This window comes from Nematostella vectensis, chromosome 3 (genome assembly GCF_932526225.1).
Source record: "Nematostella vectensis chromosome 3, jaNemVect1.1, whole genome shotgun sequence".
Taxonomy (NCBI): domain Eukaryota; kingdom Metazoa; phylum Cnidaria; class Anthozoa; order Actiniaria; family Edwardsiidae; genus Nematostella; species Nematostella vectensis.
In genome coordinates, this window is record NC_064036.1 from 4,668,082 (window position 1) to 4,946,223 (window position 278,142).

Genomic DNA, 278,142 nt, shown 5'->3' on the forward strand with positions numbered 1-278,142 from the left:
GGGGAATGTTTCAAACGGTGATTAAGATTTCAAAGAGACACTTGATTGATTGGTTTTGTATAGCGGCATAGTAAAATGGTTCACGTTCATTTGTGATCGATGGCTTTCAGGCAAAGCCTATAATTCAAAACCGAGTGAAATCACATGAGCAAAGTATGAAACCTGACCAGATTTGAAACCACAAATTTCGGCAAAAAATGAAAACTGACCAGATTTGAAACCACAAATTTCGGCAAAGTCTTCTCAATACTATTTTTTGTTTTCACACCACATGGTTTCCTTACATAGGTAAAATATTTTTAAACGAACTCGATTTTTACCCACCTTCTTCTCCGGGGATTTTGTTGGAGAATTTCTTCAGTTTAGCGACAAAAAAGCCATCCATATTATGCGCATGCGCATAAAACCGACGCGTCAGCTTGAGGGAGGGGTGGAAATGACGTCCGCGGAACCTGGTGAAGAGAATAAATAACATCAATACGACCAAGGAGGTTATCGCCTCCACTGATATTCAACTTTTAAATTTTTCGCTTTGTGCTCAAATATAAAGCTATAAGTTATTTAGAAAATTGTGTTCATGCTTAGGCATTCCTTGTCCTAACTGATAGGTAAGGTACCTTTTGAGCTCACACCAGTCAGGAAATGTCTGTATAACATAAAAGACGTACTCCCGCAAAGAATAACACATGCCTTCTCAAGATTTGTATATTTTAATCTTAGAGTGTTTTTTATGCGAAAACAAAAGAAACTTTATTCATTGTGAACAGTATCATTAAAAGACCATAACACACTAAAAACTGGCATTCGACTCTGCCAAATTTTCGTCTATAATGACTTTTTCAGGGCAGACGTCTTATTATAGACAAAAAATTTGGCAAAGTCGAATACCAGTTTTTGGTTTATTGTATTTATTCTTCTGGTTCACGAACACGACTATTTATTGTGAACGATTGGCTTGGTTTATCTGTGATTGAATCTAAAATACATTCTCTATTAATAAAAACATTTTCTTTTTTAATAGGAAAAAAACACATCCTTTGAGGTGATATTAAGGATTTTCCATAGGTTTATTGGTGACAAAATGTAACGAAACTAGCCACCAGCCGCGTGATCCTAGCGCAAAAAAAAAAAAAAACTTGTAAAATCTCTTACGAAAAATAATAGCGTACAAAGAACTGTTTTTCAAGTGCTGTGGGGGCCAGGAGAACGCACAATACTAAACTCAATTCATTTGATTGCGCAGATAGGCCGGAACTTGTACAGTAACACTAAGGATTCCCCATTTATTCGCGGGAGGCAATGTCATTTCTGTGGGTACCAGCGAGGTGATCTCGTCAAACCAGGGGGTTTAAGATAAGAGAGGACAATCACTAATTTATGATTCGGTACGCACGAGACAAAAACTATGAGAGATCAGACCATGGTCAGACCATGGTCAGACCATGGTCAACAGAAATATCAACTTGAGGGCGTTCTCGTCAGACCAGTGACTTCCTCAGGAGAGAAAGGAGAAAACACTTTCGTTAACTGCTTGTTTGATGCGATCTTAGATCGAATGCCCGAATATTGTACTGACAAATATTCGAACAATGCCAATATTCTTCAGGATTAACTAACTAAAGATACGATCTCGATAAGATAGCTTTGAGCTCAGCCAAAAACAAAATCCCCAGTTATGTCACATTTTGGTTAACAAGAACAAGCATGCATTACGCCTCGATAGATAAAAACAAAGGCAGACAGCATTAACATTTAAATTCTAGTTGGCACAAGCGGCAGCGTTAGATCTGAAGTTTTATTTGTATACCAACTTGATGCTACGAAAAGATATGTGACGCAGTTTTTATAACCTAAACAGGAGTAAGTTTTCTTCGCTAGTAAATAATTGTACCCATGGGATCAAGGAAAGAGAGAGAAGCACGAACAAGAGTTTCGAATCAAGTAAAGAATATCAATTTATTTTCCTTTCCTTCTCATCCTTCCCTTCCCCCTTATGAAAGTTTCTCGTGATTTGTTTCCGCGGCATTATTTAGCCCAAAACTCTACTCAATGATCCACACGGGATTCCGTATTAAAAATTTGAAAAATAATTGAGAAAAAAACGCTGGTTTAACAGAGAGGTACTGGAACTAGTCTATCGTTTTTAAGAATTGCCAAATAAACATTATATGTGGGCGGATAAAAAACACAGAAGATTCAATCAGACTACCGTGGCACATGGCGAACCACAGCACAGCTTACTCAAGACACTAGGCCCAGGACTTACTTGGAAAACCCTTCCCGGCCAAAGTCCAGTCCAGTTGGCACCAGCTTCACGTGACGCTTGCTGAGGGCATAATCGACAACCCATTCGTCCTCTTCCACCTAACGAAACAATGGAAATGTCTATCACATAGCAGCTACATGGTATGCGACAAGTAAAACAATGAACCAATTCGTCCTCTTCCATCTTGTGAGGTAACAATGGGAATGTCAATCACATAGCAGCTGCACCATGTGCGACAAACAAAATATTATATAATGCTAAAAAGGTACTTTACTATGGGTCAATGGTAAACGCATCTGAAACATTTGGTCTATTTGGCCGATTTTGACCGGTATAGGAGTGAACAGATTAAACTCGGCTATCTTGAGCAAATTTGAGACAAGCTAAACTACAGTAGGAACAAAAAGGGCAGGGGGCGAAATAGGTGGAGGGTTTGGCATGGTAAATTTTTGTTTAGTTTTTATATAAATTCGGTTCTAACGAGGCGCCAAACCATACCATGATTGAGCAAGTAGAGTAGACGATGTATCCTCCAGTCGGCGACTTAGCATCCACTGAGTCGATGGCGGCAAGAATCAATTCCTTTTGCACGTGGGAGCAGCGAAGGATGTCTTTTTCTGTCTGCAAGAAACAAACGCATTTCCATTCACGATTTTTTTAACGCACACTAAAGCAACCAGGATCAGTAGCTACAGTAAATACATGACATGGCCTGTGTATCGTGTATCGTTGTTAATAATGTGGTTCCACAGTATTGAGGTGTTCCATACAGGGACCTTATGGTGTCCTCAATAATGAGGTTCCATAATATTCTGGTGTACCAGACAGGGTGCACATGGTGCCCGCTTTACGGGGCTCCACTGTACTCTCACGTACCTTGTTGGTCTTAACTGAGGGATCCTTGGATATGACGCCTGTGCCGCTACACGGTGCGTCCAGCAGAGTGCGATCAAACCCACCCATTACCTGATCAAGAGAATAATACCACAAGGTTTACATGTTTTACAATTAAGAAATGGATACAAATTTAAGAACTGGGACAAAAGAACTCGATGGTACTTCATCTAGGGAGAAAATAAATCGAGCAAATAAAGCTTATGCATTTTAAGCTAACGTATGAATATTTTTTCAAATGCTGCTTCCGGCAATGTCTTTTTATGAAAAACAGCAAAAAAAGAAAAAGACCAATCGACGGGTTTCCTTTGTAATTGCATACCAATTACATTATCTACTTTAAAAACTTGATCGTTTGTCTTGCGATGTAGTTTCATGTTTTGGTAGCCTGCGTAGCTGTGATGACAAAATTATAAACGCCAACCTTTCTTTCCTTCCTTGGAGTCTAACGAAAGTCCATTTTTCATGTGTATTAAATCAAAATCTTTCCTATAAATCCCCGAGTTAGATATTGCATATGGTATTGCAAGTCCATGCAAGGCCGCCCCAATACTACGTTGTCCACAAGCGTCAATCCCAGGTTAGTAAGCACGTACCTTTGACGTCTATCCCACGATAGTAAGCACGTACTTTTGGGAGGTTAGTAAGCACGACCTTTGGCGTCAATCCCAGGTTAGTAAGCACGTACCTTTGACGTCTATCCCACGATAGTAAGCACGTACTTTTGGGAGGTTAGTAAGCACGACCTTTGGCGTCAATCCCAGGTTAGTAAGCACGTACCTTTGGGAGGTTAGTAAGCACGTACCTTTGGGAATGCCCGGCCGTCGTAGTTGCAAACAACAGTATTGGTGACACCTGGTAACAAACCGTTTAACATCAGTGCCAACATCACTAAAGGCTTCAATTTGGTTGGACCATTGTCGGCCAAAAAGCATTTACAGTAGAAACTAGAATTTTCTTGGCCCCTGCTTCGAGAAAAAAAAACGGGGCAATGCACCCAGAAAATATTTTATGTAGTGTCAGATTTGGCCGTCACAAAACAGGCTCTTGGGGTCGTGGGGGTGCGGGGACCCTTATGCAATTTCTCCCCATTTTAAGAAGAGTATTAAACAGAGCCAAGGCAAGAGCAAATTGAATATACTTCTAAGAATATCTCCCCTAATCGAGCCTGCCAAATGAACGTACATATGATTGACCCAATAAATTGGCACCTGTGAATCAGCCTTTAATAGCATATATAACAACAAGTGTGTACCTAATCTGTGAATATTCGCTACAAGAGCTTTCGTTCTCTCCTTCTTAGCATCGTTGGCCACAACAATACCAGTGTTCTTCATCAGTGCAGCTGCGGAAGGTAATAGGAACAGTTAGGTATCTTTACAATGCAGGGCACTGATATGTTATAACATTTGCCCAGAAAGGAGTTTAGAGTAAAGAGTATCCTGTAAGCTGTAAACTATGACTTCACCCCAAAGGACCCTTACCTAGATATGTGGTCTTGCCACCAGGTGCAGCACACATGTCCAGGACCCGCTCCTTCTCCTGAGGTGCCAGGGCCATTACGGGCAGCATTGACGAAGACCCTTGGATCATGTAGTGCCCAGCCAGGTACTCGGGCGTGGCACCTGGCACATGAAACAAACAATATATAGCCATTTCATGCTTGAGTTTTCTTTTGAAAATCTTGTGAAGAAAGGAGTCCATCAGACAATGACTACAAAGTCTGCAACTTTGTACACTGTATATTATTACACCTATAATTTTGTTATGTATGTAGAATACTTACCAATAGGAACTGAAGAGTCATAAACAACCAAACCAACTTTTGACCACTTCCCAACCGGATCCAAGTTTACTCCACGATTAATCAAAGCCTGTAAACAATATAAATGTAAGTAATATTAAAAAGAAATTGTGAAAATTAGCCTCTAACTGCTTTGGCAGATGTGGCTCTAAACTTGGGGATATTTTGGAGAACATCCTGTAAACTTACACGACAGTACCAGCAAAAAGAACTTCACAGAAAGATAAGGAAGAGAGTACACAGTGCTGTATACAGTACCCTCTTTATTTTTCAAGTTTTACCTGGGCCAAGTCTCTTCTTCTTGTTTTCAGCGAATTTGTTCGAATGGTCACAGGTCGATGGACTTCATTGGCCTCAAGAAACTCAATCAGCTGAAAAATGGCCAAGGATGTAAAACTTTAAATTATATGGATGATTTTATTAACACATAACAGAGGTAGCCTGGTAGCTGTGAATCCCCTGGTAGTATCACTGCTCCAAATATACCTTTTGAACAAGACAAACCATATACTATTCAAGTAAATCATAATACTTAACCCACACACATAATAGATAATTAAACCACAAATTCTGCATCATATGTACAGTAGTACACATGACACAGCTCTCAAGAAAAAAAATTAGACAAACCTCATTCAATTGGAACATCTCCAAAAACTTTTCCATGAGAAACTCCCCATAGCTGTAGTATGTACACAAGTCTTTCAAAAGCAGAGAAAGGTACTCTTTGCGAGACCTGAAAAAAAAAGAGAAAACTTCAGAAAGAAAGTACTATTCTTGAGAACATTTACTTCTGTTAAACACAGGTCCACAAAATACATTTATAATTGATGAAATAGAATGTTAATAAAACTGTTTTTGACTGAGCTACGAGGTACAACTAGCATTGTGGATCGATGGAATGTGTAACAAACATACTGTACAGACCATCTTATAGGAAAATCGACCTATTGTACAAAGCTGACAGTGGCAGGAATCTGATTTGTCTCAGTGCCTGATCCTTGGCTCAGGCCTTGCAACTCACCTCCCAGGCTCTCTTGCTTTGCTAAAGTTGCTTAATGCCTGGATGTTTTCTCGGATTCGCTGGTTGATCAGTGCCAGTTCTGGTGGTTCATTGGCTACAATAGGGACAAGAAAAAAAAAACATAATGCAATCAAAGTGTGTGTGTGTGTTTTTTTTTGGCAATCATGCTATCTTACAAAGCTAAATCAAGATTTTCGTATTCCTATCTGAGTTGTGTTAGTTATTCGACTTCATTGTTGTATTGGATGCCAAAATTTACCTTATCTTATTTTATTTCTTTTTATAGATTAAAGCATTGTACTGTAACTTGTCTCACCTTCTTTCTCTATTTCTTGACCGCTTGGCAAAACAAACACTTCTGTTGAAGAGATGTTGGTCTTCATTTCTTCATCAGCAAGTTTTCTGAGAAAAACATTTGTAGGCCAAACATACTTATATTAGCACCATAAAACATAAAATATAGTACATCCCATACTAGTTGTCATTAATGATTTCAGTACTTTGGTTCTTATTGGGGCAAATCGAGACAACTTACTTGTCACGAGCTTTTTTCTTGTCCAGCTTCTTGGCTTTCTTCTCAACCGGAAGCATCTAGTTAAAAAATAGATTAACCTACAACTACATGCAAAGGACAATTGATCACAGCAAGCCCTTCAGTTGTTACGATGACCAACAATTTAATCTTTGCATGCAGAGTCAGCATACTGTATTTACAGTGCTTTTCTACATGCAGCTTGTCTAACAATTTTTTTATCCAGCAGCAGCGGTTATTTGGGTTGCATTAATTTAAAAAAATGTCTATTCATTAAAGGTGTCTTGTTCATACAGTACACTCTCTTGCTTTACAAAAGAATCCCTATACAATGAAATATTGTTTCCTTTTTCTTATAAATTCTACTGTATGCCGTAGATGTGGTATCAAGTAAGAGCTATCTGTAAATGAGGTGCAATATCATACCTCGTCGTCACTTTCAGCCTCTTGATCACTTCCTGATTCATCATCATGATTGCTATCTTTATTATCATCATCCTCAAATTCATCAGGCTGTAATTAGAAAAATAAAAACATAAACACTCTACATACATTTCTCGCTTTCTTATTATCATATACTGTACACATACAGTGGCATAAAAGTACTGTATTTTTGCCACTGAGAAATATAGTATTTCAGTTCTTTTTACATCATTTTTTTCTTTGTTATTTGGAAACAATTGTCAAAGCATTTCAAAAATTGATTATTTTAGTTGCTTATACATAATTAACAGTATGAATAATTGACACTTTAAACCACTCACCACACTTGTTGGATAAACATAGATTTGAACACTTGAAGGTAAATTACATAATATGTACATTTATTCAACCATGTATTTATTTTGTCATTCATCTACTTATCCATCCATTTGTCATTTATCTATTTATTTATTTACCATATCAGAATCTGACTTATCTCCACCATCAGCCAGCTTGAGCCATTCTGCATTGTCATCACTAAAAGGCCTAATCAAACAGAAATACACCATACAGTATATGAACACTGGGTAACATGAATGATACCATAGAAGCGATGGAAGGGATGCGAAAAAATAGGATTAGATGGGGATTCATTGTAAGTAGCCTTAACCAATTATACAAAGTGTGAAATTATAACAGATAAAATTCAGTCTTTTTTACAGGGTTCAAAGTTTTTCATTTTCTTTTTCTGTGGAGAATGTACAAATGTTATCAATTTGAAAATGTAGCCACACAAATCAAATTAAAGTTGTCAGACAATAAAAACTAAGGGAGCCTAAGACACTTTAAGGGGTACTTACTTTGATTTAGACTTTGCACTGAAATCAATTTCTTCATCTGCATTTATAAGAAATCAGGATTAGCAAAAAACAAAGTGCAAATTACTACTGCCAATCAAAAACATAGATGGTTTTAAATTGGTCAACACTTAAATGGCTTGCAATCACACCATTCCATCAAAGTATTTTACCAATCATGGAGCACAAAATGAGAGTTAAAATTTTGAGTGTCAGAAGCCAGGAATTAGTTTAGCAGTTGAAAATCGTGGTGAGAGAAAAATTCAAAAACGTCAGTAAAGAATAAGGGAAATGCCAAGCAATCAAACACATTCTTATAATACTAGGTGTCCCTGCGTTTTTTTCAATCGGGCTATTTTAAGACACAGATTAGCCAATCAGATGTGACCTTTGTGTTGTCGTTTTGGGTGAGCTCAGCTGCATGCACAGTCTCAAATAAAAAGCTACAATGTATTTTCTCTCTTTTGTACTGTTACTATTTTGGCTCTCTTTTTCAATATACAGGGCTTCTGGAATAACACGCTTCTGCGGAAGCGCATAATTTGGCTTTCTCCACAAATCCACAAATTACCGCGTAATTTGGCTAAATTTTGAAAGACAAAACATTTAAGTGCACAGCTGATGTGTTCTTTTAGGGCTCTTCCATTTCTCGTAAAAAACCCAGATATTCTTCGTAAGAGTGCAATATTTCGAACTGAATTTTGAAAACTAATAAAATGACTAGGCGTTCTTTGCTAAACCACGAAGGCCTAGGACCAATAATAAAATACCTTTTTTAATTGGCTGGTGGCTAGGAGCCAATGAAAACTCGCCTAAGATTTTTTCGCGCAAAAATAAACCTTTTCAAGTTATTTCATGCTTTCCTTACAAAATGTAGTTTGGGCTAATAGTTGATATTCCGTGTAATTTAGCGTGTAATTCAGTAAAGAATCCTGCAAAATTTTGATTTTTTAAGGAAAATGTATTGCAAAATCCAGTGTAATTTAGTGAATAATGATTGATTTTCCGCATATTTTAGCGCGTAATTTAGCAAAGAATCCCGCATAATTTTGAGTTTTTTTTTGCGTAATACCAGAAGCCCTGAATATAGATCTATAAATATACCTCTACCTTAAACACAAGGTTCGGCTATAAAAGGGAAAGCTCCCCCCACCCCTGGGCTTGAATTTGCAATTATAATCAAAACACTGCAAGGCTAGCAGTCACAAATTATAAGCCTCCTGTAAAATTGCTCATCTCTGAGCATCAGTTGGCTGGAATAAAACTATTTTTGCACAGGTAACAAGACAGTTGTGTTAAGATATTGTTAAATTAGGTATTTGCTGTCCACTTACATTTTGGCTGCAAAATTTTTAATTTTTGTGATATCCATAATCAAGCGCACCTGCATAAATCATTGATGAAAATGCTAGAATTTTAGAGCACACACAGCTTTGTATAGCATTATTTGACAATAGATATGCACATTTTTAGATGGACATCTCTAGGAATGATATTGATTTTGGTTAGAATATGAAATTTGAATTTAGCCCTCAGAGCAATTGTCCTGACATGTTGTTCCATTGATGGCTGATTGATAACTGATTGTTCTTGAGCCCGGGGGCGGGAGGACCTTTCCCTTTTATAGCAGAACACTGTGTCAAACCTTGAAATCTAGCTTGTAATTCTTTGGTAAACAAAACAAAACCCCCTGTTAATGGATAAAAAGTATTTTTCCCTTACTCACCGCTACTGTCACCAAATAGCATTTTGCTAGGTTCATCTTCCATATCATCACCATCATCAAACTCATCATCATCATCCTCAGAATCAGAAACTGGTTTCTGTTGAGTTTTCTTCCTAAGAAACATATAACCAAAATAGGGCTGTAGCCAGTGTTTTAAACACAAGAAATGAGAGGGAAGACTTCCAATAGGCCATTATTCCAGCTATGAGCTTGCTCTCAACTACCAGAATACAGCACATGCCTATTTACTGTAAACATGCACCTAACAATGCACTTGCATAGTTGAGGTAATTTTCCATGTCGAGTGAGAGCATATGCTTATAGCTGGAATGGCCTATTGGGTATTGTTTTGATCCCACTGAACCACCAACAATGAACCTGGACGAGAGTTTATAAGTTTACATGTACGTAAGACAATTTTGCTCATCGCTGCAGTTCACAAGTTAACCTTTTTTTGGAGTGAAAACAAATAACAATAATGACAGCAACATACCAGAAACTTACAGCAAAGTAGGGATGAAAAGTGTCACATTAAATTTTCTTTATGTATTGCACTGTACCATACAATAAAAGTGATGCAATTTTGGAAATGAATAAATCTTAGTGTATCATTGCTCGAAAACTTAATAAGAAATTTTGCACTTTGATCTCTAAACTTCTCTCGACATAGAAATTGAAGCAAAAAGATGTATGTATGAATAATCAAACAGCAATTTTCAAGTTGAATCGCTGGTACACGCACTTTGTTTTCTAATAACAATAATGATGAAAAAGAAAAGACATAAACAAGCAATAATGGCTACCATTTCATCATCTCCACACCTAAGCATGCCCCATGAAGGTATTTATTATGTACTTACTTTGGTTTAGATTTATCAAGTCTTTGCTTCTTTTCCTTAACAAAACCAAAAACAGCTGTTAGATAAAACAATTGCTATTATAAGGAAAATAAAAACAAGCTCTCAAAAGCAAACTCACCCTGATAAATGATGCAGTTTTAACCCTATTTTCTTCTAATAAAAAAAAACATATAGCAAGATAAAGTTAGTCAACTCAAAATCAAACATTAATATTACAACATTAATAATTTTCCGGATTGACTTACTTTCTGAACCACCAATATCTTTTAATTTCCTGCAAGGAATAAAAAAACAGACTCAATGTTTGGCATAATATAAAAAACAGTAGACATAACTTATGAATATCAAGTGCAGTGTCAAATTTGAGATAATTACCTTTTCTTGTTTCTATTCTTTTTCTCGTTCCCACCTAGTTTGTTCCCTAAAAAAGTATTAAATCTCTTAGAGACTTTAAAACTCCAGGTGCTAACCAAAACATTTTGTTCACTGTAATATTTAGAAGCCTGCCAAGGGTGAAATGTTGCAATGTTTTTGTCACCAAGTATTGCTGAGCCAAGTGAGTGTTCATTAAATACACCTAGGGGTAGGGAAGATTTGGATGGGAATGTGAAGGAGTATACATTTGTATATACTGTAATTGTTTTTAATAAGAAAATTTTTCAGTGTAAAAGTATAATGTCCAACGTATAAAACATTGTATGTACAGTATATCGTTTTGTGGATTTGTGCTCCACTACTGTTTAGAAGTTTACTGTATGTTGTGGTTGGAAATTCATTTTGGTTGGAATTTTTACCAACCAGTTGGAAATTTTTCAACTAGTTAGAAATTTTACAACCAGTTGGAAATTCTCCAACCAGTGCAAAATCTGGAAGACCTCAGAAGTACCAGGCATTCTTTTTTGATAAGTATGTTGGGGTTAGGGTTAGGGAATGGTTGGGTAAGTCTTTGTCAAAATGAACTTCAAGTATCTTTTGGTTAGGGTTAGGGTATGGTTGGGTAAGACTTTGTTAAAATAAACTTTACGTAACAAAACTGTGTGGAAGATATTTTTATTTAATTAATTAATTTAGGCACATTTCTTACAAGCTTCTGTAAACGTGATTTGGCGATCATTGTCAAATCGTGGAGGTACTGATGACGTGCAGTGGTTCAACCGATTTGGAGCAATTGTCCCTTTGATGCGCCCATGTTTAGTAACAACTGTGCAGTAATTACTCTCTTCGACAGACACTTCTTTTCCAATGAGCATATGTGGGTGAAGACAAGAGGTTTTGTCAGGCTCTCAATTTGAATGGCCACAATATCATCCTTCTTGAACTTTTGCTTTGTCTTTCTTGGTTTGTTTTACCATTTTCTGGTTGTATGCTTCTTGCCTTTCAATTCGCTTCTGACGTTTGGCTCCTGGCATCTCATCTTCATTGTCAGCCACATTTCTATGTTCCCTGTTGGCTTTAAAACCGAACACAGCCTCTTAAGGTGTCTCGTTGATTTCCCTGTGATGTGTGATGTTCATCGTATATGACGCTTGCGATGTGCTTTCACACCATCTCTTCAGTTCTTTGTTGGCCTCACTTTGAAGAATTGCTCTTAGATCTTCTTTAAAGGTTCGGTTACTTCTCTCAACAAGACCTTGAGTTGTAGGCGTACGAGGTGAGCCATGACTGATTTGAATTCCGTTTTTCTCTGCAAATGCTTCAACAAGCCGATTCTTCAACTCTAGCCCATTGTCCGTGATCAATTTCTTGGGATAGCCATATAGGGTGCAAAAAGTGGATAGCACGCTAAGAACTTCTTCATCAGTCTTCGAGTAGATAGGCTGCATGTAACAAACATTTGTGTGGTGGTCAATTATATTTGCTACCCATTTATAAACTTTTGAGCATGAACAGGGGCAATTGCGAAAATCCATCAAGTCCATTTCAACGAGGTTTAAAAACCTTTCAGACTGGAGGGGCTGCTTCACTTCTTTTACGCGGTCTGTAATGGGCTTCTGCTCTGTGTGAATCCGACACATTTGCACATAGCAGTTTACTATCGTTTGGTTGATCTCGCTGTAATTGTTTTTCACCCATTTCCACGTCTTTTCCATTCCTCGATGTGCTATTCTGGTATGGGCCAAAGTCAATGCATCATAGATGTTGGCCTTGCAAGCAACCTCCTTCCCGTCACTTGACCATACCTTCCCGTTGGCATAGGACCATTTCTTCCATTTTATAGTATTTTCGTCGGCAGACAACAGAACTATTGGATCATCACTAATGCGCTCTTGTTTTGCTTTAAAAATTGTTTTGCTTTTTCATACAAACCATCTTCAATGTGAAAATTGATTTCTGATTTTTTTACTTTTGGTTTAGAGCTTCAATTCCGTAATCTTCTCTAGGAATAAAGCGCGGTCAACACACGGCACAACTTCCTCTGGCATGATGATGTTTTGTTCAATGACAAACTCGCTGTTTTTATACCTTTTCTTTGTCGAAAATCCCATTATTTCTGAACACGAACATGAGAGCTGAATAGCATTCTTTATTCGTACAATACGCAATGGCTTTTAGTACAATGTAACTTTCCTCGTTCTAGTAATGACTTTTAGAACAATCGATATGGAGAACTAATTACTATCATATTTTCCGAGTAATGACCTTTAGCACAATCGAAATGTCTAACTAATTAAAAACATTTTCTATAGGTTCTTGTTCCAGCTGTACATTTCATAAACATCGGCTTCTTTAGAAGAGAAAATGTTACACAAAATCGAGTAATTACGACGCCACGAAGAGAACAAAAAATAATTATTCAAGAGAAATAGAAGAACACTATTATTGCTCTAATTATTGTGCAGTCTTACATGTCAGTCGTTCAATACCCGCTTTCGCACCTATCTTGAGTTACGTTCGACAAAAGTGCGTAATTTTAGACTCCTCCGAAGCCGCCAGGTACACAAAAGCGGGCGCCCTATTTTTATGTTAATTTTATACATAGATAGTATATAAGTGATGGTAGTAATATATTCTTTATAAATCTCCTGATGAGTGGGCAACCTCGAAACAGGCTTGTAGAGATGAAACGGTAGTTCGCGTGTTTTTTTCCTACAAACTACAGTAAGATTTATCCTGCTCTACACCTATGTATTGAGCACTGTTATATGAACGCCTGCACTCACGCATTATAACTGATGTATATATATATATATATATATATATATATATATATATATATATATATATATATATCTTAATACTAATACTTATGAGAATATTTCTAATGGTTAAAAACTAATCAATTGTTGTAGAGCCTACAAAAAAAGTACGTCTTTGAAGGCGATTTAAATTTGCTGAGACAGTCGGCGTTTCTAATGTGTAAGGGAGTTCCATAATTTAGCTGCAGAGTTTGAAAAAGATCTGTCCCCATAAGTTTTTGTTCATGATTTAGGAATGACGAGAAGGTTCTTGTTAGCAGATCTAAGGGATTGAGATGGCGTATACGGTGTTAGGAGTTCAGTGATGTATTCAGGAGCCTGGTTGTGGAGAGCTTTATGTGTGATTGTAAGAATTTTGAAGTCTATTCTAGTAGCGACAGGTAGCCAGTGAAGTTCCTTGAGAATGGGTGTAATGGCGTATATATATATATATATATATCTTAATACTAATACTTATGAGAATATTTCTAATGGTTAAAAACTAATCAATTGTTGTAGAGCCTACAAAAAAAGTACGTCTTTGAAGGCGATTTAAATTTGCTGAGACAGTCGGCGTTTCTAATGTGTAAGGGAGTTCCATAATTTAGCTGCAGAGTTTGAAAAAGATCTGTGCCCATAAGTTTTTGTTCATGATTTAGGAATGACGAGAAGGTTCTTGTTAGCGGATCTAAGGGATTGAGATGGCGTATACGGTGTTAGGAGTTCAGTGATGTATTCAGGAGCCTGGTTGTGGAGAGCTTTATGTGTGATTGTAAGAATTTTGAAGTCTATTCTAGTAGCGACAGGTAGCCAGTGAAGTTCCTTGAGAATGGGTGTAATGGCGTCCCTCTTCTTAGCACCAACGATTAGTCTTGCGGCCGAGTTCCGAACACGCTGTAGTTTGGCGATTTCTTTTTCTTGGAGTCCAGACAGAAGACTATTACAGGCATCTAGTTTTGATCTTATGAAAGCATGAACGAGCTGCTCGCAGTTATCGCGGTCAAGGTATTTCCAGATTCTGCCAATGTTCCTTATAGAATGGTAGGCTGATTTGCAGATGCTGTTGACATGTTTTGTCATAGATAAATTCGAATCGATGATTACTCCGAGGTCGCGTGCTGCCTTGGCTGGTTTGATGAGATGTCCATCAACGTCGATTTCAGGAATTATGTTTGTTGACGTGAATCGAGATGAGATATGTATAGTACCCGTTTAATCGGGGTTACATGCGGGGCCATTTGATGTACACCAGTAAGGATATCCTTGACACAGACTTCAAGCCTTGATAGAACTGAAGACCGATCTTCAGACGGGCAAATGGACACATACAACTGCGTGTCATCAGCATACATCATCACACCAAGACCATGTGCACGAACAACATCTTCGATAGGCACGAAAAACAAAGAGAACAACAACGGGCCGAGTACAGAACCTTGAGGAACGCCATAACGCAGTGGTTGGCTGGAGGATAGAACACCGTCTATAAGGACTTGTTAAGTTCTGCCAGTTAGATATGATTTGAACCACTGGAGTGCCATCTCATTAATTCCATAACGATGTTGCAGACGCGACAACAGAGCCGAGTGTTCTATAGTGTCAAACGCAGCCGACAGGTCAAGGAGAACAAATACTACTTCCTGTTGGCAGTCAATAGCGGTCAGAATGTCATTAAAGACGCGAAGAAGAGCAGTCTCTGTGCTGTGGAAGGGGGGTAAGCAGATTGTAATTTAGCCAGTAAGCCGTTGGGGATGAAATAGTTCATCGTCTGGTTAGCAGCGACACATTCAAGTGTTTTTGATAGGAAGGCAACATTTGTAATTGGTCGGTAGCTTGGATATGCTTCTTGATGGAAGGGTTGATCACTCCACCCTTGAGAGAGGTAGGGAAAACACCAGATGACAAAGATGCGTTGACAATGGAAGTGATGGCTGGGGCAATAGCATCAATGGCTTGTTTTAGTACACTTGTCTGCACAGGATCTAATATGCACGATTTAGGCTTGGATTGTTGTGAAAGATCACGTATATAACTCACTGATACAGCAGAGAACTCAGGGAATGACGCAACACATTGTGGCTGAGCTGGCATCACTGACATCTCCATCGTTAACAGGGGCGATGATCGTAGGTTGTCTTTTAAATCCTGAATCTTGGTAGTGAAAAATGAGATAAAATCTTCTGCAAGAGCTTGAGGTGATTCATATGATGGTAGCAACAGAACCGGCTTCACCCTGAAAAGGCCATCAATTAAACGAAATAACTGCGTCTGATTGGAACCAGATATTTGATCCTTGTAGAAGTTCGGCTTAGCTACATTCAGTGCAGTGCTGTAAGCTCTACACTTCTCTTCGTACATCTGGTGGTGGATTTCTAATCTCGATGAAACGTATCTCCGTTCTGCTTTGCGTTTCTGTCTTTTCAATAACCTAAGACTATCATCATACCAAGGTGAATAGGGTCGCAGTGTAACTGAAAAAGTGTGAACAGGAGCATGTTCAGCACAGTGTTATACTGGTCACATAAGACGTTGCAGTCAGAGTCATCACTCGGAGCAGAACTGTAGATGGCAGAATTCCTGATGTCGTTGCACCAATAGTCCAAGTTAATTTTCGGTAACGGACGCTGATGCAGTATTTTCTTGGAGGCACATGGCTTTGGCATGTCAATATCACAAATAATGGTACTATGGTCAGATACATAGTAAGGGAATGCAGTGATTTCAGGACGTCCGCGCACTGACAAGTCGCCGTCCCGCACAACAACTACGTCAAGGGTGTGGTCTTTTCTGTGCGTAGGACCTACTACCTTTTGCTCAAATCCAGCTGCATCGAGCATATCCAACAGTCTGACAGCATCAGCGTCACCAGGGTCATCAATGTGAAAATTAAAGTCACCTGTTATAATTAATTTCCCAGGATCCATTGCAAGGTGTTCAAGAAGAACAGAGAAATCATCAAAGAACATTCGAGTAGTAAGCTTGTTTACTTTAGACGGTGGAGGTCTATAAACGGTGACTAGACCCATCGATGAGCTCGATGCAGTGATAAAGAGATCAACATATTCCAAAGCCTTAAATACAGTCGACGTATTAGGTTTAACATTTAAAGCCTTTCTAAGAAAGAAACCAATGCCGCCACCTTGTCTAGCACGCGGTAGGTGAATGAAGTGGAAGTCCCGTAGAGTGTTTATTACATCGGCAACAGTGGGATCTGAGCAGTTAGGAACAGGCGACCTGGTACCTGTGTCATCAACCACGGTAGATTTAGAGTTGTTTTCAGCAGTCAGCCAAGTCTCCACAAGGGCTAAGACATCAATTCTTTTGGATGTGAGAAGATCACAGATAGATGCAGCTTTCCTGTTCATGGCACGAATATTCCAAGTAGCTAAATGTAATCGAGGCGCACTGTCCGGTGTAATTTTTCCAGTATTTATTTTTAAGAGATTAGATGAGTTCCTGGCATTATGAGTGTTGGCGCTGGTCGAATAATCATGGCGTGTGGTGATTAACACAGGTAGGTGTTGGCTATTGTTCTCGCAAAGCTTAGTTCCATGAACAATATAATGGTTGTGCCCAGGATCACTTGAGATCGCGGTGTTGACATGAAGTTGTAACTCAAGTTGTAAATTAGCTTCAGATCTCTTCCTCTTTCCAGCTCTTTTCCCTCTGAATCTGAATATACCCAGGTGCTTTAGTGTGCGAAATAATGAGATATCAACAGGTTTCAGAAACAGATTCCTTGTTCTCATTTGGCAGTGAATACTGTAGAGGGACTGTAGAGAGAATGTTGGTGTTGTTTTAGTGTACGAAGCTGTATGCAAATCCATAGCAGGTCTCAAAGAATAATCTAAGTGAATTTCTGAGCCAGGGTTTATAGAAATGTCCATAAATATTGTAACATCGATCGGAGGATCATGTCCTGGGATTGCTAGGGATGTGTAGCCATGTTTTGATATCTTGGTGACGGAACGCGTCGATCGGTGAAATCCTGATGGCGTCAAGCGCATAAGACTGGCAAAGGCTTGAAAACAGTGCAAAAAAAACCCGAACTGGTGTTGGCTTGGGCGTTTCGGCGAAGACAAATCTATTTCATTGATTGAGAGATTTTCATGAGGAACAGTACCGATCATACACAAAATTAAACACAGAGCAAAAACCATCGTGGCCGCCATGATCGGCACCTGCGCAACTATTATTGTTGCTACTACACTTGATTAATGAGTCCCCAAAAATATAATCCCTTTTAGAATGACAGATAACCACAATTTGAAAAATTTCCACTGGTTTGAAAATTTCCAGCTGGTTGTAAAATTACCAACCGGTTGAAAAATTTCCAACTAGTTGAGGAAAATTTCCAACAAAGATAAATTTCCAACCACAACATTTATTTACATTTGTTCCTGTTAACTGATAATCAACTGTATTGGTAAATCCCACAGTTATATACTGAAACCTGGAAGTATCTTTATTTTGGTTTATAAAGATAAAAGTATTAAAAAAGTAATTATTGGTCATTTGGCCTAATATTCAATCTGTATTTGTGATACAAACTAGATCATATCAGTGAAATATTAAAGCTGGAAAGTATGGCTCCTAAAAAATTCAGAATCCCCCTTAAGAAGACCTTTTTTTCTTGGAGCCCCCCCTTTTGGTGGTTAAAGATTTTGGGAGCACCCCTCAATATCTTCCCTCCCCCCCTCTGTGTATTTAATGAACACTCCCTAAGTGGTGTAAGAAAAAGGGAAAGGACAAAAGGTCCAAAAGGTGCTTGTTTCAGTGCCATAGGCACTAATTAATTATTTTGAGTCGCCAGGAGGGACTCAAATCATCAAACAGTAAGAAAGAAACAAGAAAACAACACTAACAATAATAGAGGGGAATGGGTATTCTATCAAAGCAGTTGTTGAACTGCTGCCTGGCAACAATCCTTCTAAGCAAACAGTTCTACTAACGGTGCAGGAGAGGATTGCCTCCATTTAAACAAACAAACAACAAGGATTAGATATGAGGAAAGTATAATAAACAGCACCATTTGTGTGGTGTGATAAGCAAGTAAGTTTTTACTTACTGTAATTCATGTTCAACCAAAAACATTCAAACACAAACAAGTCGTAGCTATGCCACCAGGAATTTGTGTGGTGTGATAAGCAAGTAAGTTTTTACTTACTGTAATTCATGTTCAACCAAAAACATTCAAACACAAACAAGTCGTAGCTATGCCACCAGGAATTAAAAGGCAAACATGATTTCGAGGATAGTATTTAGTAAGTAAGTAACTAACTTACCAAACACTATCCTGTATTTAGTAGTTCCTGATACGGTTTTCCTGATTCACAACAAACATTCTTCCTCACGAATCTCAGTTACATTACAGTATTATTCTTACCTAAAAGCTCAGCCATTTTCGGCGCTTGCTGCTTTTTCGCCTTTCTTCCCGGACCCTTCTTCACCATCTCACCGGTATCCTTCTTTCTCCCCATAACCACGATCAAACCTTGTAAAATTTAAAAACCCGAACGAAAACAACGAAGAAACGTACTGCACGTGTGGAACTTTCACCTGAGCTGAGCCGGCAGGCAAACAGCGGTTCTCAGTTTGACCTGAGCCCCCACATTTTTGTTCAGTGGCTTTATGCATTTGTCATGCGCATTTTACGGCGCGAATTTTGATTCAAAATGGCGGAAAAAGGTTGTTTGAGCTGATAAAAGTCAGAATCTGTCTACTTATGTCAAGATGATTCGTGCATTTTGCACGATTTGCCAGGATTTGATTTTAACAGGGCATGAAGCTAGCACGGGGCAGTGTATCCTTTCAACTTCAATTACTGATGCTCGCGATTTCAGAACACAAACAATAACACGCTTTCGTTGGAACTAACCTTTAACTTATTTGCCCACTGCAAAGTAACTTATTTAATAGTATTCATTAAGTTTGACGGTTAGAAATGATCTATCTGAGGTGTTGTGTTCGCTGGTTACTTGATGGATCACGGAAAGGCAAATGATTACATCCAGACTTGATCACTTTCAACCAGCCTCGAATTTAAATGATAATACTTCGCTGCCACTAAAAGCATCTTCTTCCTTTACTCAATTCTCCTTAGGTGGTCATGTGCTTCTTCCTTTACTCAATTCTCCTTAGGTGGTCATGTGTTCCATCAGACATGGTAAGGGAAAGTAGTATTCGTTGACAAAACTATGATTTTTACCATTGCTGTATATGATATTATTATTTAAGGCACAGGCTGTTATATTCTTGTATAAGCTTTGTTGTCCCTTCTCGACTGTCACACATTGTAATCGGGGGAGGGGGGAGGAGTTGTGTGTCTGAAAAACCCATAGGGTTCTCTTCTCAGAATTCTGGGCCCTGACAGCCTAGGAAAGTAGGAAAGAGTCTTTTATATTTTTGGGTTGTTTGTACACCCATGACTCTGCTCACTCTAGAATGTTAATAGGTGATGTATACGGAAAAAGGGTACAGTGTATTACTCTCTCCAGAAGGTTATAGATAGGTTATGTCTGGGAGAGATGCTATAACCTAATAATCCTTTCATGTGAAAGATATTTGAGGTGAAAGGATCATTTGGTTATAGCATGCTCCCCATACATTACCTATTTATGTATACACTATGTGTGTATATGTGTGATAAAATTGTAAAGTCCTATCATATGTTACATACTTTGCTGACCAAGCCTTAAAAGCCTCTGGGTTCGGCTTTTCCCTTATTGTATATACATTAAAAAATTCAATAAAGATTGATTGATTGATTTATAACCTTCTGGAGAGAGTACTGCACTATACCCTTTTTCCCCATACATCACCTATCAAAATTCTAGAGTGAGTAGAGACATAGGTGTTCCCTTTTTTCCCAATACATCACAGATCAACAATCTGGAGTGAGTACAAACATAGGCGTATCCTTCCTTTCAGCCTTTCCTCCTGGCTCAATAGGAACAAGACATGTCCAAAGTGCAGACATAAAGTAACCAAAGCTATTACACTCTTTATGGATGAGCCTAATGACAGTGATATTCAGTCATCATCTGTTGATACATCAGTACTTATGGTACGTATACAGGGCCATAACGGATATTGAAAAACTAGGGGGGATGATGCAAGTTACATTAAGAAAACTGGGGACCCAGCTCGGGTTTTATAAACTATCTACAGCTATTGTTATGCAAGCTTGCCATGAAGAGAGGGTTTTGTTAAGTAATGTTATATTCTTTTTTGTAGGATCAGCTTGAGCAACAAAGATCTATGAATAAGGAAAAGGGTAAGTGACCAATTGTGACAAGAAGCAGTTGTTGTGCACACAAAAGGTCTGACTCACCACTAAAAACACATCTCCTGTGCCTCTGATTTTTGTGCCTGTGTATTTTTTTATTAATGGGTTGATACTGGAAGATTTTGGATTTTTTCCCTGTTACCTGAGGTAACCACAACTGTTATCAGGTATAAGCTAGCACCTTAATGTGGGTCCTGCCTTATTTTTCTTCTCAATTATTATAATATTTTTTTTAATCAAGTGAGCTAGAGTAGCGAAATGTTAAAATCTAGCCCAGCTGTGAGTGTATGTAAATAGTCCAGTTCTAGACATGAGGAATGTTTTATTGCTCTAGAATTATCAAAATACACCTGTATGTCACACCCAACCCACAACCGCTAGTAGCTCTCTCAACAAATTGTCGCGAGATATGCACTGTGTATAAGTCCTATACACAGTACACCAAAAACTGGAATTCGACTCTGCCAAATTTTCGTCTTTAATAAGACTTCTTCAGGGAAGACTCAGTCTGCCCATTCTTCTGGTTCACGAACACAATTATTTGGGCTTTTTGTATTTATTATTATTGTACACAGTATACAGTAAATTTTCTGAAATCTGTATGGTTATCTTATATCAATTACATACTGATCAGTATTATATTATTGTCATATTTTGATCTCTATTTTAGAGCGTCAAAAGGAGTACCTTTCTTCAGAGATCAAGAGACTCGAAGAGAAAATGGAAGACTACAAAGAAAAATGTAACTCATCAGAGAAGAAACTCAACAATGCACTTGCAGTCAGCACCTCTCTTAGGGTATGGCCTTTTTCAAGAATAATATATAAGTATTGTTTTAAATGGTAGACCTGCATTTGGTTACCTGCTAGCAGATCTTTCTTACTGTTTGTTTCTATCAGTTCACTTATATGTGTCCCATCTCTGTTCTAATGCCTGGTGCACACTAGTAACATAACACAACATACTGTAACAATGGTGGCACATGCACTCTTTTAAGCCCAACATAACAACATGTACATATCATAATGCAAAAGAACATAGTCCAAACACGGATAAGTGAACTGATAGAAACGAACAGAAAAAAAGTTCTGCTTGCTGGGTAGCATTTGGTGTACTGTACCTCATATTATCTAAAAACCAAAAAATCTCTAACCAAATGCTTTAACTTAACTAGCTAATATGCACATAAGTATTTTGTTAGTTTGCATAGAAACTGCACTATATCAGGTACTTGTGCCAAATGCAGCATTTTAGATAACTACTGTACACACAATCTATAATAAAGTGAGCAGAGAAACTTTAGTTTGCTAAAATGTTAAAGTTGTTATCTACAGTAGTACAGACATGGAACACAGTGTATGTATTTAATTTAGAGTACTGCCAATTTTTGTGTCTGGTTGATTGTTCAGAAACAAATGGCATACCTAAAGCAACAGGAAGGAGAGTGTGCCCAGGCTAAACAAGAGGCGATTACATGCAGACAGGAGCTGAACAAGTTCAAAAGGTTGTACTTTAATCTGTAAGGGCTAGCACTCACTATCTTGTCTTTAAAAGATCTCGTTTATAAGCCAATGACATGATCTGTCACTAACAGATTGCCTTTAAAGAGGTTGTTCATTTTTATAAGGTTACAGACAAGGGTTTTTGGTTGAACAGACAAGGTAATAAAGAAATGTTTTTCTACTACTTATGGACAAAAATTTGCTCATTCATGTGATCCTCGTGGGGTCAGGGTGTAGAACATGGGGGCGTCAGTATACAACAGGAAAAGCATATCACTTTGTTGCTGGAGTGCTTAAAGTTGAAACCCTTGTTCTCTGCTCGGCATTCCAGTGGATGAGAAGATCCTAGCGAGTTATAAAGTGTTGAGTCAAGGATGTCAGGCCCTGGGTATCTAAAGATCTTACACTGTACAATACATACAGTACTGTATATGCCCTTTTTAGTGTATAGAAATAACTTTATTGTTAGCATTAGCTTTATTTTACTCTGTACTTTACAGAACAGGGCCAAACAGTTTTAATGTTAAAATAAGTAAGACATGAAGTTGGAATAACAATTTTGCCAGCTTCCAGTTTGATAAAAAAAGATGAAGATATATATTATACAGTACCAGCAAGGATTGTTCTGCCCTTTTCCTGTCATCATTGTTGGATTTTAATGTCTTTGTTTTACACCTTCAGATTAAAGCATCTGGTCGAAGGCACACGCCATGATGCTGAAGACATGTTGAATAGGATCGGAGATGGCATGGAGGGCAGTCGCTCGGTACAAGAACTTGTCACTCAGTTAGTCATTCTAAAAAGGTGGGCTATACATACCACAGATGTAGCTCTTCGTTAACTTGACATCGGAAAAAGTATGCAGACTGGGAAGGATCGAAACAAAAACTATTTCGCTCCACTCCCATCAAACCGTCATTGTAACAAAGTGTTGAACTACACGTTTGAGCTCCAAAACGAATAATAATCATAACATTTTGTTCTTCATAATAAAGGGTTAACTACAGAATTGAGCTCCAATACAAAAATAAGCATAACATTTTGTAAATTATGTTACTTGCTTCGCATAGAGAGCTGGAGAAGATCAAAGAAAGTCGGAACCGTGCACGAGATCACAAAGAGATGCAAGAGCGTGAGATCACCAGACTCAGAAATGAGGTATGAGCTACAGTAAAGTTTCGCCTTATGGATAACCTGCTACGTTACTGACACCATCTTATATCTAATACGCTAAGGAAAAAGTGTGTGCCATCTCTCACGGACAAAAGGAGCAACTAGAAAACTAAAAAACCACACGAATCACAATCCCTAACTAATAGGGGTATCGGGGAAGGTTTCCAATTTGAAATGATCAGGCAAAGAGAAGCTGCAATTCTTAGAAAGAAGTATGGAACCCAATCCCAAAAATACCACCAAGACCGGGCCGATGAAGCAAGGATTCGTGCTTTTCAATGCCCATACAACGTGTTGGAAAATTTTTTATAAGTAGTTGGCGAACTCGCATGAATTTCCCACCAAACACTCTGAACACAGGGCCCCTAATAAGGCAGAGAAAAGTGAGGGAAATATTTTGGGCGTAGTTTTTTTTTTATGGCGTACTATATAAAATTTCTTATAGAAAGATATCCGATCCCTTTCCGATTCCTAGAAGTTATTGGAAATAATAAAAGGTATTGGAAATAATGAAAGGGGTTGGAAATAATAACTTGAAGATGCCCTCATTCCCTGGGAATTCCAAACTCCAACAATGGGTACTTGGGAATGGATGTTTTCTCGAATCCCATTACAGTGTACATGTATGTGACATTTGTGTGTGACGGAAGGCCTTTTACAAATTGACCTTGTAGTTAAGGAAAGTAACTATGCATGGTTTTCTATTCTTATTCGTTTGTAGCTGTCCACAAAGGAAGTTGAGATCAAGCGTGTCACCGATCAATTGTGCATGGCTGAGAGTGATCTCACGAGAGTCGAGAAGGAAAGCGCAGTAAGTATGCACCCTTCCCTCCCCAATCTATTTGTCGATTTTTTTTGTATTTTATTAGTGGCCTGTTTACAAGAAATAAACCTGGGTAGACCGGGTCTGTAATTAAAAGACAATTATAGGAATTTAAAAGCTTAACCTAAGTGTGAGTGCCCTCTTTCTTATAGATTTCAATCGTTTTCCACCTATTTAGGCTGTGGGCGTTTGCACTGTAATATTGCCTGTATTTTTTTATTTATATCTGATTATAAAGGTTATACAGTATTTCAAAGTGATACAGTATTTCAATCAAAACTGGTTTGAACTTAGCGCCATGCTCTGAAGTTTTTCTTCGATCACCTAGTAGAGTTGTCACCATTGTCCATCTTGTTATTGAAGATATTTCCCACGTCTTGCTAGTAGTCGTGTGGTAACAGAATCGGGGAGGTTGCTCACTCACTTTTTCCTACGACAGAGTCTAAAGAAAAAGCTGAGCAAACTAGAGCAAGCGTTCAACTCGCCGAGTCCCCGAAGCAGCGCCATAACCCGACTCATGAGGGAAAGGTTAGCGAGTAATTAGGGTCTTGGCTGGAAAGATTGATTCGTTTTCTTTAGTATCAGCATGACCACGCCCTTCCCCCTCCTCTAAACCTCTTTCCCCACCAACTTTGATCCTTACCATAGTTGGAAGATTGTCGACTGCGGCGATACTGCTTTTTAGGAATGGTGCTACTGAAGCTTCTTTAGGTCTTTTTGAGAAGAAGCAATCCGACCTTTTTAATTCCAAGGCTCTTTCTGTGCTTTCTTATCCATGAATGCACTGGTGAGTATCACGCCGCAGAACAAGGTCCTATAGTGCTGTTCTACGGCGTTTCCTTTCTGACGTGATTTTTTATTGCCGAAGAAGGAAAGGATCCTCGAGCATATCTTGAATGATGTTTGAAAGCAAATAAACCTGCTTGAGACACGTTTGGCAAACTCAGTAGAACTTCCATACACGATTTGGCATATCGTAAATACTCGCATATACTGTTTGGAGGTTCCCGTCTCAATGTGAGGCATTAGTTTGCAAAATTGCCTCCCATATATCTAACGGAAGTCCCTGACCCAAGGTACAGTAATATGTTTGTTTGCAAAATGACCTCCTAAATACCGGAAGGGGGTTACCGTCTCAATGTACTGTAATGCATTTTTTGTTCAAATAACCCCCATCTGTATCGAACGGATGTCCTCGCCTGAACGTGACGTATGTTCTCCTTTGCAGCCGTCCGCGTTTGTCAGTCGCGACTGACAAACGCGGACGGCTGCAAAGGAGACTACGTCACGTTTGTTTGAAACAAATGGCCTCCCCTATACCGGATGGAAGGCTTCACATTGACACTTGTGTCCTATGCTATGCACATATTTTATGGATCAGCGTAATGTAAGTAAACGCTACAACATTCCACAACAATTTGTGCTCTTCACAGTCCGGCTCCCATGGAGTTCAAGAGACCTCGCCTAACCCCCCCTGAGGAATATGATGAGAACCAGCCGTTGGCGTCGAACCAGCCTTCGTCCGGGGGAGTTAAGATGGACCCAGAATTGGAAAATGCCGCCAAAGAGTGAGTCAATGCCCGATACTTTAATCTCTTATTTCATGATCGAGACTCTTTTTTAAATATTCTTAAATTATATTCCCTTATCAAGTTTTTTTTTTACGAGTTTTTGGAAATACACCAAGCAGTCAATATTTACAACTATAAAAATAGGAACAAAGAAAGCCCCAGTATTAAGAGTGCGTAAAATGCCTTTAAGTCGACTGCTTTCTAAAGCCCTGTGAAACATTTGCTCTACTTGCCTCTTTATCTGGTGTTCTTTAACTATTAGAGTAGTTTAATAAGCCCGTGAAACAAAGTGTAATAGTCAAATAGTAGTCGAGCCAACACACTAGTAGCCTCCCTGGCAGGCGTTTTTAGGCATACTTTACTCATTGTATATAAGTGTATTAATTCCACGGGCTTTTTTAAACCACTCTTCTCTTTATCTCGTAATATTCATTGCCGTAGCTCTGTTATAGTATGATTGAGCATTGCCATTTTGTCCAACTACTAAAAGTTTAGAAGAAAACATTTTGTTCTGTTTGTTTTAGAATGGGACTCACCTTAGTCAAGACAACGTCTTTTTCCACCAAGCCCGCGGTGAAAAAACTATCCAACCCTCTCCTCCCCCAAGCGCGCAAACGGCCCCTAGGGGAGAGGGAAACGGGCTCTTCATCTGCCTTTAGAACCGGATATGACGGGCTAGGTGGTCACTCCACCAAGTTTGTGAAACCCAACAAACCTGTCAAGCAAGCGAAGGTGGCCCGCCCGAATACCCTATCCAGATTTGTCAAGACGACAAAGGATGGCAAAGAACCCCCTTTACCCGTGATGACGCTGGATTTTACATAAAAACAGGGCGAGCGTGTTGTAGGCTTGTTTCGTCCAGTTACAGACAAGGCAAGAAGCACCCTGTCCTCATACCCCTCCCTGCTCTAACGCTAGATTCTGCAAAACGCAAAACCTACCGAACAAGTGATGCGCCAAATATAGTCTCAACAAAGAGCCTCTCTCGAACCTCTCCCCATTATCAAGCTTGAACGAGCATTCATTCAAGGCTTAGAGCGATGTCCGATCCATATAGTCTAACTGCAGACAGGGGAAAATTCTCCCTTTCTGTTATAACACTTGATGTGCGTAACACTAAGCCTACCAATACAAACCTTAGCTTTTACAACCGGGAGAAAAAGCTGGGATTCGATGGCTTCCAATGGTGTATTATTGAAATAATATTTGATATATTTATTTGCGAATCCTCTGAACATTTGAAGAATTGTACATAGTATAAGGAATATATTGTATTGTACATATTGCATATAATGTTAGTATAATGCTTAGTTAGGTTATAACATGACTGGTTTGATTAAATTCCCTAAAAAAATCCTCGCTCTATTGTGGTTTCATTTTACCTAACCAACTCGTGCGAATGAATATTACTTTATAACTCGCTCATGACCACAACAAACATACAGGACGGTTACACCTTTTTAGGAAAGGTACCTGCTCCTAAGGCGCGAGTGACTTTGAGAGCTTATATTCTTGTTTAGAAATTCCCTTATATGGTTCGAGTCTTGGAAAAAAAATGTTTATACATTCAATCGCGGTCAAAGTTTGCGTAGCATACACACATTTCAAAATACGTTGTAAGTGCGAATGGAAATACCAATTGTGAAATGGCCGTTCTATCAGAAAATACCATGGAATCAGTTAATTTTCTACTGAATGTAGGAAAATGTGGATAATTTCTGCGATTATATTACTTATCTTTATTCTTACATACACGATTATGTACGAAGACATAATAGCGTTTATGCTGGGACGTAGAAATTTGTGTAATTGTAAATCCAGCGTGTATCTTATCACACGGGAATGTTATCACAGAGCGATGCCTGTGGTAAGAGCGGTGGGTTCATGTTCGTTTACCGCACCGGAATAGCGATGACAGGACGAGCTCACATGAAAAGCCGGGGTCGCGTGAAACTCGCCCTTTCTTCTGTGAGACACAGTAGCAAGAACATCGTGGTCACTGAATCGTTTCTTTCGTCATTTCAGGCAAGTTCTCTATTATCCTGTTCTCAGTCACTTATTTGTCTTTATTGCTGTCACACCCTTGTATACTCGTTTTGGGTCATTCTTTTATTCGGCGCCTTGCTACATTTTTGCAGAAAAAGGGCCATGAACATTTACACCAACTACAACGGCTACTACTACACAACTACACGGCTTTGGCGGTCGTGCGGTAGAGAAAGTTCGTGATATGACTTGCAATTGGTACAGGATTTTTCGCCTGATGTGGTCATTTTAGAAATAGGGACTAATGACTTAACCACGTTGCGACAGCAAACGGTTGGCTCCGCGATAGAAGATCTAGTACGCTATTTACACGATAATGTGCATGCTAAAATTATTGGGGTGTGCCAGGTTCTTCGTAGGCAAGGTGCAGTAGAATTTAACATGTGCCAGTATAAAAATAATTGTACCCATAAGCAGTGATTGGTCTTAGATTGCCAATTGACATCCCCACCCACATTTGAACTGACAACGTTTAATGTCGTTTAGGTGTATAATGAATACTTACCTTTGACGAAAAGAAAACAATCCGCTGCCCCCCCCAAAAAATACAAAGAGATATACTTTGTGTTCAAAAGAAAGTAATCTACCCCGGGTACCAGAGGTAGAGAGAGGTGCCAAGGGTAGTAATCCCCTATGCAGTCGTCCTGACCTCTGTCACACAGGCGCATAGCGTGACAGAGGTCAGAACGATTGTATAGGAAAAAAGTGGAAAAAAGAAGGTTGAAGACAATTCAGCGTAATTGGCTAGATTGGCTGTGTACTGCTTTGCACTGAGACAGAGTTCATAGTGCGGTTCGCCGAGCGCAGCTCTGCTCTTACGAACTCGTTCGTATTCATATCAGGCTGGAATATGATTATGTACATCTTGGGTACAAATATACACCCTAGCAGTCCATATCCGCTCAATAGGGCCGTCATACTGGAGATAGTTGAAACATACCAGCCCTCAAGGGCACTGTTGATTGGGTAGTAGGTCACCCATGAGAGCAATAATATGTACAGTGATAGACCGATGTAGCGCGTCTCGTTGAAGTTCGCGGGTAGGTTCCTTGCCTTGAAGGAGTAGTACACGCAAAGGAGAGTTAGTAAGATAAGGTAGGAGAGGGAAGTGACTTGAAGGCTTTGCCCTGTCATTCTGCTGTATGGCTTACAGTGGAAGTCCACACTTATATATGATGCCTTAGCTATAACGTCCTTAACGACAAAAGGTGGGTCTAACACCTTCCATGCTAGCGCTAAAAGTATTGGACACGTGCTGATTAGAACAAGCATCACAATCTGTAGTCTGGCATCAATGAAGAATCGCTTGCAGCAGCGAGGGACGCCTGTCAGGTGAAGCTGGAAGGCCCCAGCGAGACGGATTGTCTTAATGAACAAGATGGCTACGCTCGCTGAGTGCACCGCGTATCGCCACAACTGGATCAGGCTGCAGATTGCCTCGGTGGGTGTGGCGATGTGTATGATTGACAGGACGAAGATGATGATTATCAAAGCCAGTAAGACAACGCTGAGCTCGCGATTCGACGCTTTGATTAGCGGTGTTCTGTAAAACTGAATGATCAACACTAAATCGACGCATGCTGTCACGATGCCAACCGCTGAAAAGAGAAACGTCAGAATTATCAACAAGTCCTCAAAATTACGAGCAATCGACAACGAGAATTCGATAAGAAAAAGGAATTCCGCAAGATCTACTGATTGCTGACCCTCCGAGCCAGTCCTCTAATGCGAATCCTCGAAGTCGCCCCTCTCGTGCGAGAAGATTGTTTCGTGATTCAACGGCTAACAGGCTCGCCTATCGGTGGCCCCCTTTCTATGACATACCTGACAGAACGATAATGACCACGCCCACCGCACTGGACAGCTGATTGTCGGCCATCTTCTCTGAAATACACATGGTCCTGGCTGCGTTAGGGGTTCGTCCACCAGTGCAGTTGCTACAAGAAGGTGCTGCATACCTCGGGCTTATGGTCCCCTGCGGGCACTCTGTACACTCCCAACAACAGTTCTTCATCCGGGTCTGCCAGTACCCGGGGGGACACCTATCTTTACAATACGACAAGGGTGTATTTCTCTCTCCGCCTGGCCATTGTATCATAGTCGTGTTGACCTTAAGCCCTTCTCGTTCCGACCATTTTCCAACAATATTCTTGCTGTACCGACCTCTGTCCGTATCAGGAAGATAACTTATGATGTCATAAGCAGAAGATTTGGGATTTCCTTGGGCGTCAAACGCTACTCTTCCCGTCATACCTTGCAGGCTGACGTTCTGGATGTAATGCACGAGGTCGGCAGGGCTTACGTGGGGGGTGAGGGTGGGGCAGTTATGGAGACTGCTGTTGCAGCCGTGCATAGCTTTCAATGCCTTTGCAACAACGTATGCAGCGTCGACTACGTATGCCGTGAAGGCGTTGTACATATCGCTCAAGTTTGATGCGGACATTTCCATACTCTGGTTCCCGCAATGCCGCAGGTCATTACCTGATCGCGAATCCCACGTGCAGTTAAACTCCTTTTGTACGTATTCATTCCACCAACCATGCCGAGGACCCGTTCTTGACAACATCTCCAGATAATCCTTCAGCACCTCGTTGCTATGGTAATGATGGGCCACGCCCAAGAAGGTTCCTTTAACGCTGACGTCATGAAAGACTATTTCCCCAGCAGACGTGGCGAGGTCGTCACTTATGATCCAGATGCGGTCATGTAGGTTCTGGTTCATTGCTGCTTTAAGAAGCGCCAGGGATTGGTCGTTATTGGCCCACAGAACAATCACCTGATGCGAAAAGGAAACATTATGGGGTCGGGCAGATTTCTAAATTTATAAGGAAGAATACAGTGTGATTATCTAAGCGGCGAATAGTTCCAAATCACAGTATCAAACTTTAAAGAATAAAAATCAATTTCAAGGCATGTACTGTCACTCAAATTAAAAGCTCAAAGCATTCAAAAAAGTATTTTAAGGGGGGAGGGTGGGTGCTTTTCCCATTATCACTTTCGGGGTGTGGCCGCCGCGCACATTTTTGACCAAATTTATCAGCTATCTGCTTTCACACAATAACTAGCAATGAATGGGAGGGTAGAGATTGCTAGCTTTCTGCTTTCACACAATAACTAGTAATGAATGGGAGGGTAGAGATTGCTAGCTTTCTGCTTCCACACAATAACTAGCAATGAATGTCAGAGTAGAGATTGCTAGCTTTCTGCTTTCACACAATAACTAGCAATGAATGTCAGAGTAGAGATTGCTAGCTTTCTGCTTTCACACAATAACTAGCAATGAATGGGAGGGTAGAGGTTGCTAGCTATCTGCTTTCACACAATAACTAGCAATGAATGTCAGAGTAGAGATTGCTAGCTTTCTGCTTTCACACAATAACTAACAATGAATGTCAGAGTAGAGATTGCTAGCTTTCTGCTTTCACACAATAACTAGCAATGAATGGGAGAGTAGAGATTGCTAGCTTTCTGCTTTCACACAATAACTAGTAATGAATGGGAGGGTAGAGATTGCTAGCTATCTGCTTTCACACAATAACTAGCAATGAATGTCAGAGTAGAGATTGCTAGCTTTCTGCTTTCACACAATAACTAGCAATGAATGGGAGGGTAGAGATTGCTAGCTATCTGCTTTCACACAATAACTAGCAATGAATGTCAGAGTAGTGATTGCTAGCTTTCTGCTTTCACACAATAACTAGCAATGAATGTCAGAGTAGAGATTGCTAGCTATCTGCTTTCACACAATAACTAGCAATGAATGGGAGGGTAGAGATTGCTAGCTATCTGCTTTCACACAATAACTAGTAATGAATGGGAGGCTAGAGATTGCTATTACAGTTTGGTGTATGTAGTCTGCGCGAAATTGAAGAAGTTTCTTCGACACAGGGCTAAATACGTATTGTAGATTCAATCACTGAATGACCGCAAGTGCGACTTTCTTACCCAACCCAAGTTTTTGATCATGCCAGCATTTACCTTGATCAGGGGTAATTTCTTAAGCTGCTCGACAATAGTCTCCATTCTCTCCTGATACCCAGACCTCGGAAAGAACGCGGTCGGACGCATGCAGAAGGTGCTCCTCTTCTGCGACTGCGCAATCAAAGCGTCCACTCCGTAACGTCCATACGAGCTATCCACTGCCAGAGGCGCCACATAAGTCCAGTTAAAATACTCTATGATATCCGATATTGTCCTCGCCTGCTGTCCATCCGGAGGAATTGTCCGAAAGAAAGCCTTGTAGAACTCATTATTTAGCTGTTCGCTGGATGAAAACGGACTGATGAGGGGGATCTCCACCACTTGAAGTAACTCTGCGATCAGTACCGTAGTCCCAGAGTCGTATGCGCCAATCACAGCCACTACAGGTGCGCGCGCATCAGGTGACGTAACTGCTGAGCTCGGCGTACTGCTAGTGTTCCTCCCACATGCGTTAGCATTGTTGGCGTCGAGGATAAAATTTTGTTGGACAAAGTCATAGGTTTGTTTCATTGCTAACGTCGGGCTATCACAGTAGTCACGAATGTCATAGCCAAGCGTTACCCCTGGCGACAGCTCCGAGCTATTATTGATTAGGTCGAAGGTGTAGATAAGTGTCTCGGCGTACCCGAGTGCGAGAGGATAGATTGAGCCACAAGCGCTGTCGTCGCCTCGCTCGTGTATCGGCAAAAGCGCTCCGATGATGACGTCTCCAGCTTTGAACACATTTTTACCTTTAAACTCATTAGGCTGGAGGCTCTGAAGACTTGGAACGAGAGTCGATAGACACCATATAAGGAAAATCAAGTGATATGTCATGCTGATTGTAAAATCTGGAAAGAAACGAAACGATAGTCGTCAAGCTATAGCTAGTTAGTGAATAGTGCTTGTGATTTACTTGGGGCGGCGGAGCTAACGTAAAAGTTTGCGGGAGGGGGGCCGGGGGTGCTCAGACAAAACTCAGGAGACGACATTGAGCGACTGAAAACAATTCTATAAAGGGGGCACAGGGGCATGCTCTCCTGAGAAGATTTTGACATTTTTAGACTTCTACAACTTTGTTAATACTTCATGAAAAAATAGCGTGATGAATCCCTTTTCTCTCTATTTATTCAATACGTATTAATATATATTGGGTATTTTGATGCCACCAATCTGAAAAGTGGGGGGGGGGCGGGGCTTATCCGCCGCCTCACCCATTTGTTCAGATGCAGACTGCGAATGGGAAATGCCAAATGGCAGTTGAAACCAAAAGGTGGTACTAGGTTTTCGTAATAAAAGCCGTGTACCTTAATTTACGTAAGATATAGTTTGCTGCCACTGTCACCAAGACGTCAGCTGGCTGTCACTTTGCAGATTATGTCATCAGCGGGTCTTTTTTTATCAATGCAACTGATGATTTGTGCCAGATACCGTAGAGAAATACTAAAACGGCTTGAAAAGGTGAACTCTTTTGGTTAAAAATTAATTTTAAATTCAAATGCCGCAGTACTTTAATCGTCTTTTTGAATAAAAAAACAATGACCGCTACCTCTCGAAAGATGTTGCATAGTAAATAGACTATTCTTTTATGTTTAGAGATCTTCCAGGGCTTCAGTTACGAGAGAAAGACAAGTATCTTTTAGGAAAAAATGTTGGCCAGGATAATTAAAAGGTTGATGGCTGGAAACGTTATATAAGCCACATATGAATATAACCGCTACTAACCTTTTTTCATCTCTTCGATCTTTCAAAAGAGGAACATTTGACTTTCTAATCTTAGACTTAGCTTATAACTAAAAAGCAAGTGTTTCCCCTGCTGAACTGCAAAAAAAAATATTGTTCGCCCGTGTTATTGTAAATATAATTATGTTCTTTGCCAATACGCATCCCCCTGTTATTGACACATTACACACAGTGCAGCAGGCCAAAAGGAATCAATTAGTTTTGCGAAAATAATAAGCCTGCGACACCTTACATACCGCATGTATGGCTCATATATCCAGCCACCTTAAGCCGCCTTAATCAGCAATGTCCCTAAAATATTGTATTATCTACTTGGAAAACAGTTTGCGTTGCCGAAAGTGAAAATAAGAATACTCTTATATCTCCTCTCGTAGACTCTCCCGCGGCGCATCAAAGGAGTAGCATGTACTTTAGACGTTTGCGAACCTAATATGTCATGCTTAGTCACTAAATGAAACCTTGTTCTTTAATAAGTTGTATGACTGCCAAGTAGACGGATGGAAATTTGTGATCATAGTATAAGTTTGTAAGAAATCACCTACTTTGAATTCACACTAACGGCAAGGGAACGCCATGATATTCACGTAGGGTCTAAAAATACTAAAATCCCATTATTCCCATTTTTTTTTCTTTTTTTTCTTTTATTGCAATCCTGTTTGTTAATCTAAATCTAAAAACGTTTCGGTCTGGCAATTTTGCGTGAAAATCGCGTTTAGACAAACTACTAGCCTTATCAGGCCTGTCGTGACGTATGTCCATAACGCCCGGAGAAGCTCTCCCAGGTCAACATAAAGGTCATTAGGACTTGGAATCCCGAAAGCCTTTCCACACAAATACTAATATCCCGTATCCTGATAAAATAGGAATGGGGGTATTTAGGGGGGGGGGGGGGGGGTGTCCCGGTCGATTGTAAAAAGTCATAATAGTTTCTCATAGTTCCATTTTCACAATGAACATTTTTCACAAGTCAGATAAGTTGCTACAATCCGGGACAAAAACAATGGGACGATGGAACAATTTCTATGCAGTTGCGAGGCAAAAATTTTCTTCGACATAAAAATATTTCTACCCTCCCCTCCCCCCACGCTCAATGTTGCACGTGGAAATATACATTGAATTGTAGAGAAGGTTGATTTCCGAACAACATTGAATGGGAGGGGGGGGGGGGGGGGAAGGGGGGCGGCTTATCGACAGGAACAGAGTAGGTTCCGATATTGATATATTGGAAGGCACATAATGTTCTAAATTTTCGAAATAACCATATTAAAACCACGTTTAATACTCAAGCAAATTCAATCGAAAATATCGGGCATGGAGACGGATGATCTTTCACACTTGGCACTTTGCCTGGATGACAAAATTGCGGCTGACAGAGAATGAAAAAAAATATGGGGGGGGGGGTTGCACCCCCACGAAATGTTATTTTTGATTGAGTTCTTTAAAAAAATATAAGTTGGGCTGACTAACTTTTGAAACCAAGTAAAGGAAGGCCTCTGCGATCTACTACTCGGTGCTTGCTGCTTTTAACCTAAGGAAATCGCGGTCTTGATCGAGAACGCGAAAAAAAATAAGATTTTGCGCAGCGTCTTTTGCTGTACTCAGCTTGATCTAGGCCTCTCACGGCTCTCACATTTCCGTTGCAGTCTCCATGAATCTCCGGCTCTCTTTTATAGACGGACCATTTGACAACTTGCAAGGAGGTTACTGATGCTTTCACTTTATTATACTGGCTACTCGTGTTTTTAAGGACTCAGCTATGTTTTTCTTTTTGTCAAGATGCTTGTTGCTGGCTTGTTACCACTCTATGCATTGCTAGGCGACCACCGGAGCTCGATCGGCAATTGGCTAATGAAGCCGGCACCGAAAAGCCGGCTGTTTGAAATGTTTGCAATTTACCCACTTGCTCTTCATTTGAGAGTAATTTACTTGCTCTCGTCTCGTTCGCCCTACGGTGCTGGCTCCATTTGATTGACGGCTGTGGTCGCGTAGCAATGAATAGGGTGGTAAATATTTTAAATCTGGTTACCGGGACGTAAGATATCAAATAGTCAATCATTAACACTTCCATAAGTAGGGGGAGGGGAGGGGGCATGATTGATAAGCATGCCGTTTTGCCCTTTTCTTCATACTTCTTTCTTCTTCTTCTCCATCTCTTACTTCACCCTTATTTCGTTTTTACACTGTTAGTTTCAGGGAGTTATTTTTACTCCACTCAGAGAGTAAAAACTACTCTTTGCGATGGAGTACTTTTAAAGGAGTAATTTGAACTCCTTTATTGGAGTAAAAACTACTCCACTGAGGAGTATTTTTTTTTGTTTACTCCCTTAACGGAGTAAGTTTTACTCTGCTGAGAATTAGTATCGAATTTTTATTAGAAAAAGAGTAATTTTCACTCTTGTTGGTCAAATAATGGAGTAAAAAGTACTCTTTTCTGGGAGTAATTTTAGCAGAGTAAAAGCTACTCCAACTATCTGAAGTGAAAAGAGTTATTTTTACTCCAGATGGTCAAAAAATGGAGTAAAAAAGTACTCCTTTTAGGGGGTAGATTTTGAAGAGTAAAAACTACTCCAGCCATCTCGTGTTGAAAGAGTAGTTTTTACTCCAGCTGTATCTTTTTAGAGCAGTAACAAAACACTCCAAATATATAAAATAAAGAGAGTTGTTTTTTTTACTCTGAATTAGCTGAATTTAAGAAGGAAAACGATAGTCTTTATTATATAAGACAAAAGATAAAAATAATAATTTATCGTATTTATTGGTATTGAGACAAAAAACTCTACCCTGTGCCTAGGAGTTTCCTAAGATTTCCTAAGTTCGATCAAAACAACAAAATATGATTAAACTTCCTAAAAATTCCTAGGATTTCCTAGTATAAGCAGTAGACCAGAAAACTGAAATAATTTGGATAAGAAAATCTTAGAAAGAAGATTTGAAGTTCTACAATTTAGGAACTCTTAGGAAATCCAAAAAGAACATTTTCAATACAATAACAGGCCTCGCCATACTTGCATATATTGTCAGCTATACTATAACAATAAGAAATGTAATCAAAGACAGGCTTGGACTCGAACATGAGTTTTATGTGGTGTACTTTCAAAATTCGCTCAGAATAAATAGTACTGCATTTAAAAGAAAGATAGGTAGGGTGATAATTGTATAAAATTCTTAGATCCGATTTGAACATTATAAAATAATATATATTGTTTCTAATAGAAATGCTACTTGAGATTACAAAAAAAAATGTCCCGCTTTGCAGATAGAAGAAGGCTCACCAGGGCCCGTAAAACCAAAATGTACCGGGCGTCCCTCGCTTTAGTGGCCGAGAGGGGCTTGGGCCCAAGGCGCAAAACCATAACGGTCGAACGAAAGCCATTATAATAATAACCTCCAAACAGATAGCCATTTCCGTCTTTTCTACGCGTAATCCACCTTTTTTGAGGATTTGATGGCAGAACATGGAGTGAAGTTAAAGGTTAGTGTGTAACGGGCTTTATAATGCGATAGGTTCAATACTAAATGTGATTTTTGCGACCAACTTCAGCATCAAATCATCGTTCGTGGGCGGATTTCTCGAACTAGACTGATATGTTTTGTGATTCTTTGTTATCTTCCAAAGCAATACTACCTTCTTATGTGTTTCTCTTATTATCTTCGCAGGACATTATGATAGAGATAGTAAAATGTGCTCGAGTTGAAAGCCAGAAAAGAAAGAAGTTTGAGGTATAAGGAATGTGTCAATGCGTAAATCGCAAGAAACGAATAATAACTTTGTAAACTTAAGTTATTCACTAATCACCGTACTTACATCTAAAGCGCCTATGCTTTATAAACTGTTACTTGAAGCACAAAATTGAATAACTTAGCTTAGTAAAAACCTAGTAATCAGTCTTGCACCTAAAATTTGTCCAGATATTTATTTTGAATATCTAATGTTACTGTAGTTGGTTTTTGTCCGTATATTCTGATCACAGTAAACCCTGCATATGAAGAACCTAGTTATCTTTTCAAGCTAGCCTACCAGATTCAAATTTAAATGGTGCATATAGAGGCATTAGGCTTCTAGCTTCTTATCTGAATATACAAAGATGGAGGAGGAGGCAGTTCTTTTGGAAAACCGTAATGACGCCAAAAAGGGTAATGTTCAAAAGCTGTTAAAGTTGTTATAGAAAAATAATATTGTGTTATGTTTGTTTCAGCTTTGTTATGTTGGGACACTTGTTAGTAATTTTGTCCTGGATACCTTATGTCAAATGACTATTATTTTTCAAACATTTTTTCAACTTATATTTTTGTTATTTTTTAGACTGAATTGTTTAATTAAATGATTTGTCAAATTCATAATAACGTCTTTTCCTTGGTGTTTCTAAATTACTCTACTTTCTCCAGTATTAACCCATGAAGTAGGTGGAGTTTAAACGGCCATTTTGTAAAAATAGGGGGGAGGGGGTTGAAATCATCCCTTTAGTTACCCAATTAGTAGGGGGAAATAACAAAATAGGGAGTAAAAATTGACTCCCATTTTGAGGGTGAATTGTACTCTTTTAATGGAGTAACTACAAGCAACCTAGTAAATTACTCCACTTAGCTACCCCCTAAAGTGGGTAAAATCTACTCCCCTGAGAGAGTAGGAAAAAAAGGAGTAAAAAATAACTCCATTTTGAGGGTAAATTGTACTCCTTTAATGGAGTAATAGCAAGCAACCTAGTAAATCACTCCCTTTAGTTACTCCCCTACAGGGGTAAAATCTACTCCCTTGAGAGAGTAGAAAAAAGGGAGTAAAAAATTACTCCAAAAAGGGAGTCATTTTGTACCTCGTTTTTTTACTCCCCTTTTGGAGTTAAAACTACTCTCTGAAACTAACAGTGTATGACTATTTTCTCTTATTTTGGTTTTGCTATTTTCTCATACCTTTTCAATAATTCTGGCGTGGCATAGTCTTGAAATCTATCCGACCGGGAAATGAGAATTCGAAACTTGTCATTCGAAATTGCGGTTTGTTCTCCCCCCTTTGCGAGATGGACCGAAACTGAGTGATAAACGAAATGCATCGAATAATTTTAAAAAGCGACAGTAATAACTGCCTAAGGCATGCGACTTCCAACAAGATTCAAACGTTCATACGTTTCCCTTCTTGCATGTACTCAACCCCTTAACTCAGCGACGCACATAGACCAAGACCTTGCATATGATAAACACAACAGAATATGACCAGACCTTTTTAAATAAAGGAAAACTTTAGACCTATAGATAAAATATTAAGATACTAAAAGGATGTTTTCATACCTCCATAAAAGTAGACTTTTACTATGGAGTGTCTTCTGATGGCTTTTGAAGACACTGTATAGTATTACAAAGGTTAAATATCACTTTCAGATTCCTGTGCCCGCTTGTTTTTCTACGTCTAGTGTTTGTGAGTCGAGATATCGTATGATATGCCTATCAGCTTCGGTGTCTCGTGAGGGAAGGAAGGTAGCTGTCAATCTGAATAGCGAATGGTTTATCTAAATCGAGTGACGCAAAGGACAAGGTACACACACTGGTTTTTGCCCTCCAGCGATAGAAACCCCGACTTGGCGCGGAGTAGTCTCCAGGTGTGCGCTAGAATTCGAAATTTGACCTTTTAAATCTAAAGATTATTAAAAAAAAAAAACGGAAAAATAAAATCATAAGCTATGAAACACGCGCGTAAGAACATATCATATATCAAAACGCTTCATTTGATTCTTAATGGAGTCAATCAAAAAAGATGGAAAAAAGGGTAAGAAAACAAGCCAGCTGGTTCAATTACAGGGATCAAGAAGCATACGAGAAACGACACCATTTGCGATTCCGTAATGGGAACCCAGTCGATTATTAAGTTGTTAGCCTCATGTCATAGACAGAAGTCGCCGGCTTACCGTCGTGTTGACCCAGGCAATGCTTTCTCTCTCTCTCTTCTGCTTTTCTTAATTTCCTCCCAGAATTCGCAAATTTTGAGTATTGTATCACTGGTCATTTCCGTATGCAAAAGAAATTGACAGTATTAGAGGGCTTTGTTCCAACAATGTGACAATAATTGAGCGGTGTTCCATTGACCTGAGTATAATATCTATTCCATTCTCTTCCTTTCCCTTTACCTGTTGATGTCAACTTTAAGTCAATTCATTCTTTTCTCGACCATTGGATAAAACTTGAATCCCTGATCTGATGTCCCTTGTCGTGTTCAATCCCATTAAGATGCTCGTATCACTAGCCCCAAGGCTTTTTTCCACTGTAAACGTCAGATACGTGTTCACAGGCGGGATCATATTTTGTGCACTTCTTAATGCACAAACAAACTGTCGTGTACTTGTTTTAATTTCGCCAGTTTTGTTTGGATATTTGTGATAAGTTCAGCAACAATTAACCGAATTCAACTTCCAATCTCTCTATTTTATCTGGCGACGGATGTATTTTGGCCAGTAGAAGACTACAGATTTATCTAGCAATTATAATGAGGAAAAAGTGGTCGCCAGCCACCTAACGTGGTCCTTCATTAGCGAGGTTTTTAATAGATGGTGTTAAGTTCAAACATGTTCAAACATGACACTTGGCATCGTTAAAAGCCATTTGGAATATTAAAACTGCACAAATAAAACATCATAATTAGATTAGAAATCTTGATTAAAAACTAATATTTTTATGTGTAATAGAAACCTTGATCTCAAGTTCTACCCATGTTTTTTATCAATGTTATCACAGTTCCATTTATCATTTTTTTTTCTTAAATCCATGAAATTACAATCTGCGAATATGAGTGAAAAAGACGTCTGTCAATCATTTAACTTTTTCCATGGTAACCGGTACAAATATTTTCAAGAGATAATGGTCCTTGTTCTCTTTGTAAAATTTCAGATGTGCCCAGATGTGTACATAATACTAAGGAGGATGAGATTTTTTTTTTCGTTGGCCGTATATGTGAACTTATGGACCCTCGAATATTTCCAGCATTTTATGGCCTGCGAGCTTAGCTCTTACGATATGGAAAACATTATCCCGTATGGCGTAGTGTATCATATGCAAAAAGAACAAGATTTGGCGAATTTTTGATATAGGAAAATAACTCTTTTTGGCGCGGTCGAGAGGAATACACCCCCCATTCTCCCCCTGTGCCCACCCTAAGCTACCTAGCTACACTACACAGGAGCTAGTTCAATAACCAAAGCAGGAAGGCCATCCAATGTGCGTTTCATTCCACCTGCTGAATTTACAGATGCTGCATTCTGATCTTCATCATAATACCATTGTTACGGAACACGTCCTCTTGGAGCAATTGAGTGTTGATATTCGTGCTCTCTATGCTTCTATCACTAAGAGCCGGAAGCTTTCTAAAGTGTGTTTTGATAACTTCTTCCTAAAAATGGAGTGTTCAACTTCAAGAGCGTAGCGAAACCTCACGTTCCAAAATGGAACTATAGTTATGTATACATTGGGACCCTACCTTTCCTTCCATTATCAATTACTCTCAGTTCAACAAATTCGCTTGGGAAGCAAACTAAAATCTGGTAAACCATAAACAGGGATTGTTGTACTGTACATCAGTTCGAATTTATTGGCAATAATTCGAAATCTTTGTAAATCTGAAAACTAAATTGAATTAAAGTCTAAAGCTAATAACCTGCTAAATGTCAAAATTTCATAAGCGAATCTAGGCAAAGCTTTGGCTGCGGCAACACAAAGTCCTCGTTCTGTAAAAAGCGTATGTGGCGATGAGGCCAATTCTCTTTCTTATGCTGCTGCAGTTCACAGAGCAAGTCATTGACGTAAAGTCCTGTCAAGTTCACGGTGTGTAAGGAACAGCATCTCTGTATAAGGTTGCTAAAGGCGCGCATCATGTTCTGCTGGCGGCAAGAGTGATAATACACGATCCAAAGCGACTCCAAATGTCTGCTGTGTTGCGCTATTTTGCGCACTATGCGGTCAGTACCACTGCTATCGTTAGCCGCCAAACACAGAGATCTAAGCGACTGCATTCGTGTCAGAAACACATCAAAGTGCTCCTGCGCGAAAGGTATAGATGAGACGTCTAAGTGACGCACTTGATCGCAGCCAATCAGGAGGGAGCATAGAGTGTCTATTGTGATTGGATAACGCCTCAGGATTTGGAGGACTTCCGCATCCGGGAAACCGCGATACTGCATCAACTTACAGTTCTCGTCTGACAGCGGGCATCTAAGGTAGCGTAGGCGTGGTAGGAGTATTAAAACTGTGGTGATAGCGAGGTCGTCTAGGTGTGCGCAGTGTCTGAGGTCTAGCGCTTCGATGACCGTGTTACTCCAATGTGCTTCGACTACTGCGTCACCACTAACGCGCGTACCATTCAGCAACAAAGTCGTCAAGTGGCGACAGTTGCGCAACAGTATTGGCAAGGAGTTGCCGAGGTAATTGTAACAGCGAGAGAGGGAGAGGTATTCTAGCTCGTGACAGTTTGTAGCGATAGTAGTGACTGAAAAATCGTCGATGGCGTCGCAGCGTCCGCAGTCCAATACACGTAGGTGAGGTTTCGAGCTGAAGACCTGGTGAGCCAAGGAAGACCGAAACGTGGAATGCAATCCTGCAAAGAAAGGTTCACTGTGAATTATTGCATTTCTTACTGAAATTTTAAGTAAACTGTATAAAACTTCCATTTTTTTATGAACGCATGACTTCATAGCAGATATCTAGCTCCTTTTCATCATGATAATTCTTACCATATATAGTAGATTTAAGTTCTTTCCAGTTAACAGAAGAACAAGTCATGCGGCACAAAGAACAGATATGTTTGAATAAAAAGTTTATTTAATATATATTTTGTTTTATACTTACCAAACGACTAACAAAAAGCTAATGATACCGTACCTAAGCCTTCCAGATTCTCGGCGCTTCGCAAGAAATGTTTTATCTCGTCCATGCTTCCACGGCTGTTCCGCATATCCAGCATTCTTAGCGAGCGCAGATGCTCCCTTACCCCCTCGCTACCGTGACCCGAGCTGGTACTGTGAACAACAGCGTCATTTAGGTTGAGAATGTGCAAGCTATGGCACCTTTGTCTCACGCAAACAAGCGTCTCTGAATTCACTGCACATGTAGCTAAAGAGAGTCTGCGACCTAGGGGAGCGAATGATTGGCTCAGTAACCTGTGTATTGCGGCTGGTTGTAGCTTAGTGCTGTATTGCGCAAGATCTAGGTCTGTCCAGAGAGAGGAATCTTGGGTAAGTAGATACCATCTTCTGCATACCAGAGAAGCGCTCAACAAACTGCGCATGTCCAAGAAGCGAAACACGGCGATGATGACGTCATCTGCTATTGTTATCATGCTATTACATGAGTGATTTGTCATGTTGAATTTTAAAACAATGTGGTTTTTGGTCTCGATACGTTCCTACATTTTTCTCATGTTGGAATTTAAGAGTCGGTGATGTAAGAGTTGTTTATTATGTAATATGGCGCGCGCACTTTGGTATTCGCGCGCTAAAAGCTTGAAAGGAACAATGGCACACGTAAATCGCACCTCTTGTGGTACGGGAACACCTTTATATCTCCGTGCCGCCCTAATAGGACCAACGATTACTCTACATTCACTACATTAAATAATAGCATAGTCTGGAATACAAACATCTCTATTTATTCGTATATTGCGTGCCTTAAACAAATTACACCCATGCTTGGCACAGTAATAAGTTATGTTTCCTATCAGATAGGTAAGGTTTAGCCACACGTTGCAACAACTTTTAAGATTCACGGATTAAGAGTTATTGATTTCTATCAAACGAAGTAGCTTCGCAATAGAACACTATTCTAAAGCCAAAATCGCAACGTCGTCCAACATTGTGGGAGAAGCTTAGTGTGAATGTTGCGATACACCAGCCAACAACGGGTATCACATATGAACGTTGTTGCTAGTATTTTTCGGACAATGTTGTCGCTTTACACTATTTTATTTTATAGGCAAGAGGTGTGTATGAACATGTATTGCCAAAATAAAGTAACGGTATCGTGCTAATTATCTATCTAGCATATCCTTTTTACGAGGTCTATTGCTATACTTTTCATCTCTTGCAACCAATTCAAATACATACATGCTAAAACCAAGCCAGATAGCATAATAACGTCGAATCTCTTCAGGGTACTATCACCTATGAGTTGCAGGTACAGTGACACATCTTCGAAATCTTCCACGGAAAGCGGCGCTCTGAAAGCGCACACAAAGGGAGGATCCAAGATTTCTCGAGAAGGGGGTGGGGACCCAAAGAAGGGGGCACCTATATATAAAATACAGTTCCATACAGTTCTTCTTAAAATTCGGTCTGAGGAATTTTAGTAGAGCGCTAATTTCAAATTGGCTAGCGACTTGTAGTGTTTTTTGGCGGAAGGTCTTATTAATCGTACAACACGCCTCTTTCTCTGGGTAATTCCCTTAGGTTTTACGATTCGCTTTGTTTGATCTCTATATTCCGAACTCTTAAAGTTTCTTTGTGGGAGGGGGTCTTATTTGCAAAACACGCCTATATCTCACTCAGCGTAGTCCCCTTAGGTTTACCACTCGTTTCGTTTTATCTCGTGAATCCGAGTTATTGCCATCCTCCTCGTCGCCATTGTCAGCTGCGGCGTTTGGCCTCTTTATTTTCTTGTCCGACTGTCCGAAGGAGCGTCCTACATTCGGACGAGGCTGGTCCAGTGGCCTGCCCTCCCCCTGTTTGGTTTGTGAGAGGTTTTCGTCAGGGTCCTCTTCTCCTTCCTCGTTATCATTATCTGTTAAAACAAAAGGAAATGGGTCCTAATTGTTAATGTCTTAAAAAAATAAAAAAACTTTTGATGTTTAATTACATTTCAAATCACTTATTCTGCTCTTATGTTCCGTATTTTTGCAGTTACTTTCTGTACTACATACCCTAACACAATATTTTCAAAACTTCAATAGCATCAGGCATTGTATGTAGTTTTTGATACAGAATTTGCCGAAAAATAACACAAGGAAATTCAAACAAGCTAATGCTTCGGTCATAATCTACGAGTAAGGCAGTTTCCAAGCAAATAGATGAATTACATTATAGCATGGAGTAAAGACCTCACCTTCCTCCTGCGCATGCTCTTCACTGGTTTTCCGCTGACTATCGCTTTCATTCGGCTCAATATTCTCATTATCCTCCTCGGAAGCCTTTCTCTTCACAACTGCTCCAGGCCTCTGAATCGGTCGCCTGTACTGCTCACCGCCTTTTGTCCGTTTGGGTCCAGCCTCTTCCAATGTTTCGACCACTTTTGGCTTAGAGTCATAAGTTTCCTTTAACTTAATATTATCATATTTATAGTTCTCTTTTGGCTGTCCGACCTTGTGTGTTTTTTCATCGACAAGTTTAAGGTTTTTCTGTTCAGAGTCATGTGGCATACGTGCAGGATTGAGTAATTTAAGCCTATTCAGCTGATCTTGCCTGTCCAATTTGGGCTTCTCTACCTCTCCTCCTTGAGGCCTCTCCACATCTCCTCCAAGCGGGACAGGTGCCCATTGCTCACTTTCCCTAACGCGTGGAAACGTGTTTGCATTTTGAAAAGTGGCGTGCATCAACGGTCGCTGCTGGGGCCTCTGAGGCATAATATTTTCTCGGTTGATAGTCCGAGACTGGTCCTGATTGGCTATTTGGTGCAATTTCGCTTCCAGGCTCTGGTTGAGGTATCGCTTTACGTTGGCTTCTTCTGCCTGAGTCTCATCGTCAGCATCCGCTCGAGGTTCTCCCTCAGACTCGTGCACCAATGACGTCTTAGCCTGATATAAGAATATAAAATATAGTACATAAAATAACCTGCGTATAAGAACCTTACCTAAACACCCTCCAAATGAGAAGCATTCCAGGCTAAATTCCAGGGTTTCTTAAACAGGACATGTAAAGTTGGTATCTATAAAATGTGGTTCAACACATCAAAACAATATAACCAAATAGAATTTAGTTAATGATGTTGAACTTTCAACATAAAAAAAACAATCATAATTAGTTACTATCACTGTTTATTTCCGAGGAATAAGAAACTAAATATAAAAGCAGTACCCTTGTTTCTCAATGACAATACTGTACAATACAATAATCTTTTTTATAGAGGGTTTACAATAAGCAACATTTATATGGAGGCCAGCTTAAAAAAATCAAAGTTATAGCTGGAGTTTAGGCTTTGCTTAACAGCCTTTTCCCAACAACATAACCCCTTCTTTGGATGGTTAATTCTTTTTCCCGAGCCCATTCCCCCAAGATCATCACCCCAGCCACCTCAACTCACCCTAAGGGTATAATGACCACTCACTAATGAGTACTTACGATGACATTAACTGGCTTTGGAGTACTTGGTAGAACTTGTCTAACAGAGTCTTCAGTGTTCTGAAAGTTTAGTGTTTATATTTTCAACAATAGGAACTACCATTTATCTAAAATGATTTTGTAGGTAATGAAAACCTACGCAAATGAGATATTCATTTCGGTAGAGAACTAAATCTGCTTGAATCACAGATAAATTCAATCCATATTTAAACAACTGTTATTATATTTCTATCATTACAAAAATGCAGGGAAAGTTATATATTTAAAAATGATAAGTGTTTGAAACATTAAAAACAGAAACAAACCAACAAAGTCTTGCAAATCAGACAGATGGACAAAAATAACAAAGGCAACAAAGCATTTTTAGAGCACACGGTGTTGCATACTAATATGCAACACTGTTTCAAAATGGCTTCTACTCACGGTAGTTGTAATGTTAGCTATGCTTTTTGGGTGAATGACTCTATCACGTGACAGGTTATCATGTGACTGATCATTGGGCATCTGATGCCTCTGTGCCACAGCAGATTTTAAAATTGCTATGAAGGGATAAAAAAAAAACAAGGTTAAGACAGAGAAGATCTAAAATGATTTTATTTCTCGAGTCTGTTACCTGTGTCCCTATGCAATGGAATTTTGGTGGGTGCAGTATTCCTGTTATTGCTTTGTTTGTTTTGCCTGCAAAGAGATCAAAGTTAAAAAAAAACATAATTAGAGTTACATAGCAGTCAGTCATAACATAATAATGAACTTTTCTGATGTAAATTTGACAGTTATAAGCAACCTTCTTCAAACTAAAAATGCAGATAGAGCTGGACACAAACACTTACAGTTTTTTCTCTTGTTCGGCATCGTCATCTCTGTCTTCTTCTTCTTCTTCCCCCTCTTTTGTAGGTATGGTATTAGCTTTTGTCGATCTATGGGATACCTGTGGAAGCTGGGGAGGTCTAGGGTGAGCCACACCAGGTCTAGTGTCAGCAGGGCCGAGCCTGTGAGCATTGGGTTGCATGTGCTCTACTGACACTGAAAGGAAAGAAGTTTCTGTCAGAAATAAAAGAAGTTTCTGCCAGGACAGGTGCAATCAGGAAATTATACTCTTCTAAGGGCTCTCACCGTCTTCTCCTATAGAGCTCTTTTGGTGTTTCTGAAATCAAGAAATAAGGATAAGCTTCAGTCCTGAAGGAGGAGAGGCTACTAAAATACAAACCAACTAATACAAATAGAACCTTAGAACCCCGGGGGGGGGGGGGGGGGGGGGGGGACTTTCCAGAAAAGTAGACGGGGGTGATTGTCATATCTCTTAGGGTATAAAATTCAACCAATTACTATTACCAGGGGCTTCTGGAATTACGCGGAAAAAAACTCAAAATTACCCAGGATTTTTTGCTAAATTACCCGCTAAATTACGCTTGAAATAAATCATTTTGCAATACATTTTTCTTTAAAAATCCAAATTTTGCGGGATTTTTTTACTGAATTACGTGCTAAATTACACGGAATATCAACTGTTACGCCCAAACTACATTTTGTACCGAAGGAAAGCACGAAATAACTTGAAAAGGTTAATCTTAGGCAAGTTTTCATTGGCTCCTAGCCACCAGCATATTTAAAAAGATATTTTATTATTAGTCCTAGGCCTTCGCGGTTTAGCAAAGAACGCCTAGTCGTTTTATTTGTTTTCGAAATTCAGTTTGAAATATCGCACTCTTACGCAAAAATATATCTCTTTTTTACAAGAAATAGATGTAACAACCCTAAAAGAACACATCAGCTGTGCACTTAAATGTTGTGCGTTTCAAAATTTAGCCAAATTACGCGGGGTTACGTGGAAATTTGTGGATTACGCGGATTACGTGGAAAAAGCCAAATTACGCACTTCCACACAAGTGCGTAATTTCAGAAGCCCTGTATTACTAAGGGGGTTAAAACGTTTTTTTGCAATTCCTTCGACCACACCCAATTTGCTATCTCTTAGGGGTAAGAATTTCTGTTGACCACACCCAAAGTGATATCCCTTAGGATTAAAATCGATTTTGCTGATGATCAGCCCTGTCTGTTTTTATCAGAGCCGCCCCCAGAGGGCCTTAGTTTTGTATTGTTTGGCACACAATGCATGGAAAAAGATTATTGTATTCTAGCTTTTTGCATGTCAGAACACCAATAAAGGACACACAAAAAACACTCATTGTCAACTATGTGCATTGCATTGTATTATTATCACACACTGCAATGTAAATTAATAAGATATCACCTTGAGTTCACGTAAGCGCTGGTTTAAGGATATAATTGTTGTTTGTTGACGTTGGATATCAAGCAGGCCTTTGTTATGTAATCCCTGCAAATAGCAAATAACATAATCAAGTTATTACAAAAGATCTTTATCTTGTGGAAGGGTGATTTTTGGACCCACCCTGCACATACTGTACCAGCCCCAAAAACCTCAAAACTTTATCTTTGGGACCCAGGGAAAAGGGTGAGGGGGTGTTCCCACATTGCCTTTCACACCCTCTTTAAAGTCTTTGGGGAAAACTCTGGAGAAAGTGTTGGCAGAAGCTATAGAGCTAGACAGATTCTGTGGCGAAGCCTTGGCTACTTGGAAATAAAGGATTAGATCAACCTGACCTTATAATATGCAGCATCTTGCTCAACTTCACTCAACCTCACTCTCAAGGAAGCTGCCTGCTCCTTAAAAGTCTTAATTTGTTCTGGTTACATAAAAAAAAAACAGTTAGCATCAGAAAATACAGAACAGAATCCTTAAAAATTAAAATGTTGGGGCAAAATCAAAGATGATTTCGCTATATTTTTCAGCATATAGCAAAACAAGAGAGCATAAAGATAAGAGAGGGACACTTTTGTATTACCATGGGCCATGTGGATTCCCAATCTGGCTATTTTTAATAACCACCACTGCGCGTGAGGATTTTTACTCACACTACCCCCGCGCTTTGGCATTTACATCTTTGTTGTTTGCCGCTGTTTTGTGACTTGAAAAAAAAAAACACCCTAATTGCACTAATAACATTGAAAATTTTATTCTAGCATCTAAGATACAGGCAGTTGCGGTTTATTAAGGGGATGTAGTATTTCGAGAATTGAAAGATTTAGAAAACATGTAAAAAAAGAGACTTCATTAAAAATCAAGAGCGAAAACCTCGTGCTTCAAACACCGCTTCCGCTCTAACTTGCTACTTCTTCCTAATGGAAATCTGTAAGTTAGAAATATGATATTGATTTTTGTGAATATTCCCCGGTAAATTTAAAAGGAATCCAAGAAAAATACATGATCAAACTATCCTTGTAGCGAGGGAATGCATTTTTGTGATGATCAAAGCAAGCAAGCTGAAGTATCAGAGCCTCTCTAATAGTGAGAAATTAAACAGGAAGATATTACTGTACTTCTTTAATGTTGTTTCTAGACATTTCTATAACTATTAAGTATATCATACAATCTAGAGTTGGGATTTGAATTAAAAGCGTGTTATTGCATCCATTTTATCACATCCATTTTATCGCTATTTTCTTTCTTCTTGACTTGACTTCCCCGCTCAGACAAACAAAATAGTCAAACTATTCAGGGATTTAGCTTTCTGTGAGTATATTGCAAATCTTGCTTTCTTGAGTTAGACTTAAGTTATTTTACATGATCGCTTTTTATCCCTATCGAGTTGGCTAAACAACAACACACAATCCAGGGGGGATTAGGACAAAATAAAAGGAGCAAATCCTCACGCACACTGGTGGGGTGGTGGTTACTAAAAATAACCAGATTAGAAATCAACATGGCGCGTGGGTAATACCAAAGTGTCCCTCTCTTATCTTATGCTTTCTTGAGCAAAATTAGGTATTAGAGAATATATGTTATGTGTGCTAGGGGTGTGGGTGGGGGATTGTGTCCAGCCCTAGACACACTTGTTTATATACAGGTCACCCAAGCGTCCAATGTAAGAAACAGTACCTTCCCAATCTAAGAAACAGTACCTTCCAGGTTTATAAACAACATTACCTTCCAGGTTTATGATCTCCATTTTCTTTTGCTCTTTGAGGCTGTTGAAGCTCTGCATTTGTTGTCGATGCACCTCCTGATGCTCAGAGCTCAGTCGTGAATGCTGCTGCTGCAATCGATTATACTCTAGTTCTAGCTCTTCATGCTGAGCCTGTTAACAAATTAAATCATCTTAATCAGTCCTGGGTAAGATTATTTCATCATTAAATACTTCTTATGAGTCCTGTAAATTCATCAATATCCGTCAAATGCCTTTATAATTAATTCAGCATTATAATCAATCAAACGTCTTAAAATTGTAACTCAGCATTAATTGGTCAAATGCCTGTATGATGTAATGCATCATAATTAACAAACAGTACCTTTAACATCCTATGTTGTGTTTCTAAGGAGTTGAACCTGTTGCGAGTCTCATGCTACAAAAACAAAAATTTAAAAAAAAATTAAGTTCAATAAAAGAAGCACAAAACACTTTGATTCAAGCAAAAGAATTGACATACCTTCGCTCTTGTAACATTGAATAAAAATTCTTTTTTATTGCTAGTCAGTTCTGTAAAATGAATACAATAAAGCTGTAAGACAACCAAATTACCTGCAATGATGCACATTTAATTCCCCTTACTGCCCACAATTACATGCAAGTATAATATAAAAAAGAAGCTTTCCATAGAAAATACAGGCTATTTTGCAGAAACACCAACGAATTTATGCCGAGGACAGGCCTGTTCCAGGGATAAAGTGATGCAGAGGGTGCTATTAAAATCCCCTTCCCGAGAGCAAAAGAACCACTTCTGAATTACAATTAAAACTACCATTGATTTAAAAGAAAGGTTTAACAACAATTTTCATACATCTTTGTGCAGTATTTTAGTCTTCACCAACAAATAGTTTTCATTCTATTTTCCAAATGTGGTATAATAAATTGCATCTGCCATCTGGCTGTGGCTGATGCTAATAGGAAGAGCACAGTTGGAATATATTTTTTGTATATTACCTTGCTAAGAACCTGTAAAATGAGCCAATCAATCCTTACAAAAGACAGCTAGGAAATGTAATTTATGCAACTTACATCTCTCAAGAAATAATGAGGTATCTTACATAGGTAAAATGCACAAATTTAGACATGTGTAGTATACATACCAGCCTTCGTCTTCTTGTGCTCAGATTTTTCTTTTTCAAAACTCTTTTCAAGTTTTGCCCGGTGCTCATAGACAACTAAAGCATAAAAGCATAACTTTTACTAAAAAGCACTTTATCATATTACTTATTTATTCAAAATGCAATATCAGTATAAAGTAATGCATGATCAAAATATAAAAAAAAACATGTTATTGTCAGCTTATATAATTTAAAATTCAATATCAGTATAAAGTAATGCATGATGAAAACACACACAAAAAACATGTTATTCTCAGCAATAGGCGACTTGTTCTAACGGATGACATAACTTTTGGGTGTCAAACTCTTGCACACTCAGGGTTTTAAGTGACAAAATAGCAACAACAAAAAGCAACCTATTTACCGCTTACGAATAAGCCAGAAAGTTTCTTTGTCAGAAAGAACTTACTTTTATTTAAATACTTTATTTTTTTGTCATTCTCTGGCGTGACAGATGCAGTCATTTCTGTGTATATTTTGGCTTGGATTTCCAATTTAAGCTAGTGCAAGTTGCCTTTTTCTTTTATTGCATTTTATAATATTAGCTGTACACCTATTTCAAAAAAGGTTGTCATTGCAAACGGCGAATGGCAGTGGCCAAATTGCAGTTCTACGACCTAAAGGTGCTTATGGGTAAAAATTATTTGTAAAAATTAAGGTTGTAAATAAACTAAAGCGACTTCAGAACCATATATTAATTACATTTCATAGTTAGTGGCATATCTTGTGTTTATTTTTTTCTTAATTTAGGAAATATTTTGGGATCCATGGGTTCTTTCTGTCATAGAACTGCCATTTGTCAATTGGCATTTGCCGTTTTTTGAAATGGGTACCTAAAGTTAAGTATACTTAACTTAAAGTTCTTAAAACCTTTTACTTATATCAATCTAGCCAAAACAAAGCATAGATAAACTTTCAAATTCTGAAAAGGGAATTGAATTTTATTGAAATTTGAATTTTCTACAGATCTTGGAAAATTTTCCTGGCCGCACGAAAGGAGATTGAATCGAGTGAATAATAAAGTTTTGGCGGGGAAATCTGAAACAACCTATTTTCCTTAAATCTGTTAAAATTCAGAGACGGCAATACCACAAAATATTGGCGAATTGTTTTCTATTGCAATGCTACTCACAATGAAGTAAAAAATAATTTAAAGTAGAGAATTGTATGTGATAAAAGTAAATATCATTTTGTTGTAGGTTTCAAAAACAGCGAATGCAGCGCACGCGCACAATGCAAAAACAATTCAAAGACTAAAAAATATCTGCTAAATTTTGCAGATTTGTTCCCTGGAGTTAAGTAATCATTTGACTACCAGGTTAAGATATAAAGATGATGGTAAAAGTTGTAACCACACAACGTTCTTAAGCAATAACTAAGAAGACATGAAGACAGGAACCGGTTTAGGGCGCGCATATGTTTTCTCATGGTTGACATCTCGATCTAAGTCACAAATGACTGGACCCGGGCCTTTCAGTTCACAGCCTTTTTTCAGAAGGTTGACCAAAATACCTCAATATTACAGATTTGAGTTATTCACGCTAACACATGTTTTATAGGGTCCATACGAACCACATACCATTTGGAAGATGAAAATATAAAGAATTGACAAAGTCTATCAACTCTGAAAGGTTATATGGACTTTAAGCTTAATTTATATAAATGTAATATCATATGGATGAATGCATGCATGGGTGTACAGGTGATATGTTCTTTTTTGTAGCTATTGTAACAATTTCTTAAATGATTTGATCCATCGCAACGTGGAAAATGAGTGGAATTACAACTAAAAATGCAAATGAATTTGGATTGAGTCGCGATAATGAATAAAATAAGCAAATTAAAAGAAAAAAAAAACACAAGTTTTCCTTAGAAACGCAATTATTGTTCATATAAAATTCGTAAAATAATTTACCTTGCAGCTGTGAGGATAAGGACTTCTGTTGCTTGGTAAACTTCCTAATTTGCTGATCAGATTTTTCTAATTTAAGGTTGAGCGTATTGTACAAGAACACCGAATATCCAAGTGCCCCAATCAAACCAAGAAATATCACGGCCTGTAACAAAGGCCTGTGTCTTCGGTTTAGCATAGCGACTCAAGATTGACAACTCAAATAAATAGTCCAGGCTACGCTATAGATTCATCAGTAATATCATTTGTTTTCCTTGCAGTGGCTATCTTTTTGCAAGCCCAAAAATAAGAACACGCATAGTTCTAAAGAACTTGTGTTGACGTGGAGAAGAAAAGACATAGCCAGTCGAGCCTCGACATCGTGTTTATAGTGGACTCCAATTTTCGGTCAGCGGAGTGACATTTTTGTAGTGAAGGGGGATGTACTGGATTCCCTGAGGAATAAGGTGATAATAGATATATATATATATATATATATATATATATATATATATATATATATATATATATATATATATATATATATATATATATATATATATATATATATATTCCTGAAACAAATTCCTGAAACAACAGTTTGTCTCGACAACGGTGCTTTATCATTCCGTATTGGATATTTCGTTTATACTATCCAACCACGAAGAAAAAAATATCTGTTCGTGTTTGAGAATAATATAGAAATATCTATATCTTTCGAGTAAATCTTTCTGGCATGCCTCTTTTGGGCGGCAGCAAATGTCGGATGTCACGTATACTACTTGTTATTATGTGACTGCGTGACTGTTTGGTATCAAGCGGCAGATGCGAATCTCTCACCCCGCTCTTGTTGTATTTATCACTGCTGCCAGGGAGAAAGAGACGAAGTTACTGCTCAACCAAGGGATATCTTGTGATCGAATGGAAATGACCAATGCTATGACTTGGCGAAGTTTAGACTATATTCATCGCAACGCCAATTCCGATTAAGAAAGCATTTTCAAAATCCGTGTCTTTGAACTCGCATGAAAGTACTTCAAAACACTACGATGTTGTCATGTGGTAGATTATCAGGAGCTTATTGACTGTTTTCAGTGTATTCTAAAGGACATTTACCAACTTAGGCATGGAAGCAAGGTGAAAGGAAATGAATCAAATTTGTCATTGGGTTCTCAAGTGGTAAGTGAAATGAATCAAATTTTCCCGTTCTTGTTGAAGTGTTTTCCCCCCTCCTTTGGTTTTCATAGTAATCCTCTATGTATCCTGTATCCTAGAGAGAGCACCTAAAAGTTTACAGCGTGGACAGCTCATAACATGGCGAATTTGAGCGGCCATAGAGAAGAACACGAGCAAATTCGTTTGGGCACTGTTGACTCAAAAGTACATTCGAAAAGGAGAAAGAGGAGTTATGTTGGCGGAGTGTATATCACTAGAGTCAAGCTTAATGTCCTGACAGTGGCGCTTTTCCTCTTTGCGATCCTGTTTCTACTTTTTGTGATACTTTATGGGCTCTCTGTGCGGAACAAAGGTAGGTTTTATCAGCTTGCATTTGTTTATGTTTTTTTATAACTTAGGAATAGCTTGCCTCAAAAGTAATTACATAGCAGACCCGTACCCAGGGGGGTGCAGGCGGTGGTCATATTTTTATCAGAAAACTCACGCCCTCCCTTCCGCCAGGAAAAATTCCTGGTAGGGGCCTGGTTAGGAACAGGATTCAATACCACGGCTGCGAAGAAGTCTAAGTTTTATTGAGGATTTGAGTTATTGGGGTACCACTCACAGGCAACGGACATCCCCACTCCCCACTCTAAATATATCATAGATAGAAACCTTTGATAAAGGTTTTGTCAAATGTAAGCCCCCTTGCCTATACATAGGACATTTCCATATTGTAAATACTCCCCACAACCTATGATACAGTTGTATAAGACATCACTTCCAAAATACCCTGCTTGGCTTATATATTAGACTCCTTCCCAGCCCCCAGCAGCTGGGAGTCACACAGCGCTCCCGGGCGTTGTGTGACTCTCCTACCGCTAGTGGCTGCGAACGAGTGTACTTATATCTCTACCCTTGGCTGTTTATTTTTACAGACTCCATGAGCACACCCAAGGGAGTGGTGTCGACAAGCACGGTCCATTCGACGGCAGGTCCGGGACCTTGGACCAGCCTGCGCTTGTCTGATGAGGTCATACCCTATCACTATAATGTGGACTTGAGTGTTAGCTTGGCTGACAAATGTACACATGGTCGCGTGGAAATCTTTGTCCGAATTGCTAGGGCAACCAAGCACCTTATGTTACACTGCAAGCACTTGAATATCTCAGCGGTATCCGTAACAAAGTACGACGGCTCAGGTACTCTCAGACATCCATCGATATCAATGAAGTGATGCTGTCACACCGTCACATAAGGTCATGAGCTCTTCTTTAGCCAGGAGTTACTTAGCCTATTTTTAACAGCTGAGGCCTGGGTCCCAACCCAGGTTCCGGCTGAAAAAACCTCCTGGAACTTTAGGGAGAAATATATTTTTCTTACAACCAATGCCTTACAAACTCTTACTACCCTAAAACACACACGTTTTTATAATGGACTTTCGATTCTTTATCAAAGAAGGTTCATAATGCCTCCATTTTACACTCCCACTTTATCCCGAGTCACACAAAGCATCATTTTTATCGGCTGTTCGACTCTCTTTAAATGTTTTGTGACAGGAAAAGCTGAGATAGCCCGTCACTTTTGGTACAAAGAGACTCAATTGTACGTCATTGTACTAAAGTCCTGGTTCCTTTCCGGCTCGGGAGACATCAAGATATGGTACAGAGGCCTGGTGACTAATGACTTGGTTGGTTTATATCAAGATGAGTACAAACAACAATCGGGTGGAAAATCCATGTAGGTTATAGAAACCGACCTATTGACGGTGGTTTTCAATGTTCTGCGAACGGGCTATCGTCGACTATTTCAAACAGCTAAATCGCTTTCTAGGGCAGCACTGAAATTGTTTCAGGCGCGGCCACAGGTTGCACTCGCACCCCCCTTAACTACCAAAAAGTGGATCATTTCTTATTGAAGGATCATCGAATACTATTCTTTTTCCATATGATACCTATGACTGCGCCCCCCTCCCCCCTTTCCCCTCCACCCAGGCAATTCTGGGTACGCGCTCTAGTTTCAATCACCCCGCCTTAACCAATGTGTAGTTCCAGAAAATATCCATAACCCTCCCCCCCCCCCACCACCACCCCCATTGAGGGGATTGGAAATTCCAAATTCCGGGGGAGTGGGGGTTCATACGCCCAGGAATTTCCATGCCCTTTTTCCTTGACAGTTACTGTATTTATCTTTTTTCCAGGGGGATTGGAAATTCCAGAGGGGTGAGGGGTCATATCTCCGACCCCCTCAATAGGGGGGGGGGGGGTATGGATATTTTCTGGAACTACACAATAAGCACCAAATGTGATTTCTTTAGTTTAAATAATTGAAGCAGGATGAGGTTTAGCTGTTGAAAGATGTTGACGAGAGTTTGGCGAATATCGAGAACCGCGCAGTAACGTCCTGATTCTCCTTCCATCTTGATGGATTTTTTTAGTGTCATGTATCACCCGTCATGAAGCTGGTCATTCCGATCGTGTCACTTATCACATAATATTTTGATTTGTGAAATCCCTCTCAGTTTTGATAATCGCCATGAAAAAGCTCTGTACATTTTCTGTAACCCGTTTTTTTAACCCGCTTTATACGGACACCTTAGGGATTCAAAAACATCCTTATTAACGCGGTGCCCTTATTAAGCAAGTTTGAGTTTACAGGACATGTATAGTGCTATAAATGACGAATTTTAAGACTGTCCTTAATAACTAGGTGGTCTTATTTAGGGGGTTTCCTTTACAGTGTACCAAATCTCACACTGTTTATCTAAATGTTCTTCAATTAAACAGATACGTCGCATCTCAACTGTTCCCAACTGAGGCGCGTAAGGTTCTCCCATGTTTTGACGAACCCAAGTTCAAAGCGACTTTCACCATCACCCTCGTTCACGATAGGCCCGAGTATCTCACGCTCTCCAACATGCCCGCCAAGAGCACATTTCTACAGGGCGATAGCAGGCGCACCGTGTTCGAACAGACCCCTAAGATGTCCACGTACCTTCTAGCTTTAGCAATAGTCGACTTTAGAAACAAAACGCAGATTACAGATGGTAAAGTAGAGGTAAGCGAAGCACGTAGATATGGTCGACGTAATACCGTAATACCGTAATACCAAAAGGCAGTACTCGGTTGAGACGTATCTCTGCAGTACAGAGTATTTCTAATTGTTCGATTTTAATATGTTGAATGAGACGAATTACGAGAGGAGAGGATGTGCGCCCCCCTGCTTCGCGTTTTTTACAAAATTTAGAAGTTTGGGAAGCACTATCATGGCAGGTCCGTAGATAGCACGGAAATTAGTGGGACAGCTTCTCCTAAGTAGAGCAGGAATTTTGCAGAAGAAATATGAAAAAAAAAATAGCGTCTGAACCCTGACAAAGGCTCTCACCCCCTGAACAAAATTTTCTATCTCCGGCCTTTCTTGGTATTTTACTTTTTGGCCTCAGGTCTCATTCTACGCAGCACCGCACATGACCGGCCAGCTAAGCTACGCCCAAATGGTCGCCGATAAAGTCCTTCCATTCTACGCCCAGTATTTTGGTATTGACTACCCTTTACCTAAAGCAGGTAAGTACGAACCTTATTAAGGTTGTGATTGCTTATCATTCCAGCCATTGATAGCTGAAAGGCCATGTAAAACCAGAATTACGTAAGGGAAAGGGTATGTGCGCGGATAGATGTTCAGAGAGGTGGAAAAATCTTGCGAATATTCATAAAGTATTTGCCGCTCTAAAGCGTGCTCTATGCCTTTCTTGAATGTTTCTACCCTAATTAAATCCACATTTTCTCTGTTATGCAGATATGATCGCGTTGCCCGATTTCGTATTTCGTGCGATGGAGAACTGGGGTTTGGTAATGTACCGCGAGGAAAACTTACTGTGGAGAGAAGACACTTCATCAGAGGTTCACAAACAATACGTGGGGGAGCTTGTATCACATGAACTTGCACACCAGGTGAGTTGTGGAACGTGAAAAGGTTCATATAAAAGACGTTTAAATCCTCTTTATCACAGTTCCCAAACCAGGTGAGCCTTGAAGTGTAGGGATGAGGTGCCGTATCTAAGCGACACCCTCTCTCCGTAATCAGAGATTCGCCATATGAAGTAATATCTGTCGACACCCTCCCCTCTCCCCCTTATTTCTAAGCCCTTTGTTTTGTTACTGCGCCACATTTTATTTTCCTGTTCAAATTCTATTCCAGTGGTTTGGTAATTTAGTCACTATGACTTGGTGGGATGATCTGTGGTTGAACGAAGGATTTGCCTCTTACGTCTGGTACCTTGGGCTTGATGCTGTTGAGCCGGAGTGGAATCTGGTAAGAGTTAGCACCGAAAAAGGAATAGTTACTCCTTAGACCCATAAGGAAGGTGGTGAAATGGCAGGAACGGATCCTGTAGTTCAAAAACTATGTACAATAAAATTAGCCCCAACATATTGCTTTTGTATTTTTATTTGAAATTCTTTCTGCACATTTTTCGTGCCATCTGTTTTGTATACAGGTAATCAATATCCCGTATCATGTTTTCTCAGATGAATCAGTTCATCGTCGAGACTTTGTCGAACGCCCAAATACTAGACGGCATGACGTCATCTCACCCTATCATTCGACCAATCAGTGATCCCGCCAAGATGGGCGACCTTCTGGACTCCATAACTTATGACAAGGTAAACAGGAGTAGCCTGTCTATAATCCACGGCATAATTTAGAACAGGTCCTCTGAACGCGACAACACATTCTCTTCCTAGATGGAAAAGTTACCTGGCCTCTATCAATATATCCCGGGCTCACTTCAAAGAACAGTGGATTGGTGCCATAGGTTTAATCAAGCTAGTTAAATTGTAAGCCAGTTTGTTTGTCCATTCGAATGTTTGCAAGCCAGCCAGTCACTTTGGTCTGTAGTCAAGTCAATTATGTATTTTGTCTTTAAGTCAACCAGTTTGTTGTTTGGTCGAGCTATGTTAAGTCATTCAGTGGGTCGGTTGGTGATTCAGTCAGTCCAAAAGAGGCAATGTGGTCGGTCTGCCTGTCAAAAAGGGGCTATGTGGTCGGTCTGTCTGCCCAAAAGGGGCTATGTGGTCGGTCTGTCTGCCCAAAAGGGTCTATGTGGTCGGTCTGTCTGTCTGTGAAAAAAGGGGCTATGTGGTCGGTCTGTCTGTCAAAAAAGGGGCTATGTGATCGGTCTGTCTGTCCAAAAGGGGCTACGTGTACGGTCTGTCGGTTCAAAAGGGGCTATTTGGTCGTTTTTTGACAAAAAGGGGCTATTTGGTCAGTTGGTTGTCTAGAATGGGCTATTTGATAGGTCGGTCAGTCCAAAGGGGCTATTTGGTTTGACTGTTTAGTCCGGTTGGTCCCAAAAGGTGCTATTTGGTCGCCCGGTCGGTTGGTCCCAAAGGGGCTATTTGGACGGTCGGTTGGTCGGTAGTTCGGCATGGTAAAGGAATTGACACAAATGACTTACCCGTTTTCTTCAGGGAGCCTGTATTTTAAGAATGCTAGATGACTTCCTTGGTACGGATACATTCGTCACAGGAGTGAAGGTTAGATTCAGAAATATCGAAGTTTTGCACCATGTATTTAATACATCGTCATGGTCAGAGCAAATTGTTAAACATCTGGCATTGTTATCTCTCTAGAAATACCTCAAAGAGCATGTGTACGGGTCAGCGCAGACAGACGATCTGTGGAATGCACTGACTGAGGTACACAAATAATAACGATACTCAGGCTAATTAAGGCCTCTCGCGGGTAATTGTTTTAAACAACTCGTTCAAATTGAAACCCGTTTAGTAGCCTCTTCAAAGCGTGCGATCAATCTGATCTTTGGGAACACACTCGCCAATGCTTCTAGTTTGCAAATCCTGAAGTAAAAATTAGATATAAACAATCGGCGAGGCGCGACGCACGTGCAAATTAAATCGCAGTTTTGGGGGTTTGGTACAAAATCTAAAATACTGTAGTTTGGTATAAAATACTGTAGTTGCAAATCACTCTATTTTGCGTATATCAGGTCAGTCCAACTTTTTGTCTTATATGACAAGCGGACAATCGAACCGATTCCTTGGAAATAAAGAGTAAGTTAGAAATTGACAATCGATTTTTTTCGATATTTCAAAGAAATCGATTCGGTTTAATGATGTGCTAAACCATGAAAAGGTGAAACATCAGACGTACACTTTCACATGATATTATGTTCGATCCCCAGGAAAGCTGTAGACGAGATAGCTGTGTTGACGTGAAGAACGTAATGGACACGTGGACTCTCCAGATGGGGTTCCCTGTGGTTAGCATCAAGAGGCAGAATGGGACTCATTTTTCTGTTACTCAGTCTCGGTTCTTGTTTGATACAAGAGTGAGTTCCAAGCTTCAGTTAACGTCTAAGTGAGTATTGCTTTCCCCATGGAGGGGGTAGGAGGTATGACCCCCAACCCTTCTGGAATTTTCCAACACCCTGGAAAGAAAGAAATACAGTAACTGTTAAGGAATAAGGGCATTTTACCCCCTCCCTTCCCCTCTGGAAATTCCTGGCCGTTTGAACCCCCCCCGGAATTTCCAATTCCCTCGATGGGGGATATGGATATTTTCTGAAACTACATTGAAGAATGGCGAAGTCTCAGACATTTTGCATAATCATGCGCATCCCTTCAAAATTCCTGGCCACGCCAAGTTTCGCCAAACCTATTAATTTTACAGACGCTTAGAAGGTTTTTTTATCGTGAATTGAGAGAGAAACAATCCCTTTCAGTAATTCCTGGATTATTCCGTTCACCTTCATCAAGCAAGACAATCCGCAAACCAAGCACTCCCTGATTCTAAAGCAACAAGGTACTATTAGGACTAGTTGTAAAAGTAAATAACAAATGTCAGGGAGGGGCGGAGCGGTACGGAGCATAGCAGAGGGCCGTAGCTGTGGTTAGGGCACTGGAGGCAAGGGCCCGCTCCAAATTATTTTCACAAACTATAAGGAAAAGATAAGTAGGGGCTCTATCGTGCCCCCCTCCCCCTGCCTCCAAGCACCTCTACGCACCAGTAGGTGGGCCCGTTGGTGGAGTTTGAATATTTAGACGGCTGCGATCATGCAAGTTGATTGACAGGAGCGTTTTTATAGTTTGAAAGTCGATACTAGCCTTTCCCCTGGTGTTTAGTTTCTTAAACCGTTTGGGTTTCCTGTGGTTGATAACATAATGTTACCCGAAAACGTCTGGGCTGGCTTTCTGTATCCTCTCTAGTCTCCTGTTTTACGGAAAACCACAGGAATCCCGTAAAGAGCGTTAGGGATAAGCTATCCTGCTATCCGGCTCTCTTTGCTTCCGGGCTAGTCGGAAGTGTTTTTGTTTTTGAATTGGCACCCTTACCACAGCGCGCCTCGGCATCTGGCCACAGGGTTCCCAATACTCGAAAACAACACGTTTCCGAATAATCCCGAATGAAAACCGGCTAGCAGGCTTGGAGGATGCTGCGTAGAAAGTAACTTATATAACTCGTAGAGTTCATCGCGTGGGACGGAGGAGGATGGCTCAAGGGGAATTACCAACACAGAGGTTATTACTTGGTGAACTACGATAACAGCAATTGGGACGCAATTATCACTCAGCTGAAGACCAACCACACGGTAAGTGCACTCGTGAAAAATAGCGTCAACTTCTACCTTGCTGAACACGAGACAATGCAATGTAAGTGTTGGTTCAAGCGAGGACCCAGAGGGGGTGGTTTGAGTGGCTAGTCGGGACCCCCCCCCTCCCCCCATTGTGATGAATTGCATGTACTTTTTAGTACACTTCATTTCGTGTTCATTTTCTAGATTGTTTGAGTGTTTGAGTCTGAATCCGCCAGTATTCTTAATGTGGTGTGCGAACAGCGCCAGTAATGCTGGCACTATTTGTAAGGGGGTCGACCGTCTGTCATTTCTTTCGCACACAGCCTAGTTTTTGACAGTCTTATCAGGTTTCCATGTGAGAGACTGGGGAGTTTTGCTGCCGTCGATAAGATATATGTTCTGGAATGTTTGATGCAAAATTAATTTTGGTTCGAAATCACGACTACTTTGGTGTTATGGTTTTATTTCCAGGTGTTTAGCTCAGCAGACCGGGCTGGAGCGATCAAGGACGCTTTTTACCTGGCGAGGTAAGTACGGGATAATAATTCCTATGTAAATCAATACACAGATTATTTCGCAGCTCATTTTTATGAAGGACAAAAAGAGCTCTATACTTTAAGAAGGAAGATCATTCCGAAACTCGATTAGTTTTATTTAAGCTTAATTTTCTAAAGCAATGCGGGTTACGACGCATTTATTAGAAAATAAAATAGGCTTTGCGTACTTAACAACATTAAAATGCGCCCCAGATTAAAGACGAAATCATGAATGACGTGTCAAGATTGTTGTGGATTACACCTAGGGAACTGCTTGACGCCCCTCGGCGCTCTTCTATTATTAATACTTGAGTTAGGCCTTTGACGCGCCTCGGCGCTCTTCCATTATTAATACTTGAGTTAGGACTTTGACGCGCCTCGGCGCTCTTCCATTATCAATACCTGGGCTAGGCCCGTGGCATCTACGGCATTTTGGTGGTAGCCTCATGGTATGGGTTCTTAAGAAGATTGTGCTTTTGGAGTTTGCTTTCTGTTTTTGAGAATAGACACTTTTCAAGTGCTTTGTTGTAAATCGTTATTACGACTTTGTATTAGAGTTGGGCTTTTACCATACGCAAAAGCGCTCTCTCTGACGGAATACATGGTGAACGAGACGGCCTACGTCCCGTGGAAAGCGCTTTCTGACAGTGTGCACTACATCGAGATAAAGCTACCGATCACAGGAAACGCTTACAGCAACTTGCAGGTAAACAGCTACCGCCTGGCTTCTAATTGAAATAGCTATTCTGTCGTCGCTTTTGTTGTTGTTGTTGTTGTTGTTGTTGTTGTTGATGATGTTGATGATGTTGTTAATGTTGTTGTTGTCGTCGTCGCTGTTGCTGTCGTCGTCGTCGTCGTTGTTGTTGTTGTTGTTGTTGTTGTTGTTTTCGTCGTTGTTGTTGTTGTTGTTGATGATGTTGTTGTTAATGTTGTTGTTGTTGTCGCTTTTGTTGTTGTCGTCGTCGTTGTTGTTGATGTTGTTGTCAATGTTGTTGTTGAAGATGATGATTATGTCGTTGTGGTAACTGCTTTTTGTATTGTGGTTGTTGCCTGTTTTTGTTTTAGTTTACTGTTTATTGTTGCTATTACGGCTTTTTGTATTGTGGTTGTTTCTTTTGCTGCTGCTGTGTTTTTGTTTTAGTTTACTGTTTATTTTTGTCCTTGTTTTTAATTCATCTATCTTTTTATGTTTTCTTTTTTTTTCTTTCTTTTAGATAGTATTTTAGCTGTTATCTCTATATTTGTCAATTAAAATGGAATATTAAAATTATAAATAAGTCTTTTCCTTTTCAGAAATACCTTGCTTACATCAGTAGAAATATTTACAGAAAGCTATCATTCATAGATAAAGGAAGCCATCTAGATAAGTATGCGATACTGCCAGAGCTTTCCTATCGACCACTTTTGTAAGCGACCCTTCTATTTCCGACAAATGCTTTGAAATCCCGATTGAATAGGGCCACTTTATCGCGCGCTCAGGCTTTTAGAGCCAAAATAACACCAACAAAGAGCAATGTTTAGCGCTTACGAATAAAGTCAGAATTTTTTTTTTTTTTCAGAAAAAGTTTATTTTAATTTAAAGATTTATTTTTTCGATGTATTCTGGCGTGACGGGTGCAGTCATTTCTGTGTTTATTTTCATTTGAATTTGCCACCCAAAAGGTCACGTGATATCCTATTGTCATAGGCTAGTACAAAAACCTATTCTCGTAAGCCAACAGCTAGATATGACGAATTTGTTGAACTCCTGAGAACGGCTGCTTACGTGAGCTTAACAGCCCAGTGTAATGTTTGCGCGTACACATACACGCATGCGAACCCCCCCCCCCCCCCCCCCCCCCCCCCCCCCCCCCCCCCCCCCCCCCCCCCCCCCCCCCCCCCCCCCCCTGGCCACCAAAGAAAGAATCGTGTCTTTATTTCTTATGGAAGGATCGCCAGGAATGTTATTTTTCCATTTCCATCAGTCCATGGCTGCGCACCAACCTCACCCCCTCCCCCTCAGCAATTCCTGTGGATGTTCCGTGTAATGGGTTTATATACCTCAACAGATTAACTCGCGGAATGATTCTATCGATGAATTGTAAAGCAAAAGTTGAGTCCTGTACTCGAAAAGCCAAGAAGATGTTCCGAGATTGGATGGATGACACTGTCGAGAAAAGGTACACTATGTGATAATATTGAGCATACCGGTATCACATACCGTATCCCCTCAAATAAGCTTCAAGGCTCCGGCGTTTAATCAACTTCTTTTAATCCCCGTATCGCAGAAACGTTTTGTTTGCTCGGTTGTTCTTAGACGGGCTTCAAATCACATATTTCCTTTTAACAAACTGCTTCGAATGCAAATCAGAGACTTGATCAATCTTCTTGAAAAGCTCGATTTTGGTACGTATTAAGGAAACGTGTGGTACTTTTTATTTCTAGACAGTTTAACATAGGGCGTATTTACTTGTAGTATTTCTATAGACAAGCAGCAGCAATTTTGAAGATGTGTATCCGATTGTGTTCTTGTTCTTTTTTTTCTTTTTTTTTTCTTTGTTAAGTTTGATCATTTAGACAAAGTTCCCTCTTTAAACTTCTCTTGCCGTAACAATTTTAAATACTCATTCTTGATTTGCTGCCTTATTTAGAGTGTCTCCCAACTTCCGGTCCTTGGTTTATTTTTATGGCATCCAGCATGGAGGGCCTGATGAGTGGGACTTCGCTTTCAATTACTCACGAAATAAAGTAATCACCCCTACAGAGAGAACACCCTTGCTATACGGACTCTCCGGAGCGAAAGAAAACTGGATTTTGAGGAGGTTGGTTCAATTATAATAAAAAAATGAGCAGTAATTAGTCAAGTTATTCCTCTTCCTCATTTGAAGAGTAGTTGCCAAGCATTATACCAACAAAAAAATATTTGGCGATTGTTCAATGACAACAATGGAGAAGGGGGATTAAGCCATAACCCTAACCCTAACTCCTAACCCTAACCCTAACCCTAACCCTAACCCTAACCCTAACCCTAACCCTAACTCCTAACCGAGAGCCAGTTTCTAACGACTTATGGCTTCTAAAGAGCTTCACGAAGGTAAATGGAGGCCAAAACTAGTAGAGGCATTTTGTAATGTCAGGTACCTTGACTTCTCTCTTGACCCATCGAAGATTAAGTCTTCTGATGTTTCCACCGTCATCGAGCACGTGTCCAAGCAGCGGCCACTTATGGCATTCGACTTCGTGGCATCACGCTGGCGGCTCCTTATGGAAAGGTATAAAAATGAACAAACCCAACAGCATAAATAAGGTTAAATAAAGTTATTACATGATTGACACCTTTTCCATTGTTTCTGCAACTTCAAGATATTGATCAAAGGTCTGAGTTTGAAAATTACCGTAGTACAAAAGCAAAATGTAGTCCCCTGTAGATCCCTCAAAAACAAATCAGGGTTAAAGGACAAGCTTATGAAATACAACGACATTCTGCTGGGTCGATCTTATTATGAATAGTTTCTAGAAGTTCAAATCGTAATAGTTGATTTATACCATACCAACTTCTTTGTCCGCAATCATGTAGCAAACTGTTGAATGTATTTTGCATTTTTTCTTCAGATTTGGAATTGCGTTTTTACACCAAGTGATGCAGTCTGTGTCTGAAGTGTTTTGCAACGAATACCAGCTTAAACAGGTGAGTTATTCATGAAATCATGAATAAACATACTAGGAGTTTTAAATAATGGTTGCTTGCTGTTTTAAGCTCGCGATCGGTCTCGGGAAAACAAATTTATTACATAAAGCTGCTAACGCAAACGTGGTCGTTAAAAAAGTGATAAGCACCTTTTGTGTTTTCATTTGTTTTGGGTCTTTTTCAGCTCAAGTCCTTTGCTGAGAAGATCAATTTCATTGGAGGCGGTGACTCGAGCCTATTAAAACAAGTTGTTGAGCGCGCACAAACAAATATGGAATGGGTCAGGCAGCATAAAAGTGAGGTTGCGAGCTGGTTAGAGACTATTACGGCGTCAAATGTTAACTAAACCAACTATCTACGGGAGTTACATGTCACATGTGTAACCTAACTCACACCTCACTACCTAACACAACTACGCTTCGTGCGCAAACAACTAAAAATGTCACCTTTCCCAATCGACGCAAACTTTGAGAACCTCTTTGCATTATCACTAAGGACCTCTCTTTTCTACAAATCTCTATATATCTCTCAACCCTTATTACCCTGGGTACCAAAGTCTCGAGCTTCGTTCGTTTACTACTCGTTGTCGCCGCTTCGCGGCTCGTGTTGTCTGAGTGAAGCTCGAGCCTAAACCCTTATCGGCAAAAAGATCTCGTTATCTCTCTTGATGTTTTCAAGTCGCCTGAGCTCAAACCCAGAAAGCGGACTCCCGATAAGCCTACATATTCTAGCGGCCACACAAAGAAGGAAAAAGGATAAGATCTGTCACACGTATATCTGTTAGCCGCGTATAACAATCTCAGCTCTATAGGCCTGAGTTAAACTCCTTTAGGTAAATATTACTCAATATATTTTAAATATTTGACAGAAAGAAGAAAACTCTGCTCTGGACCATGTCCAGAATAAAAAAAATATTATAATATCTTCGTAATTTTAAAAGGACAGGTGGGGGTTCAGAGCTAGCTGTAGGAGGGGGGGCGGGGGGTCCTACGTATTTTTTCATTATTCGAAGTACCTTAAAATAAGCCCCAAATAAGCCGATGAAGTAAACGCTTATAAGCCATTATACTTGGCAGATAGAGGTGTACTTAGATATCCCGATACGAACATCTCGGAGACGAATCATAGTTGATAGTTTTAGTAGGTTAAAAAAAAATTAAAGCGTATGAGTTAAATGTCGACATACTATTCTAGTTTTTACCCTAAAGTTGACTTGAGCGTTGAGGCCGGAGTCCAAAAGAAGCCAGATGGCGATTTCCCTAACAGAATGTCCCGAAAAAGAACCATTGACAAGGTCCAGAGCGTATTGTATTGCAGCTGTGTTGAAAGATTTATTGAAAGTCCACGAACACGGCGTCATTTGTACAACAAAAGTTACGACACTCGGGGGGCAACGACAGCCGCTGTTGCTTTCTTGGCGGGAAAGACTGTTGTTCATAAGCAAATGGAAGGAAAAGTGGATACTTTTATATGGTACTGATGGTCGACTGACCATCAGGTTTTATGAATCGATTTTAACTTTTGCGTCATTCGTCTGATCGCGTTTTGCATTTTAAGCTTTACTTCCACGGCTTTCTTAGAGCCTTCGGGAGGGTCTTTCAGAATATAACCACTTGCATACTCAAAACTCGTTTATTGTATTTTCCTCGCGAATTTCGACGGGATTTGAGTGATACCAAAAATGGCGCCTCCAAACTTGTTTCTTTTCTTAGTAGGGTGAGTGAAGCTGTATATTTCGCGAAGAAAACAACCCCCAAATCGTTATTAGACATACATTTAGCAACATCAAGACTGCATGTTCTAAGTTTTAAAGCAATTTTATTGGCAACATTTCACAAAAAATCGCTACTTCAATCCACTCGTTTTACCTCTACTAAGAACAGCCGTTTCCAAGCTACGAACAAGCTATAAAACCATTGCCTGGGCTACTTGTGATGATGCTAACCCTTTAAAGAATGTCGATCAAATTTTCATTTGTTTATTGTATTGGCAGGGGCGTAAATTACGCAGCCTAAAGGACTGCAGTCGCTGGACTGCAAAAAAAAAAAAAATGACGGTTTTATTTGCATAACGAAGGGAAAAAATAAATGTTTACGCATTCAATTTTATGTTCGTAGTTTTATATATGATGACGAGAAAAGCTTTAATTTTCTTGATCATGGTAGTCCAGTGTAAATGAATGATAAACTTCCGATCGATGTAACTAATTCCAATCCCTGGCAAAATAGTACAACCGTCTTCATCATCACGTGTCGCAACCGGGGTCATAGTCCGGTCCCAGCGCTCGGACACCCTGTGGATATCAGTTTTGCGGGAATCTGCTGGTGGCGTGTGGCGTGATAGATCGACATTCTTCACTTTTTTCGAGTAACAGCCTGCTGTTCGAAATGGCTGGTACAAGTAGAAGAATTGATAATTTCTTTTTCAAAAGGCAAAGGTAAGAATTTAATTATAAAACTGAAGTCTTATTTTGTCAGCATCTTTTCTCAAACTCCCGTTTTTTCGCAAGGTCTTTTATTGCTAATGGAATCACTCCTCGTGAATTTACCGGGCGCTTGAGAAACTGTCGTTCAATCTCTATAAACTTTCCCATAAATTCTCCCGAAAGGGCCCGTCCTGGGGAGTTTCTAAGTTACAGCCGTTACTGAGGAATTTCTTTCTGTAGATCACAACCGTCCCTATCCGAAGAATTGACAGAAGACGAAGTAGAACCTTCGAAACGGGCGCGAGGTAAATAAGTTATATCCATGGATATATATTAAACAATTGTCCCAGGCAAGATTTTGTCAAAGGCAAAATAATCCACCCCGGCCCCCTGTTTGGATTTTCCGGACAAGCCAACAATTTGTACATCAATTTCATTGTTTATATATATTAATTACATTTTGTTTGCTTGAAAGGGGTAGAAAATGATGCAGGATGTTCTGACGAGAGGTCTGTTGAAGCTAATAAGCCGTGTCCATTTTTTTTAGTAATAATTAAAATCAGAATCAGTATAAGCATAAAAAAGTATAACAAAAATCCGCTTACCCCAATGAAGCCAAATCTCGGACCTCGCTATTTTCTCATTTTTAAATCTTTCCTTGATAAAGGCGATGCCCGCATCTGAATTGCTAGAAGCATACGAGTCTGACATACCGAAGGATGTTCGGGGAATGCAAGAGACGGAATGCTTGCGATGGAAAGCGCGATGGGAGAGAGTGGATGAGCCTCCAACAACTGTTGTTGAAACTCTCCCTCATTGCCGACGACACGAGTATCCTAACCTGTCACGAGCATTCACAGTCATCCTAACTCTGCCAATAACGACCTCAACACCAGAGAGGTCGTTCAGTGCCATGCGACGACTGAAGTCCTATCTCAGATCGACGATGACGGAGGATCGTCTCAGCGGATTGGCCCTAATGCACGTCCACAAGCACTCCATTTCCCTTGATGCCAATGACATAGTAAACGAGTTTGCTGCATCTGGAAACAGGCGAGTGGAATTATTGTTTTAAATGAATACCTCGGGAACACGTATAACGCTAATCGCGAGAACAGCGATTAAAAGAAATCGCTCGGCATCGTTGCCAACTCGTTTTCAGCAACGTGCCAGATCACAGTTACTTCGCTTGTAATGTCTATGGGAATCCCGCCTGGTGGATGATATCTATTAAGCAAGTTTTGTAGTCTGGTGCTAATAAAACGTTACTCAAACCGTATTACGCTTTTTGTTTGTAATAATCTCTGATGCATTGCCGCCAATTTCCAAAAGCGCGAGTTGCGAGGATGCGGGATAAGGAGCCACGCCCTCTTCCAGATTCTGAATGCTGTGACTGCAACCTGTTAAAATCCTGCGTACGCCCCTGATTGGTTATTATATATATAAGTAAAAAATGCGAGGGCCTCAAAATAACGATCCACGATTGAAATCTGATACCTTATTAATGATAGATGAAAGTTTCTAAGTTTTTCATGAGAATGGATTCTTTGTGGTGAGCGGGAGCATTAATAGCCTGCGTGCAGCCGGAAATAGTTGCTCGGAGGGGGCGCAGCGACCGGAGAGCAAGTCTAATCTTGGTATGGCATATGATTTTTAGTGTCCATACCACAGGCTTCCCAGTCGGTTGATTTGTATTTTCATTTCATGCAGATCAGCGGTCCTCTTAGCGCATGCGCGAGTTTCATATAGTGTATGCGATTTTTCGTGTCCACACCAAAGGTTTCCCAGTCGGCTGATTTGTATTTTGATTTCATGCTAATCAGCGATCTTTAGCACATGTGCGAGTTTTATATAGTGGATGCGATTTTTCGTGTCCACACCACAGGTTTCCCAGTCGGCTGATTTGTATTTTGATTTTATGCTGATATGTGTTTTTTAGCGCATGCGCGAGTTTCATATATTCAGAATAGTAAATTCAGGGTCACTGAGCAGCTTTGGATAACCCCCAAATCAGTACAGGCATCGTTAACAATGTCAGTAAATTTAAAAGGATAAACATTGTCTTCAGGATGGATATATTTCATTTTCCATACACCATTCTCGTTGTTATTTCGCACAAACCATATGCTTGGGCTACCTGTGGTCAGCTTGAAGTTGTCTTCAGGGAAACCCGAACCCGACCCATCCTTGTTACCAGGGTCCCACCCTCCCCTACCCCCAGGGGCAAGGGGGATATGAGGGGAAGACCCTGGGCCCAACGATGAACCCTAAAGTTTTCACTTCTGCCTAAGCCATGCAATGTCATAATTTTACAAATCGAATGTTCATAGCCTCCAATCAATGAGTTTTTGTGATTGTTGATTTATAACTTGTCTATGATTGTCAATAAAAACAGTGTTACATGCTGTACATAATTTTACAGTTGGCACAGCATTCTAAATAGTAGTTTAGCTTGTGGAATGGAGATGATGCAGAATTTCTAAGATCTTAAGTATCTTTACTATCACTTTGACTAATAATGTAACACTCTTGTTTATCATTGTTTATACATTGAAGACATCATTTCTCAATCTCACTTTTCCAGCAATGTTTTAGCTTGCTGTAGTTCACTTCCACATGGCCACTGTCTTGCTTGAAGGACTTTGAAGTTTTTCTCTCACATGATTTGTCTTGTGTTTGATATAATTTATCTCCTAGACCATCACCATGCAAGTTTCTGGTGTTTACTTCAATTTCTTTTGTGATGATTTTCCATTAACTTATATTTCAAGATTGCAGCTGTAAATAGAAAGAAATAATGTTTGATATAATTGTATATTTTATAGGTACATTCTGTGAATGTACTTACCTGAATATCTCTAATATGACATAGGGCCAAGACAAAACTCAGCTTAGGAGCTTTGTGTATTTTTTGCCTATTCCATGCAAACTTTACTCTAAAAAAAACTGTCAGTTAGCTGTTGGTAGGTCGTTGCTATGACATTTTCTGCTTGTTTCGTAAGCTTCTTATTCACAACTTTGTAATTGGTTGTAAATTCAACAAAATTAAGATTAGATATTTCTGGTGACTTGTCATAGTCAGTGCGATTGGCATAAACGATGAACATAGTGAGCTCTGCGAAATTAGTTTTGCTCTCGCTCGCTAACGCAAGCTCGAGCAATTAAATCCACTTGATACTTTTAAGTTGTAAAAAAGGCAAAACTGATTAGGTTTCTGCTATTGAATTTTACCGTTTTTTTATACCGGAAGTAGTTTTCAAACATGTTTCTGTACACTCTAATCAAATACGAATAATCAATGAAGCATTATTTTTGATAGAATTGCACAAATGATAAATCACAGTTGTATTTTTCATGTGCATCAATTTAATATTAAGAAAATATTTTCCTGCTATGTGAGCCTCGGCCTGGTGTTAAAAATTTGTGAAATCTCAGGCTGGGCGTTCTTAAAAAAATAGATTCTTATAAAACAAAAAAAGTGTGATTCATATACGTCAGTCTAACGTGATAACAAGCTCCGATGAGAACTGTTGTCTTTATTTAATGCAGTTCAGATATCTTACAGCTTTATCGTTACACGATTTAGTGGAGCTGCAAAGGGCTGAACATTTCATGCTGGCTTGGGTGCAGCGTGCTGGGCAGCCTATCTTGCATCTCATAGCTCTTGGTTCCTCATCTAATAGTTCTTTGGCTTCTTGGCACACCTTGGAAAGCTCTAAGCGTTTTTCCAAAGTGGCTGGCAACTATTGTCCATTCTGCTAAAAAGACGGAAGTACTGAGGCAGGGAGAAGTGCTTGCCTCCAACAATGTTCTGCTTGAATGGCAGCTTTTGTGGTGTGTTGTATGATAGCTGCCTTCGTCGGTAGAATGACATCAAATGCTGTTCCTTTCTTAACGAAGAGCTGCATCTTGCCTTGCCTACATCCGACTCTCTGTATTTGTTCGGTCGTATAGTAGCAGTGGAAAGCGCTCAAGTGTTGCCAAACATTCTGTCTTTTATCTCAACTGACCTGAGGGCTAACTGTCGAAAAGCATCTGTGGCTTCGGGTAATACAGCAATAACTGTCTTTTTCCCCCTACCCGCACAACAGGATACAGTATGGATCTAAACCAAAGCTTAGATCCGTGTGGGATCTAGAGCTGCGACCGGGCTAGCGTGATGCCAATTATTGTGCGGATCACGCATGCGACCTTTGCTAGTTTACGACTCCGTCGGATAACCAAACAAACACTAATAGCTGTCCGTGGTTGCTGAACTGGTAACAGACGGGTAATACACGGGTAATAGATGTGCTAGCGTCCCGTCTTGGCTCGACTGGTGCCAATGTGTGAATGCTGGTGTGCTTTTAAAGTTCACCAAGAAATTATATGCTAGCCTTCTAGCACTTGGAAATTATATGCTAGCCTTCTAGCACTTGGAAATTGTATACTAGCCTTCTAGCACTTAGGAATTGTATGCTAGCCTTCTAGCACTTAGAAATTATATACTATCCTTCTAGCACTTGGAAACTATTTGTAGCCTTCTAGCACTTAGAAATTGTATACTAGCCTTCTAGTAATTTAAAGTTCACCAAAAAAATTATATGCTAGCCTTCTAGCACTTGGAAATTATATGCTAGCCTTTAGCACTTGGAAATTGTATACTAGCCTTCTAGCACTTAGGAATTGTATGCTAGCCTTCTAGCACTTAGAAATTATATGCTAGCCTTCTAGCACTTAGAAATTATATACTAGCCTTCTAGCACTTGGAAACTATTTGTAGCCTTCTAGCACTTAGAAATTGTATACTAGCCTTCTAGTAATTTAAAGTTCACCAAGAAATTATATGCTAGCCTTCTAGCACTTGGAAATTATATGCTAGCCTTTAGCACTTGGAAATTGTATACTAGCCTTCTAGCACTTAGGAATTGTATGCTAGCCTTCTAGCACTTAAAAATTATATACTAGCCTTCTAGCACTTGGAAACTATTTGTAGCCTTCTGGCACTTAGAAATTGTATACTAGCCTTCTAGTACTTAGGAATTGTATGCTAGCCTTCTAGCACTAAGAAATTATATGCTAGCCTTCTAGCACTTAGAAATTATATACTAGCCTTCTAGCACTTTAGAAATTAGTATGCTAGCCTTCTAGCACTTAGAAATTATATACTAGCCTTCTAGCACTTGGAAATTGTATACTAGCCTTCTAGCACTTAGAAATTGTATACTAGCCTTCTAGCACTTGGAAATTGTATGCTAGCCTTCTAGGACTTTAGAAATTAGTATGCTAGCCTTCTAGCACTTAGAAATTATATACTAGCCTTCTAGCACTTGGAAATTGTATACTAGCCTTCTAGCACTTAGAAATTGTATACTAGCCTTCTAGCACTTGGAAATTGTATGCTAGCCTTCTAGGACTTCCCGTCACGCTAGAGTAAAAGTCTTGTATTCAAACATTGGGAATCCTGTGGCTCGCAGGACGAGAAGCACTGGATCGACATGCTCAGGTGATCTAAGGCATGGCTCTCTCTAAAGATTCATACGGAAAAATCACACAAAATATTGTATCTTTATGGGGTTTTAACAAAAATGCATGAAACTTGTCAAGTGAGTTTATCTTGTGAAACGGTAACGAAAAATGTATATTGTAACCATGGAAACCAAAATCACGTGACTAAAAGGCGGCCATCTTGGATTTGTTATAAATTGCTCCTGCCTCCAACCTTAAACTCAACCAAATGCTACGAAAAATGTATTAATTTGTAGGTATTAGCAGCCGGTGCATGGCTGCAACTTGAAAATTGGGATAAATTTAGAAAAATAAAAATAAAAAAATGCAATTTTGTGCTTTTTAATTCTTTTTGAAACCAATTTTTTTTTTTTCTAAACTTATCCCAATTTCTTCAACAACGGTTCAACAAAAAAATAAACATGAGATAAATTGATTTTTATTATGATTTCACAAAAGTTTTACTTTACGTGCATTTGCACCTGTCACTTGGGCAATGTCCAAGCGCGCAGTTTTGTTGACACCAGTTATCCATACCAGCGCTGGCCCAGGGACCTATCGACTTGCAAACTCCTCCCGATGGAGGAGCCGGGGTATCTGGCGGAGGTCGCCGGGTGCTTCGTGGAGGGGGTGCTTTGGTGGGGGGGAGGGTAGGGAGGACGCCATCTTTGGGAATGATAGTGATGTCTGCGCAGTTGACGAAATGCTCTTGTGGTCCGTGTCCCAAACCACAGCCATCGCTATCGCAGCCCCAGCTGTTACCGGTTCTCCACCACCATTGGAGCACGCAGTGTCGACACTTTAGTCCAGCGGGAAGCTGCAGCATTATCTTGTAAAGTCCTAAAGACAACGGAATCAGTAAGCGCAGGTACTTTCTGCTAATTGGTGGTAATTCAAATGAACGGTCTTTATTAGAAAAGCATTCAAGAAAAAAAATGTTCTTTTGGCGAGTACTTAAAAAGATTGGTGCGCGAATTATTCGTGCAACGACTCAGCATTACAGGCGCACAAGAGTTTCCCCTGAGCGAGTTATTGGATTTAAACTGTATACCTGCCTTTCCAGGGTGCATCCATCGAGTGGTGCCGTCCTCTAATTTCAGGAGATGGTTCAGTTTGGCTTGTGTGATGGGCGGGGTCCCGATATCTCCCACCCGGAACTCCGACCAACCCTTGTGGCTCACGGTGATGTTCAACTGCGGGAAAACACGTGTTAGTAGCCACGGAAACAAATATTACTATAAACTATTGTATTTGTAAAAAAATTATCACATTTTCTGTGGTATGTTCACTTGTTCACCACGATATTCGTGGACAAGACGCGCGCAGTTTTTGTAATGACAAAAAAATGTTACTATGGAAAAGGCTGAGATAATTTTTTAGACTGTTTTTGCAAGGGTGGTGTTATGTTAGTATCATTTATTTCTCTTATTTTTGGAGGTCATATCAGATAGGTTTTATCCAACTGAAACTGTTGTCGCTTCTTTTCAAGTCTCCGTGTTAGTTAGCTGTGGCATAAAGCGCTTCTATCTTCTTTTAAGATACGTTTTCCGAAAGGTTTATCTTACCTCTAGCTCAAACAGTTGTCCTTCTTTGTAAATCCCCGTGATGGTGCCTGTGGCGAATTTACCCGGATAGACAAGGGTTGGTTTAGGGTTATCATACCGATCGCCACACACACCACACTTTCCACCGTTATCTTTCCATTGAGCAGAAATTCCCCCACAGTTCTTTTCGTCCATGGTCCACTCAATGATGCATTCCTCAAAACCATATTGCTTACACGCATTTCTCGCTGCGGGATTTCTTATATAGCCGTGGCCAAGTGCCAGGGCCGTTAGACTGGCGATCAAGAGAAGGGAAAATAGCTTCATGGCTGTTGCAAGCGCAAAGACGCTCCACATCTCTAAAATCTTTGTTCTTTGCCACTAGAGTTATATGAGTGCTGCGTGATTGATTGAAACATCACATGCCCTTCACGGGCCTAGGAGCTGTGCTAACACAGGGTGCCCGTGTGAAGCGCTGATCAAATATTTGAAATGTGACGCAAACTCATCTGTTGGTAGTGGAACAGGATTTGTACACAACGAGACACCAGTTAGACAGCCATCTTTGATAGTTGTGTTCTGTTATGTACCCCTAGAGACGTCACATACTTGATTGATTACAAAATGTACGGAATCTGAATGATAAAAATCTTCTTTTTCCGTTTTTTTTTAGTGGAGAGATTGGGGAGGTAATGACTAACACCGCCAAAACAACTGTCTTTTACAATATCGACCTCACGAGATGCTCGTTGTCATGTTCATTAAAGGACAAAAAGTCATACTGCAATTTCCACTGGTACTGTATACACTTTTTTTAATTAAGGTTGCGCCCGCGAATCAATGTATCGTAGCCCGCAGTGGTTCATGGGTAACGTATAAATGCCCTAATCCTGGTCTCTGAACTCCATGTGAACGTTTAGAGTTACAAAAACAAGAATGCTACAGCTCTCTAAACCTTTATTTGTTTTTATTTACGCTTTTTTATTATCTAATTGATACCCATGAAGCACTGTAGGCTACGACCCATAGATGCTACTATTGCAACCTTATTTGAAAAAAGTGTATTTGACGTGACAATAGCAAAATCTGCGTATATTTAAGTAAGGATTTGGACATCCCATTGTAAAGGAGACTACATTTGGTACTGTGTATTTTACTTGCCCAGCTGTACAAATTGCTACTTGTCAATCAGCGCTGTGCGTTCTTTATGCGGATTGGGCTCGGCGCCAACAGGAAAATGGGGGTTGGGGGGGAGGGCGAAGGAAAAAGAAAACACCGAATACCAGATGAATACGCTTTAAACAGACATGTGAACATTGCGTGCTTCAGCAGTGATGGAAGGGCGCAAACAGCTGGGACTTTGTGACAGATGGCTGTAGGGATACGGAAACTCGATTGAGCAATGTCAAAACAGTGTAAAGCTGTTTTCCAAGTGTGTGGGAAAGTTTTAAAATATCCCCCCTAAATACTGCAGGCTTGTTTCAAATCTACCAGCGCCTTACTTACCCAATCCCTAACCTTAAACTCCCCCCCACCCCCAAACCCCAATGCTATGATGATAATTCAACCTGGGGATGAAAATTGGGAAGGGGCGATGCACGTTTTAGAATGGGTAAGCGCAAATGCCTGTACTTATAAAATGATGAGTGCTTTCGGTTTATGAAAGATAAATATCATCTCAATGAAAACTGGACTTACACGAAAACACAGCATCAACTGACGAGGGTATATGTCTACGAGCCACACGAAAACACAGCATCAACTGACGAGGGTATATGTCTACGAGCCACACGAAAACACAGCATTAACTGACGAGGGTATATGTCTACGAGCCACACGATAACACAGCATCAACTGACGAGGGTATATGTCTACGAGCCATACGATAACACAGCATCAACTGACGAGGGTATATGTCTACGAGCCACACGATAACACAGCATCAACTGACGAGGGTATATATCTACGAGCCATACGATAACACAGCATCAACTGACAAGGGTATATGTCTACGAGCCACACCATAACACAGCATCAACTGACGAGGGTATATGTCTACGAGCCACACGAAAACACAGCATTAACTGACGAGGGTATATGTCTACGAGCCATACGATAACACAGCATCAACTGACGAGGGTATGTCTACGAGCCTTCTGGCAAAATGTCTACTGTTTTGTGAAAAATTCCAGGAGGGAAAGCATCTTCCTGGTCTGACGAGTGTTTAAAGCTGCAAGAACACACTTCTTATTTAGCGCAATTGTCATTGTTTTTAGCACAATTGTCATTGTTTTTTTTTTTAATTTGAACCATCCCTAACACCATAATCATTAACCATAGCCATTTTTAAATGGCTAATGGTTAATTTTAAAAAAATTCCTGTATCGTAAAAAAAACGACGATACAACAACGACGATTAAAATAACAAAACATTAGGAAATGCAACAATAGAAGGCAGCCGATAAACTGTTTATGCTAACACATGGCTGGAACTCATCCTTCTCTTTTTGAATGATGCTGTCCATGTTGAGGTACCTTCAGTTTTCTCAGAAAAAAAAAACTCTCGTTGTGTGTTTAAACAGATGTCAAGCCAGGAGTTCACGGCTGACATTACTTGACATTCAACACAATGCTGCCCCTTCTCAGCGCGCTTGTTTGCAAAGCTGTGGTACAGCAGTTTCTTTGGCTTTCTGCTACAAGCCCTCACTACACTCAAAACTCTCTCTCGACATGTCGCTACTGAGTTTTACCCTACTAGTCGCAAGTCTAGTGACCCTCGTTTCCGGCCATGGTTTCATACAAGAACCAGCAGCAAGGCAAGTTTGCTATAGAGAGTTCACGAAGTGCACCTCCGTACACTGGACACCAGACGAGCTAAATTGTGGCGGCTTTAGCACTCAGAATGATAAGAATGGCGGTAAATGTGGAGTGTGCGGAGACGCATATCACCTTACAGACAAGGCTTTTGTGTACCCCGGAAAGTTTGCATTAGGTGTTATTACTGGGACGTACCAGGAAGGTCAGACATTTACCATCAAGGTACGATTCGTACCTTGGCCCCCTCGAGATAAGCGAAATAATCCTTATTAGTGGGTACCCGTGAAACATTCACGTTTATAATTCATAAAAGACATGATAGCAACTATCTGATCTGAAAAAAGAAACAGATACATAATGATCATAAATTCGATTTGAAAAGTGTATCCCCCCCATGTTTTGCCAAAACTTGAAGCATATGATTTATCATATTGGAAATAAACCAATATCAGTAGCGGATCTAGGGAGAGGGTTTAGAGGGTTTAACCCCCCCCCCCCCCCCCTTTGGGCTTCCAGAAAGCCATATGTAACAAAAAATATCCACTCCCCCCTTTGCCACCGAACCAGCCCCCCCCCCCCCCTTCTTTAGCGAAAAGCTAGATCCCCCACGCCCCAAATATAACAGGATTGCTACCGATATTCAATATATCAAGTTTCATTATAAATTATCTTTATTTCATTCTATAATAAATTATATATGCTACGCTATAAAAAAAAACTACGCCCAAAATATTTCCCTCACTTTTCTCTGCCTTATTGGGGGCCCTGTGTTCAGAGTGTTTGGCGGGAAATTCATGCGAGTTCGCCAACTACTTATAAAAGTTTTTCCAACACGTTTGTATGGGTATTGAAAAGCACGAATCCTTGCTTCATCGGCCCGGTCTTGGTGATATTTTTGGGGTTGGGTTTCATACTATTTTCTGTGAAATGTGATACGAAGGTATGTGGCTTTATGTATGATCGGCTAAGAATTGCAGCTTCTCTTTGCCTGATCATTTCAAATTGGAAACCTTCCCCGATACCCCTATTAGCTAGGGATTGTGATTCGTGTGGTTTTTCATTTTTCTAGTTGCTCCTTTTGTCCGTGAGAGATGGCACACACTTTTTCCTTAGCGTATTAGATATAAGATAGAACTGTGGCTTATCGCATTCTTTGTGCACTTTTTAGTAGAAGCACCAAACTTGTCACATATGTTCCTTGGGTCGAGTAAATAACTTTTTCAGGGGGGTGCCAAAAATCTAAGAATCAGGGGAGAGGGAGGGGCAATTTTGTCATTTAAAAAAAAGCGCATAAAACAGCCATTTTTTGGAGCTGAGCCACCCTACTAGTAAGGGATTCTAGAAACGGGTTAATCTGATTGACATCATTTTCACTAGCCAGCCAGTGTGGCAAATAAATACATCCGTGCGCAGAACAATAACTTTAATCCTCCTAATGAACAGCCAATATAAATAAAAACTCTGGCATGCTTATTGGGTAGCTTTTTTAAAACTTTATCTTGTTTGCCACGGTAGCGCGCGGGGATTTATTAGTATTTGTTTGACAAATGGACCCGCCTGAAAAACCAACCATATTTCATATTTCTCTTACATTTCATGTTTCTCTTGCTAATCAACTTAATCTATTCAGATATTTATATAGTTTTAACCCTTTTCGTGAACAACAGAAACCTTAAACTTCCAAGCGCCAATAGGCAACTTACACTAAGAAATCCCGCGGCTTTTAGCGGAAAAATAACTTATTCAGTGCTTTCGGGGGCGGAGATCGACGGAAGAAAGGGAGAATATCGAATACCAGATGAATACACTTTAAACTGACATGTGAACATCGTGCTTCAGTGGTTATAGAAGGGCGCCAACAGCTGGGACTTTGTGACAGATGGCTGTAAAATTGGATACGGACTAGCCCTAGATACATAATTCCTGATTTTTTTTAGGATTTTTAGAGTCAAACGGGATTTTTAGAAAATTTCAGGATTTTAAGAGAGTTATTTAGGGTTTTAGGGCCGATTTTCGGTAGAAATGTCATTCTTTCAACTAAACCGATCGTCAATAGCTTGGCTATTAAGTCACTGTCATACAAAAAGTACCGCTCAGCGGCTTTGGCCTTATTCCCAGAATGCCTTGTTGGCTTGTTTGCTTCACTGGTAGGAGAGTCAGTATTTAGAAGTTAGTTTAGTTTGTAAAACATGTGTAAATCGTGGAAAGTTATTTCTTTCGATGCGAATAATGCTGAATTGCGCAGTTATACATACACAATAAATAAAAAAACACAACATAAAGATATATTTTTTATAATAAAGGGAGGAATTGCATATTTATGGAAGAAAAAAAAAGAAAATTCGAGATTTTTAGGGGAGAAATCAGGATTTTTAGAGACAAATTCGGGATTTTCAGACAATTTTGGGAGAAACTCCGGAAAGATTTTTAGACCGTTTTTCGGGAGTTATGTATCTAGGCCTAATACGGACACTCGTCAATTGCGCAATGTCAAAATAGCCGTCTTTCTCTGGCGTGAAGGGCGCCGTCATTTGGCCATTTTTGCCACTTAAAAAGTTACGTGATCAAAAAGTGCAAGTCGCTTTTTAGATGCTCTTTTTAGATGAGCAACTGGTGTTGAGCCAATTTTGTGAAAGCCCCGTTACTAAAAACAACACCACGGTCCATTCAGTTTTAGTTGTGGTTATCACTCTGATACTTCTAAATCAATGATTATAACATAACATAACGTAACACTTTTCGTTTTTAGCTGAGGATAACGACGAATCACAAGGGTTGGTCTGAGTTCCGCTTGGGAGACATCGGGACCCCGCCCATCACGCAAGCCAAACTGACTCACGTTTTGAAGTTAAAAGACGGCAAGACACGATGGATTCATGGGTCTAAAAGTGGTACGCGACGTGTGCTTTTTTGGCGGTGGGAAATTGGTGTAAAAGAAATGACAATAGGTCATTAACAGAGGAGGACGTGGGCGTTAGATAGGGAATCTAGGTTACAATTCGATGGGCTGTCTTGAGTTGGGTCTCGGGGATAAGGTTTGGGCTTGACTTTCGTTGTTATTTTAGCAAGTAAAATTTAAACCTGTGTTAGTAACCTTCGTACCAGCCATGCCTTCCCTTTTGAATAGTTTATACTTTAGTGGTGGCACTAAATATAGTGAAAAAGTGGTCCACACACGTGCCATTACATTATACAGGGACGTACAGTATCGACGTAGTTCTCCCCCGTGGCCTGACGTGTCGACACTGCGTGCTCCAGTGGTGGTGGAAGGTCGGCAATAGCTGGGGTTGCGATAGCGATGGCTGTGGTCATGGACACGGACCACAAGAGCATTTCGTCAACTGCGCAGACATCACTATCAATCCAAGAAGCGGACCCCTCCCACCAACAGCAGCCCCTCCACCACCACCTACCACGGGTGCTCCTCCACCCGGTCCTGTGACCAACCAACCTCCCCCACCCCCTCTTGCTACCACCAAGGCCCCGCCCCCATTACCTACCGCGGTACCTGGGGCCTGCAAGGCAGTCGGTGCTTGGGCGGGGCAAGCTAACGTGGACGCCTGGTGTAATAGCAACTGTGCAGCGGGGTACTGTCCCGCTAGCATGTGTTCATGTCTCTAGACCCGGGACCCGCATTACGCTGTGTTCCACACTTGGCTATTAAAAGTTGCAATGTTGATGTATTGATGAGTCTGTTTTTGAATTCATTTTTTCAAGTAAACAAAGATGGAAATTCTATTGAGGAAAAAAATAAATATGATATTTCCCAGCTAAGGGTCCCAGCTGGTAAATAACATATATATTCATTTATTCGTGTACTTAAAATTTTCTTTGAAACAAAAGAAACCTCGAATGAAAAAGAAAAAAAAAATTGACAATGATGCCTTCACGTCCGCGTAAGTGGGGGACCAACCGAAGGGAGGGAGGCACAGGGCTTTCTAGGCTTGGATTTAACTAAAACCACGAAATAGGGGGTGAGCAATACCTAATAACCGTAAATCACTATTGGAAAGCTTGGATAGGTCAGAGAAAGAACATTTTTTTTTGTCACTTTACATTAAATCATTAATGAAGACACGTATTCTTTACTAAGAAGCTTCTTTTTTTTTTCCTCATTGAAATATATTAATTTGTGACAATATTAGCCTCTTGTATTATCTTCAATAACTATGCCTAAATGTTAATAACTATCCAATCCAGCCATCCTCTTTACCCCTGGTCTTCCAAGAACCTCCTCTACCTCCACCCCCTCCCTCAAGCCTCGCCCTTACTGCCTCTTCATATTCCTATGAGACTAGTATACTTTTCTAACTCGCCCCACCTCGTACACTCTCCGATTCTCCTGGTGTTTTCAAAGAAAAAAAAAGTTCTTGCCTTTTTCCACCACTTCCTTTCCCTTTATTATTTTTTTTTTTCGTTTCCCGGGCTGTTATCTCCAACACAATGTGGCTCTTGTATCAAAAAGAAAACAAAATCGTAAATATCCAATTGCCTAAGCACAATGCTAAAGCCATTTTAACTGTAAATCTCTCATTAAATTTAAGTTTGTAAACTCCAATATCCGTAACTCTCCAGTCATCTACACGAATAACACATTCCTGAATAATACTTTTGATATGTCTGTCTTAAGATCTTAATCTTACCTTTTCGAGATATAACCCTAACACCGGGCTTACCCCAAGCAGGGGCATTTTCTGATTTTTTTGTGGCGAAATACACCTCAGACTATCCATTCGTATACAGCCACTCTGATCTGTTAAGCAAGCTGACTGCTGTAATTGACGGCCATTTATGTTCCTAACCTGCCTATATTTCTTCAAGGGGTGCCCCTTAGCAGATTAAAGCCTGGCTCAGGCTTTCGCTAGTCCTGTCATTATCATCTGCCACAAGTCCTTTTTCTTAGGGTAACCTCTTCGGATGCTTTGCAGTAATTCATTGAACTGTGTCATCGCGCCGGGAACCATACAGAAGGCACCTCTCGCGTGCCGTAATAACTCCACAAAGTCATCATAATCCGACTGATTAATGTGTATCAGATTATAACGTATGCACTGAGCATACATGGTCAAGCTCTTCTGCACTAGCGGACTAATATTAGGAGAGCGTAAGTTAATAGCTAACTGCGCGGGGTTGGACCGCGCAAGGTGCCGGGCTGCGTCCAGTGCCAGCTCATGCAGTACAAACGGACTCACGACCGCGTCCAAGCAAGACACGCAAAACCGCTGTAAGTACGACGTACCGAGTCTCGCCGACAGCGTGCACAGCCATTTGATTTCCTCGCTGCAAGGAGGACTTCGTGAGAATTTCACGCTCGGTCTGTCGTCGGGCGTCCGACGCGAGAGCGACTCGAGCGCGAGCATGCCGACTCGGTAAGCATTGTTCAGGTAGTAAGGCACAGGGCCAGTCGGCGTTTGGCTGAGCGACCTTGAGAGCTGGCTGACGCAAATGGTTGGACTCGGAGGCGGCTGGTAAACATGGTAAGGCGGCGGAAGCCCATTGTACGCGCTAGAAAACTGGAACTGATTTCCGTGCAACGGTCTGGTGTTGAATGAGTAGCCGTAGTGGGGGCTGGGGTGATAGGCACCATTCTGGTAGTGACCCATCATCTGGTGCGCCTGCTGGTGCATTTGCTGCTCGACGTACTGCTCGGGCGTGGCGTATGGCGGCGGAGGGAGGGGGTATGATGGATGTACTCCAAGCGGGATTGGTTGCAAGAAGTTCATATTTGTAGGTATGCTGGAGGGAGAAGGTGGTTGGGGTTGCTGCCTTAAGGGCTGGGACCCTCGACTCCTCCCTCCATCCTTGTGAGACCTAGCTGTTGTAGCTTGGCTCTGCTCGTGAAGGTAGTACCAATGTCGCGCAACTTCGAATAAAACCTCTGGGTAAACACCACCACCCCGAGCCGCATTCTCTACTGCATGACACGCCCTGTCCAGCAACTGTGGATCCTGCTCTCGACACTGAGTCAGTGCACGCTGTATTTCCCCAGGGTTCAACATATGAGCCATGGGGAGACAAGACAGTGCTAGCTCAGCTGCCGCCTTCACCATCGCTGTGTCGTTTGATCTCGATGCACGATCGGCTATGGATGCTACCTCTGATGGCGTAAGGTTCGTCTCCCAACGCTCGATGAGTAACTGAATGGCGACGCTGCCGATCTCCATAGCCTGGTGTGAGATCCAAGAGACATGAGAAGAGTACGTACGGGAGAGCCAGTTAGGAGAGGTACGGTTATGCAAACCTAGAGCAAAAAGTCCAATCTCAAAGGCACAGAGCTGAAGGCCGCGGTGAGGCCCTACGTGACTTGCGCTGCTGCTAGCCTGGTTGAACACCGATGCTGTGCTACCACCACCAGCTTTAGTAAGCACCGTCTTGGCAAGCTCAAACATAAAGTGAGCCTCAGCCTCTGTTGCATGATTCATGGCGGCCTTCTTGCCATTCTTTTTTCTTTGGGGTCTATTCCTATGACGTCTGTTGCTGGGACGGCTATGGTTCCCATCTGCGTTATCGGCGCTTGTACTGGCTGTCGATTCGGCTGACTGACCTGGGGAGTCGCGGCTGTAAGAGGCACCACCTCCGGATGCTTCACCCTGAATGACTGCCGCTGCCCCAGGATGTACAGGCAATGAAACACACTCGGTACCAGCTATGGAGGCAGATGGGCGATCTCCTTGCAATGCTCCATCCGATACATCACTAGTTGCAGCAGAATCGGTACTTCTCCCGGGGCTGTTACCGGCAGCACCTATCGTGTGGCTACCACCTTCAACAGCGCCTTCTCTTCCCTGCATTGCTCCTGCAATTCCTTTAGGAGAATCCTTTGGCATGGACTCACAGCTGTATGCGGGAAGCCCAACAGTGCTGCCAACAATTCTTGCTGTAACCCCACAAGCCCCGTTAGCTTGCTGTCGCCCCTGTTCGGGACTTAGGCTTACTCCTCCTGTATCCTCACCAGTATCCTCAATATCAATTTCTATATCCGAACCGTCAAGATCAGACGTTCTCCTCACTTGGATGTCACGCGAAGGAGTTGTTAAAGCAGCACTTCTTCCTTGAGCACCTTTGAAGGCCTTTGGTGCAGATGTGAACCCCTCTCTTCGATTTCTACTGAGGGAAGAATCCTCCTCTTCCGTGCTACAACTTGCAGATCGGTTAACTTGTCCCCTTGGCCTCTGAGAAGGAGCAACTAATGACATGTTTGTTTTCGGTAAGCTCGCTGTGTTGACTGCCGAGTCTGTGTCCACACCACTCGAGCTTCCACTCTCGTCATCTCTGGGCACTTCGTTTGAGGGCACTGTAACTTTAGGGGATGGCCTCACGGGTGCTGATCGGCCTCCCCTGGGACGACTGTTGCCAGAGCTTCCCCTGCTACTATCGGTCCCGCTGTCGCTTGTGTTTGATGAGCTGAGGCCGTTACTAATAAGAATAAAGAAAATTGGTTATTTTAATATTAATTTTCGACTCTCTTGAGAGAATCAAAAGAGATCTTTGATGAGCTTTGATGTAAGTAGTTACGTCTACAGTGGAGCTTCCAATTTTCTCATCAAAGTCGAAACATTTGATGTGAACATAATATTCAAATTTTTCTTCCATTCCCTTCCAAATACTGAAGGTAGACTACATTGGAATGGTAATTCGAGTTTCATAGCTATTTGGTTTGTAATCCCCCCATTTGTTTATCTAATACAAAAAAAAAATACTTAGATGTAAGAAGGAAGGCTGACGAATATTTCAAAATATTTAAGGAAGTAGAACTTCCTTACTTGTTTCAAGATAGTTTTGAAGACAAGATTTGGAAGTACCTTCCACGTCTAGGTGGGGGAACCCCAAAGCCCCCGCGCATTTTTGGCACCGCGTCAGCAGCCTCCTCAGACTTCTTGCCGTTTTCATTATCAACATGCAGTAGCCCCTTCTCCAGCTCGCTAAGAAAGCCAGGCCCCTCATAGCGACTCTTATCCAGCAGGACCTGTTTGACTTCCTTGAGGCGCGCTGGTTGATCTTTACAGTGCTGAAGTAGTGCAATGGCCAGGTCTCCACGCTGCCGCCTGATGCCTTCGCACAGAATCGGGTAATGCGTCTCTAGTACGATCGGCTTCATTCCTGGAAATTACATAAAATATCGAAACTTTGCAAACTTATAACATTTATATAGGTAGAGCATTGCAATTTTGAGCGGTCTCGTTTGATAAACAAGGTTATTTTACGGGATAGAGTAAAAACAAGGAAGGAAGAAAAAGTAGGGCCTATGTATATTTAAGACGGTTAACAAACCGCACTATACAGATGCATCCATTCTAGATTCTTGGGCTCTCTTGAGTTGAACCCTAGCGTCAGTTCATGCACACACAGCAAAACGGTAGAATACTCATACCTATGTATTTATAAATGCCATCTTAATGGATCTATTTGGTCGAGTTGCCCTAATTAACTATCTAGCGTCAGTTTATGCACACACAGCAAACCGGTAGGATACTCATACCTATGTATTTATAAATGCCATCTTAATGGATCTATTTGGTCGAGTTACCCTAATTACCTATCATTCACATTTACAACCTCACCCAAAGCGCAAACAGCAGCCCTGTAGCCCAGCTCCTCGTCAACCCGTCTCTCCTCTCTCTCAGCAGGGCTCTTGCTGCTTTCCTTGGGTGTGCAGAGTATCTCAAATACAAAGGTAGCTAACATGATGGGTAAGACCGCTTCACGTCTAAGCTTGCACTGGGTGAGTAGGTTGGCCTTCTCGCGAACCACCATCAGCTCCTCGCCGCCAAGGGGGAGTTTCTTTAGGAGAGTCACTAGGTCTGCTTCTTGGTGGGCTAGCTTTACCTTGGGTAAAAGGACAAGAATGATGTCATCCCAAGACCATATACATTATATAGTGGAATAATACCGATAATGCATGTCATTTATACAAGCTTTTCGGGTTCGAGTTAAAAAGCTTAATCTAAATCTTGCTTTAAAAAGATTTTGGTTCGTGTATGATGGTAAGTAAAACACATCCATTATGCTTTATTAAGCATTGTTTAGATAATGAAACAACGTCCAGTACGTACTCAAAACAGTTAGCTGACACCATGTGACCGTGTATGTAAGCATTGTTTGCCTAAAGAAAGACACTCATACCAACATTTTACGCTTCAAGCGACGAAAGTAAAAGATTACCACAATTACTAGATAAACTGTGTTTGTGCTGATCCGCATCGAGTCATACTTTACCTCTAATGCCTTGCTTCTTGCAGGCTGTCTCGGCATCTCCAGTCCTAGCATGCCCACCTTGAACGCCAGGTGATGACACAAAGGGTCTTCTGCAAGGACCCCACACAGAAACGCTGCCTTTACTAGCGTGGTACTGGTGAAGGACACTGCACCACTGGTGCCGCCTTGCTTTTTAAGCCCAGCAGGGGTCATTGAGGTGTCTAGCTTTGTGTTATCGCTGAGAATCTTGTTGGCAAGCCTGATAGCAAGCTTGCTCGCCTCCGAGGAGAAGCCATGGACATGGAGGGCCTCTGCACGGGCACATAGAACTTCCAGGTCTTCTTCAATATCTTGTAGGGGCACTGGGGATGGCGCTGGCTTAGGCTTCTCTGTAGGTTCATCTACATCTTCCACACTAGAACAGACATTTGTATTTAGCTGATTTAAATACTAAAACTTACTTGTAATTTTTTGGGTACACTTTAATCTTTGGATATGAGATTTGGAACTCAGACGTTTGATCTCCTTCTTGTAGCAAATAAACACATTTTCCAAATTTATTTAGCTTGAGGGACAGAACAGGTTGAAAAACATGCTTTATGTCTACAATATTGCGATGTTTGTGTGAGTAGAATTCCTTTCGCGAAATTCTTTAATAACAAGTCTATTTTAGAGGATTATCTGACCATGCTAAGTTTCATTTTCCATATGTATCTGAACATCAACAAGACATCCTGCCTATTTATAAATTAACGTAAGTTACAAGTGTACAGAAGCACCACAGATTGTATTCTGTCAGCTCACATGCGGGTCTTGTTTTTTTTTTGTTTTTACTTGGACTTTAACAGCTGTTTCTGCATAACCTCGATGCACCTCAAAATATACTGTACTTTACTATTTAAACAAACTCAATAAGAGCTTGCAAGTAGACTACTGTATAGCAGGCAATGTGGTGGATAAATACAGTAACTCGTCCTGCCCTTACATGTTTAGGTGAGCCACGTCCTGCTCCAAGTCAAAGCCATAGGCTGCATCAGCCTGCACTGTGTGAAGGTCATCGTGAAGGTTATCGTGATGAGGGAGTCTTCCTCGTCCAGATGCTAGCATCATTGGCGTGGTGTTCTCTGGCGACTCTGTTGCTCGCCCAGGGTTTAATCCCAAGTCTACATTACTCCAGTCAAGGGAGCATGCTTCAATAGCGGGCTGGAAACCAAGGAAGCAGGACACCGCAGCAGCAAAACCACCACCATGGCCTGTAAGACAATAAAGACGAGTGAGCAACAATAGAATCTTAATATTATCCCATTCAAGAAAGTGGTTTCTTGTTATCTTTGGAAGACAGGAGTGCAGCCATGAGCGAGCAACAATATAATCTTAGGGCGCGTTTTTTTACTCGTGATTCCGGAATAAGAATGATTAAAATAGAAAAGGCGTGCGTTCGTTTATCCCGCGTTCCCACTCCGGAATGAAGTCCATTACACCCATTCTGCTACCTGTAGCAAAATTACTCAAATGCCATTCTAAACATTCTCTACCAACCATTCCCATTCCAGAATGATAGGAAAAACGCGCCCTTAATATGATCCCATTCAAGAGATTGGTTTCTTGTTATGTTTGGAAGTCATGGGAGCAGCAACAACGAAGAATCCAGGAGCTACCGTACATAATACATGGCAGTGTATTGGAAACTTGTACCACAGATATTCATAGCTAGGTTATGCACATATATGATGAGGGCTTTTCAAATGTATTTACTTAGAATGTCAATAAATGCCAGAAATAAGGGACTCAAATTCGGCAGGAAAAGGCAGCAATGCTGCAAACTACATAGGAGCTCACTTGAATCTTCATAACGTCATTTTCAAATCTAATTAAACATAAATCCCAAAAAATAATGGGGTAATTTCCATCAATGGGCGTAAAAAATGTATTCTTGCAATATAATTTTCAAAATTAACATAAACATATACCCTAAAACTATATAAAACCATGGAACTTGGTACACAGCAGTAAGGCTGCTTGAAGCTCTTATGAATTCTATCTTAATCAGATTAATAGAAAAAGTATTAGAACATTCAGCAGTGGGCTGCTTGAAGCTCTAACAAATTCTCTCTTATCAGATTATTAAAAAAAGTATAAGCAGTTTATTTCATTTACCAGCTCTTGACTTAGCCACAGCCCGAGAGTGCCAGTCCTCAAGTTGGGTTTTGATCTCAGCCCTGTCATTGTCACCTAGTTGGGGATTCAGTGCCGCAAGCCTCCACAACACCACCAACTCATCGCAGAAGCCAGCACATGCATGCTTGGTTGCCTCAGTGCTGGCAGCATTGTTGTTGGTGCGATAGTTATTGCCATGACTTCTATGGGTGTGGGTGCTGGATGCCTGACTGCGGCTGTCAAACCACCAGACAATGACTTGATCATTTGAGAGGCATTCTTCGGTAAGAATGGATAGAAGGCTGACTGCATTTGCATCACCACGGTGGAACAGTTCACGCACTATGTAAAGTAGGTTCCACATGCCCTCTGGCTCTCGACCTCTTAGTGGCCTTAGCAAATTAGACCTGGGATGAAAAAGAATGATTTTCTCAGGAGCTGGATGTGACAAGAGTTGGAATGCAAAGCACCATTAACCCTATTCAATTTTAATTACTCATTGAACTCAATGGCAATCACTACAACAATGAACTTCAAGTGAAACCCTTGTTGTTAAAGTTGGGATTAAAAAATATCCAATCCTATCAAAGATGCCAATATAGGGCTAAAACGTCATCCTTGTGTAAAGGGCATTTCAATTTACAGGGATTCTATATTTTGCAAAGACATTTTCTAACTTGACTTTTAAAATTAAAATTTATCTTACAGAGCTTATTCTTGGAATAAATTTTATTTAAAAGAGATTCTAAAATTTCAGGTGTGTCTCATATGTACATAATGTATTATACACTAAACAGTATGGTATTGGGTACTGTAAATTACCATTCAGCAGCTGTTGGGGGAGCTGTGGCAGATAGATAGAGTGCATTTACATCACTAAAGATCAAAGGACCAGGTCCACAGAATCGTGCCAGCATCTTTCTTACACTCTCGTGCAGTGCTTTCTCATCAAGCCACCATCTGCAAGGGTCAGCCTCGGCAGGGCCTGCTGTGGGGTCTGTAGAGAAATAAATAATAAAAACATTCAGAGATATACCTAATATATTTTCTAGTTATATACTATTCTAAATAAAAAAAAAGACTTAAAAAACTGAAAATATCCTTCAGCATTATAATAAACCTATTGCTCTAGGTACATCTCTTTAGAATATTCTTATTCTATTTTGGTTACTTGAAAGCTGCCATCTCTTTTACAGTAAGCCCAATCCCATCTAAAGTATAACCAAAATTTTCACCCACCCTCTCTATTAAGCTGCCCCCCACTAAATACAGTACTAAAACAGTAACAAAATACAGGGCTTCTGGAATTACGCGCTTGTGCGGAAGCGCGTAATTTAGCTTTTCCGCGTAATCCGCATAATCTACAAATTTCCGCGTAATCCAGAGTAATTTGGCTAAATTTTGAAAGGCAAAACATTTAATTGCACAGCTGTGTTCTTTTAGGGTTCTTAAATCTATTTCTCGTAAAAAAAAAGAGGTATATTCTTCGTAAGAGTGCGATATTTCGAACTGAATTTCACAAACAAATAAAATGACTAGGCGTTCTTTGCTAAACCGCGAAGGCCTAGGACTAATAATAAAATACCTTTTTTAATTGGCTGGTGGCTAGGAGCCAATGAAAACTTGCCTAAGATATTTTCACACAAAAAATTAACCTTTTCAAGTTATTTCGTGCTTTCCTTTGGTACAAAATGTAGTTTGGGCGTAACTGTTGATATTCCGTGTACTTAATTTAGCGCGTAATTCAGTAAAGAATCCCGAAAAGTTTTGATTTTTAAAGAAAAATGTATTGCAAAATCCAGCGTAATTTAGCGCGTAATGATTGATTTTCCGCGTAATTTAGCAAAGAATCCTGCATAATTTTGCGTTTTTTCCCGCGTAATTCCAGAAGCTCCTGAAAATATAAATGTCAAAATCATTGTAATGCCAAATATTTCTGATTTTTGGAAATAAACATGCTGAATCACCATGCAGCGACGATTTCTCACAACTCAAATTCAACTAAGCACTCCATACTTGGGCTAGGTTCAAATCAAATAGGTATTGTTTTCTCTTTTCGCAAAGGATTAGGGCTGTATTTTTGTCCTCTTGCGACTCTTTGCCATTTCTGCCATGTAATATACCTACAAAATTGCAGTTTCTACCAGGCAATATGCCTCCGGTTAACACAAAGCCACAAATCTCTATGCCACTTTACAAAAAGTTGCATCATTCTTTGCCTTATTTGATGTTAAATGACCTTATTTGAAACATATTTTTACCTGTCACTAATGGCCTGTCTAAACTAGGCAAAATGTTGATTGTGACACATAGCCTGCGACAAGTCTCCTTAATGTCTCCTACAGTAGTTTAGCCACTACCATAAACATGTACAGTAGCATGACAAATTTTGTAGAAATTGTACCTGGTGCACCAGACACTTTGTTAATGGCCGACTCCTGTGAGGATAACAACTCATCAAGAAGCCTTTGTGCTGTAGGAAGAATCTGTGATGAACACAAGTAAAAACTACATCAGAGTATGAAATTTAAATGAAAATAGTTGCGCTCGCCCCCAGGAACCACGTAGTTTAAAATACAAGATGGCACCAGATCACCGAACGGAGAGGGCTTTCCGCAATAATAACACCAAGTACCCTCTGCAAGCAGGCTAGATTTTACCGTACCCCAATATTACAGCCCAATAGGGCTGTAGCTAGTACAGGGGCAGCGGCCAGCTGGCCCCCTTAGTAGAGGTGGAATTTTACCATCAACACCAGAAATACGAGGAATGCCTCATGCTTGCCTCACCCAAACCATAACGAATATTTCGAGCTACAGTTAAGGCCACAGTCTCACAGTCATACCTCCCCCTACACAGTACTTTCTTATTAGAATCTCTGCTGCTTACAAAAATTATTTACCTGCACTATAAATATAGTACAAGTTAATAATGGCATTTGAGCAGTTCTTCGTTAGAGACGTTACATGTGGAACACATTTTTCAATGTTCATTGTGTCATATCTTCATTGCATTTAAGTGTTTAAATTATACTTGTGTTTTTTAGTTAAGGCTTTATCAACCTGAGATGCCCATGTTAAAAAAACAATAAGTAAAGCTATATTTTCATATTTTAATTGTAGTTTTGTTAGTGTTACAGACGTTACATCAGAAAAACTGCTTTTTTCAAAAACTTTTTTTAAATTGAAAACTCTGTGAATCTAAAATCATGTGTATAGTATCTTTCTAATAAATCTTATGTTAGATGTTAGATGTTTTCTATGTAAGGTTGACTTTCAAGAATGCACCCATAATTCTTGAACTATAAAGGAAAACGTTCTGTTACAGACGTTACACATGTGAAAATGTAAATCTGTAATTAACTTTTTGGATAATATTATTGCATTTTATATATCTTTTGGCAACTTTCTCTTTTAACTACTGGTAAATTTCATGTTTTTATCTATAGATCTAGCTAAATATAATTGTTTTTAAAAACCACAGGGAGCCCAATAAGGCAATTTTCATGCAGCTGATAAAACCAAACTATTTGCATATGTTATAGTAAATTTTAGTTCCAAAATGATTAAGTGTCAATCCTCTCTTGTTCATCAAACAAACTATATCAGGCTTTTAAGATTTTTTTATCTTTTTTCTGATTTTTTATAATTTTCAGCCTAAACATAAAAAAATTCTTATGACAGATTTTTTTGCATAGTCATCTCTTGAAGAAGTTAATTACTTGTTTTTGCTTTTCCATCCCACAACCAGTCTAATAAGAAGTGGCCAAATCACTTTACATTTTATTTCATTCTCTTTTATGGAAGTAATAATGCATAAATGCAGCAAATAATACATAGTAATTTGCGAACTGCTTTCACAGCATAAATTTTGCAATATGTCCTTGACAGATAATCTGGAGAGATTGGAGTGATGTATCAAACAATAAATATTTAATATTTTATGTGTTTTTCTTGTTCAACAAAAGGCATTAATGTCTGTAATGCAATAAGATGTAACATCTGTAACACTCTTGTGTAACATCTGTAACACTCTAGTGTAATGTCTGTAACACTCTAGTGTAACGTCTGTAACGCTCTAGTGTAAGTCTGTAACACTCTAGTGTAACGTCTGTAACTCTCTTGTGTAACGTCTGTAACACTCTTGTGTAACGTCTGTAACGCTCTTGTGTAACGTCTGTAACACTCTAGTGTAACGTCTGTAACACTCTAGTGTAACGTCTGTAACGCTCTTGTGTAACGTCTGTAACGCTCTTGTGTAACGTCTGTAACGCTCTTGTGTAACGTCTGTAACGCTCTAGTGTAACGTCTGTAACGCTCTTGTGTAACGTCTGTAACGCTCTTGTGTAACGTCTGTAACACTCTAGTGTAACGTCTGTAACGCTCTTGTGTAACGTCTGTAACGCTCTAGTGTAACGTCTGTAACGCTCTTGTGTAACGTCTGTAACGCTCTTGTGTAACGTCTGTAATGCTCTAGTGTAACATCTGTAATGCTCTAGTGTAACACCTGTAACACTCTTGTGTAACGTCTGTAACGCTCTAGTGTAACGTCTGTAACGCTCTTGTGTAACGTCTGTAATGCTCTAGTGTAACGTCTGTAACGCTCTAGTGTAACGTCTGTAACACTCTAGTGTAACGTCTGTAACACTCTTGTGTAACGTCTGTAACGCTCTAGTGTAACGTCTGTAATGCTCTTGTGTAACGTCTGTAACACTCTAGTGTAACGTCTGTAACGCTCTTTGTGTAACGTCTGTAACGCTCTTGTGTAACGTCTGTAACGCTCTTGTGTAACGTCTGTAACGCTCTAGTGTAACATCTGTAATGCTCTAGTGCAACACCTGTAACACTCTTGTGTAACGTCTGTAATGCTCTAGTGTAACATCTGTAACACTCTTGTGTAACGTCTGTAACGCTCTAGTGTAACGTCTGTATTATCATTTTTTTCTTTTATTAAAGGACTTTCACATTTCTTTTGCCATATTTTTGTTCTTCGTGTTGCTACTACAGAGAATATAAAGTACAACTCAAAAAGGATCTGAATTCTGCTTGTAGTACAAATAAAACCTTGTTTTGTGAGTAATCACATTAAATGTCTGTAACAAAACTCAGACCCCCAAATTAAAATTATTTTTTATGTGTAACTATTTTTTTGTTATACTTTTTTAAAGAGTTACATGTATGGATGTAAATCATGAATAGAATCATTGTTTATGATTGTTATGTTGAGTGTTATAGAAAGAATTCCACATAGTGGTTGTGAGGCCTTGTTCCCAAGTCAATAAACCTTTGGCGGTCTAGTTGTTTGGTGCTCCCCCCCCCCCCCCTGAATGTGCATCAGGTAAAAAAAAAGTTGATTTCATAAACGCTAGACATAAGAGAGTATAAATGTGAAAAAATCTTCAGAAATGTGAGTTTTGAAATTTCCATTTTTTTGGGTTTCTCATGTGGAATTGCTCATTTAAATAAATAGGGTGTGTTCAAACCTGTTGTGGAAGTTCACTGATAAGGTATTGTGCAAATTTCTGCAGCTGGTCACGGCCAAGGCGTGAAAGATACTCTGATACGGGGGCTCTCAGACAAACCAGGCTGGGATGATGAATACGGAATAGGCACAGAGCAATCACATGTGCGCACCAAGAGGCTGTCTGGTCACAGGTGCAGTTAGAAGACGTTATCCGGCCCCTATCAAAGGTGACTGCCACGTTGAACATTCCTTTGGTCTGGCAGACACTCTGCAACTGGTTCACTGTGGCACTCAAGTGAAAACCTGTACAGAGATTGATGTAAAGATTTAGATAAAGAGCTGTACAGAGATTGATGTAAAGATTTAGATAAAGAGCTGTACAGAGATTGATGTAAAGATTTAGATAAAGAGCTGTACAGAGATTGATGTAAAGATTTAGATAAAGAGCTGTACAGAGATTGATGTAAAGATTTAGATAAAGAGCTGTACAGAGATTGATGTAAAGATTTAGATAAAGAGCTGTAACAGGAAGAGCCACAAAAACTGAGTGACACAAGCTTTGCTTAGGAAATCTGGATAAGGATCCACATCAGGACGGCTTTGGAATTTTCTCTCATGGTGTTAAAAATTACATTGGAGACTGTTTAATCCTATATACAGTATATGTCTATATAAAGCCATCAGGCTAGAGCTCCAAATTCTCCAAAAAACATTATATTGACCTGTACAGGACCTGAAATGATCCCAAAAAGAACCCCAACTGATCCCAGGGCCCGAAATGATACCGAGGAGTCCCCAAATTCAACCCCAAGGAATTGCGGTAATGGACAAAGGGAAAGCAGAGGAAATCAATTGCAATTCTTAAAGCAGAATTAAGGGTTTACAGCAACTCAATTTTTAAAGATGGACAGTGTGATGGAGGGAATACTGGGTCGAGCCACCTTAAAAAAAACTTAAATTCCAATACAATAGTTCTATTTAATACATCGCCCCGCCAGTAAACCCATACACAGAGTCCAAAACAAATACACAACTTTTAAATGCCACCGAAAGGAAAACAACATTAACATAGCACAGTCCATTGCCCAGAACACTGAAACTTTTTACCATCTATCACACATGTATTTCAACACGAAATCCTGCCAGTTTGGCTGAGAAGATGAATGACAAAAGTATAAATTGGGTGATGCACTCGAACAACCCTTTAACTACTGTTGCAAAATATTAACAGATATGGCTTTTGTTGAAAGCGTGAAAGCATATTATGTGAGTTTTGAATTTCCTTATGTAGTTGTGCATACAACTCTGCATGACCCAATGATAGGTCTTTCATTTACCAAATACAGTACAAACAAACATGTAAAATTATAACCTTAATATATTTCGCTGCATGTCTTATTTGTGGAGACTTTATTTTGGCTTGTTATGTATAAATGATTTATTCACGCCTGATTCTTCAAATTACTATCAAGAAAATTGTTATTTGACCCCAATTTCTAAATTAACCACTGTATTTCTCGCCAGCCGTACATTAAAATCTTAATAGTATGGTTTCACTTAATGTAAATTTCCTGATAGTAACATAAAACACGCTTAAATGTTTCATATGTTTTTAAAACTGAAAACCAATCCTTCCGCATTCCTTTTGTTTGTCCATTACTGCAATTCCTTGGGGTTCATTTCGGGTCAAGGGATCGTTTCAGGTCCTGTACAGACCTGCTCTTGCAGCAGCAAAATGAGAGGGGGGATTAATAATTTTGCAGTAAGATAAATGAGTTATCATTCCAGAAGCTCCTATGTAAAGCTGTCCATGGACAGGGTCCATTAAGCATTATCAAGCAATATCAACTTTCATGTTTTTCAAAAATAATTCTTTCACAACAAATTTCACAAGAAATTTATTCAATGCTTGTGTTTAATGTGACGCGTATCGTTATCTTTTTCTGGCCACACACATGCACTGATTATCTAAACAATAATAAATGGCCCAGCTGATAATCATGACAATGTACTGTTAGTATTTTTTTTGGTAGAGAGGAATCCCATTAACTTGAAATAGTCCGGAATTGAATTAAAAAAAAAATGACAAATTAAATGGAGCGATTAAATTAAAAATGGTAAAAGGAACAGCAAAGGACACTCACAATCATGTGAGAGAAAATGACGTTTTCTCAGCTTTTGAATATTAAAGCTTTTTTCGCTGGAGAATTAAAACTCTCTGCTGGTAATACATATAGACGCTAAGTATATAAAAAATATTGATTTATACCTATCTGTAAGGCGTCTTTGACAGCCTTGGCACGAACAAGATGCTCGGCCCTCTGGAACTCTTCTGAGGAACCATTTGCCAAACAAGAATACAAGCGAATGTCATCTTCCGCGAGGGGAAACGACCAAAACGCAATTCTTAACTGTAGCTGTTCCGGTATGTGTGAATATGTACGCTCTACAGTCTCAAAGGGGATGTTTCTCGCTACCGTGCGAGCGCACAACTCTAATAGACACTCGACATTTTCTTCCTTTTCGGTGTCAAGAAAAAGTCCACCAGATTGAGACTGCGAACCGCGCTTCCATCCTCTCCAGTTTGCACAAATACTCTCGGGTTCAGAGATCCAAGAGCATAGAGAATCCTCCTCGAATCTATCGCTGTCCTCAAAGGAGAAGTGTTCGTCGTTGTTCTCCTCCCATTCAAACCACAAATCCATCATTTCTCTACCGATACACGAAACGTTCCTTCGCCTTTCGGCGACCGTGTTCTTTATCAACAAGCCTCGATTCCGCGGATGCATCGATAGCTCCAGGGGAGGGGAGGTTCGAGCGTCTAATATAATGTCAAATTTATACCAAAAAAAGTTATCGGAAAATGAAAATAAAATCAATACTACATTAAAATTAACATTATGATAAAGGATAAAAAACTTGTAACGCTTGGGGTATTGAAGGATTGAATAGTCTAAAAGCGCCTGGGGAGAGCGCGGGAGAACTGCGATGTTCTAAAAACGCTAGGGACTGGGCCTATTTCAAAATGGCCGCCTGCAAATATCGTATTAACACGAATTCCAAGTTTACAAGGAAATTTTCGACGTACACAATTGTAGGGCGATAAAAAAGCGAAAAAAAAAAATGATTGGAGCGGGCTCCAAAATATGGTATGTAATGTACTAATAAGGAATTCACCAGCGAGCTAGAAGAAAAACGACAGTTTTTTAAACTTTGGTTATAAGATTAGAAGTAAAACGTTGGAACAAATTTGTTATTCGAGTTGGTGCAAGGTTGAGTTTGCATTGATCGCCGGATCTCAGCGTCCGTTTCCTTTATTCAAACATATTATAAAATAAAATACCCGTCTAATCAAAACCTAGAGTGAAGAACTGTGGAACGAAACACTTTCATTACGCGATCAAACGAACGCGCCCCCCCCCATCCCCTCCCCCCCTAGCAGCCAAAAATAAAGTAAATGTACATTATCTAAAATGACATTATCTAAAATATAGAAGAAAATATCTGGAAAGGGCCTTTTTACCCCCCCCCCCCCCCTGCTAAAAATCCTGGCTACGCCGCTGAGGCTTGATTTTTTTTTGAGGGGGGGGGGGGTGGGGAAGGGTTTACGGTATGTCATACCAAGAGAACATGCTCTCTTGGTCATGTGATCCCTGTAAGCATCCATTTATCTGCTTATGAAGGGAATTTACTCCAAACTCCGGAGATTCCTCCCCTGAAGGAAAGAGGCTAATTGTGTGGTTAATTGAGTTTTATGCGAAATATCACAGACTTTATATATTTTTGTGCAAAACTAATTTTGCGTTTTTGTTACTGTGACATCAATAACCAGGTTAAAATCTAAGTGCTGCGAACAAAAAAAAGAATAAGGTACTTCGCTGCCTGAGCATAAAACTAACACATTCACCCCTCCCCCTCCCCCTGTGTATGCGTCTGGAGGCGGAACAAATAAAAAAAACACCGTTCTCTGATCACTGAAAATAAGTTCCAAGCTCTTACATTTTGAACTTAAAGAAAACAAGGGGGTGTTCTCATAATGGGGTCGGTCGCTGTTTGTAAATTCTAAGTATTATAGCTTCAATCAAACCACCGACTATAGCGGAGCCTCAATGATAATGGCAAATACAGTCCTCCTCGGACATGCTCTTGTAGTCGTAGAAAGGGTTGAATACGAAGCAGTGAGCAGACTGAAGTCCCCAGCAGTTGGCGATACCAGTACATGCCAGGAAGGCACAGCTACAGTGGGGTCCAGGAGGGAGGTTGTGGGTCAACTCGTAGCAGTCATACCATGTGTCATCATACTGGACTTTGTCGTGGACTTGGGGAAAGTCTTGTTTCACTGTCAATCAGTCAACGTCAATCAATTGCTATATATGGCAGTCTAAAATCTCAGGTTAGCTTTAGCAGCCTGAGAAGTACAGTGTGCGTTTAGGCACAAGACAGGGGCGACTAGTGAAGGATGATCATTGTTTAAGTGGCAATATCATGAGTTTACTTCCGGGCAATTGCGTAACAATTTCCGATCATTTTTAACGGAAAACGCGAAAAAGATTTCAAAATTTTTAAAGCAATGTTTCTTTTGAAAGTCTATTTGATCGTTTAACTGATAATTTAGAGCGGATGGCCCCTTAGAGACTGCAGATTCTATTGGATTCTTTTTTTATTTATTGGTTGAGGTTTCCTTTGACCCGACGGAAGTATACTTGTGCGATTGCCGCTTTAAAATTGAAGATATGTCATCATTGATAATCAAATAATAAGTGACATACTTAGGGGAGAAAATTAAAACTTGGGCTCGATACAGTTCCTTAGTATGAACTTACATGTTCCATATTCTCCTGGTCTGTCTATCAAACTGGCTTGACAGGTGACCACAACCATTGCAAGCATCAGGAAAACGAACTTGGGAAGCATCATGTACTCCTTGATATTTCTAGCTGTGAAAACAGCCCCGCAAGCAACTATGAGCAATGCTCTGGCCTCCTTTGATTTTCTATATGCAACTCAAGGGATTATGATGTTTTCACACCCACCCCTACACCCGCCCTTGCTTCTCTCCTCTCCGCTTCAATAAACACATCAAATACATTATAGATCCAAATGCATCAAGCACGTGCCTGTTATGCACAAATGTCTCGAAGACCGCGTGATCCTACAAACCAAAAAAACCTGCTCGCTCATACACTCTAAACTAAACATCGACTTTTCAAATATTCTTTTTCGACCTGAATTTACATTCCACAAGAACAGTTACAACACAAAAGTTAGAACTATTTGATTACGATTGTTTATCGCGGAAAGCGTCACAGGTTTATAGTATTGGTCTGTCAAGTGAAAGGGCCAAAAAAGGGAATTTATTTTTTGCGGAAAAAAGTTACCTGAAATACGGACGATTTCGTCAATCCTGCACTCTCAAGCTAACCAGAGACTAATGAAAAAACTAGAGAACAGTAAGGGATTTATCGCGCCTGCTTGCGCATCGCAGCGCGTGATGCTGGAATAGAGATTACGATTTTTAGATGCTTGAACACGTTCACATCACATCTTAAGAACGTACGAGCTAGCATTAGCCCCTGACTCAAACCTGACAAAAACAACACAGAGAAAATTTTCCTAATATTCTGATGGCAATAAAAATAAAAATACTTGCGATCTCCCATGTCTTGTCTAAACAATATCGACTTCAGGGCCCCATGGTCATTCTCATATGGGGCGGAATTCTGGGAAAGGGGGTGGCTGTTGCTATTGATTGTATATTTTGTCACAGCTCTTGATAGTGAAAGAAGCTGAAAGTAACATTGTGATATCGCTTGTCAGATTTCCGTTCTGAAGCACATTCCATCATCATGTGCTTTGAGTCGCTTGTTCAGCCAGTGCATATAAAGAGGACGTGAAGGTAGTAGAGGTCAGACAAGGATCCATACTTCTGAACTTCGCAGGTGAGCAAATGTAACGACGCCAAGCTATTACAGTGCTACCCATATTAGGCAATCACTCGGTCAGCCTCTTTTGAGCTTTAGTAGGTTCTTAAGTTTGGCTTTGGCCATTAATTTCTAGCTTTTCTCGTTTTTTTTTTTTTGTTTTAATCCAACATTTTATTGCAGCTGTCTATGTTTGATGGAAATAGAAAAAGATTTCATTCTCTTCTTAAAATTTCCTACCTTTTCCATATTTCAGGGGATTATTTTTCTTACTATTTCCAGGGCAAATCAAGTATTTGAGTATGAGCACATCATAGTTTAAAGGCACCTGTTGTTAACTTTTAAAAAATAGTAATAGCAAAACGAGTACCATCGTAATATTTATTGTTGTTTTTTATAGTTTTTATTTCTGTCTCCTCCATAAGGCGTAAAAATGGCCTTCAAGCTCATTATCGCTGTGATGCTGGTCTTTGTTGTGTCGAGCCAGGCTAGGCGCACGGAGCAAAGGAATCGATTCAACTCAGGTCTGTTATAAATGAAGTGTCTAAGGGGAGAGGGAAGTATCTAGGTCTTGCCGAATTCTCTGGGGAGTCTATTGTCTATGCCTTTCTTGAACCTTCACCACTGATAGCACATTTTAAATTTTCACTTTAATAACTTAAACCCTTGGATCTTGATTTCATTATGCCAAGCGGTGTTTTACTATTTTGTTTTAGTTTTCGGGTACCCCCCCCCCCCTCCCATCAATGCTGATGACGGTGCTGTGGTACTGTATTTATCGACCGTAATAGACCGTGCAAAAAACTTAATTTTGAACTCCATAAAAGAGGCCACAAAAAGCCCCGAAATGTAGATCACTCAAACACTGTGCATTTAAATAAAATAGCTCTATAAAGAGGCCTCTTGATGCATGGTCCCATGGGTGTCTCGGGTGTCCGCATTTTTTTATAGAGACACCACTGTATGTAAAAATATTGTTTATTTGGCCGTCATATTTCCTTAGTTGGAGTCACACCAATGTATACTTGGATAACGTACGAGGGCAGGAGACTCTATTGCCCTGACTACACGGAAGTAGACATCACCCAGCAGGAAGCCTGCAACTGCCCCTTCCTCGGATGCATGAGACAGCGCGATTGCCTTGCAGGACGCGCCCATTGCTGGCTGAATAACGTCAACTACGACCAAAACAACATGGTGGACTCGGATTGCGATTGCAGAATTCTTTAAAAATTCTCAACACAGATGTTTGAGCCTCACCTGGCTCTTACCTGGCAATTATTTGAAAGAAACTGAATAAATGGGAAATGAACATTAAAAACTGCGTTATTGTATTACACTTTTTATATATTGCTTCACTTTTTATTGTCCCGCATAAAAGGTCTAGGCTATATTGTATGTTCCTGTCATGGGCGACAGCGAAATAATACACAATGGATAGTATGCGCGCAGACCAGACGGAAAAGGATGCCTATACTGGGGGTTTGAGGGGGCTATTTGCTGAGGACCAGAAATAAATTGATCTACTAAGAGAACATCAATTTTGCATTGAAAATGCACGCCTGCAAGGACCCAGGTCCAGACTTTTATCCATTTTTTATCTTTGTTTCAGTACTGAGTTATCAGGAGTCATCGACCCGACCATCTAAGATTGACGCAAGAGGAGCGAGCATTTACTTCCCATCCCCTACCCCCTCTCCTCTACCAGAAAGTGGTCTCTTCTATTTATATTATTGTATGTTAGCTGGCCCTCCGATACACCATGGATAGAAAATTCGGAAAGACTAACCAGGCCCGTAGCCAGGATTTTGAGCGGGGTGGTTCGTTTTTCCATTTAAGTGGACCAAATTTCCGGTATACTCCTCTCCTCGCCTTATTATATTAGGTAATCAATCTTGTATTTGAAATGTTATTAATATGGTGCTTTTTAACATATATCGATAATAATAAAGATAAATAGTATAAAAAGATTTTTATAGTCATTTTAAAGATATATTGATGTGCACGGTATATCTCCAGCCAAACGTTATATATTTTTGTTTGTTATGAGAGGACCTTCACGCCTGGTGGGGGGGGGAGGCTACGGGCCTGCTAACAGGAGTCGAACTATCAGCTAGACCTCAACTCTCGTGCTATACATGCTTCACGAAAAAAATGAAACGGGTTGGGGAGGCACAAATTTTACTAGGGGTTCATCAAGTACGGTATGTCATATAAAGAGAACATGCTCTCTTGGTCATGTGATCCCTGTAAACATCCATTTATCTGCTTATGAAGGGAATATTCTACAAACTCCGGAGTTTCCACCCCCTGAAAGAGGCCAACTGTGTGGTTAACTAGGTTTAATGTGAAATATCGCAGACTTTAATATCTTTTTGTGCAAAGCTAATTTTGCGTTTTTGTAACTGTGACACCAACAACCAGGTTGAAATCTAAGTGCTGCGAAGCGGTCAGCGGAGCCTTAATGATAATGGCAAATACAGTCCTCCTCGGACATGCTCTTGTAGTCGTAGAAAGGGTTGAATACGAAGCAGTGAGAAGACTGAAGTCCCCAGCAGTTGGCGATACCAGTACATGCCAGGAAGGCACAGCTACAGTTGGGTCCAGGAGGGAGGTTGTGGGTCAACTCGTAGCAGTCATACCATGTGTCATCATACTGGACTTTGTCGTGGACTTGGGGAAAGTCTTGTTTCACTGTCAATCAGTCAACGTCAATCAATTGCTATATATGGCAGTCTAAAACCTTTATTCAAACATATTATAAAATAAAATACCCGTCTAATCAAAACCTAGAGTGAAGAACTGTGGAACGAAACACTTTCATTACGCGATCAAACGAACGGAGACGACTCCATCAACTTCATGTTGAATTCGTATATATTCAAAGTGAGAGTAAACCTGCCATTCCAACCCTTGAAAATCTCAAGGCTCAAGGGAAAAGCCAGGGGGATTGCCAAGCCCCCCCCCCCCCCCATCCCCTTCCCCCCCCCCCCCCCCCCCTAGCAGCCAAAAATAAAGTAAATGTATGAGACATTATCTAAAATACAGAAGAAAATATCTGGAAAGGGCCTTTTGACCCCCCCCCCCCCCCCCCCCCGTGCTAAAAATCCTGGCTACGCCGCTGAGGCTTGATTTTTTTTTTTTAGGGGGGGGGAGGTGGGGAAGGGTTTATCAAGTACGGTATGTCATACCAAGAGAACATGCTCTCTTGGTCATGTGATCCCTGTAAGCATCCATTTATCTGCTTATGAAGGGAATTTACTCCAAACTCCGGAGATTCCTCCCCTGAAGGAAAGAGGCTAATTGTGTGGTTAATTGAGTTTTATGCGAAATATCACAGACTTTATATATTTTTGTGCAAAACTAATTTTGCGTTTTTGTTACTGTGACATCAATAACCAGGTTAAAATCTAAGTGCTGCGAACAAAAAAAAGAATAAGATACTTTGCTGCCTGAGCATAAAACTAACACATTCTCCCCTCCCCCCTCCCCCCTCCCCCCTCCCCCCTGTGTATGCGTCTGGAGGCGGAACAAATAAAAAAAACACCGTTCTCTGATCACTGAAAATAAGTTCCAAGCTCTTACATTTTGAACTTAAAGAAAACAAGGGGGTGTTCTCATAATGGGGTCGGTCGCTGTTTGTAAATGCTAAGTATTATAGCTTCAATCAAACCACCGACTATAGCGGAGCCTCAATGATAATGGCAAATACAGTCCTCCTCGGACATGCTCTTGAAGTCGTAGAAAGGGTTGAATACGAAGCAGTGAGAAGGCTGAAGTCCCCAGCAGTTGGCGATACCAGTACATGCCAGGAAGGCACAGCTACAGTGGGGTCCAGGAGGGAGGTTGTGGGTCAACTCGTAGCAGTCATACCATGTGTCATCATACTGGACTTTGTCGTGGACTTGGGGAAAGTCTTGTTTCACTGTCAATCAGTCAACGTCAATCAATTGCTATATATGGCAGTCTAAAACCTTTATTCAAACATATTATAAAATAAAATACCCGTCTAATCAAAACCTAGAGTGAAGAACTGTGGAACGAAACACTTTCATTACGCGATCAAACGAACGGAGACGACTCCATCAACTTCATGTTGAATTCGTATATATTCAAAGTGAGAGTAAACCTGCCATTCCAACCCTTGAAAATCTCAAGGCTCAAGGGAAAAGCCAGGGGGATTGCCAAGCCCCCCCCCCCCCCATCCCCTTCCCCCCCCCCCCCCCCCCCCCCTAGCAGCCAAAAATAAAGTAAATGTATGAGACATTATCTAAAATACAGAAGAAAATATCTGGAAAAAAAATCCTGGCTACGCCGCTGAGGCTTGATTTTTTTTTTTTAGGGGGGGGGAGGTGGGGAAGGGTTTATCAAGTACGGTATGTCATACCAAGAGAACATGCTCTCTTGGTCATGTGATCCCTGTAAGCATCCATTTATCTGCTTATGAAGGGAATTTACTCCAAACTCCGGAGATTCCTCCCCTGAAGGAAAGAGGCTAATTGTGTGGTTAATTGAGTTTTATGCGAAATATCACAGACTTTATATATTTTTGTGCAAAACTAATTTTGCGTTTTTGTTACTGTGACATCAATAACCAGGTTAAAATCTAAGTGCTGCGAACAAAAAAAAGAATAAGATACTTTGCTGCCTGAGCATAAAACTAACACATTCTCCCCTCCCCCCTCCCCCCTCCCCCCTCCCCCCTCCCCCCTGTGTATGCGTCTGGAGGCGGAACAAATAAAAAAAACACCGTTCTCTGATCACTGAAAATAAGTTCCAAGCTCTTACATTTTGAACTTAAAGAAAACAAGGGGGTGTTCTCATAATGGGGTCGGTCGCTGTTTGTAAATGCTAAGTATTATAGCTTCAATCAAACCACCGACTATAGCGGAGCCTCAATGATAATGGCAAATACAGTCCTCCTCGGACATGCTCTTGAAGTCGTAGAAAGGGTTGAATACGAAGCAGTGAGAAGGCTGAAGTCCCCAGCAGTTGGCGATACCAGTACATGCCAGGAAGGCACAGCTACAGTGGGGTCCAGGAGGGAGGTTGTGGGTCAACTCGTAGCAGTCATACCATGTGTCATCATACTGGACTTTGTCGTGGACTTGGGGAAAGTCTTGTTTCACTGTCAATCAGTCAACGTCAATCAATTGCTTTATATGGCAGTAAAATCTCAGGTTAGCTTTAGCAGCCTGAAAAGTACAGTGTGCGTTTAGGATGGCAGGACAGGATGATCAAGAAGGATGATCATTGTTTAAGTGGCAATATCATGAGTTTACTTCCGGTCAATTGAGTAACAATTTCCGATCATTTTTAACGGAAAACGCGAGAAAGATTTCAAAACAGTAAAAGCAGTGTGTCTTTTGAAAGTCTCTTGATCGTTTAACCGATAATTTAGAGCGGATGGCCTGTTAGATACTGCAGATTTTAATGGGTTCTTTTTTTATTTATCGGTTGAGGTTTACCAGGCGTCGACTCGACGAAAGTAAACTTGTGCGATTACCGCTTTAAAATTGAAGATATGTCATCATTGATAATCAAGTAATAAGTGACATACTTAGGGGAGAAAATTAAAACTTGGGCTCGATACACTTTCTCAGTATGAACTTACATGTTCCATATTCTCCTGGTCTGTCTATCAAACTGGCTGGACAGGTGACCACAACCATTGCAAGCATCAGGAAAACGAACTTGGAAAGCATCATGTACTCCTTGATATTTCTAGCTGTGAAAACAGCCCCGCAAGCAATTATGAGCAATGCTCTGGCCTCCTTTGATTTTCTATATGCAACTCAAGGGATTATGATGTATTCACACCCACCCCTACACCCGCCCTTGCTTCTCTCCCCTCCGCTTCAATAAACACATCAAAGACATTATAGATCCAAATGCATCAAGCACGTGCCTGTTATGCATAAATGTCTCGAAGACCGCGTGATCCTACAAACCAAAAAAACCTGCTCGCTCATACACTCTAAACTAAACATCGACTTTTCAAATATTCTTTTTCGACCTGAATTTACATTCCACAAGAACAGTTACAACACAAAAGTTAGAACTATTTGATTACGATTGTTTATCGCGGAAAGCGTCACAGGTTTATAGTATTGGTCTTTCAAGTGAGGGGGCCAAAAAGGGAATTTATTTTTTGCGGAAAAAAGTTACCTGGAATACGTACGATTTTCGTCACTTTTGCACTCCTAAGCTGTTTATCAAATAACCAGTCGAACCAGAGACTAATGAAAAAACTAGAGAACAGTATAAGGGATTTATCGCGCCTGCTTGCGCATCGCAGCGCGTGATGCTGGAATAGAGATTACGATTTTTAGATGCTTGAACACGTTCACATCACATCTTAAGAACGTCCGAGCTAGCATTAGCCTCTGACTCAAACCTGACAAAAACAACACAGAGAAAATTTTCCTAATATTCTGATGACAATAAAAATACTCGCGATCTCCCATGTCTTGTCTAAACAATATCGACTTGTGAGCCCCATGGTCATTCTCATATGGGGCAGAATTCTGGGAAAGGGGGTGGCTGTTGCTATTGATTGTATATTTTGTCACAGCTCTTGATAGTGAAAGAAGCTGAAAGTAACAATTTGATACCGCTTGTCAGATTTCCGTTCTGAAGCACATTCCATCATCATGTGCTTTGAGTCGCTTGTTCAGCCAGTGCATATAAAGAGGACGTGAAGGTAGTAGAGGTCAGACAAAAATCCATACTTCTGAACTTCGCAGGTGAGCAAATATAACGACGCCAAACTATTACAGTGCTACCCATATTAGGCAATCACTTGGTCAGCCTCTCTTGAGCTTTAGTAGGTTCTTAAGTTTGGCTTTGGCCATTAATTTCTAGCTTTTCTCGGTTTTTTTTTTTTTGTTTTAATCTAACATTTTATTGCAGCTGTCTATGTTTGATGGAAATAGAAAAAGATTTCATTCTCTTCTTAAAATTTCCTACCTTTTCCATATTTCAGGGGATTATTTTTCTTACTATTTCCAGGGCAAATCAAGTATTTGAGTATGAGCACATCTTAGTTTAAAGGCACCTGTTGTTAACTTTTAAAAAATCGTAATAGCAAAACGAGTACCATCGTAATATTTATTGTTGTTTTTTTATAGTTTTTATTTCTGTCTCCTCCATAAGGCGTAAAAATGGCCTTCAAGCTCATTATCGCTGTGATGCTGGTCTTTGTTGTGTCGAGCCAGGCTAGGCGCACGGAGCAAAGGAATCGATTCAACTCAGGTCTGTTATAAATGAAGTGTCTAAGGGGAGAGGGAAGTATCTAGGTCTTGCCGAATTCTCTGGGGAGTCTGTTGTCTATGCCTTTCTTGAACCTTCACCACTGATAGCACATTTTAAATTTTCACTTTAATAACTACCCTTGGATCTTGATTTCAGTACGCCAAGCGGTGTTTTACTATTTTGTTTTAGTTTTCGGGGTACCCCCACCCCCCTCCCATCAATGCTGATGAAGGTGCTGTGGTACTGTATTTATCGACCGTAATAGACCGTGCAAAAAACTTAATTTTGAACTCCATAAAAGAGGCCACAAAAAGCCCCGAAATTTAGATCACTCAAACACTGTGCATTTAAATAAAATAGCTCTATAAAGAGGCCTCTTGATGCATGGTCCCATGGGTGTCTCGGGTGTCCGCATTTTCTTATAGAGACACCACTGTATGTAAAAATATTGTTTATTTGGCCGTCATATTTCCTCAGTTGGAGTCACACCAATGTATACTTGGATAACGTACGAGGGCAGGAGACTCTATTGCCCTGACTACACAGAAGTAGACATCACCCAGCAGGAAGCCTGCAACTGCCCCTTCCTCGGATGCATGAGACAGCGCGATTGCCTTGCAGGACGCGCCCATTGCTGGCTGAATAACGACAACTACGATCAAAACAACATGGTGGACTCGGATTGCGATTGCAAAATTCTTTAAAAATTCTCAACACAGATGTTTGAGCCTCACCTGGCTCTTACCTGGCAATTATTTGAAAGAAACTGAATAAATGGGAAATGAACATTAAAAACTGCGTTATTGTATTACACTTTTTATATATTGCTTCACTTTTTATTGTCCCGCATAAAAGGTCTAGGCTATATTGTATGTTCCTGTCATGGGCGACAGCGAAATAATACACAATGGATAGTATGCGCGCAGACCAGACGGAAAAGGATGCCTATACTGGGGGTTTGAGGGGGCTATTTGCTGAGGACCAAAAATAAATTGATCTACTAAGAGAACATCAATTTTGCATTGAAAATGCACGCCTGCAAGGACCCAGGTCCAGACTTTTATCCATTTTTTATCTTTGTTTCAGTACTGAGTTATCAGGAGTCATCGACCCGACCCTCACAGATTGACGCAAGAGGAGCGAGCATTTACTTCCCGTCCCCTACCCCCTCTCCTCTACCAGAAAGTGGTCTCTTCTATTTATATTATTGTATGTTAGCTGGCCCTCCGATACACCCTGGATAGAAAATTCGGAAAGACTAACCAGGCCCGTAGCCAGGATTTTGAGCGGGGTGGTTCGTTTTTCCATTTAAGTGGACCAAATTTCCGGTATACTCCTCGCCTTATTATATTAGGTAATCAATCTTGTATTTAAAATATTATTAATATGGTGCTTTTTAACATATATCGATAATAATAATGATAATTATTATAAAAAGATTTTTATAGTCATTTTAAAGATATATTGATGTGCACGGTATATCTCCAGCCAAACGTTATATATTTTTGTTTGTTATGAGAGGACCTTCACGCCTGGTGGGGGGGGGGGAGGTTCGTCCGAACCCCCCGAACCCTCCCTGGCTACGGGCCTGCTAACAGAAGCCGAACTATCAGCTAGACCTCAACTCTCGTGCTATACATGCTTCACGAAAAAAATGAAACGGGTTTGGGAGGCACAAATTTTACTAGGGGTTCATCAAATACGGTATGTCATATAAAGAGAACATGCTCTATTGGTCATGTGATCCCTGTAAACATCCATTTATCTGCTTATGAAGGGAATATTCTACAAACTCCGGAGTTTCCACCCCCTGAAAGAGGCCAACTGTGTGGTTAACTGGGTTTAATGTGAAATATCGCAGACTTTAATATCTTTTTGTGCAAAGCTAATTTTGCGTTTTTGTAACTGTGACATCAATAACCAGGTTGAAATCTAAGTGCTTCGAAGCGGTCAGCGGAGCCTCAATGATAATGGCAAATACAGTCCTCCTCGGACATGCTCTTGTAGTCGTAGAAAGGGTTGAATACGAAGCAGTGAGCAGACTGAAGTCCCCAGCAGTTGGCGATACCAGTACATGCCAGGAAGGCACAGCTACAGTGGGGTCCAGGAGGGAGGTTGTGGGTCAACTCGTAGCAGTCATACCATGTGTCATCATACTGGACTTTGTCGTGGACTTGGGGAAAGTCTTGTTTCACTGTCAATCAGTCAACGTCAATCAATTGCTATATATGGCAGTCTAAAATCTCAGGTTAGCTTTAGCAGCCTGACAAGTACAGTGTGCGTTTAGGAGGGCAAGACAGGGGCGACTAGTGAAGGATGATCATTGTTTAAGTGGCAATATCATGAGTTTACTTCCGGTCAATTGAAAAACAATTTCCGATTATTTTTAACGGAAAACGCGAAAAAGATTTCAAAATTGTAAAAGCAGTGTGTCTTTTAAAAGTCTCTTGATCGTTTAACCGATAATTTAGAGCGGATGGCCTGTTAGATACTGCAGATTTTAATGGATTCTTTTTTTATTTATCGGTTGAGGTTTACCAGGCGCCGACTCGACGGAAGTAAACTTGTGCGATTGCCGCTCTAAAATTGAAGATATGTCATCATGGTAATCAAGTAATAAGTGACATACTTAGGGGAGAAAATTAAAACTTGGGCTCGATACAGTTTCTCAGTATGAACTTACATGTTCCATATTCTCCTGGTCTGTCTATCAAACTGGCTGGACAGGTGACCACAACCATTGCAAGCATCAGGAAAACGAACTTGGGAAGCATAATGTACTCCTTGATATTTCTAGCTGTGAAAACAGCCCCGCAAGCAATTATGAGCAATGCTCTGGCCTCCTTTGATTTTCTATATGCAACTCAAGGGATTATGATGTTTTCGCACCCACCCCTACACCCGCCCTTGCTTCTCTCCTCTCCGCTTCAATAAACACATCAAAGACATTATAGATCCAAATGCATCAAGCACGTGCCTGTTATGCATAAATGTCTCGAAGACCGCGTGATCCTACAAACCAAAAAAACCTGCTCGCTTATACACTCTAAACTAAACATCGACTTTTCAAATATTCTTTTTCGACCTGAATTTACATTCCACAAGAACAGTTACAACACAAAAGTTAGAACTATTTGATTACGATTGTTTATCGCGGAAAGCGTCACAGGTTTATAGTATTGGTCTGTCAAGTGAGGGGGCCAAAAAGGGAATTTATTTTTTGCGGAAAAAAGTTACCTGGAATACGTACGATTTTCGTCACTTTTGCACTCCTAAGCTGTTTATCGAATAACCAGTCGAACCAGAGACTAATGAAAAAACTAGAGAACAGTATAAGGGATTTATCGCGCCTGCTTGCGCATCGCAGCGCGTGATGCTGGAATTGAGATTACGATTTTTAGATGCTTGAACACGTTCACATCACATCTTAAGAACGTACGAGCTAGCATTAGCCCCTGACTCAAACCTGACAAAAACAACAGAGAGAAAATTTTCCTAATATTCTGATGGCAATAAAAATAAAAATACTTGCGATCTCCCATGTCTTGTCTAAACAATATCGACTTCAGGGCCCCATGGTCATTCTCATATGGGGCGGAATTCTGGGAAAGGGGGTGGCTGTTGCTATTGATTGTATATTTTGTCACAGCTCTTGATAGTGAAAGAAGCTGAAAGTAACAATTTGATACCGCTTGTCAGATTTCCGTTCTGAAGCACATTCCATCATCATGTGCTTTGAGTCGCTTGTTCAGCCAGTGCATATAAAGAGGACGTGAAGGTAGTAGAGGTCAGACAAGAATCCATACTTCTGAACTTCGCAGGTGAGCAAATGTAACCACGCTTCCAGTGCTTCCCATATTAGGCAATCACTTGGTCAGCCTCTCTTGAGCTTTAGTAGGTTCTTAAGTTTGGCTTTGGCCATTAATTTCTAGCTTTTCTCGTTTTTTTGTTTTAATCCAACATTTTATTGCAGCTGTCTATGTTTGATGGAAATAGAAAAAGATTTCATTCTCTTCTTAAAATTTCCTACCTTTTCCATATTTCAGGGGATTATTTTTCTTACTATTTCCAGGGCAAATCAAGTATTTGAGTATGAGCACATCTTAGTCTAAAGGCACCTGTGGTTAACTTTTAAAAAATCGTAATAGCAAAACTTGTACCATCGTAATATTTATTGTTGTTTTTTATAGTTTTTATTTCTGTCTCCTCCATAAGGCGTAAAAATGGCCTTCAAGCTCATTATCGCTGTGATGCTGGTCTTTGTTGTGTCGAGCCAGGCTAGGCGCACGGAGCAAAGGAATCGATTCAACTCAGGTCTGTTATAAATGAAGTGTCTAAGGGGAGAGGGAAGTATCTAGGTCTTGCCGAATTCTCTGGGGAGTCTATTGTCTATGCCTTTCTTGAACCTTCACCACTGATAGCACATTTTAAATTTTCACTTTAATAACTTAAACCCTTGGATCTTGATTTCAGTTCGCCAAGCGGTGTTTTACTTTTTTGTTTTAGTTTTCGGGGTACCCCCCCCCCCCCCCCCCCCCCCGTAACTCCTATCAATGCTGATGACGGTGCTGTGGTACTGTATTTATCGACCGTAATAGACCGTGCAGAAAACTTAATTTGGAACTCCATAAAAGAGGCCACAAAAAGCCCCGAAATGTAGATCACTCAAACACTGTGCATATAAATAAAATAGCTCTATAAAGAGGCCTCTTGATGCATGGTCCCATGGGTGTCATCCTTGGGGACCAAGGGCCACGCGAAAACCAGAAGCGGGAGGATGCGCGTGTCTCGGGTGTCCGCATTTTTTATAGAGACACCACTGTATGTAAAAATATTGTTTATTTGGCCGTCATATTTCCTCAGTTGGAGTCACACCAATGTATACTTGGATAACGTACGAGGGCAGGAGACTCTATTGCCCTGACTACACGGAAGTAGACATCACCCAGCAGGAAGCCTGCAACTGCCCCTTCCTCGGATGCATGAGACAGCACGAGTGCCTTGCAGGACGCGTCCATTGCTGGCTGAATAACGACAACTACGATCAAAACAACATGGTGGACTCGGATTGCGATTGCAGATATCTTTAAAAATTCTCAACACAGATGTTTGAGCCTCACCTGGCTCTTACCTGGCAATTATTTGAAAGAAACTGAATAAATGGGAAATGAACATTAAAAACTGCGTTATTGTATTACACTTTTTATATATTGCTTCACTTTTTATTGTCCCGCATAAAAGGTCTAGGCTATATTGTGTTCCTGTCATGGGCGACAGCGAAATAATACACAATGGATAGTATGCGCGCAGACCAGACGGAAAAGGATGCCTATACTGGGGGTTTGAGGGGGCTATTTGCTGAGGACCAGAAATAAATTGATCTACTAAGAGAACATCAATTTTGCATTGAAAATGCACGCCTGCAAGGACCCAGGTCCAGACTTTTATCCATTTTTTCTCTTTGTTTCAGTACTGAGTTATCAGGAGTCATCGACCCGACCCTCACAGATTGACGCAAGAGGAGCGAGCATTTACTTCCCATCCCCTACCCCCTCTCCTCTACCAGAAAGTGGTCTCTTCTATTTATATTATTGTATGTTAGCTGGCCCTCCGATACACCCTGGATAGAAAATTCGGAAAGACTAACCAGGCCCGTAGCCAGGATTTTGAGCGGGGTGGTTCGTTTTTCCATTTAAGTGGACCAAATTTCCGGTATACTCCTCTCCTCGCCTTATTATATTAGGTAATCAATCTTGTATTTAAAATGTTATTAATATGGCGCTTTTTAACATATATCGATAATAATAATGATAATTATTATAAAAATATTTTTATAGTCATTTTAAAGATATATTGATGTGCACGGTATATCTCCAGCCAAACGTTATATATTTTTGTTTGTTATGAGAGGACCTTCACGCCTGGTGGGGTGGGGGGGGGGGGGGGGGGGTTCGTCCGAACCCCCCGAACCCTCCCTGGCTACGGGCCTGCTAACAGGAGTCGAACTATCAGCTAGACCTCAACTCTCGTGCTATACATGCTTCACGAAAAAAATGAAACGGGTTGGGGAGGCACAAATTTTACTAGGGGTTCATCAAGTACGGTATGTCATATAAAGAGAACATGCTCTCTTGGTCATGTGATCCCTGTAAACATCCATTTATCTGCTTATGAAGGGAATATTCTACAAACTCCGGAGTTTCCACCCCCTGAAAGAGGCCAACTGTGTGGTTAACTGGGTTTAATGTGAAATATCGCAGACTTTAATATCTTTTTGTGCAAAGCTAATTTTGCGTTTTTGTAACTGTGACATCAATAACCAGGTTGAAATCTAAGTGCTGCGAAGCGGTCAGCGGAGCCTTAATGATAATGGCAAATACAGTCCTCCTCGGACATGCTCTTGTAGTCGTAGAAAGGGTTGAATACGAAGCAGTGAGAAGACTGAAGTCCCCAGCAGTTGGCGATACCAGTACATGCCAGGAAGGCACAGCTACAGTGGGGTCCAGGAGGGAGGTTGTGGGTCAACTCGTAGCAGTCATACCATGTGTCATCATACTGGACTTTGTCGTGGACTTGGGGAAAGTCTTGTTTCACTGTCAATCAGTCAACGTCAATCAATTGCTATATATGGCAGTAAAATCTCAGGTTAGCTTTAGCAGCCTGAGAAGTACAGTGTGCGTTTAGGATGGCAGGACAGGATGATCAAGAAGGATGATCATTGTTTAAGTGGCAATATCATGAGTTTACTTCCGGTCAATTGCGTAACAATTTCCGATCATTTTTAACGGAAAACGCGAAAAAGATTTCAAAATTTTAAAAGCACTGTTTCTTTTGAAAGTCTCTTCATCGTTTAACCGATAATTTAGAGCGGATGGCCTGTTAAATACTGCAGATTTTAATGGGTTCTTTTTTTATTTATCGGTTGAGGTTTACCAGGCGTCGACTCGACGAAAGTAAACTTGTGCGATTGCCGCTTTAAAATTGAAGATATGTCATCATTGATAATCAAGTAATAAATGACATACTTAGGGGAGAAAATTAAAACTTGGGCTCGATACAGTTCCTCAGTATGAACTTACATGTTCCATATTCTCCTGGTCTGTCTATCAAACTGGCTTGACAGGTGACCACAACCATTGCAAGCATCAGGAAAACGAACTTGGGAAGCATCATGTACTCCTTGATATTTCTAGCTGTGAAAACAGCCCCGCAAGCAATTATGAGCAATGCTCTGGCCTCCTTTGATTTTCTATATGCAACTCAAGGGATTATGATGTATTTACACCCACCCTACACCCGCCCTTGCTTCTCTCCCCTCCGCTTCAATAAACACATCAAAGACATTATAGATCCAAATGCATCAAGCACGTGCCTGTTATGCACAAATGTCTCGAAGACCGCGTGATCCTACAAACCAAAAAAACCTGCTCGCTCATACACTCTAAACTAAACATCGACTTTTCAAATATTCTTTTTTGACCTGAATTTACATTCCACAAGAACAGTTACAACACAAAAGTTAAAACTATTTGATTACGATTGTTTATCGCGGAAAGCGTCACAGGTTTATAGTATTGGTCTGTCAAGTGAGGGGGCCAAAAAGGGAATTTATTTTTTGCGGAAAAAAGTTACCTGGAATACGTACGATTTTCGTCACTTTTGCACTCCTAAGCTGTTTATCAAATAACCAGTCGAACCAGAGACTAATGAAAAAACTAGAGAACAGTATAAGGGATTTATCGCGCCTGCTTGCGCATCGCAGCGCGTGATGCTGGAATAGAGATTACGATTTTTAGATGCTTGAACACGTTCACATCACATCTTAAGAACGTACGAGCTAGCATTAGCCCCTGACTCAAACCTGACAAAAACAACACAGAGAAAATTTTCCTAATATTCTGATGACAATAAAAATACTCGCGATCTCCCATGTCTTGTCTAAACAATATCGACTTGTGAGCCCCATGGTCATTCTCATATGGGGCAGAATTCTGGGAAAGGGGGTGGCTGTTGCTATTGATTGTATATTTTGTCACAGCTCTTGATAGTGAAAGAAGCTGAAAGTAACAATTTGATACCGCTTGTCAGATTTCCGTTCTGAAGCACATTCCATCATCATGTGTTTTGAGTCGCTTGTTCAGCCAGTGCATATAAAGAGGACGTGAAGGTAGTAGAGGTCAGATAAGAATCCATACTTCTGAACTTCGCAGGTGAGCAAATGTACCCACGCTTCCAGTGCTTCCCATATTAGGCAATCACTTGGTCAGCCTCTCTTGAGCTTTAGTAGGTTCTTAAGTTTGGCTTTGGCCATTAATTTCTAGCTTTTCTCGGTTTTTTGTTTTAATCTAACATTTTATTGCAGCTGTCTATGTTTGATGGAAATAGAAAAAGATTTCATTCTCTTCTTAAAATTTCCTACCTTTTCCATATTTCAGGGGATTATTTTTCTTACTATTTCCAGGGCAAATCAAGTATTTGAGTATGAGCACATCTTAGTCTAAAGGCACCTGTGGTTAACTTTTAAAAAATCGTAATAGCAAAACGAGTACCATCGTAATATTTATTGTTGTTTTTTATAGTTTTTATTTCTGTCTCCTCCATAAGGCGTAAAAATGGCCTTCAAGCTCATTATCGCTGTGATGCTGGTCTTTGTTGTGTCGAGCCAGGCTAGGCGCACGGAGCAAAGGAATCGATTCAACTCAGGTCTGTTATAAATGAAGTGTCTAAGGGGAGAGGGAAGTATCTAGGTCTTGCCGAATTCTCTGGGGAGTCTATTGTCTATGCCTTTCTTGAACCTTCACCACTGATAGCACATTTTAAATTTTCACTTTAATAACTACCCTTGGATCTTGATTTCAGTTCGCCAAGCGGTGTTTTACTATTTTGTTTTAGTTTTCGGGGTACCCCCCCCCCCCGTAACTCCCATCAATGCTGATGACGGTGCTGTGGTACTGTATTTATCGACCGTAATAGACCGTGCAAAAAACTTAATTTGGAACTCCATAAAAGAGGCCACAAAAAGCCCCGAAATGTAGATCACTCAAACACTGTGCATTTAAATAAAATAGCTCTATAAAGAGGCCTCTTGATGCATGGTCCCATGGGTGTCATCCTTGGGGACCAAGGGCCACGCGAAAACCAGAGGCGGGAGGACGCGCGTGTCTCGGGTGTCCGCATTTTCTGATAGAGACACCACTGTATGTAAAAATATTGTTTATTTGGCCGTCATATTTCCTCAGTTGGAGTCAAACCAATGTATACTTGGATAACGTACGAGGGCAGGAGACTCTATTGCCCTGACTACACGGAAGTAGACATCACCCAGCAGGAAGCCTGCAACTGCCCCTTCCTCGGATGCATGAGACAGCACGAGTGCCTTGCAGGACGCGTCCATTGCTGGCTGAATAACGACAACTACGATCAAAACAACATGGTGGACTCGGATTGCGATTGCAGATATCTTTAAAAACTCAACACGGACGTTTGAACCACCTGGCTCTATTAGAAATGATGTAACATGGCGTAGGCAATTGTTTGATTGAAACTGAATAAATGGAAAATGAACATTAAAAACTGCGTTATTTTATTACACTTTTTATATATTTCGTCACTTTTTATTGTCCCGCATACAAGGTCTAGGCCGATATTGTAAGTTCCTGTCATGGGCGACAGCGAAATAATACACAATGGATAGTATATGCGGGCAGACCAGACGGAAAAGGATGCCCAGACGGGGGGGTTGAGGGGGCTATTTGCTGAGGACCAGAAATAAATTGATCTACTAAGAGAACATCAATTTTGCATTGAAAATGCACGCCTGCAAGGACCCAGGTCCAGACTTGTATCCATTTTTTCTCTTTGTTTCAGTACTGAGTTATCAGGAGTCGTCGACCCGACCCGCACAGATTGACGCAAGAGGAGCGAGCATTTACTTCCCATCCCCTACCCCCTCTCCTCTACCAGAAAGTGGTCTCTTTTATTTATATTTTTGTATGTTAGCTGGCCCTCCGATACACCCTGGATAGAAAATTCGGAAAGACTAACCAGGCCCGTAGCCAGGATTTTGAGCGGGGTGGTTCGTTTTTCCATTTAAGTGGACCAAATTTCCGGTATACTCCTCGCCTTATTATATTAGGTAATCAATCTTGTATTTAAAATGTTATTAATATGGTGCTTTTTAACATATATCGATAATAATAATGATAATTATTATAAAAATATTTTTATAGTCATTTTAAAGATATATTGATGTGCACGGTATATCTCCAGCCAAACGTTATATATTTTTGTTTGTTATGAGAGGACCTTCACGCCTGGTGGGGGGGGTTCGTCCGAACCCCCCGAACCCTCCCTGGCTACGGGCCTGCTAACAGGAGTCGAACTATCAGCTAGACCTCAACTCTCGTGCTATACATGCTTCACGAAAAAAATGAAACGGGTTGGGGAGGCACAAATTTTACTAGGGGTTCATCAAGTACGGTATGTCATATAAAGAGAACATGCTCTCTTGGTCATGTGATCCCTGTAAACATCCATTTATCTGCTTATGAAGGGAATATTCTACAAACTCCGGAGTTTCCACCCCCTGAAAGAGGCCAACTGTGTGGTTAACTGGGTTTAATGTGAAATATAGCAGACTTTAATATCTTTTTGTGCAAAGCTAATTTTGCGTTTTTGTAACTGTGACATCAATAACCAGGTTGAAATCTAAGTGCTGCGAAGCGGTCAGCGGAGCCTTAATGATAATGGCAAATACAGTCCTCCTCGGACATGCTCTTGTAGTCGTAGAAAGGGTTGAATACGAAGCAGTGAGCAGACTGAAGTCCCCAGCAGTTGGCGATACCAGTACATGCCAGGAAGGCACAGCTACAGTGGGGTCCAGGAGGGAGGTTGTGGGTCAACTCGTAGCAGTCATACCATGTGTCATCATACTGGACTTTGTCGTGGACTTGGGGAAAGTCTTGTTTCACTGTCAATCAGTCAACGTCAATCAATCGCTTTATATGGCAGTAAAATCTCAGGTTAGCTTTAGCAGCCTGACAAGTACAGTGTGCGTTTAGGATGGCAGGACAGGATGATCAAGAAGGATGATCATTGTTTAAGTGGCAATATCATGAGTTTACTTCCGGTCAATTGAGTAACAATTTCCGATCATTTTTAACGGAAAACGCGAAAAAGATTTTAAAACAGTAAAAGCAGTGTGTCTTTTGAAAGTCTCTTGATCGTTTAACCGATTATTTAGAGCGGATGGCCTGTTAGATACTGCAGATTTTAATGGATTCTTTTTTATTTATCGGTTGAGGTTTAACAGGCGTCGACTCGACGGAAGTAAACTTGTGCGATTGCCGCTTTAAAATTGAAGATATGTCATCATTGATAATCAAGTAATAAATGACATACTTAGGGGAGAAAATTAAAACTTGGGCTCGATACACTTTCTCAGTATGAACTTACATGTTCCATATTCTCCTGGTCTGTCTATCAAACTGGCTGGACAGGTGACCACAACCATTGCAAGCATCAGGAAAACGAACTTGGGAAGCATCATGTACTCCTTGATATTTCTAGCTGTGAAAACAGCCCCGCAAGCAATTATGAGCAATGCTCTGGCCTCCTTTGATTTTCTATATGCAACTCAAGGGATTATGATGTATTCACACCCACCCCTACACCCGCCCTTGCTTCTCTCCCCTCCGCTTCAATAAACACATCAAAGACATTATAGATCCAAATGCATCAAGCACGTGTCTGTTATGCATAAATGTCTCGAAGACCGCGTGATCCTACAAACCAAAAAAAACCTGCTTGCTTATACACTCTAAACTAAACATCGACTTTTCAAATATTCTTTTTCGACCTGAATTTACATTCCACAAGAACAGTTACAACACAAAAGTTAAAACTATTTGATTACGATTGTTTATCGCGGAAAGCGTCACAGGTTTATAGTATTGGTCTGTCAAGTGAGGGGGCCAAAAAGGGAATTTATTTTTTGCGGAAAAAAGTTACCTGGAATACGTACGATTTTCGTCACTTTTGCACTCCTAAGCTGTTTATCAAATAACCAGTCGAACCAGAGACTAATGAAAAAACTAGAGAACAGTATAAGGGATTTATCGCGCCTGCTTGCGCATCGCAGCGCGTGATGCTGGAATAGAGATTACGATTTTTAGATGCTTGAACACGTTCACATCACATCTTAAGAACGTACGAGCTAGCATTAGCCCCTGACTCAAACCTGACAAAAACAACACAGAGAAAATTTTCCTAATATTCTGATGACAATAAAAATACTCGCGATCTCCCATGTCTTGTCTAAACAATATCGACTTGTGAGCCCCATGGTCATTCTCATATGGGGCAGAATTCTGGGAAAGGGGGTGGCTGTTGCTATTGATTGTATATTTTGTCACAGCTCTTGATAGTGAAAGAAGCTGAAAGTAACAATTTGATACCGCTTGTCAGATTTCCGTTCTGAAGCACATTCCATCATCATGTGCTTTGAGTCGCTTGTTCAGCCAGTGCATATAAAGAGGACGTGAAGGTAGTAGAGGTCAGACAAGAATCCATACTTCTGAACTTCGCAGGTGAGCAAATGTACCCACGCTTCCAGTGCTTCCCATATTAGGCAATCACTTGGTCAGCCTCTCTTGAGCTTTAGTAGGTTCTTAAGTTTGACTTTGGCCATTAATTTCTAGCTTTTCTCGTTTTTTTGTTTTAATCTAACATTTTATTGCAGCTGTCTATGTTTGATGGAAATAGAAAAAGATTTCATTCTCTTCTTAAAATTTCCTACCTTTTCCATATTTCAGGGGATTATTTTTCTTACTATTTCCAGGGCAAATCAAGTATTTGAGTATGAGCACATCTTAGTCTAAAGGCACCTGTGGTTAACTTTTAAAAAATCGTAATAGCAAAACGAGTACCATCGTAATATTTATTGTTGTTTTTTATAGTTTTTATTTCTGTCTCCTCCATAAGGCGTAAAAATGGCCTTCAAGCTCATTATCGCTGTGATGCTGGTCTTTGTTGTGTCGAGCCAGGCTAGGCGCACGGAGCAAAGGAATCGATTCAACTCAGGTCTGTTATAAATGAAGTGTCTAAGGGGAGAGGGAAGTATCTAGGTCTTGCCGAATTCTCTGGGGAGTCTATTGTCTATGCCTTTCTTGAACCTTCACCACTGATAGCACATTTTAAATTTTCACTTTAATAACTACCCTTGGATCTTGATTTCAGTACGCCAAGCGGTGTTTTACTATTTTGTTTTAGTTTTCGGGGTACCCCCCCCCCCCCCCGTAACTCCCATCAATGCTGATGACGGTGCTGTGGTACTGTATTTATCGACCGTAATAGACCATGCAAAAAACTTAATTTGGAACTCCATAAAAGAGGCCACAAAAAGCCCCGAAATGTAGATCACTCAAACACTGTGCATTTAAATAAAATAGCTCTATAAAGAGGCCTCTTGATGCATGGTCCCATGGGTGTCTCGGGTGTCCGCATTTTCTGATAGAGACACCACTGTATGTAAAAATATTGTTTATTTGGCCGTTATATTTCCTCAGTTGGAGTCACACCAATCTATACTTGGATAACGTACGAGGGCAGGAGACTCTATTGCCCTGACTACACGGAAGTAGACATCACCCAGCAGGAAGCCTGCAACTGCCCCTTCCTCGGATGCATGAGACAGCACGAGTGCCTTGCAGGACGCGTCCATTGCTGGCTGAATAACGACAACTACGATCAAAACAACATGGTGGACTCGGATTGCGATTGCAGATATCTTTAAAAACTCAACACAGACGTTTGAACCACCTGGCTCTATTAGAAATGATGTAACATGGCGTAGGCAATTGTTTGATTGAAACTGAATAAATGGAAAATGAACATTAAAAACTGCGTTATTTTATTACACTTTTTATATATTTCGTCACTTTTTATTGTCCCGCATAAAAGGTCTAGGCCGATATTTTAAGTTCCTGTCATGGGCGACAGCGAAATAATACACAATGGATAGTATATGCGGGCAGACCAGACGGAAAAGGATGCCCAGACGGGGTGATAGAGGGGCTCTGCTGTTTGCTGTGGACCAAAAATAAATTTAATTAATAAGAGAACATCAAATTTGCATTGAAAATGCACGCCTGCAAGGGCCCAGGTCCAGGCTTTTAGCCATTGTTTGTCTTTGTTTCAGTACTGAGTTATCAGGAGTTGTCGACTCGACCCGCACAGATTGACGCAAGAGGAGCGAGCATTTACTTCCCATCCCCTACCCCCTCTCCTCTACCAGTGGTCACTTCCATTTTGATTGTCAAATATATCTAAATTGTTCAACAATATTGTTATTTATTATTGAATGTCAGCTGGCCCTCCAATACGCCCTAGAAAATTCGGGTAGACTAACAGGAGTCGAACTATCAGCTAGACCTCACCTCTCCGCGTGCTATACATGTTTCACGAAAAAAAAAATGAAACGGGTTGGGGAGGTACACATTTTACGGAGCAACCTTCAGAATTCACGTCAACGTTTCGTTGAACAGCTTTTTATCGCCGGCCCACAGTCGAGTCATGGATATTTTAGATCTACAGTTCCGCGGTCCAATGGTCTGCAGTCACGTCTGTGATTAATGGATATGAATAGAATGATTAAAACACCTTAAATTGTTTATTAAATTTAAAAATGTACAACCGTTGGTATTAAATAGCTCTTAAGCAATCTACCTTTTTTGTGCACTACATAGCACTTTTAGTATATTTTTTTTAACTACATAGCTCTCTAGCAATTTTTTTTGCATTACATAGCTCTTTAGCAATTTACAACAAATGTTATAGTTAAGTCATAAATCATTGTTTTTTTAAGCCTCTTTATTTGTTAAAAAAATATTATATCATCACAGAAGCCTCTGTTTTAACTCATGTAGTCTTCATGGCGATAACAACAGCTTCAGACGGGCTGCGGCGACACCTTATCCGCAACTCCATCACGACATAAGCCACCAGGAACACTCCAAGTACAGCATACCACACGGTCCAGGCTACCTGTGGTACCACGGCGAGGAATAAGCCGAGGCATATGTTAATGAGGGCTAGCACTAGTGCCAGTCTCCCAAGCAGCTTATGGCACCATTCCCAGATGATGCGTTTGCGCGTGGGCGAACCATCTCGATGTTTGTGAGGTCGGCTGGAGATGGAGAAAGACAGAGTTTAATGAAGGGGAAATTATACTTTTATTTATATTATATGGGGTGTAGGGGAACGCTTTCCAAAACTATGTAGCCAAAGTTCTCGGGGATCCATAAGTTACCGCTCAACCGGTGAAAGAAGAGCGTAACTCGAAGAATAACTCACATGATTGCATTGAGAGGTTGAAGAATACCCATGATCATGATAGCGAGACCCAAGCTTCCATGGGCGAACATGAGGTGATCAAAAGGCACCGAGACCACGGCACAGGCAAACCCGCCAATCGCGAACACAAGGCCGGACACCTAGACGGAAGAAACGGTAAGTGCGGCTCATGAATTTCCTGATAAAGACATCATAGATTTCTCTAGATGTTTTCTGTTTTCTGTGAGTGATTCCAGTAAGCTGAATATACACATATTCACCATCATTTCTGAGACATCTGGCGTAAGGTTTCAACGCTAGTAATTGCCGACGGTATGTGGACCTCCATTCTGACTAAAAAAGTCCAAGTTACAGAGTCTAGGATATTGAATACTTAATTACGCATCAACATAACATCAAAATAAACGGGCTCCAGGCGTTTTTAACGAGTTTTTCTGTAGTCAAAAAGTGACGTCAGAGGAGATCCACTGCCCAAGCTCAAGCTTGTCCAAAAATCCCCCTACCCATCTCCCCTGCGTTCATCACACCTCATCTACGCTGAGAAAGGCTGAGACTAGTCACAGGCGTTTTAACTAGATCCCCTGGGCAGGGTTCGGGGAGATTCCGTTTGACGTTACAACCTACGTACCACAGGAAACCCAATCAGAGATCCCACCGGGAACGCCTGGGATAAGGCTGGAAAAATAAAGTCAATAAATTCAACACAAGAAGCACTGTACCTGCAGTCCCCTGTGCATTTTGAACCACCATGGGTCCTTATGGCGGAAGTAGCGCGCTATGAACGCCCCTCCCTGTAGCAGCACCCCCCAGCCAATGAACATCAAGATACCATGAAGCATAATCAGGTTAAGATTCATGCCGTCACACTCAATGTCCTCCATCTCGTCAACGTCACTAGTGTTGCCTAGCAACAGCCAGATGTCATTCACCGAGCCACTAGAGCAAAAAATATATATTCTAGTGAGCGCTATTCGTTTTTTTACAAACGACGGAAAAGTAAAAGCTTCAACAGCGACGTCTCTGGATCCGATTGGTTTTTGGTAGCCGCCCTGATAAAGGACTGCAAGTAAATTCCGATAGGTTGGAATATTTCGACTTCTGTTTTGTCTGTCTCCCCTGTACTTTGGTTTTCTAATAAAGAAGCACATTTAGGATATCCTTAGCATGTGAAGAAATCCATTGGTATGGTAACGACGTTTCTGGGGCAGTCCAAACCAGTGTCCCTGCTGATTTGGTCGAGAAGTAGGGGTCACTTCACCATATTGCACATCATATCACGACCAACCAAAAATATACAGTAAACCAAATGTTACTTATTTGGTTTACAGGTGTTACGAAAGTCAATGTTAAAAGAGCTCTATCTTACTTTGCACCACTTCCACCAAACATGACGATCCCATCCTTAGCAGTAGCCATCACGTGACCTGCCCTCTTACTAGGAACCACGCCCTACAGATGACAACATGACATCATATTAGCAGACGAGAACATCGAAAAGATGATGTCACATCGATTTACCTCTATCTTTTTTCTTGACCACTTGTTGGAATCAGGATCGAACAGAATTACTTCGTTTTCTGGTGCCTCGGCAGTCTATTTGAAAAAAGAAACAGAATACGAAACTGTTACAGTGTGACGCGTGCTACTGTTGCAGAGACCAGACGTCGCTTTTATTAACATCAACTTATTCACAAGCCAACCAGAGAAGCGAAAACATACTTCTACGCGCATCAGACCATGAAGGGAACCTGGCTTTGCTGTTTATTTCAATCAAAACTGGTATTCTGCCTTGCTTATTGGGTTCATTGTTTTGGTTACGGCAGTGCGCGTCGCTAGTTTTAATAGTTGGTATCCACAGTGACTCACGCCAAGCGTTAATCGAGGTTCACTTTCACGAGGACTTACAGTAAGTGCAGACTTGGTTATTACAGTAAATTACAGTTAGTGCAGACTTGGTTATCACGATAAATTACAGTAAGTGCAGACTTGGTTATTACGGTAAATTATAGAATTGCAGACTTGGTTATTACGGTAAATTACAGTTAGTGCAGACTTGGTTATTACGGTGAATTACAGTAAGTGCAGACTTGGTTATTACGGTAAATTACAGTTAGTGCAGACTTGGTTATCACGGTAAATTACAGTTAGTGCAGACTTGATTATCACGGTAAATTACAGTAAGTGCAGAAAAGACTTGGTTATTACGGTAAATTATAGAAGTGCAGACTTGGTTATTACGGTAAATTACAGTTAGTGCAGACTTGGTTATCACGGTAAATTACAGTAAGTGCAGACTTGGTTATCACGGTAAATTACAGTAAGTGCAGACTTGGTTATCACGGTAAATTACAGTTAGTGCAGACTTGGTTATTACGGTAAATTACAGTTAGTGCAGACTTGGTTATTACGGTAAATTACAGTAAGTGCAGACTTGGTCATCACGGTAAATTACAGTTAGTGCAGACTTGGTTATTACGGTAAATTACAGTTAGTGCAGACTTGGTTATCACGGTAAATTACAGTAAGTGCAGACTTGGTTATTACGGTAAATTTCACGGTAAATTTCAGTAAGTGCAGACTTGGTTATCACGGTAAATTACAGTAAGTGCAGACTTGGTTATCACGGTAAATTACAGTAAGTGCAGACTTGGTTATTACGGTAAATTTCACGGTAAATTTCAGTAAGTGCAGACTTGGTTATTACGGTAAATTACAGTTAGTGCAGACTTGGTTATTACGGTAAATTACAGTAAGTGCAGACTTGGTTATCACGGTAAATTACAGTTAGTGCAGACTTGGTTATTACGGTAAATTACAGTTAGTGCAGACTTGGTTATCACGGTAAATTACAGTAAGTGCAGACTTGGTTATTACGGTAAATTACAGTTAGTGCAGACTTGGTTATCACGGTAAATTACAGTAAGTGCAGACTTGGTTATTACGGTAAATTTCACGGTAAATTTCAGTAAGTGCAGACTTGGTTATCACGGTAAATTACAGTAAGTGCAGACTTGGTTATCACGGTAAATTACAGTAAGTGCAGACTTGGTTATCACGGTAAATTACTGTAAGTGCAGACTTGATTATCACGGTAAATTACAGTAAGTGCAGACTTGGTTATCACGGTAAATTACAGAAAGTGCAGACTTGGTCATCACGGTAAATTACAGAAGTGCAGACTTGGTTATCACGGTAAATTACAGAAGTGCAGACTTGGTTATTACGGTAGTGCAGACTTGGTTATCGCGGTAAATTACAGTAAGTGCAGAAAAGACTTGGTTATCACGGTAAATTACAGTAAGTGCAGACTTGGTTATCACGGTAAATTACAGTAAGTGCAGACTTGGTTATCACGGTTAATTACAGTAAAGTGCAGAAAAGACTTGGTTATCATGGAGACTTACATATAGCACAGACTTGGTTTTCTCGGTTCCGCCGTACAGCACCGCTATCCTCCTGCCGTCATTACCTGAAGGTAGCATTGCCATTGCAGAGTACATACGCGGGGAGGGGCACTGCTTGAGTAGCGTCCATTTCTTGCCACTGTCGAACTTCCATCCATCTTCAGATGGGCATGGTCCGCCGGTATGGCCACCTCTAAAACAACAAAAACATATTGAATAATGGTAAAGGTTGTAAGGAAAGCTTATGAACAGATGTAGCATGTGTTGAGGAAAGAAAAGGGGCGGCGGACCACCGTGTTTCGAGTGGTACATATACAACCGACAACAAATTTCTTGAACAGCTTAAAATCCCGTGCATGAAAACCTAGGTTATCCCCCCCCCCCCCCCCACACACACACACACTTATAGAACCTCTCTGCCGCCCCTGAAGAAGATCGCGGTCTTAGTGGCTTTGTAGTCAAGTCACGGAACTCTCCGACCAGGCTCGGTCTACCTGTGGTCTCACGGGAAGCACGGGCCGCGTAGGAGCCAAAAGGTATAGACCCAATTGGCTAAAGGTATTTACAGCTTGTTGCCATCCAATTCAGATCATGCGATGATTCCCTTGGGTGGATACTTTTGTTCGTTTTCACATACACTCATGCACTCGGTCGAGTGAGGAAAATTTAACAATTGTAACCACCCAAAGGAATCATCACATGATCTAAATTGGTGGCAACAAGACAATTTAGATCATGTATGTAAACACGGTTAGCCGATTGGGTCTATTGAATTTGTCATTTTGATGTCCCGTCAAATGCAGATGGCTTGATCGACAAGTTGCAAGTTCGCTTTATGGTTGCAGGATGCAGCTTTTGAACTCGGTCCACGGCCAAGTCTGAAGCATCCATAAAACAAATGAATCAATGGCGGTAAAAACATCGGCCATCTCGACTAAACGCCCTCGAATAAAAAAATAATAATAAAAACACCGTTTATGTCAGACTCGAGTCGGAAGTTTTAACAACAAATATATCGCCCGATACCGTTTCTCACGTTCCTCATCAAGCGCTTGTCAGTGTATTGGGCTGGTATTGGAAGTAAGCGCAGACGGTGAAGGAGACACTATATAATTTTTCACTTCGCGTGTTGTTCTCTTGTTCTATTTTCCGTATTAATTGAAGCTTGGGAGCGACAAGCCTATGCTTTTAAAATAATGATATAACACTAGCCAGGCGCAGTGCGAGAAGCGTGGGAATCGTACAGAGTATGAACAGCTTAAAAAAACCAGAATGCATTGTATTAACGGTTTCTACGTAATGTTTGTTTGCTCATCTGGTTTATAACAAGAACAAAAGAAAATTTGTCATAGTACAACGCGGATAACATAAGCCCCTAATCTCAGTATATTTCTGCTTAAAAAAAGCTATATAAAAGCGTAGACGGAGGATGACCCTAGAAATTCAATTAAGCAATATCGAAGACATCTTACAGCTAGGGTCTAATTCAACGGATAACACTTATCATGGAAAATATATATATATATGGAAACTTTAGAAACGATTCACGAAAGCTCATCATGCAATTGAATTGACACAATGGTAAAAATGTATTTTAGTTGAGAGAAAGTTAGTAAGAGAGAGAGTTGTCTTAGAAAAAATTAGGAAAAGGAATGGAAAAATTCTTAATCAGATAAACACATCTTTCCGAGCCTTTAACGAGCTCTTTAAGCGCTTTAAACTATGCAATAGAGGGTGTTCAAAGCCTCAATTTTCAATAGTTTGCTTCTGGTGGGTGAGAGTACGCTTTCGTTGTTGTTCTCATTCAAGCTTCACCTCATATCTTATGGGTTCAGTTATGATGCTAAGCTCAACAGGGCAACAGTATATTTCGTTATATTTTGTTCAATCGAACGTTGTTCAGGTGATTCAGCAAGTGAAAAAGAGCTCGAATTATGATACAAATAGTGAATGTTTTTGCGGTTCTAGTGACTCACCCTAAACACCCTCCGTAGAGCACCAACTCATCCCTTGCCGTCATGGCAGACCCATGCAGACACCTCGCGTGTGGGTACGCCGGGTTATAGCTATTCGTTCCCGCAAATCTCTCTTCCCATTTCATCGTCTCCAGGTCAAATTTGAACGTATTGGAGTACCTTATATCTGCAAAGCCGTGCGTCACAAAGAAACCGTCACCATCGGGGTGAATACCCCCACCGCTACCATACCGCTCCTCAGGTCGCACCGAGGACTTGGGTTCAAGAAGACTCCATTGAGAGGTACTGTAGTTGAACCTCAGAATGTCGCTGTAAAAGGCCTTGGTGCCGCCACCTGAAAACTCACCCGTGGAGATGTAGAGGTGGCCACCATTGGACCCATACACCATACTGAATCGTGGTTCAGGAACCGGTTTTCCATTGACCCTAGTCTCGGTCACTTTGCTCCAAGTCTTAGAAGTCAAATCAAATATCCACGTGTCTCCAAGCGTGGCGTCTGATCTCCCACCGAAGATTACGACTCTGTCTGTGTTAGGGTCGTAGCCGATGGACGAGTCTCGACGAGCGCTTGGCACTTGGCTTGAAGACGGCTTCAGCTCGACCCAGCGAAGTTTTGTAGAAACTAGAGCAAAATACGAACACAAAATCAAGAAAACAAGTTTGAACATTTCTAAGTAATCATATAGAAAGCTATGCAACAATGTTCATGCGACTGCTGATGTATGTTTTGAGTAAGAAATAATACATTTTGTATTTATATTATTTAAAAGTTTTTTACATATGTTATGATGCGTGAGTTAAATATGCAAACGCAAATGTCACGCAACAACTTTAGCCGCACAAGTCGTACGGAGAGAAAGGCAACAAACAAGAGTAAGTACGCAGCTGCTTTTTTCTCTTATTATCTTTGTTCTAAAGGAGTTCTTTTATCTCTATTCTTCTCGTTCTTTGTGTCGAGGTGCGGATATTCTTCGTTTGCCAAATCAAATTGCAGCTTGTAAGAGCTGCGTACTGACCCACAAACAATGCTGAATTATGACGTAATTGAAATAATAGGGACTTCCACGAAATCATAACGATTGATCTAGCAAGGATTTCGAAAGAGACACTGTAGAATATCAGCCCTTCCTCGGAACTTCTTAAGCAATAACGTCAGCAAGAATATGGAAAATTTGCTAAAAGAGATCGAAAGTCGACTTTGTAAAGTTCCTTGCATTTTCAGCTGGCAATCAAGCGAGATACCCGGTCAGGAGCTTCAATGCCATATCGAGAAAATCCAAGCGTTTATTGAAGACTGCGGCGAAGGTTTTGAGGTCGAATCGTACAATATCATGGGCTTCTATCTCACGCGATTGGGCAAGCTTTTAGAAGCAAGGCGAAGCTTTGAGAAAAGCTTAGCCGCTGCAAGAACAGAGGATGAGAAAATAGCGACGTATGGAAATTTAGCATGGCTGGGATTGAGTGAGCTGCATGTAAACACAGCGAGTTTTGAATTACTTCAAGAGTGTATAGTGAATAAATGGAAAGCCGAGGGTATATTAGGAGTACGAGGAGAGGATGAAATCCCAGAATTATTGGCAACCAAAGCCTTTATAACGCTAGAGAAGGAGTCTGGTGAAAGCGCCGAAGAGGGCTATAAGTGTATAACACGGGCTTTACAGCTCAGGCCGAACAGTCTATTGTTCAAGATCACCGAGGCGAACATCTATCAACTGTTATGCACAGTGCACGGAGAGTATAAGCCCGAGAGAAAGCTAGGCCGAAAAACAAGCGGAAGATTTAGTGCAGAGAAAGTGTTAGAAAAATGGAAAGATGTTGTAAACGCCTGCAGAACCGACAACCCAGAATACTTTGCGATCCATCATGCACGTGCACTTGTCAAATGCGCAAGAGCAATGCGCACAGCAACCGAAGACGATGAGCCCGCCATGCCTTACATAAATCAGGCCATGGACATCGCCGAGAAAAATAACGACATCAGATGTTCTGTGGTAGATTTTCTGCTGTACAGTACACAGAAAAACAAGACAAAAGAGGTTCTCGTCGCAGCTTACAACATGGCACATGGCATAAACAATGAGTTAACAAAGTGTGACAAAGTTGGGAGAGCATGTGCGCAAATCTATTTCAGCTCAGAATTCCAGAAAGATGAGAAGGAGAGGTATTTCCAAGAAGGCGTGGAAAGTCTTAAAAGAGCTTTGGATCTTAATGATCGAAACTCATACCACCAACTGTGTCTGCTGTACACGAAAAAATACCACTCTACGAAAGACGCTAAGTGGGTTGCTGAACAAGAAAAGGTATATCAGCAGCAATTCTTTTATTGGTACGAAGATTTACCAAGTCACAAGCAGCACCAGCTTAAAACTTTATACTCTACCTTCCTCGCGTCGCGTCGGAATAATCTCACTAAACACTACTCCAGTGTCGAAGGCTCGAGAAAAGAGTTGGATTTGATGGAAAGGAAAACATTGTCGGAAGCAGAATCGTGTGGAACCCCTGAAATTGCTGTTGGCCTTTATAGAAAGCTTTTAGCTAACCAGCAGCCACCATCTACGGAGGTTTACAGAAGTTATGGGAAGTTCCTCAATAGATACGGGGATAGACTAGCGCTAAGCTATTTCTCTGAATGCCTTCAGAATAAGGAATATGTAGGAAGGATCAAGCAGTATGACCTGGATCGCTTGAGGGAACTTGCGGAGAAGAAGCAGCGGGATAGAGACAAAATAGAGAGTGATCTGGCGAAACGTGTGCTTGAGTTGATGAACTAACACGAGACGACCGGATTATTGAAACGATCTTACCCCACCACTCTAAGAGGCCACAAAAGAGTATGATGGTATGTTACAATGGTGTCGTCCTTGAAAGATATTTTTAAAACAAACAGCTATAGTCCCTAGATTGACTTATCTCAATCAGAAAGAAATGCAGATTCCTTTTATGTGCAAATTTACACAATAACAAAAACCCATTAAAAATGTTTACTACAACACAGAACTCTCTTCCAATTCCCTTTTAATTAAAGATACATACCTAAGTCAATACCATTATATACTCACAGATATTGTGGTTATCAAGACAGGTATTTTACAAATAAAAGCTTTCCAGACTTTATAATGAAGTAAATCTTATTCCAGTGATAAGGGTTTCTAGAGTGGCATGATCTCTGGAAATTTGCGTGAAGAACTGAAGTTCATTAATCTAAAAACCTCAGAAATCATTGTATTAAAATATAAAACATAGACTCTGAGGTATTCTATCTCACCGAGATGCAGAAAAAAAAGTTTTTTAGGAGGCATGGAGACACTCCCGGTGCATCTTGAGAACTCTAAATTCGCCGTTTCCTCGACGTCTTCCAGTTCTATTATTCATATAACATTTCGATCATGAGCTATGGGGAGCAGCTAACAATCAAGGAAAAGTTCACTCAAAAAGCCAAAAAACTTAAGGAGCGTTGTAGCGGAGCCAGCGCGGCCGTAGGCCGCGCGCGGAGCCCCATAGGTATGGTCTATAACTAGGCGACTCAGTTTTTGTGGTCAATGACGTCATTGTCACAAGCTGCCAGCCAGCCGCGATCTGCCTTGGCACAGGCCTCCCGAGCGCGCAAAACATTATGGCGGTTGAGTATTTCTACCCCTCTCAAAAACACACGAAAACTGGCTGCAGAAAAGCCAAGAATTGTCGAAAAAGAAGTGCCTGAAAACAATCATTCGTGGGAATGCTAACCACGGATATGAACTTGTCTAATTATGTGCAAAAGACTGTGTAAAAGCATGGTTGAAAGTTTTGAAGAGTCAAGTCTTGTGCTCGAGTCAAGGTCAGTTGAAATGTCAGCGTAAGCCACAAGATAAAGGAAATATTCTAGGCTATATTTATCAAATTCGATCTCTAAATCTGCCATTCACCATCTATCATAGGAAAATTATAACTACTTTTCATGAATGAATTGAATATAAGTTACCAGAGCTGTCAACTCTGTCACAAGATTTTGGACCTCATCTACCCCCCTTTGGGCACCTAGCTTAAAGGGATTAATTGCTCAAGCCAGCATATTGTATTTCGGTTATCTCTAGTCTTGATTGCTAGCACACGTTCACAGCTTCACTCTATAATTCTTTGTTCTTTTCAACGTTTATATATCAAGCTCATGGACGCCGGATCGAGTTGTGTTTAGGAGAAAGAAAACCCGGGTATCGACGTTTTAAAATTGGATGAGGGATTCACTAAACCCACAATGAACTTTAAGCTGCTTGCCTTGATCTGTTTGCTGCAAGTTTTGGCGGTGAAGGGAGTGTGGAAAACCACGAAAGTAAAGGTTACTCGAAAGCCTGTGGTCGGTGACTACTTCGCTTTTTCTTTGAGCAAAGACGACGCTAGTGCATGTACTAAACTAGCGGAGAAGGCGTGTGGTAGCTACAACAGCGTACCTACAAGCGAGCCGTGTAATTCTTTAGATGCTTGCTGTAAAAGTTGTCAATGTAAGGACGAAACGCCGACGTTCCTTGTACATGAAAACCGCTGCGTTAGCAACAACGATATCAAAGGCAACTCCAGTTCAGGGGAATCAAAAAACTGATAAACTTCGCCCTTGGTCAAGACATTGGGGGCGTTCCTTCCGTTACTGTTGCTTCATTTCCGAATATGTCGTTTTGTGCTTTGAATGCTGATGCTTGCTCCCAGCCGCTAAAGGCTGCAGTTCCTGACTGTCGTGGCTTTTCCACGGGCGCTGATTATATTCATGATGTGTGTTTTCCTCAGCCGGTGGAGGCTGGTGTTCTGGACTGTCGTGGTTTTTCCACGGCCTTTCCTCGTGACTCTCAGCAGGCGAATGATTTTTATTTGTACGCACGTGAGTTGGTTGCTGATTATATTCATGATGTGTGTTTTCCTCAGCCGGTGGAGGCTGGTGTTCTAGACTGTCGTGGTTTTTCCACGGCCTTTCCTCGTGACTCTCAGCAGGCGAATGATTTTTATTTGTACGCACGTGAGTTAGTTGCTGATTATATTCATGATGTGTGTTTTCCTCAGCCGGTGGAGGCTGGTGTTCTAGACTGTCGTGGTTTTTCCACGGCCTTTCCTCGTGACTCTCAGCAGGCGAATGATTTTTATTTGTACGCACGTGAGTTAGTTGCTGATTATATTCATGATGTGTGTTTTCCTCAGCCGGTGGAGGCTGGTGTTCTAGACTGTCGTGGTTTTTCCACGGCCTTTCCTCGTGACTCTCAGCAGGCGAATGATTTTTATTTGTACGCACGTGAGTCAGTTGCTGATTATATTCATGATGTGTGTTTTCCTCAGCCGGTGGAGGCTGGTGTTCTAGACTGTCGTGGTTTTTCCACGGCCTTTCCTCGTGACTCTCAGCAGGCGAATGATTTTTATTTGTACGCACGTGAGTTAGTTTTTCGTTCTGGTCGCCCGAGCTTTGTGGTTTCTCGCCTGCCCGTTCCAAGTTCCCAAAAGATCAATACTTGGAGGACTTTGTTGTATGATTGTGACGACCAAATGATTTGTGATTTCCTGGAGTTCGGTTGGCCGGTGGGTTTCACTGGCGATACTGTTCCTATTTTTGATGCTCGCACTCACCGGGGTGCGCTCAATTTTGCGACTCAAGTTTCAGAGCATTTACAACGTGAAGTCTCGCTTGGTCGTGTCGCTGGGCCGTTTACGGATCCTCCCTTCGGGGGTGGATTTGTTACTTCACCGTTGAACACGGTTCCCAAGCGAGATTCTGAAGAACGTAGGGTAATTGTGGACTTGAGCTGGCCTAAGGGCGGTTCAGTAAATGATGGTATTCCGTGTGATAGTTTTCTGGGAGATCCGTTCGTGACTGGTTATCCCACTATAGATGACATTGTGGAAGCGATCGTGCAGTTTGGCCCGGGTTGTTTTCTCTATAAGAGGGATCTGCGGCAGGCGTATAGGCAGTTTCCTGTGGATCCCGGCGATTACCGTTTACTTGGGTATATTTGGAATGGACATTATTCCTTTAACACTGTTTTAACTATGGGGTTACGCTCTGCTGCTCAGGCATGTCAGCGCGCCACCTCAGCGGTAGCTTGGTTTCATCGACAGCAAGGAAAAGTTTTATTTAATTATTTGGATGATTTCATTGGGGTTTCTGAGGCTAGCTCTGCGACTTTCGATTTTGAGCAGTTGGGGACTCTTCTCTCCTCTCTGGGACTGATCGAATCTGTTTCCAAAGCTTGTCCGCCTTCATCGCTCATGCTGTGTTTGGGAGTGATGGTAGACACGAATTCATTTACGTTGTCAGTTAGTCCTGAGCGGCTAGCGGAGTTAGAGCTTCTCTTACATGATTGGAGGAACCGCAAAACTGCTCGCAAACGGGAGTTACAATCCCTAGTTGGCAAACTTGTGTTTGTTTCACAGTGTGTTCGTCAGAGTCGGGTGTTTATCTCGCGCTTATTAAGTTTGCTACGAACAGTTCAATACAATCATCTTCACGTTAATTTAACCGCGGAATTTCGCAAGGATATTATTTGGTGGTGTCATTTCCTGCGGGAATACAACAATGGGTAAAACATATTTGTGCGGCTTGTTGGGTACAATCGAGAAAACAGGAATCGCATAGAGAGGATTCATCTGATTGTCCGCTTTCAGGGGAATCAAAAAACTGATAAACTTCGCCCTTGGTCAAGACATTGGGGGCGTTCCTTCCGTTACTGTTGCTTCATTTCCGGATATGTCGTTTTGTGCTTTGAATGCTGATGCTTGCTCCCAGCCGCTAAAGGCTGCAGTTCCTGACTGTCGTGGCTTTTCCACGGGCGCTGATTATATTCATGATGTGTGTTTTTCCTCAGCCGGTGGAGGCTGGTGTTCTAGACTGTCGTGGTTTTTTCCACGGCCTTTCCTCGTGACTCTCAGCAGGCGAATGATTTTTATTTGTACGCACATGAGTTAGTTTTTCGTTCTGGTCGCCCGAACTTTGTGGTTTCTCGCCTGCCCGTTCCAAGTTCCCTAAAGATATAGCACAGGGACATATAGTAATTTAAAGACTCAGTTTAAGGCCTTTTTTTCTATTTTGCTTATATTTTGACTTGACTCCATTACCAGCAGACATAGATACGGTCTGTCTTTATGTACAGTTTTTTAAGTCGTTCGATTGCACCACCTTCGATTCGTAATTATTTAAGTGGGGTCAAGTTATTACATCTTTTCGCCGGTTATGACTATGCATTTACTAAGGATTTTAGTTTATCCCTAGCCCTGCGGGGAGTTTCCCGTAGGATACCACATGTACCTCAGAGGGCTCCACCGGTAACTCCTAGCCTTTTATTGCTAGTTGCGCGAACAGTAGATTTTCAACATGATGCTAACTCTTCTACATTGTATTGCGCATTTCTCCTTGCATTTTTTTTCTTATGGCGCGTATAGCTAATATCGTACCGCTTTCTATTAAGGCATTTAATCCTACCCGCGATCTCACACGGGGTGATGTTTTGTGTAACGAACACGGGCTTACCGTCACGTTTAAGCATACAAAAACTATTCAGTTCGGTCAGCGTCGATTACACATTCCTCTGTTACGTATTCCAGGCTCGTTATTATGTCCGGCCGCTGCCTATAACAACATGATTCGCCTGGTACCCGCTTCTGCACGCAAACCGCTGTTTTTATTGCTTGGTCATTCAGGACCGTTTGCTTTGACGAAGTCCCGTTTTGTTACCGAATTTCGTCTGGCGCTTTGCTCAGTGGGGGTTGCTCATGCTGACTCATATCCGGGTCACTCATTTCGACGCGGCTGTGCCTCTTGGGCATTTAACCACGGAGTACCAGGGGAATTGATACAGTTGTATGGTGATTGGGCTAGTGATTCTTACAAATTGTATTTAGAATTTAGTAATCAATCAAAATTGGCGCTTGCGTCCCAGCTACGTGCTTCCATTCAGGCCAGTAGTTAGGCCTTCTGCACTGTTTTGTTGTTTGGCCGGTGGTTTGGTGGCAGAGAGGTTTATTATTATTATTTTAGTTTTTCATTTATCAGTTTGTAGTGATTTATAATAAACTTCTCTTATGCCAAACACAAAACAGTGTCAGTGGTTTATGTTGGGTTGAGGAATTTACCCCCCTTTGGGCACCTAGCTTAAAGGGATTAATTGCTCAAGCCAGCATATTGTATTTCGGTTATCTCTAGTCTTGATTGCTAGCACACGTTCACAGCTTCACTCTATAATTCTTTGTTCTTTTCAACGTTTATATATCAAGCTCATATTTTTCCCGCCCTCCCACCCTGGGCTTTGTGTGAAGGGTGGCAGAGAGGTTTATTATTATTATTTTAGTTTTTCATTTATCAGTTTGTAGTGATTTATAATAAACTTCTCTTATGCCAAACACAAAACAGTGTCAGTGGTTTATGTTGGGTTGAGGAATTATAAACCTAATTTTTGTGAGAATGTTCATACATTCTCTGTATTCATCCGCATTGGCTCTCTTGTTTTTTTTTTCCCACATATTTGCTGTATTTCATCCGATTTTACAAGATTTCTGTCCAAGTTGGGTTGACAACTATGATATAATAGAAATAAAACCAAAAGTTATTTTTAATTCATTTCAATGAATGATTGGTCAAATTCTCACAAAGATGAGCAAGGCTTAAATGAATTACTTTGGTAAATCCCAGCTTTCTTTGGAGAGAGAAATAGAGAACTGGCTTCCTAAAACCTTAAAGAAATTGAAAGCTGGTCTCCTAAAACCCTAAGTATTAGTAATTTGTGAAAAACAACATATATTTTATAAACACTTGAAATTTAAATCAACTATTCTGGAATTCTGTTTTGATTTTAAAAAAAGGTGCACATACATATTAGAAACTTGAGGATCTGTTGTTACCTGAAAAATATGCCTTGTTTTTATACCACCTACAATATTTTCAATAACCCTGGGTTATGTTTTCTTACAAACCTTAAAAAACTTTTTTTTTTCTCATGTCACAATATAATGTGGTCCAAAAGTAAAACTGAGGTTTCATAGAAAGCCAAGACAGCTTTTTTGTAGAGGAGCAATTTGCTCAAAAGCAATGTTTTTTTCCCTCTGCAGCTTCTCCTATAAAAGCTCTTTCAACCTCTGGATCGTTAGATCATAGAGCTTTATGAGACAGCAAAGTTCATATGTTCATTTTCTGTAATGGGTATCATTTTGGAAAATTTTAGTTGGGACTATTTTTAGTTTTAGGTTTGATGAATTAGGTTTTTGTGGTATCATATTTGTATCCTATTTTTAGTTTTAGGTTTTATGAATTAGGTTTTTGTGGTATAATATTTGTATCGTAAGGAAATTACCAGTTTTTTCTAAAATGCTTTTCTCCAAACTTCTTTAGGTTAATCTCAGCCAGAGATTCTAAAATCAAGCTGAGACACAAGCTGCTGGCTAAGAGACATGACCCAGGGCAGGATGTACATATAAGGCATTGGTATTTAATGTAGGTCACCAAAAAATAAACAAATATAAAGTAACAAAAAGTAAGATAATATTTTAATGAAAAAATTGTTCTAAAAAAGGAACCAGAGTTATAAAAGTAAAAAACCTAGTTCTTTTCCAAGTTAGCCTGACAGGTTCTTGTATAATGTGTGGTTAGTGACATTTAGGCTATTTAGGTTCTTAAATAGTCTCTTGCTATTAGAATGACTCACTGAGGTAGTAAGTTAATCTTAATATATAGATTTAGGTACTACCTAAAAGCGGAGCCAGCATTGAACACCTTTTGTATTGACTGATAAAAGTATTTTGGGGGATCTAGGATCCTGCTCTTTACTGAGTTTATTGGACCAACCAAATGGATCCAGGCCTTATTCAATAATTTAAATTATGCAGTACATCAAAGTTAACAAACACAATTCCTGGTGTAAATATGGCTGTCTAAGTTGTTAAGAGTCTAATGGTAAATTCTTATTTCCCCACCATAGAAGTTCCATTATGAATATTCTTATAATCAAAACAATACTCCGACAAGCTTTGCCTTTGTGCAGAATATGTCATGGATGTAACAGCATTTCAAAGATTCCAAATAATATATTTACTAGACTGTTTAAATGCCATACTGTAATTTTAAGGTATCAATTTAGTGGTGATTCTCTCCTTTATTGGGCTGAATATTCAGAAAAATGTCTGGAAATTAAAATCCACAAATGTATCTCCTTCAATGCATTACATATTGGTGCACCCCCCTTTACCATATAGTGGCCTTGTTGTTGTTGGCCTACTCCAAAATGAATGCAATGGAGAAAAAACAGATTGATTTTGGAAGCAAACCCTAAAAAAATACATCTACAACATCACTGACAGTGCTAAAATGCTAACTTCTAATTTCAAACCAAACCCTTTCATTGATCTATGTTTGGGATAGAGAGGAAACAGCAAAGAATATCAATTGACTAAAAAAATAGTCGACGGGAGAGGAGAAATAAAGGAAATCGACTCAACTTGAAAGGTTTGGTGAAAAAAATATGAGTAATGAAAATAATTTGATTGGGCATTTATTGACATTTCCCCTTTTCCATTATCTTTACCCTTCCACCACCACAGGCCTCTAAAGAGGCCAAGCCTATGCTATCCAAGCTATGTGAACATAGCTTCAAATTCTATTATTGAAAAAGAACATGGTTGTTGCTTAGTGTTATATAGTTTAAGTATCTTGTCCTAAAAAAACCCTTCCCCTCATAAAAGTCCCATTAATGTACATTTGTAAAGCTACATTCTGACAAGCTTTGTCGTTACAAAGAACAAGTAATGGATTAAACAGGATTCCAAAGATATTATATAGTTTCAGACAGTTTTAGATGAGATGCAATACTGAAGTTTCCATGTGGTGATTTCCCATCCTCATGGGAATTAATATCTACAAATATACATCCAGTAAAGCATTATATTTTGGTGTTTTTAGAAACCCTGGATCCAACCATTCCAGTAAAATAAAACTAAACCTCTAAAATAAATGTAATGGGAAAGAGACTGACTTGGAAAGGAAATCCTAAAAAAAGATATAAGTGAAAGTACTAAATAAAAATTTCTAATTTAAAAATCAAATTTGTTCATTAATTTATTTTTTGTGTAGAGGGGAAATAGCAAATAGCATCAATTGCATAAAAATAGGAGAAGTAGGAGAAGTAAAAGGAAGAAATATGACTCTTCTTTAAATGTTTGAAAAGAAAATATAACAATAATAATTATATGATAATTATATTCAGTACTTTCCTAAAATATTCCCATTATCTTTAGGTTGATAAAAAACTGTTTTCTTTACAGATTTATTATTTAAAAAGCAAAAGTTTGTTTTTAGTTTTATATTATATAAGTATCTTGTTCTAAAAAAACATATTAAGTGTGTACTGCTGAATCACATAGTAATGAACTAGTCATTTGGGCCCCCTCCCTCATGGTCCCGTGGAAGCCAGGGGTTAATGTGGGGTTTCAGACCACTTTTTAACCAGAATATGTCAAGAGGGATGGTGGTATTGACTGTTTTTTACTCTTAACTTGGAAACATGCTTTTAAAAAAGTCTAATCCCCCACCCTTTCCTGGGACCATGGATGTGGGGGTACCAAATGACTAGTGAATAAGAACTCCCTATTGTTCTCTTCAAGACTTGGTTTTTAATTCCCATGTCTTCCAGTCTTTAGCATTCATCTTGGCCCTCAGGTAGTTCCTGGTTCATGAAAGAGTGAAAAAAATTATTTATTATATCTTTCAAAACAATATTTTCATCAAGCCATTTATAATCAAACTAATTTTCCACAACTATTTGAAAAAACACATGAGATGCAAGATGCAGACAATAACAACAATACATATTGACAATAGGGGTTGATTTTTTTTTATCCTCGGTAAGGAAAATTTCTCTTGTAAGTTGAAAAAGTTGCTGTATCTTCTAAGGATATGTATCTTCTTAGGACTAAGAGCACAGGATATAAAGACAAGAACGGTCTTCTTTAGCAGTATTTGACAAATGCAACACGATATTGGTTAGCCTTTATGAAATATCCCAACACAATCAATCTGCCCTGAAGAAGTCTTATTAAAGTCGAAAATTTGGCAGAGTCAAATCCCAGTTATTGGTGTATTGTATTTTATTCAACACAACCAAGAATATAGATAAAACGAAGAATGCCAAAACAAAAGCTGTTATGCTCAAATAATTTGATTGCTAAATTAAGTACTCGCATTCTTAAAGCAAACAAAAAGGACAACAAAAGCCCAATAACTGTCATATCATCAATAGACAATACAAATCGTCGTCCGAAACTCACCTTGCATTGTTTTTTTTTCGCTTTCTTGTGGTTGTGCTCGCTTTTTAATGTGAACTGTTACTTGCTTAAATTTACTAGCTAAAACCAGATAAATCTTGGCGTGAATGAATGTTAGTAGATGTCCTCTAGTTGACTTTATCCTTAAGTCACAAAATTTGAGGCAAAATAAATAATCATCGCATAATGGACAAGAACTTTTCCCCTTGCTCCGTGCTTGTATTTAGTCGCCATTTCGGGGCCGAGTGGGGCCTGGGAGTTGCGCGGCTGACTGACTGGCTGGCTGGCGAGTGACACCACAGGGTACCCGCGCGATGACCACAAAAACCAAGTCGCATACCTATAACATATTTCTATGCCTATGGAGCTACGCGCGCGGCCTGCGGCCGCGCTTGGCTCCGCTAAAAAACAAAAACAGGTCTCCTATATGATCCCTTAAGATCATATTTAAAACTATTTAGAAATCAATTTTCCTATTTCAAATTATAGGCTAAATAGATGCTTATAAAAAGGATTCTAATTTGACAATTTTAGGTTAACAGGTTCATTCTAGGTTCTTATATGTGGTTCTTAACTGTATAATAAAATAATGTATTCAGAATTTTTTCAAATATGTTGGAGTGCTTTTAATCCACCCTTAGCAAAGTTACATTCTAAAGCACAAGAGAGAAGGTTAATAAAGATATTTTTCCAATATTTGAATTGCTTACTTACACAAGAGAAAAAAAATGATAAAGCCCTATCTTTGCAAGTTAAGTAATTTAAAGAAGTAAAAGGAATTGGGACAGTACAGGCAGGGAATGAGTACTTTTACCTCAAATCAACTATGATAGTGTGATTTAATGATATACTTATTAATGTAGGGGAATTTGATATATATTTGCTTTTTGTTTTTAATTTTGAAGAGAATAAAATAGCACCCAGTTTTTTGTGAGGAACTTTAATTGATCCTCATTTTTAAATAAATATGACCTCCCTTCACAACTGAAAGCCTTCCCTGTTAATCAAAGCATAAATTTATTTTGCTAATTTTGCTGTATCAGTTGTCTATCAAGTATGGGTGGTGGAACATGATGCATAATGAAAGTGCAGGGAAGGGGTGTTCTACACAAGTCATGCTGGCTCCGCTTTTAGGCAGTGCCTAAATCTATATATTTTTTGTAACCAATCCTTTTTTTTCGCGGTGCTTTTGCTGTACTACGCTACGCCTTGATATCTAATTGTCCATATGCAGGGTTTACGCGAACTTTTCTGACTTAAACCCTCAAGTGGGCCCGTATAAGACCTTTCTTACACTCGTTTTTAGTTACATTTGCATCTTGTGTTTTTCGTTTCCGAGTCGCGACTGGTTTTTGGTGAAGGAAGCCTTTCGCAGTTACGGCGGCCGTTAACCCGCTATTAACCAATGAGAGAGAAATTGCTGGCTTTCTGTTTATCGGTATTTTCTCGGTGACATAAACTAAGAAAACATCCACTTTTATGTCTTGGTTGTGATTGATGCGGAATTGGAAAAATTCAAAAACCGTGATTGACGTCCACCAAAACCCAGCTGTGACTCATAAACGAAAGGCACAGGGTGCCCGCGTGACTGAATACGACTGAAATTAAACCTTGTAAAACTCAACAGACGAAATATCCGTTTCAAACCACGCAAAGCCATTTCCTTACTACAAGACAAAGGGCTGAATGTATTTTTAGCTTGAAAGTCCGATAATAGCGTGAGGAGACTAGCGTGTATACTCCGTGCGACTCAGTGGGGTAACGACCCTGTGTTCCAATATGGACAACAGAACCAGCGGGTAGCCGCATGAGGTAGTGACCTGTCATTCAAGACCGCTGACCCAGGACATCGCCTCAAAGATTTATTTTATTATAAAAGCAATTACCACCGAAAGCTCATCAGGGGGCCGATTCTCTGGGCTGCATTATTTTCATGGCATTCATTCTCTCTTCAATTAAAAGCCTGTTGTTTAGTTGCTTAAGAAACATAAAATGGGTCATTCCCTTTTGAAATCTTTAGAATCTGAATGATACTTGGTGCATGGGCACTCACCTCTTCTGACCCGAAGAGGGATGTTAGCCCAAATCCAAGCCCGCGCAGAACTACGTACGTGGCAACATACTTTCTCTAGGTTTTAACTTTATTCATAAATACATATGCAAATATAACCCAGAATTGTTCAGCAAGGATTTCAAAACAACCTCAATACTACAAATTAGGAAATTCGTATCTTCTAAGGAAATTATTATAGTAAAATGTGAGGCGAAATGAGCATTTGCATACATGTAGAGTAAAAACCAAATCGTATGTAATAAACTTGGCTGTTCTTATTCCCACGAGGGCCATGGGGGGCGTCCTGTGAGTAAGGTCTTAGATTGCCACATGTAGAGCCATGCATCGAGTCCACACGTTCATAACACAGGGCTCTGGCCTACACGTGAGAAATCACACTGGAAAGTTCCAAATGAAAGTGGAACATACAAACCTAAAAAAAACAAATCATAAGAATGAAGCCCAAATATTTGAAATGTTGTATTTGATTTGACATTAATAACGGGTAATAACTTTCAATAAGCGATGAACCTTTTTATCAATTAAATACTCTTAAGAGGACGAGAATAAACTACACAAAGATAAAACTCAAACAAGTTGAATTGAAGTTGAGAGTCTTTTTATCGGTTTTAATAAGCTCTTTTGTGTAATAAATAGTTTAGCCGATTCGCTTTCCCGGCTAAAGATATTCTAATCCGTTAGAAGAAAATCAATAGAAGCTTGATGACGATGTATGCTTATGAGTAAAATCAAAGCAAAACTCCCTCACAACTCTTACTATATAAAACAATTACCGAATTGTCGATGAAAGAGTGTCTCACGGTGATCTTATTAAACCAAAGGTGTGGGGATTGTTTCCTGCCAAAGCAATTAGAAAACAGCGGAATTAAACATCTTAATTGGAAAACTCGCATTTGTCATGTATTAGCATCCGATAATGTTCTTTTATTGTTATTCGAAATGGGAGGGGCGAAGATAGGCCAATCCGCGTCCTGTTATTCACAACACTAGCGCCTTGCTTGGCCTTAGCGAGTCTTCAACCATCCCGACTAAGAGAGATTCATCTTTTTGATACAGTTACCTTTCGTTAACTCAGACCATTGAACAAAGCCAACTCGATATAATGCACTCAGTTTGTATAAAAGAACTTGGCTTGGCGTTTTGTTCGGGTCTTTTCAAATGGAATCCACAACAATAAAAGCGAAACTGCTAGTTCATAGATAAGAGAACAAAAACCCACTCAGTACATCTTTTCAATAGAATCAAAGCTAATTTACTTTCCAATAAAACTTACACGGTCATTCTAGTGTTCTACTCGACTGGATGCTGTAACCAGATAGCGCATTTGCGGGTCGGGTATTTAGTCTTTCTCGAAGGTCTAACGCATTTGTGGTTTCGGTAATTGTGAGAATAGAATTAATCCTTTATTCAGAATACGGTCGCCCAGTTAACGGTGCTAATTACGACATTATTTCGTTGCATCTCTCTCGCCTCTGTAATCTGTGTCGCTACTAATGTGTGTATCGAAAAGCGGTTAAAGGCTCTTGCCGAGGGAGTAATTGAACAGAATGATGGTTAGATTCGCCCACAAGCGCGCTTGTTTTTAATTTGAAAATCGTTTATATTACACGAAGATAAACAGCCCTACGGCTATAGAAATGATAATAAATCATGACTATAATATTATATATATAATATTATATTATATTATATATATATTATATTATATTATTATAATATTATATTATATAATATTATAATAAATCATAAATCATGATAATACATCATTGACTGAGACCTTGGAATATATTGCGAAAACTACCTTGCAAACTTCGATTGTTTTTATTGTATCGGTTTGATCACCCAACAAGCGGGGATGCCCTCTGTGTATTTTGTTTATCTTTATGTATTTCGTGTGTGGTTTAATAGAATGCTTTGAAAAGCGCCGTAGCGGAAAACTAACGAAGATAATGCTGTGAAATTTTCTATGACGACTGACCGCATTCTAATTGAAAATATACTGAAAAAATAATATTTCATCATGTCCAGTTTTCTCCTATGGGATACGGTTTAACTTGATTCAGTTGAACTACCCTTCAACCTGATACATCAAAACTGTTTTGATGTAGAGAAAAAAGCGCCTTTCTAAAATATAAAGGGTTTTTCTAAAAATTTTGTTTGATGGAGGCGAAAACTCTATGCACAAGTAAAGATTAACAGGGTAACATCTTTATTTGGAAGCTGAAAACACATCTGAAACATCAAGGCAAGCTTCGAATCATTCTATTTTTCACCATGGCTTGCTTTGATTTGTTAAAGTGTCATCAATCAAAGCCTTTTTCACAGTAGAACCCAACAGCGGACAATTTTAGTTTAATTCTTTCGCTTCTTTTTTTTCTCTTTTTAAACGGCAGCGTTAAGCAACTGGTAGAGCATTTGTCAACTTAACGAGTTTAAAGGAAAAAAACACAAAAATTCAAACCACAAATTATGAAAATCGATTCTGTTCTTTATTGGACTATGACTCTGTCACGTATAATAGCGAATATTTGAAAAATCATCCATCGTCTTCTTTCACGTAGAAACAATGAAATCGTTTATAAAATACTAAGTACTTGGACGATCGGTTCACAATACAGGAATAAGGGTTAGGAACTTGACATTGGCACTTTGAATACTCAAAACGATTTAGATTTCAAAAGGTGCATTTTCTATAATTTTCAAGGCACCAAGTGGAGTAAACAGTCTTGATTTGGCAGGATTCAGAATAGCTATCGAGGTGAAGTAAATAAAATTCATTTGATTTCACGAGAAAGTAAACATGGTTCTTTTCACCAAAGCTAAATTTACTATAAAAATCGGCGAGGAAATGAGATAAATTAGAGTAAATCAATTAGAGTACGGAGCGAGAAATATCGTGCATCTCTCGCTGATTCGCGATGAAGACCCCGATTTCTTAGGGCTGGCACTATAATTGCAATAGAGCAGTTATGTGAAACCAGGCAAAGCTAAACAATCGCAACGGTTCTGATTCACGCGAACAGAGTGACCTAAACTATCCACAATAGGAAAACATTGTTGACTTTTTTGTCAAGAAGACCCCATTGAAATCTCTTTGAAAACAGACACTACTGTTGTGTTTTAGTGGACAACTCCACTATTGTGCTATGTAAAGAAATCTTGTTCAAGAGGAGAGTAATTCTAAAAATACAAATGCCTTTCCAATAAACCAAGACAAAAGGCCCAGACGTATCAAATATAATACTGTGTGCATGAAAGAAATCGAGCTTCGGCTTTTAGTGCCGTTCCTGTGATAATTAACGACTCCTTTCTTTTAAAAGGTCCACAAAACTAATATATCCTATGTAATATAGGTACGAATTGGATATGGAAACGCAATAATTTACTAAATGCACGGCATATTTCCCAACAATTCGACGTATCTAGTAGTTACGGTTAGTTAAGTTGAGATGCGGGGTCAACCTGAATTCAATATGCTCATCCAGAATCTGTTGTTTCTGAACTAATAGAAATAATTGATGTTCTTATATTAATTACATGGTCTGTATTTAAATTTCCTATAGAATAAGAGTGGTTTTGCTGCATCTTGCAGATAAATAGTAAAGCTACATTCGAATGATACACTATTCAACCACTCTATCCCCCTTCTGTTCCTTGAACTAGCGAAGGTTGTCGTTAGAAGGTAATGGATCAAACCTTTGGTTTGAAAACTTATCAAATCACAAAACTCCACAACATATATCTTTTGTAATTAAATATCTTCGCAAAAGTATCTGTGTAATACATTCAGTGAAAACTTCGTATAGGGCAGAAGGTGCCAGAAAAAAAAAAACTTGAAATACATAAAACTATGTTCTCCTATCTGTCTCCTTTACTTCCGAGTTTTAGAAATCGAAGGCGTCAAGATAAGAGAATAAGTGAGTAAAAGCATTACGCTGATTTGTCGAAAATTCACACAAAAGCGTTGTTGCACAGATTGGATTTGTCCGAGTCCCGTCAATGGGAATATTTGATCTCAGAGAGAGCGCGCGGTTAGCGAAAGTTAATCGAATCAACAAAAACGCCTATCAGCGTATCGAGTTAGGCGAGTCGTCGAAGACCCCTATCTACTCATTTAGCAATAAATACTAGGTATTCGATAAAGACGTCCGCATAGCGGAGTGATACAAAATAGCGTCAAGTTACAGAACTTGACACTTGAATTAGAATGTCATAGTTGTCTTGTAAAAACCGTTAGTTACACAACTTAAAGAGTAAAGCAAATTAGCTACCGTAAAGTCACATGTGTCTCTGTGTAAATAGGGCTTGCGGATACGGCGCAGAGTTGTGATCTTGTCCCGGTTGCTGGTGAGGCTGCTGCATGTGTTGAGAAGATGCGAAAGCTGACATGGACGAGGTGGTCGGCGTCGAAGGGTCCATAGGCCCTCCATAGATGTGCGCGTTCGGCGAGACTAACATGTCCGCAGAGCGCACAGAAGAGTACGCGAGTTCGTGTACTGGTGGACTATGTGGCGGAGGTGGACCGGCGTATGTTTGCCTAGCTGCATGCACTCCTGACATATCATATACCGAATACGCCGGTTGGCCTTGCATAGGATAAAACTGCTGGTACATAGACTCCGGTGTAGGCATACCTCCAGCGTAACCCATCTTCATCGCATGTGGAGCCATTTCGGTTGGAGTGTAAGGGAAAGGATACGCAGCCTTCTTTAGCAAAGTTTGCTTAGGTTTTCTCCTGCGTGGTTTGTACTTGTAGCCGGGGTTTTCTCGGCTATGCTGAGCTTGTAATTCCTTGGCTTTCTCGATGTAAGGCTGCTTGAGCTCGTCTTTCATAGCCTTCCACTCGCAGCCCAGAATCTTACTAATTTCGGAATTGTGCATTCTCGGACATTCTTGTGATTTGATTCTCCTCCGTTCCTTGGACCAGACCATGAAGGCATTCATCGGCCTCTTAACGTGATTTGCGTCCTTGGTACTCATGTTGTATCGTTCTTCTTGTTGCGCTCTTGTTCAGATGTTGCTTCGTGAATGGGCTCTTGACAACTGCTTTGCTTGGGAACAAGGCTCTGTCTTCTCGTGTGTAACGCTCGACAAAGCTATTTACATTTCTGGCGTTGCATGTGGACAATAGAGTTTTTAGAAATATATAATTACCATAATCAGGCCAAACATCAAAAGCAGATCGCACAATAGAGGAAGTATTCACTATATTTACTTGAATAATTAATCAGGGCCCGGGAAACCAGCAAATGCAGTGCTGAACGAGAGAACGCATTCAGTGCATTGAAGAGGAGGGTGTCAGAATCGCACAAACGTTAGAAAGTGTTGAAATAACAAACATCATGCGCGTACTCTTCCCAGTTTTTTGCCTCCTTCTTATTGGCTCCCAGCTGGCTCTCTTCTGATTAATCATTTGCAAGTTAATAACATGTTTGCTTTAATATTTATGTACAATTTAAGCGGATATAAAAATAAATATATTCATAACGCTTGAGTAAAGAAATCACTACATCTTTTGCAAACACAAGCGGGATGGCTGGAGTTTGCGAACGGATTAGCAAACCTTTTCTTTGAACTCTCCAAACCCTTTCACCTGGGCATCAACAGATGAGCAGTGAGAAGCAAGTTTTGTTTCGTATTCGGAATCAACACAACATTTATGAAAAGGTCCAGGTATATTGTTATGGAGATCATTTCAATTAGCGCGCCCCAAGAGCCTTGGCCTCATCTAAGTAAATCCGCTAGTGAGGGTTCTTGTTCCGGCCCGAATCCACTTCACAAGAAATCTATTTTATTCTCATTTACAAATCCACTTGCAAATGCAAACACATTTTAAACGAAGTATCCCCAAATAAACCATAACGTTCAGATCTCTAAAAATAAACAGCCTAAAATATATAATTAAGATTTTTATGACATGCGGTGGAAATCAATTGGGAATCTAGCGCTGTGCTTTGCTGGCTTCCCAAGGTCCTAGCCAAAACACTCCGGAGTTTCTGATGCGGATGAAAATGGGTTTTTTTCGCGCGTGCAGGCGTTTGACATCCACATCACAAGAATGCGAAATAAGTCCGAGATATTCGTCAAATTAGCCCAATCTTTGTTTCGGCATATTGGACAATAGCAGTACATAGTATAGTCAAACACCGACTTTCGTAGGCCAAGCATGACAAGACCTACACAAAAGCCGCATTGTTTGCAAGGCCAACATATTACGGTAGAGGAACGTAAATGAACTAAAAGTGATCAAGTCCCCTTGAGAATTCTTGTCAGACCTTTTGACGTCAATTAGATTTCAACAAACTAACTTTCTAATTGAATAATTCAAGTTTTAAGATTTTGTTCTAAAAAGTACTTGGGCCATTGTGAAGTCCAAATGGTAGAAGTTAAGTGTTGTTTGTCTTACTAGTACGGTGGCAAGCAAGAAAGGATGCAAGCTTCATTTGTTTAATTACAATCACCCTTACCAAAAATGACTAATTCCTCAGCAAATAACGCTAATGAATCACATAAGCGACCAATATCAGAAACGCTTAAGTTAAGGTCCGACATTGGCAAAGTTTTACGGTTCAAAAGGGATACGTCTGATATATTGCGAATACATGACGGCTATTTTAAGAACATCCCTTTGTAGAGGGTAAACTATTACCTAACAAGCTATTAAGGATTATTATGGTTGAATGAAAAGCGTCGTGTTTTGCGTTTTGTTCTCCTAAAATACACAGTCAGAAATTAAAAGCGTTAACAAAAACAACAAATAACTCGTAAGATCAGCGTTTTCTGGTAATTACAGTAAAACGGTTTAGTAACTTTAATTGAGTATTATTCAAGAGTTTATATTTTAAACAGTGCATCAAAGTTCAATTCTTTTTACGCTGATAATGAGCAAATTCCAATTAACGCGCATAACGTTAATTAAAATACCTCATGGTGCAAACTTTAACTTCGTTTGTTTAAATCCATGTTTGCTTGACTCAAATATTCTATTTTCGGAATGAGTATTATTGTGGCTTCATTTTTTAAACAACGACAACTAATTTGAAACTCTGATACCGGGAACCAATTTTAAGCAAAGTCCGCGACACGGTTTGAGATTCTGAAGCACTCGAAAGATTTGTATCTGAGATCAGCGAAGCCTCTTGGAATGACCCGGTTTTGAATAGGCATTCAATTGAAGTGGATACAAGTTGTTATTGCTGTAATCTAATTGAGAAGAGACAAGAGAAATAACGATCCGCGTAGTCTTAACTCTTGTTCTTAAGTCAACAGTTGGGAGGGTTAGTTGACGTGATGGTTTTGTTTGAGAGGCAGTTAATTTTTCTTTGCCTTTTTGTGCACTGCATGCTATGGCGTTCAACTTTCAATAGAAAATACTGTACCATAACGTTAGCAAAGAAAAAAGACGTCTTTCAACACTTAAATTATCTATTGTGAGGCGATTGCTTAAGGTTCAAGAAGGAAAGCATGACTTGACCTCGGCTTTTTGTTTTATAATAATACGAGGATATAAAACACGAGCACGACTAACAACAGAGCGTAAAGGCTGTTTACAAGTTCTGCTCTAGTAGGTTTTCTTGCGTAAAATCGAGAAATACATTCCTTGCAAAATACTTTTATGGATGACAAGAAAGATTTAACCGTTTTATTCTTTTTCATACCGATCTTTTACTTCGAAATGCGATTCGACTTAACGGGAATCCTACAATATAACTCCGGTGAATCACGGTCCAGAATGGCTACGGATTAAATATTTAGAGGCTTTCTCTTTTGCAGTTTGTCGTGGACGCCGGTCGGTAGACTCAATGCAAGGTTCCCGTATAGACACAATATTCACCGATGCTGGCGGGCATTATGTGTCGTATCGATCAGGGTCATCAAAGAGAACCGACATCGGCAAGCACAAGTTTGGCCATTGGCGAACAGCACAGCACAAAAGGTTATGCTCTGCTGAGCAGGTAACCCAAGTCAAACGTAACCTCAAAAGCAAAGTTTTTACTGCAAAGTTAACTGAAGAGAAGCAAAGCTGGAACAAATTTAATGGAACGATTTGATGAGAGGTTTTACAGATATCAAAAGTACATTCGGAAATAACTTTTACGTATTTTTTGTATGAGATTAACGTTGCCAATCATGCATCATACAGCCTAAAGGCAACCAATAACACCATCGAGACATGAATACTTAAGAAAGAGCCAGAGCTAACTTAGCCTAAAAATTACACTTGACAATCACTCTCTACATTCGCAACGAAATGGAAAAAAAAGTAAAGTAACTCTCTTTCACTTGTTTAATGTGTTGCACACTCTCGCGCATGTACATGCCACAGAGTCGTTATCATAATAACCGTACAACACAATCTGAATTGAAACTTCAATAACTTTCTGGTTCTGCTAACCTCATTCAACCCAAGTATACGTGGCATCCGGAAATGACTTACGGGGGAGAGGAAACCAGAAACGACAAAATTACGTAAGATTCTAATCGCCATTTCCCCCAACCGGTTAAGAGTAAGCCCTGTGAATTACCGGTGTTCACAAAATGGACTCATTCTCCCAGCATCCGCTCGAGACGTGCCATAACGTCTATGGAAGCACGTCTCTCAAGCTGCGAGCCCTTGTCATGATCTATCGGCCTACACTTTTTATGTGCCATTAATTACAACCGACGCCGGCATCGTGCCAAGTGAGTGCGCACCAGGGAATGTAGTTAAGAGTACTTTTCAAGTAGGAAGTTGTTCAGTGTGGCCTGATTTATGGACACAAATCAGAAAATAAAATAGAAGGGGGTAGAAGGGGGCGTGTGAGTTGGGAGTACCTTTCAAGTAGGAGGCTGTTTAGTGTGGCCTAATTTACAGACAAAAATCTAAAAATAAAATAAAAGGAAAATAATACGTACCGGGGAGTAGTTAGGAATACACAGGGTAGTATTCAATGTGACCCAAGTTGGCCGGATTTATGCAAAAAACTGAAAATGGAATAGAAATGGGCGTGTGTAGATGTAGGCAGAGTACCTATTACCAAGTAAGAGTTTCAGTGTTACTCTAAATAAATGACAGGTTGTTGTTCAGTGTAAGTTGACTTCTCTTCCCGCTCAATTCTGTTTTTAACCAAATGTAGACAACCATACTCTAGCTTGTTGATTACATACACCTATTGCGGTTATAAATTCATGTACAAGAACGAAGTACGCTAATGTAAATAGGGTTAGAGTAAGGCTTACGGTTAGTAGCGTTATCAAGTTGGTGTTCTCGGACATAAATTCACAACCACTATTGCTAGTGTTAGACATGTAATTGTGGAATATCCATGCCGTAGCCCGCGTTGCCTTATGGGTGTTATACATAGATCAGGCAAACCTAAGTAAAAGAGCTTTAGTACGTTTATAATTTCTTGTTCTTAAAATTTATATACAGGGATTTTAAAGGCACATTAAGCAAGTCTATATATGACACTACAGCGCGAGCTACGAGATGCACATTCCAAAACGCTTTATGTTACAATAATTTATACATATAAAAGGTCTGTATATAAAATTGAGCGTACCCCACGACATAGACAAGGCACTTATTAACTAGAAGATTTCAAATGCAAGCTGCTCCACATTATAAAATGTTTGCGAAAAAAAAAAATACACGAAATTACATGATCTATTGGTGTTCTTATTCTGTCACTTTTAAGAAGAAGATTGTGTAGGGACTGTGAGAATCTGAAACCGGGGTTTTCGAATAGCGTGAGTGTTGGGGGCTTCAGCATGGAAAGGAAATAGCCTACTTGCCTTTGAATTCATTTTGTAAGGTCTCAGAGATAGCCCCCTATTATTAAAATAACATTTTTTTCTCTTCAACAGGGTGATTAAAACGGTCCTTTGAAAGACGCTGCCCTGTGCTTAAATTGTATCCAAGATCAGATTACTATTAGTAATCAGGAGAACATCAGGAAGAAATTCATTACAAACAAACGCACATGCTGTAGTAGGAATATCAATGATTGTTTTCAGCCAGCAGGATAGCTAGCGATACAACTTCATTCTTTTCGTCTAGTTAGTGTACCTTAATAAAATTAACAAAAAATATTAATCAATCAATAAAAAGTTCTCAAATGACTAAAAATTTGCTTGATTGTGAGGGCAAAAGTCCGAAGTCTTTGTAACACGCCCGGGTAACATATTTAGATTTACTAGCTGTGCACCAAAAATGATATGAAAAAAAGACAATCATGAGGATTCGCGCTGCTGCGTTTGTATACTCCATTACGCTATTATTTTATAAGAACGTCTTATTTTCAGTTGACGCTGAGTCGTTCTAATTTTTTGGGCATTTTAAGGCTAAAAACATTTAAGAGTTTTCCTAAATTTCAACTTGAGTGATTATTGCATCCTGAAATATACACAACAGCGTTTGTATATAAGGTTATGATACTAATAAAGTATTAAAAACAGAATTTTACATATGATAAATTTCACATGAAAACAATGTGGTTCTTCCTTTTCAGAACGCGGCATGTTCTTAGCATATTATTAAATTTAATGATATCTCTGGTTGAACGTTCATATAAAAAGGTTCTTATAAAGAAGTGCATTATGAGTTTGCTTTAAGTGCGTAAATCGAGCCAAAATTGTGTCTACAATACCAGCGCATGCCATAAAGGCCCTTATCATTGGGTTGAACTCCCGCCGTGAATTGAGTGAAAACATGTTGATCTTCCGGGAGGCGGCCCTTACTTTCAGCTAGCTGTTATGTCAATACATTTAATGGCTATTGAATTCGTTGACGACGGGGTGGAATATTCGCGTCTTGGTGTCAACTATCACTCGCGAAACGTGGTCTCGCTGATTGTGAGGCCCTGGTGTCTGGTAGCGAGGAGTCCAATTCAGAGAAATCACTCATGTGCAGATTAAATGTGAGTGGGTGACATTATAAGGGTACTAAAGACTGTGAGCTAGACCTTGTCTCTGAAGGAAATTACTTTGTTCCCACTCTGCGTGAAGATCAAATTCGATAAGTAGATATAGTAAACCACTTCATCTTCTATTTCTAGGTTCACAACCGAGTTGAACACGAGGACGTGTATCATTTGTTCTTAGTTCATAGAGGACTTTTCTTTTTGTAATCTAGTTTGATTCCAAATCAAACCATAACTACCAGAAGAACCCATTGCCAACAAAAAGCAATCTTTTGGAGAAGCACTGCGACCTTCGTTTTACTTGAAAATACTTATTTTACTGCATTTTCATTGATAATACTTCTTGAGAAATAAATCCTTAATTTTAAAGTTAATATGCTAAAGGCTGGTAGAAGTGCGGTATATAGATTAATGAAATGTCAATACCGTGCTAATATGTGGAAAACCCCTTAAACTCTTATTATCATGCTCAAGATATTGATTTAAAACTCATGTTATAGTTCACCGCTTGAGAATTATGATTTTCACCATTGCTTGGAGATATTAAAGGTTCTTTTTTTTTAAAATAAGAACCTGTTTCAAATTTTAGGCTAATTAGGTTCTTATTTTTAGAAGCTTTATAAGCGGGTCAGTACTGTAATGTCATGTTTAATTGCTGGAAAGTAATATTTCATGCCCGTTTGGATTTTTAAGGGCACTCCCTTGCTATTGTATAAGTTGATGCCGAAAAGAAAAAAAAAGTTTACTTGTCAAAAATAGAGGAAGTGAAAAACATTTTAAGGTTGAGAACCTTTTTAAGAATCTAAGTAGCCTAAAATTTAAAAGAGTACCCAATAACTTAGAACCTGTTTAGGTTAACCTGGAAAAACCTAGGTTCTTATAAGCGGATGGGTTCTGTACTTCAAATTAAGAACAAACATTGAAACTGCAGAGCAATTTTTTTTACTTTGGTGTTACCTGAGTGCGGAGAATAAGGAGAAAATGAATAAAAAACACAATTAAAGGAATCCAGGCTAGCAATGGTGTAGTTATTTTTATATTTATGTGCTTGCGAACACCTTCATCGCTTTTAAGGGTTAGAATATCGCTTTTTGTAATGTCATCTGTGATCTGTTAGAGTATATATAGGCAATAAAAAAGGAAATAAAAAAGTTTTAGCATGTTCCAAAAATTTAGTGAAATCTCCGGCTGGACACTCTCATAAAAAAGGTTATAACATAAAAAGGAGGATATAAAAACCGTTGCTTCGCAGAATGAGTGTCGCTTCGCTATCGTTGAAACAAAATAATCTAACCCATATCCCACTATTTTAAAGATCGTCGCGGCAGGCCGAGAGAACATATCAAGTGAGTTTCGCTTATTAAAAGTATATAAAAAGTATTTTACAAGGTGATGTTATATCAAGGGTAGTCCACAACTATATCACAGTTTCGGATGCCTTTACTTTCGATTTCGAGTAGTGTCCAATATCTCCGCGACAACTTGATCTGTCCTAGGCGTGGCCGCAAACCTATTTAAGTCATTGAAAATAAATTGATCCGTTTGCTATTAACTCTGATTAAAAGCTAACCCTAAATCAAAGACATAAGAAACACACCGACTATTCAAACACTTACAATAAGAAAAACACCAACTAAATTGAGTGGTTTTGTTATCAAAAGAGATCAATAGCAGTTGAGAGATGTTACGAATAGTTTTGATAACATTTCGGTTATTAGACATTAGCCATTGTCGGGAAGGCGTGATGTTATGGAATCTCTAAGAAAACAAGCAGTTAAGGGAAAATTGCAATTGAGGATAACAATTAAAGCTTATGCGTCCTTTCACACATATTTTAAAAACAAAATTTTTCGTTTACTTTAAAAATTAATTGTCTTCGGCTATAGGAAATATTTACCGAAACAGTAAACAAGGTAGAAACAGCAGCTGTCGCATTAAAGATAAGCTACTTGACGTCAGGAATGCTTTAGCGCGTAATATCTAAACAGCTACTTTTTGAATAAAATAAGTCTGCCGTGAGGCCGGTTCACACTATTAAATAAGTACAAGCAGAAAATCTTTGTGTGAATGGGTGTGGCATAGGCCTAAGCCAAAGTAAATCAACCGCTGGCGCGTTGAACAGATTCTGTTTGAGTTTTGCCGGTCTACACTTTCAACGAGCAGGAACAGAAAATAAGGAAATTTGTCATTCATTTTTCTTCTCCTTATGTAACTAGTGCCATCCTTATGTAACTAGTGCCATCCTTATGTAACTAGTGACATCCTTATTTAACTAGTGCCATCCTTATGTAACTAGTGCCATCCTTATGTAACTAGTGCCATCCTTATGTAACTAGTGCCATCCTTATGTAACTAGTGCCATCCTTATGTAACTAGTGCCATAGGGTGCGTCGAAGGACGATCCACAGTTATTAGCAGTTTTTATTTGATCAAGGAAGATAAACAGATTGCGGTATAGGGTCTGATTTGTCACTAGATTTCGGCTATAGTTATAAAACAAACTTAGTTGGTGGGAAATAGATTTTGGTTGATTGACGGAATGGCAGTGGCAATTAGGTCTAAGGTCTTTGTTTTTGGCTTTTGTTCCATTGTGTTTTTGGTGCACCAAGAAACTACCGACTATGGCGACTCCATATCTTTTTTTTTAACTGTAAACTTGCTTTAAACCACCTGGTTTAACCCATTAAACTCATTAAACGACCAGAACTGGACAAAGTAACAAGAACATATAAATACCTTCATTATTCTCGTCAAGATAGTACAACTCCTCTTTCAGTTATTAGACTTGGTTATTAAAGTTGATCTGCGAAAAGAGATACACATACAGAATTTATGAATTGTAGTTTATAAATAATACCCAAATAAGACATATAATGAAAAATAAGTCACAATTGTTTTTCCCTATTAGAGAGAACCAGAAAGACAACCAGAAGGACAACCCTTCGAAAATATTAGCCAAATATTGTTTCTTAATAAAAAATAAATAAAAAATTAAAATCACGATAGGCGAAATAAACAAAAACTCCAGCATACTTTTAAACGTTTCGAGGCTGATAAAGCCTGGTTTCCATATAATCTGTACACGGACAAAATCCGGACAAAAAACAAAAAGGAATTCTTACCAGGGAACTTACCGACAAATTTCAAGCAATGGTGCGATCGTAAGGATTATATGGAAATCGTTTACTGACAAAGGATGGAATCAAGAGAATGAAACCTAGGATATATTTTATTTGTTTGTTTTTTTCTTTTATTGTTATCATGGTAAGCGCAAAAATGACAAAATCCGCGACTTTTGAATTCTCATACTGTAAAGGCCGGACCATTAGAAAAGTGAGGGAGGGGGGGGGGGGGGGTGTTGAGGTTTCAGTCGTGCATATTTTCTTTTTCTTGTCTCCAAGACATGCATGAATTTTTTTTATCGTTGTATGCATGTTTTTCTGTCTGGTTTTTCATCGAGTATGGAATTTTTTGTTCTTACCCATCTCCCCTGCCCCCATTTTTCTAAATGGTCCGTTCCTAACACCTTTTTCAAATACTTTTGCATTATTTATTATACGTCATTAACAAGTAGGAACTTAAAATATAGGGAGACGTGATTAAAAGGGGAGCTCACAGATGACCCGAAAACCCCTACAAAGAGAAATGATCAGCAGTAGCTTAGCCATTATTCTATTGCCTTCGCGTTTTTATTGCGCGCCAAATTTCGATGCCGCAACTCATGTCATTTTCCTGCAGACTGTGCACACACTTCCCGCGAGCCAGTGCGCACACGCGCTTGGAGTGGTGGTCGCCCTGCCCTATGTTTAAAAAAATTCAATTTATTTAAGGTGTTTTATCAATTGTCGGCAAGAGGGAGTCATATTTGCTTTTCTTTTTCTCTTACGGGGAAAATCTACTACGGTCTATTAGTTTACCAAGCAAAATCTGTTTCGTGTAGTGACATTTGTTTTCTATTTCCACTGCATTTCCTTATCTAAGTAGCTACATGTAAATGACTTCGAGCATCATTAGCAAGAAAGGTTTTAGCTCATATTTATTCCCTACTTATTCTTACCCTCTGGACCGACCTGCTATCATGTGATATACGTTGTAACAAACGAGTATGAAAAAAACTCTTGGCTACTACGGACACCCTGCGGTGACGTAGAAGGGCGGTATTATTCGATTCCATTTGATGTCATCGATCCAGACCCTTTTTTGCCCGGCCTCCAACATGATGATACATGAGGGGGGGGGGGGGGGGGGGGGGGGGGGAATTAGAGCAGGCGCAAAGCAAGAAAAAAAAAATCGAGCAATTGAAATAACCATTAAAAAAATGAAAAAGATCCAGCACAGCAGCTACGCCTGAAAAAAAAAAATAACAATAGGAAAAAATGCACCCTCTCTGAAGTAAATTTAATGTTGCGTCCCTTAACACAAAGCATTCGTTTCCATCGAGCAATAACTTCCGTGGATGGTTAAATTTTCAAGTTTTGATACAAAAAGATCGCTGTACTTTCAAATGTTCACAAATTAACAAAGAAGTGGTTGACCGTCATTTTACGCAAGTCACAAAATAGCATTTTCATCCGCTAATTCAAAATCAAACATTTTCAATAAAGTGTCAAAAATAGCAATTGTCTATACTTATAGATTGGGCACCGAGGATCCTTTCAAAACAGGATCCAAAAAGGAGGTGCCTGATGCCAGTTTTCCGCGGCCTTGTTGTTTCCCAATCCTATTATCCGGGTAAAAAACTGGGCCAAAAATGCAGTTCACATCAGCTGGAACCCCGTTCCCGGTAACCCGCCGTTTCACTTTTCAGTTTCGCTTTCATGGCGAACAGGACAACATTTAGTGTTAAATCAGGTTGTTGGTTAAAAAAACAACAAGGTTGTTGGTTACAAAAAAACATATAAATAAATAAATATAAATAATAAATAAATAAATAAATAAATAAATAAATAAATAAATAAATAAATAAATAAATAAATAAATCTGACTTTATTCATTGCTATAAACATTTTCTAGTATAATCAATATTCAAAATACCTTATCTTAAGATGCAAACAAGCCATTCAATAGATGAGTTAAACAATCAAATTATTGCTATTGTAATTTTACACGAAAACACTTTTTTGGATAACAATGAAAAAAAAATCCTACGCCTACGTCGATATTTGTTTTTATTCTTAGCTTTTTCTCAGATTTTTATTCTTGCTTTTTCTACTTTCTGTTTAATTAAAAATAATAATAAAACAATAATTCTACAACTTGAAGTACGTGTTGGCCAGGACAAAGAAAATTAGAAATAAATATATAAGAATGAGTGGCGTTCATTGGCGACACCTAGCCTAGGCGCGGAGAGTTTTAAACCAAGGCCACGTTGCTTGGAGAACGTCTGAATGTATCGAGAAATTAGCATGGCAATAAGCAGGATAGAAGCACGTCAATTTTCAAGAGGGGTAGAACATTATCTTTGCAATAAATACTGATATGGGCCCGGGTTCAAGAGGGCAATTACGTAGGAGGGCGAAGAGAGGATTTGAAGACGAAATGAAAGTAAATTATCATGGCATTGATAGACGAAAAAGGACTAATTATTCAATAGTCGCCTCTTTAGCCTGCGATAGCCTAATAAAAACATAGATTTATCTCCTTTTAATATCCGATTACGGCCACTTAGGGCGAATCAGATACCTCAAGTACGAGCAATGGAGGCAGGGGATCGCTAGAGACGTCTAGTGTTTCGGTTTTCGTTGCTATGCAACCTAGTGAATTTCTATATTTCCCGCGAACGGATATAAATATCTCAGCCAATCGTAGGATGTTTTGAATGACAGCTAAGCACGTCTAAAATCCCGTGCCTGTGATTGGTTCATCGTAGCATTAACTAGCGACCGCGGCAGAAAAAGACGGGTGGCGAAACTCAAGACTCTAGAAACAGCTGTGTGTATAAGTGACGTGTGTTCCTGCCGAAATAAATTAACGCAAAACACCGCGCAACGGAGCGAGGGAAGTCTCTAGCAAAAAGTGTTCCAATCTTGACATTGCATGGTGCAGATCTATGGGCTAATTGAGAGTGCTAGTCGGCATGGCCGGCGACTTGGATATTCAGCGAGCGCGCGATCTTTTCGGTACTTGTGATTTGGATGGAAGTGGTTACATCGATAAGCAGGAGTTGGCTGCTGTTTGCGACTTAGACGCGGAAGACCTTGGTGAGGTTTTTAACCAACTTGATGCGGATCGAGATGGGCGCATCAGCATTGAGGAATTCTCGGAGAATTTTATGAAATTCAAGAATGTCGTTTCTGGGATAAAGCAAAAACGACTGACAAGGACCGCAACAGGTGACGACTTGGAGGATTTTAGGCAACGTCTCGGGAAATCTTACGAGCTCATTTCAGGGTAAGAAAAGACACCTAGGAATCCTGCATGCTCCCTGCACATCCCGGGTTCTAGTGTCATGCGTCGCGGGTATTTCACACACGAAAACCAGGTTTTGCCGTGTTAGACAGAGCGTTAAAAACACCAACAATGAAACGCAGTATTTTTGTTGACATACAATTCTTAACTCGGCTTTATCGTCTGTTTTACTTCTCTGGATACGACATGCTTCGCGGGTCATTTTTCTGGTCGTTCCTTTTAGTTTTATAGAAAAAGGATATGCGGTTTGGATTTGTTAGTGAGGTTGCTAAAAGGTAATGAAAATTTAGACTTTATGTGCTTGACCGATACAGGTAGATCGTCCCCTCTGCCCTAAAACAAGTTGCAGCAAACATGTAATGCGTCCAAAAAAAGAATGCGAGCATTTGGCCACTAATAAGGGGGCTAGAAAACGCACAAAAATGAATGAGCAAACGGCATCTATTTTACAGAAAAACAAATGGAATGGGCTGTTTACAAAGCTAATGGAACATCCCTTTAAACTTAAAGATGTTTTCACTTCTAGATACCGAGAGAATATAAAACTGACAAATTCAATTACGACATTTAATTTTGTTCGAGTCCTTGTAGTCTCATATACATTTTATTGTTTCTAGAACTGATAACGATTTAGTTCCTTATTTTTTTTCTCAGAGAAACGATCAAAATTACGAGAGAAATTTCAGAGTGTCTAGTCATCAGTCAGCTGAGACATTTCCAATTTTTTTTATCTATTCATATTTTTCAAAGGTTCTTGTACTGGTGCTGGTGGTGTGAAACATTAAAAGCCGAATTCCCTTTTTAAATAATAAGTCGTTATCTTTTCCGGTTCTTATGGGACTAAAGTAAACGATTTTCGATGGAAAGGGTATAAAATGCAGTTTAGACGTAAGCTTCAAATCACACAAGTAGTTGAAAGCCAATGACTTTGAAGGGAAATCCTGTTAGCTTCACGAAAAGTTGGTGATATCTTAAGGTGCCTGATAAGGTTTACTCGGATGCCAGATCTAAGATTGTGAACATCTTTGGTTAGAGTAAACTTTGAGGGGAAGAAAAACACAATATTTCCTGTTCTTGAAGAAAACAAATAAACATATCGCTGGCTTTAGACGAAATTATCAAATGAAAACAAATTGGCACAAACGATTCGATAATATTACTGAACAAAGTTCAATAAAATGAGGTTTATAAAATCAGAAATTGTGCTTTCTTTCAGGCGAAAAATTCAAATTGCGATTTATATTTAGAACTCACATAACTCTTGTTGACTGCATTCATTATTCATTTTCAGTTTACGAATAGACACAGTATAAATATCACACGGAATCCCTGCTAACTCGCACCCCAATACGACCTGTTACAATACTAACACACTGCCCTGTTTTTTCACTTCTTTAGTTAAACCATTTGAACTGGATACATGTTTATGAATTCATTACGTAACTGCACGAAAAAGGAAAAATAATCCATCCGAATAAAAGTCGACCATTACAAGAAGGCGTTCCTAGGTAAACATTTCGAATCCCAGCAACAGCATAAAATTAAACCACGCAAACGCACCAAGTTTAAAGATTTCAATGCTCAGTCTGAACACGCTCAAATGTCCACACTTTATCCTTCAACTTAGATTGCAATAGAAAAAGATACTAAACAATAAGGAGGATAGATTCAACACAGATAGATTCAACTTTCAAAATTCGTAAAGTGTTTCTATGGTGACTTGATAGCTTCGAAAGTACGTATCTTTTTGGCGCCAACCTATCAGCCTATGCTGACTATCTAAGGTGCAAGACAAATATCGACTTATTTTGGGTTAAAGTAGGAATTTGACCAAACTTTGAAAAATGGGGGAAAAAATACCTTAAGGTATACACCTATGAAATATTGATTTGGGAGACACTTTTGACGGTTAGGAACAATATTCTGATCACGCGAAGCTCATTCGTATATCGCATTAACTCACGAAATTATGCTTCAAGGGATTGTATTACTTGTAACTTTCGTAACAGCCCATTTTAATGGGTAATAAATATTTTTGGTAATTTTTAGGCTTATCCGGTTTCCAATAATTTTTCCCAAAAAATAATTAAACGTTGCTAAAGAAATATTTTTTAGGGGAGGACAAAATAGCAAATGGGATGACAAACACAAATTTATGAGAAAAGTACTCTTGCCGCTTTTAAAAGCTCTACCTTGTAAAAACCGTGGTCCAGGTACTTTGTTGTTTTGATTGCAGGATATAAAAGCAGTAAAATACACAAAATCACTTACATGGGCAATATTTTTTCTAACATTAATAAGTTGATCTAATTTCAAAAGGTGCTAGCAACAACTTTTGCCATTATATGAGCCTAACGACGGTCGATTGGTCGATTGGTAAAGCTATCATAACATTTCAGGTTGGTAGCTCTCCAAGTTTTGGACAGGTTCGGATAGGTTTAAAGTTGTTAATGTTACTAAAGCAATATTTAGATGGAGGGCTGCAAAAAAGGCAGCAATATCGGCCCGATATGGGTCTGACTTAGCCTCTCTCGCAGGCAATTTCAGGCAGGTGTCGCCAACTCCCACCCCCCCCCCCCCCACCCACCCACCCACCTTATATTGTGGGGGAATGAGCGACCTTGCAGGTTTGAAAAAAAATCCAGGAGTTAGCGCAAGAGGACATAGCGTTGTATCCTCTCACAGAAGCCGAGAGAAAACTCTAATATGCAGCTTTTTAATGGGCCAGTTAGTGAGTTTTTATTTTGTGTATTTTAGTCGGTAGCTTCATTGATGGGGGCCGCTATTTTAGTTCCTCTTATGTATCCGCTGCTCACATAAAAGATGCCGCCATTTTGCCATCCTAGCAAAATACTAAGTAAAAGCCCTCAAAGGGAAAAAAGGCTGTGGTGATAGTTTTAGCTGAATTTAGTAAACAAAGAAAAAAAAACGTTTTAGAAGGGTATTAAAATTAAAAAAAACAAAGAGGTGACTATTAGCAGAATACCTAGTGATATATTCTTAGAGAAGTCTTAAAATTTTTTTGAATATATATAACAATTATTATGTACATTCTCGATCATAATCAAACTTATCGATCGTGGCCTGGGTTTTACAAAGCATATTTGAAGAGCCAGGGCTGTGCTACAACGCATATCAATATTTGGGTGACCTTCATACCCACTCGGCCGACCTCTTGGAGGCCTGGGTCTAAGGGCTTTTCAAGATCAGTGATAAAAAGATTTGACCAAGCGATTAAGTTTTTCTAACAAATTTTGGCCGCGAGTCTCAATTTGACAGGAATCAGCATTTTTCACCAAGCTCTATAGGACACTATATGTGGGGAATATGTTTGATATGATCCGGGAAAAATAAACTTTCAACCAATCAAATGAAATGGTTGTCACCTAACAGTGTAATATTGATTTGAGACCATTCCAAGGAGGTTATTTGGTCCTTTTTGTTGTCGTTGCGAATACCCCGATAAAAAAATCTTTTGATCGTTTTACCTTCGAGATTTTTAAAGTAGATCCACATGAAACCAAGAATAAATCCAATTCAAGCTGATCAAATTTCAAACCTTAGCTTCCTTTTTACAAAGCTGAGCATAATTAAAGACTTGCACTAAAATTAATCACTTTGCCGGGTAAGACCCCAGGTTTTAAAGTCTCGGTAGATGAGAAGAATTTTATAGACATTCCATCTCAACTTTGATTTTAGTACTTGAAAAATCATTTTCAAAACTACTTTGTTTAGTCTAAAAGCCCACTGGACGCTGCGACATCAGAGTTATGAGATCAAAGTGTCTCTCGGCGAATGAATATACAAGGAATGCGTCATAAAATCAATAGAGCAATTAATCAGCTGATATATCTGGTATACTATACCAGCTCGCTTTGAATTTCTAAGCATACATTGTGACGTTTTAATCCTAAGAATCAAAGACTTGACAAGAGACGCTTAAAAGCGTCACTCTGGATCGCGATCTTTCATCTGAGATAAAAATGTGCAGGTAGCTCTGCTATTTCTATACTAGTTTCTCGTTGTTATCAAAACAAAAAATAGAGTACCAGCGACGTTTCGGTCTATTTTCTCGACGTGGACGACATTAAACTTGTAATCTGATTGGCTTATGGAAAAAATTCGATGACTTTTGATTGGTTATATAAAATCTGCTCGCGTCAATGCTCATTTGCCCCCAGGTAATTATGCAGGAATGAGTGGGCTGTTCGCAAAGAAAAGGCCGCTTACACAGCACACAGCATAAGCCCGCTATACAAATATTACCTCAGCTCTCCATGACATGAAATGCGGGTGAAATGGAGGTGGCTCATTACAATCATGATGTCGACTCGATGATTCAGGACATTTTTCATCATTGGGACATCAACAACAGTGGATATATCGAGAAAGCCGAACTGAAACAGTGCTGCAGTGATTTGAGACTGAGCGAGGAGAAATTGGCGATAACTTTCAATGAGTTGGATTTGGACGGTGATGGAAAAATCAGCTTAGAAGACTTTGCTAATAGCTTCCAAAAAGTTTGTTCCCTTTTTGACGTCACACAAGATGAAGTTCTTAACCAAGAGAAGTCTGAGTATAAAAAGTTTGAGAAACTTTTGGATGTGATCGGGGTGAAAGGGGTCCTCTCAGGGTAAATAAAAAAAACTATTTAACCGAATATCTTTTAGATCTAAGATTGACATTTTTATTGGGTTTATTTCCACTATTAGTGCGTTGGTCTTTTACTGCAGCAATAAAATTCATAATTTAATTGAAATTCAATTAGAACTGTGCGGATGTCTAGAACTTTGTTTACAAAATATTGTTAAACAGTATTGTGAATCTACAGGTTATATTTCCGTGTAATTGAAATGTTTATTGAGTTTAATAGTGGTTCTAAATTTAAGTCTAATATGTTTAAAATCAACCTGAAACTTAATCTGATATGCGTGAACTCAAAATGTCAAAAGTCGCGCACGACCTCACTATTGTTTTCGAATAGTCTACGCGTAGAAAAAACGGAGGTTGGAGTCCGATGCACCTTCCGTACTGTGCCTTATGAAGCTATATGGCGGCTAATTTAAACATCACGGCAGAATGGTATATAAAAAAGACACTAAAGGAGGCAAATTTAAGGTAACATCTGAAAAATATAAGGCTGGGATTGAAAATTACTGAAACGTTGCTAATTTGAATTTTTTGCCAAGAGATGTAATATCATTTGCAAGGGACAACACGAACATAGAACAAACATGATAGACAAACAATCGGCACATAGCAAATACGGAAGCACTGTCTTCGAAATAATAAGCATTAGACTAAAAGGAGCTTGCATAAATGGATTTATGTGCTCCCCGGGGAGATGTAATTCTCGCGGTAAATTGCTCTTTTGAAAAAAGAGCTTCGAATTTAATGCAAGAATATGGCCTTTGTTTTTTCTCTACCGGAGAGAACTCTAAGAACTGTTAAGCAGTTAGAGATATAAGATATATAAAGAGGAGTATTTTTCATCTGTTAAAGTATGTAAAGGATCTATTTAAATGAAAACAGAACCAGCCATACAAGGGGTCGGTATACTTGACAAAATATGCTTATATCTAGGAGAAGCAATTCATTTGATATATTTTTGCAATTAGAAAATCGATTAAGTCTGGGATTTGTTTTACATTTTATTGTTTTATTTAAAGTAATAGTAGGTATAAAATATAGGTTTTTAAGAATAAAATTCTCTAGGACTATAAAATTTAAAATAATCTTTCCTATAATTTTCTTGTTAAGTGATGCTAATCTGAACTGAAACGAAGCACTTTACCACTTTAATTTATTAGTGGTTAGATCTTTAAGCTTCCTGCATAGGTTCAAAGTATTTTCTCTTCCACAAAAAATTGCTTTAAGCATTGGCTACCTACCCTTTCATAGAGTACCACCTGAGCTCAAATACTAAAGTTAACAATCTACTTCAATTTACTTTGCTTGCAAAAAAAATACTTTGTTTGCATTTGTCCTTTTTGCAGCCAAGAATATGTGTCCGAGCTATTCCATTACATGCACAACTCAAATGATTCAGCTCAGCTGCTATCCCTGTTGGAGAGTTTCCTGTTCAGTGTTGTAAGAGATGTTAAACACTACTCATCTGAAAATGCGAAACTGGAGGAAGCTCTCAAAAGGTGAGAAAGTCTGATAGCTAGCTTTCATATGAGGTAAATTGGAAATGCTTGATATTAAAGATTTGGAGTCATGTGATGAGTGAAGGGATGAGGTTCGCTGGGTCAGCTTGCATGCTGTATGGATATCCAAATACCTAGTGCACTGGGATTTTGCATTTTTTTCACCAAAACATAACCCCAAATGAAAGCTGGGTGGCAAGCAGGCTTAAGGCGACGATCATCATGGAAATTCTCCTTTCTATATCCATGACCAGAAAAGTAATCAGCTGTTGAGAATTTATGCAGTGATCAACAATGGCCTTACTCTACATAACCTATCGCTTCACTAGCTTGCTAGATGAAGATATTTCTTCTTTGCATGAACATTTTTGGGGTCCAGGGGGTCAGTCTCTGTCCAAGCCTTAAACACTACCCCAGTGCTAAGAGAACAGACCAGTTTTGAGTAAACTTTGATATTATAAATCTCACTGATCCATACTACAACCTTATCTTTTAGTGTTTTAAAGTGAAGGGAAGGGAAATTTTTAATCCTTTACATAGTAAATGTTTGAACAAGACACTAAAAATTTAGTTAGCAGATCTAATATTGAGGTGGGGGAAAACCCAGAAATTCAAGAATAGGGGGAGGGGTTTGATCCATCCTGATTACTTTCAAATTCTTACACTTCTAGAATTATAGTTTAAGAAAAACCTATGAAAAAGGAGGAATGTTTCCCCTGGATTCCCTTTACAATCATAATTATTCTTATGATGCCTACTCTTAGGGCATGTGAGAAACATGCCGAACACATGGAACAGCTGGACGATGAGCTGGATCAACAAATGTCTCGTTTGGAAATGCGTATCAAGAAAGAGGTATGATTCTTGTATAGCTATGGGTATGTGGAAGGGGGCACCCCCGCCCTTTTTCTCATCTGTTAAAAACTCAGCAATTTTAGGCTATGTGCCTGGGGATCGTTTTTTGCCTTGTTAACCATTTTTTTTTGGGGGGGGATGTCTTGACAGTGACCCTATCTTTCATAACACTGGAGACGCTGGCTTTCAGTACCAAATTTAGTGACAGACTCTGCTGTCACATAATTCTAACAAATGTTCATAGCCTTCCAATGCTTTTCAATCCCCCATTGTTGGAAGATTAAAAATGCATTTCCTGTCAACATCATTTTTCTCACACTGTAACAGTTCAAATGTTTACACTGCTTTTCGCTTTCAATGATATTTTAATTAGCTTAAACGCCAACAGCCCCCCCCTACTCAACTCCGAGACTTGTTTATCTATCCCACAATGCTCTGACCTTGTGGTATCTTGCTTTGCAGGAACAGAGCAAGTTCGAGCGCTCCAATCTCGACATGGTATGGCAACTGGAGACAAAGAATAAGGAAATCCAGGCATTAAACGCCAAAGTGTCAAAGGTATATGGTTACTTAAGATTAGAGCAGTTACTCTTAAAACACAAACAGTATAAAACCATCTGAACTAATTTCAGAAGAAGCTTTGTTTGCAGCGCGAAGTACATCGATTTAACTTAGTAAGATGAATAAACTCGATGTGAAAACGTTGTTGGTCAATAAAGTAGATGTAGATGCTGTACATATGATAATTCAAACTAACCATACAACAAGTTGTGTTATTACAATACTGCTGTAGCGGCCCTCAAAAGTTTAATAAGTTTTTTTGTTGTCATTTAACTTACCGTTGTTGATGAGTACGCTTTAGAATAGTAAACTGGTGTCGCTTGGCTCTCGATGATACATTTTCATCAACCCTTGATATTTCACGGAAATAACAGATATAGCCTCACTCTTAGTAAGGATAAAAAATGTAATCTACCATTTCTAAGCATCCTAAAGCACCTAAAGCTACATAAATCATGGAAGGCGATCGTGATCGTGAAATAGGCGCGAAAATAGTGAGAATTTGTCATTTCTTACGCCGTTATCTATTGGACGCACACAGTCGCTATCATACGTGCTCTGATTGGCCAACTAGTCGGTATATAAACCACATTTATTATTATTTTCTTATCTCTAATTTCTTATTTCTATTACAGCTGGAAAACAAAATAAAGAAAAAGGAGCCAGAAGAACAAAAATTAAAAGAAGAAATCGAAGAAAAAGTCCAGGTATTGATCTGATAAACTCGAACCCTCCGAACTTGAATCTCCTACTAACTCGACTATTTAACAATTATACCATTTCTATTGAGGATAGAGGCAAAATAAGGCCACTACCCTCCGAAATGGAAATGCATACCTGCCAACCCCAGACTTGAAAAACCGGGAGATTATTTTAGGGGGGTAGGGGAGGGGGAACGGGATGAGGGGTGGGGGTGGGGTGTGGGGGATTAGCAAATCACAGAGTTTTGCTCGAAGATGTGTGTGTTCTTTTGTTCTCTTATTTTTGTTGGGTACCCAGTTGTTAAGCGAAAGAAAAGATAATAGGTAAAATAAGTCTGTTTTTCCAGAAATTCATTCAACTTTGTAACAAATATTTTGAATAATATATGCAAACGCATATACAATCTCTACTTGTACAATCTCTACATTTATTTGATAAAATATGATAAAATGGTGAAAAATTTGATCGAAATTTTTGCGATGTTCCCTTTCGAAATTACTTGTGTTGCAATTACTTTTTGGTAAAACACTAGGTTGACTGGACTAATGGTTCGATGTCAAGAACGTCAATTTCAACTACTTTTTGAGAGGCCAGAATTTTATTCCATCGTATCCTGACCACAGAGCGCCTAAAAATTCTCTCTGGTGAGCCTTGAAGTTTGTGGCCGGCTTTACAACGCCAACTTACAAACTCGCTCGAAAACGGCTCCAAAGTATGAGCTAATTTCTCAACAATTCGCACAAAAATATGGTCAAACTTTATTGATTGATATATGCAAGCATTTTAGTATTGCGGTAGTATTCCTGTGGTCTACAAGAAACGCCTGGAAAAGGCTCATTTAAAGTTTCTCGAAAAACCTGAAAACGTCATAACTTGAATACAAACTATAAGAATTGCATAACTTTGTGGCTAAAATCCAACTTTCACTTAAACAACAACTCTGCTGATTGAAATTTGGTCATAAACCGGGAGATTTAAGGTAAAACCGGGAGACCGAGAGATTTGATAAAAAACCGGGAGTCTCCAGGTAGAACCGGGAGAGTTGGCAGGTATGGAAATGGTATAATTGTTTTAGTATATAAAACGAGCTTTAGAGCAATTTTCTTTACGGAAACACTTGCAAATCGGCTATTGCACCCGCCATTTTGCTTGATTCCGGGGCGCAGGAAAATATCCACCTCCTAGAAGGTGTATATTGCATTTAATCCCGAGTTTCTCAACCAATCAAATAGCTTGTTCTTGCGAGGTTCCCAAGTTTTAAATACTAAGTGAGTTTATGTGTCCTTCCATTTACCATTTTCCTGGAAGAATCAATCGTCTGTGATCTCCATATAACTCGAACTTATTTCCGATTTCCTTGAAATTCGAGTTATGGGGAATTAAATGGAATGCGAAATCTAGAAATGATGTTTGCACATACTAAATATGCATTATTGCAGATCGCTCACGTCTTTTGTGTTGTTATTAATCTAAAACTACCTTTATCCCAGGAACTTCGCTATTTACGGAGTCAAGTTACGGATGCACAGACAACTGTTGCAGTTATCCGTAGCGAGCTCGCACAGCTCAAGAACGATTACGAAGATCAGTCATCTCAACTCGAAGCGTAAGCAGACTATTTATTTCTTTTTAGTATATTTGGTTGTCCTCGGAGACTACGAGTGGACAAGTAATTGACTAATGGATTTAATTTCTGCCTACACCAGTCCTCCGGTAAACTACGTGTATGACGTCACAGCGTGTCGTGAACAAAAAAGGAAGCAACGAGAAGAGGTGTCGAGATGCGCCACTGTTTGATAAGCTAGACTTTCGCAAAAAGTCCGGCCGACCAACGGGTCGGCTTTTGCTACCCTCTCCGCGCGCCCATTTTTGTTTGCTTTGCTCACTAAGGAAAACGCCCATTAGATCGCGCGTTCTTATATTAACAAAGAGGGCGACTTGGGATAAGTCTATTGTGCTAAGCTATCCGTGGATTATAAGAGGACAGACAAACAGATAATAATGATATCTATTTGTTTTATACAACAGCAGACTGAAGGTAATTTTGGAAAAGCATCTCGCGCGTAATGTTGTCCGAAACGTGCGTGTGAATTATAATAACTAACTCTTCTCGACCAACCTGAGCTCACGTTTAACTGCGCCGCGGAAATAGGCTAGGAATTTGTGAATTTCACCTCCCATATCTGCCATCCGAAATGTCATTTTGCGAAAAGGAGTAGGGCCACCGCCCCTGGCTCCGCCATCGTAGCTTTTTCACGTGCTACTAGGCACGCCCCACAAGTGTGCAGCAGGTACCGACCACGCCCAAGACAGATCGATGACAGCTCTTCACAGACGGGCGCGTTCAACGTCAGACGCGTTTTATTATGATCTAGGAGCAGAAGTGCTGCCTTTTTGTAACAATGGTTGGCACTTTGTTGCTTCACAGGGAGAAGCGAAATGTTATGGAATGCGTGCAGGAACAGGAAAGTCTCACTCGGCAGTTGCAACTATTACAGTGAGTGATGCGTTCTTTTAGAGTTTTCATTCACGAGTAGTGCGTGTTGTCGGGTATATAGCACCAAAGAAAATACTACTTTGAGACTTGGGTATATCTAATATTGTCTCTATTGTTGCATTGTAGTGAAGCAAACAAGAAGCTCCATGACACTAACGACGATTTACGCTCAGCACTTGAGGTGAAGTATAAACCATGTGTTATATACGATATACATGTATTCAGGCATTACGCATAACGCATTCCTTGATATAAGCAACGTTAGGCATGAAGTAGGCCGGTGTCCAATGAGATCTACACGCTAAGGCTGACTTGCTTAATGATCTTTCTCTACTATGTACTTGATGACAATCCTCGGAAACCCAGGGGTTGTTTTTTATTTTTTACCGATTCCCTAGGTTCCCGAGAAAGGTTAACGCCCGACTTTATATGGTTTCAATTCGCAAAGTTAATTGCTAATGTCTTTTTGTTATTACAGATGCGCAGGGGCTCTGAAGGAGGCAAGAGCCCTTCTCCGAGCAAACGCAACTCCATCTCTACATTATACTCGACTGTTCCACGCGCTCACAGGCGGAGCAAATCGCACGAGCCGAGGTGAATAAAATATTATGTATGCTGCTTATTTTAAGTGATCTGTAGCACCACCCATCGAGGAACAGGCCCTTTCCAGATATCATGCGACCCAAGGTGCGGAGAATGGGGAGAGAGCTTCATGGAGACGAGCCAAAATATAAATCAGGAAGATCTATTATTTGAATAAAAAATACATTAGAACCTCACTTTCTAACTCTAAATGGAAAAACTCAGCTCGGGTTAGCGGTATTTCGAGTTGACATGGTTGAAAAATGTCTCAAATTTAGGTCCAAATCCTTCATCGAAATCGATTTGAGGAAAATTTGATTTATCCGCAAGCTGGAGTTAAAACGATTTCACTTTTATCCAATGACTTGACCCAATGGTTTTATCTGACTAAAGTCGGCTGTTGATCCTTTTGCAGCAGCCGACGAGCGTCAAATCTAACCGGAGAGTTCTCGGGCGACGACAGACATCCGAACTCTGCCTCGGCCTCCACCCCCCGGTCATCCGTCGCCGCCCCACCCCCGGAGGGGTCGCGGAGGAGCTCTATGTTGCTGCCGACTCAGCAGAGTTGTGAAGTGGACGATCCCGTGAATGAGGACTCCTTGCTCAGCGAACTGATGAAAGTTCAACGCAGTCATGTAAGTTATGCAAACTAGCCTACGTGATCTGTGCGGGTATACCATAGCTCCAAATAGGGGGAAAGATCTTACGTTTCAGAACAGTGTATTCATCGATGAACCGGCTTTTCGAAGTATTGATAAATTGACATCAAGCTTAAAAAAATCTTAAATAGTTTAAATGACTTTGATAAAATTTTTAATAATTTTAAACACTTTATTTTCAAAATGTTCTGATTGTTCTAGTTCGAGTATATCCCCCTTCCTAATGGTATTTACCTATCGATTTACCTATACCGATTGACGGCAATGTTAAACATGGTTATCTTGTAAAAAAAAAAACTTTAAACGCTCTGAACAAGCACTAAAGCCAGTTGATTAAGGAATTACAAAGATAAACAATAAACTTCCAATCATTAAACTACTAATAATTTTGAAAGTATATATAAAATATTAATGAGCACGGGATCTTTTGCTCGAAAAAAACCTCAACAATAAAATGAACCAAATTTTGTTGGTTACCTGGTTACTATTCTGGTTATTACCTGGTTTCGGCCGGAGAAAAGGGTATGACAAAAGGTCCCGTGGATAAATAACAATGATTCTCTAAACCTTTAAACTATCAGGAGTCACCTTTTGATACGCAATCAACATCATCGGATGCCGAATCCGTCGAACACGATTATAACCACAATGCAGGAATCCTTAATGCAAAAGAGACAGGACGCATCCATCATCTGATACCACCCGCGAGGCAGTCCTGCGAGGTCGAGTCCAAAGGGAGCCCAGAGGATACCATCGATCCTGTTGTACATCGTTATGAGCACGCAGTGCATTCTGGTAGTCATAGTTCAGGTTCGCAAAGCCTACCAGGTGATGAAGTGCTTGACTGGGACCAAGTCCTTAAGCGAGTGAGAGAAATCGAGGAAGCTGGGACTTGTAGTTTAGGAGGCGAAACCGATGTTAGTGAAGAGAGTCGAGTGACAGTTGAGGAACCAGCCCTCAAGCGGGTTAAAGAAGCCGTGGAGTCTGGGGACGAAAGTATATTCGAGGTTGACGATGACACAAATGAGGAGACTGCACAGGCGGCAGTGTCGAGGCCCTCGAAAAGGATCGAGGATGATCATGTTGATGAGTCAGGAGAATATCCCAATGGAGAAAAACAGGCTAAAGAACCCGATGTAGATCGCGTTCCTTGTATTGTACTTGAGGAAGACTCTGAATCTGATGGTGGCATCGATGAAGTTATGAGCGCAAAAAGCTCACAAAGGGACGAGGGGATTTATCCTGGGTCCACCGAAGATCAGCATGTAGTTTCTGATAGTGAAACTGTTGACGATTCTAACGAATTTGATATAAAATCCGAAGAACCTTATCCTGCAAATAACCTAGCCACTAGCAAAGAAACGTCCTTTCTAAATACTACACCGGAAGAATGTATCGACAAAGGAAAGGGATCTGACGAGGAAGCCAGGCTAGAACCTGTCTTTTCTCCTCGGGTAAACGTGGGGACTGGTGATAGTACACCTAGGGTTTTGTTAGACCCAGACATTGAGCTGTTTGAAAAAGGCGAAGAGCCTGAGTACTACACTGTATTTGAAACCGAGCCAGTCCATGAGCGGTTTGAAAGAATGAAAGAAATTGGGCTCAAGAGATGCCCCGCGTTTGTTCGCCCTGGGACCCGTCCACTCAGTGAGCGGTATAGAAAAACGGTAGGCGCCGAACGAGGCCATAAAACTAAACCTAAACCTAAACATCTAAACTCAAGCAGCTACAATTGGGAAGAATCTGTTGATGGAAAACTTTAGTTTTCATTGATTTACCATGAATTGATTCACGATTGTAGCTGCATTTTTAAACTTAAAAAATGAACTAAAATTTTTAAAATTTTAATTGACAGACCAAAAAGGACAGTGAACTACAAACTGACGAAACAACAAAAGACACGCAACGACAAAACACAGACACGACAGCCTCAGATAAAACTGACGATGAACCAACTGTTAGCTCTCACGACAGTTCGCCCCGGACCCAAAAGGAAACAGGACTGACCGGACTTAGCGTAAAGCTAGGGAGATACATAAAAAAGAACGTTTCAATTAAATCAAAGGAGCGCTTGGTAAACAGAACTGATAAAGATACGTCGAAAGAAAGGAATGGTATGTTAAAGGATACGAGTCGACAGCGTACGGAGACTGACGCTGATACGAGACGAAGTTTTCCGCAAGGAGTTTCAAAGAAAAATATCAAGGATTCAACCACTAACAACGAGAAAGAAGAAAGGAGTATTAAACATGTTAACAAACTGACACGCTCTTCAAGCGAACGATCAAAAACGCGAACAGCTAATGCGAAAGATCTGAAACGCTCTAAGAGTTCGGTGACATTCGCAAGCGCAGTGTCTGCGGACAAACTGCAACCGCGCATACGTGAAAAGGGCGTGTCTGGGAAATCTCCCCGACATCGTAAACACGTGACTACGGACAGCGAAACGACGACCTCGGACACTGACAGCACCCCACGTGACCTTAAACTGGTAGGACTAAAATTAACTAAAATGCGTGTAATTTTTAAAATTTAAAATTTTTAAAATCTAAAAACCAATGGAACACGAAATCACGATCACTTTATATTAGTTGCATTGTTATACACCTATGCAATCTCATAAAATGGTGTTTGCAGAAGCGAATCTAGGGGGAGGGTTTAGTGGGTTTAACCCCCCCCCCCCTTTTGGGCTGCCAGAAAGCCATATGTAACAAAAAAAATACCCCCTTCCCCCTTTGTCACGGAGCCAAACCCCCCCTTTAGCGAAGTCCTAGATTCGCCCCTGGTTTTGTTTGGTTACCCCAATCAAACCTTTTAAAACAATACATTTTCTGATCTGTGCAGACGAATTGTTTATTATTTCAAAAAACGTTGTCAGTGCGAAACGGCAAATGGCAGTTCTAGAACCGAAAGGAGCCATGGGTATCATTAAATTTCTACTAATTGCTGAAGAATATGGATAAATCAAACAATTATCCATTAAAGATCATCAATGTATGTCTCTGACATTGCTAGATTTTATTTAATACTTTTAATTTTACGAATGATTAGTACCCAGAAGCACCGTTCGGGCTTAGAACTGCCATTTACTATTTGCCATTCGCCCTTTGCACTGACAACCTTTTTTGAAATAGGTGTATGAAATAGGAGCAAAACCTTAACCTCTAATTGAAGTGATTGTATTTATGTGCAGAATTTCCCTGATGGCACCGAAGAGGAAGACGAGGCTTATAGCACGATGCCTTCCAGTGAACGCGAGTCGTTACGGCAACAGCTTGACTTACTTCAGTAAGTTTCAACGCTCGACAGAGAGAGCCTGAAACACGGTGACCGAGATGAAACCCACCCCCCTCATCCTCCCCACCCCTACCCCCTAAGATCCCTTGTTTCATCCTCTGTTGAATCCAGTGATTTTATGCACCTAAGTTTGTATTTTTTTTATCGTAGGAAAACAAATAACGACCTTCGAACAGCTCTCGAGGTGGTTAGTAATTACAAACAATATATCGCATTTTTCTCATGCACTTTATCAACTTTCATTGTTGACTGAATCGATAGGAAATTTGTTAAAACCAAACTTATTTTATAGGTCGTCGGAAAAACCAGGTCTCCGTCATCCAAAGGAAAGGTATGAAGCCAAACGATATAGCATCAGTCAGTAGGAACTTAATGTATTGAAGGTCTACTCACGGGAATTAGGATACTTTGTCAGCGATTTCTTAATAAAATAACCAAAAATGCATTCCCAATTCGCTGAATATTGTATTCAGCGAATAAAATATCTCTAACCATTGTGCGAAATGTTATCCTGCCTCTGCGAAATCCTTTTTCGTTATATTTCTATTTCTCTTGTCTAAAACCCACGCGGTCGTTGTTTTCAACTCTCGAAACATTTGAACAGTACTATAGAACCTAAATACGAAGTTAGGTTTGGAGAGCGTTCGGGCTAGTCACGAACACTCAAGAGGCTATGGTTACTCAGTCAGTACTGAGTAACCATAACTGAATACAATATTCAGCGAATTGGGAATGCATTTTTGGTTATTTTATTAAGAAATCGCTGACAAAGTATCCTAATTACCGTGGTCTACTAATCCTTATTACAGCAAATACGCTGAAGCTCTTAAACTGTAGAACCCTTCTGTATTAGAACGATGCTTCTTTAAATTTGAACCCAATATACATAGTTCCCGTAGCTCTTTCTCTTATTATCTTTCTGGTAGTCTGTTCTGATGCATCATCGTCTGTTCTGATTATAGCGGCGGAGTGAGCGTGGGGAAAAGTGCCGGCGTAATGCCAGCATCAAAAGCACGCATAGTGACTACGGGTCCATCTCTAGTCGGAGCATGTCTCCCAGCCGGTAATAATGATATACACAGGGGGTTCTATTTGTTACGTGATTGTGGTGGTGACAGTGTTGGTGTGGTGATGATGATGGCGGTGATAGTGTTGGTACGAATACCCGATGCAAACAAAAACGATGTTGTTTGTGATAGTGTTGGTATGGTGACGATAATGATGGTGGCGATAGTGTTGGTATGTTGACGATGATAGTGTTGGTATGTTGACGATGATGGTGGCGATAGTGTTGGTATGGTGACGATGATGATGGTGGCGATAGTGTTGGTATGTTGACGATGATAGTGTTGGTATGTTGACGATGATGGTGGCGATAGTGTTGGTATGGTGACGATAATGATGGTGGCGGTAGTGTTGGTATGTTGACGATGATAGTGTTGGTATGTTGACGATGATGGTGGCGATAGTGTTGGTATGTTGACGATGATGATGGTGGTGATAGTGTTGGTATGGTGACGATGATGATGGTGGTGATAGTGTTGGTATTTGATGATGGTGGCGTTGACGGTGTTGGTGACAGCGTTGATATGGGGATGATGATGATGATGACGACGACGACGAAGACGACGACGCCGACGACGACGATGATGATATGGGGGCCTCTGATAGTGGTATTGGAGCCCCTGATGGTGGTAGTATGGGGAGCCCCTGATGGTGGTATTGGAGCCCCTGATGGTGGTATTAGAGCCCCTGATGGTGGTATTGGAGCCCCTGATGGTGGTATTGGAGCCCCTGATGGTGGTATTGGAGCCCCTGATGGTGGTGTTATAGCCCCTAATGGTGGTAGTATGGGGAGCCCCTGATGGTGGTACCCCTTGATGGTGGTGTTATGTCGGGATGATAATGATGTGCCCTGTTGGTGGTACCCCTTGATGGTGGTGTTATGTCGGGATGATAATGATGTGCCCTGTTGATGGTACCCCTTGATGGTGGTGTTATGTCGGGATGATAATGATGTGCCCTGTTGGTGGTACCCCTTGATGGCGGTGTTATGTCGGGATGATAATGATGTGCCCTGTTGATGGTACCCCTTGATGGTGGTGTTATGTCGGGATGATAATGATGTGCCCTGATGGTGGTACCCCTTGATGGTGGTGTTATGTCGGGATGATAATGATGTGCCCTGTTGGTGGTACCCCTTGATGGTGGTGTTATGTCGGGATGATAATGATGTGCCCTGTTGATGGTACCCCTTGATGGTGGTGTTATGTCGGGATGATAATGATGTGCCCTGTTGATGGTACCCCTTGATGGTGGTGTTATGTCGGGATGATAATGATGTGCCCTGTTGATGGTACCCCTTGATGGTGGTGTTATGTCGGGATGATAATGATGTGCCCTGTTGATGGTACCCCTTGATGGTGGTGGTATGTCGGGATGATAATGATGTGCCCTGTTGATGGTACCCCTTGATGGTGGTGTTATGTCGGGATGATAATGATGTGCCCTGTTGATGGTACCCCTTGATGGTGGTGTTATGTCGGGATGATAATGATGTGCCCTGTTAGTGGTACCCCTTGATGGTGGTGTTATGTCGGGATGATAATGATGTGCCCTGTTGGTGGTACCCCTTGATGGTGGTGATGTGCTGGTTGTTGTGATGACATGATGATCATAATTATTTTAGTAGTCATTTAGCGGGGTAGCTTAGCTCGCTTGGAACCCTACAATAATGTTATTCATATCTCATATCCTGTCACTTCAGGTCTCATGGGGCCAAATCTGGGGAAGATATAGCTGATGGCGCGGAGGAGCTGTCCGGTTATGACCCCGAGTCGGACGGTAACAACACGAGCACAATCACGGTACGTCCGGATTTATAACAGGATATTTAAGAGCATACGAACATAAAACTGAAGATTTTAAAAGAACTAAAATCCTTGAAGCAACGATGAAGAACATACCCATAAAGTCATAAAAAATGATATAATACTTGGATATCAAGCTAGGAATAAACTAAACATAAATGAATAAAATACTAAACTAAAATACTAAAATGATAAACTCGATAGCTGCCGTTTAAGGGACAGTTTCATGATCAGCTAGAACTCAACCTAGATTTACGCATCGAATGTGAATCAGCCTCTAAAATACACGTTATTTTCCCTTTAAAAAGTGACGTGTTTGGAATAAACCCACTAACCCAATAAACAAAAACTTTTTAAAACCCATAAACTCTTAAACCAACTCAATGCAGCTACAAAGCCGTCACGAGGAAGCTCCACCAATCCCTGCAAAACTGGGTGCTACACAACATGAGCGCATCAAAATAGCAGGCCGGGAGACCAATGACGTCATCTGGGAAGACGAAGACGAAGCGGAGACCGAGCGACCCGCGGGCTCAGACGGATTCAAACGAGCTGACGACAATTCCCCTTTTAAGCGAAACAGCATCCTTCGTAAACCGTGCCGCCACAGAAGCTTAGAGACTTTAGACGAGGGAGAGGGGCCGACTGGGCGGGGAAATAGGTCTGCATGGCCGCCAATTGCCCGGGCGGGGAAGTGGCATAGTATGGAGCAGGTCAAAAGACGTAACGACTTCGCTGGCGAAAGAACGCGCTCGTTGCCACACTTGCGCACACAAAGCGCTGATCGTCTTGATTTCAGTACTGGAGAAGGGCTCACTCAGCTTGCGGAGAAGTTGAATGCGCTACAGAAAAGCGCCGAAGACGTTAAGGCTCAGACGCCGCCCAATAAAGTTACGGATAGGGAAGCGCCTGCCCCGCCCGTCCCACAAGAAGACCTCACTTCCGCCAAGAGTTATCGGATGGAGGAGGAGAGACGGGCCTTGCGAGAGATCATTGCGCCGCTGATCCGCCCTGTGCCCGCACCGAGGACTCGCAAGTCAGCTCATGTTGAGCCACAGGAAGACCAAACTCAGCAACGCCATCCGGTTATTGAGTCGCCGAGACACACTTCAAAAACCCTTCCAAGGGGATCTGTTGTGACAAGAATAAAGGTAGACTGTCTAAATAAATATAAATTTTAAATATCTTGAGCCTAAACAACCTAAACAACTTAAATATTGATTTTAAAAACTAAGAGATAATAAATCGGAGAGTTAAACTTTAAAAAACAACCACACGCCGCGTGCGGGTATAGGGTAAGTAAAAATGAGAATTGACCATGCGCCTCGTTTTCCTCTATCATTTATGTTCCTCACTAAAACCTAAATTACTATCACAGTTTCTTGTCATTTGACGGCAAATCGTGGAAGGAATTCGTTATTTTGATAACAGCTGGCAATGAAGGTTTTTATAGGGGAGGGGAGAGAGGGGAGGTTTAGGCACTACGTTGGGTAATCACGAGCCTGTCTTTCCTTGGGGTGCGTTGTCAAATGATTAATTAGAGTGGATGATAAATAAATTGTCACACCAGCTGTGTAGTGTAAAATAGTAACCATAAAAGCATACCAAATGCGTCAAAAATAAATAAATCATCAAAAGATTAAAGTTTATTCTCAGAGTTTAAAAAATAATAGTATCAAGCTTAACCAATTCAGAAAAGTAGAAGTACAATTGATCTATTATGCATACTACCGTGGCCACTTTTACAGTTTTGTAAAGTAGGCCAATAAGGATGCAGGAAACGTACCATTTGATTGACAAAGGCCTTTTACAGCGACATTTTGAGGTTCAACTACAGTACCTCTCAATGGAGTCTTCTTGAACCAAAATTCTCGGTGCGACCTGTGGAGCGGTATGGTAGCGGTGGGGGTATTTACCCCGATGGTGACGGTTTCTTTGTGACGCACGGATTTGCAGATGGCTAACCAGCGTGGCAATGAAATCCTACTAGCTAGTTTGCTTATTGGCCAAATTTCCTTAAACTTTCTCTTACTTGCCACGGTAGCGCGCGTCGCGCTATAAAGAGGGACTTTAAGATAAGAGTACGGCTGTAGGAAAACGGCGACGTTGGAAAACAATGGAATTACTTTGAGAATTGAAAGGCTGCAAATGAAAATGCGTTCTATCTGATAGATTTCCGACCGTTCTCCGCCAAAACACGACGTGAAATTCCAAGTTTTACGGACTGGCGAGTACGTGGTAGGTTTGAGTATAAATTCACCTTTCTCTGTTTTCCATTGTAGAAATGAAGTTTACGGTTAATTTCTGTTTGTTCCTGAATATAAAGTCTAGACAATTTCATCGAAACTATTTTGTAAATTGTCGCCAAGCGTTCCAGTGTTATTCTTGGTCACTCTGTCCTAGCCGTAGCCGTTATCGCATCTTAAAGTCCCCAATACATCTTTCGTTGGCATCCTTTTCCTACCCCTTTTATCGCGTTCTCACTGTTTCTCGTGTGTGCTCCTACAGCAGAGTGAATCCCTCCCGGACTCCGACCTCAGCCGCGCTGATATATCCGAGCTAGAGGCACAGGTGATTCTTGCAGTAATTAAATTTTTACGCCTGCGCTAACACAGTGCAGTAATGAACTCTTCACTGTGCGCTAATACAGTGCAGTAATGAACTCTTCACTGTGCGCTAACACAGTGCAGTAATGAACTCTTCACTGTGCGCTAACACAGTGCAGTAATTAACTCTTCACTGTGCGCTAACACAGTGCAGTAATGAACTCTTCACTGTGCGCTAACACAGTGCAGTAATGAACTCTTCACTGTGCGCTAACACAGTGCAGTAATGAACTCTTCACTGTGCGCTAACACAGTGCAGTAATGAACTCTTCACTGTGCGCTAACACAGTGCAGTAATGAACTCTTCACTGTGCGCTAACACAGTGCAGTAATGAACTCTTCACTGTGCGCTAACACAGTGCAGTAATGAACTCTTCACTGTGCGCTAACACAGTGCAGTAATGAACTCTTCACTGTGCGCTAACACAGTAGTAATCACTAACCGACTAATCTTATCTGTATGTGCTATACACACTTTAAAACCATTGTAATACCATTTTTAACCTGGTCACATGAATAGTATCGACAATATCAAGATCTAGCTAACCATGTCATCTTAAACACTAACCAGTGAGGTCTTCTTTCGTTCATTTTAATCCCTCATCCTGAAAGATTGTAACCGAAATAACCATCAGCGAGTTTGCATTCTATTCGTCTCTATATATAGCAAAAGCCTACTCGCTCACTTCCCTTTCCCTAATAGTTCAAAAGCGTCATCAAGGAAGACGAGGAAGATATCGACGAAGACGACGTCGACGATGAGGAGTTAGCTCAACTCGTTGCTATGGCAACAGGACTGACCGACTCCGAGGAAGAGACGGAAACAGAGGACGATGATACGACGGTTGGCGTGAGAGAAGCTGCCGTCGGAGCCGACTCTATATCCGAGGCGTCTACAAACACGGCGCTCAATGTAAGTAGACTGAATGAAGCGCTTAGTGATAAGTGGTAGCAGTAGAATGCAAGTAGGTGGCGTAAGGAGCCCCATTGGAACACAGTTTAGGGAGGGGAGGGGGGTGGGCGTGGCAAAGATGGCTAAGAGGATGCGCATAAAAAAGTTGCGACTATTCATCCGCAAATTGTTTCACGGTGGAGGTGACAGGGGGTGGAGGCTGAAGTATATTCAGCGCACAGAAGCTAGTTCGTCTAACATGTAGTTCTCTTTGTGACTTAGATGTCTAACGTGGATGAGCGTGTCCCGGAGCGTATGTTCAAGATCGTGCTGGCTGGCGACGCCGCGGTCGGCAAGTCGAGCTTCATCCTCAGACTCTGTCGTAACAGATTCCACAGCGCTCTCAACTCGACCCTAGGTAAATAGTCACTATGCACCTATCATTAGTAGTATCATTTGTATACACTATTACATAGCAGATGGTCGCTCAAAACTACAATCTTACCCGCGAATTTATGCAAGCTGCCAAATGTCAGAGAAATCTGAAACAGTTGAGTGTTAAAAGGACCAGGGGAACGCGCTCTCTCACCCCTCCCCCCACCGAATTTATGCAAGCTACCAAATGTCAGAGAAATCTGAAACAGTTGAGTGTTAAAAGGACCAGGGGGACGCGCTCTCTCACCCCTCCCCCCACCCAATTTATGCAAGCTGCCAAATGTCACGGAAATCTGAAATGGTTAAAGCAACGGACGACGTGTTTCTGCTGGCGTGTGTGGCTCGACTTCATCAATAAGCCAACGGTAGTAAGGCGATTTGTTTTATCGCTCAAAGCTTCTTTCTATTGACAGGGGTCGACTTCCAAATGAAGACCCTGGTGGTCGACGGGAAGACATACGCATTACAGCTGTGGGATACCGCTGGTCAAGAAAGGTAAGTAACACGCTCTTTTGGAAGCAAAGTACTTTCATTGGCACTCCTAACTAGAGTACTTTCACTGATCCCAGAGTCGTCTAGGTAATATTACTTCCAGCACATACAGGTTCTCCCCCAAAAACAAACTAGCGAACTGTTTGCTGGCAATGAAAATGAAAACAGCTTCCAGCTGACATTTGAAAATTACGCAGACTATGAGGCTGGTACTGTTCCTTCAAAAAATCATTATCTCAATCTCTCTTTCTCTCTCGCGCCAGGTTTCGAAGCATCGCTAAGTCGTACTTCCGTAAGGCCGATGGCGTTTTACTACTCTATGATGTCACATGTGAGACGTCATTCTTGGACGTGAGGGACTGGGTCGAGGCAATCGAGGTTAGTAAACGTCATCCGTGAAATAAAAAAAATCGTCGTACAGATCTTGCTATATTATGTCCTCTTTCTGTGCCCCTAACTTTTGTTTTGTCACGTGACAGGAAAGCTGTAGTAAGCCAGTACCCATCATGCTGTGTGGCAACAAGATTGATATTCGCCAGTCGGCTGCCGCCGAGAACAAGACGGTGATCACTGCTGAGAGCGGCTCAAGACTAGCAAAGGTATGTCAGCGGTGTCACAACACTGCTACGCTCAACATTCATAGTTTTATGTGTTCAGGTTCTGTCATGGTTACGTTAGAAACAAGTGTCAGCGGTAAAAGTGACCCTTGTCTCTAATACTGTTCAGGTCACGTGGTCTATCGGGTAATGAAGAAAATTTCGAAAACTGGGGCCGGTTGCACAAAGCCTGGTTAAGTATTATCCTCCGGTTAAATCCTTATCCAGCGGATAAAAGTTATCCAAGTGGCGTGATTCGGTTGCACAAAGCCCGAATAAAAGTTATCCAGCGGTTAAAGTTATCCGGATGATAAAGGTCGGATAAAATTTATGTTTTTTCGGCCTCTTCAAGAATGGTGGTGCATTCAGCGGCCGTAAAAATCGCGTTTCTGTTGAGTGGTTTACTTTCGTCCTCCATTTTTGATACAAATATCACTTAGCAACGCGAAGCTATTTGAGTGCAACTATCCGCTGGATAGGGATTATATCCGGCGGTTAGCGCCTATCCGGTGGAAAACTTATCCAGGCTTTGTGCAACCGGCCCTTGGACTATACGATATCTTATATGTAACGGTTATTTTATTTTACTTTCTTTCCCTGGCAAAAATACCGTAAATAAAGCAATATTTAAAGATGCACTTTCATTTTTTCAGAGGCACATCGGAAAATCCAGGTTCAACTGTAGCTTATGAACGTCTTTTTTTTATTCTTTTGTTTAGGAGCACGGCGCACTGTTCATTGAAACAAGCTCGAAGGAGAACAAAAACATCGCCGAAGCTTGTATCGAATTAGCAAGGTAATCTCTCATTTATGAACATTTGCGGATTGAAACGAAAATTCCGTTAACCCCGAACAAAGCCTTCACTCACCGCTGAAATTAATGAGTTTCGAACTTGGAAATAATCTAGAACAATAGGCGAAAAAAGCGTAGTACCCATTCCCCCAACTGGAAGCCACGCCCCTCCCCCAATAACTCTTCCTTAAGCACTTAGAAGCAAAAAAAGAACGAAGTTGCACACCCCAATTTTCTTACATTTCTTCCCGCAATTGTTTTCACATTGGTAAAACTAGCTCATTGGTGATATGTCCCGTACAGGATGTTACGCGATGTAGAGGATATCGAGGTAAAGCAGAACAACGGCATGAAATTGACAGATAACGACATCAAGAAAAAGAAGACAAACTGCTGCTCAACGTGATATCCGTCAACACGTGAACAGAATGATATCAAATTTTTTAATAGTTACACATTCATGCACTCATTCATGCATATAATAGGTGTCAAACATCTTTTGAAACTTTGAATGACAAGGAAATAACCGTATCGTTATCACAACTGAGGCATTTTACCTTATCTAGATCAATAATAAGAGTCGTAAAAGACGTTAAAATAATGGGAAATTCCTTGTCGTTGCAAACAAGTTTTGGACTTCAGTGCAAACATGGCAATTCAGCAGTCAATCAATATATGTGGGTGTGGCAATGAGTGGCATGGCTTTAACACTTGCATTTGATAGGCTAAGAAAATCCAACATAATCAAACATCCATCTTGGGTATCTTCATTGATACCAATAGCAGCTGTTTAGCACCCGGGGCCGGGTAGAAAGCACGCTAACGCTAACCCAGGGATAAAAGCCCTTTTTATCCAATCAAAAGTCGAGATAGCCGTTTTTATCCCTGGGTAGTGCTAACCTGCTTTCTAGGAACCGGCCCCTGCCCTCTTAGGCCACAGATTGATGGACTGAGAGCTGGTTCTCAGGAATTGCTAGGTCTGCACTTCCTTCTCTACACTGGCGAAGACATTATGCTAAAAGCCATTTTAAGTGCTACAGCTTTGATACAAACACTTTTGATTCAAATAGGACAGTCTGCGCCCAGTCCATTTTGACACATCTCAATTCTAATTAATTGGAGGCTTTAAATTTTGTTGCTGTGGTTGCCAGGAGCTAGAGCTTCAGGAGTCTCACACAATGAACTTATGCTGCTCCCATGTAAGCAGTGTAAGCAAGCTCAGGACTGGTACTCAGGATAATTTGTTTTATGGTGTTACTGCTTTCTTAGTTTGTGGATTTTTAACATTTTAATCCTTACATCTGATCTGGGTCTTTTTATCTTTATTCAACATCTTTGTAATGTAAATTTTAGAAAAGACAATTTTTTTAAATTGTAGAGATGAACATTTTTTAGAAATTTCAAAATATGCCTATTCATTGTAGAACCCATATATAAGTTAACATGTAAGAGAGAGTAGCTGTTAAGATTTTATGCAAAACATCTATATAAAGTATGGGATTATTTATTTCTAAAATGTTAAAAAGTTTATTTACAGTGAAAACATAGTACAGTGCATAACATATATTCAACTGTATGAAGTAAACAAATAACAATAATTTATACAATAAATATAAATTTGGCAATAATATTATACCATGTTTGGTTGACTCCATGCATTGTTTTCAATCTATCTATGCTATCTATGCCATATGGCTAAATCAACTGTATGAAATAATGGGGGGCATTAGAGTGGCATTCAAAATCCCATGCACTAAAATGTAATTGTTATAGTGTAATAGCCAAGCCAGAACAAAAGAGAACAATTACATTACAGTGTATTAGAACTTGATAAACAAGTAGTATTTCACAGGCTTTTGAAAACCACTCTTAAGTGTAAATGATGGAACAATTGTGAATGTTTCCAGCAGATAAACTTGAAGGGGTGGCCTTTGTTTGTGGTTGGCATGAAAAAATAGAGAAAGATATTGCTTTTTCACCCCTCCCACATTTACCTACTCCTGACACATTCTGCTGCTTTATAATTATTCACTTATCTTACAAAAGCATTATGATTTAGTGTTAATATGCCATTCCAGCTAAAACACATGCGCACAGCATGTGGTTACTCTGGTAGATTTGTCAAACAAACGTTACAAATGTGTGTGCCGCATCTGGTTGTTGTGGCCTCAGCATTTCTGAATGAAAAGGAGTTAATTGATTTATAGCTGGAATCGCCTATTCATTGTCTTTCTCATAGTGAACAAGTGTTTGTATAGACTAGTGGGGCCTAGAATCACACATTTCCTGCTTGCTTGAACTCTTGATATAATTTATCATGCTCCCTCAGTATACAAGGAAGTGTCTTCTTCTGGTAATAGCCACTATCAATGGTACTGATATTGTCAATAATGTCACTAAGGAGATGAGCCTTCCCCGAGCCTAAGCCTGGGGCATCAAACTTCAGATGAGTGAAGTGCACATGGAAATGATAGTAGGAAGGCTGGTAATGTACATAGATGCGAAGCTGAGAGTGTGGAACATTGTACTTGGTCCTGATAGCATCCTGAAAAAAATGAGAAAAAAAAACAGTTAATTGCACGACAACTCAAATTAATCTGAAAAAAAAGCTACAATTACTGTTCAGTAATATAACTTCCCTGCAGCAACTACAACAGTGCAAACAGCAACTATTGTACTGTAAGTTCTTACCCTTCCCTTGTTAAGTATGTTTTTCAGAAGGGGTATATGTTCTTCATTTAAGTCCCGCAGTGACTTGATTCCCCGCTTGTGGCAGATGGCAATTAGATACAGGTTCTCCACCTGTTGCTGATCCCACTTCATGTCTGGCAGCAGTACAAAACCTGTCTCAGGATCACCATCCTCAAACACTACCCTCTCGGTCTCAGCCTTCTTCTCGAGGATGTTATAAACCCACTGAATTTAAAACAGCAATGTAAGAATTCATGAGACACCATTGAGTATTTTTTCTCTATTTTCACCACAGGAAGCAAAACAAGCAGTAGACAACCCTATGTAAAAGTAGAGAAATACACTATCATTTATAAGTTTATAATGATAGAAAGAAATAAAAAAAACTTAAAGAGCGTAAAATTCAATTATCTGACTTTTTTGTAATTGTAAATTTTCCTTTTGTAGTACTGTACCTTCTAAAAATAGTAACCATATCAAAATTAAACACCATGTACACAAATTTAAGAGTGGAATGTTTTTACCTGTATACTAAATTTCTGAGCCTCAAAAAAGGGTAGGGTTATGGTTTTATAGAGTTCTGGAGACTCATAAACAAAGAAAACATCCTGACTTGTGTACTTGGCAATGTGCTGTGCTGTTGCAGGGTAAATAACTGTTGTCTTTATAGTATTTGCTGTAGGTGCTGGATAGCCAATGTACTGCCCATACACGTCATTACGCATATCTACTGAGAGTTTGGTGTCCTTGGACAAGACAATGGGGAGATTCCTAGCAGAGAATGGTGTTTTCTCCAAAAGAACCACGGCATCATCATCACAGGACTGAAACTTCCCTGTAAACATAAAGTGTCATCATGTAAGAGGCATTATACCATGTGATTGGGGTTAGGGTTATGATGATCTATGCGTCATGTTTAGAACAACATTTTATACGCATGTGCCGCGACACGAGAAAATGATTATTATATATACATTATTACTAACCATGAACACACACAGATTTTCCTTGTACGTTCTCAGACAGTACTTTGATAACCTCAAACTTATCAAAGTTTTCTAGACCGTCTCCTTGCCCTGTAAGACGCGGTTTTTTGGCTGCGCAAATTTGGTCACCATCGTCCGCCATGTCGGAATCGCTGTAGCTCCCAGTCCTTCCGCTGTTCGTCTGACGTGCACAGGGTACCCGACAGTACTATCAGTACCCATCCCAAAATACGCTAACTCCCAATGTTACTAACAAGCAAAACTCCTTATTATTAACTCAAGCGTGCTTTGTGTGAGGCTCTGGAACCAAGGTATTTTCACATAGGCTCTCATTAAATCTAAATGTAGCAACCTCCCCTAGCCCAAGTATTAGGCGATTTTATTTTTCAAAAGTTGGTCCGAGTATATACTTCAACGGGAATGATAAAAGGGCTAGACCCCCCCCCAGGAGTGGACAGTCTTTCTCAGGGTGCTTGTTAACAAAACAGACCTTCATCTCACTTTTATTTCCACTCATTTAATTATTATTATTTTTTTTTTTTTGCATATATGCAGTAAATTTATGGTATCTGCTATGGTAGATATTGTATAGCCTGCGTAGCTGCTCAAGGGAGAGGGACAGGGGGAGAGGGGACCTCTCCTTGAGCCGCTACGCAGGCTAGATATTGTAGAACAAAATAATTGGATTCATAATTTATTGTAAAACACAATTGCACATCAACACAATTGTCACTAATTACAAGAATGCCCTCTGCACAACTCTCAACATTACGTACTGATACCGACCAGAATCGTTTCTTATAAAATGAACAGAAAGCTACTTGCAAAATAAAGCAGCCCCAATTGAGGTATCAAAATTATAGATTCTAAAGTGTATAATACAATTTTCAGGGAGAGGACATCTATCATCATCGTGTGGTTAGAATAGCCATTATAAGGCACATCACAAGATGCCAGGGAAACATACAAATTAAACAATCATTTGATGTCTGATGGAGAAGTAATCCAGTTGAGTTGTTTAATTTTTTTTTCTAGAATTTTGCAAAGCCTTTAGACAAAGATTGCTTGTTCAACATTTTCTAGAGATTCATTACTCATTTTCTTTACTTTTATTGTGTGTGTGTGCGGTGGTGGTGGGAGGGGGGTATTTTTTATCAGCCTATCAGATATCAAATGGTTGGTTCCTTACAAAAATGTTTTGATTGATTAAAAGAATAATCCAATTTATCTAAAAAAATAATTTCAAAAAGAAAAAAAACAGGAAGATATAAAAAAACGTGGACAACAATCTATTTTAGTAGACTAGCAAGAAAATGTACTTTTATTTGATTATGAACCATTTTTTTCACCTCTTTCAAGCAGAAAAAAAACAGCCTGAGGCAAGTATATCAACCCAGTCCCATATGGCTTTACCATTCAAGATACACCATATTGCACAATATCATTATCTACAATCTATGTAGATTATCTCAATTTAAATCTTATCACAGTTGTAATAATAATAATAATAATAATTAATTAATTGTTATTCACAATGGGAAAGTGTTCACTTTGTTATGTATGTAAGAGTCTGTGGTAGTTAATGTATGGAAATTCTAGATGACGCTAGGTCTTGAAGTTGGTACTAAGCCATTTTAGGCCATCATAAAGTCCATCCCCTGTTGTAGCACATGATGGCTGCACATACCAATTTCTATCTCTTATTCTCGTGAGACCCATCTTTTCTTGAATTTCATGAGGCTTCATGGCTGGAAAAAATAATATTACAATCAGATACCATCAAGGTTCCAGCTCTTCAACTTGTTAATAGTATCCATGTTTGGTTTTAACAAAACACATCTAAAAGTACTTAACAACACCTAACAGCTCATATGCATTAAATTTTGAGCAGCTAATGTAAATAGACCATGCTAATTTGAATGTTTTTCCCTTCAGAGCTCATAATAAAGAGTTCTGTAGCAACAATCAGTATTACGGGTCAATAGAACAAGATGGCATATTTTGAACCCAAACAAATCCAATCACTGCCATAAGATAACACTATTTAAAAGTAAGAATCTGTATACATATATGGAAACTTCTAATATTCACAAACATGGACATGTTATACATCATGTTCGTTCTTCAATGTGACAACCCACCCACCAGCTATAAAATCATTTTTTAAACATGAAACATTGAGTGCAGTTTGTAAATGGGGTGCTTGTCTCTGTATGAGGTATCTTTAATGGAGTTATCACCTACCATCTGGTAAATCCTGCTTGTTTGCAAATATCAATATGATAACATCTTTCATTTCTCTATCATTGATTATGCGCTGTAGTTCTTTCCTAGCCTCGTCAATCCTATCGCGATCCGCACAATCAACCACAAATATAAGCCCTTGACTGCCTGCAAAGTAATGCCTCCAAAGGGGTCTTATTTTATCTTGTCCGCCTACATCCTGTGAAAATAAAAATAAATGAATATGTATAACATTACAGTTTTTTTTTACAAAATCCTTGTCTTGCTTGGGAATAGCAATTTATAGGGTATGGTAAAAGACATGTGACTTTAAACTCTGAACCAATTTGACAAGCAATCCTTAAATATCAAATAATAAGCAATAGGTTAAGGGCTACAAAGAATCAAAGATCTAGATGCGGGTACTATCTTACGGGCAGACTTAATTCAAAATCTAGGGATCAAAGAGCTTCTTTTTTAACTGCATAGTTAAGAATGCGATAAACCATTAAAAGAATTTGAACTAAGACACACATAGGGTTTAGCAATTTGTCTTTTTTGTAAGCATTTCTTTAAATAAGTCCTGTACTTACCCAAACATTAAATTTAACTTTTTGAAAAGTGACTGTTTCAACATTGAATCCTACGGTAGGTATAGTTGTGACAGACTGCCCTAATTTTAATTTATAAAGTATAGCTGAATATAGAGTTAAGGATCATGCAAATAAAATGCCACATAAAATATGAAGGTAATGTCAAATAGTAGCGAGTACATGTACAATTTAAGAATAATCCAGTAAGCTGAATACAACAAATGAATTTGAATACAGAGCTGATTAACTTTCATTATCAAGGAGAAATGTAAATTTATTTTCTCAGATACAGTGGTAGCTTTGGGGAGAATACATAAACAGAGCAAAATTTGGGGGAACAGATGGTGAAATTAAAAAAAATACATTGCAATAAAAAACATGGCTCAAACTGTGCCTGTGACAAGTTTTAAGAGGGGGAGAGAAGACAACTTGAACAAGTATCTATGTGAATATTCAAAGGATACTCGTCTTTCCAGCTGCGTCAAGCCCTAACATCAGAATCCGCATCTCCTTGTTTCCAAATATCTTTGATAAAAGTTTACCCATTTTGTATCATCCCCTCCTTGACCTGAGAATAAAAAAAGCAATTTGAGCTACTTTGAGTCACAATAATTAAAAAACATGAAGTTCTTGCAATTTGCAGCTAAATTAACTTGATTATCTAAAGGTGGATATGGGATTTGGTTTGGGCCAGATCTTAAAAACATAATGAAATATGACAGATTTATGGTGTTGCGCTCAACTTTTCATAGACCAAGGGGCATGATTACTTGCAAATACTCTGTCTGACACTAAAACCACAATTTTGTGGCAAGACCTGAGCCCCTGTGGAAATTTGGAAAACAATCTGTAACATTGAAAAGGATTATAATGGTTACAAACTCAATACCAATTTACACTTGTGAAAATCCTTTATTATGCCTTTAAAATGACTACAAACATAGTAGTAGATAAGCAAAACCATGGGGAATGCCTGCCTTTCATCATTCAATAGTTGAGGTACTGAACACACTCAAAAGACAATTTGTGAGCTAAGTATATCCTCTCAATCAAAACTCTTTAAATCATAAAGTATAACCTTTAAAGTCAAATTAAACTCAGTGGCCATCATTATTACAGATCATAGAAGAATTGTGTGAAATACAAAAGCGATCATTGAAAGATCTGATAGCTTTCATGTCACTAGTCTTTGTGATGCTTCATTTCCTCCTTGTGTGATAAGCTATTGTCCTGTACACAAAAAGTAATAGTATTTTTGTCTTTAATTAAAGCAAGTAATCGGGTAAGTACTTATTGTCCTATAGACGATTGTTTTATCCACCTATCTACTCATAACATTTCGACACAATTTCGATAAGCTCCATAGAATTACTTATATCACGCAAACAAATATAGTGTCCTTTTCCAACCGGAACATACATTAGAACACATAACTACGAAGACAATTGGAAAAATAGGAAATTGCTGGATTTGACTTGAGGAATAGTATCCAGCATTCGAGTTTGAAGTCCAGTTTATAAAATATGAAAAGAATATTCTATGATATCAAAATAAGAGCGATGAATAAGAATGCCATAAATTCCTTTTCTCTGATAAAATTCTTCGCCGTGGGCGAAACTTCTTCTGATTATAAAGGAAGTACCAAACAAAACCGAGAATTCCTAGATATGTGTAATGCAGGTAATTCCAATGATGCAATCCAACGATAGAAATCTTAAAATATTTAAAAAACAAAACAAACCAAAGCAAACCGTCTTGAGAAATAATTCACTAAAATAGATTTCCGAGTGGAAAATTCACGGCTTTGCTGAGCAAGCAATTTGACCAAATATTCCTACGACCTGCGGAGAAAGGACACTACTCTACCGGTCATCAATAAATTTTCTCTAGAGCAGTATAACGAATTCAGATGAGATGTGTACGGTTAGCATAAATTTCAGTCACTCATCCAGCCTACCTCAAATCCAGATCGCTCCGTTTCAAACGCCGCTACAAGCCTCAGGTTCGGCTTAAATGCCGAGATTATTTGCTAGACCGATGACCACTTTTTTTATAATGTTTACGTAGTTACAGGTACTGAAATTTGCTTGATTTCTCGCCAAGAAACCAGACTAAAACCCTTGTGTTCTTACTCTCTAGGGCGTGCCAATCAAGCCATCATGGCGGCCGTTACGATTAGACCACTCTTTGCCCAGGCTACCGCGTCTTATGCAAATTGTGTTACCGTGGTGTCACACAACAACAATAAAAAAAACAATGTCACCTTTCCTTCTACTCTAAAACTGAGGCCAGTCAGAGGCATATATTATAGAATGAGAAAGATATTGTATACGAATGTGATGTAATTATAAAAAAAGATTATTATTCCTTAAAGTTTTATTCCATGCAATCAGTAAGGTAGTAAGAACAAATAAATAAAAAAGTAAGCGAAATTATTGCAAATAACTAAATAATATCCATTTTCTTTAGAACAAAAAAATCGGGAAAGTTCCGGAGTAATCTCGGGTAGTATTCGGTTGACGTCGGGTGACTGAGTCAACGAACCCAGAAGTACTCCAGAATCCTTTTCGGCACAAGGCGTGTAATAATGGCGGAACACTTCCCCATAAATGTACAAATATCCAAGGCAAAACCCAACAAAAGCAACACATAAAAAGCCTTTAGTGACACAGCACGATAAAAGGATAGTCAAGTAAAGAATCTTTTGACTCAGGGGATATATTAGGGTATTTTTAGTTGTTAAATTCTTCGTTTCTTTGGCTGGGCGTTAGTTGCTCCAACAGTCATCCGACTTAAAACTGCACAGGTATGACAAATGTTTGGTGCTTTAGTGGCATCTATTAGTCTTTATATGTTTCCAGAACCGTTTGTTATTCTGTTTCATTAATTCTTTGTCGTTACTCTTTGTTTGAGCTGTGGGTATTTCGATGTATTTCTCGGATAATGAAGAAGATGCCATCTCTTCATATGGTCGCGTCGTTTTTTGAACCCCTAAACTTCTCTATAGTAATTTTAAATAATATAGAGCCGTAGAATTAGTTCATTAGTGCACGGCAGGTCCTTGATAATTATTTCAAGTATAAGTATTGTAAAAAAAGCTAACAAAATCTGAGGTCTGTCCTGTAATTTGGCAGGGTTATAATGTCGGCCAAAGTGTTGTAATACTTGGGAAATCTGGGTTAAATTACGCTTGCATGTCGCTATTCATCACCACCGGTTTGCGGTTGTAATATGTTTTGCATTTTTGTTTTCATTTTGTTGGCGACACTACTGTGATTGTGTTTCACATATCACACTTGACATTTAAAAAGCAGTTTTCAATTATCCAACATCAAATCCCACCTCCAGTTTAAAATCGTTATTTGTGTTAGGGGTAAACATAAATCAATACAGTGTATATTTGGAGGCATGTCTATCTAAATACACTTGCCTCTTCTCCATATGCCCTGTATAAGAACCCCAAGTTTTGAAACAAGTTCTTAACATTCCATCTAGATCAACTCTGCATTGAGAAACCTGATAATATAAAGTAACAAAATGTAATGCAAGTCCTTGCTTGCAAATACTATATCACGGTGTGATTATACACCATAATACCATTAGTATGTGTACAGTAGTACTCTTCTAAATTGCCTTTCTATCATCATCCTTGGCCCTCCTTTTCTCTAAGCAAAATTATGATTATGATGTGTTCTTGTTTAGGTTTAGCTTTTGTCTAGACTAGCAACAGTGTTTATTATTGTGTGATTTGTCCTGGTTGCACAATTATGCTAGTTATAGGTTTTTTTATGGAAATTCTGCTTTGCAAAACTTTATATATAGCATAGGTATATTTTGAGCAAACAGTATACAAGTATACAAAACAGTATACAACAGAGAGCCAAGGCTTAAATATAAATGTTTGGGTGCCTTTATGGTGGTTAACATATCTGCAATGGTCTAGATCCCTGGGCCCCATATGATGGTTACTTCAGAGAATTTTAGCTTTGTATTGGATCCCTTAAATTATTGCAATTATGATATACTTTCCAAGTTCACCAAACAAAAACTGTGTTATAGAGAAAGTAGTTTGTGTTCTTATAACCATAGAAATAATAATGCAGTGATAGACAGGACCACTAGCTCAATGTCCTTATCCAAAAGACTAGGTATTCACAGTCCCCAATGTAAAGCCAGCATTTTGCACCTTTAAAAAAATCCCAAGCTAAACTGACTTGAGTTCAAACCCTGGCTTTAGATGCAAAGCTCATACTGTATGTACCTCTGAGCTGTTGCCATTCTCAGTAGCAATCAAGTAAATGCTCTGTGTTAGGGCCAGGCAACCTAATGGCTAGTGCATGCTGGTATGTCAAAAAGGCCTTTGTTAATTCTAGAAATTTGATTGGCCAAATCAAACGATTATAGCATAAGATTGTTATAGTGTGAATTATTTTGTACACAGCTTTTCAGGTAAATTCTGTGTTGGGAGCCTTGTAAATATAAGACAACTAATAGCCATTGCTCTTGCTTCTTCTGGTTGGTTCACCACGGAATAACACCTGTTTCACACAATTTCTCAAAAATGTAATTTGTAAAAGCCGTAATTCCTAAGTGAATCCAAGCAAATTTGTTTTCTTTCTTTTTTTTCTTACAGTTAAACTCTTGTATTCCGAAAAGTAAACAATACCAACCAAGTGGCCAAGTGAAAAAGTTTTGCATGACTTACTGATATTGATTTTTTTAGTGAGGGATTTGTAGATTTTTCTTGATGATGTTGATATTGGGATTTATGGTTTCCTACCTTTTTTTTTCCAGGATTTTCCAAAGACCCTCAGAGAAGCAAAATGGGGAATGTGTTTGCCAAGTTGTTTGGGAGCAAAGAGATGCGCATTCTAATGTTAGGATTAGATGCTGCTGGAAAAACCAGTATCCTTATCAATCTATCCCTCATTGATTAAGCCTTTTGTCAAAACAACTGATAACAATCTCCCAAAAGCTTACATCTCCCTGACTGTTATCTTTTACTCGTGATTATCATTAACCACAATTGTTGGGGAAAAATGGAATTGATGGTAAAATTAAACTTGATATTCCTGTAAATGGTTCAAATTGCAATCTTGTTGTTCCCTCCATCGAAAATGACACCACTTACAGAATCCAGTTTGTCCCTCCTGTTGTTCTTCTAATGGAAGCATTGTCATTCTTGCAATTCAAATAGATTGAAAAAAAGCAAAGGATTCTGGTTGATGTGGTAATAAAATTACAGTATGGTAACTAAAAATGTTTTTTAGTATTTCTGTTTGTTCCCCTGTTTTGTACAATTTGTACGTTTTTCCCATACACATTAAACATCCAAAAAGCTATTCTAAACTTTACTAGTTGCCTTCTTGACTCTTTTACCAGCTATATTATATAAATTGAAGCTTGGTCAGTCAGTCACAACCATACCTACTGTAGGATTCAATGTAGAAACTGTTACATACAAGAAAGTAAAGTTTAATGTATGGGTAAGTGGATTTAGCTCATGTAGTCTATCCTTATTGTAGTAGATATCATGCCTAATTATTTGACAATACCTGCCTACAATAGGATTCTATGTAGAAACTGTAACATTGAAGAAAATGCTTTTATGGAATGTGTGGGTATAAGTCTATTTATTTCAAATAGACTATACTCTTTCTTATACTAACAGTTCTAGTAACTGGACAGATTTAGATTTTGACAGACTTTTGTTTCACTTTTCACAAGTCTCTTTTTAGCCTCAGTAAGACTTATATTATGTGTATTACCAAAATAAACAATCATGTTGGATTCTCATTGTAGCCTTGGTTAATCCTCTAGCAGCGGGTCTTTAACTTTGGCTCACTGGAATTTTTGTGTTGACATTCTTTAGCCCGTTAGCCTTTAACGATGCCGTAGACCCAATAGCTTTATTTCCGGTGAAATTTTTTTATTATGCCAGTCGATGACAATAGGCACACTCTAGATGTTAGCGGAAAAAAAAACACCAAAAGGTAATTATACTCCGCCAGATATTCAAGAAAAACCGAATTCGAAAGAGTTTTGCGTTATTCTCGAAGGCATCAATAATCTCATAATCCTGTTTACTTAGCTCAAAGTCCTGCGATCAACATCCGGGGAACCTAGTTTTACAGCTTTTTCCTCTAATTAGCATACAAGCGCATATTATTATCAACATTCCTTCAGCACGTTTTACCCGAGATTTATCCATATTTAAATCAACGTTATAAGCATTTACACTACATTTTGCATAGTTGTAAACTGTGCCAAGATTAAGTAAGAATCCTTGGCTTCCTTCGAAGAAGACTAAGCGAAAAAGAACAACCAAAACAGAGAGTTGTCTCCGTTTGCGGTCTTTTTAACTTTTTCACGCTCTTCTTTTCTTCGATACAAACTCGCTTCGGTCTAGGCATCTACCTTCACTTGCATGACTAGCGCTATGACATTTGAGTGCCTTGAGGTTTCCCCGCTGCGTGTCGAGCATGCAATGTGATTGGTTGCCATTCGCTGCTCTATGTGCTCTTCGTCTGTCATTGCTGTCACGCTATATCTCGCAATCAAATTTCAACCCAACTTACTCTAAATATGTGAATTAAAGGTACACTTCTAACCGCCCGATTCCTGTGCAACCGTGTATAACCAATAGCTTTTATCGCTACGGATTTAATTAGCGCGTTTTAGCCAAAAAAGCAAAATTATTCCACGCTTACTTTGACCCTTGATTGTTAATCAACGAGGCTGTGTGTGACGTCAAATGTAGACAAGGTTTGTCAGTTCAGGCAAACAAGGCAAACATCCATGATAATTCTTCAAAGTACCCATTTTAAACTTCCACTACCAATATTGTGAACAGCCATTTTCAGTTTTTGTGTCAGCACCCTTTACTCATCATCCAAACTTCCATGACAACAAATAAAGCATGCACACAAAATATGATCCTTGGTATCACTATCAATGTGAGTCCCATCTTGAAATACCAGAAGTGCATTATTATCTCTTCTCTGCATTCCATCTCTTCCATTTTCAATAAAATAGAGTTTCTTTTTGTCTCTCAGGATGTTGGAGGACAAGACAAAATCCGTCCTCTGTGGCGCCATTACTACACCGGTACCCAAGGCCTCATCTTTGTTGTAGATTGTGCAGATAGGGACCGTATTGATGAGGCCAGAACAGAGCTACATAGGATTATTAATGACAGGGAGATGAAGGATTCCATTATTTTAGTTTTTGCAAATAAGCAGGATTTACCTGATGGTGAGTACACCTATTTTAATGTTTTTTTTTTTTACCCATATAATTGTTTTCCCTATCTGTTATGCACTGTTTCATAAGGCCATTGCGAACAAAAACAACATGCATTGGGATAAAAACTGACTTACAGTAGCACCAATTATACCCAAATGACTTGATACAAGGAGTGGTGAATAGGTTTTTCAGATCAGCAGATCTGGGCATGCAGATTACAAATTCAAAGAAAAATAGAGCAGATTCTTAAAACAACAGATCACGGATTCATTGAAATTTAACATTGGATATTCAAGGCCCTAAGAAGTCCATATAAATGGGCAAAGCAATACTATCAGTCCTACAGCGCCTACAAGCATGCAAGTTGTGCATTAGCAGAGCATGGCCAGATAATTCTCTTTTTATTAATTGTTTTTGTATATCATGTGATTTGGAATAAAGCAAAAACTTGGAGCAGATTTCAAGAAAAAAAGAGAGGATCAACAGATTTGAAAACCCTGTCCCTCCCCTATAAAAACCTTTCTAGCTATGGCCTTGCAGACAGACATTTGAATATTAGATGTTAAATTGAGGTTCTAATTTGAATATAAATATCTTCTGTGTCAGCTCTCAAACCTCATGAAATACAAGAAAGGTTGCAACTAACACGGCTTAAAGACCGCAATTGGTATGTCCAGCCCTCGTGTGCGACCACTGGTGATGGCTTATGCGAGGGACTGTCCTGGCTAACAGCAAATCACAAGTCATGATGAGGTGCTAGTTTAGGGGATTGTCCATACAATAGCCAGGGTCTTTATAGATCATCACACTATGTACCACTCTGAGGCCAATACCGACAGCTTACTGTACCCCATCCACCCTACGTATGAAGTCTGTTGGAAGGCTCACATCTGGGGCTATTTGGAAATATTTTGGTTTCAAACATTGGGAATTTTGTGGTGCACAAAAGGTTCTGGGTTCAATGGGTTACAAGCCAACCCAGGACACCCCCTCCCTCCACCTTCTACAGGACTCCCAATGCCTCAGAACAGGCTTTTGCTTAATTACCCCATATGATAGCCATCAAGCAGACTCTGAGTATGGGGCTGACATACTTCTGTTAGGGTAGTAATAGTTTTTTTTTTCAGTCCAAAAAGGATTTTAAACTTTTTTGTAGCACAAAATAATGGCACAGTGATTTACAAATTTTTTCAATGTTTGTGATGTTTTTTTTTCTGTTTTGGTTTATTTTGGAAAATAAAATTAGCTCTGTATCTTGCCTTTTTTATTTGAGACAAACAATGGAAGTCCAATCAATTATTATATCGTATGAATAGTAATGCAATTTTTTATATCTGTAGTAACAAAGTATATTCATTTTGATAGGATTGAGCTTCACAGGGTTAGAATTGTGCTGTCCTCCAAGAATTCGTAGGCAAACAAACCTAGATTGCCCAATTGACTATCATTGTTTTTGTTTTAAATCATAGAAACTTTGTAGAAGGAAATGCAAACGTTATAATGTTGTAATAATTACTACAGACCAACAATAAGAACAGCAATAGTCGGGCTGTTTAATTGACCTATTGAGTCCTTGTGTGTTTTAGTAATTGTGTGGTGTACATAAAAAGACAAAAAGAACAAATTTGCACCCGAGCACACCATTGTTTCATAGATTAACTGCAACATTTCTAATAGAGACCACCTTGTCAAGTCAATGATAACTAATATTTTATAGCTTGAAGTCCTAGCCCATTTAGCTTTATAATGTCTTTGATAACATTATAAATTCTTGCTAATCATAATTCCCTCCATTGGCTCTTTTACTCAATCCGATCTGTAAATACACATAATTGCTAGAGCTCTAACATTACCAAATGTAGTCATAGTTAACTGTGTTGTGGTATAGAATTCCAAGTAGTGTTACCATGGATTAACGTCTCCTATAAGGAGGATTTTAATCACCTGATTTATGTAAAGAGTTTATATAGTACATTTTGGAAATATTAGTTTTAAACTTAGATCAAATAAACGTGGTACTTGCAAAGTCTGACTTCACTGAAATTTATTAAATAAACTCTTTACGCTACATAGGCTGTATGTCATCTTGATTATGGCACTTCACGAGCAGGATAGAACATAGGGGAAATTAAAACTTACAAGTAATTCTGGATCTGACCAAATCTCCTCGCAGCCGCTTTTAGTTTCGGGTCACGCAACAATTTCCTCATGTCGCGTATCAAATTAACGCGAATTTTTGCACAACTTGTGTAAAAACAAATAAAATTAACTCGAATTTGGGCCTAATGTATTTTAATAAACTTAAATAACCCGGATTTTGAAGACATATTTTTCTAGTAATTTGCTGCTTCGGAAATATTCCATTTACGAAATACTACTAATACTACTAAGCTTTTATGGCTAGAGAGAACAACGACCGAATTGAAAAATTTCCTAACGTGACCAAAGAAGACAACTAAACATGTAGAACTATTTATTAATAAACAGAGTATGGTCTTAAAATTCGTTGAATTTTATATTAGATCTTTCATAAAATTCAGTATTAACGTTTTCTAAATTAACGTTTAAATAATGTATTACAAATTAACAATAAGCTTAATTAGTATATAATTAAATAAACGCCAATTTTTCAAATTCGCGTTAATTTAGCGGAACGTTAATTTCCTATAATAAGATACATGTAGAACTTACGGGGTGGGGTGGCTCTACTAAAATTATAGTGTAAATGGGGGCGGGGCATCGCATGGATCCGATGTTATTTATAAACCTGAGAACGTACATTTATCGCGACAACGTTTTTATGCGGCTGAGCAATTTCCCTGTTGGCAAGCAGGTATGGCTAGAAGGTTATGCTACTTCGGCTTGAGAAATTATATTGTTTTTGAGTTCCGTAATTGAGTGCTTCCCTCGAATAAGCGCCTCGACTAAGAGCGAAAATGTGTATGAGACTTTCCCAATAAACGGTAAACTCCGATGGAGGGGGGGGGCTGTGAGTTAGAAGAGAAGGAACAAAAACTAACAGTACTATCCTCCATAGCATTTTATCATTGAAATCTTGTTTTGTTACGGGTGCTGGGAGAATTTTTCCTCCTTGTGCGTTGGGAAAAAGCAATTTTTATGGAGAGATAAATACAAACATATTTAATTTTCATCATTATACTTTCCACCCCTTGTCTGCCATGGCATTTCTGGATTTTGTGTTGAGATTCGTTATCAGAACAGTAGAATTCCAGCTTTCGAGACTTGCCCGATGTAAAGGAAGGCGCGTACCCAGGATTGGCTGAGGGGAGGAGGTGGAAAGAGCATAGTATTTAAGATTCCTTAATAAGAAATTGCCCACTTTTTGGCCGCCAAGGGGGGGGGGGGGGGGGGGGTTGCACGCACCCCTTGTGTTCGCGCCTGAAAGGGATCCTGGATCCGAATTTTGGATCCCTTTACAATGAGCGAGACTAGTGACGGATTTTTGGGAGTATTGAGTATTTGTCTGTGTGGCGCGAAAATAAACGCAGCAATAAAAATCTCTGCAAAGGTGAGTACTTCTAGGTTTGGATCTTGGTGATAAGCATAAATTTCTGGTAGAGAATAGAATGTTGGAATCAAGGGCTTTGACATGATTTTCAATGGGAGTGCCGAAAAGGTCCTTGTAAGACATGCATTATATCTATTGTATTGTATTGTATTGTAAGTCATGCATCATATCTATTGTTTGGCTGGTAGAAAGGGCGGCCGAGCCCCTTGCGCCCTCCCCTGGCTACGCCCCTTTTATTTTGGGGTTCTGGTAAACGAGGGCAAACACCGCAGCGTTCAGAAAAACATGAAAACAGCGTTATCTGGTCTTTTTTCGAAATACCTCAAAAGATACTGTGGCATAAAATGATCGGATACTATGACGTATGTTTATAGTTGCACAAGGTCAAATGTTTAAACGTTTTTTTTATTTAGAATATAAATTCCTTCGTTGTAAAAAAATATACTTCTTGATAGATACTGCTAAACTTAATAACTCGTACCTGTTCGCTTAAAATCAGAAAAATAAATTGCGGTTAAATAGCATCTTGTATGTGTACACTCTTTTTTTGTTTTATATGAAACCTTTTACAAAAGTGTTCAGCCTGAGATTTCAATCAAATTGTAACATGCTAGGAACATGTTCATACAAAAGAAAAACAATATAATACACCAAAAACTGGAATTGGACTCCAAATTGTCGTCTGCCCTTCTTGAGTATGCCCTGAAGAAGTCTTATTAAAGTCGAGTCAAGCCTGTTTCGTGGTTGCCACTCATCAGGAGATTTATTAAGAATATGATGAGTGGGCAACCACGAAACAGGCTTGTAGAGATGAAACGGTAGTTCGCGTGTTTTTTTTCCCTACAAACCAAGATATACCCCGCTCTACACCTATGTATTGAGCACTGTTTTATGAACGCCTGCACTCACTCATTTAAACAGAATAACAAAATTACAAATATGATGAATAAAAAAAAAAAGAATATATATATATATATAATTTTGTTATTCTGTTTAAATGTTATCCTAAGAAGAAATCATAAACTCAAAGATGTGAAAAAGTTGTTTGGAAAGGGCCTGCTTAGATGGACGCTAGTGGGCCGGACAATGGCAACTTTCTATCGTCTTTTCGATGGTTCCAAACATGATCACTGAGCTGTGACGCGCGTATAAATCCCTTACTACAAACAAAACATTTATACGGCTTGTCATCAGTGTGTGTGAGCAAATGCCTTCTCAGCACAAACGATCTCGCAAACGTCTTCCCACAATTTTTACACTCGAACTTTTTTTCCTCGTGAATCAGCATATGCCGTTGCAAACCGCTTCCTTGAGTGAACCGCTTATCACACTTGTCGCATTTGAAGCTCTTTTCACCTTCGTGGGTGAGGCGAATATGTCTTGGAAGACTTTGGGGTTCTTTGAACTTTTTTCCACACAAGGTGCATTTATGTTTGAACTCAGTTGGCGCCTTTTGCCCTCCAATGGTCTCCCCATTTGTGTGTAGTTTTTTAACGTGTCGTTTTAGACTTTCGTGCCTCGTAAAGGTCTCTTGGCAAATGGAGCAATGGTGTCTAGTGTCACTTTTGCCCTTATCCGAATGCCCATGTTCATGGGAACGCTCGTGCCTCCTCATGTGACCAGATTGTTTATACTGTTTCCCACAGGTCGAGCAGACGTACTTCTTGTGACTAATCTCATTGGATTGGATTTGCTTTTTCGTCACGCCCCCTTCACTGACATCATCAATATCGACGTCTTCATCTGACTCGTAGTCGCTTTTCTTTAGATCTCCTAGCACCTCCTGTAGATCAAGCGTGACCTCCTCTTCTTTAATGGTTTTTAACTCTATCAGCTGCGACAGGCCGGTTTCGTGTTTGAGAGTAGCTTTACATGCATAAAAAACTATACTCTCTTCTTTTACTTCTTGCTTTATCTCTAGTATGTTGTTGTTATTCAAGTCAGACTTGCATAGAACAGCATCCTCATTATAATCTTTAGCAGAACGGAGTGCCTCAGGTTTGGAATTCATAATCGGCATCTCCCCATCCCCTTTGCTGACACCATCAATGTCGACTTTTTCCTCGACGCTGTCCTTGAGATCTCCCAAAACAGTCTTTAAATCAAGCGTTGAATCTTCTTCTTTCTTTACAGTTTTCAGCTCTATCAACTGCGGCAGACTGGTTTCTTGCTCTATCCTTGGCATGCTGTTGCTTTCAAATTCAAGCTCGTTTAACACGGCGTCCTCTGCAGCAGAGCAGAATGCCACAGGCTTGAAATTCATAAGCGTTGCTTCAATTTCTTCGCCGGTTTCCTCATCGATGTAGGTATCTCTTGCGTCCAAAACAAGCAACGACATCTCGTCTAGAGTAATATAACGAGTTAAATTTAATCAATTATTATATTGTATACATCTCTTAGTCATAAAACAAAGAATTGTAAAGACATATGCTTTTAACAAAGAGGAAACCCACGAGAAATGCTCTTGGTTAAAATAATTTAAATTGACTCAGAATGGACCGGCAAATGAGCAAATGTTTGTTATGGAATTATGCGTGTATTACTTTGCATACCGATACACACACCTCATCAAGTTTACATCATTGCAAACTCTTGATTTCCTTAATTACTAAGGCTTAGGGAAGCATGATACCTTGATTATCTCAAGTAAGTACTTACAAAGAGTTTAGTGCGTCGTTTGAAGGTTTTAGCGGGTAAAAAGAGAAATCAGAAGCGAGCTTGTCCCGGGCGAATACAGAAACCATTCAAGTGCTGTAACGGAAGTGGCATCACCGTGACAAGAAACATACCACAGGAATCCCATCCGACATATAGTGAAAGTATTCCCCACGCCACCAATAATCCGGGGGATTTGTTGTGTTTAAAATCACTTGTATGAACAGCTTTTTTATTGTTTTCATGCCGCCGATAAATTAGTTTTTATTTTATTTTCGGGGCTGGCGAGCGATACATACGGAGTTCCCCGCGCGATGACCACGGGGAAGGAGGTGCGTGCTCAAATTAGCGCCAGGCAAAAGTTAGCGCCCATCCAAGAAGAGAATTAAATTTGTGCCTCCCCCTAATAATATCAGTGCCTCCCCATGTGCCTAAAAGTATTGCACCTTGGCTCCCCAAAAAAATTTCACGTGCGGTTAGGCGTGATAATATTTTCCAGTACAGCATACCTTTTTCTCCTTGTAAGTCTATTCCCGAGATGGAGAGACGTATGTGTGATGCTTTGCAATTTGCGACAGTAATAAAATATCAAATATAGCAATTTGTGGGGAGCCTAATTATTCAGACACGAATATTGTGGATTGGAATTGCTACGTAACAATTTTAAATACAAATATACGTGCGACTGTGGGGACACGTGCGACCTGATTGCTGGTCCGTCCGTTCCTTAAAAGCATCGTATGACAACCACTGCTACTCTGGGTCTGTATGACCTGGAATTGATTTGCTTGTCTTTGGGGTAAAAAAAACCTGTCTAACTGTGTGGAGAGACGTGTTGACTGGTCATTCAATGCCGAATTTTTCCGTGGATCTGTAATCTGTCACTCTTCAAGGAGTGGACCTTTTACTTTGAGAACACGTAAATGGTCCTGAGGGATTTAGAATAAATTTCTTTCCCTTGTGTGGTTTGAGAGTTATGTTGAGAGGGTGAATTCTGCTGTTTTTTCTTGTTCGGTTTAAAATTTGACTTTAGCAATTATTAAGCTAGCTGAAGGGCTGTGTTGGTGATATCACCCTGGTTGGATGCTTACCTCCAAGACCATTTATCCCTTATGCTGATGCCTGAGTATTGTTTTTATTTTTCATTTATAATTTTTTTCGGGGTTGTTGTACTTCTCACGGCCGGTACAGGCCGGTTTAGGTGTTAATGGGTAATCATTTCGTCAAATATGAACGATCTTACTTCTTTTTCCTTGTACTGTGGCGTCGTAAAGAATACGTTAAGGTATTAAGGATTTTATGCTCATATTTGTATTACAAAGTATAAGTATGAGAAGTTTATAATGCCTACTGCACGAAAACAGGAAAAATGTGCTAGAAGCCACTGCAACTCGGCCCAACAACACCTGTCTCTTTAAGTAGTTATTAGCACAATAATGCGCTATTATTGGTCGAAGGCTTTGTTTCCATGGAGTATGTAGGTAATTTTTATATCTTCATGACCCGAATAACGGCCATTCTGCAGCAAGCTTCGACGACGAGCAGACCATGTCACAGGTGAGGTTTAAAGAATAAGTATTTCATTGAATGTTGAGACACTGAGTTACTTTTCTCTCATTTGGACCGCGATGAAAGCACTAAAAAAGTCGCTTGTCACACGACAAAAAGGCAACTGTTCCAGAAAAGCTTTCGGCCGTCTTCCGAAGGATCTTATCAGAGATAAATGTCCTAGTTAAAGGTTGTGACAGATCCATGATTTCGAAAACAGTAGATAGAAAAAAAAACATTTTTCTCTTTCACGGGACAAATAACTCATTTGGCTTTAGACCACTAGAATGAGGAGATTAACGACTACGCATTTTTACAGCTGTTCGAATCAAAAGATAAGAATAAATAGAGTTTTTTATTTTGTTTTAATTCGGCACGTATTCTTAGCGTAACCTCCAAGGAAAATCCGGTTCGTGCTATATTTCGGAAGTTCGAGAAAGCAAGGGTAAAAATAGGAAGAATTTCATAGCTAGGTACAGCCTCATATCATTCTAGTTTCATTAGACAAGCCTTGCTCAATTACTGCACAGAATCGTTTTAAAGTTGTTGCAATTGTGATTCCCAAAGAAAAATTGGATCCCAACACAGTTAGCAGATAACCATGCGTTTTAAAATAGAACGAGTATCATTAATGATACGGCTCTGCCTGTTTAAAATAAACAAATGCGGATTGAAGGCTAAAGCAAAAGAATTTAACCAATAAACAAGTCATTTGAAAAGTCAAAGTTGAAAGCATGGGCTTACGGATAATTTTACTCCAAAATGATGTCTAACTTCTTGTCAGTGTTGAATAACGCACGTATTCCTACTTAAACTGGTTGTATTTCGCTCTTCCGGTGGTCTCTGTTCCTACTTATTACCTTGTACCACCTTCAAACGACACGCTTTGTAACTGAGTAACCTCCAGCGGCGCGTTTTTGGCCTTGCCATCTATAAAACAACAGGTTAAGGGAAAAAAAGCGCTCTCCACTGTTCTCTGTCTGCTCGTTTTCTTACCCCTGACTCGACAATTTACTAGGGACAGGGATGATGGGTCCCCGGCCTTATCAAAACAAATCTCACCATCAACGCTCCTGCCTGGACACTGCTTTGGACTTGACATCGCACAGAAAATGTACACAAAAGCCTAGCGAGAATCTAGTCGATAAAATGTTCGTTGCTGATATAGCCTGCGTATGCATCGTTTCAAAGATTTTTAGCACGCAGGCTTATTTGCTGACTTTCTCGGAGCTTTCCCGTTGAACTTTATTGAAGGTGAATGAAACATTGAATTTTTAAGGAACTAATAATCTACGACCTGCTGAAAAAAAACAAGGTTAATCTAGGATAGAAAATATTATTTTTGATACGTGGGCCACCTGCAGCTAGAAAACAATTGATTTTCTCAGTTAAAAGTTTATAAGGAATATAATTTTTATAAGGAAATGTTTGCGTCTATTCGATCCCGTTTTGCGTATTTGAAAAAAAACTATCTAATTTTAGTTATGAGAGACTTCTTACTTTCCGGAGGCTAATAAAGCTTTGCGTTGTATAAACACCTGTTTTCGACTCAAAATTTAGTCTTTTTAAAAGACTTCTTCAGGACAGACCCCCCTTATATTTGAGTATAGTCTGCCTTATGGGATATTAAATATACATATATAAATTGCAAGAGAAGAGGAGCAGTGTCACTAGTTGGGCTTCACTTAACATGGAATATACACATGCTTTGTCACAGTGTAGGATGGAAAATGAAAACTGGAATTGGGGGACTAAATTATTATTAATAGCTGCGCATTGCGTTTGCGTCGTTGCTTATAAGGTTTAAATGATATGCGCGCCATGCTATTAAGGTTTAAATGATATGCGCGCCATGCTATTAGGGTTTAAATGATTTTTTAAAATGCCAGGCGGACAGAACCGCAAAAGATTAATTGTTAAAATTTTTCAGGCTGGCCTCGTCTGTCTCTATTAACAGCCTAAGGGCGCGTTTTTTTTACTCGTGATTTCGGAATGAGAATGATTAGAATAGAAAAAGCGCGCGTTCGTTTATCCCGCGTTCCCATTCCGTAATGAAATTAAGGCCATTATTTCACCCATTCTGCTACCTTTAGCAAAATGACTCGAATGCCATTCTGAACATTCTCTACCAACCATTCCCATTCCAGAATGTTAGGAAAAAAAACGCGCCCACTAATGGCGGATTGTTTGAGATCTAGGCTCGATTACTAGGCGGCGCCGATTTTGTAAGCGGTGGAGGATCTTAAATTGGGAACGCCTGAAATACGGCTGGAAACGTCTGGAAATAGAGCCTACTTTAAGATCCACCCACGACAGATCAAAGAAAGTTTTCTTTCAAAACCTTAAATTTGCTATAATGGTTTCGTAAAATTATAAGCATTAATGTGGTTGTCTATGCCTGTAGACCTGGTAAACAGAACCTTTAATGATCAAGCAGACTTTGAGAGTTTGAGCGGAATTCACGTAGTCAATCGAAACACCCGTCCTATGTTTATTCACTGCGCCCTGCATTCTCAAACGAAACAAAAGAGTTTTAATTTTGATGGGCTTTTCTTTTTGGAAATGCATATAATAATGCAATAATAATAGATCAAATTTGTGAGCAAAAAACTATCAGAAACAATTATAAACAGCAGTTAAAAGGTCCTCAGTGGCTATGAATCCACCAACGTCAAGAGCCCTTCTTGGGGCTGACATAAGTATGAAAAACCTCTTGAAAATAATGTTTTTTTGCTTCTGTAATTATAAGGCAAGGACACTAGGGATTCCCAGAAAATCGTGGCGGTGGTAAAAAAAAAGTTAACAAATGTAAAATAGGGGTTTTTAAGATTTCTCGTGGTCTCAGGTTCTAAAACGTTTAAGTGATTTATTTAAAACAAAGAATTTTTAAGTTTTATTTCTCAACTAAGGTTGGACCGTTTTCAATTAGCAGCTCCAGGTTGTTTGATTGTGTTACATACTAAAGAGAAAGGCAATTTGTTTCTTGGACAACACTTTAATTTTCCTTTTTGGAGTCCCTCAAGGATCAGCCCTTGAACTCTTTCGTAATCAATCAAACCTCTTTTCTGGCTGTCGTATATAAGAATAAAATACGACGTGCTATTTTTAAGAAGATGACATTCAATTTGATCTTTTTTGTCGTGTCTCTTTACTTGGAAAGCAAACTTTGTATAACTCACGTTGCTTCTCTTGCTGTCAGATAAAAATGGACCTTTTTAACATAAGTATGTTCCGTACGAATGTGACTGGTGTCAAGCCCGCGTTGAATGACGTGGCGATCAAGATGAGTCTAAATTCCATCCTTATCATCACCACTCTACTCGGCAACGGCAGCATTCTTCTGCTTCTCAAGCGCTTCAGGTAAGAATTAAGGTGGCGTTACACGGGATAACATGCAACAAAAACATCTCGTCATACATTGTATCGTATCCATTCTGACATGCTGCCAATCATGTTACACGGAATAACTTTCCAGATATTCGTCATTCTGTGTTGCATTTTTTTCAAGTGGGTTCAAAAACACGCAACATGTTGCCGAGTAAAATGATGCGCGGAAAGTTGTGTTGCGCGATATGTTACACGGTCCAAACCTTTCTACGATACAATTTATCGCGAAATGTTTTTGTTGCATGTTATCCCGTGTAATACCACTTTTAAGAGCACAAAAAATATTTCGTTTCTTGTCGCGATTTCTTCCTCGAGAGAATGCGGAGGGCGGTTTTGACACATTTGTAATAACTGGCCACATTTGTAATAAGCTATCCGATATTTCATGAAAGAAAAATAAACCTCCTCGGCATGGGAATGATGATGCTGGATCGCCTTCTAGTCATACGATGCGGAATGCGTTACAAGGTACGTTAAGCAGTGGGGATTGTGTTACAAGGTACTTCATACGATGGATGGTACATCTAGACATACGATGGGGTCTGCATTACAAGGTCTAATTATAAGATGGGAAAATTTCGTTACAAGGTACGTCATGCGTTGGGGATTGCGTTGTAAGCGTATAGTAATACGATTGGATTGCGTTACAAGGTTAGTTTTGTCATACGATGGGGATTGAATATACGCGAGATGTTACTGTACGTCTCTTAATATTATATTGCCTTTCTCTCATTCTAGTTTTGGATGACGACTGAAAAAGTGAGCGTGGCCGTCTTAGACATGTGGCTTGTGACGGTTGCAGTGATAACTCCCTGGTTTCTCAATCTGTACAAAGTCAACTTGGGCGACGCCCCTACGTTCCTCTATCGCATGATATATTACTACATGGTCGGGAACTATTTGATCATCATACGCTCTGCGTTCGCCTTCCTGTACATAGTTTTGGCGATGGTGACCTGGAAAAGCCTCAAGGACCAGACTAAGGTAAAACAAATAACGGTCAGGGATTCTTATGACATTAAAGCGCGGGAAAAAGGGTTGTGTACGGTGGGGGTAGGGTGGTGATGATGTCTTCAACCTTAGGATAAAAGATCAATTGTGACATTTAAGAGAGGACAGCTGGTAATATAACCTATCATGTATATCGCGTCAAGTCTGTACCACGATATAGGTGGGTAGACAGAGTCAAAAAATCAAGATTTACGTAGTTATTTATTCGCAGGGGAAGAGGGGTGCAACATTTAAGAACAAAAGACCTAAAATGTAATGGACCTAAGATATTTGTTTGAAATAAATAAATTCCAGAAATATAAAATATCACACGAGAAAATATGAATCTTCACCTTTTCAGAAATACGACGGAGAGCTATCCTTACCCGGTCATCTGCGCCTGAAAATGCAGAAAAGTCGTCGTGAGACCGTGGTTCATGCCGCCGTCACCGTGGGTCTAACCGTGGTAGCGTACGGTGCTGTCCTGCGCCGTCACCGTGGGTCTAACCGTGGTAGCGTACGGTGCTGTCCTGCGCCGTCACCGTGGGTCTAACCGTGGTAGCGTACGGTGCTGTCCTGCGCCGTCACCGTGGGTCTAACCGTGGTAGCGTACGGTGCTGTCCTGCGCCGTCACCGTGGGTCTAACCGTGGTAGCGTACGGTGCTGTCCTGCGCCGTCACCGTGGGTCTAACCGTGGTAGCGTACGGTGCTGTCCTGCGCCGTCACCGTGGGTCTAACCGTGGTAGCGTACGGTGCTGTCCTGCGTCCCTTCGATCGTCTACGGCATCCTCGTGGAGAGGGCCAGAAATCCCGTCAGTAGCGAGTTCCTCAAGTGGTTCGGCCTTTTCGCAAACTACTCGCAGTACGTGTCCAGTATGTGTAACCCCTTTATCTACATGGCACGATGTAATCGATTTAATCGCGCGCTCAAGGTGTTCTGGCGGGATCCCTTTCGGTCCCGTAACATGAGCGCCGACCTTGAGTTAACTCCAAGGCACGTTCCTCCAGTAGCGAGCAGCTCGCCCTCGACAGCGGCCAGGCAACGCAATTTTGTCGCCGAAAAAGCCCCGAAGAATGCCCACGGCTCTTCGTCGACAGCATTCGTGGTGTATTCGTCAGTGGTCGGGCGACGCAATCCTGTCCCTGAGGACTGCCCTACAGTCCTGTCGCGGAGGAATGCCCTTTACAGATGTGAAGGGAAGACGTCACAATTGCCTTCGTCAAAGATCGAAAAACATCGCCCTATTAGTATTAACGACGATGAAGATCCGACTTTGCTGTCGACACATGGGTACAGTCTCGACACAGATAATGTAGTGTCACCCTTCAAGCCTGAACAGCGCAATTCGAGCAATAGCGGAAATAACTATCAGCCAGAAATGGATATCGGCGAGAAAACCTCGACTGCACCACCACTAAGAACTCACAATTCTCACAATATTTTTTAATCGATTCTGACCAGTCCTGTGGCGGCTATTAATGCCGAAGCCACGAATCAAGCAACCATCACCTTCAATGAACTCAAAAACAAACATCCCATCGCGATAAAAATTACACAATATAGGTATCTTGTGGAATCCGGGGATCCGCTTCCCCCTCCGCTATAGCAGCGCCGGAGTACGACTGATCAAATCCCAGCCTAGACCGTCTTGCCGGTCTGTGCCTTCCCTTCCTTGGAGATGAACCGTGGTCCGGGAAGAGCTCAAATGGCTTCCTGTGACGTCACAACTCTTACTAACCGCCTGGGAGTTGGCTGGCTAACGTAACTACTGCTTCAATTTGCAATAAGCCAGCCGCAGCTTTCTTAGAATGGTGGGCGTGCCTTGCGTCTCCATCTTATCTTTGTTAATTAAGCATGGTGTTACTACTTTTTTTTAAACATTCTTTATTACAAAAGACATAATAGTCGATGTATAGATGTCACTATATACACAATATGTCAATATGTCATATGCCTATTTTATCACACCATAAAGACAAATGTTTTGAAGAAGAATATGATGGCATTTCTCAAATGAAAATGCAAAGCTGTAATTAAAAAGCTAAAAGAAAAGTTTTATGTCTTAATGTTATCTTCTGATTCATATATTTATTTTATCGTCAATGCGATTGTGGGAATGAGGTTTCTACTCAGTTTTACTCAGAAGATGGCGAAGAGACACGAAAAACAAAAATAGAACTGGGTTAAAAACTAACTAAAAATTATAAATAATGCAAGAGTTTTTGCTGTTGTTGTACTGTATGTGACAGGGATTTTTGAGAAGGTTGCCCAAATCCTCTTGGCTTGTCTGTTGTGTTGGATTTTTCCCTGTGAGCCGCCGAACTTGTTTCAGCCATGCAGATGCACTAAGTCAACACAACTCCAAGTGGCCTTTCACGGAGTTGCCCACTCACTGATTGGAAAATGGGTTAAGAGGGTTTGCAGCAGGTATGTTACGGGGTCGTTGTGGTACAAGTCCAGGCGGCATTAGTGGAGGGGGTTGCTTGCGGTTCTGCTGCTGCTGTTGTTGCATCTGCAGCTGGTGCGGGGAGAGTCGGAAATGGAACTGGATATAAAACTGTAAATAGAAAATTATCATGGATTACATAAAGTGGCTTACATTACTGTCGAATCGCTTGTATCGCGACCCGCGTTTTCAAAACACGATTAGTTTTGTTTTTCTGTTCCGTCAGTAAAACCATTCTGAGCCAATCAAGTCTGGCTTTGTGCACTTCCCTGGCTATCCTCTGGACGAAAACCAGACGGTGTCAAGACAGAAAGCCAGGAAACTGCACTAGGCGAGAGATGACAAGAATCTGATTGGCTTAAAATAATTTGACTGGCGGAACAGAAAACCCAAAAGACAAAACTAAATCGATGTTTTGACAATGCGGCGTCGTGACACAATGGATTCGACAGTAACCCGTTAATCAAAGTGTGATAGTCAAAGTGCAATATTCAAGAAAACCCAAAAGTGAATGGAATAAGAGGGCAATACAGTGTAAAGTAGTTGGAAGGTTTATGAAAATCACTCTAAAGAGCCCACTTCCAACAAGCCACCAAGTCACTGAAGCATCTCTTTGCGATGCAGTTTGGCTAGTAACTTAAGTAGTAGGCATCGCACTTTAAGCAAACTCTTGACAAAATAAACAATATGTACTGTAGGATCAAAAAAAGGGCACATATATGAACTGAATTGTGAAAGGAGTAAGTAGATAACAAACCTGTTTTGTATCTCTGTTCCACTGGGTCCAGAATTTGCCTTCTTCTTTATCAATCTCTCGACTGGGAATCTGCAAGTAGTGCAATAAGGATCAGTTCTTTCTGTATATAATTACTGTTTACCAAGTACATTCCATAAATTCAGGAGATTTAGTACACTATGTTCCTGGCTAGGTATTTATTCCTTACTTTAAAAGCTATTGTCTCATATGGTTCTGCAGCAAATAGCAAGTACTGCCATTGCTTATTGGGCGGTTCTATCCTCTGCTCATAAGCAGACATAAATCGATGTCTTGGGACCACTCCTTCAGCGATTTCAGGATAGTCAACCTGCATAAAATGGATATTATCAGTAGCAGTTTTGTACATTGGGTTTTCTAAACAAAAACTTGTACTGTCAAATTTCAACTATTTGAATTAGGATATTAAAAGCTTCAGTACTCAGTTTGAAACCAAAAATGCTAACTAACAATTCACACATCTGGGCACTTGATTTAGAGCCTCACCCAGATGTGCCTTTCATATCAGTTTAACTGGTGAATGTTACTATGCACAATATCAAGAGGTAAGAGGAGTAAAGGCCCTTACCTGGAATAATAAACTGTGCTGACCATTATCTGGATTCCTTTGTTTTGTCACTAGAACAATAACGCAATCAGATCAGATCTAAGGCACAAGTGCAAAATCATAAATTACTAAAATTAATTTTCTAACTACCTTTATAACCAGGTCTTCCAATCTTTACAAACTTCTTTAATGAGACTCTTGGCTTTTCCTGCATTTGGAACAGACATAATATGTGACGTTGCTAAACTTAAAAGCAACTAAATGAAGAAAAGTGTAATCACTTACAGGTGCTGGTTGAGCTGGAGCATCCTTGGCCTCCTTTGCAGCTCGGCGTGCTCTAAAATTCGGCAGAATTGCAATAAGATTAAAGAGGTCTATGTCATTAATTTGGACCATAGTTTTCCAAACAATCTTCATCATAAGAGGAGCAAAAAAAAAAAGAAAGAAAAATCATCCCACATGCCACTTAAAGCAGCCATCAAATCGGTTTATTTCAGGTCAATTATGTAACAGTCTATGGTGATTTTAAACAGAGAATGTGAAAAATGTTTCAAAATTGTAATAGCACTGTCTCTTGGAAGTTTCTGCGAGAATGTGACTGATAATTTAGAGTGGATGACCTGTTAATTGCTGCAGGTTTTAATAGATTGAGGTCTACTTCTGCCTGCCAGAAGTAAACTGGTGCAATTGCTGTTTCAATGGTTCTCTTGTCAAAATGTTGAATCAGACCTAAGTATAGTCTGATTGTCAGACATGTACTGTACTATTCTGCCATGAGGTGGACTCTGATCGTTCTGGAGTAACTTAAACTTAAAGAACCTTTGTTAGCCACCATTTTTTTTTTCATTCTTAAAAGGTAACAGTGTGAGAAAGCATCCATTTATCTTCCAGCTGATTTGGAGAAGCTGTTGTTCTTCTTCTTCTTATAATTTGTCTCCCAACATTGGTTGAGAACAAAAACAAAGGTGTGTGGCTGACAAGGGCTCTTTAACTAATAATAAACAAAAATGTGCACACTTTTTGTAAACAATAAACCACTGTTCTCTACTCACAGATTTGACTGATGCTTCTTGCCTTGGGTGTGAGCTAAATAACTTCCCTGGAAAAAAAAGAAACAATGTTTTTCCTTTATCATAACATGAAGACTCTAACCATGGTGTGTCTCTTGTTGATCTCTTAGCCTGGCAAGTGTCTATAAGAAACCAATACATGTGGAATATTCCATGGTGTGCAGTGGAAATGACAACAAAAACGGAATAAACAATAATGATGATTATATGAGTTTGGGAGAGAATGTTGGGAGGAATACCCCACAAACTAAATATCTGCCTAAAACCCCTGAGGAGTGTTCATCCATATGGGCTATTGACTTGGGGAATAATTGTTAACTAGCTGATGCATATAACAACTCACCTCATTATTATGTAGGGTTAAACATAACTTGCACTCATAAGAACCAAGATGATTTTTCATAAAATAAGGATCCTGAGAAGAAAACCATTAGAATCAGTGAATTAAGAATGTTCAGAGGTACAGTATCAGAATCAATAAAACCAGAACTTTTCAATTTACATAACTATGATACAGTAGCTCCCACTAGATATTACCTTGTTCCTCAAAAATGAGATGCAATCACAATAATGATGCCAAAAAATGACATTTGGCTTTTTTAAACATACAGTACATACATCTTTGTTGTATTATTCCTTGATATAGGAGGTATAGGAGCTGGAAGCAAGGTATGTCTCTTTTCCCGGCACTACCAATCAATAATTCCGATAATCAATAATAATCGATATCAACATTAATTGATAAAAATCAATATCAATCAATCAATTAATATCGGAAATCAATACAAATCGATACTGTGAAACTGTGTGAGTATCAATTATTATCGAAAAATATTGAAATTATCGATTTATGTCCAAGACAAGGTAAGATAAACAAAGCGAGTCTTCATATCCCTTCAAAAGGGCTAAATTTGACCATTTGCAAACCACATTCACTATATGCAGGATAACAAAACATTTATTTACTAAAGGTTCCTTATTTACCCATATAATTCTTGATAAGAGATTTCTGAACACTACTCGGCCATTATATTAGCTGATTGGAAAGCATACAGATGAACACAAGCCGAGAACAGAGGCAGATACAGGGGGGTGGGGGTGTATTGGGTGGATATATAAAATAAAAAGTCACTTCGTTTAAAAAAATAAATGTCTAAGGCGCCGTGTCTAAGATGAGGGAGGTACTGTCCATGTGCCTTCACATGCTTGACTTTGCTGATGCCACACATCCAATTTAGCATGAAGTATTTTTAGATCTATGCGACCTGCCAAGAACCACTGGATCAGTTATTAGCCGTCTATCCGGCCATTATCCACCCCCCATTTTGAAATCCTGGATCCTCCCCTGGAAAAGCTAGACATATCATTCCCAGGTCACGCTACAACAGTGATGGCAGATTCAATTTTCCAGCAGTCAGTTTAAAAAAAAGAAATCGATAAAACCCAATATTTATCAATAATTATCAATATGACTGAGTATTCTTGGGCTGTGAGTATCAATTATTAAAAATTTCCAATATTGATCAATAATAATCAACTGATTAATATCGATTAATATTGATTAATTCTATTAGTTTCCGATGATCGATTTATATCGATTGGTAGGGCCAGGCTCTTTTTTATTGATGTTGTTTCTTCACGGTAGTCTATTGGGATTGAAGGCTAGATTGGTATAGTAGCTAGTAGAAAGGTATCTGTCTCTTATTTATTGATATTGTTTCTTTACGGTAGTCTTTTGGGATTCAAGGCTAGATGTGTATAGTAGCTGGTAGCAAGGTATCTGTCCCTTTTCTCGATGTTGTTAAATGGTTGTCTACAAACCTTGTTGAGGTCGATCGTTTCCAATGCTAGCTGTCTCAGCCTTTCTCTTCTGTCTCGGTTCGATTCTGACGATGAGGCGACCCCTCCAGATCCAGTTTTACCTCCTGCGCGATGCTGAAAATCCATCTTGAATGATAAAATGCGCTCGTGTTAACAAGTCTATAAAAAATGGACGACTACGCAACGTGCGCTTTCATTCTATCCAAGATGGCCGCCAAGGCTACACTTCCCGTCATGCATCTCTACCCATCAAACCACAGGGATCCTTACAAGGATGGAAAAACGTAATGCAGCGCGTGTCGCCAATCTCGTCCCAAGAGTGAAAAAATCTGGCTAAGAAATAAGGACTCTGGGGACGAGATTGAGCGTGTCGCATCGTAGCCTGCGTAGCAAGCGTTTCTGTGGAGTTTCAGCCTTCTGAAAGTACACAGAAACGCTTGCTACGAAGGCTAGTCGCATCCCAACATCCGCACCCTCGGGCGTCGCGGAGGATGCGCGTGTCGAAGCAAACTACAGTCTTTTTTTATAAGAACCTTTTTAATAAGAACGTTCAGCCTGAGATTTCACCAAATTTTAAGAACATACCAAGAACATGTCGAGGCTCAGATAGCAGAAAAAGTTTTCTTTTTTAGTGCTGATGCGTTCTAAAATGAAGAATCAAATTGTGTTCATAGTAACAACCTTATTATTGCTATTGATCCTTAGTGTAATTCTCTTTCTAATAATTCATTGGGTATTATATTCTTTTATAGACTAAAATTTAAGAACATCGTTAAGGACATATTGAGCCTTATGTTCCAAAAAAGGACGTCCTAGTCTCAACTGAAAATTAGACGTTCTTATAAAAAAAAAAACAGTGTCGTTAGAAGAACATGACTTCCAGCGAATATTGTTAGCCAACGAAATAATGAGTTTAATTCAACCTTTCGCAGTATAGACTGGATTACAGGTGAGTCAGAGATACAAGTAAGCAATACAATAAACTACATTTAATCAAATGTAATTAGCATATTTAACAGTAACGAACTCGTTGAAACGACTCGTATTAGTAGGCCTCTGATAAGATTTAGATTTAGATCTGAGATCTGGATCATGCGTAATGCGACGCCCTTTAATGATAGGAAAAAGAGGATTCTCTGGTTTGATTCTGGAAACGAATCGCTGGCATGCGATATTTCTTCGCTCGTGCAACGTTGGAAGCTTTGCAAGCGTAAGTGAGTCCTCATAACTACTACCTGGGAAAGCGATCTTGAGCGCACGCCTCTGAACATTCTCTAGGGCGTCAGACAGATAATTTGGAAGGTTCGCAAAGGCAGACGCCTATAGGCGCTCACGAAAAAACTTGTGGCGACTTGTGTGGCTAAGCCTGCGTAGCAAGCGCAAAGAGCTGGGGAAGATCAAGGATAAACCCCACTCGCCTAGAGAGAACGATGGGGCGAATGTAGGATGGGAAAAGAGAGCGCTTGCAGCCGACCCCTCATCCTTCCCTTGCTAGGCAGGCTAGCGTGGCTAATATTTTGTTTTCATTTTTTTTTTTGGGATATTGTTCTCTAACCGTCCCAAAAAAAATCGATAACAGACAAATAAACGAAATAATCAATCGGTGAGCAAAAGTTCACAGGCTTCCAGGGTAAGAGCTTCGTCGTATTATTTTTAATTGGCCTTGATTTGCTAATGAGAGTTTTTGTCTTTTTGTGTGTGGTGCGTGTGTGTGTGTGTGTGTTTTTTTTTTCGTTTTGGTTTTGAGTGACAGACGGGCGATGCGACGGGACGGGGGTGAACCGGGTGAAACTTGTCCTGGGCCTGGTAACTAGCGACCCCCCCCCCCCCTAGTCTGGTACAATTATTTCATTTGACAGAGTTTTGCATGTTGGACAAAACAACTTGAGCGCCATGCATCTAAGTGAGAAAAACTCGCGTAATATCCCCTTATCAGCACTGAAATAACGGTAGGCTTTAATTATCGAACTCTTGATTTTCCTGAATGTGTAATACGATCAAAATGATACGTTTTTCACGCGATCTCTGTCCCAGTCTGATCGCATCCCGCGAAGCTTTGCAATGTTTTGTTTGGGACTTTAGATCAGTTCACGACAAACATTCTTGTGTGTTTTCTTCTTTAGTTAAGTTGTGTATTCAGGAATTACTGTGCTACTTACTTGAACTGATACTAATATATCTATCTTATCGATGGACAAGGATTGGATGTCTTAAATTTTGGAGATTGTGATGAATCAAACGTGCTAGCAAATTAATTCTAGCTTGATAAAAATCACTCCATACCATAATAATAATTAGTCTAGACAATCTGAATAATTTTGGCAACTGGTTTAAAAATGGAGATCAAATGTAATCAATAATTGCGTGAAAATCCTAGAATTTATTTATACTTGTTGAAGATGTTTTATATTCTAATCTGTCAGTAACCAGGGCTCAATAACCACCCTACCGATATGTTTGCCTTCAAATCCTTTGGTCATCAAATTCAACTATATGTTTATTCACATTCAATGAAATATAGCCATTAACTGCTTTATTATATACAGGTATTTACCTGATACTACAACTTGAAATTAATAAAACCCAAGTTTTAAAATCTACACATGTTAGTATGTTATAGTAAACAACGATAAATACCGAAGGTATAACTTATTTATGAATCTCAGTGACCGTGCATAATTCACGTAATTGTAAATTCACATCAAGTACACTCAAGTAGAAGTCATAGAACTGCTAAAGAGCCAGTAAACCATTGTTTATTCTGTCCTAAACAAAATTTAGAATATCTTTCTAAAACATCCATCGTTATTATGTACATTTTAATTTTGCACAAATTATACATTTTTTTTAAATTTTCTTTATCATCATCAAAAAAAAAAATTATATTGGAAATTGGTTATTATAGATAGCTACTTTAATACCAGGTTCCCTCTATGTATTGCATGTGCAGTGCATTCTTGGTACTTATAGTCAAGTTCAGAGACACCCACTAAAGGTGACCGGTTTACTTGTTGCATGCAGGATTGCTAGAATGATTCTAGGCGAAATAAAGAGCACTTCAAAACCATGACTAACAAATAACAGCATGGGCTTAGTACACTGGCTATTGTATTTTCCAGCTGATCAACAGTTATTACCAATGGCTGCAGCCCAAATGTTTGGGGCAGAGAACCTTGGGCAGGGCCTGTTTGGGGTTCAGCTTGAGGTGAGGATGTCACATGTTATATTTCATCACTGGTAATGCTGGTGATGCACAATTTCTTAGAATCAGACTGAATCCACATCCAGGCTGTCCACCTATACCCCCTTAAGGGAAAATCAAGGGGATATTTCAAAGTATCATAGCATGTACAAAAGGTTGAGAGAGCAAGCCAATATTGAATATATTTTGTTTTTTATTTTGCTATTGCCTATATTTTATTCAAAGCAAAGTAGAAGCTGGCCTCTACTGAAGGGGGGATGGGGGGAGAACATAATACAGAGATGGGGATGAGGGAGGAGTACAGACACACCCTTAGCCGTTCCCCTATAATTGTTTTTACAATTACTGGCTGGGGGGACCAATATTTCAAATGGCTTAAGTTGCCAACTTGTGGGTATAACTAGGCCCTGGGGGGAGGTGGTGGGGTGGGGTGGGGTGACCCCCCAGAAAAGCAGACAGTGATCATCCTATCTTTTAGGGTATAAAATTTTGACAAACTGCTATTCCTTAGGGGGTGTTGAATAATTTTTCCAATTCTGCTATCCCTTAGGGTATAAAATTTGACCAACTGCTTTTCTTATTAGGGGTTTGTTTAAGGTTTTTCCAATTCTGCTATCTCTTAAGGTATAAAACTAGAACATCTGCTATTCCTAAGTGGGTGTTTGACTTTTTTCTGATTCTGCTATCTCTTAGGGTTAAAAATTCCTTCTACCACACCCAATTTGCTATCCTTAGGTGTAAGAACCTCTGTTGACCACACCCAAAGTACAATAGCCAGGATTTTCTGAGGGGATGCATAGACATACATATCATAAGAAAAGTATATTTTTTTGCCAATCCATCTATATGAAGACTATTCTTAGCCATCAAAGGTGGTGTATGCACCTAGGAGTTTTGTTTTAATCAGAATTTATGACAGCACTAAGGAACAGATAAAGAGCAATATGCCCCTTGTATTTCTTTTTAGCATTTTAACTGTTAAGACTAATTAGCTTCCCTACTATGTTGTTTAACCAATAGGTCACTGCGAAACTCCTTGAAGCTGAGAAGAAAAAGCTCACTCAGCTGCAGTTGTTTCAATCAGAACTTGAGGATGGCAAAAATGCCAGCATTGATGGGGTAAGTAAAAAAGATAATAAAGGTAATAAGAATCAATTATGGATAGCAGGGAGGGGAGGGGGGGTGGGGGGACATTTTGATGTTATTAATTTTAATTTACCGAAATGGAAATTTTTGGAAACTGGGATTTCTGTGGTGTGTGGTTGAATAAAGGAAGGCTGCGTTTACCTCACAAGCTAGCTCAAATTGTGTTCCCTTTGTTAGGGTGTATCTGAGATTTCTTCCCTCCCTCTCCACGTGTGACTGGTATCTGTTGTAAAAGATGTCAGGGTTCAAAATATTTTTTTCAATCTGCTAGATTTTGCCAACTCTGTGGATTTTGGTAAAAAAGCCTGCATACTCAAAATATAAGAGGGGAATACAGAAAAAAAGAGCCGGCGAAGAAAACAGTCGGCTTTCGCCGGCAGCCAGCTGCTATTTTGAACCCTGGATGTGGTATTTCCTTATGGGAAATGCCAGGCTTAGTTAAAGTCATGTACTTTACATATGTAATTTATACTTGTGTTATATTATTTTGCAGACAAAAGAGTTGCAACAGCAGAAGTCAACTTATGCGTAAGTGTTTTTAATAATAATGAAATCAAATTTAATTTTTTTTTCTATCATCCTGTTGCGTGTTGTGACATAGAATCACAAACACAACATGGACAAATTTTTCCTGCAAGCATTCTTACCTCCCAGGAAACAGAGTATTTTTGCTGAAAAAAATAGTAATTTTTGGTGTCTCAAATGATCCTGTGCTCTATCTATCTACCAGCCGTTTGTCTGCTCAGCATCATCGCCTTACCAAGGAGTATGAAGAAGCTGCCAGGGGTCTTCTTAGAAGGACCTCAAAACATAGAAAGGTATCATATATATTATATATATCACATCAAAATACATACTGCACCTTTCAATTATCATCAACTTCAATGATTTTTGCTTTTCTTTCACAGTCAACCAGAAGTTTGCCTTCTCTCGGCTTTAAGCAGACTGTTAAAGCAAGGGTACGAATTAGTTCATTACTCTGGGAAACTTATGCAGGGGCATGTCCAGAGAAAAAATGTAGGGTGGGGTTCCTCAATAATTCACTTACCTCGGAACTGTTAAAAAAAGCCACCAAATTTGTCCTATTTAAAGCCCTGGTTTTCAAAGGGTCATTAGACCCCTCTTTTCTAAATCCCATAATAGGTTTGGTCATAGCCAAACAAAAAGTAAGAATGCAGACCATAGGGAACTCTAAAAGAGAAAAAAAGACAGATGTACTTGACATTTTTTTATTTTATTTAAATTCTAGCCAACAATTTTTGGAACTGTTGTTGGTGACCTGCAAAGAACAGAAGATGACAGGGTATGTTAAATGGTTGTGATTGTATCTCTCAGTTCTCATGGTATTTACCTTACAATATCATTTGTTTTACAGGAAGACAACATAAATCAATCAGATTTATCAGCATTCCATGGCCCTCGACTCTCCTCTGTCTCCAGTATGAATGGGGTATGTAGCAATAGATCAGTAAGGATGAAATAAGAAGGGCCGTTTCACTGATTATCTTTTAGTACAATTTGAAACAGATTTTTGTTATATGGATTAAAAAAAAATAATTTATGTTAGAGCAACATGTTGTGTACTTATTACAGTACCAAATCGTTGTAAGGAATATTTTAATCACCATCAGCTTATAACGATTCAAGTGGTAACAAAAAGCTTCTTGTTTTCCATATATTGGGGTCAAAGCCAAGATCCTACTTTGAATAATTTTATTGATGTGAAAACTCCTTTTATAGCGTGTGACATTTGACAATGGTCACTTGATGTCTGGAAGCCTCGATGCACTTATTGAGAGACTTGTCCCTACTCCTACTTACTACCCAGATGTAAGTTGCAATATACACTGGCTGATTGCATGTCAGATGCTTATTGTAACTTCTTTATAATGATTCCTGTAGCTTAGCGCACGTGCCTCGTTTTCGTCTCTCCTAGCGCGCGATCGGTTTTCCATCTCTCCTAGCACCTTGCCCATCGTCTCCCCCCTCTCTCTTCATTCACTGATCCTTGCTAGGCATGCTATACTGCTAGTTTTTCGTATGCCCCTGGATTGCTTCGTCTATTGTACCTTATATATGTTCTCTTCTTTCATCTTCTTGAAACGACACTTGGACTTATATTATACAGTGAAACTTTATTTTACGATTCTCTGGCTATTTACCTATAATTGTCGTTTCATCCCTCTGGTAAATCGAATGTTTGCGTCAATTTTATAATGTATTCATTTAATTGTTCCTCAGCATTACAGGTTCACTGTGCATAACGTACATTTTGGGTGGACATCGTTTGGGGATGATGAGACTTGTGTTCGTGGTAGTGATGGTGATGATGATAAAATAATATTTTAGTTGTTTTTTTTTTTTTTCAGCGCACCTTTATCTTTGCATTCCTATTGTGTTGCCGCCTTTTCATACCACCGCCAAATCTCCTATCCCGAGTTTCGCAGGTAAAAATCTTATCTGACGAAGTAATGCCTGTAAATGCGAATTTTTGAGAAACATAAGAGTGTCTCTACCTTCGTGACACTGTCCTCCCTTGAGACAGGCTACTGGAAAGCTGTCAAGAGTTGTAGAGTGTTCTTTTTACCGTGGTAACCTGACCAATATCACTCAACATACTCGTCCAATCACAAGACAAAGGGGAAGTTGGCGAACTATTTTTAAGCTAGACAGAAATGCTGATTATTTCGGCCAACATAATGTTGGTACTGTTTGTTGGTTATAATTTTACTTGCTTATTATCAAACACGCAAAAATAGCAAACGATAACGTGCAATGGGGATATACTTACACACCAAAAATGACATGGACAATAGTAAAACACTGAGACCCCGATATAACGATCTCGGCTCACTTAACGTTTGATTTTTTGTCCAAAATACTATAGTAAAACGCAAGCTCTGATTGGTCGAGAAGAGTTGTCGATTATAGTACACATGCACATCGTCAATGAGCGCGCGCTGTTTACTAATTATTAAATATAAGTTTTGTTTTTGCATAAAAAGAGAAATATAATCTTATTTTTGGTGCGTTTTTCTTATAATCCACGGATTACGTCCATAGCGTGTCATGAGCAAAACGCAACTTGATTCCGCCTCCTTGCGTTCATATTCATTCATGACACACGCTATAACGTATCTGTTTGTCTTTGCAGGCTTCAGCTAGTCGGATGAAAGACTTGTCTATTGATAATGTAAGTGCTTCTGGAACCATTTTTTCCTAAGTTTATTTATCAAAATTTGTTTTTGTTGTTGATTAACATGATGCCACCATGTTCGGTTTCCGTTTTCTTGTAAATCTTGTTCAGCGATCTTATCTTGGTCTATTTCTAGACTAAGAAACTTGCATTCAATCTTCTCCAACTTTTAAGGTAAATCTTGATATAGAAAGATCTGCTTGTTTTATTATTTCGCCTTAGAAAATGTGAAAAAAATGTGTTACATGTTAAAAATAAATACTTTTTTTCTAGCGAATGGGCCGAAACGTTCACGAATGACTTTCGAGACGAAGTTATGATGATGCATTTTAAGGACATTACCACGTACTGCGGCACTCTAAGCGCTGTAAGTAAAGTATGTTTCACATTGGAAGACTCTAGTTCCCATGAAATTTTACTTGGACCTAATCTAATTTGTCTAACAGGAACATCGGAAAGTTGTTGGAGATACCACGCAGTCTCTTTTCAAAAAGGTTCGCGCTCATTGCCTCCTACTTCTTTAGTTAGTTACATAATATAGAGACTTTTGTAAATGTTATTTTGAAATTACATTTGTGTGTGTTTTTTCACTGGGCTTCACTTAAAAAATGGCACGTTCCCAAGTATGCTTGGAGATTTGAAAGTGGCTACGTGTTGGCTAAAAAAATAAAGTCGCATTTGATGGTTTTAGCTTGCCTCTTTGGACAAATATGACGAAGTACTAAGTAGAGCAACAGCAGCAGTCGAAGACAGAAAGCTGACCACCTCCAGCCACTACAAGGTAACAGACATCTTTCATCTTAGCAAATTAAATCTTCTTTAAAAAGTGGCTTCATAAAAACTTTACTGAAAATTCCCTGTTTTTTTCAGAGTGTACTGGAAGTATGCTCCAGTCCAACGATCATGGCGCAGCAACTGAGTTTGATTGAACTGGTACGTCTCATTGTGCTATTGAACGTAGTTTGACACAAATAATAAATAATTGATACCTTTTAAGATTAAGACTTTTAGTTTTCTATATATTTATTGTATTCAACAATAATACATCCTCTCGCTGTTTTATTTGAAACCTTTTGCTTTAAGGCACATGTCTTTTGTATTATCATTCTCGAAGCCCTAAATATCTATTTATTTTCTAAGATACACGAGTTATCGACTGCTAAATATCTATTAATTTTCTAGGTACATGTCTTAGGCATATGTCTAATTCATTATCACTCCCGGTCCTTAATATCCTTAGTCCTTAATATCTATCAATTTTCAAGATACATGAGTTCTCCAGTGCTTAATATCTATAAATTTTCTAGATATATATTTTCTAAACTACTTTTATACTTCAAAGAGTTGTTTCTCTTTAGTTTACAGCTCATATTTGGTCAAAGGGATATATTTTCTGATAGCTTACCGTATTCAGATCTGGTGCATTTTTTTGTATTTTTTAGGCTGTCTATATACTACCTTTAGGTCTTTTAGTAGTGTTCATGGGAAAAGCCAAGTGTTTCAAGCTGCATACGGTCGCCCACGTTCACTTGTTTAACCTGTGGCTCATCAACATCTGCATGCTTCTTTAAAAGGATTCATGAACAGAAAAAAGTATTTATATATGGTCTCAGTGTTTTTCAAAGACGAATCTACCATGACGGGCGCGGTCCCTATATACAGTTGTTTTATGAGTCGTACATCTAAGGCTTGCCAGCCGTGTTCTTAATGATGTATCCAGTTTTTATTTATATTTTAAGTCCGCAGATCCAACTTGGGTGACGATGCTGTTTTATTTTTGTTTGGAATATTCCAAACTCTCGTCATTTTTAATACAATTTTCCCTGTATTACTAGTCACTTTATAAACAGACTTGAGCTGTTTCAGTTGCAGAATGGGTTCAAATGAGCCACGAGCAGGCTGAAGTTTTACTTACTTTTAAATTGGCGCCACGATAGCGGCGCGAATGCGCGTCTCTTAGAATCCAACACCGCTTTCCGTTATCAAGGCGCCCAAGTTAGAGTGGTGTGCGAAAACAAAAGGTGCCTTTTTTGCGGGCGTGTAAATTAATAAGTTATCACTAGGAAGCCATTAAGGTGCATTTGTAGCTAGACGAAGGTCCCGTAGCTTTCCTGTTTAATGTTTGCCCGTATCATGACCGTATCATGACCTTCCAGAAGTAGAAATGGAATCTTTGGTCGCTGTCTACGGTGGTCAAACTTGAGGTTTGAGGCTTGATCAAATTATAATTGTTCGAGGCTAGACGATGGTTATGTTTTGGAACTCTAGTGTCATGTCTAGACGTTGGTACTTTAACACTTCAATATTCACCCATATCGTGGTTGCTAGACGATGGTTATGATATATACCCTAGTGCTAAGGCTAGGCGGTGGTAGTGTAAAACCCCAATATCTAGACTTGTAAATGCTTTGGGTTTGAGGCTAGACGATGGTTATGCTATATACTCTAGTTTCAAGACTAGACGATGGTAGTGTGACATTCCAATGTCTGCCCATGTCGTGAGGACTTCTGTTTGCTCTTCCAGCCGCCTCCTTGTGAAGTTTTTCGTGTGGTAATTGTACGAGTGTCTTTGCCGCTGTTATGAATTCCTTTAGACGCTGCAAAAAGCTTCTTTACCCCCTCTCGGTAGTTTTTCATGAAGAGCAGACACAGGAATGGGTTGACTGCGGTGTTTGCATAGCACATGAACTGCGCTCCAAACCATAAAGATTCCCAGTTTGCTGGTGCGTTAGAGAACTCCCATTCCCACCCGTAGCTCACCACGGTCAACACCCCGAAGTAGGGGCCCCAGCAGACGCCGAAAGCAAGCACGATACCGAACGATAACAGAGTCACGCTCCGGTTAATACGCTCACGCTTCTGTTTCACGGCCTTAGTGGGTTTGAACCTGACGGGGCTAGCGCGCAGCTTGTACAAAATGAGGATATAGACGACGATCATGAACGCAAAAGGGATCATAATAAAGAGTGTCAGAAGAAGCGAGATGTACACATCACGCGCTGCCTCGTTTTCAAACGCGGGCTCCCAGCTCATTATACAGCAGTCGCTCTCGTTCAAGCGGAACGTGTAGAAATGTGGCAAGCAGAAAGCGGCCGCGATAAACCAGGTTAGAGCAATAAGACACTTGCGGAAAGTCGAGTTAAGGCGGGAGGCTTTGAAGGGGAAAAATACGGCTGTGAGTCGCTCCGATGATAGGTAAACCAGGCTTGTGATGGACACGATAGGCGACAGGTCGGAAACGAAGAATACAAACTTACAGAAGAAGTTCCCAAGCGGACCGCGCACGCGCCAGACCAGGGAACCACTCGATAACTCGATAATTTGCCTCGTGAGGGCAAACACCGGCACCAGCACATCAGATACTGCGATATTCACAATGATGTAGTTGATGGTGCTGTGCATCTCTTTGTTCTTGTAAACCACGAGGCACAGCACAACATTGCCCAGGAGCGAGACTATAATGACCAGAACAAAGGCTGCTATTTTCAATTCGGTTGTCTCTGCCATCGCCCCGCCAAATCCACAGAAATTCTGCCCGGGTATCGTGGTGTTATTAGCCATTCCCTCAAAGAAGTATTCCCGCTTCGCTACTCAGGACAGTCTATAAGATAGCGCTGTCTTGTTTGCGCGGTTCGCGTATTTTTATATCAAACCATTTGCATTAATTAATCACCCCCCAAGTGTAGATATGCAATTGGCTCGAACGTTGTTTTTACCATTGACGTAAACTAGTTGATGATTTCGTTTGAAATTTTAAGCTCGTGCTGCGCCTTGAAAATATTTCTCTAAATCGAAATAACCGATGATCCATTGCAACGCCTATCAAACACCAATGTGTACAAAACTTTCTCTAGTTCACGGAAGATATAATCCAGTTTCTTATCGAAGCTATAATCCAGCTCTTAGCTCCTGATCGTTAAATTCTGACTAGAATAATAAGGAATATGATTTAGTTTGAAGCGGTTTTTTTTCCTATTTCCAGCGTCTGGGCAGAAAAAAAGGGTCTGATTTTGCGTGCTTTGTCAGTTGGCAATAAACTTCAACCCTTTGGCTATTGTACCCCCTTAACTAACTTCCACCTGTTCTACTGTTCCATCTATTTGTGGACAATAGCAATAGTACGATTTACTATAGGATAAGCACAAAAGATGCAACCGCGTCACAAAATATACCTTTAATGCCCTTTTTTACGTTAGCTTACCGTTTCCGCCGTTACCTCCCAATAATAAATAACCAATACTCTTTTTATTAAGTACAAAATTGAGCTCAAGTAAAAAAAAAGGCTGTGTCCCTAATTATCCGATTCGCAGTTTGCTCCGATTATTCTCTGGCTTGCTGTCAAATTGAGGAATTCTTTAATGATAGGCACGTCTTCTCATATTCTACTGATCGGTGTTCGCACTAAGGGTAGGCAGATGAGATAATAGTCTCTAAACACTCTTGGGAGTCACGGGCCAGCTGCTTTACGTGCAGCGATCAACTTCCATACCGTCCATTTTGATGATTTCCCTCTACTTGTGAACATGCACCGTGGGTATTAAGTCACCCATACCTACATACTTCTCAGACTATTAGATTTATTGACAATAGAATCACGACAGTACAATTGTGGGGTGTTTTTGTCTTCATTAAACGACGATATCTACGAAATTAAGTGCTTCCAATCATATAAAGAGTAATATATAAGCTTTTGAAACCCGCTGGTAGGAGATATTAATCGCAACATGTTTAGAGTGAGGGCGGTTGGGTTGTTTGAGTCTAACCGTCTGCCGGTGTGTGGGTTGTGCACTTAATGCTGGTATTCGATAATGCCCAACTGTTTATCCAATTATCTTGCGGCTTCCCACAAGTGTATAGCTACTTCAGAATGGTTATAACGTCACAACAATAGCCCAGCTGCCAGGGGTATTTTCTTTTCGTTTCCAATAATATTTTAATTAGCTATAAGTTTAACCCTTTTCATAACGAGACTGCCTTATCATTTTCGACTCATTCCGTTCTTTTTTTTCTTTCAAATTGTCTGCACCTCGATTGAAAGTGTTTTTTTTTTTTTTACATTTTTCAAAGCTGGGCCACACTCTCGAAATATAAATATATGTTTTTGAATGGTCACCCTTTGCGAACAAATTAACAACAGCAAAGAGTCCTATTTGCCACACCTTCTTTATAAATGCTTTCATTCGATATTGGGAAGACGAATTATGTCCACATGAAATCTCAAAATAACTTTAAGCTAACAAGTTTTTATACTGCATTGACGTAAATCCAATAAAAAATATCCAGCAGGTTGCCCAAATCAGCCAGCTTTATCTCACTTGGTAATTTGCTGCCAATATGGCGGCTGACCTGTTCATCCTACTCATGCAAGCGCTTAAAAATCAAGGTTGCAGACGTGACTTACACTCAAAACATGTGGCATTCGACAGTCATAACCACGGTGATTGTATATATTTTAGTATGCCGACGGAAAAGCGTGTTAATATAAGCAGTCGCTTATGACAATGTCAGCTTCAACTGGAAATATAATAATGCCCTTGACATAATGGCTAAAAAGATTCGTTATGTGTTGTCCACTTAGGAAACTCGGGCGTGCTATTTGTTTAATTCTGACTGGTCAGTTCCTGTGGGTACATAAGTTTCCGTCTATAATATATATTTTCTAAATTAGGAACTCTTTTCGGCTTTGCATACAGTTTTATTATTTTATCCTGTAATGACAATTTTGATCGTTTTTTCCACAAAATAGGCAATTTGGCTTTTCTAAAATTAATTAACCTATTTGCCCTTTGCCGCTAGCGATAACCACTCTAGGAGTAGAATGTTTTTTTTCAATTATTTTTTATACAAAGCACTTCTCACTGGTGCATTGCTTATTATATGATCGGCTTAAGAAAAAAGTATGTTTTTGCTTTAAAGCAATTAAAAATTGTATTACATGCACTAATTGAAATAGACGTGTTACCAAGGGAGGCTGCGTGTACCTGTCGCCAAACGGCCATTTTTTTATTATGACTTTTTATTATATATAAGTCCCCGTCTAGCAAATGCGACGTATGGGAGGTGTTTTTTTAATCCCTTTTCAGAGCTAAAATTCCTCTTCAGAGCTGCGAATTTCTGTTGTCATGAGACAGGCAATTAGAACTATTATATTAAACTGAGAGTTAGTGACCACATCAAAGATTTTATCATTTTTGGACTTAGTTGCAACAGTTTTCAATTGATAATGCCAGTGTCTTCGACATTTTAATTATAATTTCCCACTAACAACATCTTTGTAGTCCCTGTTCTTCTTCACCCCACACCTTCCTTGTCCGTGTCTAAAAACAGCTTTCCCTGTTTTGTTGTCTACATTTTATTATAAACGTGAGTGCAATATGGGCTTTATTCGCGTTGTTATTGCCTGAAGTCACCAGCTAACGAATGTTCTGGGTTCTGCACCAGGAACGCCTGGCGAATATCGGACCTGAGGAGTTTGTACAAACGTTCATTCCCCGCGATGAAGCCGACTTCAAGGTGAGCTTCATGTCTCAATGTCTAGCCTCCTTGTTTCGAAAAAAAAGGGAGTGGAGAGAAACAAAAGGGCGGGGGGAGGGGGCTTCGTGAAAATAAAATGGCCCTCTAAGGGAGGCTCTTAACTTATTGTTCATATGAATTATACTGAAATCCTGGGGGTTGTTAATTTTTTTTACAATCCCAAAGTATTATTTATAAAATCGGGGAGCAATCCTTAAATTCCTCCGCACAACGATAAGCTCCTTATCATTTTAGAAATTTTAGAAATAATGCCTATCCTGTGGTATATCAAGAAAAAGGGCTTGGACAGTTGTCTTAAGAGTCTTAAGTCCCCTTCCTTTTATAATGATGCCACAGGTAGCCCAGTCCTGGAAGGCGATAAAAAAGTTACTATCCCGTAGGGGGTTTCATCATCATGTTATGAAGAAGAGAATAATATGTACTCTTGTACTCTTGTAAAGCTGATTATAGTACAGCGGTTGTTGAACCGCTGAATTAAATACTCAAAAGACCTTTCCGTAAATGACAACACGCGGCATGAAAGCGAATATAAGTATCCAACGTTTAATGTGGCATGGCGGGGTAGCCTGCTAGCCGGCTCCAAAGTGGGCTTATTCGGAAATTCCTGTTTCCATTCGGACTCCCGTCTCGTGCTTTTTTGTGCGTCACAGAATTCCGAAACTCCGAATAAGCCCAATGGAGAGCCGGAGGGCAGGCTAATGGCGGGGGTTTGTCGAGTTTTGGAGTCGGCAATAAAGGTCCTGTGAAGAATACTAAATTTACACTCTATCACGTTCCTGAAAATCGGGCAACTCGCGACATCACAAAGACGCGGAAATGAAATGGAATAAGCAATTAACAAATATCAAAGCTAAATATATTCACCCGACTCTAACATTGTCACGCTCGGTTCCAGTCCACTCTCAGCTACATCAAGAGGACCAGCAGCTTAGAGGCGTACGTGGAATGGTTCAACAGGCTTGGTTACCTTGTCGCCACGGAAATATGTCTGGTAAGTGACCATGGGTATGACGTCACTAAAGCTGTACTTTCAACTGAAAAGACTCCTATTTTGTAAATGTATACTACTATGAAGGAGGTTAAGGATGATAGAGGTATTTGACAACCCTATAGTTCACGATTCATCGAAAGATTCGAAGCTCTTGTAGGTTTTCAACTTGTTGACTTACTTTTTATATACTTATTTTGTCTATTGTAGACTTTTCTTTTATGTGGACAGCGTTCACCCAAGAAGTTCCCGGCCGCCAACGCAAGAAGTAGCGAAAATTTGCTCTGTCTAGATTAAAAATAGAATATTGTTCAGTGTTGACGGAAAATTGCATTTTTTAAATACTGAAGTTCTTACACTCAGAACCATTTCATCAATATGAAAAAAAGAATAAAAATAGAATATTGTTCAGTGTTGACGGAAAATTGCATTTTTAAAATACTGACGTTCTTACACTCAGAACCATTTCATCAATATGAAAAAAGAATTCCGTTATAACGTAACCTATACTTCACACAATCACAAACCCTCTGTGAGATACCATGTTTGATGCTTGTTTAGATGTCCTCTTCCACACCCTAAATCAGTGCCATAGGGAGGGCCTATAAATCTTATATTTTATATTCTTATATTCACTATCACAGGGTCATAACAAGAAAGTCCGGGCAAAGGTGATTGATTACTTTATCGAGGTGGCCACGGATTGTTACGACAGGGGAAACTTCAATTCTGCCATGGCTATCATTGGTGTGTGATTATTGTAGACATGTGGCACAAACACCTGAAAATAAGAAGCAGGTCCTTGTTTTCTTAAATCATCATCATGATGCAGCTGCAAGGCTATGCAAGAATCCAATTTGTTGAAGTAGGAACTTGCCATTTGAATATTAAGACCTTGTTAATACTAACTCCCAAGGTCCCACGATCGCTGTTTTTTTTTTTTTTACTGTATTCCTGGTCCTGTGTCCCTTGAATCTTTTTTTGTTTATTGTGCGGTTTTCTTTCAGCTGGAATCAATATGAGTCCTGTAGCACGCTTAAAGAAAACGGTAATTAATTGCTGTTCGTAATCTTTTTATCTGATATCTTTTTATATGATAAAAGTAGTCTCATCTTCTTCGTGATAATGATCAGTGTTATTCAACATCCTCCTCATCAACAATAATTATCTTCATTTTCATCATCATCAGCTTATAATATGGTCTATGGGCATTTCCCCTGATAAATACGTCGTGATTCATAGTTATCCATTTTCATCATCATCAGCTTATAATATGGTCTATGGGCATTTTCCCCTGATAAACACATCGTGATTCATAGTTATCTATTTTCATCATCATCAGCTTATAATATGGTCTATGGGCATTTCCCCTGATAAACACATCGTGATTCATAGTTATCCATTTTCATCATCCTCAGCTTATAATATGGTCTATGGGCATTTCCCCTGATAAACACATCGTGTTTCATAGTTATCCGAATATTCCACAGTGGTCCAAGGTGAAAAATCGAAAGTTTGATCGTCTCGAACGTGAAATGAATCCTGCGTCCAATTTCGCAGCGTACAGGGCGTCCTTTAAGGCTGCGCATCTCAGAAAGAGCGACAAGGTAACAACAATGCAAAGAAAAGGGCATGTCACTGGTTGAGAGTTCGAGTTAGTTGGGCTCTGCTGTATCTATATTTAGCTATGTTTATCTATATAACTTCATTTACTTAGGGATATGAAGACAAACATGAAGCCTGGGCAATGTTGACGTTAGGTGGGAGGCAGGAAAGGGGCTCATATTTAACTTAAAGTTATTGCGCAGGCGTAAATAAATATCAATTTTTGGTCATTTTTTTCCAGAATGAATATGTCATACCATTTTTTGGTCTCTTCATCAAGGACGTGTATTTCCTTAATGAAGGCTATTCCAATAGGTAAGTTAATCGGAAGATGCTATCGACGTTGCACCAAATCAGTTTTGTTTCTTTCTAAGGTGGTATTGATGAGCGGTTGTTATTCTTTTACCTCTAGACATAGTAATGGATATATCAATTTCGAGGTAAGCCTTTTATCTGGTCTGGCATATCATACTTTGATTTGCATTCATAAGAAACATATCGGGAAGTCGAAACTTGTATAGCAGATTAAAACGTCAATGTCACCAGTTTGCTACGGTCGGTTACGTATCAATTTCCGATGATTTTTAACGGAAAACAAAAAATCAATCCGAGTATAGGCACAACAAGACAAGTGATTCTCACCCGTATTTTACCTTATTCCCCGTGTTAACCTTATTTCCTGTCTTTTACCTTATTACCTATGTTTTACCTTATTACTCAAGTGCACTGACGCTTCTCCGTGTTAACTCCCTAGAAATTCTGGCAGCTCTCCAAACTAATAACGGATTTCGTATCATGGAAAGAAGCGACGGTGAGCTCTATTCACCCTTCAAAAAACAACATTCGGGAAAAGGCATACTTTCGCTAAGCAGTATTAAGTTCAGTTTGTTAAAACATATGGTCTGATGCTGGATGTTGTTTGAAGATGGCGTTTCCCACTTTGCTGTCTGCATGAACCTTGACCAAATTTGGAACAACGATCTGTTTTTAGTTCCGCCTCATAAGCCGGCTTCTCGCTAGCAAAGGAAACGGAAACGGAGAGGGAATCCCAGCGCAATTTTCTGAATATTTGGCCGCTATCTTGAAGTGGGCGTTAAAAAATTCGCCCGTTCCGCTCCGTCTTCTTGCTGATTGTTGTAAACATTTATATCCTCTCTTTCTTCTCTGCCTTTGTGAATTGGCCTTTAATTAGCCATATGCTGCCATTTTATCGGGTGTGTTTTTATTTCAGTGTAAATATGAACGTAACCGAGCAGTACTCAATTACCTGATGACGGTCCCTGTGTTCTCGGAAGATAGTAAGTAAATGACATGATAATCGGGAGATAGTAAGTAAATGACATGGCAACTTAAAGACGGCTTTTTACTACTAGAAGGAAGTGGAGAGGGAAAAGGGAGCGGAGTCGTCAGAGACTATCCGGTAATGGGGGTCTGCGCGAAGTAGACGCAAGCTGTTTCATTCCTTTCTTTGTTCCATACCACTCCATCCATCGCTTGAATCTCTGCGTTGATTTTCACATGCGAAGGAAATATAATCGTCTCCTCCTTTACCTCTCCGCTTACTTCCCTAGTGAAATAGGCATTTAGGTCTTCAGTAAAATTTCGGAAGTATTTGGAATACGAATTAAAACAACATTTGTTGAACTTTTTTATAGTAACGCAAAATGAAATTTTCAGGTCCAAATTCTCGATTTTGCGAAACAAGCACCAGCATAAGTTTTCAGAAGAGTGTTGAGTTTTGTCATTTATGTGTTATCCCATTTTACATCATATTCTCTCAGTGCAATCTAATTTGAAATGGGTGTATGTACTTTCTTTGACGTTTTCTCAAAGCAATTTTTTGACTATCCACAGATCTAGCGTATGTGTCGTACGATCGAGAAGTCCCAGATACACCTTTCGAAAAAGAAAGACACAAATCGCTCAAGTAAGTTGAAAAACAGTAAAACTATATTCTTATCTCTGTAAAAACAGGCCGAACAGTTAGAGAATATTAAATAGAGAACTGATCAAGATATTACATAAATATATATTGCGGTACAGTATTGAAAAATTGAACACATCTAGCATGGTCCCTGATTCTTGGCCCCTTGGTTAAACCATTTTACGCTAACCGCATCAATTTCTTTTGTCTAATTTAATCACATTCTTGCAAAGAAACCGTTTTATTTTTAAATGTAAACAATAACAGAGGAGTGGTTGATCGACACTCTTTAAGTTTAAATATATCAGTTGGCCATTCGTTTGTCGTTAATATCTTTTTATTTCCGCCTGTTTCCTCGCAGAACGACAGCGAAGCAAGCCGACAAACGGTGACAAAAGCTTGACAGCACTCCAGAACCTTAGTCTTCAGAGCAGTGTTACAAGACGTAGAAAATCGTACAGGGAAAGCAGACAAAACAGAAGTCGAAAGATTACAACGTTTTGGACTTTAACGTCATCAGGGCGGCTGCTAAAACAAAAAAGGGTTTTAGAAGCCGACCTGAATAAGGATTGAAATTAAAGTCCGAAACGTTGGAATCTTTCGACTTCTGTATTGTCTGTTGTCTGCTTTCCCTATACTTTTATACATATTCTCCAGACATTGCATTCAATCGAATCCAGAGACGTCGCTGTTGAAGGTTTCCACTTTTCCATTCAAGACGTAAAAAATCCAAATGTTTCCCTGTTTATTAACGGATAGTTCATCTGCACTACCCTGCTAGCGGGGTTCGTAGCAGCTTACCACTAACAAAACGAGGACACAAACAAACAAGAACGCAAAAGAACATAAACGCGACCTGGATATTTGAGTGTACCTAGCAGGGGTGCATCTGCGCATGATGCTACGGAGGGATTCGTCTGTTTCGCGGCGTGTTTTTGAACTCCTTCTTTGCTGGTTTCCCGTGGTCTTTGATACCAGCGAAAACTTAACCAGCCTGCAAAAAAGAATAACTCGATGGCTACTAAATGTCTGTGTATGAGGCCTTTTGGAGGCGACTGCACTTTTTTTTATAAGAACGTATTTTAGAACGCATGCATCAGAAAAATAAGTCGAACTCTCTGCTATCTAACCCAACAATGCGTTGGGTTAGATAGCAGAAAATCCGACTTATTTTTCTGATGCGTTCTAAAATGCAGACGTTCTAATAAAAAGTAGAGTGTTCTCAGACTTCCCTGATATTTCACAACTGCCTGATTTGGAGCATTGCATTCACAAACTGTCATCAAATAGACCGGTTTCATATGCCTCTTTTAATATTTATTTGGAACAGCGATACCTGACTACAGCACCAACAAGCGGCCGAACACCAAGAATACTTTTATAAAGCCTTATACTTTCATGTTAATTTATTTGAGTGTCATAAAAAAAAAACCCGCATGATTGTAAAAATTCAATAAAGACACTCACTCGGCTGCTGTTTAGTATTGAAAGGTTTTATATGTTGACTTTGTGCAGTCTCTTATTTCTGTGAATTTTTTTTTAAGAGTTCGGTAAGCCAAAACAGGGAGATTCCTGGCCAAAGATAATACTGTTATAGTTGTTCAATGATTAGAAATGTCACTATATAAATTTTCTCTCATGGAATCGATTTTTTTAAATAAACCCAATGCACGAAACGCTGGTAGTTGTCATTATGTTCCCGTATATAAAGAGGGGTTTAGATAAAGAGGAGCGAAACGAAGATAATTTTCTTGAATAAAGTTTAAATTCCATGGTGGACGCAGATTGGAAGAGCAATGACTTTTCATGTTCCTATAAACTGCTTCATTGCGCGAGTCGCAGTTTGATGGGTAGTTATTCAGCCTGGCCGAGGCTGAAAGTCTTTTTTGTCAACATCTTTTCTAGTTAATGACGGATGTGTTTGTAAATAAACGTGCAAAAAGGTGCATTTTGGGGTTGCAAAAGAAGGCGATTACTAGCGCAGGAAAAGTAAGACGAGGCAATAAAAAGCGTATAAAATATAAATTGAAAAAAATAACACCCATTAAAAATAAATACGCAGTGTACATAAAACTACACTTGTGACTCAATAACACAATACTAGATGCCCCAAGCAGTGCGACCACCAGCAGAAACTCCTGTATTACCATATTACCTTGAACTCCACTTGAAGCTTAACACAGGTGTCAACAGGCACATTACCAAGATGATTCTACCAATACTCAACGTGGATATTTCATGGCTTGTGCAGATCGTCGTATTTTTGGGCTATCTAGGGATGCTTTACGCTCTAGTCTTGGAGTTACTTAACGATAAACCATTCCGACCAGTCAAAGGCAAAGCACAACCTTCCCCGAGAAGGCAAACGGCGCAGAGGCCAAGTAGGCAAAAGGATGCCAAGCAAAGGAAGGAGATGCAAGAGAGGGAATCTCGGTATGATTTCCGTCATTTTGAATTGCATATTGTATTACTAGAATTGGCGTTGTGAATCCGTCTCTGTTGTGTGTGTATCTGTGGCAACGTTTGTGTCTAATTTATGGTTCTGTTTTATTTTCCTTGTAGCCTTATCTAGCCTTGGGACCAAGTCATTAAGTGTCAGTTCATCAAATAAAAAACTCTCTACCATACATCTAGAATGCAATACAAAGATGTAGGAATGTACAAGCTATAAATTAAACTGAAATACAATGCAAGTAGTTTCTGGACATACAGTTTCATGTTCGTGTCAAAGTCAACGGCATGTTCATCCAATAAAGAAATGCAATTTAACTCGATGACTTGATGACTACTTTTGAGCTGAATTTACAAAAAAAGACCGAAAACTGGTACTCCCCCCCCCCCCTATTTTAAGTTGTGTTTTTTACAGCCCGTCAAGTCAAACACCGCTGCTCCTAGTCAGCGGTATCCTAGCGGGATCCTAGCTTTCCCTCGTCGCTGCGCTATTGCGAGAACAAGTTGATGGTTGCTTGTCACTTTGATCAAATATACAGCTATTCTATTTGGGCTTAATTGAGTGCCTGCTTATGGATATTTGCAAGCAAAAGTGGATTTATTGGGATTTTTTTTTTTTTTGGCTTTGCCTGGATGAGAAAATCATTCATTTTCTAATGAATCACCACAGCTCTCCAAAATGCTGCCTTTTCTGAAACCAAGCTGTGTTAAAACTGCTATTCTGGGTCTGTATGATCTGGAATTGATTTGTTTGGCTTTGGTTAAAGGACGGTCTTAAAAGATAACGGTCTGACTTTGAGGAGAGGAGTGTTGACTGGCCCTCCCCTTGTAATTTTTTTTACGGATCTCCCAGAATGCTGTGCATGAATAATGTCAGCATAATGGTTTCAGAAGCCTTCAACGAGTGGACACTGTGTTTTGAGGCAATGTAAGTGGACCCGTAGGCAGGATCAGAATTAAGGTATCTATTTATGTCATGAGCTGTGTTCGCTGATCTCTTTCTCTTGAGTGGAATTTTGCACGTTTTGTTAAAAGGGCTAGTTCTGCTGTTTTACCTTGTTCTATTTGAAATTTGTCAAACAGCCTGTGCTATTATTCGCCTTAGATTAGTTACTATCACCTTGGTTTGATGCATATCTTTAAGACCATTTATCCCTTAGACTATGATGCCTTAGTATCTTCATCTTGTTTTGTTTATTTTGCATTTAAGAATTTTTTGGGTTGTGGGTACTTCTCAAGGCCGGTCAATGGCTTGATCACGAATACACCTTTCCTTTATAGGTAAATGCGTACCAGATCTGAATGCAGCAATAATAAGTCATTGGCATCATATACAAGAAGAAATGGACAGAATTTGACGATCCTCCACTATTAAATGTTTTTTTTTTTTGAAGTCTAAGGAGAGACGGGGATGAAATGAAGACATAAGAATTGATATACAAAGCGGAAAAGGACGGGGCGGAGCAGGTAGGCGGAGGAGGTAGCAGAAGAGAAGCCCCTTTTATTCTGCTTCGTCCTTGCCCCCCCCCCCCCCCCCAACTCTCTTAGCCGCCAAAACGCAAACTCGTCTCATAAACAAGAGGACCAAGACCTACGCCTTTTCTTTAGTAATATCTATGCTTGGTGTGCTTTCCGGTTTTAAAAAGCTGCCCTCAGCTTGTCTGTTTTGCTCTAAAAAGCATCTAAGCAGTGTGATGAAAGCATTAAAGCTTATACACCTATTTCAAAAAAAGGTTGTCAGTGCAAATGGCGATTGGCAAATGGCAGTTCTACGACCGAAAGTAACCATGCGTCTCGAAGAATATGGATAAATTAAAACAATTATCCATTAAAGGTTACCAGTGCTTGGCTCTGACATTGTTGAACTTTATTTAACACCTTTAATTTTACAAAAAAAATAGTACCCCTTAGCCATTTACCATTTGCACTGACAACCTTTTGTGAAATAGGTGTATTTAATCTTGGTTATCGAGGCTTCGTCTGTGCTCATTGTGATAGCCTGCCTTAAAGCTTATCTCAGCAAGATTAATACAGTACATGGACCGTATACAGGCCATTGAGACTTAGATTGACTGCGAACTAGTGAAAACCCGTCTTAACAATCTGATAACACTTGACGTCACACGAGACATCACACTAGGAGCAGAGGGGTAGGGATCATTTGACTTAACAACTTGCCATTTGTTTTGCATAACCATCCTTCATAATGGCAGTCCTCCAGATGTATCCAAGCATAAACTTGTCTCTTTGAATAAATGGCACTTATTGCATAAATCGCATTAATTAAAGTCTCGACTGATTTTGACGTAAAGACCTCCAAGAAGTGCCGTAAAAAAGCAATAGCTCACAGCTTTCCACTGCCAGCACAAAGAAACTATCTTGGTGACAACTATAGTGAGAAGCTCTCGAAGGAAGGAAAGGGCCTTCAAGACTTCCCACAGCTCTGCAAGGTATCTTTTTAAGCAGCGGCTAATGATAGCACATGAGTTATGGCAGAATCACAAGAACCGGGCTCGCCGACGACGCTGGAAGCATACGGCGAGGGGAATGAAATGAGTAATGTAGCTCTTTTGGAGAAAGAAGACAAGAAAAGCGGAAGTGTAAGGTAAGAACCGTTCATCAAACTGTAAGCTACCGTTTCATTTAGTTGCTATGGAATACTCTAAACTCCATTCTAGTAGAATTTTAATATCTTAAGATGTAAGATGGTATATTGGGTGTGATCTCGCTGGAAAAGTTAGCCGTGGTTAAACGTTGAGTTACGGTTTATCATTTAAAACCTTTTAGTTTATTCCCTAATAGTTTTTTTTTAATTTTTCATCCCTTGTCTACAATTGCCCTAGCTATTGGTATCAAATTACTTGATCACGGTATTAGGTTTATTTAGATTTGCAATTAAGAACAGTTGATAAGGGACTCGAAAGAATTTGGTGCTGATTTGAATAATGTCTTCAATCGCATCTATCAATTGTGCTGCCAAAAATTACGACAAATAACAGTAATCCATTGTGTAATGTGGTTAAACAATAAAGCTATCAGCAAAAATGGCAAAATGCAGGCTCACACGATTTGGTCGAAAGTTTGTCTCCTGCGAACGTGCCTTTATTAGTGCACTTTTAATTACCTTTATTTTATCATACTAAGTGCAAAGTATTAGAGACTGCTCATTTTTCAAAGCAACCAAGGACATAAATCAAAACCTGGAAACCTGTAGCATGGAAAGTTTTGTTTGAATGTCTTAGCCCAAAAAATATATAATAATAATATTAGCTAAACACTTATGCGAGCGGATGAAGATAACAGAGTAGCTCAGCACAAGCCTAGTGGTATATTGCAACTACCTCTATTATCTTGTATAACGCAAACTGATAGCGGTATAAAATTAATTAATTTTCAAGAACACTGGCACACGGGCACGGAAATCTAACAGTTTTGCAAGTTTTTGCTATTTGCCTGCAAGTATTTGAATTCAGCTAGAGTGGACATCAGGATTGTAAAAGATAGACTATGATCTGGCTCGCCTTTTCATGAATAAATGACCACAACTGATGACAAGATCGATCAGGACCTGACGTACCGTTGTGCCAGAGCCTCGAACGTAGCTCGCTGGCCACTAAATAGAAACGTTCGAGGCTCTCGCTGGCCACTAAATAGGGAGACGTCCGAGGCTCTCGCTGGGGCCACTAAATAGAGGCGTTCGAGGCTCTCGCTGGCCACTAAATAGAGAGACGTTCTAGACTCTGGAACCAGGGTAGACCTGACAGGACCAAACCTTGTTTTAAACTTTGAATAAAGTTAGTCGAAGTTACCAAGGGATAGGCGACTGGCACTAAGAAATCAGGTTCTTAATTAAAGTTCTTAAAACCTTTCACTTATATCAATCTCGACAAAACAATGCATAGATAAACTTTCAAATTCTGAAAAGGTAATTGAATTTGATTCAAACTAGAATTTTCTACAGATCTTTGAAAATTTTCCTGGCCGCGCGAAAGGAGATTGAATCGAGTGAATATTTTCAAGTTTTGGCGGGAAAATCTGAAACAACGTTTTTTCTGAAATCCGTTAAAATCCAGAGACGGCAAAACCACAAAATATTGGCGAATTCTTTTCTATTGCAATGCTACCCACAATGAAGCGAAGAATAATTTAAAGTCGAGATTTGTATGCGAAAGAAAGAAAATATCGTTTTGTTGTAGGTTTCAAAAACAGCGCGCGCTCGTGATAATGTCGCCATTCTTGATTGCGAATGCAGCGCGCGCGCACAATGCAAAGCAAAAACAATTCAAACGCTAAAAAACATCTGCTGCAAATTTGTTTCCTGAAGTTAAATAATTATTTGACTACCAGGTTGAGATATAAAGATGACGGTAAAAGTTGTAACCACACAACTTTCTTTAGCAATAACTAAGAAGACATAAAACGGGAACCGGTTTACGCGCACATATGTTTTCTCATGTAATTTGGTTGACATCTCGATCTACGTCACAAATGACTGGACCCATGCCTTTCGGTTCACGGCCTTTTTTCCGAAGGTTGACCAAATACCTCAATATTACAGATTTGAGTTATTCACGAGAACGCGTGTTTTATAGGGTGCATACAAACCACATTCCATTTGGAAGATGAAAATATAAAGAATTAACAAAGTCTATTAACTCTGAAAGGTTATATGGACTTTAAGCGCTCCGGTTTTTAGCGGCAAAATATCAACAGCAGAAAGCAGCTTATTCAGCACTGTTGAGTCAGCCAAATATTTTTAATCAAATCAGCATTCTTTAATTGAAAATTTCAATCAACCATGACGCCCACTATTTTAAAACGTTATTAGTTTCGCAAATCAGAAGGTTGACCCCAAGTTTTCCTTACTCAAATATCTGTCTGTCTCCTGGTCTAGTATGAAAGCTCTTTAAATATTCTAACTCCTTGTTGTATAACATGTTTCCAGCATGTTACCTGCAGTAGCAATTAAAGGGTCTTCTAAGAAACCATTCATCTCCTGTCAAATGATCCTCCTGGCTGTCGCAGTTGTGCTTTTCGTGATTGGCTTTATCTTGCTGATTGTTGGCATTGTGTTTATCACCAAGACTCCAGAATGCCAGAAGGCCCAAAAAGGTGAGACACCAAGTCCTTCAAAGTCGATAGCAGATAGATAAGTTGGAGTATTGTTGATACCCGTTGATACTCTGCCTATAGGAATCTTAGATCTAGACCGATGCACCAGACCGGGCTCACCTGTTGTCTACATAATCGAAATGAAGGCGGCTTCTTTTTATCTTTATCTTCTTATATCGGTCGAATAAGGTGTTTCATAAAAAAAAATATGTGAAGTTTTGAACATTTCACATTCCTAATTCAACGCTACTTTATACCCATCCTTAACGAATGGGTTGATCTCTTTTTCAACTAAGCGCTTGCTATACAGGCTTTTTCCTTCTCTTACGAAAGTCATAAATTCTCTGGAGCCCAGGGCGTCCCCTCCCCCTCCGCCACCTCGTTTTCGCACCTCGTTACGCTCTCTTCAAGGCCCTGCGTTCCCGGATGAAAAGCATTTAAAATATCCAAAATACAGAAAGATAATATATAACGAGATCCAGAACCAGAATACTGGTGCGACGCACCAAACATGGTATTAGACTTAAACAATTTCTTTAGGGCAGACTCGGATATTAGGATTCAGTATAGAGCGCGGACGAGAAAAGATCAGTAGCATAATGAACAAGTAAAGCATAAACAACAAGTAGCATGTTTTTTTAAAAATAACTTAATTTCTTGTCATGCTGTTTGTATGAACTATATGAGCTGCGCATCAACTAAACTCATTATTGGTGTAAAATAATTATCAACATTCTTGCAACAGGGATTAGCTCAGATACTAAGCGCAACCTGACACCAGAGCACATGCATATGAGAGAACGCAAACTGCTTGAGAACCGAATAATCGTCATAATCATCCGCGTATGGAACAGTTCTTTTTTCTGATACCCTTTTTTCCTTTTGACAGAGGACACTTGCGCGCCATCCGATGAAGCAAAACGCAGTGGGCTTTACGATCTCCTGGAAAAACTGCACTCGTCTTATTATGAGATGTACCCAAATAAAATAGCATACAAGAGACCGGTGACAGTGGAAGAGATCAGACGCAAGTACAGAGCTCATGACCCATCGCCTGCGACCAAAAGGCGCACTACAGACCGAATAAAGGCGCTCCTGAAGGAAGTTGACGAGTTCAAGGTCGACAATACGAAACTAAAACCGCGCGAGGCCAAAGCTTTGGCGCAAGCTCGATTTACTGTCAAATATATGTTTGGCAAACCTTATGATATGAATTACTATGCAGGTAAACATCGGTGGGTACACTGTGCAAAACACGCTCCGTTGCTAGTCTCTTCTTATTCCTCTAAGCGGAGGCCCAAGAAATAGAACCCTAGCCTTACGCTTGTCATTTGAAAACAGTTTTTTTCTCTGTTGTGCTTAGATTTCCAAAAATGACTGGCAATTGTTCCGCAAAATATAAGCATCAGAAAAGGCGTGCACCTGCCTAGCCCTGTCCCTCCCCCCACCACCACCAACACCCCTTCCCCTATACGCGCACAATATTTGCATGATTTTCACAAGCCTTAACACCCAACCAACAACACACTGAACGCAGAGCAATCAGAAAAAAGCGGGAGGCGAATGTTGTGTATTTTTTTACTCTATTTGTATGCATCCTTCCGACTTTTTTCTGTTGTGTATATACCATTACAATTACTTAATGCGACTGTATTGTGTACCTTAACCAGGCGATTACATGCTCGGACCCAACCTCTGGTGCATGATGCAGCCTATTTGCACGGTGGGCGGGGACATTTCAGCGAATCTGCGCTATTTCCGACCAAACTCAACAGCAGACCTTGAAACCTTGCGCAACAAGCTGATGGAGATCAATAGCACATTCACTCAATATATCACTAACCTGCGCTATGGCGTAAATGCCGGAATGGTGCGCACTGTGGAGCAGTGTAAGCGAGGGATTAATGGATTGACGGAGTCGTACCCAAGCATCGCATTCAAGGGCGCACTAGGTAACTACTAAAAAATATTTTTCCGGCCCTTTTTTATTTTATATTTCGTACAAAAATGATTCCAATAGAAATGTCGTGGTTGTTGTAGTTAACTTAAATGAGAGGCGGATGTTTTGTTGGGGGATAATATCGATTTGCGATACTCTGCTCCCCCATTCTCCCAAAGTCCGTAATTTTGATTGCTTTATAGGCCCCCCTTATATAATTACCAGCGGCTACGCCGCTGGTAATTATATAAGGGGGGCGTTGGTGTGTGTCGAGGGATGACACAATGTCTAAATGTTTAACTCAGGTGTGTACACTGAGAACTTCATGGGGGAATTACTCGACTCCAAATTCTTATCATCATTGATGAACAACACAGACGAGGCAAACAAATGGCGCGCCAAGTACGGGAAGACTGCAAGCGAATCGCTAAGAGAGTTTGCCTTGGAGTATGTGGGGGAACCGATTGACAATCTTTTCAGGTACTGGGAGAAATCACATTATAACGCTCAGTTTAATTGATTCTAATTTTCCAAAAATTTGAGCAAACATGATAAGAAATCAGCAAAAATTAACAATAACAACAACAGCAGGGGCATCAGCAACAATTACCAACAGCGGCAACATAAAAATCAAGAACATTATCAGGTAGCAACGACAAAATTAGCAACAGAAAAGGATACCACCATAAGGAACAGCAGAGGTAGCAACAACCAAATAAAACAAAGGCAAGACGAGGGCAGTAGTAGCAGCAACAATAACAACAAAAAGAACATCAACAAAATAAACTAAAACAGTATCAGCATCTTATCGCGTATCTAAACAACCAACACATCTCCCTTTAGAATTGCTGTATTTGAACTCTTCCAGGTATCTGAAAGATGAGCACGCCAAATACTGCGTCCCTGATACGGTGTCGAGCGGTCTTGCATCCCTACCCCTCCCCTACGTGTACGTCAATGGTACCGCAGACAAAAGCCGCCCGACCACCAAAAAACTCCCGACAGGAGAGGCCTTAGATGGAAAAAAAGCGTACGAGATGAGTGTTGGGTACTTTACTACAAATGACTTCACGCCGGATCAGATCTATGAGCTGGGCTACAAAATGCTGAACAAGCTCTACCCGCAGGTAATGGCGAGAACATGGGTCTTGAGGGACTATGTTTACAATATGTTGGTAATGTTAATGTTAATGCGGTTATCAGTTAAGCTTACCTGCAGGTAATGGCGAGAAGGCAGGTTAATGTTGGTAATATGGTAATGTTGATGCTGATGCCTTTATTACGGTAGATGACGCTGATGATGACATGATTGTAATTATGACTACAATTTGAGTGTTAAATAATAATGATGATTCGCTGATCATAGTAATAATGATCTTGGTTATGCTGATGTTAAGGGGAAGGAACGTGATTCATCTTCTTCGTAAGTTTGTAAGGAAAATGGGCGAGCAAGTTGCAACTTTAGAACAGGCGTCCACAAAGAGTTCACAATCAGATAGAACACCTCGATTTCTATGATATAAAGTTTAACCGCAAGCAATACAGACTGTTAATTCCCTGCTAGCAGATGCCTCAGCGAAATACAAAGAAAAGTGTCCTCTGCTAACAGGATAACAGACCTACAGACATGCAGTCCATTTTCTAGAGAATAAGTCATAGAACTCGACTGCTTGTAATGAGGACCTCCAAGGCATATTGGCTCCTAAACAAACTTTTGGGACACCCTGTAGACCGTTGTAAACAATAGGGAAAGAGCACTGGCTCACCGAGGTTCTTTAAACAGGTTCTTGCTATTGCTCGTGAAGTTTCTGGTAAAACCAATGACACCGAGGCGAAGAAATTATTCCAGGCACGACTGAAAGCTCCTGATATGAGCTACAATCAACAACCATTCCCAGCCAACGAATCAGACGAGGACGCGCACAGACTTTGCAGGAGTGATGGCGCCGCAATGATCTTCTGTCCAACTCGATGGCGTGAGATCCAAAAGTGGTTTGTCAAAGCTTTAGAGGTGAGTTCTGGTTAATACATAAAAAAGAAGAGGTTAAGTATTTTGTAAGCGCGAATAATCATTGCTAGAAAATTTAAAGAGCTTGAATGTGACTGACTTGACTCGTCAGAGTACAATACGCATATCATTTTTAAGCAGTTTAAAGTAGAAGCATGTGTGAGACTTTTATCGATTAGTCACTAGAGATGTTACCACGGTAAAGCGTCTCAAGCGGTTCTTTTACGCACTCAATACAGTTTGATGAAGAGCGAGGAGAAACGGAAATTTCGGCATAACACGGAGACAAGGAATTCTCAGTGTAGAGAGCCATGTGTAGAGATGAAGATCGAACCCGCAGGGCCGTAGCAGGGGGTGGGGCACTGTGGTGGCTGCTCCACCATTGTCTCCTTAATGTTTCTCTATTGTGCCCCCAATAATCCGAGGCCTGCCCGCAAAAGCAAAGTCGAAGCCTAGTGCCTATTACTTCTTTCATTTTTCGTTACAGGCTATCAGCCTGCTCGACCCTCGAACAGTTAACATGTTTTATTTCACCGGGCCAAAGATCACCACACCAAACTGTCCGATCAAAGTTGGGGCCGACTACAACCCTTCGGCCTCTGCAAACTACGAATCTTCGGGAGCAAGTTGTTTGCAAAGCTGTCGATACAACATACCATTCTTTAGTGAGAACTACGGACCTGTTTACGAGGAGATGAGCACTTGCGCACATGAGGCTAGGCCTGGACACCACACACAGGTATCCCAATAATGCTTTCAGTAAAAGTAAATTTTTTAAAGATTCTATGCAGTGTCTCAAAATCCAAATGTCCAAAAAACAAATTATAGAGCCGGCTAGAGTCAACTTTATGTAAAACGACATCACAAACGATGTTTTTTTTTTCTCTTTTAAGGTTCAGGGATTGGAGGAGCATTTCCGTGACAAATGTGGTGGTGTTATAAGCTGGGTAGATAATATTAATTACTATGTTGCGTTCACTGAGGGCTGGGGACTCTACGCAGAAAACCCTCTGGTAGGAGAAGACACGAACGTCTATGATGGAATACCGCTGGAAAAGTATGGCATGCTCAAGTGGCAGGTAACGTATTCGAGACTATGTTTTACTTGCATGTCTTGGTTGCTGTAAGGGTAAAAGGGTTTATATGATGGCAAGAGACCATGATGTAAGCGAACGAATCCCCCGTATTAGGGTATGTTCCATGACGTCCGTGAAATCTATGTTTAGAACAAGCAGTTATTTTTAGATACGCCTCTGATTGGTTAGCGCTCACATGTCCTAGCAACATGAGTCAAACGCGCGATCACATCTTGAGCGATGTGAACCGGCAAAGGATGTTATGGAAATCTTTTTGACCGAAAACCATCCTTTTTTACAAACGCTGTGAAAATGATTTTCCATAGAGTACGCTGGATCCAATCAACCGTTTCTCGGACATTGAAATGCATAGAGTTCGTGATTTTAGGCTCGGGTAAAAGTAAAAGTTTTCACGGCAGATTCGCAAATTATAAGCTTAAGTAAAACAACAATCAATCATAAATCTGTGTTTACAACACACAATTCTCTTCCAATTCCCTTTTAATGAAAAAGATACATCCAGAACTTAATACCATTATATTCACACCGATATTGTGGTCATTAAGACAGATATTTCACAAATAAAAGATTTCAAGTCTCCATAATGAAGTAAATCTTACTCCGGTGACAAGGGTTTCTTCAGTGACATGATTTCTGAACATTTGCGTGAAGAATTGAAGTTCATTGATCTAAAAATATTGTAAATCAAAGAAAAATAAAGGCCTTCTTGTATTTAAATACATATAATAGACTGAGAATGCCTAAATTTTCCATCTCACCGTAGGAGTCAGCCTGATGCATCTTGAATGAACTCCAAATTCGCCGTCTCCCCGACGTCTTCCAGTTCAATTATTTAGATAACATTTAGATAACTTAACATTAGATAACTTAACAAATACCAGCACACCAAACTACAAGTAGCATTGTAATCATGAGCTATGAGAAGCAGTTAAAAGGATAAAAACAGGTAGCGAACGAAGTCAAGAAGTGCAGAGGCAAAAAAATTGTGAAAAACTATAGCTCGCGAGGTGCCCATAACCAAAAATGGCGCGATGAACTATATATGGATGCTATGATTGACAAGCTCGCGCAATCTAAAAACTAGCTTTCATGGACGGCATCATGGGCCACGGGGATTCGTTCTCTTATATCATGGTCTCTTGATGATGGATAAACCCAAGACTATGTTTTACTTGCATGTCTTGGTTGCTGTGAGGGTAAAAGGGTTTATAATGATGGATGAACCTAAAGACGATGTTTTACTTGCCTGTCTTGGTTGCTGTGAGGGTAAAAGGGTTTATATGATGGATGAACCCAAGACGATGTTTTACTTGCATGCCATGGTTGCTGTAAGGGTAAAAGGGTTTATAATGATGGATGAACCTAAAGACGATGTTTTACTTGCATGTCTTGGTTGCTGTGAGGGTAAAAGGGTTTATATGATGGATGAACCCAAGACGATGTTTTACTTGCATGCCTATACTTATTTCAAATAATGTTGCACTCATATAATCCAATGTTCCATCCAATGTTGCATCCAATGTTGCGTCCATATGATCCGCGATGCTAAAAAGGATATAGATAGGCGTAAACAGGGCCGTAGAAGGGGTGGGGCATGTGCCCCCCAATTAAAAGGAAATGACCAGGAGGGGCGTGGCTGTGCCCCACCCAAAATCGTTTTTTCGGTATTGTGCCCCTCCCCCCAAAAAAAAAAATCGAGGCCTGCTACGGCTATTGTAAATAAAAGCAAGTATGGTTTGTGAGTCTGTAGGATTAATACTACAGGATAAATAGGATTAATATGCCTGTAAACATCAACAAAGACTGTATTGAGAGGCGCGTAGCCATGGTTACTGAGTTAGAGGACGAGCACCTATTAATATTATATGCGAAAAGTATGTAAGATTTGAGTTTTTTTTAGTATTGACGGACGCACATCTCATTTCAATATTTCGCGAACTGCCTTACCGTTTTCTAGCTTCCCTCTATCAATCAATTACATTTGGTGTTTTTTGATTAGGCAACGCCTTGGCAGTGGTGGCGTGATTGGATAACATTTCAATTGTGGTCGATGAGAAGGCTTCTAAATTCCCTGCTAGCAGAGGCCTCTTTTCTCGGTATTTCCCCAGCGAAATACAGAGAAAAGAGGCCTCTGCTAGCAGGGAAGCTTCTAAACGGCTTCTAAAGGATTTTAAACGACGGAAGCCAAAAAGCTGAAATCGTCAACGGAAAACCTTAGCAACAGTTTATAATTCTCTCCTTTTTTCAGATATGGCGCGCCCTGCGTCTTATCGTCGACTCGGGCCTTCATTACAAAAATCTGACTCGGGCCGATGCTCTAAAGCTATTTGCGGATTTCGCGTGGGACACCAGTGCCCTTGCTGAACTTGAGGTGACACGCTACCAGTCAGCGTTTGGCCAAGCAACATCCTACATGATTGGCCAACAGCAAATCGTTCAACTTCGCCAGTATGCAGAGAAAGAGCTGGGGAAGGACTTCAGCCTCAAGGAATTTCACTACCAACTTTTGTCGCAGGGTTCCTCACCACTAAGTCACCTCAAGAACAGTATTGAACGATATGTGAGCTGTGCTAAGGACAAGACCATTAGCGGATGCAGCGATGTTTTGGATCCGCCTAAAAGAAGGACGAGACCAACGGAAGACAAGGGAGTTCTGGGCGATTATATATACAGGAACAATCCACTAAGGCTACCCATGCTTAAACACTACGTATAAGCATTATGTTAGAAGTTAGAGAAAGACTGGATAGAAGACTAGGCTGTTAGTAACCAAGGAGGCCTGGTTACGTAAGCTCTTTAATTCATAAACCAATTAACGTCCTACAATCCCCGACAGTAATGTTGACCCAATTTTGCAAAACGGTTTTTCGGCGAATCGGTGCATACCGGTTAACATCTTGTCGGCCTCTTAACATCTTGTCGGCCATCCTCCCCCCCCCCCCCCCCCCCCTTCGAGTCAATGCTGCGCTGACTCTGGGCTGGACCTTAGCTATCGCATGCTAATGATAGGCTCTCAACATTAAAAAAAGGGGAAGGAGGGGGTGGGAGCATTTATTTGTGTGGCACACGTGATTGCCAGACATTGCCAGAGTTTTTTGAAGGTGTAGCTTTATCGGTTGATGGGTCAACTACTTTTGGCGCGATTGTAGCTTATTTTTGTATCCGCCCCCCCCCCCCTCCCCCAACCGCACACTACCCACAAACCGCCCGTTAATTAATTGGTCGAAAATTCATGGTTAAGATGAACTAAAATTTACTCCTGTGAGTTTGTTGGCGTTGCGCGGAGCAGGAGCTACATGTAACCCTAATACCTAACAGATGGAACCCTAATAGATTTTATTATTTTGTTAGATAGTTGACAAACATAAATAAATGCTTTATATATTAACATATTGACAATGCAATTAGACTAGCTAGGAAATCGGTGACTTTTCCTAGACGTCTTTTAGCGGCAGAAGAAATAAAAGAAAGTGCTAGGTCGTCGCGCACTTGGAGAGGGACTCCCAAAAAGTCACACAATGAAGGCAACTCAATGACCATGCCATTGGAATTTTCGCTCTGCGCGTTTAAAAGAGAAGTTATGGTACCAGCATATACTGAAAAAGTATTTCCTTTTTCTGAAACACCCTGATTGGTGTACCTGTTAACGATAACCTACTTAGGTATTTGTGTATTGACTAAAGCCAAAAATCACCCCCACCCCCTTTGTCTTTGTTATTATAAGTGTGGTTGGTGATTGGTAATGCATTTCAGGCCCGTATCCGTTTCTTGTAGCCAAATCCGATAATAAACGTCCCGTGGTGATACAAGTGGCGGAAAAAAAAATCATTTTTGTTAATCCTCGGGCAGGGAGAGCTACCTAAGCTTCAGGATAACTGTGGTATAAGAAATTTGAGCTCGTCCAGTCCCAAACGTAGAACGCCTGGTGAAGATTTGCTGATCACTTCCTTGCGAAGAGTGGAAAGCAGGTAAGCTTATCAATTTGCTATGCATTTGTGTATACTTTAGATCAAAACATTTGGTTTAGAAAATTTAACTTGAAGAATTAACTTGACATGGCATCAAAAGTAGGGAATGATAATTATTTGTCGATTTTTCAGACGAGTAGGAGGTTTCTTCAAATCTCGTGTGCCATTTCTAATGTTAGCCCCCTAACATGAATAGGTGATACAATAAATACATTGAGAAGCTTCTTACATAGATCAATGAGCAAAGCACTGAAGAAAACAAGCTTAAGTAAACATAGCTCAGGGCGAACTCATAGTCTTTGCGACTGCTAAGAATTTTTGTATTATTTTCTTGCTTTATGGGATTAAAAGTCTGTTGTTGCAATCATCCACCTCAAACAAACAGTTTTATCTTTGGTTTTGTCATACCAGAAAAAGATATGCCTCAAGATATTATATTATTTTACTATGTGATATACTTCTATGAATTTTCTATCTACAGCATTACACTCATCAATAACATTATCAATAACACAATCTTCTCTAGTTATGGCATCCCTAAGACCTTCTGAGAATGCATCCAACAACAAACACAACCAGGTGCCATTGGTCAATGACGAAGAACTTGACTTGAATGAGATCCCAGAGCCTACATTACACTTCAGTGTGCATAACCAAAATATCATACGGTTTATCAAAGACAGACAACGCTTACCAAAATCAGACAATGACCTGAATAGTGATGCATTTCAAGATATAGATATCAATGATGTCTCAAGAGACCCATTGCATGAGCAGCCAAGCTTCATCAACAACTCGCCTCTCCTAGTATACCTACGTGTTCTAAAAACATTATGTTTAGGCTTTGCCTTTTTTGGGCTGGTAAGTTCGAATTTTTCAGCATTCCAGGAATCAGTGTAAAGAAAAGTATATTCTTTATTTTCAAACTTTGAAATTTTATTTAAAAATTCTTTTTGTGCACATCTTATCTGTAATATAATATTTGTTTTCATGTTTTAGGGAATAACCAGTGCATTGTTTGGGCCTTCTTTGTTTGATCTGGCTTACAAGACAAGATCACAAATTCATGACATGTCTTTTGTCTTCACTGCGAGGTCTGTTGGGTACTTGATTGGCAGTGTTGCTGGTGGTTGGCTCTATGACAAACTTGATGGTTATCTAGTCATAGGCCTTGTGTCTCTGCTTGGTGCATTGTTTAGCATTGTAATGCCTCTTGTTGGTAACATCTATGGCCTTATCTTTGTTGCATGTCTGGCATCCATTGGTAATGGCGCCCTGGACACAGGTATGTGATGACAACCATCATTGATGATAAAAATCAGTTATTGATAATTTGCAATAAGTATTTTAAAGATTGTGTACTTGTTTTTCAACTTGTTGCTGAATAGTATTGCATGCCACTCAGAAAAGTTTTATAAAAAAGCTGATAGAAAGTACTGTAGTATATGTGTGTGGCCAGAGTGGGGGGTTCATTAAAATCACCCCACTTGACCATGAGCCCCCCTCCCTGATAAAAGATTCTGGCTGTTTTTAGTAGACACTTCCAGTACTAACCTCCACTCCTCAACACAGCTTATCATTTCTTTTCACATTGTTCTCCAGACGGTAATGCCCTAATGCTGCTGTTATGGCCTGGCCATGGACCATACATGCAGCTGCTCCACTTCACCTTTGCTGTTGGATCCTTTTTCTCACCACTTTTGGTAAAACCCTTCCTTCTTCCCGATTCCATCACCAACCCCGACATCTACAGCCCAACAGACAACACATCGGGCAGCCTTAATGTTACAGGCAATAGTGTCACTGAGCATAGCATTGGTGCTATCCCATTGACTTGGGCATATATAATTGGCTCATTTCCACAGCTTGCTGCAGGAGTTGTCTTCTTGTGTTTTGCATTCTTCAAGTCTTGCAAGGAAGAGTATGTCAAGAAGGAGAAGAGAATTGTGGCGTCCAGTGGTCAGAGTGGAGCTGTGTACAAAGCTGTTATTCTGACCATGTTCTTCTTCCTCTTTCTTCTGTATGTTGGCATGGAAACAGGGTATGGGGGTTTTATCTTCACTTTTGCTGTCAAGGCAAAACCATCAATGACCAAATCAAGTGCAGCCAACCTTAACTCTGGATACTGGGGGAGTTTTGCATTCGCCAGATTACTATCGGTACCCCTAGCCAAGTATGTCAAACCTGGCCACATGATTATTGGTGACTTTATTGGGACTACCATTGCAGCTGGTATTCTGGTATCTATGTCCAGTCAGGGTTGTGATGCTGCTTCAATACCACGTCTATGGGCAGGTACCATCATCCTTGGCATGTCTGCCGCTTCAGTGTTTCCAGCTGCCCTCAGCTGGGCTGAGCTCTTCCTGGACGTGTCTGGAAAGACTGCTTCCGTGTTCCTGGTCGGTGCTTGTGTTGGTGATATGGCGGTACCACTGTTTGTTGGCAACACGATAACAAGTATTGGGCCGTGTACTCTTCCATTTTCGGTGCTTGTTCTTTGCTGTTTTTGTGTTCTTATTTTTGCCTTGATATCATTGTTTGCCTGGTATCACAGATCCGTTGGGGTCACCTCAGGACTTGGATTTCATAGCAGGAATAAAACAGAGTTGCTGGAACCTTCGGGACCACAGCGGCGTGAAAACGATATGTTAGATCTTATTGAAAACTAGGAAAATAATTCAAAGACTTTTTTAATGTATAGTCGCGGGTTATAATGATATGTAGTCATTCCAAGATACGCAGCCATGATTAAAGAACGAAGGCCAAAGATGGAAGGTTGGACTGCAAGATACTCTGTTAAAAAAGTTCTTATCTTCGTATTTCATGAATGATCGACCCTGAACAAAGACATAGCCTCAACAGTAAAACAAGGCTAGTTTGACGGTACTAAGTCCACTGTAATATGTACCGCTTAGTTCTTGCCACACAGACATGACAGCAGATTTTGACTTTTAACTATTTTTGCAATAGGCTATAGTCGTTTGTCTCAATAATGATTACTTTAATTGTAAATGAACCTACGTGCTTCAATTTTTCGAGTCATCATTTTTGGGAGATATCAAAAGGTAGTTTAATACTGTTGTCGACAAACCTAAAACCTTTACTGTCAAAGAGGCCTCTCTTGGTTTCCCATGCACTTCTAAGTAGATGAGCTTTTTTAAAATCTTGAAAAAATCGAGTTTTCAACGTTATCGACATTCTCCACTTTATGCAAAAAAAAGCACCAAAATTGGCGATTATTAGTAAAAACAAAGTTTGTGTTTTTTAGATATTTTCTTAGAATTCCCGGACAGATGTGTAGACATTGAGTCAAGATTTTGACTAGATTATTTAAAAAATAGACTTTTCGTTGAAATCTCTAGCTACCTATTTCGAGGTCCTGGTGCACGATTTCGTACTGGGAACATCGATATCCTTTTTGCACCCCTTCTAAGGATTACAAATATCTATATTGTCCGAGTGAGTGCACGGGGAGCCTCCTTCCGACTAGACTATTTAGCTGTTTAGGCCGAAACGCAACAGTGCGAAGAGTGGGGGAAAAACGCGCGAAAAGTGCGACAATGCGCGAAAGTTTCCCCTCTGAATCAAAATTAATTTTCATTTTGTTGAAAGCAAAGAAAATAAAAATACAAAGAAAGGGATACCTAACTATCAGTACATTAACTCTATCTGCAAATGAATTAAAGAAATTAAATGCTTTAGAAATGTTGCTGCCTGTTTCTGTCGATAACAAGTGACGTCACCTAAGAGACGGCCATCTTGTCTTTTTCATGTGATAAGAGAGTACAAATTAAAACTTTTTTACTTAAAAGTTTTGTGTAAAATTTTTCTTTGTTCTCATTTTTTTCGCGTTGAACCCATTGTTTGCTTTCGTAACTCCTTTTCTGTTGTCGTCGCCAAGCTACGTTCATGTAGTGCCTTAATAAATGACTAAAGACGAGTAAAAAAAGCTTTCACCGTGTATCGTTTATAGAAAGTCTTTATTATTTTATTTTGAAAGGATTTCTTTGTAAGTATCCATTGTTATTTCGAGAGCGTTATTGTTCCTTGTATCAGACAATCTTTAACCACTAGAACACGAAATGCTACATCGTACTAATCAAGAAGTCGTTCTTTTATCACGTCAAATGTATGATGGAAGAAATTACGCGGCTTTCTATTCTGGGAAATGTGAATGTAACGACGTTCCTGATGTTGGATATTGAAAAGCGTCATCTCATAAAACAGCGTGAGCACGGTTTATCTTTCGGAGATCAAGAAAATAAAATATTCATTACTACTCCATAACATATCTTTAGATATTTTATTCACCAAGATTTGTAAAATCGGCGCCCATTTTATTACCTGGTGCTCTGTATAGTGGTTAGATGCATCTACTTTTGTGGTAAATTGTCGTCTCTACGGAGAATAATTTTACCTAGTTTAAAAGTATGTTAACTTTAATAACATTCCGTCCCCTTTTTAGCAGCAATAAAACAATACCTCGTTAATTTCGTACTATATTCTATCCATAACAGCAGTTCATCTTTCCCAACCATCATTTACCGAAAAGTCATTGAAAAAAATAGAACCTGAGGCTAACTTCTTTTACTAATCCAGTGTCTTGGTCAATTTTTGGTTTTAGAGTTTTCTAACTAATCTAACCGTAATTCTCCGCTATCTCAGCCATGTAAATATAAATAAGTCACTCGGTCAAATCAGATAAGACTTAATTGGCTGCAAATCACTTTTTCATTGCATTCATTATTTTTTAACGCTTTGTTCTATGTATTTGGTGTGCTAAGAGTTTTTCAGTCCATCAACCAACAGAGCAACCAGTGCGTGCGTCACAGCTCCTCAAAAGGTTAGTCGCTTCCGACATTAATCCTTTTTATGTGTTTTGAACGATTTCTTTATGATTCAAGTAAAGTTATCTATCGCTTTTTGTCATTTAGATTGGTGGACAGAGATTTATGAGTATTTCGTGCACGACTGACTGGTTTTAGAATCACTTGTTTTGTCCATACTCAGCTCAAATTAACTTTGTCGACGGAGCATTGTCGCAAAAATCTTAAAGATGTAGGGTGGGGAGGGGTGCTACGTTAAAGGTCGCAACAAATTGAAATATTGTGGCAAAATACACCCCATGAACACTCCATGAAAATCTTAAAATTGCGCAATTATAAAAGAAAGTCTTTTTTTCTATTGCAGATGAATCGTATTGTTTTTATATGTCTGATGCATTTGGCTCTTGATCAAAATGAATGTAAGTCATCTAAAATTTTGTGTTATTACCACTGGCATAAGGTGGCCTTGGGGCGTCAACTATCTTTGAATATCTCTTGCTCCAAGATTTGTAATTGTGAAAATACGTTAAAAATATTGAACAGCTGGGACAAATAACTCGTGATTATGATGTCATACCCACTATGAGTCTGGATCTAATATCGATCTGTAGACCATTTCGCATTGGTTTAGGAAATTTTCTTTGAAAAATATGATCCAATGCTGGGTGCATTTCTATCAAATCTAGGTTATGTAAAATATAGCAAAAAATTATAATTTCAAGTTTTGGTTAAACATTATGTTCTTATTAATATCTATTTCTATACCAATTTATCGTAGCTATGTGATCTGAGAAGCTTGTGATTTTAATCCCTCAAATGCATTAGGCGATTAAGCAATCTGTCTGCTACTAGTATCTATCCTTTGTAGATTTTGCTTCTCTTTTCCAAAAAGGTAACTGATCTATAGAGCACTATGCTTAATCGTTCTTCTAGTTTTAGGGCGCGTTTCCCCCACCCTATCATTCTGGAATGGGAATGGCTGGTAGAGAATGTTCAGAATGGCATTCGTGTCGTTCTGCTACAGGTAGCAGAATGGATGGAATGGCCTTCATTCCATTCCGGGATGGGAACGCGGGAGAAACGAACGCGCGCTTTTTCAATTCAAATCATTCTCATTCCGAAATCACGAGTAAAAGAACGCGCCAGTGAAAACTTCACTGCGCAGGACTGGTTCTAAGTATGACGTCATAACCACGTCGTTTTAGTCATTGCAATCGGCCAAATCATTTGGTTACTGAGGAATTCCTGATCATGCCTGTGCATGTGCTGTTGAGATTAACCGCTGGTTTCCCCATAGGTGCAGTGTTCACTGAAGAGCAACGGTTACTACGCGATCTGTTCCAGAACTACAGCAAGTATGCGAGACCCAGCATTGAAAGCGATGCTCCTGCAATCGTCACGTTCAGAGCTAAACTTAAACAAATTGTGGACTTGGTGAGTGGAGGCGCTAATCTTTTGTGCATGAGATATTAAGAATATATTACTACCATCACTTATATACTATCTATACGGCTAACTCATGACGTAGACTCTTCAAGCCCCATGCTAAGAGCGAACGCATTGTTGTAAAATCACGCAGTACTATTTTGGTCAAACATTTTTGTGTTGGTCGTTAACCATGTTGCAATAGGGCGCGTGGTTTAGGATGCGGTTTGAAGATTTCATAAATGTTGCCGTGATCAAATTTCCAAAATTGTCCCAAAGTTACGCGAGGTCGAGTAATGCTTCGCCCGTCTGCACACAAGGCTGGGGCCAGCCTCGTTCCCTCCTCGGAAGCAACAAAAAAAAAAAACATTTCGAGACGTTTTTGCTCGCCATGATGCTTTTGTGTGTTACCTTGGCTTGAAATTAATGTTTCATTTCCTTAGAAAGACAATGAACAACTCTTAAAGATCATACTTTACAATTACATGGTAAGTAGCAAAGATCATTTACGTGGGGTCTACAAAACGTTCATACGGCATTCCAGGGGCGTAGCCAGGCTACCCAATTTTCCTCCTTTTTTAGATTAGTTGTATACATATATCATTTCAAAAACGTTTCGCACTCACAAAGGAATCGACATTTCACAGCCAGCAGTGCTTCGTGGACAACACACAAATGACTGAAACCTTGCGCCTTGGAGCCGATGAGAAAGCAGATAACTAGAGGAAATACAGCTTTTCGAACATACATTCGTTTTTAATAATGATTATTTTCCCATTTATTTGATACCCATGGGTAAAAGAACAATACCAACATCTCGACGAGGTGATAGAGACAAAAGCAACTAAAATCTTATTTAAAATTGGTGTACAATTTGCGCACTATGCTGCATAACTGCTCTTGCTGTTGTCCTGTTGACGCTTTATCTTGTCTATCCGCAGCAGTGGGAAAACCCGATCTTGACGTGGGACCCACGTGACTATGGAGGGGTCCAGGAAATTAACGTGGCACCGGAGGAAGTCTGGGTCCCGGATATTGTCATTTACAACAGGTGGGCCATGGAAACATGCTCATATATTCAGAATTAAATGAGTACTTTTAAGTATATTTTTAATTTAAAATATAAATTCCAACAGAATATCAAGCAATTTCAATCAATTGGCGTCAAACATCTGGTACCAGGTAATTTAAAACTATGCTGCAAAAGTTTTGGTGTCTTTACAAACATGTCTCCAAAAGCCACTGTTCTGAACCACTTTCTCTCAATTTCAACTTGATAAGAATTCCTGTTTACCTACCCTAGAATTTAAGATCATGGAAATTATCTTGGTGCACGATTTTGGCTGTCGGCTACTGGATTCACTCTTGATTATTTTCTTTAAAATTTAAGAAGCATTTCTTACTGTAGTATTATGCTGGTGACCTGATTTTCAACACTATTTATTAAGCCCCGTGAGAACAGCAGCAAGGAACTCGCTTAGGCACTTCCCCTTTTTCAACATAGCCTGTATCTCTTCTTCTGTATTACCCATACCTTCTCGTTTGCACCATTCACCCCTTCCTGTATTACCACTCTTAATTTATTTAGCATTTCCTGATATGATTTCGACCTGATTTCTAAAGACCTGATATCCAAAACGACTTTGAAGCACCTTGGAAACAGCTGCAGGGAATATCTCGATGAATCTCTTGACATTTGAAACATTGCAAATAAATTTTGAGAACCTTCAAGATAATCAGCCTTATGATTGATGTGCTAATAGCCTTTTAATAAGCCCCCTTTATTTTTTTCGGGGTCCGATAATCATCAAATCTCGCGCTCTGATTGGCTCGTGAGGTCCGGTATCCTACGATCCGGACCCCGCTATACCGGACAGCTCACCTTCAAAGCTGGAAATAATGAGTTGATATAAAAATGACCATCGAAAACTGGCCGCTCCCCTTCAAAGCTGGAGATAATGTTGAGTTGATATAAAAAATGACCATCGAAAACTGGCTTTTTACTTCCGAGGTAATAGATCTTTACATTTAAACGGCATTTTATTTGTCATTTTATCTAGAAATCGGCTTTAAACTACCCGTATTTTGTACATTTGGGATAGAAAAAGCAATAAATCGTCTCTTCATACGAAGAAAAACGACAAATTAGTCTAGGAATTTTCCTGCATAACCAGCTTAACGTATCCACATTTAAGGGAAGTTCTTAAGTGAATATATCTCCTCGTCTGTGGAGGATTTAAAGCGAAAGAGGACATTTCGATTCGATTTGGGGCTACATTATTTTACAAAATGTCGGTCAAAACTCAGAGAATGTCTTCATTGGAGGTTCTTTATTTCTAGAAGATAAAAGCGTTGTGTGGAAATACAAAATAGAGTTTATTGAATGATCATGAGCGAACAAAATCTTCGCGAACGTCGACTACCATCGTGCGACCGTAAGCCCGTAATATATGGATTGCATTGCCTAAAAACGGAGCTCCAAACGACCAAATCTTATAAAGCTTATTTTCTCTTAATAATTTAAGAAACATTAAATATTATTATTATAATTCTGTTTTTGGCGACGTCAAAAACGCCAGTGTAGTTTTACTTGTAATGACGTGATCTCATTGCACCCCACTTGAAACATACATGACACCTACCGAAATATATATTTTTATTTTGATGGCGTCAGCATATTGCTTCTAGTGACGTCGTTAATGACGTCACAATCACGTGATTATATTGGTGCACCCCTTGACACCTGCCAAGTCTGGTTGTGAAACAATGTGTCTTTCAATAGATATGAGTGTTTTTGTATTTAATCACGTTTTTTGCTTTTTGTGATGTCATGGATGACGTCACACACCACAAGACCATATTGTTGCATCCCCCTTGACACCTACATGACACCTATATAATAAAAATATTTTTTTATTTTAATGATGTCAGCATATTTTGCTTCTAGTGACGTCATCGATGACGTCACAAATCACGTGGCCACAGTTTTAACACCTCCCTTGACACATACAATGCTTTTTGGGGACGGACGGACATCGCGATACGAAAACTCGAGTCGATATTTGCTACCATATTTTTCTTAATACCACTTTTTCTTAGGTATGGGGCTCCGCTCCAAGGTAAACAAAGTTGGAAATTCTATTGAGGGAAAAACAAATATGTTATTTCCCAACTAAGGGTCGGTCCGTATATATATATATATTTTTTTTTTCTCTTAGTGCTGAGGATGTACTAGGGGGTCTAACACACAAGTACAAGACGGATGTTGTGATCCAGGCGAACGGGACTAATATATGGCTTGCGCCCGCGATGTTCCTTACCACGTGCCAGCTGGACGTTAGGTAGAGCCTGGAGCACACGAACGGCATACTGTATAATAACAAAAGCGTGCAATTTAGTTTTGTCTGGAGTTGTGTTTGCTGACCCCCTTCCCTTGTGTGGTACTTTTAGCGTTTCCTCCTAAAAGGCCGTTAAAAGCTGACTCTTCGTTGTTTGTAGATACTTTCCATTTGATGAGCAAAAGTGTCTGCTCAAGTTTGGCAGCTGGACACATGATTCTTCACGTCTTGACATGCGCACCCAGACCAATGGATCTAACAAGGACATCTACACGGAGCACGGGGAGTGGCAACTCGTTGGCGTCGAACAGAAGAGGTTCTATGACCATTCTAAGTGTTTTTCCCTGACATACCTTGCTTAACCCAAGTCTATTGCATCACTATCGCATCACTGTCTACTTATGACTCTTTCTAACTAAATTGCATCATACCTACATGTAGCAACTATTCCTCGCTTAGTCTGTATTATACTTTACATTACCTACCATACAACTGGCTAACTTATCCCAATCTTACCTAACCTAATATAACTATGAACCTCACCTCTCACCTTTTCTTACGCCCCTCACTTCACCACACCTCACTCCACATAATATAACGTGCTCTGTGTCCCGAACATATCCGCTGTTCTTTACTAGAATAGCCTTATCATTTCTTGCAGGAACGTAAAATATTACGACTGCTGCCCCAAGCCATATGTAGATATCAGCTACACGGTGCACATCCGCCGAAAGTCATTATTCTACTCATTGTACCTTATTCTACCGGCTCTACTTATCACCTCCATGGTACTTGTAGGGTTTCACCTTCCGCCCGAGAGCGGCGAGCGAATGCAACTTGGTATCACTGTCTTGCTGGCAATGATTGTCTTTTTACAGTTTGTGTACCAGGTACCTTTTAGCCCAACTCAGTGGTTTGTTAGAAACTCTCGGAAACCCTTAAGTTTTCTTTGAAACATAGGACTTTATTTAGCATGCGATGCATCCGGAAATAATCCTCCCATTATTTAAAAAAGGTTTTTGCGCACGGCATGCATGCTAGACTTTATTGCGTCTTATAGTTTCTTTCAAGTTGTCAGAATTTCTTTATAGCTCTGCCAACTAAGCATCCTATTGCTATGAGATCACCAACATAGGCTATTTGGGGACGGACAATTTGATTGACGGGGGGAGTAACTGAATTTATTTTGCTCGTTTTTTCCCTGACAGTTTTGCTGCTCGATTTTTTTCCCGAAGGATGTGGCGAATTTTCTGTCATTCTTTGTTTGATCCGTGCCTGAGCCGTGCTCAGGAGTCCGAGTTTTATTTTAAAACTTAAGGCAGCGTTGACGCCAGGTCTCTTCGAGCCCAATAAAGGCTTTAAAATATCAATATAAGATATATAAGTATAATGTATTTCCGTATTTAGAATCTCCCCTCGACGTCTGACAGCGCACCTCTGCTGGGCAAGTTCTACATCGTGATGATGTTCCTAATATCCCTCTCCTTGGGATGCACGTGCATCATACTTAACTACTCACACGGTTACCATGGCAACGAGATGCCTATCTGGGTTCGTATAATCATCCTTGACTGCCTTGCCAAGGTATTTGACTCCAGGCCCCCCACGGACAAGCTAGGGCGTTTTTTGACTGAGGCCGATAATCAGCGGAGGGGAGAGGAGTGGAAGCGAGCAGCGAGGATACTGGACCGATTTTTCATGGTGGCGTTTTCGGTGATGATAACTTTAGCGATAGTTGCCCTCGTTCTTCAAGCTCCATCTTATGCATTCTTTCATTAAGGTTATCCTTGCTACCCATCTGCTCTTTAAGGATTAAACGTTTGCTATCTAGATTCGTGTTCCTTCATATCCGCTCTTCCGACAAAAAAAGATGACAGAGGTTGATTGTCAAATTTTTACTACATCTTATCGAAGTGTTAACTATGATTACTATATTATACTGAACCAAGATAGCATAAGATATCTTATACCGCATTCACACCAGCACCTAGGTTTAAACTGGTTTAAATCTTAATCTCCCAAGAGTGTAAAGAACCAAAAACAAAACTGAATAGACTGTGATGTACATGTTACTAAGTGATCATTTAGCTAGTAAGAATTCAACACAATGAGAAACTTTGGCAAGTTATCAGGCAAAGAAAAACTTTGTTTAACTAAAATTGGCTGAACATTTTATGAAGCCCTTTTACGATATCTTAACCATGATTCAGAAACATAGAAATTAAATTGTGTAATATTGAGTAGTATTGTTTGTGAATGTCAATTTTTGCTGGTATTGGTATTATAGTCAAGCATAGGAGGGGGGGGGGGGGGGGGGGCGGGCGTTGGTGGGGTCTAATTACTACAATACCGCACAAAATTTTCGGGAAAACCGCATAAAAAACTCGGGAATATCGCATACCACACAGAAGGACGAGGTTTTGAAGAACATGCGCGACACCCCGACATTTCCCAGGTTTCCGCTAGTTCATACCGTATCACGGGCAAATCCCGCGCACCGCAGGACTAACACCGCAATATTTTAATTTTTACCGCAATACCGCCGTTTGAAAAGCAAAATATTGAATCTTTTTTTTTCATTATCCGGACAACGGCACATTGTATATGCAGTGTTAGCTTATTATTAGCCTTGAGTATCTATAAAAGCCTGATACTCAGGCTAATTAGTGCTGTCCTCTTGTTGTTCGCGTGCAACGAGAAAACAAATGAACTTTCGCTTCCGCGCGGGTATCGATTAGTTTATCGATCGATTTCAAAAAGGCGGGAAAGTAAGAAACACTCGCGCACGGTCAACTAAAAAATGTAAAAAAAATTAAACATTCAACAATAGTAAGACGGCAACAAACCAAACAGACCTTGGAGTGAAAAGATGTTGTTTTTAGTTGCCCTTTTGGGGCGTAAAAAGTAGAATGATCCATTTGCCCAAAGAACGGATATCAGTGCTGTTCATCGTTGTTTTTGACACTGTGACACTTGTGATATATTTTACCTCCGGGCTATTTCGTCCTATTTGCACTTTTTGGGAGCTACAGGTTTTATCAAGGTGAAGTTGATCCAAACAATAAGAAAGAAAACTCAGATGTCAGTTTTCACTGCTCGAATGGACTGTTTCGTGCGAAAACTCCACGGTATGTAACTCTGAAGTAAAAAAAAAAGGCTCATCGTTTTTGCTTTATGATTTGATGGAAATGTTGCATTTCCAAATAAGCTGTAGTGAATTATTTATTCATTTAAGTTTGTTTGTCCGATGTAAAAGCTTTGTGTATTTCTTGGCTTTCGGTGACACTCACCGGCTCGTTATATTGTTTTTCTTCTTGTCAAAGTTTTCCTTTTCAATCTTTTCAGGATAATAAACAGAATAAAATAACGACTCAAAGTGCTCGTCGTCGCCTATTAGCAACTTCTAGGTCCTATTTATTTGTTTGTTGTTGTTGTTTTTTTTAGTTGATTTGTTTGAGTTTTTTTATGATCTTTTTTAAAATTAATTTCAGCCAAATTAAAGAGAATCTCGCGATTGTTATCAGAATATAGCTAGCAAACTCTGTTCCTACTGCCCTTGCTCAATATATCGCCACGCACCCGAGACTACAGAATTCAGGGCCCCATCCAAACTTATTTGCATTTTCATTGTTCTAAAGAGTCCCACTGGGCCCAGTATTCTGTTACCGCTCCCCACCCGGCTTTAACACGTAACGTTTTTTGGAAAAGACTCTATTCACGCCGGTCATCTTACATCGCTACGATGCATCTTTGCAGATATGTATTTTTTCTGTTTTTCCTTGGATTTTGTATCGATGTAGTTTTGATGCGAGTCTTGAGGAGGAAAGTCAATCACCCATTCACCGTGAAAGACCCAAAGTCAGCCATTCGCGTGTGCTGGTCCAAAGACTGCGTTCAAACTGCCTCAGGTAACATGTTGGTGATAGTCCACTACTGATTCATACTTAATCCCAAACGTTCTAGGCAGCTCGGTAGAAATTACTTTGTCTGAGCCAAGGTGATTTAGGCCTTTTCTAAGTGCTTTGTTGTTTTTGTTCGTGTACTGACAGATTGCTAAGTATAGGTATGCGTGCGAGCTGACCCTTGACCAAAGATTAAAGGAATGGTTCATTCTCAGCGTGCGTAATCTAGATCTGGAAGCACGCGCATAGTTTACAGAGTACGATGCTAGCGTGAAAGTCGCACGAGGCGCAGCCGAGCTGTCATTTTTTAACATATCACATACTCGAAAACTTAAGTAAAAACACAAAAATCGATTACTTAAATTGCGTGCTTTCATTAACATAATTTACATATAACATTTTTATTTCGATGGGTATTTCGATACAACTTCTCGCCAAACACACTATACCTAAAATTTGACAAAACTGCTGAGCTTCAAGCTCCCTGTGTTTATTCAATGTTTCCCGCCAAATCCCTTTGTGTACGTGCAAGTTTGATTTCCTAGCCGGCTCTCTTTTGGGGTTAGTAGGAAATGTTTTGTTTTCGAATATTGAATCCTGCGGGGTAAAAATGCGTCACCTTTAGAAGGCCTAGTCCACTTGATTTACAACTAGGGCTGGTGGGTTATAACCTATGAGATAAAATACGTGTTTCCTCTGCAGATTTTACAAATAAATCTTCACATTGATCGAGATTTTGAATCCACTGTAGTCGCGTCTACAATTATTCTCGCGATTACAAATTGCACTTGCTCTTTTTTAAAATAAGATGAACCAAGCACGGCAAAATGTGTTTACAAGTTCTCACTTGCGCTGTTGTGGGTGAAGATATCGGAAACGCGGAGGTCGGAACGAAATGCCGACGAAACATACACGAAGTGCATCACGAGCCTTTTCGGGAAGCGTTCGTGCATTATACAAAGACCCTGTTCACAGACAGCAAACAAATAGCGGTCATTTTCGAATTCGAAAATGACCGCTAGACAGATTAATTGAGGGTGCATTTTACAGTGTTAGCGTGAAGAAAATTATTAAAAATTTCAACGAGAAACTACCGATCCTGAAAATCATACAATGATTGTACTTGTAGTCCAGTCAATCCATGAAGTTTTTTTGGCCCAGGTGGAACTTATTGCAATAGAATTTCTCTCAGCGGATTTTGAACAAGTGATACAACCTACTTAACATACTAAAAGCCCCCAAAAATCCCTTTGGTGGAACATCTTGAAATATGTGATTTTTCCATTTCGAGCAAAACCACAGGGTACCCGCGTCATTAAAACGGAAAAAAAAATAAAATACACGTCTCAATCAGTACATTGAAAAGGCCATTGGTCAAAGTTGATTAAAGACAATGTTTGGATATCGAAACAAAGTAAATTACCCCTGTTAAATATATTTTTTTACAATATTTCTGTATTCCAAAAACCACAGGGTACCCGCGCTGAAAACCTGAAAAATTGAAAATACAAGTCTGAATAAGAAAATTTCAAAGTTCATTGGTCAAAAATGATTAAAGACACAATTTTAGTATCGAAATAAAGCAACTTGTCCATGCTTTATTTCTATTTCAAATATTTTCTCTACAAATATATTTGTCTAGAAAATAAACTTATATGTGACATCAGCTCAGTTGGTAGCCTATTCAATACATGTAATAAAGCGGTAATCTTGAACACTTTTGTAATTTCTTGAGGTTTTGCACCAGCCTAGAGAAAGCTACTTACACTTCTAATGAAACTGAACGTCTAGCTCTAGCTCGATTAGTCAAGAATTGTGGAAAAGTCTGACCTTTACACTTTCCAAATGAGCACTACAGTCTAGAGCATTCTTCTGGCAGGTTCATCTTCTGGTGCTGCAATCCGATTAGAATTTGTATCGCATTATATTTATCAGCGATCATTGGGGACTGCTCGAATGGACTGTTTGGTGCGAAAACTCCACGATATGTAACTTCTGAAGTAAAAAAAAAAGGCTCATCGTTTTTGGTTATGATTTGATGGAAATGTTGCATTTACAAATAAGCTGTAGTGGGGGGGGACTGGGCGGGTTCAGTCTATGGAATGTGTGGAATGTGTGGAATGCGGGCGGTTGTTTCGCCTGCATAAACAATCGGCAAAAGTTAATGTAAGCAAAATAGATTTCGCGAACGCGAATAATCAATTAGGGCCGGTGTTTCGCCGGGAGTCCGTCGGCGGCCATCTGGCCAACTACGTCGACTGTCGGACTGGGTAGTTTGAGTCTAACATTCGGCGAAGTTAATGTAGGCAAAATAGATTTCGCGAACACGAATAATCAATTAGAGGCAGGTGTTTCGCGAACACGAATAACCAATCAGGGCCGGTGCTTCGCGTTCATGAATAATCAGGGTGTAGGCCGGGCGCGTGCAAGCCCAAGGACTTGCGCTTACACGACTTTTTGGGGCAGCCGTGAAAACGAGGAGGGCCGCCAACCTACGGAGCGCGGAATAATCGTTTTTCGGCTGTGAGTTCGAAGCCGCCTGCGTGGCGTTTAAACCTGAGTTCTACTCGAACACCCCGCTCCCGAACTCCTCGCGAATTTTTTGCAGTCTCTTTTTCACCCTTTCGCGTGCCACCAGGGAGGGCCCCTTCCCGCTTTTTTTTATCATGCGGTGCGAGGCCGTGTCGAGCTCTGATGGCGGCCTTGAGCGTGTTGTATCTCTCTTGTTCCTGAAGTATCAGCCGAAACTCTTCGTCTGAGATACGCCCGTCTTGCAGAGCCTTAGAGACCAGCTCGCTGATCGAGTTTTTCTTACTCTCCGCTAGAACCATCGTGTCTTCGTGTTTAGCCACCTTGCTCGTAAGACCCCTAGAGACCACCCCCGCGCCCGCGCCCACGACACCGACCAGCCCAGCGACCCCTGCCAGCGGAGCGCCGATCAGAACCCCTATCCCACTCAAAGAGACTCCCAGCCCGGCGCTGGAAAGCACCCCTGCAGCGATGCCGGATGCCACGGACACAGCATGGGTAACGGCGAAGGCGCGCTTATACTTCTTCCGCACCTGTCGATAATGCGTTATCTCGTTGTCTAGAACCGCCTGAGTGTCACGTATTACCTGGAGTCGGAGACTTTGCGCGTCGCCGCCGGTGCTTGCCGGAGCGGTAGGCGTCTGCGGGGGGTGGGCACTGGGGAGCGGGGGATATATGGATATGCCACCGCTGCTAACGTCGCTGTTCGCCATGCCTGCTATGTCGGACCTAGGTTAGCTCTAATACGAGGCGAACAGGCTTGCCCTTAAAGTCCACCCGTCTACCACGGTCATCCCTGATCCATATTCGGATACTCGAGACAAACTCAGAGGGAGACGCTGCGACGCAAATGGGGATGTCGGGCCCATAGACGACTTTCTCGTGCGGCCTCCCGCGGGTTTCTAGGCAAGCCAGAACGTTTGAATTCTCGTCTAAGGCGAGGCACTGTGAGCGGTCTACGATGTCGCAGAAGACGTAGATGGCCTCTATTTTCGGCAAAGTCACCTCAAGTGGGGGGATCCCCAAGGGCATTGCGAGGCCCCGCTCCCCCATCTGATCGTCTTTAGCCTCTAGGCCAAATAGTGCGCAAAGCTCGGCGTTCAGGAACACAACGCCTGTGGACACGAGCACGATCTTCCCGGTGAGGGGGTCCTGCTTCGCGGTCAGAACCTGGCTTTTAGCGCGGTTGATCGTTTCCACGATGGACTCGGCCGTGTGGTGCCCGGCTGGCAGAGAAGCGATGGGCGGGAGGGGGGCTATTGTCGTTATCTGCTGCTCCCTCTCGAGATTATATCAGCTGTTAAACAGCGAGCACTGCCGGAGCGCCACAAAGCGTGGGCGTCTTATCGGCTGCCCGAAGAAGAGCGTCAGTTCACCGGAGGTGAACTCAGCGTGTAGGACCACCATTGTGTTGAACATAGCCCACCTTCGTGTTTAATAGGGTTGAGCATGGATTGGGAAGGCTGGCAGATGCTGAACGAGGTCCCCCGAAGGAAGGAGGAGGAGACGAAGAAGGCGGCAGTTGCGGCGGGGGCCTCTATAGCCGAACATATCAAACACGCTATAGCCGAACAAGCCAAAAAACCGGTTTCCCTAGGTTTCCCTAGGTCTCTGACCCTCGCGCAAAAGCTGCTCTACGTCGTGCCCGCGACCCCCGTGGAGAGCACGGCCTCAGACATCACCCCACTACTCACGCAGCTGGAGATACACGTGGCTGAGGACAAATCATTCACGACTAGGGTCCGAGACATATTCAAAGAGACAGTAGTCACGCACAAGTCCGCCAAGGAGTCTCGCCGGTGGCTATCGGAGCCTTCCTATGGGTACTGGCCACAGCAACTCAACTTTGCGGTCTGGTGCGCAACCGCCGGTTGTGGGGTGTCCCTAACTGACCCCACTTTCGCCACGCTCCCCTCTGTCATCAGGGGATTTCTAAGGTTTCACGTCTACTTCACCACCCGGAGGATACTCTACGAGCTCGGCGTCCCCCTGCCTGGCGACAACCCGTTCGCGCAAAAAGGTAACCCCTACAAGAAGGCCGCTTTCGAGTGTCTGTGCATAGAGTTCGGTTTGCCGCGTAAGCCGGACTTCCGATGGAAAGGCGGGCGGAACCACGGGCTAGGCGATGTGTTTGTGTTCTACCCGGGGGAGGGGTATCGCAACGTGCACGTGATCCGCGGCTATGACACGGCAGCGGATGAGTACCCGAGCCACCTCAATCTGTTTAGCGACGAAGGTGGGACGTACAATAGTGGGAGGCAGGTGGGTTACATACGCAACGACGACCACGGGGGCGTGCAATATAGCTGGTTTGCGCCTCCCAAAGGCGAGGGTCTGACAAAAGCAGGGCTAGGGAGACTCGACCGCTCGGTCGAGGCGTTCGTCTACACGGTGCTTGGTACACAGGTAAACGTCCGTTCCTCCATCGCAGGGGCCGGTGGGCCGGCCATGGAGGCGCAGGCGGAGTTCACGGAGCTGCTCGAAGACGCGATCATGGAAAACGACATCGCTCAAAGCGTGCAAAGGTACCAGTTAGCCGTGCAGGAGGCCAAGGTGAGACTGAGTCTTGCGGTTGCACCAGGTGTGTGGCTGATGCCGAGCGATCTGGTGATAAACACGCAAAGCGTCGTGGGCTACAACAATAAGCTGCAGAAAGCCACGGACTCCATGAAGCTCGGCGCAAACGCGATCAACACCGAGACAAAGCCAGTCGGTGCTCATAACATGGCCGGTGGGCATCCTAGGGTGCAACACGCGACTGACCACGTGCCGCCCCGGCGGCAAAGCACCACTGCGAAAGTGCACGCGGAGGGCGCGGCTGCCCCGGACCTGGGCAGGCTGCCGGGTGCCGTTCCGGCGTCGGCACGACAGGCTGCGCATAGCACGTCGGGCGAAAAGAGTGACCACACCGCCCTCAAGGTGGGGTTGTCGGTGCTCGTGGCGGCCGCGGCGTATTACTTGTTCCGATGACTGCTTTGCATTTGACGAACCGAGAACGCGGCTACGGCTAGAATGAGCAGCCACGCGTTTTCGCCAAGGAATTTCACCGCTTCCCCCGCGGCCTTAAACACGAAGTTCGCGATGCTGCCTACTAGCCCCGGGAGAAGCTTGCCTAGCTTTTTCCCGATGGCCTTAAGCCCGTTACCGACCCCTCTGGCCACGGAAGAGAGCGACTTGCCGAGCGACGTCACAATGGCCGCGATTGTCGTCGCTACGGCCAACCCGATAGCGGTGGCGGTGAAGCCGTACTTTTTGAAGATGGCTTTGATGTGTTCTCTTAGCGGCTTTTGGTTCTCGAGCTCTCGGTTTTCGCGTTCTAGTTCGTCAATCTCGGACAGCCTCTCCTCGTTGCGCTCACGGGCCTCTTGGCGGCTACTCTCTGACGAGTTAGGGTCGTCGATGGTCTCCCTGTCTGTGGCTACCACCCCTTGCAGCTCTTGGATCCGTTCTGTGTTCTCCTGGATGACCGCGTCTATCTCTGCCACGGACCCCATCGCCAGCCTGAAGCCTCTCAGTTTTGCAACGTCCTGTCGGACGCTCCCGTCCTCGTTGAACAGCTGTCTTGGTTTAGATCACCCCCCTTTGTCGAGGTTGCGAACCCGTATTAGCGTCTTTCCCCTCCGGTCTGACTGGAACTGTAGCAGACTCTCTCTAAGGTTTGGTATTCCTCCCTGAGGAACTGGAGACCGAGTCTTGTCGCTGCACCCTCTGTGATGAACGAGGTTTCAGCGCTTGCCGTTCCTGTGGTTCGCGTGGCCATGCTATGCGCATCATGCATACGCGACGACGTGCTCGTCATTGGGATCGACTCCCCATCGTCGGGGTCGAACGGGATAAGGGGCGTCGTCTCGTCGTCCCCCACCCCGCGATCGGCGGACGCACCCGGCAAGGTATCGTCAATGTCAACGTCAACATCACCCATGATGCGCGCGCATAACTCGTGCTATGCTATGTTAGATATGTCTAACAGTCCGCACCATAGCCTCGCGACTTCGTACTTTACGTGCATATATACACGCGATGTCAGTCAGCGATAAACTCGACCCCCAACGAACACCCAGAATCCCACTGGGGTTGAAAGCCGAGAGAACTGTTCACCGGGTCACTCTCAACCCGTCGACGGCCTCCCCAGAGGAGACACTATATGTGGCGGTCCCAAAGCTATCGGAAGGCGTCACGCTCGTGCCTGGCTCCTTGAGGGTCGGTCTCGAACTCTCCGTCTCAGGCCATGCGAATAATACCGTCGTGAACAACGTCGGCCGAAATCTCGTGAGCCGCCTGAAAATCACGTTTGCAGGAGAAATGCTCCAGGACACCAACCGCTACGACGTCTTCAAGACGTATGAGGAGCTTTACCTGTCCAAGGTCGAGAGAGAGGACCACCTGGAGCAGGGCATACAGTCGGAAAACATGCGCAAGCTTCGCTCCAAGGCCGGCGATAAGGCGACCAGTAACGCCAAGGAGAACGCTCTAAGCGCCACCCACGGGGCGAGGTACACCATCCCGCTAGACCATTCTCTGCTGACGGACCACGGCGTGCTATACCCAAGGGCGCTCTCCGAGGCGCTGCTCTTCGAGATCACGTTCGCATCGGCTGACCAGGTAGTAGTCGGAACTGATGCCACCAAATTATCCTATGGCATCAAAAATCTAGAGCTGGAGTACGAAAGCCTGAGGGATGACAACCTCGCCCGGTCTGCAGCCGCCGCCTACCACAACGGCACAACGTTCTTCTACGAGCAAGTGAACCTCCACAAGACCTTCGTGATTAGCAAAGGGACGGACAGCATAATCAACGAGAGTGTCAACCTGCCGCGAAGGTCTATGAGTGGTCTGCTGCTCCTCTTCGTGGAGCCATACACGGCAGGGGCTCGCGACTCTGAGAAGTTCGTGTACCCCGACATCAAGAGCGTTCGCGTTACAATCGACGGCACGCCAAACAAAGTCTTCAGCCAGGGCCTGCGCCCCACGGATTTCTGGAGGGAGGCGAAAAGGCGGTTCGTCCGCCCCTCCCCGGGGGGGGCACAACGGAGCGCCCGCCGCCCCGGCAATCGGCCCCGAGTCGTTCTATGGCGATATCAAATTTGCTCTGTGGATCGACCTTCGAACGACGGACGACAGCGCCATCCATGGGGGTGGTCTCCGATTGGTCAATACCCGCGACGGCGTGCACCTCGAGATAAAACGCACGGCAGGCGGCTCGGGTAGCGTAAACTGTCACGTGTTTGTAGTGGCCGACGCCCAGATGAACCTTATGAACGGACAACTAGAGTCCATACAATACTGAGCACATACGCCGGAGCGGTATGGACCCGAAAAACGTCCCATTTAACGCTCTCATCGTGGGCCCGACGTCATGCGGGAAGACCCAATTCGTAGTGGAACGACTGTGCGGCCCTTTCCGGGGCAAGTTTGACTACATCGTACTCATGTGCCCCACCTTTGTCTACAACAAAACATACGACGGCTTCGGCGAGGGCGACAATCGTCTGTTTGTCATCGTACCTGAGGCGGGTCAGATCGACATACTGCTGAGGTTTGTCTCCACTCTCTTCGAAGGCACTAATACGCTAATCATACTCGACGACTGTGCGGCCTCGAAAGACGTAAAGAGGCGCTCTGACCAGCTCGTCAACTTGGCGTTCAGCGCGCGCCACGTGGGTATCAGCGTGTGGGTGATCACGCAGCAGCTCACTAGCATCACGAAGCCGTTCCGCGAGAACATCGCGGCCCTGGTGGTCTTCTATACCCCGAGCAAGGCGGACATGAAAGCTATCCTGCATGACTACGGCGCGGAGCTTTCAGAGGAGAAGATGAAAGAGTACATGAAGGCCCTCAAGACGAAAAAGTTCTCGAAGTTAGAGTTTTGCTTGCGTCACCCTTATACCATCGCCCTGGTCGACCGATGATGAGCGACGAATGCTTTGAGAGTCTTCTCGAGGGGGGGCAGCCTGCCGACCTCCCGGCCGTCGAGACGTTGGACTGCCCGACGCAAGCCGTCCCGGCTGCCGGTGAGCAAACCGAGATAGCAGACGCGAGGGAGAAACTCGCGATTCTCGTAGCCTCGGGGAAGTCGAGAGAGATGGTAGGCAAAGCCCTGACCCACGGCGACGTCAAACGCATGAGCGCCGAGGAGGTGAGGAAGTACGAGAGGCGATACGAGACCGCTCTAGCCAGCCGGACTACAGACGCCCTGGCAGACAGCTTTCTGAAGCTAACGACCAAGCTGGTAGGCATGGCGCTGCCGATAGACAGTGTGGCCGATCTTCACAACGACCTAGTGTCCGACTACATCATCAACAACGAGCTCCGCGCTTTGTGCGGAAGCCTAGCTCTACGCTGCGGCCGTTTGATGGCTTTAGCCGCCGGGGCGTTACACATAGCGCGTCATGTGGACTGTCGTGCCGACACCGGAACGGCAAGCGCTGACGCGCGGTGCCAACGCGAGGTAGCAGCCGCGGACAGTGTCGAGCCCTCCATCCCAGAGTAGACGCGCGTGTGCACACGCATTTGAAAGCTCGCCACTTCTCCTACCACAAGGTACCAAGTACTTGGTTCCAAGTAGTTGACACCGCGTGTTCGCACGTCGACGCAGATGGGGGAACCTCAAGGAAGTACCAGTGCCCAGCCTGACGAACAACTTGCTCAAGAACTTGCCCAAGAACCTGGCAAACAGCGTCAAGAACCTGCACGTACGCCAGTGGCTGCGCTCCCGGCAGCGGCGCGCGACGCGCGAATCACGAGCCCCGAACCGCCCGCGACCCGACCTCACCCTGGACGAGTCGAAGCCGGAAGGCGCTTGGCAAAGTGGAACCGAATCAACAGAGCGAAGAAAGAGGTGCTTTGTGTCGCCGCTGCGCAGCAGCTGCCGGTAACCCCGGGGCCGAGCGAGCCGCAGCCGGGGCGGCGCTTGCGCGCCGACGATGCGGCAAGCGCTGGCATGCCTTCGGCACACACACCTGCCCCGGAGAGCAACTCTGCCTGGTCGGCCAGCTCGATCATCGGGTTCGCTAGTCTTCTAGTGTCATTGATCGGTCTCTACACACATAGGCGGGAGCTAGCTGCCGCGTTCACGCGCACACCGGCTGGTGGCCCCGGGGCCAAGCGAGCTACCGATCCGCACGCAGCGGCCGACGGCGGGACTCCACCCACAAGGCCGCCGCTGGCGGCCACACAGCAGACCAAGGAGCGCGCTCCGGCGACAGCGCTTCGCGCTCCCGGGTCTCGGCTGCTATCCATGGAGTAAGCAGACATTTAGACACGAGAGTGCACTCCACCCATATCCGCACGATGTCGACGACGCAGCAGAGCAAGATTACAAAGACCATCACCGACGCCGCAGTCATAACCGGCCTCGTCGCCGGCATCGGCTGGTTTGGGCGCAAGGTCTTACACGAGGACTTCACCAAAGATCCCTCCGCGAACGCCATGAACTACGCAAAAATGACTGCCGCCGTCGCAGGTGCTGTCGCTTTGAAGGGTTACCTTGAGGACCAGAAGATCCTGCCCATGTAGGTGTCGTGCCGACGTGTGGTACATGTAGGCCGTGTATTAAACTCGTGCGCGCCCTGCGCATACACACAGCACGTGGAGTGCGCTTCGCGTAAACATGGCCTCTGTCGCGATTTTGATTGGCGGCGCCGTCCTGAACGCGACTGCTTTCGTTGGTGGCAACTACCTCGCAAAGTTCCTGTCGAACGATGAGAGCCCCGCCTTAGCCGAGAAGGAGAGGCACGACAAGGCCCTAGAGAAATACCAACAAGACTATGGACGCTACCAACAGCGGCGACAAAAAATCCTCGATTGGCAAGCTCAAAGTCGCGAGAGAGGGTCCCTCGCAAAGCAGAACTTCACCGACACCGACTACGCGCTCAAACTCTACAACCAGACCTCCCTGGAGTCGATGCGGGCCCCCGAGCTGTCCGACTACTACGTCCCCAGCAAAACACAGAAGAACGCCGAGTTGGCGTACATAGGCGCCGGCGCTCTCGCCATCGGCTACGCAGCTAGCCGCTTGCTGTGATGCAGCTGCCATCGAAACGCGTATACGTGCGTATGCGTCTAGGCGGCCTTTTTCCATGCTGCGCGTATACGTACGCCGAAGGCTGAGCAGACGGCATCCGCCTGTTGGAGACTGATTCCCCCGTCGCGATACGCACTAATGGCCCGCCGGAACGGCAAGCGCATGTCCGACGAAGAGCTCGATGCGTTCCTTCGTCCTATATACTACGCCAGAGGTGGTTTCCAGGGAGTGACCGCCCTGCATGCCAAACTTCCCAAGGGCTCAGCCTCCATAGATCGAGTGCGCAAGTGGGTGGGTTCGCAGCCCGTCGGGGGCTACACACAGACGCCCCCTCCTCCGACTACCTACGCCCACTTCTCGGAGCAGATACCAAACCGTATCCACCAGTCGGACCTGCTGTTCTTACCAACCGACCGCGGGTACAAGTATGCCCTGACTGTCGTTGACGTTGCTTCACGGTATAAAGCCGCCCGCCCACTGAGGACTAAGAGCGCGGCCGTCGTCTCCCGCGAACTCGCTGGTATCTATGAAGAGGGACCTCTCACATGGCCTAAAGTCCTCATGGTTGATGACGGCACGGAGTTCAAGGGCGCTACCACGAAGCTCCTAACAGACCGCGGGATGGAGGTCCGACGGGCTGAGCCAGGGCACCACAGGAGCCAAGCTTTCGCCGAGTCTTTCCATCGCTGGCTGGCGCAGCGCCTATTTCGTGCGCAGTACTCGAAGGAGCTTGCGTCCGGCAAGACAAACCGCGAGTGGGTTACTACTCTGCCAATCGTCATCTCGGACATGAACGCAACGAAGACTCGCATGACTGGCCTTGCGCCTGAGGACGCAATTAAGCTGAGGCGCGTGCCTCTCAAAGCCGAAAAGCCTCCCCTAGAGGTCCCCTTGGAGGTCGGGACGGGGGTGTACATCGCCGTAAACGAGGAAGACCTTCAGGACAAGGGCCGACGGCGAGCGACGGACCCGTGGTGGACAAGCAAGGCATACCCGATACTAAAGAGGGTCATGGAGCCCGGACAGCCTGTGTTGTATTACACGGCGTACTCTAAGCACGGCTTCACGCGATCGCAGTTGCGCGTTGCGTGATCAGCGCTTGTGCCTTCTGTTGCAGCTAAGGCACGCGAGTCTGACATTCCACTTGTAGTGACCCTGACTGTCGTCCAGCCGGTCGATGCTGAAGCATTGGGGATGACTCTTGGTGTACCCCTGAAGCAGAAGCTGAGTGCCACAGACCGTGCACTTCTTTTCCGCGTCAGCAATCATGCCGAGTACGTGGTCTACCGTCAGAACGTGCTGCGATCCAGTGTACTTTGTGCGACCCTTTTGCCTGTCGTCTATAGCGTATCGCTTGATTCGCGCTATAATGAGCTCTTCACTGGGCGTAGCCTGCAGTCCTGTGGGAACCAAGGCACCTGGGGTGTCATCGGGGGGGATCACGCGGACTATCTGTTCGGCGAGCCGCACGCGGGAGATGCTGGTGTACACAGCATTCGTGATCCAGCCCTCTAAGCTGTGGTCTATGATAAACAGACGTCTTGGGTTCTGGATGGTCTTGCCCTGCACCCGGTGGACTGTCCCCCAACCCGCGTATTTCCACTCGAGGGGAAGCCCGTTAAGGACCACGCCGAGAGGGACCTCGACTACCGTGCCTTTGTACGCGTCGACCTTCTCGCCCCTTTTGCCTGGCACGGGCACCGGCCGTCCTTGTTTGCGATAACGATGCGCGACGCTAGGATCGGGGTCAAAGCGGATGGTTGCTGGCAGTCGGGGGTAGTTTTTCCTGTGGTGCTCGACCAATCGCTGCTGGACAAGGGCCCCCAT

At 40.5% G+C, this 278,142-nt stretch overlaps 30 protein-coding genes, 6 long non-coding RNA genes, 1 other non-coding gene and 1 pseudogene across 64 annotated transcripts in view; 20 read left to right on the top strand and 18 right to left on the bottom strand.

Moving 5' to 3' along the window:
- The window catches only part of LOC5512628 (probable 28S rRNA (cytosine-C(5))-methyltransferase), a 32,041-nt gene extending 12,879 nt beyond the window's left edge, over positions 1-19,162 (bottom strand). The window contains exons 1-22 of the mRNA XM_001632908.3: positions 18,949-19,162; positions 10,762-10,807; positions 10,632-10,660; positions 10,505-10,539; positions 10,387-10,421; positions 9,527-9,639; positions 7,804-7,840; positions 7,420-7,489; positions 6,947-7,033; positions 6,524-6,579; positions 6,305-6,390; positions 5,989-6,082; positions 5,595-5,700; positions 5,246-5,335; positions 4,947-5,034; positions 4,645-4,785; positions 4,416-4,505; positions 3,966-4,015; positions 3,143-3,232; positions 2,765-2,887; positions 2,267-2,364; positions 325-452 (exon numbers count right to left, since the gene is read on the bottom strand). Coding sequence (XP_001632958.2) covers positions 325-452; positions 2,267-2,364; positions 2,765-2,887; positions 3,143-3,232; positions 3,966-4,015; positions 4,416-4,505; positions 4,645-4,785; positions 4,947-5,034; positions 5,246-5,335; positions 5,595-5,700; positions 5,989-6,082; positions 6,305-6,390; positions 6,524-6,579; positions 6,947-7,033; positions 7,420-7,489; positions 7,804-7,840; positions 9,527-9,639; positions 10,387-10,421; positions 10,505-10,539; positions 10,632-10,660; positions 10,762-10,807; positions 18,949-19,042 — 1,786 coding nt within the window. The 5' untranslated portion in view covers positions 19,043-19,162. The remainder of the gene's footprint in view (positions 1-324; positions 453-2,266; positions 2,365-2,764; positions 2,888-3,142; positions 3,233-3,965; positions 4,016-4,415; positions 4,506-4,644; positions 4,786-4,946; positions 5,035-5,245; positions 5,336-5,594; positions 5,701-5,988; positions 6,083-6,304; positions 6,391-6,523; positions 6,580-6,946; positions 7,034-7,419; positions 7,490-7,803; positions 7,841-9,526; positions 9,640-10,386; positions 10,422-10,504; positions 10,540-10,631; positions 10,661-10,761; positions 10,808-18,948) is intronic.
- A 27-nt stretch (positions 19,163-19,189) lies between these two features.
- Positions 19,190-27,142, top strand: LOC5512595 (E3 ubiquitin-protein ligase TRAIP). Its single transcript, XM_001632862.3, has 12 exons — positions 19,190-19,365; positions 19,704-19,728; positions 20,493-20,628; positions 20,799-20,838; positions 21,521-21,648; positions 22,260-22,354; positions 23,034-23,156; positions 23,423-23,510; positions 24,247-24,336; positions 24,788-24,876; positions 25,782-25,916; positions 26,444-27,142. The coding sequence occupies exons 1-12, from the start codon at positions 19,296-19,298 to the stop codon at positions 26,742-26,744; spliced, it is 1,320 nt and encodes a 439-aa protein (XP_001632912.2). The 5' UTR covers positions 19,190-19,295; the 3' UTR covers positions 26,745-27,142.
- LOC5512596 (metabotropic glutamate receptor 4) lies at positions 27,120-40,176 on the bottom strand. 7 transcript variants are annotated; one of them, XM_048725807.1, is made up of 6 exons: positions 39,785-40,176; positions 39,566-39,655; positions 38,952-39,005; positions 31,944-32,776; positions 29,790-30,741; positions 27,120-29,563 (listed from the first exon to the last, which is right to left on the bottom strand). In XM_048725807.1, the coding sequence occupies exons 4-6, from the start codon at positions 32,760-32,762 to the stop codon at positions 28,710-28,712; spliced, it is 2,625 nt and encodes an 874-aa protein (XP_048581764.1). In that variant the 5' UTR covers positions 32,763-32,776; positions 38,952-39,005; positions 39,566-39,655; positions 39,785-40,176; the 3' UTR covers positions 27,120-28,709. The 7 variants fall into 7 exon arrangements, with proteins under 7 accessions (XP_048581764.1, XP_048581761.1, XP_048581767.1 ...); XM_048725804.1 differs by having other exon boundaries at positions 38,952-39,266; XM_048725810.1 differs by lacking the exon at positions 38,952-39,005.
- Positions 37,063-37,833, top strand: LOC125561402. The gene is made up of 2 exons (XR_007307445.1): positions 37,063-37,140; positions 37,326-37,833. It is a non-coding gene; the product is annotated as an uncharacterized LOC125561402 (long non-coding RNA).
- A 1,033-nt stretch (positions 40,177-41,209) lies between the features above and the next one.
- On the bottom strand, positions 41,210-43,141 carry LOC5512629 (F-box/LRR-repeat protein fbxl-1). The gene is made up of 2 exons (XM_001632910.3): positions 42,525-43,141; positions 41,210-42,240 (listed from the first exon to the last, which is right to left on the bottom strand). Exons 1-2 carry the CDS (start codon positions 43,003-43,005, stop codon positions 41,315-41,317), a joined length of 1,407 nt encoding a protein of 468 aa, XP_001632960.3. The 5' UTR covers positions 43,006-43,141; the 3' UTR covers positions 41,210-41,314.
- Positions 43,142-43,274: 133 nt separating this feature from the next.
- Positions 43,275-53,424, bottom strand: LOC5512630 (Golgi integral membrane protein 4). Its single transcript, XM_001632911.3, has 14 exons — positions 53,050-53,424; positions 51,117-51,191; positions 50,477-50,526; positions 50,339-50,392; positions 49,977-50,127; positions 48,593-48,675; positions 48,222-48,305; positions 47,084-47,114; positions 46,801-46,993; positions 46,584-46,648; positions 46,394-46,509; positions 45,971-46,030; positions 44,739-45,426; positions 43,275-44,417 (listed from the first exon to the last, which is right to left on the bottom strand). Exons 1-14 carry the CDS (start codon positions 53,222-53,224, stop codon positions 44,182-44,184), a joined length of 2,061 nt encoding a protein of 686 aa, XP_001632961.2. The 5' UTR covers positions 53,225-53,424; the 3' UTR covers positions 43,275-44,181.
- Positions 53,425-53,817: 393 nt separating this feature from the next.
- LOC5512631 (glutamyl aminopeptidase) lies at positions 53,818-66,894 on the top strand. 2 transcript variants are annotated; one of them, XM_032382026.2, is made up of 22 exons: positions 53,820-54,204; positions 54,300-54,553; positions 55,119-55,382; positions 55,740-55,920; positions 56,967-57,237; positions 57,623-57,743; positions 57,976-58,130; positions 58,378-58,491; positions 58,707-58,841; positions 59,649-59,714; positions 59,811-59,876; positions 60,380-60,555; positions 60,920-60,999; positions 61,662-61,786; positions 62,243-62,298; positions 62,863-63,013; positions 63,601-63,674; positions 64,356-64,466; positions 64,938-65,108; positions 65,424-65,558; positions 65,899-65,974; positions 66,159-66,894. In XM_032382026.2, the coding sequence occupies exons 2-22, from the start codon at positions 54,340-54,342 to the stop codon at positions 66,318-66,320; spliced, it is 2,904 nt and encodes a 967-aa protein (XP_032237917.2). In that variant the 5' UTR covers positions 53,820-54,204; positions 54,300-54,339; the 3' UTR covers positions 66,321-66,894. The 2 variants fall into 2 exon arrangements, with proteins under 2 accessions (XP_032237918.2, XP_032237917.2); XM_032382027.2 differs by lacking the exons at positions 65,899-65,974; positions 66,159-66,894 and having other exon boundaries at positions 53,818-54,204; positions 64,938-65,034; positions 65,424-65,552.
- A 1,390-nt stretch (positions 66,895-68,284) lies between these two features.
- LOC116609871 lies at positions 68,285-68,930 on the top strand. The gene is made up of 3 exons (XR_007307328.1): positions 68,285-68,411; positions 68,640-68,704; positions 68,875-68,930. It is a non-coding gene; the product is annotated as an uncharacterized LOC116609871 (transcript).
- A 5,379-nt stretch (positions 68,931-74,309) lies between these two features.
- Positions 74,310-75,817, bottom strand: LOC5512632. Its single transcript, XM_048724948.1, has 3 exons — positions 75,452-75,817; positions 74,938-75,079; positions 74,310-74,726 (listed from the first exon to the last, which is right to left on the bottom strand). The coding sequence occupies exons 1-3, from the start codon at positions 75,785-75,787 to the stop codon at positions 74,353-74,355; spliced, it is 852 nt and encodes a 283-aa protein (XP_048580905.1). The 5' UTR covers positions 75,788-75,817; the 3' UTR covers positions 74,310-74,352.
- A 2,253-nt stretch (positions 75,818-78,070) lies between these two features.
- On the top strand, positions 78,071-81,930 carry LOC5512633. The gene is made up of 3 exons (XM_048724916.1): positions 78,071-78,469; positions 80,997-81,138; positions 81,444-81,930. The coding sequence occupies exons 1-3, from the start codon at positions 78,161-78,163 to the stop codon at positions 81,866-81,868; spliced, it is 876 nt and encodes a 291-aa protein (XP_048580873.1). The 5' UTR covers positions 78,071-78,160; the 3' UTR covers positions 81,869-81,930.
- Positions 81,931-82,331: 401 nt separating this feature from the next.
- LOC116618413 (zinc finger SWIM domain-containing protein 8) lies at positions 82,332-97,866 on the bottom strand. Its single transcript, XM_032382020.2, has 10 exons — positions 97,332-97,866; positions 95,082-95,365; positions 92,004-92,085; positions 90,422-90,596; positions 89,600-90,006; positions 88,428-88,695; positions 87,464-87,857; positions 86,809-87,073; positions 86,050-86,347; positions 82,332-85,663 (listed from the first exon to the last, which is right to left on the bottom strand). The coding sequence occupies exons 1-10, from the start codon at positions 97,849-97,851 to the stop codon at positions 83,098-83,100; spliced, it is 5,259 nt and encodes a 1,752-aa protein (XP_032237911.2). The 5' UTR covers positions 97,852-97,866; the 3' UTR covers positions 82,332-83,097.
- A 1,291-nt stretch (positions 97,867-99,157) lies between these two features.
- LOC116618427 lies at positions 99,158-100,481 on the bottom strand. Its single transcript, XM_048724918.1, has 3 exons — positions 100,441-100,481; positions 99,886-99,999; positions 99,158-99,401 (listed from the first exon to the last, which is right to left on the bottom strand). The coding sequence occupies exons 2-3, from the start codon at positions 99,977-99,979 to the stop codon at positions 99,169-99,171; spliced, it is 327 nt and encodes a 108-aa protein (XP_048580875.1). The 5' UTR covers positions 99,980-99,999; positions 100,441-100,481; the 3' UTR covers positions 99,158-99,168.
- Positions 100,482-100,979: 498 nt separating this feature from the next.
- Positions 100,980-102,304, top strand: LOC116605993. Its single transcript, XM_048724919.1, has 3 exons — positions 100,980-101,001; positions 101,409-101,507; positions 101,987-102,304. Exons 2-3 carry the CDS (start codon positions 101,417-101,419, stop codon positions 102,211-102,213), a joined length of 318 nt encoding a protein of 105 aa, XP_048580876.1. The 5' UTR covers positions 100,980-101,001; positions 101,409-101,416; the 3' UTR covers positions 102,214-102,304.
- A 3,428-nt stretch (positions 102,305-105,732) lies between these two features.
- On the bottom strand, positions 105,733-106,706 carry LOC125561205. Its single transcript, XM_048724917.1, has 2 exons — positions 106,598-106,706; positions 105,733-106,111 (listed from the first exon to the last, which is right to left on the bottom strand). The coding sequence occupies exons 1-2, from the start codon at positions 106,689-106,691 to the stop codon at positions 105,879-105,881; spliced, it is 327 nt and encodes a 108-aa protein (XP_048580874.1). The 5' UTR covers positions 106,692-106,706; the 3' UTR covers positions 105,733-105,878.
- Positions 106,707-107,700: 994 nt separating this feature from the next.
- On the top strand, positions 107,701-109,032 carry LOC125561206. The gene is made up of 3 exons (XR_007307226.1): positions 107,701-107,729; positions 108,114-108,237; positions 108,715-109,032. It is a non-coding gene; the product is annotated as an uncharacterized LOC125561206 (long non-coding RNA).
- Positions 109,033-110,200: 1,168 nt separating this feature from the next.
- On the bottom strand, positions 110,201-111,603 carry LOC116605992. 2 transcript variants are annotated; one of them, XR_007307227.1, is made up of 3 exons: positions 111,488-111,603; positions 110,921-111,034; positions 110,201-110,431 (listed from the first exon to the last, which is right to left on the bottom strand). It is a non-coding gene; the product is annotated as an uncharacterized LOC116605992 (long non-coding RNA). The 2 variants fall into 2 exon arrangements; XR_004291764.2 differs by having other exon boundaries at positions 111,475-111,603.
- Positions 111,604-111,935: 332 nt separating this feature from the next.
- LOC116605991 lies at positions 111,936-113,418 on the top strand. Its single transcript, XR_004291762.2, has 3 exons — positions 111,936-112,058; positions 112,428-112,551; positions 113,101-113,418. It is a non-coding gene; the product is annotated as an uncharacterized LOC116605991 (long non-coding RNA).
- An 882-nt stretch (positions 113,419-114,300) lies between these two features.
- LOC125561245 lies at positions 114,301-116,009 on the bottom strand. The gene is made up of 3 exons (XM_048725136.1): positions 115,870-116,009; positions 115,317-115,430; positions 114,301-114,830 (listed from the first exon to the last, which is right to left on the bottom strand). The coding sequence occupies exons 2-3, from the start codon at positions 115,408-115,410 to the stop codon at positions 114,598-114,600; spliced, it is 327 nt and encodes a 108-aa protein (XP_048581093.1). The 5' UTR covers positions 115,411-115,430; positions 115,870-116,009; the 3' UTR covers positions 114,301-114,597.
- Positions 116,010-116,426: 417 nt separating this feature from the next.
- Positions 116,427-117,810, top strand: LOC125561234. The gene is made up of 3 exons (XM_048725073.1): positions 116,427-116,447; positions 116,842-116,940; positions 117,477-117,810. Exons 2-3 carry the CDS (start codon positions 116,850-116,852, stop codon positions 117,701-117,703), a joined length of 318 nt encoding a protein of 105 aa, XP_048581030.1. The 5' UTR covers positions 116,427-116,447; positions 116,842-116,849; the 3' UTR covers positions 117,704-117,810.
- Positions 117,811-118,676: 866 nt separating this feature from the next.
- LOC116618428 lies at positions 118,677-120,386 on the bottom strand. Its single transcript, XM_048725147.1, has 3 exons — positions 120,247-120,386; positions 119,692-119,805; positions 118,677-119,206 (listed from the first exon to the last, which is right to left on the bottom strand). The coding sequence occupies exons 2-3, from the start codon at positions 119,783-119,785 to the stop codon at positions 118,974-118,976; spliced, it is 327 nt and encodes a 108-aa protein (XP_048581104.1). The 5' UTR covers positions 119,786-119,805; positions 120,247-120,386; the 3' UTR covers positions 118,677-118,973.
- Positions 120,387-120,701: 315 nt separating this feature from the next.
- LOC5512635 lies at positions 120,702-122,136 on the top strand. Of its 2 annotated transcripts, none has more exons than XM_048725019.1 (3): positions 120,702-120,824; positions 121,194-121,317; positions 121,803-122,136. In XM_048725019.1, the coding sequence occupies exons 2-3, from the start codon at positions 121,227-121,229 to the stop codon at positions 122,027-122,029; spliced, it is 318 nt and encodes a 105-aa protein (XP_048580976.1). In that variant the 5' UTR covers positions 120,702-120,824; positions 121,194-121,226; the 3' UTR covers positions 122,030-122,136. The 2 variants fall into 2 exon arrangements, with proteins under 2 accessions (XP_048580976.1, XP_048580977.1); XM_048725020.1 differs by having other exon boundaries at positions 120,708-120,824; positions 121,219-121,317.
- Positions 122,137-122,886: 750 nt separating this feature from the next.
- LOC5512598 (protein GLUTELIN PRECURSOR ACCUMULATION 3) lies at positions 122,887-168,669 on the bottom strand. 3 transcript variants are annotated; one of them, XM_048724958.1, is made up of 11 exons: positions 168,453-168,669; positions 168,054-168,120; positions 156,938-157,004; positions 152,196-152,264; positions 128,969-129,590; positions 126,993-127,185; positions 125,107-125,181; positions 124,955-125,037; positions 124,308-124,524; positions 123,589-123,728; positions 122,887-123,421 (listed from the first exon to the last, which is right to left on the bottom strand). In XM_048724958.1, exons 5-11 carry the CDS (start codon positions 129,355-129,357, stop codon positions 123,154-123,156), a joined length of 1,365 nt encoding a protein of 454 aa, XP_048580915.1. In that variant the 5' UTR covers positions 129,358-129,590; positions 152,196-152,264; positions 156,938-157,004; positions 168,054-168,120; positions 168,453-168,669; the 3' UTR covers positions 122,887-123,153. The 3 variants fall into 3 exon arrangements, with proteins under 3 accessions (XP_048580915.1, XP_048580916.1, XP_048580914.1); XM_048724959.1 differs by lacking the exon at positions 152,196-152,264; XM_048724957.1 differs by lacking the exons at positions 152,196-152,264; positions 156,938-157,004; positions 168,054-168,120; positions 168,453-168,669 and having other exon boundaries at positions 128,969-129,754.
- On the top strand, positions 129,758-139,120 carry LOC125561214. The gene is made up of 2 exons (XR_007307247.1): positions 129,758-129,841; positions 138,303-139,120. It is a non-coding gene; the product is annotated as an uncharacterized LOC125561214 (long non-coding RNA).
- Positions 147,034-148,394, bottom strand: LOC116618400 (annotated as a pseudogene). The gene has a single exon (XR_004296178.2). The product of XR_004296178.2 is annotated as a transcription factor sox-3-like (transcript).
- LOC125561213 lies at positions 150,170-153,768 on the top strand. The gene is made up of 2 exons (XR_007307246.1): positions 150,170-152,818; positions 153,147-153,768. It is a non-coding gene; the product is annotated as an uncharacterized LOC125561213 (long non-coding RNA).
- Positions 160,109-186,223, top strand: LOC5512636 (ras and EF-hand domain-containing protein). 12 transcript variants are annotated; one of them, XM_048724952.1, is made up of 27 exons: positions 164,565-165,242; positions 166,606-166,758; positions 167,523-167,613; positions 168,076-168,171; positions 168,810-168,881; positions 170,367-170,482; positions 171,305-171,373; positions 171,500-171,554; positions 171,852-171,967; positions 172,371-172,590; positions 173,196-173,814; positions 173,851-174,281; positions 174,470-175,105; positions 175,808-175,902; positions 176,062-176,098; positions 176,204-176,242; positions 176,874-176,974; positions 178,679-178,778; positions 179,171-179,932; positions 181,290-181,352; positions 182,091-182,300; positions 182,562-182,697; positions 183,128-183,209; positions 183,470-183,584; positions 183,686-183,805; positions 184,522-184,598; positions 184,899-186,223. In XM_048724952.1, exons 1-27 carry the CDS (start codon positions 164,908-164,910, stop codon positions 184,999-185,001), a joined length of 5,049 nt encoding a protein of 1,682 aa, XP_048580909.1. In that variant the 5' UTR covers positions 164,565-164,907; the 3' UTR covers positions 185,002-186,223. The 12 variants fall into 12 exon arrangements, with proteins under 12 accessions (XP_048580908.1, XP_048580910.1, XP_048580909.1 ...); XM_048724951.1 differs by lacking the exon at positions 164,565-165,242 and adding an exon at positions 160,109-160,591 and having other exon boundaries at positions 173,196-174,281; XM_048724949.1 differs by having other exon boundaries at positions 173,196-174,281.
- On the bottom strand, positions 186,084-188,452 carry LOC5512603 (m7GpppX diphosphatase). Its single transcript, XM_048724960.1, has 4 exons — positions 188,273-188,452; positions 187,811-188,121; positions 187,287-187,511; positions 186,084-187,140 (listed from the first exon to the last, which is right to left on the bottom strand). Exons 1-4 carry the CDS (start codon positions 188,412-188,414, stop codon positions 186,871-186,873), a joined length of 948 nt encoding a protein of 315 aa, XP_048580917.1. The 5' UTR covers positions 188,415-188,452; the 3' UTR covers positions 186,084-186,870.
- Positions 188,453-188,953: 501 nt separating this feature from the next.
- On the bottom strand, positions 188,954-193,279 carry LOC5512637 (ADP-ribosylation factor 6). Its single transcript, XM_001632915.3, has 5 exons — positions 193,046-193,279; positions 191,553-191,656; positions 191,089-191,192; positions 190,517-190,715; positions 188,954-190,020 (listed from the first exon to the last, which is right to left on the bottom strand). Exons 2-5 carry the CDS (start codon positions 191,632-191,634, stop codon positions 189,878-189,880), a joined length of 528 nt encoding a protein of 175 aa, XP_001632965.1. The 5' UTR covers positions 191,635-191,656; positions 193,046-193,279; the 3' UTR covers positions 188,954-189,877.
- A 365-nt stretch (positions 193,280-193,644) lies between these two features.
- Positions 193,645-200,359, top strand: LOC5512638 (ADP-ribosylation factor 6). The gene is made up of 5 exons (XM_032382001.2): positions 193,645-193,894; positions 195,883-195,993; positions 196,471-196,574; positions 198,144-198,342; positions 198,940-200,359. The coding sequence occupies exons 2-5, from the start codon at positions 195,912-195,914 to the stop codon at positions 199,080-199,082; spliced, it is 528 nt and encodes a 175-aa protein (XP_032237892.1). The 5' UTR covers positions 193,645-193,894; positions 195,883-195,911; the 3' UTR covers positions 199,083-200,359.
- A 1,889-nt stretch (positions 200,360-202,248) lies between these two features.
- On the bottom strand, positions 202,249-204,654 carry LOC5512639 (zinc finger and SCAN domain-containing protein 12). The gene is made up of 2 exons (XM_032382002.2): positions 204,521-204,654; positions 202,249-204,205 (listed from the first exon to the last, which is right to left on the bottom strand). Exon 2 carries the CDS (start codon positions 204,198-204,200, stop codon positions 202,923-202,925), a length of 1,278 nt encoding a protein of 425 aa, XP_032237893.2. The 5' UTR covers positions 204,201-204,205; positions 204,521-204,654; the 3' UTR covers positions 202,249-202,922.
- A 7,906-nt stretch (positions 204,655-212,560) lies between these two features.
- Positions 212,561-217,339, bottom strand: LOC5512604 (splicing factor 3A subunit 2). Its single transcript, XM_001632917.3, has 9 exons — positions 217,103-217,339; positions 215,625-215,696; positions 215,264-215,310; positions 214,497-214,548; positions 214,362-214,419; positions 214,233-214,282; positions 213,834-213,974; positions 213,647-213,715; positions 212,561-213,000 (listed from the first exon to the last, which is right to left on the bottom strand). The coding sequence occupies exons 1-9, from the start codon at positions 217,226-217,228 to the stop codon at positions 212,833-212,835; spliced, it is 783 nt and encodes a 260-aa protein (XP_001632967.1). The 5' UTR covers positions 217,229-217,339; the 3' UTR covers positions 212,561-212,832.
- Positions 217,340-218,938: 1,599 nt separating this feature from the next.
- On the top strand, positions 218,939-237,373 carry LOC5512640 (ras-GEF domain-containing family member 1B). Of its 3 annotated transcripts, XM_032382013.2 has the most exons (27): positions 218,939-219,051; positions 220,222-220,307; positions 221,325-221,423; positions 221,944-221,978; positions 222,181-222,268; positions 222,359-222,409; positions 222,700-222,753; positions 222,826-222,900; positions 223,191-223,280; positions 223,820-223,897; positions 224,605-224,643; positions 224,783-224,820; positions 224,920-225,013; positions 225,093-225,140; positions 225,338-225,427; positions 225,517-225,579; positions 231,088-231,159; positions 232,076-232,171; positions 232,813-232,915; positions 233,176-233,216; positions 233,659-233,775; positions 234,015-234,088; positions 234,186-234,213; positions 234,528-234,584; positions 235,005-235,071; positions 235,628-235,700; positions 236,059-237,373. In XM_032382013.2, the coding sequence occupies exons 2-27, from the start codon at positions 220,242-220,244 to the stop codon at positions 236,087-236,089; spliced, it is 1,767 nt and encodes a 588-aa protein (XP_032237904.2). In that variant the 5' UTR covers positions 218,939-219,051; positions 220,222-220,241; the 3' UTR covers positions 236,090-237,373. The 3 variants fall into 3 exon arrangements, with proteins under 3 accessions (XP_032237904.2, XP_032237905.2, XP_032237906.2); XM_032382014.2 differs by lacking the exon at positions 234,015-234,088 and having other exon boundaries at positions 218,950-219,051; positions 234,148-234,213; XM_032382015.2 differs by lacking the exons at positions 234,015-234,088; positions 234,186-234,213; positions 234,528-234,584; ... (1 more) ...; positions 235,628-235,700; positions 236,059-237,373 and adding an exon at positions 233,886-233,978 and having other exon boundaries at positions 218,950-219,051.
- On the bottom strand, positions 225,652-230,762 carry LOC116618410 (neuropeptide FF receptor 1-like). The gene has a single exon (XM_032382016.2). The coding sequence runs from the start codon at positions 228,205-228,207 to the stop codon at positions 227,104-227,106; it is 1,104 nt and encodes a 367-aa protein (XP_032237907.2). The 5' UTR covers positions 228,208-230,762; the 3' UTR covers positions 225,652-227,103.
- Positions 237,374-237,786: 413 nt separating the features above from the next.
- LOC116618412 lies at positions 237,787-238,466 on the top strand. Its single transcript, XM_032382017.2, has 2 exons — positions 237,787-238,130; positions 238,260-238,466. The coding sequence occupies exons 1-2, from the start codon at positions 237,802-237,804 to the stop codon at positions 238,267-238,269; spliced, it is 339 nt and encodes a 112-aa protein (XP_032237908.2). The 5' UTR covers positions 237,787-237,801; the 3' UTR covers positions 238,270-238,466.
- A 1,884-nt stretch (positions 238,467-240,350) lies between these two features.
- Positions 240,351-251,692, top strand: LOC5512641. 2 transcript variants are annotated; one of them, XM_001632873.3, is made up of 10 exons: positions 240,351-240,753; positions 243,094-243,260; positions 244,150-244,485; positions 244,931-245,212; positions 245,505-245,679; positions 246,068-246,326; positions 246,983-247,210; positions 247,695-247,946; positions 248,101-248,286; positions 250,553-251,692. In XM_001632873.3, the coding sequence occupies exons 1-10, from the start codon at positions 240,638-240,640 to the stop codon at positions 251,018-251,020; spliced, it is 2,469 nt and encodes an 822-aa protein (XP_001632923.2). In that variant the 5' UTR covers positions 240,351-240,637; the 3' UTR covers positions 251,021-251,692. The 2 variants fall into 2 exon arrangements, with proteins under 2 accessions (XP_001632923.2, XP_032237909.2); XM_032382018.2 differs by lacking the exon at positions 243,094-243,260 and having other exon boundaries at positions 240,352-240,753.
- A 397-nt stretch (positions 251,693-252,089) lies between these two features.
- Positions 252,090-255,973, top strand: LOC5512642 (sodium-dependent glucose transporter 1A). Its single transcript, XM_001632874.3, has 4 exons — positions 252,090-252,272; positions 252,799-253,133; positions 253,272-253,557; positions 253,875-255,973. The coding sequence occupies exons 2-4, from the start codon at positions 252,801-252,803 to the stop codon at positions 254,939-254,941; spliced, it is 1,686 nt and encodes a 561-aa protein (XP_001632924.3). The 5' UTR covers positions 252,090-252,272; positions 252,799-252,800; the 3' UTR covers positions 254,942-255,973.
- A 250-nt stretch (positions 255,974-256,223) lies between these two features.
- Positions 256,224-264,104, top strand: LOC5512605 (neuronal acetylcholine receptor subunit alpha-10). Of its 2 annotated transcripts, XM_032382038.2 has the most exons (9): positions 256,224-257,115; positions 257,463-257,517; positions 258,396-258,532; positions 258,967-259,011; positions 259,465-259,574; positions 261,742-261,864; positions 262,022-262,177; positions 262,523-262,751; positions 263,269-264,104. In XM_032382038.2, the coding sequence occupies exons 2-9, from the start codon at positions 257,463-257,465 to the stop codon at positions 263,638-263,640; spliced, it is 1,227 nt and encodes a 408-aa protein (XP_032237929.2). In that variant the 5' UTR covers positions 256,224-257,115; the 3' UTR covers positions 263,641-264,104. The 2 variants fall into 2 exon arrangements, with proteins under 2 accessions (XP_032237929.2, XP_032237930.2); XM_032382039.2 differs by lacking the exons at positions 256,224-257,115; positions 257,463-257,517 and adding an exon at positions 259,660-259,705 and having other exon boundaries at positions 258,435-258,532.
- Positions 264,105-265,508: 1,404 nt separating this feature from the next.
- Positions 265,509-278,142, top strand: part of LOC5512643 (endothelin-converting enzyme homolog) — a 42,104-nt gene continuing 29,470 nt past the window's right edge. The window contains exon 1 of the mRNA XM_048725686.1: positions 265,509-265,769. Within this exon, the coding sequence (XP_048581643.1) occupies positions 265,604-265,769 (166 nt within the window). The 5' untranslated portion in view covers positions 265,509-265,603. The remainder of the gene's footprint in view (positions 265,770-278,142) is intronic.

Bases quoted from the DNA above. Each gene is read 5' to 3' on its own strand.
- LOC5512595 (XM_001632862.3), top strand. From the start codon at position 19,296: ATGATTCGTGCATTTTGCACGATTTGCCAGGATTTGATTTTAACAGGG. The intron at 19,729-20,492 runs GTAAGGGAAAGT...CCTTCCTTTCAG, and splicing joins CATGTGTTCCATCAGACATG to CCTTTCCTCCTGGCTCAATA. The intron at 20,839-21,520 runs GTAAGTGACCAA...TCTCTATTTTAG, and splicing joins ATCTATGAATAAGGAAAAGG to AGCGTCAAAAGGAGTACCTT.
- LOC5512596 (XM_048725809.1), bottom strand. From the start codon at position 32,762: ATGACATATCACTTGATTTTCCTTATATGGTGTCTATCGACTCTCGTT. The intron at 30,742-31,943 runs GTAAATGCTGGC...TTTTCGCATCAG, and splicing joins AGAAATTACCCCTGATCAAG to GTGATTGTTCTGTGGGCCAA. The intron at 29,564-29,789 runs GTATGTCATAGA...TTCTCTTTTCAG, and splicing joins GGTCATTATCGTTCTGTCAG to CGGTTGGCATCGTGACAGCA.
- LOC5512629 (XM_001632910.3), bottom strand. From the start codon at position 43,005: ATGACAAATCACTCATGTAATAGCATGATAACAATAGCAGATGACGTC. The intron at 42,241-42,524 runs GTACGGTATCAT...CTTTCTTTGCAG, and splicing joins CGAGAATCTGGAAGGCTTAG to GATTGCATTCCACGTTTCGG.
- LOC5512630 (XM_001632911.3), bottom strand. From the start codon at position 53,224: ATGCTAAACCGAAGACACAGGCCTTTGTTACAGGCCGTGATATTTCTT. The intron at 46,994-47,083 runs GTGAGAGCCCTT...CTTTCCTTTCAG, and splicing joins GAGCTCTATAGGAGAAGACG to TGTCAGTAGAGCACATGCAA. The intron at 46,031-46,393 runs GTGAGTAGAAGC...CTAAACTTTCAG, and splicing joins TAGCTAACATTACAACTACC to AACACTGAAGACTCTGTTAG.
- LOC5512631 (XM_032382026.2), top strand. From the start codon at position 54,340: ATGGCGAATTTGAGCGGCCATAGAGAAGAACACGAGCAAATTCGTTTG. The intron at 55,383-55,739 runs GTACTCTCAGAC...GTTTTGTGACAG, and splicing joins AACAAAGTACGACGGCTCAG to GAAAAGCTGAGATAGCCCGT. The intron at 62,299-62,862 runs GTAAGTACGGGA...ACTTTGTATTAG, and splicing joins GACGCTTTTTACCTGGCGAG to AGTTGGGCTTTTACCATACG.
- LOC5512632 (XM_048724948.1), bottom strand. From the start codon at position 75,787: ATGTGGAGCGTCTTTGCGCTTGCAACAGCCATGAAGCTATTTTCCCTT. The intron at 75,080-75,451 runs GTAAGATAAACC...GTTTTCCCGCAG, and splicing joins GACAACTGTTTGAGCTAGAG to TTGAACATCACCGTGAGCCA. The intron at 74,727-74,937 runs GTATACAGTTTA...CGTTGTCTTTAG, and splicing joins GATGCACCCTGGAAAGGCAG to GACTTTACAAGATAATGCTG.
- LOC5512633 (XM_048724916.1), top strand. From the start codon at position 78,161: ATGTCGCTACTGAGTTTTACCCTACTAGTCGCAAGTCTAGTGACCCTC. The intron at 78,470-80,996 runs GTACGATTCGTA...TTTCGTTTTTAG, and splicing joins GTCAGACATTTACCATCAAG to CTGAGGATAACGACGAATCA. The intron at 81,139-81,443 runs GTACGCGACGTG...TACATTATACAG, and splicing joins GATTCATGGGTCTAAAAGTG to GGACGTACAGTATCGACGTA.
- LOC116618413 (XM_032382020.2), bottom strand. From the start codon at position 97,851: ATGCATCCGCGGAATCGAGGCTTGTTGATAAAGAACACGGTCGCCGAA. The intron at 90,597-92,003 runs GTACAATTTCTA...ATTTCTCTACAG, and splicing joins CAAAGTGTCTGGTGCACCAG to ACCCCACAGCAGGCCCTGCC. The intron at 88,696-89,599 runs GTAAATGAAATA...ATTGTCTTACAG, and splicing joins TGTGGCTAAGTCAAGAGCTG to GCCATGGTGGTGGTTTTGCT.
- LOC116618427 (XM_048724918.1), bottom strand. From the start codon at position 99,979: ATGATGCTTCCCAAGTTCGTTTTCCTGATGCTTGCAATGGTTGTGGTC. The intron at 99,402-99,885 runs GTAAGTTCATAC...ACTGATTGACAG, and splicing joins ACCAGGAGAATATGGAACAT to TGAAACAAGACTTTCCCCAA.
- LOC116605993 (XM_048724919.1), top strand. From the start codon at position 101,417: ATGGCCTTCAAGCTCATTATCGCTGTGATGCTGGTCTTTGTTGTGTCG. The intron at 101,508-101,986 runs GTCTGTTATAAA...ATATTTCCTTAG, and splicing joins AAGGAATCGATTCAACTCAG to TTGGAGTCACACCAATGTAT.
- LOC125561205 (XM_048724917.1), bottom strand. From the start codon at position 106,691: ATGATGCTTTCCAAGTTCGTTTTCCTGATGCTTGCAATGGTTGTGGTC. The intron at 106,112-106,597 runs GTAAGTTCATAC...ACTGATTGACAG, and splicing joins ACCAGGAGAATATGGAACAT to TGAAACAAGACTTTCCCCAA.
- LOC125561245 (XM_048725136.1), bottom strand. From the start codon at position 115,410: ATGATGCTTCCCAAGTTCGTTTTCCTGATGCTTGCAATGGTTGTGGTC. The intron at 114,831-115,316 runs GTAAGTTCATAC...ACTGATTGACAG, and splicing joins ACCAGGAGAATATGGAACAT to TGAAACAAGACTTTCCCCAA.
- LOC125561234 (XM_048725073.1), top strand. From the start codon at position 116,850: ATGGCCTTCAAGCTCATTATCGCTGTGATGCTGGTCTTTGTTGTGTCG. The intron at 116,941-117,476 runs GTCTGTTATAAA...ATATTTCCTCAG, and splicing joins AAGGAATCGATTCAACTCAG to TTGGAGTCAAACCAATGTAT.
- LOC116618428 (XM_048725147.1), bottom strand. From the start codon at position 119,785: ATGATGCTTCCCAAGTTCGTTTTCCTGATGCTTGCAATGGTTGTGGTC. The intron at 119,207-119,691 runs GTAAGTTCATAC...ACTGATTGACAG, and splicing joins ACCAGGAGAATATGGAACAT to TGAAACAAGACTTTCCCCAA.
- LOC5512635 (XM_048725019.1), top strand. From the start codon at position 121,227: ATGGCCTTCAAGCTCATTATCGCTGTGATGCTGGTCTTTGTTGTGTCG. The intron at 121,318-121,802 runs GTCTGTTATAAA...ATATTTCCTCAG, and splicing joins AAGGAATCGATTCAACTCAG to TTGGAGTCACACCAATCTAT.
- LOC5512598 (XM_048724957.1), bottom strand. From the start codon at position 129,636: ATGTTCAAACTTGTTTTCTTGATTTTGTGTTCGTATTTTGCTCTAGTT. The intron at 125,038-125,106 runs GTAAATCGATGT...TGTCATCTGTAG, and splicing joins GGTCAAGAAAAAAGATAGAG to GGCGTGGTTCCTAGTAAGAG. The intron at 123,729-124,307 runs GTACAGTGCTTC...TCTTCCGTCTAG, and splicing joins AAATGCACAGGGGACTGCAG to GTGTCCGGCCTTGTGTTCGC.
- LOC5512636 (XM_048724949.1), top strand. From the start codon at position 164,908: ATGGAGGTGGCTCATTACAATCATGATGTCGACTCGATGATTCAGGAC. The intron at 166,759-167,522 runs GTGAGAAAGTCT...GCCTACTCTTAG, and splicing joins CTGGAGGAAGCTCTCAAAAG to GGCATGTGAGAAACATGCCG. The intron at 168,172-168,809 runs GTATATGGTTAC...TTTCTATTACAG, and splicing joins TAAACGCCAAAGTGTCAAAG to CTGGAAAACAAAATAAAGAA.
- LOC5512603 (XM_048724960.1), bottom strand. From the start codon at position 188,414: ATGGCGGACGATGGTGACCAAATTTGCGCAGCCAAAAAACCGCGTCTT. The intron at 187,512-187,810 runs GTAAAAACATTC...TTTTAAATTCAG, and splicing joins CTCAGAAATTTAGTATACAG to TGGGTTTATAACATCCTCGA. The intron at 187,141-187,286 runs GTAAGAACTTAC...CATTTTTTTCAG, and splicing joins ACATACTTAACAAGGGAAGG to GATGCTATCAGGACCAAGTA.
- LOC5512637 (XM_001632915.3), bottom strand. From the start codon at position 191,634: ATGGGTAAACTTTTATCAAAGATATTTGGAAACAAGGAGATGCGGATT. The intron at 191,193-191,552 runs GTATCCTTTGAA...CTCTATATTCAG, and splicing joins TGACGCAGCTGGAAAGACGA to CTATACTTTATAAATTAAAA. The intron at 190,021-190,516 runs GTAGGTGATAAC...TATTTTTTCCAG, and splicing joins CAAGCAGGATTTACCAGATG to CCATGAAGCCTCATGAAATT.
- LOC5512638 (XM_032382001.2), top strand. From the start codon at position 195,912: ATGGGGAATGTGTTTGCCAAGTTGTTTGGGAGCAAAGAGATGCGCATT. The intron at 195,994-196,470 runs GTATCCTTATCA...CTCTTTTACCAG, and splicing joins AGATGCTGCTGGAAAAACCA to CTATATTATATAAATTGAAG. The intron at 198,343-198,939 runs GTGAGTACACCT...CTTCTGTGTCAG, and splicing joins TAAGCAGGATTTACCTGATG to CTCTCAAACCTCATGAAATA.
- LOC5512639 (XM_032382002.2), bottom strand. From the start codon at position 204,200: ATGTCGTTGCTTGTTTTGGACGCAAGAGATACCTACATCGATGAGGAA.
- LOC5512604 (XM_001632917.3), bottom strand. From the start codon at position 217,228: ATGGATTTTCAGCATCGCGCAGGAGGTAAAACTGGATCTGGAGGGGTC. The intron at 214,549-215,263 runs GTGAGTAGAGAA...GCCGAATTTTAG, and splicing joins AAGAAGCATCAGTCAAATCT to AGCACGCCGAGCTGCAAAGG. The intron at 213,975-214,232 runs GTAAGGGCCTTT...CATTTTATGCAG, and splicing joins AGCACAGTTTATTATTCCAG to GTTGACTATCCTGAAATCGC.
- LOC5512640 (XM_032382013.2), top strand. From the start codon at position 220,242: ATGGCTGCAGCCCAAATGTTTGGGGCAGAGAACCTTGGGCAGGGCCTG. The intron at 222,754-222,825 runs GTATGTTAAATG...TTTGTTTTACAG, and splicing joins AAAGAACAGAAGATGACAGG to GAAGACAACATAAATCAATC. The intron at 223,281-223,819 runs GTAAGTTGCAAT...TTTTTTTTTCAG, and splicing joins CTCCTACTTACTACCCAGAT to CGCACCTTTATCTTTGCATT.
- LOC116618410 (XM_032382016.2), bottom strand. From the start codon at position 228,207: ATGGCTAATAACACCACGATACCCGGGCAGAATTTCTGTGGATTTGGC.
- LOC116618412 (XM_032382017.2), top strand. From the start codon at position 237,802: ATGCCCCAAGCAGTGCGACCACCAGCAGAAACTCCTGTATTACCATAT.
- LOC5512641 (XM_001632873.3), top strand. From the start codon at position 240,638: ATGGCAGAATCACAAGAACCGGGCTCGCCGACGACGCTGGAAGCATAC. The intron at 244,486-244,930 runs GTAAACATCGGT...TACCTTAACCAG, and splicing joins TGATATGAATTACTATGCAG to GCGATTACATGCTCGGACCC. The intron at 245,213-245,504 runs GTAACTACTAAA...TGTTTAACTCAG, and splicing joins CGCATTCAAGGGCGCACTAG to GTGTGTACACTGAGAACTTC.
- LOC5512642 (XM_001632874.3), top strand. From the start codon at position 252,801: ATGGCATCCCTAAGACCTTCTGAGAATGCATCCAACAACAAACACAAC. The intron at 253,134-253,271 runs GTAAGTTCGAAT...TTCATGTTTTAG, and splicing joins GCTTTGCCTTTTTTGGGCTG to GGAATAACCAGTGCATTGTT. The intron at 253,558-253,874 runs GTATGTGATGAC...ATTGTTCTCCAG, and splicing joins TAATGGCGCCCTGGACACAG to ACGGTAATGCCCTAATGCTG.
- LOC5512605 (XM_032382038.2), top strand. From the start codon at position 257,463: ATGAATCGTATTGTTTTTATATGTCTGATGCATTTGGCTCTTGATCAA. The intron at 259,012-259,464 runs GTAAGTAGCAAA...GTCTATCCGCAG, and splicing joins TCATACTTTACAATTACATG to CAGTGGGAAAACCCGATCTT. The intron at 262,178-262,522 runs GTTCTATGACCA...CATTTCTTGCAG, and splicing joins GTTGGCGTCGAACAGAAGAG to GAACGTAAAATATTACGACT.